General features: G+C 42.4%; 2 protein-coding genes across 6 annotated transcripts; one reads left to right on the top strand and one right to left on the bottom strand.

The window, feature by feature from the left end:
* The first annotated feature begins 10,234 nt into the window (after positions 1 to 10,234).
* Positions 10,235 to 42,900, top strand: LOC115207907 (fidgetin-like). Of its 3 annotated transcripts, none has more exons than XM_029775468.1 (3): positions 10,235 to 10,252; positions 20,352 to 20,566; positions 40,069 to 42,900. In XM_029775468.1, the coding sequence occupies exons 2-3, from the start codon at positions 20,542 to 20,544 to the stop codon at positions 41,226 to 41,228; spliced, it is 1,185 nt and encodes a 394-aa protein (XP_029631328.1). In that variant the 5' UTR covers positions 10,235 to 10,252; positions 20,352 to 20,541; the 3' UTR covers positions 41,229 to 42,900. The 3 variants fall into 3 exon arrangements, with proteins under 3 accessions (XP_029631328.1, XP_029631326.1, XP_029631327.1); XM_029775466.1 differs by lacking the exon at positions 10,235 to 10,252 and adding an exon at positions 19,157 to 19,254; XM_029775467.1 differs by lacking the exon at positions 10,235 to 10,252 and adding an exon at positions 20,162 to 20,247.
* A 40,461-nt stretch (positions 42,901 to 83,361) lies between these two features.
* Positions 83,362 to 203,362, bottom strand: LOC115207906 (sodium channel protein type 8 subunit alpha). Of its 3 annotated transcripts, XM_029775463.1 has the most exons (29): positions 200,919 to 200,965; positions 193,961 to 194,106; positions 192,017 to 192,351; positions 178,207 to 178,325; positions 177,743 to 177,832; positions 177,492 to 177,620; positions 172,680 to 172,771; positions 169,266 to 169,487; positions 153,646 to 153,709; positions 153,303 to 153,444; positions 149,535 to 149,741; positions 148,462 to 148,779; positions 143,146 to 143,511; positions 136,041 to 136,176; positions 135,304 to 135,542; positions 122,583 to 122,756; positions 122,013 to 122,369; positions 121,609 to 121,770; positions 121,126 to 121,419; positions 115,228 to 115,345; positions 114,835 to 114,989; positions 110,770 to 110,943; positions 107,850 to 107,972; positions 93,603 to 93,887; positions 91,844 to 91,897; positions 91,523 to 91,660; positions 89,673 to 89,777; positions 89,186 to 89,456; positions 83,362 to 88,807 (listed from the first exon to the last, which is right to left on the bottom strand). In XM_029775463.1, exons 3-29 carry the CDS (start codon positions 192,293 to 192,295, stop codon positions 87,645 to 87,647), a joined length of 5,976 nt encoding a protein of 1,991 aa, XP_029631323.1. In that variant the 5' UTR covers positions 192,296 to 192,351; positions 193,961 to 194,106; positions 200,919 to 200,965; the 3' UTR covers positions 83,362 to 87,644. The 3 variants fall into 3 exon arrangements, with proteins under 3 accessions (XP_029631323.1, XP_029631324.1, XP_029631325.1); XM_029775464.1 differs by lacking the exons at positions 193,961 to 194,106; positions 200,919 to 200,965 and adding an exon at positions 203,211 to 203,362 and having other exon boundaries at positions 143,179 to 143,511; XM_029775465.1 differs by lacking the exons at positions 107,850 to 107,972; positions 193,961 to 194,106; positions 200,919 to 200,965 and adding an exon at positions 203,211 to 203,362 and having other exon boundaries at positions 143,179 to 143,511.
* Between the last annotated feature and the right edge of the window lie 5,774 nt (positions 203,363 to 209,136).

The raw sequence follows: 209,136 nt of genomic DNA, 5'->3' as shown, positions 1-209,136 counted from the left end.
CGTTGGCTCGTGCTTACTGGGGTGTAGCCTACCATGTCAGTCCACAATGGAATTTTATGAATGCCCATCCATGTGGTAGGCCCACCATTTGTAAAACAGGCCATTGCATTGGCTGTATTAGTCCTGATTCCTATGACTTATCAATTTGGCTATTTAAGCTCTGAATATCAGCTACCCAACGTTATCAGGAGTTATTATGAGCCTATTTGCAATGTGTTTACACAGCAGGAAATGCAGAAGTATTTTCTTTTTCGCTATGATCAGCTTGTCAAAAATGTATGTAGAGTCAAACGTGAAACCACTGATCATGACAATGGGGTGAAACTCCTGGGCAACAGTTGTGATTGTCCATTGCATATTGTCCATTTTACTTTGACCTGTCCTGTTTTTAGGATATGTTGCTTGTTAACATGACAGATCATTTTTTATTTGATTGAGCGCCATTTAGGTCAGGCTATTTGATCGGAGAAACCTGCATGATGTAAAAAGTGTCCATCTCATTAAATTGTCATACATTTTATCTCCAGCCTATAGGCCACAGAAAAAAGGCTGCATACTATTTCTACCATATCCTGTACCTGGTACATGATTTTTTAGTTCAATTATTTTTTTTTAAGGAACGTTGGAGGTGCGCTGCAGAGATGCGTCTCTCCAACAGCACCCTGGAGAGGCACGCTGGGAATGGACAAGCAAAATATTTGGCGCCCCTGCCTTTGACAAAGCGGGCACTGCTTATCAAAGGGCAGCATAAGCTCTCACCTTAAAAGCCCATACTCCGGGTGGATGACGTGGCAGGTGGCAGTGTGTTAGGCACAGCTTGTCCCATGAATTAATCACAAAAATGGAGGATTCGCTGATAAGTTCGAAACAAACATTCTAGATAATATAGATCATCTGGAACTATTTATTGATCATAATTTTGATATGCTCAAAAAAGAAACGGATACATTGAAGTGAACAAGAGAAGACCTTTCCTCGAGTTCTGCGAGCAAAACAGGAGGAAAGCCGCCGTCTAAAATTCCAAACTTAACATTGGAGGGGGACGTTTTTATAACTACGTCTCCAAAAGATAGAGCATTGCTTACAAGTATGAGCGAGCAGTTAAAAAAATGGGATCTATTGCCTACAGGGGTTGGTTGAGGCCTTAAAAACAGGAATGGATTACAGTAATAAAATAATAGAAGAAATACGAGTGGAAAATACGATATTGAAAACTACCGTGGACTCCCTAAAAGACACCACAGAGAGGCTACGGTATGATAATAAAACAATGAAAGCCGAATTACTTGATCTAAAGTGCAGAAGTATGAGAAATAATATTGTTATAATGGGAATAAAGGAGGATGAAAATGAAAACTATCAGTCACCGGAGGAAAAAATCAAGGTGTTCATGAAACGTAATCTCAAGATGACGGACGAACAGGTCCCAGCTAGCACAGTGGGTCTAGGCCGATTCCGGCTGAGAGTCGGGGCACTCGGCTGAGAGTCAGACTCGGCCGACGTCATGTGACAGGGATTAGGATGCTAGCAAAGTCGGCTGAATTCCAGTAGACAGAAACAGCCCGATGTACTTGGGCCGATTCCTGGCAGTCATTCATTTTGATTCCGGGCCGAGTCCGACATCCGATTCCGGGTCGATCCAATCAGTTCCGGCCCCCGGAAGAGGTCCGCTTCTGGGCCGATTCCTCATTGCTAGCTGGGGTGGAAACAATTGATTTTCAAAGAGCTCACCATTTTGGTAGCAGAGCAGAGGGAAGGCCCCGTCCGATCGTAGCTATGCTAATCCTCTACAAAATGAAAATGTCCTTGTTACAACAGGGTGGGGAATTGAAGAAAACCCCATTCTCTAATAATGAACAATTTCCTCATGAAATAGTTGAGAAACGATGTGCCCTGTACCCCACTTTCAAAAGGCTCTGAGCAGAGAAGCAGAATGTTCATCTAGTGGTCGATAAATTCTATGTAAATAATAAAATGTTCAAGGACTCGAAGATTACAAAGTCCCCAATACACATTTGCACCACATTACACAGTACAAATATGGATTCATTGTTTTTTTACAAAAACATTTTTTTTTTGCATGAACAACTTTTTGTTGTTGTTTTTATTAGTGCGTTATGGAACCGTGGACTATGTGGACTTCAAATAAGGTTGGACTTATGGTAATGCAGAATGGGTATGATAAACTTATCCTTTTTCTATTTAGGCAATATGGAACTTTGGACTATATGGATGTAATATCAGGTTTTGATTTAGGGGAAGGCGACGATGGGTAAGGCTGACCTTTTTTCTCTTTATGATTTTTTTATGTATTTAATTTGAAGATTGTTCGCCGATGTGAATCGGAATGATTAGCTTTTAAGATAAAACTTAATATGAATAGATGTATCATGGGGCTAGGATGAAGGGCTATATAATTAAAAACCTGCCTAGATTCTCTATTGGAATAGGCCTATACAATCCTAAAATAATTGGTATTACCCTTTACATTTAAAAAATACTTCTCAATATAAAACATGTAAATAATTATTATTGTTCTGATACATGGTGTCACGTCCTGACCAGTAAAGGGGTTATTTGTTATTGTAGTTTGGTCAGAATGTGGCAGGGGTGTGTTTGTTTAGAGTGTTTCGGGGTTTGTTGGGCTATGTTCTGTTTTAAGAGGGGTGTTTGTTTAGAGTGTTTCGGGGTATGTCTATTTCTATGTGGTGTTTGTTGGGTTGACCTTCAATTGGAAGCAGCTGCTCCTAGTTGCTTCTAATTGAAGGTCCTATTTAAGAGGGGTGTTTTCTATGGGATTTTGTGGGTAGTTGTTTCTTGTTTAGCTGTGTGCCTGAAAAGACTGTTATCGTCGTTGTTTTTGTATACGTGTGTTTTGTTTCGGTTTTCCTTCTTTCTGCCTATTAAAAAGAAGATGAGTATACACATTCCCGCTGCGTTTTGGTCTAATCCTTACGACATCTGTGACACATGGATAGATGGATGGATGGATGGATTAGGTATTGTCAACAAGGTTATTGTCTCTAGTGTGTGTGGGCTGGTTAACACTGGGATAAAGTGATTCAAGTTAACGGTAGAACCAATACAATAATTGGCTTATGGAAGCGAGAGAAAGGTATATTAGGTGTATATTATTCTATATAAACTATTTATGCTACCTTTTATATTCTTGATCCTAATGATATAGGCCTAGGTGTAAAACAGCCGAGGTGATAGAGCAACGACCCTGGAATATAAAACATAATGTGTAGAGTGGAGAGAGGGTTGGTTTAACAGGTTTACTCGCTCTGGATTATCAGTATTACATGTGTTCTTTGCTGTCATGCAGTGGCTGTGGCAGAATCGATTGTGAGTTGAACTTTCCCATAAGGGAGTGCCCGGGGTTGGCTTGCGGTCGGCTCTGGCACAGCCATGGCACGATATAACAGGATATAATGGGATGCCTAAGACACATTTTTTACTTGCAGCCATTAGCAGCCATTTGAATCTATGTTCCTTTTTCCTTCTTCCTTTTTTTGTCAGAATACAGCAGGATATAATGAGAACTACAGTTAGGAAAAAAAGTATTTGATCCCCTGCTGATTTTGTACGTTTGCCCACTGACAAAGAAATGATCAGTCTATAATTTTAATGGTAGGTTTATTTGAAAAGTGAGAGACAGAATAAGAACAAAAAAATCCAGAAAAACGCATGTCAAAAATGATATAAATTGATTTGCATTTTAATGAGGGAAATAAGTATTTGACCCCTCTGCAAAACATGACTTAGTACTTGGTGGCAAAACCCTTGTTGGCAATCACAGAGGTCAGATGTTTCAATGTTGTGATGCGAAAATCCTGGCGAAATGCATAACATATAGAATAAAAAAGGTTATCGCAGATATTGTTCATCCTGATCAGACAGGTTTTTACATGGATGATGTATTGGAGATAATATATACGGCAATTACTTCAAACAATTGAACGTTATGGAACATTGAAGATACCAGGTCTGGTCTTCATAGCAGATTTTGAAAAGGCGTTTGATAAAGTAGGATTAGAATTTATATATAAATGCCTGGAATACTGTAATTTTGGTGAATCTCTTATACAATGGGTTAAAGTTATGTACAGCAACCCCAGATGTAAAATAGTAAACAATGGTTATTTCTCAGAAAGTATTGGGCTTTTAAGAGGAGTAAAACAAGGCTATCCATTGTCTCCATATCTATTTATTAAAGCCATTGAAATGCTTGCTATTAAAATTAGATCCAACAAGAACATCAAAGGTTTAGAAATCCAGGGGATAAAAAAAGTGTCAATGTATGCTGATGACTCTAGTTTTTTCTTAAGTCTGCAATCTGGATCCCTGGACAGTCTCATTGAAGAACTTTTCTAGCCTCTGGATTAAAACCTAATTATGAAAAGTGTACCATATTATGTATTGAATCATTAAAAAATACAGTGTTTACACTACCTTGTAGTTTACCAATAAAATGGGTGGATGTGAAGTAGACATACTTGGTATTCACATCTCAAAAAATATAAATTAACTTACAATTAATTTCAATAGAAAGTTTGCAAAAATAGCTAAGATTTTGCAACCATGGAGAAGTAAATACTTGTCTATTTATGGAAAAATTACATTGATTAACTCTTTGGTCCTATCACAGTTTACTTACTTACTAATGGCATTGCCTACTGCAGATGATTCAATTTTAAAATCATATGAGCAAAACATATTTCATTCTATTTGGAATGCTAAGCCATACAAAATTAAGAGTGTCTATTTATATACTGAATATGAGTTTGTGGGGCTAAAATGATTCAATATTAAAGCTTTAAACCTCTCACTAAAAGCTTCACTCATACATAAGTTATACTTAAACCCAAAATGGTTCTCCAGTAGATTATTAAGAAAAGCTCATCCTTTGTTAAAAAATTGCTTTTTTGCCTTCATACAGATTACAAATTCTCGTTTCCGATTAATTGAAAATGAAATTTTCCTTCAAGTATTGCCCTTTCTTAAACAAGCCATATAAAGCTGGTTTCAATTACAGTTTTATCCTCCTGAAAAGATAGAACAAATATTACAACAAATGTTATGGTTAAACTCAAATATATTGATTAACGAAAAAACATTCTTTATGTAAAAAACTGTTACATTTTTTTATTATATTTATTAATGATATTATGAATAGAAATGGAGGAGTTATGTCACATACGCAGTTATCAAAAATATATGGGAATATCTGCTCAATCCAAATTTACAATCAACTGATTACAGCACTACCACAAAAATGAGGAGGCAAGTGGAAAAGGGAGAAGGTAGGGAACTTGTTTGCCTGCCATACAGTTGAAGACATAAGTTTACAAACACCTTAGCAAAATACATTTTAACTCAGTTTTTCACAATTCCTGATATTTAATCCAAGTAAAAATTCCCTGTCTTAGGTCAGTTAGGATCACCACTTTATTCTAAGAATGTGAAATGTCAGAATAATAGTAGAGAGAATGATTTATTTCAGCTTTTATTTCTTTCATCGCATTCCCAGTGGGTCAGAAGTTTACATACACTCAATTCATATTTGGTAGCATTGCCTTTAAATTGTTTAACTTGGGTCAAACGATTTGGGAAGCCTTCCACAAGCTTCCCACAATCATTTTGGCCCATTCCTCCTGAGAGGTGCTGGTGTAACTGAGTCAGGGTTTTAGGCCTCCTTGCTCACACATAGTTTTTCAGTTCTGCCCACAAATGTTCTATAGGCTTGAGGTCAGGGCTTTGTGATGGCCACTCCAGTACCTTGACTTTGTTGTCCTTAAGCCATTTAGACACAACTTTGGAAGTATGCTTGGGGTCATTGTCCATTTGGAAGACTCATTTGCGACCAAACTTTAACTTCCTGACTTGTGTCTTGAGATGTTGCTTCTATATATCCATGTCATTTTCTTCCCTTATGATGCCATCTATGTTTTGAAGTGCACCAGTCCCTCCTGCAGCATAGCACCCCCACAACATGACGCTGTCACCCCCGTGCTTCACGGTTGGGATGGTGTTCTTCAGGCTTGCAAGCCTCCCCCTTTTTCATCCAAACATAACAATGGTCATTATGGCCAAACAGTTCTATTTTTGTTTCAACAGACCAGAGGACATTTCTCCAAAAAGTAAGATCTTTGTCTCCGTGTGCAGTTGCAAATCGTAGTCTGGCTTTTTATGGCAGTTTTGGAGCAATGGCTTCTTCCTTGCTGAGCGGCGTTTCAGGTTATGTCGATATAGGACTCATTTTACTGTGGATATAGATACTTTTATACCCGTTTCCTCAGTCCTTCGAGCCGGATTCGATTGTTGCTATGGATCCGACAGACGACCTAGTTTACTATGACACATACAAGGCACAGGTGCACAAATAATATAAGAAGGAACAACTGCTACAGCTCCTCCTAGGCATGCTAAGATACATCCAAAGTAACCTACACACAACCCATAACACAATAAAGCGAAATGGTGTCCAACTACAGCAAAATGGTGCCATCCTTAAGGATGAGGGGGGTGCTAATCTTACTGGCACCCCCTCAACCTCCTCCTGCTGGCGCAGAGGAATCCACCGTACCTGCCTCCATAGAAACCAAGCCTGAACAATTCCAAGGAGTCACCCCGGCTCCGCATCCAGGAGCAAATCCGGCTCCGCATCCAAGGGCCAAGAATCCGGCTCCGATCCGCAAGGCACGAATCTGGCTCCACATTAAGGTGTCAATCCGGCTCCAATCCTCCAAGGCCCCCCTTCTGTGGCCAACGTGCCAGCCCCTCCAAGACCCCTCCTGCGGACAGTGCACCAATCCCTACCAAGCATCGGCCTCCAACTCTGACCCTAGGGGCCAACCCAGCTCCTGGAAAAGAGGACCCTTCACCTCCAACCCCCCCTCCTGTGCTCTAGAGCCAAACCCAAGCCTTCCTCCTGCGTCCAACAAGCCAAACCCTCCAACTGGCATGATGGATGGCAAACTCCGCCCCCTTCCTCCAATTGCCATTCAGGCACTCTGCCCTCCTCCAGAACCACCACCCATTGTGCCTCATGGGATGGCGGTATCCCTCCCATCACCCTCCTACCTGGCCTCTGAACCCCTTTAGTCACCCCTAACCATCAGCCACTCCCCATTTCCATGGTCCTTCCCTTAATATGAGTTTTCTATGGAAACTCGGGAAAGGCTGTTCTGAAAGATCATGCCATCTCACAACTTCCCATCAAAACGCATATCTTGCAAACTTATCTACCAGCCTTACAAACCATCAAATCTTCATCCTACCCCCTATGTGCTCCTGTGTCCTTGTGCTGTGCCTTTTAGCTAATACCCTGAGCTGGAAACCTTGTTGCCAACCATCATTCCTACAGATGCACCATAGGGGCAATATTACTTCTCAACCTAGCTGAAGATAAAGAACTAGGGTAGACTGTAAGGATGGTAAAACAAGGACAATTCTCCCTCGTGGAGACATTTCCCAGGTCCCCACGAGGACCAAGGCTATTTTAGGGCAAGGGCTTAGGGTTTGTAAAAATAGGATTTTGAATAGAAATACATTTTAGGTCACCACAAAGATAGTAACATATTCTGTGTGTGTGTGGACTGTGGATAGGGGTGTGTGTGTGTCTGCCTGCATGTGAAGAGGCAGAGATAGATGTGTGTGCGGAGGGTGTAAGCAGCAGGATTGTGTATGGTGTACAGCGGACTGGAGTGTTTATGATCCGAGTAACATGAGCAGTGCATGAGTGTGTCCCACCTACGCCATAACTCTAAATACAGAACTATAGCAGTGTCTGTGTTTGTCATTGCATGCGTGCGTGGGTGTGCATGTCAAAAACTGAAGTTATTTCAAATACAATACCACAGACACAGGCAGGAGGCAGACAGTATTTAAAGTTCTTTAATATCTTAATTTTCTCTTAGTATTAAAAGGAGGTTACAGGATAAAAGCAACACAGAACGCAAAACAAGGACAGGCCTGGGCACACTCACACCACATACACGCTAGAGTCCATAGCTGTTTGGCATGGAGCGTTCCGTCGCCTTGGCATCATAGGGTTCCAATGCGGGAATTTTGGCCTCTGCACTTCTGTCGTAGCAGGCCATGTCTGGAGAAAGCTTAATCCGTAACATTATCATATTGAAAACCTTTGGTACGCACTCACACGTCATTTGGCTCTTCATCCCGAGCAGGATCGTTCCGATCAGCTCTTCCCGACCAGGGTGCCACTCATCCAGTCTCCTCTCCACAGACGCGGCGGTAATGGTGTGGCTGAGCACAGCCTATGGCACCTGTCCTCTCCAGTTGTTTGCTTGAATCTCATGAATGTTGTCTGAGAGCTGCCTTTGTGCAGGGGAAGCTCATTAAACCCGATACTCCTCAGGTATTGGGGGCGTGGCTCAGGTCCTTAATTAACACTCATTCACACAATGAGACGAGAGCTCGAAAGGGGTTAACCAATTCAAAGGAAAGTCACTCAAATAAGTAAACCAAAACACAGCACACACTAGGAATAAATATTAAAGCATGCTTAAGTAACTCATTTAAAAATGAAGCACACGAGGGAAAAGGAATAATGACTAAATGGAACTATAGGCACACGTGACACACACACACTTAGTGTACAAAACATTAAGAACATCTGCTCTTTCCATGACATAGACTGACCAGGTGAATCAAGGGTGAAAGCTATGATCCCTTATTGATGTCACTTGTTAAATCCACTCCTTGAACACAGGTTCAAGGAGGATGTTTTACAACTGAGACAGGGATTGTGTATTTGTATTTATTCTGGGACCCCATTAGCTGCTGCCAAGACAGTTTTACATTTTTAAGACATTACAATACATTCATTACAGAATTCACAACACACTGTGTGCCCTCAGGCCCATACTCCACTACTACATATCTACAACACAAAATCCATGTGTACGTGTGTGTTTATTTTATTTCACCTTTATTTAACCAGGTAGGCCAGTTGAGAACAAGTTCTCATTTGCAACTGTGACCTGGCCAAGATAAAGCAAAGCAGTGCGACAAAAACAGAGTTAAACAAACGTAGTCAATAACACAATAGAAAAGAATAGAAAAATCTATGTACAGTGTGTGCATATGTAGAAGAGTAGGGAGGTAGACAATAAATATGCCATAGAGGCGAAATAATTACAATTTAGCATTAATACTGGAGTGATAGATGTGCAGATGATGATGTGCATGTAGAGATACTGGGGTGCAAAAGAGCAAGAGGGTAAGTAATAATATGGGGATGAGGTAGTTGGGTGTGCCATTTACAGATCGGCTGTGTACAGGTACAGTGATCGGTAAGCTGCTCTGACAGCTGATGCTTAAAGTTAGAGAGGGCGATATAAGACTCCAGCTTCAGATATTTTTGCAATCCGGTCCAGTCATTGGCAGCAGAGAACTGGACGGAAAGGCGGCTGTTACGCACGCCTCTTGGAGGGGGAACGCAACACCCTGCTATACTCAACTCCCGGTGGAGTGAAAGAGGTATGTGATTGTAGGTGAGGGTAAGGATGACAGAGCTAGAGAATATTACCGTTTGCTGGGAATTTATTTCCTTAACAAGGTAATGTGGGAAAAAGGGGCTGGATGGAACCAAAGCAAAGAAAGTAGAAGTTAGAGTCCTCTCTCCTACCTTACCTGCCTACTTACCTAACCTTAACGCCACCTGGTGCACTAACCAAAATACAGGGGGTGGTCCGACCAGGTCTTACCTAGTGTGCATGGACAGAGTACAAACTACGGGTATATGTACACCCTCAGGCCTCTTACCTAAGCACTCCCAAGGTGCCTTCCCCTTCCCCACCCGGGAACAAATGAAAAAGAATAATACAAACTTAAAGTGAACAATTTCAATCGTCAAAAACACTGAGTCCTATTGACATAAACATACCTCTGCAGGACAGGCTACAAAATACTTTACAACAAATTATATAGACCAACAATGAAACACAGGACATACAAATAATCTCTCTCCTAAAAAAGGAACACTGGCTTTTCAAGCTGCAGAAGGAGTCGGTAATTGCAGACAGCTGTATCTCCTGATGAGAGGGTCAGAGCTCCAATCTTCAATGGGGCCGACCAATCAGCTGCTTGGAATCCAGGAAGCCATTTTGAAACATATACACATACAAACCCAAAACACAGAAACTGGGGAACGTAACAGCGGCCAAAGGAAGTGATGGCTTTGGAGATGACCAGTGCAATACACCTGCTGGAGCACGTGCTACGGGTGGGTGTTGCTATGGTGACCAGTGAGCTGAGATAAGGTCGGCTTTACCTAGCAAAGACTTATAGATGACCTGGAGCCAGTGGTTTTGGCGAAGGATATGTAGTGAAGGCTAGCCAACGAGAGCATACAGGTTGCAGTGGTGGGTAGTATATGGGGTTTTGGTGACAAAACGGATGGCACTGTGATAGACCACATCCAGTTTTCTGAGTAGAGTGTTGGGGACTATTTTGTAAATGACATGCCAATGTCAAATCAAATCAAAGTTTATTTGTCACTACAGGTGATTCACCTTACAGTGAAATGCTTACTTACAGGCTCTAACTAATAGTGCAAAAAAGGTATTAGGTGAACAATAGGTAAGTAAAGAAATAAAAACAACATTAAAAAGACAGTGAAAAACAGTAGTGAGGCTATATACAGTAGCGAGGCTATAAAAGTAGTGAGGCTACATACAGACACCGGTTAGTCAGGCTGATTGAGGGAGGTATGTACATGTAGCTATGGTTAAAGTGACTATGCATATATGATGAACAGAGAGTAGCAGTAGCGTAAAACAGGGGTTGGCGGGTGGTGGGTGGCGGGACACAATGCAGATAGCCCGGTTAGCCAATGTGCGGGAGCACTTAGTATGTACATGAATGTATAGTTAAAGTGACTATGCATATATGATAAACAGAGGGTAGCAGCAGCATAAAAGAGGGGTTGGGGGGGCACACAATGCAGATAGTATGGGTAGCCATTTGATAACCTGTTCAGGAGTCTTATGGCTTAGGGGTAAAAACTGGGAAGCCTTTTTGTCCTAGACTTGGCACTCCAGTACAGCTTGCCATGCGGTAGTAGAGAGAACAGTCTATGACTGGGGTGGCTGGGGTCTTTGACAATTTTTAGGGCCTTCCTCTGACACCGCCTGGTGTAGAGGTCCTGGATGGGAGGCAGCTTAGCCCCAGTGATGTACTGGGCCGTACGCACTACCCTCTGTAGTGCCTTGTGGTCGGAGGCCGAGCAATTGCCGTACCAGGCAGTGATGCAACCAGTCAGGATGCAGCTGTAGAACCTTTCGAGGATCTCAGGACCCATGCCAAATCATTTTAGTTTCCTGAGGGGGAATAGGCTTCGTCATGCCCTCTTCACGACTGTCTTGGTGTGTTTGGAACATTCTGGTTTGTTAGTGATGTGGACACCAAGGAACTTGAAACTCTCAACATGCTCCACTACAGCCCCGTCAATTTTTACATTTACATTTAAGTCATTTAGCAGACGCTCTTATCCAGAGCGACTTACAAATTGGACATGAGAATGGGGGCGTGCTCGGTCCTCCTTTTCCTGTAGTCCACAATTATCTCCTTAGTCTTGGTTACGTTGAGGGATAGGTTGTTATTCTGGTACCACCCGGCCAGGTCTCTGACCGCCTCCTTATAGACTGTCTTGTCGTTGTCGGTGATCAGGCCACAGTTACCACTGTGGCCTGATCACTGTTGTGTCGTCTGCAAACTTAATGATGGTGTTGGAGTCGTGCCTGGCCGTGCGGTTGTGGGTGAACAGGGAGTACAGGAGGGGACTGAGCACACACCCCTAGGGGGCTCCAGTGTTGAGGATCAGCGTGGCAGATGTGTTGCTACCTACCCTCACCACCTGGGGGCGGCCCGTCAGGAAGTCCAGAATCCAGTTGCAGAGGGAGGTGTTTAGTCCCAGGATCCTTAGCTTAGTGATGAGCTTTGAGGGTACTATTGTGTTGAACACTGAGCTGTAGTTAATGAATAGCATTCTCTTACAGATGTGTTCCTTTTGTCCAAGTGGGAAAGGGCAGTGTGGGGTGCAATAGAGATTGCATCATCTGTGGATCTGTTTTGGCGGTATGCAAATTGGAGTGGGTCTAGTGTTTCTGGGATAATGATGTTGATGTGAGCCATTACCAGCCTTTCAAAACACTTCATGGCTATGGACGTGAGTGCTACGGGTCTGTAGTCATTTAGGCAGGTTGCCTTTGTGTTCTTGGTGATCTGCTTGAAACATGTTGGTATAACAGACTCAATCAGGGACATGTTGAAAATGTCAGTGAAGACACCTGCCAGTTGGTCAGCACATGCCCGGAGTACACGTCCTGGTAATCCGTCTGGCCCCGCAGCCTTGTGTATGTTGACCTATTTAACCTCTCTAGGGCAGGTGGCACCAAATCGTCCCACCTACGTAACAGCCAGTTGAATCCTGTGGCGCGATTTTCAAATACCTTAGAAATGCTATTACTTCAATTTCTCAAACATATTACTATTTTACACCATTTGAAAGATAAGACTCTCGTTAATCTAACCAATTGCCCGATTTCAAAAAGGCTTTACAGCGAAAGCAAAACATTAGATTATGTCAGGAGAGTACCCTGCCAAAAATAATCACACAGCCATTTTCAAAGCAAGTATATATGTCACAAAAACCAAAACCACAGCTAAATGCAGCACTAACCTTTGATGATCTTCATCAGATGACACTCCAAGGAGTACGGCTAAAGGCTAAAAGAACTGGTCGTCTAGTGTGTTCAGAACAGAGAGTAAAAGGAGCAGGTTTCTGGGCGCTGAAGAATAGTGTGTATGTTATTGTGTGTGTATGAATGTGTCTGTGCCTATGTTTGTGTTGCTTCACAGTCCCCGCTGTTCCATAAGGTGTATTTTTATCTGTTTTTCTACTGCTAGCATGAGTTCCTTGATGTGAAATAGAGTTCCATGTAGTCATGGCTCTATGTAGTACTGTGTACATCCCATAGTCTGTTCTGGACTTGGGGATTGTGAAGAGACCTCTGGTGGCATGTCTTGTGGGGTATGCATGGGTGTCTGATCTGTGTACTAGTAATTTAAAACAGACAGCTCTGTGCTTTCAACATGTCAATACCTCTCACAAATACAAGTATTGATGAAGTCAATCTCTCCTCTACTTTGAGACAGGAGGCATGCATTTTATTCATGTTCGCTCTCTGTGTACATCCAAGGGCCAGCCGTGCTGACCTGTTCTGAGCCAATTACAATTTTCCTAAGTCCCTCATTGTGGCACCTGACCACACTAATGAACAGTAGTCCAGGTGTGATAAAACTAGAGCCTGTAGGACCTGCCTTGTTGATAGTGCTTTTAAGAAGGTAGAGCAGCACTTTATTAAGGACAGATTTCTCCCCATTTTAGCTACTGTTGTTTCAATATGTTTTGACCGTGACAGTTTACAATCCAGGGTTACTCCAAGCAGTTTAGTCACTTCAACCTGCTCAATTTCCACATTATTTATTACAGGATTTGGTTGAGGTTTAGGGTTTAGTGAATGATTTGTCCCAAATACAATGCTATTAGTTTTTAAATATTTAGGACTAACTTTTTCCTTGCCATCCATTGTGAAACTAACTGCAGCTCTTTGTTAAGTGTTGCAGTCATTTCAGTGGCTGTAGTAGCTGAGGTGTATAGTGTTGAGTCATCCGCATACATAGACACATTGGCTTTACTCAAAGCCAGTAGCATGTTGTTAGTAAAGATTGAAAAAAGTAAGGGGCCTAGACAGCTGCCCTGGGGAATTCCTGATTCTATCTGGATTATGTTGGAGAGGCTTCCATTAAAGGACACCCTCTGTGTTCTGTTAGACAGGTAACTCTTTATCTACAATATAGCAGGGGGTGTAAAGCCATAACCCATATGATTTTTCAGCAGCAAACTATGATCGATAATGTCAGAAGCCGCACTGAATTCTGACAAAACAGCCCCCACAATCTTTTTATCATCACTTTCTCTCGGCCAATCAACAGTCATTTGTGTAAGTGCTGTGCATGTTGAATGTCCTTCCCTATAAGCGTGCTGAAAGTCTGTTGTCAATTTGTTTACTGTAAAATAGCATTGTATCTGGTCAAACACCATTTTTTTTACAAAACTTTACTCAGGGTTGGTATGAGGCTGATTGGTCAACTATTTGAGCCAGTAAAGGGGGCTTTACTATTCTTGGGTAGTGGCATTACTTTTGCTTCCCTCCAGGCCTGAGGGCACACACTTTCTAGTAGGCTTAAAACTTCTTTCATCTAGGGGTTCCACTAGCGGAACACCTCGCCAATATCCAATGGAAGAGCGTGGCGCGAAATACAAAAACCGAAAACTATTTTACACCATTTGAAAGATAAGACTCTCGTTAATCTAACCACATTGTCCGATTTCAAAAAGGCTTTACTGCGAAAGCAAAACATTAGATTATGTTAGGAGAGTACATAGCTAAAAATAATCACACAGCCATTTTCCAAGCAAGCATATATGTCACAAAAACCCAAAACACAGCTAAATGCAGCACTAACCTTTGATGATCTTCATCAGATGACACTCCTAGGACATTATGTTATACAATACATGCATGTTTTGTTCAATCAAGTTCATATTTATATCAAAAAACAGCTTTTTACATTGGCGTGTGATGTTCAGAATATGTATTTCCACCGAAAACTTAAAATTTACTAAATTACTCATCATAAACGTTGACAAAATACTTAACAATTATTTTAAGAATTATAGATACAGAACTCCTTTATGCAATCGCTATGTCAGATTTGAAAATAGCTTTTCGGCGAAAGCACATTTTGCAATATTCTGAGTACATAGCTCAGCCATCACGGCTAGCTATTTTGACACCCACCAACTTCGGGGCACACTAAACTCAGAATTAGTATTAGAAAAATGTTATTACCTTTGCTGATCTTCGTCAGAATGCACTCCCAGGACTGCAACTTCCGCAATAAATTTTGTTTTTGTTCCAAATAATCCATAGTTATGTCCAAATACCTCCATTTTGTTAGTGCGTTCAGGTCACTATCCAAAGGGTAACGCGCGAGCGCAATTCGAGACAAAAAAAATCTAAATGTTCCATTACCGTAATTTGAAGCATGTCAAACGCTGTTTAAAATCAATTTTTATGGTATTTTTCTCATAAAATAGCAATAATATTCCAACCATTCAAAGAGGGAAAGAAAAGAATGGCGAGGTCTTGTGAACGCGCATCTCCAGTCTCTCTGTCCCCAGGCAGACCACTGACAAACTCTGCTGCTGTTATCTGCCCAGAGACAGGAGACGCGTCAATCCGCTTTCTGAAGTCTTTAGAGAGCCAATGGAAGCCTTAGAAAGTGTTACGTAACAGCACAGATACTGTAATTTCGATAGAGATGCAACAGAAGGACTACAAATTGTCAGACAGGCCACTTCCTGCTTGGAATCTTCTCAGGTTTTTGCCTGCCATATGAGTTCTGTTATGCTCACAGACACCATTCAAACAGTTTTAGAAACTTTAGAGTGTTTTCTATCCAAATCTACTAATAATATGCATATTCTTTCTGGGCAAGAGCAGTAACCAGTTGAAATCGGGTATGTTTTTTATCCGGCAGTGAAAATACTGCCCCCTAGCCCAGACAGGTTAAATTAGGTTACTTTCATTGTGTCTACCAATGCCCCTGGTATAATGTACATTTGCATTATGATGCATTATGATGACTCAGTGACACAATGGTAGGGAGTAACTGAGCTGGGCTTGGGTCATTGATAAGTCATTGTCTTACCGCAGCCTTATATGGCTGTGAAAGTATCCAGGAACCCAAATGATTTGGGTGGATCCCATCCTCCTTATAAAACGTGTTTTGTTTCCTAAAGGTAGCGAAATTGTCAACAAAAGTTACACCCATTGAGCTGCAATAATCACGTAGCCAGTTGTGAAGAGAAAGAATCCTGTTAAAGTGTTCAATGCCACGATTCAGAGAGGGCACAGGGCCAGATATGATGGGTCTTTTATTAGTGTTTAGCAGAGAGTCAGTCAGCTCTTTGAAATCCCGTTTCGACTTTTCAAAGCTGTCATTCATTATGTCATTAAAACCCACATGTACTACGGTAGAATTAATGTCCATGTCCTGGCGTAATACATTCGGGAGCAGCTTAGTAATGTGATTTACTCGAGCCCCGGGATGGGACGTTGTTTTTGCACCAGGAACAGTCACATTTCTTACCATAGGGCTGCCCAAAATCACAGCTTGCGAGAAGGACGAGGAAATCCGTCCACTCCCACACTTCACAGGATGGTGTAGGCCTCCGACAGATGGTAGGCACAGCGGCCGCAGAAACAGCTATCCTCAGCAACGATGGTGCAGGAAGATCAGGCTCCAAGGTGGCGAAACTATTTGTTGTTTGTATCCGCTCCGGGCCTCTCGTTGGGAATGTAGACTGTTTTACCGGAGGCCGCTGTCTTCGAGTTCCACGGCTCGTGACATGCGACCATCGTTGATTGCCATGCTCCTCTTGCTGTGCTCCTTCGCTATCAGATGGGGGAGGAGAGACAGGAGATTTCTCCCCTGGCGAACGAACTCCGGGCAAAACACCGGCCAGTCGGATAACGACAAACGACAAGACGGAGATGCATCCAACATGTGAACGCCGTAAAAGCTAACCACGTTGCGGGATCCATGCAAAAACAAGTTTGGTATTCATGTTTAACCTCTCTAGGTTTCGGCAGGACGAAATCGTCCCACCTACGTAACAGCCAGTGGAATCCTGTGGTGCGTTATTCAAATACCTTAGAAATGCTATTACTTCAATTTCTCAAACATATGACTATTTTACACCATTTTAAAGACAAGACTCTCGTTAATCTAACCACACTGTCCGATTTCAAAAAGGCTTTACAACGAAAGCAAAACATTAGATTATGTCAGCAGAGTACCCAGCCAGAAATAATCAGACACCCATTTTTCAAGCTAGCATATAATGTCACAAAAACCCAGAAGACAGCTAAATGCAGCACTAACCTTTGATGATCTTCATCAGATGACACACCTAGGACATTATTTTATACAATACATGCATGTTTTGTTCAATCAAATTCATATTTATATCAAAAACCAGCTTTTTACATTAGCATGTGACGTTCAGAACTAGCATACCCCCCGCAAACTTCCGGTGAATTTACTAAATATTTACTAAATTACTCACGATAAACGTTCACAAAAAGCACAACAATTATTTTAAGAATTATAGATACAGAACTCCTCTATGCACTCGATATGTCCGATTTTAAAATAGCTTTTCGGTGAAAGCATATTTTGCAATATTCTAAGTAGATAGCCCAGCCATCACGGGCTAGCTATTTAGACACCCAGCAAGTTTAGCACTCACCAAAGTCAGATTTACTATAAGAAAAATGTTATTACCTTTGGTGTTCTTCGTCAGAATGCACTCCCAGGACTTCTACTTCAATAACAAATGTTGGTTTGGTCCCAAATAATCCATAGTTATATCCAAACAGCGGCGTTTTGTTCGTGCGTTCAAGACACTATCCGAAAGGGTAAAGAAGGGTGACGAGCACGACGCATTTCGTGACAAAAAATGTCTAAATATTCCATTACCGTACTTCAAAGAATGTCAACCGCTGTTTAAAATCCATTTTTATGCCATTTTTCTCATAAAAAAGCGATAATATTCCGACCGGGAATCTGCGTTTAGGTAAAAAGACGAAAGAAAATAAAGCATGGGGTCGACTCGTGCGCCTAAGCCCATTGTCGTCTGATCGGCCACTTGCCAAAAGCGCTAATGTGTTTCAGCCAGCGCCTGGAATTACATCGTTCAGCTTTTTCCCGCCTTCTGAGAGCCTATGGGAGCCATAGGAAGTGTCACGTTACAGCAAAGATCCTCAGTCTTCAATAAACAGAGGCAAGAAGCTCAAGGAATGGTCAGACAGGCCACTTCCTGTAAGGAATCTTCTCAGGTTTTTGCCTGCCATATGAGTTCTGTTATACTCACAGACACCATTCAAACAGTTTTAGAAACGTTAGGGTGTTTTCTATCCAAAGCCAATAATTATATGCATATTCTAGTTTCTGGGCAGTAGTAATAACCAGATTAAATCGGGTACGTTTTTTTATCTGGTCGTGTAAATACTGCCCCCTACCCCCAACAGGTTAACAAAGATTGCTTATGTTTTAGTTAAAATAACAAACCAAGTGTTTCCAGCATACAGTGATCAGCTGCACACTCTGATGACATCAGAGCGTTGGTGTATGTGTGCCATTCAGAGGGTAAATGGGCAAGACGAAAGATTGAAGTGCCTTTGAACGGGGTATGGTAGTAAGTGCCAGGCGCACTGGTTTGAGTGTGTCAAGAACTGGAAAACTGGTGGGTTTTTCACGCGCAACAGTTTCCCATGTGTATTAACAATGGTCCACCACCCAAAGGACATCCAGCCAACTTGACACAACTGTGGGATGCGTTGAAGTCAACATGGGCCAGCATCCCTGTGGAATGCTTTTGACACCTTGTAGAGTCCGTGCCCTGACAAATTGAGGATGTTCTGAGGGAAAAAGGGGTGGGAGGTACAACTCAATATTAGGAAGGTGTTCCTAATGTGTTGTACACTTACTGTATGTGCAGGGGGAATGTTAGGTATTAGTCATTGACATGGGGAGTTGTTTCACTCCCACCATTACATCAATGCTTAGATCAATGTTATAATCAATAAAAGTCATATACTCAACTTCCTATGTGAGCGCTGAAGGAGAAAATTCAGCACCTTTCAGCCGCCTGTACGCATGTGCCTGTGTGCATGCATGCATGCATCTACAGTATGTATGATGAATGTGTGTTCAATAGTGCACAAGTCACAATCAGAAAAACACCAATCCTCTCTTTTTTACACACGCAGACACACACACACACACACACACCTCTCTGACATGGCATGATTGGTCACTTTTTCCCCTCTCCCTTCCTGCTTAAATAGTTTTAACAAAAGAGAGGGAGGGAGAGGGGAAGGGAAGGAGTGGATGGGGGAGGGGATGCATGTGCTGCTCTGTTGTCACTAAGGGAGGGAGAGGGTGGGAGAGCAGAGAGAGAAGGTTAGGGTCCCAGAAGTGAAAAAGAGGGATGGCCATACACACCACTGCTCTACACTGCCTTACCGTGTGGGTTATTCTATTGGCTTCCACATAGGATGCATCATATCAAGGAAATACAAGCATGAGCAGGTAAGGACAGGATTTTGTTTTAGTTTTATCTTCCTTTCCTTCTGTTTCTTTCATTTTCCTGCTTTTTCTATCTATCTTCTGTTTTTCTTCTCTCACTCTGCACTTCACATTCCTATTCTTTTCTGCTTTTCTCTTCTCTTTCTCTCCCGTATCTGGTTTTGTGATATCCCTTTATTTCTTCCTCTCTAAACCTGCTGTTGAATTTAGATATTTCTGTCCTCTGATAGAAATCTAAAAAAAAATCCACATTTACATTTTTTCTTCTCTACCATGTGTTTATTATTTAAATGTGGTTAATCTCTAATACTGAAATTTCTCAGTTATCTTCATATTTTCATCCTATTTCCTGCATTTTTGCTTTATATGGTAATAACACAGCTGCATTCTTCAACACTTGACAAAGTGCAAAGATCTGATGGTTCTTTTTGGTGTGTGACTGTGTGAGTGTGTGGACATGTGGATTGGTCCAGAGGATTGGATACTCATTAGTAATTTTTCTTCTGATGTTGATATTTTGGTTTTATGGTCTAAGGGCAGAAACTGTTCCCTTTCTGTCAGAGCGTTTAGCACCGCTGTTACACAAACACTCAGACTGTGAGCAACACTATATATTGTTTGGTTTTGATTGTGCACATGCCTTTCCTGAAGAGTACTCCCATTCCCGTTAGCTTATCAAAAAAAATCATTTTCCAATAATAGACCTAATGTGTACGGAAATATTAAGGTTTTACACGTTTTAGATGATTTTACTCTCAATTACATTATTCCTTTCAGTCATAGTAATTATGTATTAGCATTAGTAATAAGTGCTTCTGACAATTGTTTTTCTGGTCTGTAAATACTTTGCATGTGAGTGAACAAGTGGCTAACCAAGTGAGCTAGTGACCTAGGGGGCTAGAGTGAGCAAGTGGTAGTGAGTGAGCATGAACGCGCTTGCGGAGGAGAATAAGTCTTTGCATTTGGGTCACTTCAATGGGAACATATAACCAGAGAGTGAATACAGCTTTTTGATGTTTCAAGTTTTATGTGATTACGTACATATTGGTGTGTTATATTTTTCCAGCGCTGTCTAACTCACTGCTCTCTCTCCTTTCCAGTCGTCAGTGTGTAGTGGAGAGTACTGAGGCTAGCAATGGAGTGGTGTATGACAACAAACACTAACAGACCCACTCAGATGGCCAGCAGCGCGGGACCAGCCAGCAGCAGAAAGTGTAACGTGTGTCCCCGCTTCCACCAACACTGAGTGGACTCAGTCCTCTAATCTTTACCAGGGAGCAGGGCGGCAGAATGCTCAGTCCTGTCACCCCTCACAGTAAGTGTGTGTATGGAGCGGATGGGGGGTACACTGTGTGTGTGTGCACGCGCATGTGCATGCGCTAACATGGTTGTCTTTCTCAGTCTTGACACTCAGTCTTGGACATTTCTCCTGCGGCCAGTGGAAAAGGGGGAAGTGAGGGAGGGAGCTGGGAAAGGAGATATTGGAGAGGGAATACTAACTCTAACAGCTGAGTCTCTCTTCTCTGTGCTTCACATTGAGGAATTTTAAAGAAAGAGCTGAGTTGCTGTCTCTTTCTCTCTGGCTCTCTTGCTCTTTCTCTTTCTATTTCTGAATGGCGACCACCAGCGTGTTTAAGGCTAGTTTTAAACAAATCCAATAAATTAGTATTTCTCACATGCTTTGTAAACAACAGGTGTAGACTTAGGGTGAAAGTCCCTTTCCAACAATGCAGAGTTAAAAAAAAATTGAAATAGTGGCATGCGGCATAAATACAGTGAATAACAAAAACCATAATGAGTAAAAGTCACTTGGCTATGTACAGGGAGTACCAGTCAATGGGCAGGGGTACAAGGTAATTGAGGTAGCTATGTACATATACAGTGCCTTCGGAAAGTATTCAGAACGTGACTTTTTCTATATTTTGTTACTTTACAACCTTATTCTAAAATGGATTTAATAGTGTTTCCCCCCTCATCAATCTACACACAATACCCGATAATGACAAAACAAAAACAAGTTTTTAGAAATGTTTGCTAATATATTAAAAATTAAAAAATGAAATATTACATTTACATAAGTATTCAGACCCTTTACTCAGTACTTTGTTGAAGCACCTTTAGCAGTGATTACAGCCTCAAGTCTTTTTGGGTATGATGCTACAAGCTTGGGACACCTGTATTTGGGCAGTTTCTCCCATTCTTCTCTGCAGATCCTCTCACGCGCTGTCAGGTTGGATGGGGAGCGTTGCTGCACAGCTATTTTCAGGTCTCTACAGAGATGTTCGATTGGGTTCAAGTCCAGGCTCTGGCTGGGCCATTCAAGGACATTCAGAGACTTGTCCCGAAGCCACTCCTGTGTTGTCTTGGCGTCATGTGTGTTTAGTGTCATTGTCCTGTTGGAAGGTGAATCTTCACCCCAGTCTGAGAGTTCAATCTTGTTTTCATCAGACCAGAGAATCTTGTTTCTCATGGTCTGAGAGACTTTAGGTGCCTTTTGGCAAACTCCAAGTGGGCTGCCATGTGCCTTTTACTGAGGAGTGGCTCCCTTCTGGCCACTCTAATATAAAGGACTGATTGGTGGAGTGCTGCAGAGATGGTTGTCCTTCAAGAAGGTTCTCCCATCTCCACAGAGGAACTCTAGAGCTCTGTCAAAGTGACCATCAGGTTCTTGGTCACCTCCCTGACCAAGGCCCTTCACCCCCGATTTCTCAATTTGGCCAGGCGGCCAGCTCTAGGAAGAGTCTTGGTGGTTCTAAACTTCTTACATTTAAGAATGATCGAAGCCACTGTGCTCTTGGGGACCTTCAATGCTGCAGAAATGTTTTGGTATCCCTGATACCCCTAGATCTGTGCCTCGAAACAATCCTGTCTCGGAGCTCTACAGAAAATTCCTTCGACCTCATGGCTTGGTTTTTGCTCTGACATGCACTGTCAACTGTGGGACCTTATATAGACAGGTGTGTACCTTTCCAAATCATGCCCAATCAATTGTGTTTACCACAGGTGGACTCCAATAAAGTTGTAGAAACATCTGAAGGATCATCAATGGAAACAGGATGCACCTGAGCTCATTTTTGAGTCTCATATCAAAGCATCTGAATTCTTATGTAAATATGGTGTCTGTTTTTTGCAAGCATTTCTTAAAACCTGTTTTCACTTTTTCATTACGGGATATTGTGTGTAGATTTCTGAATCAATTCAGAATAAGGCTGTAACATAACAAAATGTGGAAAAAGTCAAGGGGTCTGAATACTTTCCCAAATGCACTGTGTGTGTGTGTGTGTGTGTGTGTGTGTGTGTGTGTGTGTGTGTGTGTGTGTGTGTGTGTGTGTGTGTGTGTGTGTGGGTAGAGTCCTGTGTGTGTGCGTATAGTCAGTGCAACAATGATCTTGCTGTCCAATCTATTGGGGTAGAGAATATTCTATCTATCCTCTATCCTCCATGTAATTGAAGTGTGCCGGTACAGTGGGGGACTGATTATGTCACAGTGAGCAGTCCCTCCTCGTTATATAATTTTAGCGTTTTATCCACACGGAGAGAGTAAAATTAGCACCCTTGGACTCTGCCATCATATCCTTTCTTATTTCTTGGTGTTAAACTAAACCAAAGAATGAATTGGCTCTGCGTGCATTATGTTGTGTGTTTTGGATGTTAATTATTTTCTTCGGACACATTTCTAGCTTGTTATTGTTTTTAGTAATGCATTCCCATAAATAGATGTGTATTTTTGGTGATAGCTGGGTAGATAGATTGTTATGCTTCAACATGCATGTGTGCTTTGCATGAGGGGTCTCTAAGACAAGCTAATGAATATGCTCATATTGACGGATGTTATTGATTAAGAGAAGGTTTAACAGGATTACCACCCTAACATGATTTGAATAATACATTAGGGACACACACACCTCTGTGTACTAGCAGGACCGCTACTACAGGCAGAGATATTGGAGCCTAAAATTTTATTTGGGGGGGTTTTGAAAAGAAGAAGTGAATTGTGTGAACACACATGCCTTGTGTCTTGTCTGCGATGAGTTTGTTTAGCATACGTCTGTAACATACCTGCTTTTGGAAAGACTCACACTTATGTGTTATATTTCTCCCCATAGAGAAACTTTCTCACACACACACACACACACACACACGTCATAATTAGGAGTGTGTGATAAAAACATGGTAGTGAATACATTTTGTGGATCGTAGCTAAACAGTTGCTCGGGGTGAAGTAGTTCTGTGAATAAGAGTCAGGTCATTGGTGTTGGGGTGTAAATGAGCTCTAATTAGAGTGGTATGGAGGGATTCAAATACACACACACACACACACACACACACACACACACACACACACATCAGGCCACCATAGTGTTCATGACAGCTCATTAAGCACATTTGAGTCCAGTTGATTTAAGGTCCTCATTAGGTGGTAAAGGCTTATAGAGCCCTGGCCTGCAATGATGTAGTTTGTTCAGTCTGTAGCCAACAGCAAGATCAGAGTGACCGTTTAGCCATTCCACACAGAGGAATGCATGGAGAAACAGCCAAGGGCAGGCAGAGAGTAACCCAAAGAAAGGAGGAAGGGAAAAAGAGAACTATGTTTATGGAGAAATAGTATAAGGATGGGGATTTAGAGACAGAGAGAGAAGGGCAGATGGACTGGTCAGCTGCAGAGTGATATATCAGCTGCAGAGTGATATATGCGTGGACACAATGAGCAAAGAGGCAAGGCAGCTCCGGCCACATGAGTGTGTGAGCTGAAAGAGACCGAGTGTGGGGGAGGGGTGTCCAAAACCACGCAGGGCATGGACACACGTTAGTACAGGTCTGAGGGAGGGAAAGCGAGAGGGGGAACAGGAGGGGAGGAGAGGGAAGGTAGAAAGGGAGAGAATGGAATGGAATGGCAGGATGGAAGAGTTTAATGTCCCATTGGTTATCTGATGCGTTCCGTACTGATCCAGATATGGCTTAAATTAATACTTACGAATACTGTGTGAGCAGCTGATAGAGAGCCCTCTCTCTCTCTCTCTCTGAATTCCATACATTCCAATAGCCTAAGTCATCTGCAGGATTCTCTCTCTTGCCGCTTGGCAGGCCTGCACGGCATGCTGGTCTTCGCACAGACCTATCTGCGTATCTCAGTCAAACACAACACAATTCAACTTTCTCAGCAACAGTATGTGTGTGCAATGAAGTCTTTGTGTATTGTTACTGAGTAATAGTGATTTTGGAGTGGTCAGGCTACCTACCCTGAGGGAAAATGATCCAGTCCAATCTATCCAGTCCAATCTAAGTGCCTCTGATGCCTTGCAAACACTCCAAATCCCATGCCCATGTCCCCTCCCCGCCTCCCTGCCTGCCTCTCTCCGTTATTCATCTAATTAACCCTTAATTGCTCACACTGACCGTGCAGTGGACCGCTACCAAGAAGGAGATATAATTCACACCAGCAGCTCTTCTGGTCACACAGATCAAATGCGTTGTAACGCTCGTCGTTTGAAGGAGAAGTGGACCAAAGCGCAGCGTGGTAAGTGTTCATGATCATTTATTTCAAGAAAACACTCAAACAAGAATAACCAAAAGAAACAAAACGAAAGTGAACAGTTCTGTCAGGCTCAGAATGCTAAACAGAAAACAACCTCCCACAAACACAGGTGGAAAACAGGCTGCATAAGTATGATTCCCAATCAGAGACAACGTTAGACAGCTGCCTCTGATTAGGAACCACACTGGCCCAAAAACAAAGAAACAAAAAACATAGACTTCCCCACCCGAGTCACACCCTGACCTAATCAAACATAGAGAATAATAAGGATCTCTACGGTCAGGGCATGACATGCATGCACAAACTCTGGCCCATATGTTAACTGATCACATGATTCATTGTTGAGCAGAACTAAATAAGAGTGTGTATAACAAATAAGAAAATTAGTAAGATCAGACATGCCAGTGGGTTTGGTCTCTCCAGTGTTAATGGTACTACTGATTTGCGTTATTGTGAGATCTAGGGAACACAACACTTGAACAGCACATATGGTCTATGCTGGCTGTGGAATGGTAATTTGGACACTGGCCCTTGTTGGTGGTTGACGGTAGGTAAAGAGAGAGAGAGAGAGAGAGAGAGATCAGCGCAGAAGCTAAATTGTCTCTCCACCTGGCTATGTAATTACGACCAGTCCAGCGAGACAAAGCTGCTTTCTCTCACAGAACTGGACAGAGTGGATGGTGTTGAAGGAGGAGGTGGGGGGAGTCCACATACTGGCCATCCTCTGATTGGATTGATCAAGCTCTTGTTTACAAGCCCCCTTTTCCCTATTCGTTGTGCAGGCACACACACGAATGCAGGCGCGCACACACACACAGGCACACAATCATTCTGTTTTACTGGCTTCCTGGTCCTTCGAGGCGTGTTGGATCCATGTGAGGGCCTTCATCCTGAAGGCAGGAAAACAAAAGCTGGGGTGTAGAGTTAGGGTAGCACTTGACCCCTGGGGAGAAGAAGGAGGAGCGTGGTGCATGTGTGTGTGTGCGCATATATGTGTGTGGCATGTGTGTGGTGGATGGATAATGGTGGTTACAACTCTAGCTCACTTCTTCCAGGTCTCAGATTTCAGGAGCCACTATCCTGTTGGGAATACTCATTACACATGTGCAGTCATGCACCACACACACGCCTTGTAAGCTGTCAGTACTGCTGGTGGATATATGGAGCTGGTGGTCTGAGTTAGTGAGATGTTTGGGCTCTTATAGGATCTGCTGTCAGACAATGGGGTCCCGTGGCTTTGTTAGGGGACGTGGGGGGACAATAGGAGCTGAGGGACAGGCTGGACACAGAGAGAGAAGGCCCCTCTGCTCAAAACAGCTGTCTCATTTTGGGGCCCACACGACAGTGTTGACACGTATGCCACACACATACATATGCACAAACATGCTCCCTCCAATCTCAGTCGCCCAACATGACTCATCCACACAGTCAAAACATCTAGTGAGAGTTAGGTCCAAAGTCGGAACTCTTAGTACAGAATAAGGAGGTGATTATAGAACCAGAGTTTAGTAAACTGTTAGATGCATGCGATGCACGCGGGTGGCAGTATTTGGAACCAGTGGCTTGAAACAATTTTGAGCTATAAACAATTGCAAACAATTGAGTTACACATCATGTATCTGCCGGTACCGGTCCGTGGGTCATTTGGTACCGGGCCGCAGAGAAAGAATAAATAATTGACATTATTTCCGGTACCGGTCCGTGGGTCATTTGGTACCGGGCCGCAGAGAAAGAATAAATAACTTACATTATTTCCGTTTTATTTATTATCTGAGTCTGAACGATGTTTTATTTTGAAAAATGTCCGGATTCCCTCTGTTACATCCATCTATGACTCACTCTTGACGCTTGTCTCGGTCACGTGATACGTTGCCGCTAAAAGTAAACCCACAAGCTAGCAAAATGAGTAAAAAACAAACGTCTCTGGAAAGTTTCTTTGCAAAGCGGAAAAGGCCCAGTGAGGAGACAGAAGAGCCTACGACTTCCAAGAAAAAGCAAGCTGCTTTTACCGGCCAATACCACGGGTTCCTACTTAAAATATGGATTTATCGCGACAGGTGATTCCCGCGCACCAAGCCCGCTCTGCATAATATGCGGCAACCGGCTCTCTAATGAGGCAATGAAGCCTTCAAAACTGCTTCGCCACTTGGAGACCTAGCACCCTGCACTTGGAGACCAAGCGTCCCACCCCTGGTACACCCTATCAATAGCAGGTGAAATATCAAGGGCGCCAAATTTGAAAACAATGAAATGTCAAAATTCAAATTTCTCAAACATACAACTATCTTACACCCTTTGAAAGATAAACATCTCCTTAATCTAACCACGTTGTCCGATTTCAAAAAGGCTTTACGGCGAAAGCATAAAGTTAGATTATGTTAGGACAGTACATTGAAAATAGCTGTGTGTAATGTTTTGTCAATGCAAAGACAGGCGTCACCAAAAGCAGAAAACCAGCTAAAATTATGCACTAACCTTTGACAATCTTCATCAGATGACACTCCTAGGACATTATGTTAGACAATACATGCATTTTTTGTTCTATCAAGTTCATATTTATATCCAAAAACAGCATTTTACAATGGCGTTGATGTTGATAAAATATTTTCCCTCCAATACCCCGTCAATCAGCACAACAAATTAAATAATTACTATTCGAAACCATTGGTAAAATATTATATTGTCATTCAAAGAATTATAGATTAACATCTCGTGAACGCAACCGCATTGCCAGATTTAAAAATAACTTTACTGGGAAATCACACTTTGCAATAAACGAGGTGCTGTGCTCAGAAAAATAGGCTTGGCGATACAGACTAGGCGCCATGTTGGAGAGATCTAAAATCAAAAATACTATGTAAATATTCCCTTACCTTTGATTATCTTCATCAGAAGGCACTTCCAGAAATACCAGATCCATAACAAATGTAGTTTTGTTCGAAAAAGCTCATAATTTATGTCCAAAAAGCTCCGTGTTGTTAGCGCTTCCTGTAGGCTACTCAAAAACATGAACGTCGCCCGCCGGACTTGTCTTCACCAAAGAGGGAAAAAAAATATTTACGTTCTTTCAAACATGTCAAACATTGTATAGCATAAATCATTAGGGCCTTTTTCAATCAGAACTTCAATAATATTCAAGGCGGACGATTGCATTCTCTTTTAAAACGTATTGGAACGAGAGTACCCAAACATGCACTCGCGCACCAGAGTAGTATAGGCCATCCGCTTATGACCAACTTTCCAAGCCTCTCGTTCGGTCAGTTTTCACAGTAGACTCAAACCACTTTGTAAAGATTGTTGACATCTAGTGGATGGCGTAGGAAGTGCTCAATGATTAATAAGTCCCTGTGTGTTTCAATGGCATAGGCTTAAAAGTTATTCAACACATCAGATATCCACTTCCTGTTAGAATTTGTCTCAGGGTTTTGACTGCCATATGAGTTCTGTTATACTTACAGACACCATTCAAACAGTTTTAGAAAATTCTGAGTGTTTTCTATCCAAATCTTATTAATAATATGCATATCCTAGCTTCTGAGTTGGTGTAGGAGGCAGTTAACCTCTCTAGGGTATGTGGGACGAAATCGTCCCACCTACTCAACAGCCAGTGGAATCCCGTGGCGCGTTATTCAAATACCTTAGAAATACTATTACTTCAATTTCTCAAACATATGACTATTTTACACCATTTTAAAGACAAGACTCTCGTTAATCTAACCACACTGTCCGATTTCAAAAAGGCTTTACAACGAAAGCAAAACATTAGATTATGTCAGCAGAGTACCCAGCCAGAAATAACCAGACACCCATTTTTCAAGCTAGCATATAATGTCACATAAACCCAAACCACAGCTAAATGCAGCACTAACCTTTGATGATCTTCATCAGATGACACCCCTAGGACATTATGTTATACAATACATGCATGTTTTGTTCAATCAAGTTCATATTTATATAAAAAAACAGCTTTTTACATTAGCATGTGACATTCAGAACTAGCATTCCCACCGAACACTTCCGGTGAATTTACTAAATTACTCACGATAAACGTTCACAAAAAACATAATTATTTTAAGAATTATAGATACAGAACTCCTTTATGCAATCGCTATGTCCGATTTTAAAATAGCTTTTCGGCAAAAGCACATTTTGCAATATTCTGAGTAGATAGCCCAGCCATCATGGCTAGCTATTTTGAACCCCACCAAGTTTGGCCCTCACCAAACTCCGATTTACTATTAGAAAAATTTGATTACCTTTGCTGTTCTTCGTCAGAATGCACTCCCAGGACTTCTACTTCAATAACAAATGTTGGTTTGGTTCAAAATAATCCATAGTTATGTTCAAATATCCTCTGTTTTGTTCGTGCGTTCAAGACACTATCCGAAGGGTGACGAAGGGTGACGCGCCCGACGCGTTTTCGTGACAAAAAAAATCAAAATATTCCATTACCGTACTTCGAAGCATGTCAACCGCTGTTTAAAATCAATTTTTATGCCATTTTTCTCATAAAAAAGCGATAATATTCCGACCGGGGAACCCTGTTTTAGTTCAAAGACGAAAAAATAAAAACATGGTGTCGCCTCAGTCTCATTGTCCTCTGATCGACCACTATCCAAATGCGCTAATGTTTTTCAGCCAGGGCCTGCAAAGACATCATTCACCGGTTTGCCGCCTTCTGAGAGCCTATGGGAGCCGTAGGAAGTGTCACGTTACAGCAGAGATCCTCAGTTTTCAATAAAGAGAGTGTAGAAGCCCAAGAAATGGTCAGACAGGCCACTTCCTGTAAGGAATCTTCTCAGGTTTTTGCCTGCCATATGAGTTCTGTTATACTCACAGACACCATTCAAACAGTTTTAGAAACTTTAGGGTGTTTTCTATCCAAAGCCAATAATTATATGCATATTCTAGTTTCTGGGCAGTAGTAATAACCAGATTAAATCGGGTACGTTTTTTATCCGGCCGTGCAAATACTGCCCCCTATCCCCAACAGGTTAAAAATGGGCACATATTTTTTTCAAAATTCTCAATACTGCCCCCTAGCCCTTAACTTGCGCCTGTTCAAGCAGCTTTGTGAGGAGATGAACGCGGAGCACAGACACCTTCTCTTATACACAGAAATAAGATGGTTATCCCGAGGGAGATCGCTGGCCAGAGTGTTTCAATTACAAGAGCCGCTGCAGAGATTTCTCTCAGAAAAAAGTCACCGCTGGCAGCACATTTCAGTGACGAGGAATGGGTCGCAAAACTCGCTTACTTGTGCGACATATTCAACCTGTTCAATGAACTCAATCGGTCACTTCAGGGGAAAATGACAACTGTCTTCAAGTTGGCAGATAAAGTAGCTGCATTTAAAGCCAAACTGGATTTGTGGGGACGGCTCGTGAACAGAGGTATATTTGACATGTTTCAAACATTCGCGGGGATTTTGGAAGTGACTGAGCCGGAGCCTTCATTGTCCCAGCTGGTGCACGATCACCTGTCTTTGCTTTTAAAAGAGTTTGAGCACTACTTCCCAACCACAAAGACCCACGAACTGCCAAGGACTAGATCCGCGACCCATTTGTCAACAAACCAGGTGAATCCAGCATGTCTATGCAAGAAGAAGATCAACTGCTGGACATCGCAAATGACGGCGGCCTTAAAAGTATGTTCGAGACAACAACTCTGCCGGTGTTCTGGATTAAAGTCATGGCAGAATACCCTGAGATCGCCACAACAGCACTGAAAACACTGTTGCCATTTCCGACATCCTATTTGTGTGAAGCGGGATTTTCTGCAGTGACAGCAACCAAAACAAAATTACGGAGTAGACTGGACATAAGCAACACACTTCGGGTGTCATTGTCTCCCATTACCCCTAGATGGGACCGTCTCGTTGCAGAGAAACAAGCTCAGGGCTCCCACTGATTTAGCGTTATGGTGAGTTGTATTTTTCATGCACTTTATATTTGTTTTTGTGTTGTATCTTATTTTTAAGGCATGTTTAAATATTACCATAGCGACCAGAGAGTGTTAGGGGGCAGAGAGGATGTTACTCATGTTATGTTGTTGGTGCGATGTTACGAGGATGCTGCTAATAAAGTTGCATACGAGTACACAGTGGATTCACGTTTATTATTATATTTAAAAAATACCACAGTTTTTATGCCGGTCGTATCATTTTATTTTGTGTATTTATCCGCCACACCTTAAAGGCCGGTCCATGAAAATATTGTCTGACATTAAACCGGTCCGTGGCCCAAAAAAGGTTGGGGACCGCTGATTTTGAGGACTTACAACATCACAAACAGGAATAAACCTCCAACAAAAGGACAACAGAGATGATAATAAACAAAAACACCCATACATGATGATTAAAAAACCATTATGAGATGCATGGCTGTAAGGCCGTCTTATACCTCATCATCATCATCTCAGTCTCCTGGTAAGCTTGCAGATAAGATTTACCCATGAGAGGTGCCCCTCTAAGCCCTGAGGAAGGGGGACCAGATTAGGGTTAGGGGCGCGAACACACCCCTCTTCTCCATGCCCTACTCCCCATACATTATCTGATACAGATGGCTGTGTTATATACTCACTGTTTTTCCCTAATCTTGCCTGAAATCTCCTCACCCTCCTTTATGAATCAATACTACTGTAAACATAGACATGCATGTGCACTCACACAAATTCAACCAATTGTAACATTTTGTCATGAACATATGTTCAACTTAGTAAAAAAACAGTTTTCTAATTTTAAGAGGTTAATTTGAGAAAAAAAGGACAACAGTAAGTGCCTATTAAGTTCCAAATAAAGGGACAGGGTTGACTATAACATGGTTGACTGCAACAGGGTTGGCGATTTAATCTTAAATCTGCAATAAATCCCCTTGTTAGAGTGGGAATGGAAGCTTGTGTACAACAGGGAGGGTCAATTGAAGTCAAGCTTCACAATTGTTAAAACATTTCTAGCTTGTCTATCTACTGGTAACAGTGGTGACGTGTTGTGCTCGGCCAGCTCAGTTTTTCAACACAAAAGACCAGAGAAATGTCCAAAAAGTGTAGAACCAGCTCACATTCTTTTACACTGTCACAAGGTGTGGCGCAAGGAAGCAGGAGAGGTAGTCAAGCGCAGGAAACAGATGATTCCGTGAATACGTCTTTAATATATCCACACGAAAAAAATACAAGCCCGGTCGGGCAGGGCGTATAAATAAAACGCACCACCCTCTCCAAACATAACGCAGGGACGCAGCCCAATATAAACTCTGCGTAAAACACTGGTAGAGGAAAACACAGACCCTCACTTCCAAACATGAGCCCTGACAAAAACAATCCCGCACAGAACACAAACCTATCTAGCTAGCCTAAATAACCCCCCCCCCCCCACTAACAACTAATACAAAACAGGTGCATGCCTATCCTAGACCTAACTAACAGAACGTGAAACAGAGGATCGGTGTTAGCTAGTAGGCCGGCGACGACGACCGCCGAGCGCCGCCCGGGCGAGGAGGGGCACCACCTCCCGTAGGTGTCGTGACAGTACCCCCCCTGACGCGTGGCTCCTGCAGCGCGCCGACGCCAGCCTCGAGGACGCCCCGGAGGGCGAGGCGCAGGGTGATCCGGATGGAGGCTGTGGAACTCCCGGATTAGCGTTGGGTCCAATATGTCCCCCACCGGTACCCAGCACCTCTCCTCCGGGCCGTACCCCTCCCAGTCCACGAGGTACTGCAGACCCCTCACCCGGTGTCTGGAGTCCAAGATGGACCGGACTGTATACGCCGGGGGCCCCTCGATGTCCAGGGGGAGCGGAGGGACCTCCAGCACATCATCGTCCTGCAGCAGACCATCTACCACCGGCCTGAGGAGAGACACATGAAACGAGGGGTTAATATGATAATAAGGAAGAAGTTGTAACCTGTAACACACCTCGTTTATTCTCCTCAGGACTTTAAATGGCCCTACAAACCGCGGACCCAGTTTCCTGCAGGGCAGGCAGAGGGTCAGGTTCCGGGTTGAGAGCCAGACTCTCTCCCCTGGGGCAAACACTGGGGCCTCACTGCGGTGACGGTCTGCGCTCTTTTTTTGTTGTCCCCTGGCCCGTTCCAGTGATTCCTGGACGGCGTTCCAGGTCTCCCTCGAGCGCTGGACCCAGTCCTCCACCGCAGGGGCCTCTGTCTGGCTCTGATGCCAGGGTCCCAGGACCAGCTGATAACCCAACACACATTGGAAAGGTGACAGGTTGGTCGAGGAGTGGCGAAGAGAGTTCTGAGCTAACTCGGCCCACGGCACGAACCTCACCCACTCCCCTGGCCGGTCCCGGCAGTAGGACCGCAGAAACCTGCCCACATCCTGGTTTATCCTCTCTACCTGCCCATTACTTTCGGGGTGGAACCCTGAGGTCAAACTGACCGAGACCCCCAGTCGCTCCATAAATGCACGCCACACCCGGGACGTGAACTGGGGACCTCGATCCAAAACGATGTCCTCAGGCACCCCGTAGTGCCGGAAGACGTGGGTGAATAGAGCTTCCGCGGTCTGCAGGGCTGTAGGAAGACCAGGTAAAGGGAGCAGACGGCAGGACTTAGAGAACCGGTCCACAACGACCAGGATCGCGGTGTTGCCCTGGGACGGCGGGAGATCGGTGAGGAAATCCACCGCCAGGTGGGACCATGGTCGCTGCGGAACCAGGAGGGGCTGTAATTTCCCTCTAGGCAAGTGCCTAGGAGCCTTACTCTGGGCACACACCGAACAAGAGCAGACATAGCACCTCACATCCTTCCCCAAGGTGGGCCACCAGTATTTCCCACTAAGACTACGCACCGTACGCTCAATCCCTGGGTGACCCGAGGAGGGTAGCGTGTGCGCCCACCAAATCAACCGATCGCGGACAGCGAGCGGGACGTACTTACGGGACACTGAGGAGGAGTAGGTTCCGCCCGTAATGCCCGTTCGATATCCGCATCCACCTCCCAGACCACCGGTGCCACCAGGCAGGAGGCTGGAAGTATGGGGGTGGGATCGGTGGACCGTTCCTCGGTGTCATGGAGACGAGAGTGCGTTCCGGGAAACTGGGATGTACGAGATTGTGAACTGAAATCTCGCAAAGAACATCGCCCACCTGGCTTGACGAGGGTTCAGTTTCCTCGCCGCCCGGATGTACTCCAGGTTACGGTGGTCGGTCCAGATGAGAAAAGGGTGACGCACCCCCTCAAGCCAATGTCTCCACATCTTCAGGGCTCTTACCACAGCCAGCAACTCCCTGTCCCCCACATCATAGTTACGCTCCGCCGGACTCAACTTCTTAGAGAAGAAAGCGCAGGGGCGAAGCTTCGGTGGCGTGCCCGAGCATTGTGATAGCACAGCTCGGACGCATCCACCTCTACTATGAATGGCAAAGAGGGATCCGGATGTGCCAGCGCCAGAGCATCGGTGAACAGAGCCTTCAGACGGCTAAAGGCCCTGTCTGCCTCCGCCGACCACCGCAGCCGCACCGGGGCCCCCCTTCATCAGTGAGGTGATGGGAGCCACTACCTGCCCAAAGCCCCGGATAAACCTCCAAAAGTAATTGGCAAACCCCAAGAACCGCTGCACCTCCTTCACCGTGGTGGGAGTCGGCCAATTACGCACGGCCAAAATGCGGTCACATTCCATCACCACCCTGGATGTGGAAATGCGATATCCCAGGAAAGAGATGGCTGGCTTGGAGAACTCACATTTCTCAGCCTTGACGTATAGGTCATGCTCCACCAGTACACCACCACACCCTGACCGAGCAGGTCCCGGAGAATCTCGTCCACAAAGGATTGGAAGATGGTGGGAGCATTCTTTAACCCATACGACATGACGAGGTACTCATAATGGCCAGATGTGGTACTAAATGCAGTTTTCCACTCATCCCCCCCTCGGATACACACCAGATTGTATGCACTCCTGACATCTAATTTCATGAAGAAGCGCGCCCCGTGAAATGACTCTACCGCCATGGCAATGAGAGGTAGCGGGTAACTGAAACCCACCGTGATGGAATTTAGACCTCTATAGTCAATGCACGGGCGCAGACCCCCCTCCTTCTTCTTCACAAAAAAGAAGCTCGAGGAGATGGGTGAGTTAGATGGCCGAATGTATCCCTGCCTCAAGGATTCAGTGACGTATGTCTCCATGGCCACTGTCTCCTCCTGAGACAGGGGATACACGTGACTACGGGAAGTGCAGCGCCTACCTGGAGGTTTATTGCACAGTCTCCTCGTCGATGAGGTGGTAATTGGGTCGCCTTCGTTTTACTGAAGGCGATAGCCAAATCGGCATACTCTGAGGGAATGTGCACGGTAGAGACTTGGTCTAGACTCTCCACCGTAGTCGCACCGACGGAAACTCTTATGCATCTGCCCAAGCACTTCTTTGACCACCCCTTAAGAGCCCTCTGTCTCCACGAAATCTTAGGGTTGTGAGTGGCTAGCCAGGGGATCCCTAGTACCACCGGAAATGCTGGGGAATCAATGAGGAAGAGACTGATACTCTTCTCATGACCCCCCCACATTACCATGACCAGTGGCACGGTGACCTCCCTGACCAGCCCTGACCCTAGTGGTCGACTGTCTAAGGCGTGCACGGGGAAGGGTTGGTCCAGCTGAACCAAGGGAATCCCTAACTTAGCGGCGACCCCACGGTCCATAAAACTCCCTGCCGCGCCTGAATCGACTAGCGCCTTAAGCCGGGAGTGAGGGGAAAAAGAGGGAAAGGACACTAACGCATACATGTGACTGACAGGGGGGTCTGGGTGAGGCTGGTGCTGACTCACCTGAGGTGTCAAAGAAGCGCTCTACTTGCCCTCTAGACTCCCGGGTGAGCTCCTCCAGCACCGGTCCATAGTGTGTCCTCTGCGACCACAGGCAGTACAGGAGAGGGCTTCCTCTCCGGTCTTCCTGGCTGCAGCCCCCCCTATCTCCATAGGCGTGGGAGCAGGAGGGCTGGGAGGTGTAATGAGCAGGGCCCGGTTCGGACGCCCGCGGGCGGCCAGCAGATTGTCCAAACGGATAGACAGGTCAATCACCTGGTCCAGGGTGATGGTCGTGTCCCTACAGGCTAACTCCCGGCAGACGTCCTCCCTCAAACTACACCAGTAGTGATCTATAAGGGCCCTCTCATTCCACCCCGCTCCAGCGGCCAGTGTCCGGAACTCAAGAGCAAAGTCCTGCGCGCTCCTCGTCTCCTGTCTCAGGTGGAACAGCCGCTCCCCCGCCGCTCTCCCCTCCGGGGGATGATCGAACACTGCCTGGAAGCGGCAGGTGAACTCCAGATAGTTGTCCCTGGCTGAGTCCGGACTGTCCCAAACGGCGTTGGCCCATACCAGGGCTCTACCCGTGAGACACGAGATGAGGATGCTGACACTCTCCTCCCCCGAGGGAGGAGGACGGACGTTCGCCAGGTATAACTCCAGCTGGAGTAGGAACCCCTTACACCCAGCGGCCGTGCCATCGTACTCCCTGGGGGGGGGTCGAGTTTAACCCCGCTGGTACTGGGTGCTGTGTGTGCTGGTTGGGGTGCCGGCTGTTGAACCGCCTGGTCAGTGGGGCCGGAAGCACTTCGGTCCCATCTCTCCGGGCGCGCCAGCACCTGGTCCATGGCGGTACCCAGACGGTGGAGGAGGGCGGAGTGTTGAGCAACCCTCTCTTCCATGGACGGGGCTGGCGCTGAAGCTCCTGCTGACTCCATTTTCTTACTGGTGCGGGATTCTGTCAAAAGGTGTGGCTCAAGGAAGCAGGAGAGGTAGAGTCAAGCGCAGGAGACAGATGATTCCGTGAATATTTCTTTAATATATCCACACAAAAAAACTACAAGCACGGTCGGGCAGGGCGTATAAATAAAATGCACCACCATCTCCAAACATAATGCAGGGACGCAGCCCAATATAAACTCTGCGTAAAACACTGGCAGAGGAAAACACAGACCCTCACTTCCAAACATGAGCCCTGACAAAAACAATCCCGCACAAAACACAAACCTACCTAGCTAGCCTAAATACCCCCCAACTAACAACTAATACAAAACAGGTGCGTGCCTATCCTAGACCTAACTAACAGAACGTGAAACAGAGGATTGGTGGCAGCTAGTAGGCCGGCGACAACGACCGCCGAGCGCCGCCCGGGCAAGGAGGGGCACCACCTTCCGTAGGTGTCGTGACATACACTATGATTTGACTATTAGATGTTCACTATTTCTTTTAAAAATATTATTTAAAAAGGAAAAGTTTCACCACATTAAAATGAGAGTTCAGTTCACTGACAGGGTTGACCTTAAAATGAGGGACATGCATTGCATCACTTATCACATCAAATAAATAATCTTACGAAATGACTTCGTCAAAGCAACAAAATATTTACAATGATGGTGAAAAGTTGGAGAAATGTTTGGGTTAAGTTGGTTAAAATCTTAAATTCACAGAGGGTGCACAGAGGGACATGTCAAAATGCTGAATTGTGGCACATTAGAAAGTCTTTATTCATATAAAAAAAATCTGATTAACAACATTTGGGGGGGGATCTATATCAAAGGGCACTTCATTCAGTGGGGGAAAAATAACCTAATTGTCATACTAGAGTAAAAGTAAAAATACCTTAACCCCCTAGAATCAAATGACATACCGGTGAGTCAGTCTAAGTTACATAACAAAGAAAATCTGCATTAAAATCTGTCAATAGAGATATCTGCGTCTCAATCCACCAGAGTTTTTTATATCTCTTAGATTTAGAATTATGATCATTTTTTTGACTGTCCTTTTTGCCATTTATGAATATGTTATTCAATGAGTTTCTATGGGCTTTAGTAGTAAAGACCAAAATCAACATTTTGTCCCCCCCAATTTTTTGATAATTTTTGGGCATATCTAAAGGAGTCCTAAAATTCTAAATCAAATAGCTAAATGATACATAGCATGACCATCTTAAAACAATTCCATATGTCAGCTTAGCAACCTCCCTCCCCATCATCTTAGACTCTAAATCATTTTTATAGATAATTACTAATGTAAAAGTGAGTCACTCAGTAAAATAATACTTGAGGAAAAGTCTAAAAGTATTTGATGTTACTTAAGTATCAAAGTAAATGTAATCAAATATACTTAAAAAGTAAAAGTATAAATAATTTCACATTCCTTTAAGCCAGCGTTTCCCATACACGGTCCTCAGGACCCCAAGGGCTACATGTTTTACTTTTTGCCCTAACACAGCACAGCTGATTCAAATTATCAAAGCTTGATAATTAGTTGATTATTTGAATCAGCTGTGTAGTGCTGGGGCAAAAATCTAAACATGCATGCCTTTGGGTCCTGAGGACTGATTTTGGGAAACCCTGCTTTAAGAAAACCAGACTGCACAATTTTCTTGTTTTGGAAATTTACGGATAGCCAGGGGCACACTCCAACACTCAAGCATCTTTACAAATGTTTTGTGAGTCCGCCAGATCAGAGGCAGTAGGGAGGACCAAGGATGTTCTCTTGATAAGTGTGTGAATTTGACTATTTTCCTGTGCTGCTAAGCATTCCAAATGTAACGAGTATTTTTGGGTGTCAGAGAAAATGTATGGAGTAAAACGTATATTATTGTCTTTAGGAATCTAGTGGAGTTAAAAAGTTGTCAAAATATAAATAGTAAAATACAGATACCCTCCAAAACTACTTAAGTAAAAGTACTTTAAAGTACTATTTAAGTACGTTTTATCAAATTCAATATTGGTGCACAATATCTCCTTAAAATATCAAAGGGATGCAAAAAGTGCTCTTTTCATGGAACGACCCCTTCATGTGTGGGGCATTGTGTGTCTCAGACTGTTTCTGCTTATGTTTATGTGTTTCTCTTGAAGTCCCTTTTTGTAAGCTTTTGTATGTACACTAGTATAGATGTGTCTGTGTAGATTGTGTTTATTATTTCCCTTAGGAGTGCAATTTTTACCAAGGGTTTATCGACTCTGTGCCAGAAGTGGTGTGTTTGTTTTTGAGCTGGGGACAGGGACAGTCCCATGACTGGCTGGAATTCCCTGGAGCATCGGGGGGATTTCACAGAGACATTTCCAGGGGGATTGGGACTTGGCTGGGGAGGGGCTGGGAGACTCAGCCAGGGCGACCTGGGATCTCTGGATTGGATGAGTGGGATTATGGGACTGAGTGATCATTTCATTTAGGGATCAACATGTGGATCGTTTAGCGGCCCATCTGGTGGTCCTGGTCAATGTGTGACTAAACCACACACACAGAGGGAGTGTGTTAGTGTGCGTGTGCGTATGCACTTGTGTGTTTGTGGAGAGATCAGACAGTCTGGTGTAGGCCCCAGGTGCTCTAGAGTTGTATTGTAAACAAATGCAACACTGAGACAATAAACCCTCACCACCATGCTACTGACTAGGATTGGGGAAAGCATGTGAACAACCCCAGTTTTCTCTTTGCTTTCGCTCTCTCCCCTCACTCTGTCTCCACCTTTCTCTCCCTCTCTTTCCCCATTTCTCTCTCCCTCTTCCCCTCTCTCTCAGTTCTGTTGTAGCCCCTCAGGTCTAGGCTCAAAGGGTCAGGACAGTTTAATAATACTCTACAATGCCTGGAATGTCAGTCTAATGCCTGCCCAAAGACAGAGCCTGTAAAGTCAATCAAAAAGAATGGTCGACCACTGCCCCAGTGGAACACACTGCACCAGTGTGTGTGTGTGTGTGTGTGTGTGTGTGTGTGTGTGTGTGTGTGTGTGTGTGTGTGTGTGTGTGTGTGTTAGAGTGAGTGAGTGAGTGGAGTGGGGGTCTCACACACACAGAGCCCCGTACAGAGGGACAACAATGGTCCCAGTGAGAGAGAGAGAGGCAGCAGGGAGCGGGCTTATCGCTGTGGGGACAAGGCCAGGGGCTGTGTTGTTCGTAACAACACGGCATGGAGAAGCTCAGAGCACTAGGTCCCCTCCACAAGTAGAACTGTAGGAGCAGTGTGAGCCACTGGGGAGAAATGGGACTGCTAAGAAAATACATTATAATGGATTAGGCTCCGATGGTCTGCAGGACTGTAATGGTTATTTAGAAAACCTTACCTCCTGGGGTTTTCAAGTGAGAAAGAGGTACAATCTCCATGAAACCTAGAGTAAAGTGGAACTATGTTGTATTTTATAAACTCAATCTATTTGAATGTAGTTAGTGTATTACCAATGTGGTATGGTTCTCTGAACAACCTGAACATCTGCAGTTATGTCTGCTCTGGACTGAAAGGTTAAAAAGTAATATGTGGTGAATAACCATGCTCTCTCTCGGTCCTCTCTCTGTATCTGTAGGTCTGTTGAAAATGCACTGGTCTCCGGAGCACATGGCCCCCCTGTCCCAGTGGCCTGAGCAGCACCTAGATGTGTCCTCCACAACCTCCCCTCCCTCCGTCCACAAACACGATCCCTACGCCACCGCAGGTCGCTGTGGTTACACCCCTGCAGCCGGCTACCCCTGGGCCAGTGATGACATCTCGGCCCTCACTGCCTCCTCCTTGTTAAAACACTATGCCGAGAAGTACACAGGCCTGGAGTTGCCCTACGAGAGACCTGCCCCAGGGGCATACTCAGAGCCTGGGTCTTTCCTGAAGACAGAGGCTGAGCCCTGGTCCCTGGGGCAGGGAATGGAGTGTTACTCTGGGCTGGAGGCCCTGGCTGCAGGGGCCAAAGTGGGCTCAGTATCAGTGGGCCTCACTGGCACGGGCAGTGTGACGGTAGTGAGCAGTAACTTGACCTCTGATCCCGGATATAGCAGCAGTGGCTCCTGTAATGGCCCCCCCTCTCAGGACTACCCACCCTCCTACAACAGCAGCTACCTCTCCTCTGGATACTACCCCCAGACAGGCTCAGCACTTCCTCCAGCCTCTCTACACTCTCTGCATACCACCCCCACCTTGGTGACCAGCTACAACCTTAACAATCCAGTCTACAACTACCTGCCAGGCTGCTACCCCCACCCCCAAACCAGCCTGGCATCTGGCTACAGCCACCCCAGTGCCTCCTACCTCCCCTCTGGGCTGAGCACCTCCACCTCCTTGACACCCCGGTCCACCGTGGTGGGGAGCAGCTATGGACACTCCAGTCACAGCCTAGGGGCCGGCTCTGAAACAGGAGGGCCACTGAAACGCAAGGCCTTTGAGATGGTGGAAGAGGGGGAGGAGGGAGGAGGAGAGGTGGATGGCTCGCAGTACAGGAAGTATGGCAACGTCCATGGAAATGGCCACAGCAAGAACCACGGCAATGACTACGCCATGGCGGGCTCAGAAGGCCAGGCCTACAAGCCTGGCAAGCAACTGGTGTTGCCTCCTTATGGTGGGCAGAGGGAGTACTGCCCCTCAGTCCTAGGTGGGGAGAGCAGGGGAGGAGGGGAACACGGCTTCCCCCATCAGAGGCTGGCCATGAAGATGCCTGCATCACGTGCACGATCTGAGGACCCCACTGGAGGACGCTAGGTCAGGCACTTGAGAAGACAGCTCTCTGGGGGTCCCTCCATTGTATTGGCATTTGAAAACCAAGTAGAGTACTTACTCAGCCAATAACTGGGGGAAAACAATCGTTGGATATTGCAAAGAAAGGTCATGTGATCTAACCAGTCAGGAGAGAAAATGGCAAATTACTTGTATCCTCCTCTTACATCTTTACAATTTGAATTATTTGATTTTCTCCAAAGAGTCAAGGGGCACTTTGTCCTGTAGGGGTGTGGGTTGGATGTGGGTGTGGGTGGTATGGGGAGGGAGGGTTCTACCTTGCCTGATTTAGCACTGTCTGTCTGAATGGATTACCTACTGCTTCTCTCAGGATCCAATTTATTTTTAAATCTGCCGCTATGGCAGAAAGTGTTGTTTTGATGAGTTGCTCTCTTAGAGTGGCCGCTTGATATGAAAAGGGCCTTTGACTGCAATACCCCCTCAAGCACCATAAGAATCATATCCTCTCAAACCAAAATGTAGAGAAGAACATTCTTGTGGTGTATTTTAATAACTTGACACCTCCAGCACAATCACGTCTCTTCTGAGGCTTGGTGCCTCCATATACCTCGCTTGGACCCATTCCCTTTCCCTGGTTTCTCAGTTCTCTCTTTTTTCTACCCATCCTCTACCTTTCATCACTACCTTAGCTCACTCTCCACGTTTTCCCTCCCATGCTTGTTTTGTTTTGTTTCAGTCACTCTTTCTCTTTTTGTTAATTTCACATTCAATCGCTCTCATACATCTAATCTCATTACGGAGTGCTACATGCAGTTTTACAAATACATTCAGATACGTAAACCTGCTGAAAGAGAGAAATGGTTAAGTAGAAACATACTTGAGAGAGTGAGCTGGAGAGTGAATGCACATTTTAACACAGCATCTTATAAGCAGTGCACTATCAAACTAATGCATTTCCCAAATGTGTCGTTTTCATACAGATGCTGTACTATTCTTATAATCCTAAATCTGACAGTATTCTTTTTTATGTATGCATTTTTGTTTTCTTTTCGCCTTTTTAAAAGAAATATATGTAGTCTTGTTATTGAATCCTCAGGAATGTTATTGTTGCCTCAGAATTAAAACATAAGAATGTATGTATTACCTTAAGGTGTTTGTAGGGAGCTTTATGGATGCTATAATGGAGTCATGGCTTTGTAGTAACACACATATACTGTAAACTTCAGCGAACTCAGAGCTTTTAGGGCCACCAATGTTAGCATTTGTGCGCCCACACCCACATCCTTGCACACACACACACACACACACACACACACACACACACACACACACACACACACACACACACACAGCTGTGTACATTCAAAAGTTAACACCCTAAGTACACTGCCACAGTCTTTGAACTTGGTGAATTGAAACTTGAGGTTGCTACCAAGGCCTGAAATGTTGAATGTAATTCAGATATTTTCTTCTAAGGACAATAGATACCATAACGTACATCAATAATGTTTTTAGATATATAAAACATTTTCTTCGTGTTTAGATTTATTTCCCATGTAGATTTTGGTGGAGTGATTATCTTCATGAAGTAGTATGTAGTTAGCAAAGCGGGAAAAACACTTTTGGTGGACAAACTTTGACAACCTATGACAAAATGGAAATGACAACTTTTAGCCTGTAGTGCTCAAACCAAAAATAGTTTTTAGAGATATAAGAAGTGAATGTCTACATCCATCAAATACCTTTCTATCAATGTAATCTATAACTTACATTATATATGCTTTTGAAATGTCTTAAATTCTGCGTGACTATACAGCCCAGTAACAGTTCTTACCTCCCACCCCCCCTCTTTACTTTGTGTTTTCTATAGTAGCCATCTTATCAATGTCCAGTAACCCTCACATTGAGTATTATACAGGCCATCATACAGTATACAGCTGCTGGGCCTCCGTAGAGACACAGGGAATCCATCCTTGTTACCTTGGACCTCACTGTGCCTATTTCTTTTTTTATTTCACCTTTATTTAACCAGGTAGGCAAGTTGAGAACAAGTTCTCATTTACAACTCTGACCTGGCCAATATAAAGCAAAGCAGTGCGTGACAAACAACAACACAGAGTTACACATGGAATAAACAAACATACAGTCAATAATACAATAGAAAAAGTCTATATACAGTGTGTTCAAATGAGGTAGGATAAGGGAGGTAAGGCAATAAATAGGGTACAATGGTGCAGCTGTAGAACTTTGAGTGTCTGGGGCCCTTGCCATATCTTTTCAGGCCCCGGAGGAGAAAGGCATTGTCATGCAATCTTCACAACTGTGTTGGTGTGTTTGGAACATGATAGATCCTTAGTAATGTGGACACCGAAGAACGTGAAGCTCTCAACCCGCTCCACTACAGCCCTGTTGATGCTCGGCCCTCAGTTTCCTTCAGTCCACGATCAGCTCCTTTGTCTTGCTGACGTTGAGGGAGAGGTTGTTGTTCTGGCACCACACTGCCAGGTCTCTGACCTCCTCCTTATAGGCTCTCATCTCCAGTGATCAGGCCTACCACCGTTGTGTCGTCGGCAAACAATGATGGTGTTGGAGTCATGCAGTCGTGGGTGAACAGGGACTACAGAAGGAGACTAAGCACTCACCCCTGAGGGGCCCCGTGTTGAGGGTCAGCATGACGGATGTGTTGTTGCCTACCCTCACCACCTGGGGGCATCCCGTCAGAAAGTCGAGGATCCAGTTGCAGAGGGAGGTGTTCTAGTTCTAGTCCTAGGGTCCTTAGCTTAGTGATGAGCTTGGAGGGAACTATGGTGTTGAACGCTGAGCTGTATTCAATAAATAGCATTCTCACATAGGTGTTCCTTTTGTCCAAGTGGGAAATGGCAGTGTGGAGTGCAATAGAGATTGCATTATCTGTGGATCTGTTGGGGAGGTATGCAAATTGGAGTGGGTCCAGGGTGTCTGGGATGATGGTGTTGATGTGAGCAATGAACAGCCTTTCAAAGCATTTCATGGCTACTGATGTGAGTGCTACAGGGCGAAATTAATTTCGACATGTTACCTTGGCGTTATTGGCAACAGGGATATCTTGAGAACATTAACATTATTTTGCCGCACGGTTACGGTAGTAAGAGTTCACTGACATAGGAGGATGTGGTCAGTGGCTGAAAGTATGGCATATGACAGTTTCACATCTAGATGTGTGCACAAGGTTTTGTGATACATTTCAGTTCTATTTCAGCAGCTCTTCAATCATCTGCACCAGAAAAACATCCACAATAGCAACATATGACCCTGTGGAGTGCATCTGTGCCAATGAATAATAATATAACAAACGTTTTGTTAGCATTATAAATTTAACTTTGTGTTAGCATTATAGAATTGTATCAGTACTGAGTGCTGACTGTGTGAAAGGCTGAGCAAATAGTTTCACAGTCCAGAAAATCAAAGGACGTTGGAAAAGCGCTTAGCAACAGTAAATTGACACTCATAATGCAATGTGCATTAAGCTTTAAGACACAATTACTAATAAGATTAGACCTATTTTCTTTGTTGTCCCAAGTTAATGTTATTCAGCGTCACCAATGTGAAGTTGTATGTGGAGATAAGTTTGTCCAACTAAAGTGGGATTTTATATTTTTAAATACAGTAGTAACATTATTTTATCTTGTACATTCTCTGTAACAATTTCTACCTCATTTTGAAGACGTTGTACATGGAAATATTTATTTCCTGTTGTTTCACATGTCTGTTTTGGAATAATGATGATGATGCTTGAACTGTTATAGTCTCCCTCAAAAAAAGGCTGTATTTAAAAATAAAGTGTTTCATGGAAATTAAGAGACTATACCAAACTCTGTCTCCAGTTTGTTTTCTTATCCTAAAAATCTTGAAATTTGCAGGTCATGGTGAATGGGCAGATAACATGGATACCTGGTTAACTGCAGTACTGATCTTGCCATGGGAAGACAACACCTGCATAGTTTGAGGGTTCTTTAGATGGTGGATGGATGACTCTTTATGTAGACAACACTGGATGGAGACTACTCTATTGCAGATTTACATGAACTGACCACAGTTAAGCTTAATGTATGCTTCCCAGTCTAAACAGTTCGCAAATATAATATTTAATAATATTATGACAACATTTTGTGAGTTTTTGTTAGTTGTCTTTGGCTGTTCGAGTGCACAAAGTTTTTCTTGAGGCAAGCCGAAGTTCGGTAGCTGAACTCTATGCCCCTTTGTTGGTGAATGGTCAACAGGAAAGATTCTTCAATGAAGTGTTTGTTGTCATTCAACGACAGATGACTAGTTTGTGAGAAATACTTGAGAAAACATCTTAGTTAGATTTAAAATTGGGCAACTAAGACCTCATCGGCAAAACCGTCAACATTATTGACAGATTTGTTGAGTTATCTTAGATTCATTCTGACTATTAGGAGGAAGTGTACTGGCTACAGCATCTCAAGATGGACAAACAGTACCATTGCTGCTTTTTTTAAAAGGTATGCAAGCACCCTCGTTCGGTTCGCTTAGCTGCCAGCCGAACCGAAGCATGTGGAAACCATTAGGCCTATATATCATGGTGGCATATGTGACCGACTAGCTCAAATCGGTTTTATGTAGCAAAATTTGAAATTGTGTTTTTTACATTGGATAAAAGTAGAGACTCAGAGCTACAAAATGGTATATCATACACTGCAATTGAGGAACAATGGGATCATAATTCTGCTTTGAAAATTGATAAACTCACTTTTGAGAAAATTGCCTTTGAATATTTTGGTACCTGCTGGAGAGCTCTCCTTTGTCTACACCCATTCAGCACTGTTCACACCCTCTTGAGGCAGCCCCACCCATCTCTTTAAGGATTCACATGTGAGGTCATGTGCTAAACAGTGAGTAGTGTAGTAAAGATTAAGACTAAAAGTGGTAAAAGTAGTAGCCTACAATAAAGGAAAAATTCAAAGTTAAGAGAAAGTGTCCAGATAAAAATATTTAATAAATATTAGACGACACTTACCCAGACACATCACTATAAATTGATGGGTCATGTGAAAGAAATGATATTACCCCCAGCCACATATTGCCAAGTGGATGGGTCTCTGCAGAAGATGTAAACGGTACAGCCAAATTGTTACTTGCATAGTAGCAATATCAGAAATAGATAGTGTAAATATAAATAAAATAATATACAGTATGTACAAGAACAAAATCAATATCAGTGATAGACGAGGTAGTTATATGCATATAATCAGGGGTAAAGTGGCTGAGCAGCAGGAAAAAAAATTGTAGCAGCAACGTATGGCATGTGGTTTGGGAGAGAGTCATTTGAATAAAGGCACTGCAGATAGTGCTGATGACTGGTCCGTCCGAACCACGCATGAACAAGGGAATCTATATTCGGAGAGCTTGTTTCTGTCCTGCCCTTGACTTTGCTGAAGGGCGTCTGATGTCCATAGCCTCTTTGTCACAAAACTCCCTCATCTTCTCAAAAACATAAGTTTGTTTAGCTGTGTCCAGTCCAGGTGGTGCTTGTACAGAAAGACCATCTATGGGAGGAAGGATGTCAGCGTTGCCCAGCAGCTGAAACCTGGTCCCGACTGAGTCCGAATGCTCCTTGGCAACAACACCAGGCTCCAGAGCATCAAAGCTGTAAAACAGTAAATAACAAAAAAAAATAGACATTACAACCTTGCACAGCATCAATTCACCTCCCAAGTGTAGATAAGAAGAATAACCTCATAAAATGCAATGAAAATTATATTCACCTGAAGTGCTGGTACTGCTTGAACTGTGGCAGCGGCCTGAAGTACGTAGTCAGGTATTGTTGGCAGCCATAGCTTTCCACCAGCACCGTACCATCCTCCAGTCCAACCAGCTGTGGGATGTTGACCCCTGTCACAGTGTTGTCCTTCACAACACCAGCGATCTCAGACAAAGTGTTCACTCTGGTCTTTCTGATGTGCTGCTTGATGAGGCCGAAGCACCAGTCAGGGGAAACTTGGTGTGGCCTGTGATCAGGAAGTGAAGGTCCAGACTGTGGTGGAGCTTGTGCATGGTCTGCCAGGCACAATACCAGAGCACAAACTTGTTCTTGTTTTGGCCACCGCAGTTATCACAATTCAGGTCCACACATGTTTCCCCAACTCCATAGTTGGTGAAGAAGAAGAAAAAAAAGACAAAATGGTGTTGACACGTTCAAAACAACTGGGAACTAGGAAATCTGACTTCAGTGAGTTCAAAACTGGAACAAAACTTAAACTAGCTCTGACTGGGAAAAAAATGGTTTTGAACTGTCATCCAACTCGAAATTCCAAGTTGGGAACTCAGGCCTCTTTCTAGAGTTCCAACTTTCCAAACTGAAGATCACAGATGTCATGATTTGACCTCGGTTCCCCCTCCCCCCAAGAGTTCCCAGCTGTCTTGAAAGCACCATTATATCTTAGTGTTGACACTAGTGGGGTTAACGCCAGTGGGATTAAAATTGACGCCACCTGCAGTGAGTAAAATGAAGTGTTAACCAGGTGTTGTTTTTGTAATGCTGCGTTCATTACCAAGCGGGAAGTGGGAATTGACCAGATTCAGTAAATTTACTAGTGGGAAACTCGCCTAACATCCTGAGCTCCCACTTCTCCCCTCTGATATTACCTACTAAGGAAATTACCTCTATAACAGCATTTTATTCATATGTAATCTATTTACTAAAAAGGTTTTCGAACACTAATTTGTTTACAAGCATGACAGCTATACTTTTTGTTTATTGTTGACGCAGCTTGTTGGCCATTAGCTAATCAGCGTTTCTCAACGAGTTCAAAGCATGTGAATGCATCCTACTGGTATTTACGACTTCACAACTGGTAATTACCACCTTCCCATGACTGTGTGAGTTAATTTCCGTTAACTTTGAGTGAAAAAGACATGGAGGGGCCTCATTATGATATGTCTCTGCATGCACATTGATTGATTAATTGATCTTATACTACACAAAGATAAATAAACATACATTTTTACAACCCAGTCTGTAAGTGGTTGGACTTATTTCACCCATTATAGGAGATGGTTGTTCCAGTTTGGTCTTTTTTTAGGATACCCATTAGCTGTTGCGAAAGCAGCAGCTACTCTTCCTGGGGTCCACACAAAACATGACATAATAAAGAACATTAATAGACAAGAACAGCTCAAGGACAGAACTACATCAATTTAAAAATTGCACATTTAGGCTACATATCAATACATAGACAAACTATCTAGGTCCAATAGGGGAGAGGCATTGTGCTGTAAGGTTTTGCTTTATCTAGGGTTTTTTAAACCAGGTTTGCTCTTCATTTGAGCAATATGAGATGGAAGGGAGTTCCATGCAATAATGGCTCCATATAATAATGTACGCTTTCTTGAATTTGTTCTGGATTTGGGGACTGTGAAAGGCCCCTGGTGCCATGTCTGGTGGAGTAAGTGTGTGTGTCAGAGCTGTGTGTAAGTTGACTATGCAAACAATTTGGAATTTTCAACATTAAATGTTTCTTATAAAAACAATAAGTGATGCAGTCAGTCTCTCAACTCTTAGCCAAGAAAGACTGGCATGCATAGTATTTATATTAGCCCTCTGATTACAATGAAGAGCAAGACGTGCCGCTCTGTTCTGGGCCAGCTGCAAGTCTTGCAGCACTCGACAGCAGTGGCGGTTCTAGACCATTTCAACTGGGGGGGGGGCCAAGCTGGGGCCAGTTGTACTGTTAGAGGGGCCAGTTACATTAGACGTTATTGTTGTCATATCGTTTTCTTCACTGCATTGCAGGCATTAGCAGGCAAAAGACCATGTTCATAATCATCATCGTTGCCACTGTCTAATAATGGATGTAAAAAAAGAACGATAGCAAAAATTAGTTATGTAAAAATTATTTCATACTCCACATTTACGGGGGCCACAAGGGGGTCCAAAATTGTTTTCACAGGGGCACTGTGTGCTTAGGGTTGTCCTGTTGGAAGGTGAATCGTCGCCCCAGTCCGAGGTCCTGAGCGCTCTGGAGCAGGTTTTCATCAAGGATCTCTCTGTACTTTGCTCCATTCATCTTTGTCTCGATCCTGACTAGTCTCCCAGTCCCTGACATTGAAAAACATCCCCACAGCATGCTGCTGCCACCACCATGCTTCACCGTAGGGATGGTGCCAGGTTTCCTCCAGACGTGACACTTGGCATTCAGGGCAACGAGTTCAATCTTGGTTTCATCAGACCAGAGAATCTTGTTTCTCATGGTCTGAAAGGCCCTAAGGTGCCTTCTGGCAAACTCCAAGTGGGCTGTCATGTGCCTTTTACTGAGGAGTGGCTTCCATCTGTCACTACCATAAAGGCCTGAATGGTGGAGAGCTGCAGAGATGGGAGAACCTTCCAGAAGGACAACCATTGCCACAGAGGAACTCTAGAGCTCTGTCAGAGTGACCATCGGGTTCTTGGTCACCTCCATGACCAAGGCCCTTCTCCCCCAATTGCTCAGTTTGGCCGGGCGGCCAGCTCTAGGAGAGTCTTCGTGGGTCCAAACTTCTTCCATCTAAGATTGATAGAGGCCGCTGTATTCTTGGGGACCTTCAATGCTGCAGAATGTTTTTGGTACCCTTCCCCAGATCTGTGCCCCGACACAATCCTGTCTCGGAGCTCTACGGACAATTCCTTCGACCTCATGGCTTGGATTTTGCTTTGACATGCCATGTCAACCGTGGAACCTTTTATAGACAGGTGTATGCCTTTCCAAATCATGTCCAGTCAATTGAATTTACCATAGGTTGACTCCAATCAAGTTGTAGAAACATCTGAAGGATAATCAATGGAAACAGGATGCACCTAAATGCAATTTCAAGTCTCATAGCAAAGGGTCTGGATTCTTAGGTAAATAAGTTCTGTTTTCTTATTTTTAATAGATTTGCAAAAATTCTAAAAATATGTTTTGCTTTGTCATTATGGGGTATTGTGTGTAGATTAATGAGGGGGGAAATTATTTAATCCATTTTAGAATAAGGCTGTAACGTAACAAAATGTGGATAAAGGGAAGGGATCTGAATACTTCCCGAATCTACTGTATATACACACTACATGGGGAAAAGTATTGCTTGTTGAACACCTCATTCCAAAATCATAGGCATTAATATGGCTTTCCACTAGATGTTAGAACATTGCTGTGGGGACTTGCTTCCATTCAGCCACAAGAGCATTAGTGAGGTCGGACATCGATGTTGGGTGATTTTACCTGGCTCGCAGTTGGCGTTCCAATTCATCCCAAAGGTGCTCGATGGGGTTGAGGTCAGGGCTCTGTGCAGGCAAGTCAATTTCTTTCACACTCAACAAACTATTTCTGTATGGACCTCGCTTTGTGCACATGGGCATTGTCATGCTGAAACAGGAACGGGCCTTCCCTAAACTATTGCCACAAAGTTGGAAACACAGAACCACCTAGAATGAATTTGTATGCTGTAGCATTAAGATTTCCCTTCACTGGAACTAAGGGGCTTAGCCAGAATCATGAAAAACAGCCTCAGACCATTATTCCTTCTCCACCAAACTTTACAGTTGGCACTATGTATTGGGGGAGGTAGCGTTTTCCTGGCAGATGGTGAAGCGTGATTCATCATTCCAGTGAACGCGTTTCCACTGCTCCAGAGTCCAATGGTGGCAAGCTTTACATCACTCCAGCCGACGCTTGGCATTGATCTTAGGCATTGATCTTAGGCTAATCTTAGGCTAATCGACCACGGAAACCCATTTCATGAAGCTCCCGACGAACAGTTATTGTGCTGACGTTGCTTCCAGAGGCAGTTTGGAACTTGGGAGTGAATGTTGCAACCAAGAACAGACAATTCTTACGCGCTACGCGCTTCAGCACTCGCAGTCACGTTCTGTGAGCTTTTGTGGCCTACCACTTTGCGGCTGAGCCATTGTTGCTCCTAGACTTTTCCACTTCACAATATCAGCACTTACAGTTGACCAGGGCAGCTTTAGCAGGGAAGAAATTTGATGAACTGACTTCGGGTAATATGACGGTGCCACGTTGAAAGTCACTGAGCTCTTCAGCAAGGCCATTCTCCTGCCAATGTTTGTCTATGGAGATTGCATGGCTGTGTGCTCTATTTTATACACCTGCCAGCAACAGGTGTGGCTGAAATAGTCAAATCAACTATTTTGAAGGGGTGTCCACATACACTATCTATACAAATGTATGTTGAAAGAGCTGATTTGCCATCAAACAAATAGATGTAACCCAGACTTAATCTATACTCATTTAGCTATTCAAAACCCCAAATAAAAATATTCAAACAAAAAACAAATACAAAATATTAAATATTTACAAAATGTACAGGAGCTCTCTGCCTAGCCGATCTCACGGCGTCATGGCAAAATAGTATAAGATTAGCTCAAAAACAGAACCATTTTCTCTGCCCCATGGCAAACAAAAACATCCCCTCGCTCAGACCGTGCGGGGGGGGGGTGCTGAAATACTGCGTTACGCCACTGCTCACACAAACTATTATTTTTGCAAATGTAATTTGTGAGTCTATTTGACGGCTACTCTTTGTCCTCTTCTGAAGGTAATGCGTCAAACCGTAGATCTACAGAGTTCAGAAAGGAATGCCAAACAACAATGGAAGCGACTACAGATCCAGAGCAACTTGATTCATCCTGATTTACAGCCTCTCAATCTGTGTAATTTATCATCTCTCAAGCTGGTGGTAAAGCTAATATCAAATCAAATCACATTTATTTATATCACCCTTCTTACATCAGCTGATATCTCAAAGTGCTGTACAGAAACCCAGCCTAAAACCCCAAACAGCAAGTAATGCAGGTGTAGAAGCATGGTGGCTCGGAAACGCTCCCTAGAAAGGCCAAAACCTAGGAAGAAACCTAGAGAGGAACCAGGCTATGAGGGGTGGCCAGTCCTCTTCTGGCTGTGCCGGGTGGAGATTATAACAGAACATGGCCAAGATGTTCAAATGTTCATAAATGACCAGCATGGTCAAATAATAGTAATCACAGTAGTTGTCGAGGGTGCAACAAGTCAGCACCTCAACAGTAAATGTCAGTTGGCTTTTCATAGCCGATCATTGAGAGTATCTCTACCGCTCCTGCTGTCTCTAGAGAGTTCAAAAATGCAGGTCTGGGACAGGTAGCACATCCGGTGAACAGGTCAGGGTTCCATAGCCGCAGGCAGAACACTTGAAACTGGAGCAGCAGCACGGGCCAGGTGGCCTGGGGACAACAAGGAGTCATCATGCCAGGTAGTCCTGAGGCATGGTCCTAGGGCTCAGGTCCTCCGAGAGAGAGAAAGTTTTGCCCAACCTAGGTCGAGGCACAGACACAATCTCAATGGGGATAGCAGAGCTGACTACACTGACTGTGTTAGTGGCAGACTCCACTAAGCTGGCAGGCTGGCTAACAGCCTGCTGCCTGGCCTACACCCTATTTCATTGTGGAGCTAGGGGAGTTAGAGCCCTGTCTATGTTCGTAGATAAGATGAGAGCACCCCTCCAGCTAGGATGGAGTCCGTCACTCCTCAACAGGCCAGGCTTGGTTCTGTTTGTGGGTGAGTCCCATAATGAGGGCCAATTATCTACAAATTCTATCTTTTGGGAGGGGCAGAGAACAGTTTTCAACCAGCGATTGAGTTGTCAGACTCTGCTGTAGAGCTCATCACTCCCCCTAACTGGGAGGGGGCCAGAGACAATTACTGATGCCGACACATCTTTCTAGCTGATTTACACGCTGAAGCCATGTTGCGCTTGGTGACCTCTGACTGTTTCATCCTAACATCGTTGGTGCCGACGTGGATAACAATATCTCTATACTCTCTACACTCGCCAGTTTTAGCTTTAGCCAGCACCATCTTCAGATTAGCCTTTACGTCGGTAGCCCTGCCCCCTGGTAAACAGTGTATGATCGCTGGATGATTCGTTTTAAGTCTAATACTGCGGGTAATGGAGTCGCCAATGACTAGGGTTTTCAATTTGTCAGAGCTAACGGTGGGAAGCTTCGGCGTCTCAGACCCTGTAACGGGAGGAGTAGAGACCAGAGAAGGCTCGGCCTCTAACTCCGACTCGCTGCTTAATGGGGAGAACCGGTTGAAAGTTTCTGTTGGCTGAATGAGCGACACCGGTTGAGTATTCCTACAGCATTTCCCTCCAGAAGCTGTGAGAAAGTTGTCCGGCTGCGGGAACCATGCGAGGGGATTTATACTAACGTTACTATCTGTACTTACTGGTGGCACAGACGCTGTTTCATCCTTTCCTACACTGAAATTACCCTTGCCTAACGATTGCGTCTGAAGCTGGGCTTGCAGCACAGCTATCCTTGCCGTAAGGCGATCGTTCTCCTGTATATTATGAGTACAACGACTGCAATTAGAAGGCATCATGTTAATGTTACTACTTACCTTCGGCTGTTGGAAGTCCTGACGAACCATGTCCAGATAAAACGTCCGTAGTGAAAAAGTTGAGTGAGGGAAAAACTAAAAATATAAACGGTAATTAAAAAGTAAAAACCGTAAAGTTGTCAGGTAGCAAAGTAAGGTTGGCAACAAAACGCACAGCAGCACGTAAACAAGTCTACAAGTTGTGACCGGAAATGACGTCGAGGGTCTAGCCGTTGAATATAACATATTCAATTAAAACCTCAACCGTTAAACCATATTGAAAGGCTTACCATAAAGTACACGCTCAATCATCAAACACTCAATAGACCTTAGACAACCATGACCACATGGTCTCCATAGTAGTCTCTCAAAATGCCTGATTGCAGTATCTTTTTTAAGAGATAGCAGGTCATTTATTTATCTCTTTCATTACCACCCCATAGCATCCCACCTGTCACTACCCAACCCTCTGTTCAAATATCCCCTGCCTTGCTTTTTGGGTCTAATGATTTCATTCTGTATTTAAATGAATACGTACTGTAGTGCACTGACTTGAGATGATGTATTTTTCAAAGGAAGAGGTATACTAAAATGGTGTGCCCATTGAAATTCTGCTGTGGTCTTAATATTCCACCAGCATACTTGGTTGCTGTCCAACCTCTGAGGTGACATTCTTCATAGCGCCCCTGTGATTGTGTCACCTTAAGTAATACCTCTATCATGGTGAAAACATTCATTCATTATTCTGAATTCCCTGTCACCTACTTCAGGCCCATCATCATAGCCAGTGAAAGGCCTAAACCAGTCTAGTTGCACACCTACACAAGGGGACACACAGTATGGGGGACATATGCAACATGCATTTCTCAATAAGGAAGATATAAATGTTTTCAGAGAGTAAAATGGGTGGTGGGGTAAATGTTGTCAAGAGAAACAAAGGACCAATTGTGTCATGTCGAGAACCCCCCAAAAGGCTCAAGAGGGGCTGATGAGTGGAGCTGAAGGAGAAAGAAAGTAGAGTCAAAGCGACAACTAGCCTGTTCTCCCTTGGCCCCCCTGTCCCTGGTTCTATTGTGTTGGGGGTGAGGGGCGTGCGGTAGCGTGTGACAGATGTCCAGCTCTTTTGTCCCTCCATCAAGGTCTGCTATCCCTCCTGCCACTCTCTATGCATTCCACAGCAGAGCCCCCAACCAAATATCGTACCCTAACACTGGTCTGTACAGCATGAACCACCCTCTCACCCTAACCCTGGTCTGTAGCACTCCAATCACCATCACCCTAACCCTGGTCCCAGCCCCAACCATCCTCTCACCCTAACACTGGTTCCAGCCCCAACCATCCTCTCACCCTAACCATGGTCCCAGCCCCAACCATCCTCTCACCCTAACCCTGGTCCCAGCCCCAACCATCCTCTCACCCTAACCCTGGTTCCAGCCCCAACCATCCTCTCACCCTAACCCTGGTCCCAGCCCTAACCATCCTCTCACCCTAACCCTGGTCCCAGCCCCAACCATCCTCTCACCCTAACCCTGGTTCCAGCCCCAACCATCCTCTCACCCTAACCCTGGTCCCAGCCCCAACCATCCTCTCACCCTAACCATGGTCCCAGCCCCAACCATCCTCTCACCCTAACCCTGGTCCCAGCCCCAACCATCCTCTCACCCTAACCCTGGTCCCAGCCCCAACCATCCTCTCACCCTAACCCTGGTTCCAGCCCCAACCATCCTCTCACCCTAACCATGGTCCCAGCCCCAACCATCCTCTCACCCTAACCCTGGTTCCAGCCCCAACCATCCTCTCACCCTAACCCTGGTCCCAGCCCCAACCATCCTCTCACCCTAACCCTGGTCCCAGCCCCAACCATCCTCTCACCCTAACCCTGGTCCCAGCCCCAACCATCCTCTCACCCTAACTCTTTTACTATTCAGGTATTGATTGGAGTGACAATGTGCGGTCAGAAAGCTAAGTCTTGTAGAAGTAAAGGGCAGGGTTGATCTATAAAAGGCTGATCAAACATGTCATCAGAGTGAGACAGAAGCTTTTGGCCCCTGCACTAACATGCTCTGTGTGCCGCCACCCTAACAGGGATTAGGTAACTGTCCCTCCTTCCCACCCCCCAACATCAATCCCATGGCTAATGGGTTTGGTGGTGGTGATGTGAGTGGGTCTGGGGAGGTTAAAGTGTGTGTGTGTGTGTGTGCATGGGGTGTGTGGGGGGTGTAGCAAACCTGAATATATAGTGGCAATTTTTGACAAATGTTAAGACTGATCCACTATCCCAATTTAACTCCAGATAAATGGTGCGTATTCATGGATGCCAAAGCAAGCCAGGCTTCCCCAAAAATGTACCAAGAAAAAAAATCTAAAAACATAAATTATTTACTATCTTTCGTCTTTGTGTTTCATAAATGTCCTTCAATTCGCAAGAGGCTGAGTGTATCTCACCGGAGAAAGCATCCGAGTAAACAAAACAGCGCTCCTCTGTCTCAGTATGTGTAGCATATATCTATCTGATGCTGTCTGGTCAAAAAGAGTATGACATTGTTGCCGCACATAACATTGAATGCAAGAGAAGCCTGCAAGCATTTGGCCTTTCTTGATAAAAAATAAAAATAGCCAATCAGCGTTGAGCTAAACTGAGTGTGCTCAGCTGTGAATGGTCCTGGTGAACCAAAAAAAAGTGTCAAGGGAAGCCCGTTTGGATTTGACTTCAGAACAATCACATCAGAAGCCAAACGTCATGACAAAAAAAAAACGTAATTGTTGCATCCCGTTGGGTCATTGTCCTCTGATGGCTAACTAGCTGGCTAGCTAAAAACATCCCTTTACTAAATTGGAGATAGGGATTTGGACTTGCGGTTTTACTTAATTTTCCGTACTGGCCAATGATTATAACGGCGATTCTAATGTAGCCATACATTCATACATTGTGCCCCTGGCCTGAGAGGATGGAAGTTCAACGTGTAGCTAATGTTAGATGTAGTAGGTGTCAGGATCTTCGTCTTCTGAGGAGTAAGAAATATCGGACCAATACGCAGCTTTGTAAGTGTCCATACTTACACTTTTATTTTTTTAAACATGAACAATAAACAAAACAAGAAAACGAACAACAGTCCTGTACGGCTACACAGCTATACAAAGAAACAACTACCCACAAACCCAATGACCAAAACCCCCTACTTAAATATGGCCTCCAATTAGAAGCAGCGAAGAACAGCTGCTTCCAATGAAGGCCAAACCAAAACCTGAACATAGAAATAGACTAAATAGACATTCAAGCATAGAAATAGACAACATCGAACATTACCCAAAAACCCAAGACACATAAATCAAACACACCCCTGCCACGTCCTGACCATAGTACAAAAACAAAATGACCCCTTACTGGTCAGGACGTGACAGTAGACTAATGTTAACTAGCTGGCCTGGCGCATCGTGGCCCAAGAAAGGACTTTAGGCTAGCAAGCATTTTAGCCAGGTAGCCTAGGACAACCAGAACTTATAGTGTGTACTGTATGACAGTTATAGACCGTTTAGGCAACATGAAAGAGGAGGATGACATTGGCGTTTCTCTATAAGTAGGGTGAGTCAACATGTTTATTCTATTTGCACGTATGCACACACACACACACACACACACACACACACACACACACACACACACACACACACACACACCAGTACCATGGACAGCCACGTCATATTTAGCTTATGTTGATTGACTAAATTGTTTTTGGTATCTTTTAGTTGTCACTGTATTAGACTAAACATACTGTAGGTGATTAGATTATGTTTAAAATGTTGAACTTGAAATGATGCTGGAATAGTGGAGGCAGCTCCTGTTTTCTTTGTGACTTGCGGTAACTCTCAGTGGTTCTAAATCAATAGCTGCTTAGTAGTCCGACAATGTCGGAAACATTACCTTGCTTGACCGTGCTGTTGGTCATGTAGGTCTTTGTTACATGCAATATGTTTTGTGGACTTCACTGAACAGATTAAGTTTTTGTGTGGTTGAGTTTATTCTGCCACTGTGTCTCACACACACACACACGAATGAATGCGCACACAGCAGTATGAGGATGCTAAAGATGAAAAAATACAACACTGACATCGAGTGGTTGGACTACTATTCCACTCTGGGATTTGTTTATATATATTTTTTTAATGATATTTTATTAAAACATTGACATATTGCTAAACTGATGACAAAATATGACAAACAGGAGGGGATCAAACTAGATCATCTCTGACAAATTGTAAATTACTTCAAATAAATACCATCTAAAATTGTCCTACATTCAAAATTAGAATCTCAAAATCAGAGTTCACCTGTATTTCAGTGGAAATAATGAATAATAATAATCAAACATTATTAAAAACTCAGTGGCAGTTTAAAATCAGCCAGTGTGTCAATCAAACAAATCTCCCAGGCTGGGTCTCCTGTCTTTTCCCTTTCTGCTCCTCTTTCTCCACTGATATCCCTTCTTTACTAGACAGGTCCTCTTCAAATCTGCTCCTCACAGGCTGGGCTGTTCGATAAACTCTCCTCTCTCTGACAACATGGATAGTTTGCGCTGTTTCAGAGGGACAAAAACCATCAGGTTCTATAAATTGAGCTGTCCTTGCTGATCATATGACCAAGATGATAAAGTAAGAAAAATGCATAGACATAATGCAAACGTATGTGTGTGGAAAGAAGGACCACATGTCTACCAGTGCACCAGGAGATGGCTACTGATCCAGAGGGGTATACCCGGGGGTTCAAGGGATCTGAGGGTTCCTTACCTAGGGGGGATGGTTGTGTGTAGGACTCACCATCCATGGATCCTCCTCCACATTATGGGGAATCCCACAGCTCTGCACTGGGGTAGATGAAACTGCAAAATCTGTAACGTTAAGTCTGTCCACAGCCACCAAGAGCCTCACAACTCACCGTTGACACAGCCTTGAGCCCACACTCTAAAGCAGGGGTACTCAACTATTACCCTATGAGGTCTGGAGCCTTTTTTGTTCTACACGATAATTCATTGCACACACCTGGTGTCCCAGGTCTAATTCAGTCCCTGATTAGAGGGGAACAATGAAAAAATGCACTGGAACTGGCTTCGAGGTCCAGAATTGAGTTTGAGGGCTCTAAAGAGTTTGCCATGAATTCTGTATTTCATATTACAGTACACCTTCTGTAATATAAATATGGTATCAATGTAGGTACTGTGTAATGACATAGCACAACACCGTAAAATTGACTCTATTATACTGTTTAAAAAAGTAAATGCTACTGTAATCGGAATGAATGAATAAATGAAATTAATTGAGGAGAGGATGGGTTTGTATTTAACTGTATTTTACTGTCATTACAAGGGATTGGTGCAAGCAGGTTGGCTGTGTTACACATAGACAGCATATTCATGAATATTAGATGTTTTATATCACATGCACTGCTAGAGACCTTAACAAAGGCTTCCAAACTGACATCAACTGCAGGGCAAAACAGATAAAAAAAGGACATGGTGAAAATGCTCAAACATTTAAGGATTAAGGATTAAGGTCATTTTATTTGGTTATGCATGTCATATATAATTCAAATTGTATTCAAGTTAACAAAGCTTAAAGGAGGTTATTCAATCAATTCAATATATGTCAAGTCAATAAATCGTAAGCAATCAATCAATCAGTAGTCACTGAATAAAAAATATGCAGAGCGTCTGCAAAATGACTTAAATGTAAATGTTAAATGTAAAAGCAAATTTACCAGAATAATAAACACAACCAGTAAACACAATTGGTCGACCGCAGGCACATTTGAGCAGTCTGTTCAACAAGGCAACCAAAAAGAAGGCAATGGCTCTCGTTCGCAACCCCTCCCACCCTCCACACCTTCAGTTCGAGAGGCTTCCCTCTGGCCAGTGCTTCAGAATGCCCATGGCCAAGAAGAACGTGTTCAAATATTAATTTGTTCTTTGTGCTGTAGGACTAGCCTTCCCTGTGGCTCAGTTGGTAGAGCATGGTGTTTGCAACGCCAGCATGGTGTGTGTAACGCCAAGGTTGTGGGTTTGATTCCCACGGGGGGCCAGTACAAAAAAATATATAATAATTGCATGAAATGTATGCATTCACTACTGTAAGTCGCTCTGGATAAAAGCGTCTGCTAAATGACTAAAATGTTTAAAAAAATGTAAAATGTAAATGCAGGGTTAATTGTAGCTGTATATGTGCTTATCTATCCAGTGAAGTTGGGACATCGGTCGGTTGTGAGTGAGTGTGTCAATGTCCTCTATGTTTCTAGTGTATGCAATATGATGGACTGACTGGTTTGAATGTGAATGATGTGAGAATGTACAGTGCATTTGAAAAGTATTCCTTCTCCTTTTCCACATTTTGGTACGTTACAGCCTTATTCTAAAATGCATTAAATACAAAATGTTACTCATCAATCTACACACAATACCCCATAATTACAAAGCGAGAACAGGTTTCTAGACATTTTTGCAAAAAATAAATAAATAACTTATTTAAGTATTCAGACCCTTTGCTATGAGACTCCAAATTGAGCTCAGGTGCATCCTGTTTCCATTGATCATCCTTGAGATGTTTCTACAACTTGATTGGAGTCCACCTGTGGTAAATTCAATTGATTGGACATGATTAATAAAAAGGCCCACACCTGTCTATATCAGGTCCCACAGTTGACAGTGCATGTGAGAGCAAAAACCAAGCCATGAGGTTGAAGGAATTGTCTGTAGAGCGCCGAGACAGGATTGTGTTGAAGTGCAGATTTGGGGAAGGGTACCAAAAATGTTTGCAGCATTGAAGGTCCCCAAGAACACAGTGGCCTCCATCCCTTCTTAAATTGAAGAATTTTGGAACCAACAAGACTCTTCCTAAAGCTGGCCGCCTGTCCAAATTGAGCAATCAGGGGAGAAGGGCCTTGGTCAGGGAGGTGACCAAGAATCCTATGGTCACTCTGACAGAGCTTCAGAGTTTCTCTATGGAGATGGGAGAACCTTCCAGAAGGACAACCATCTCTGCAGCACGCCACCAATCAGGCCTTTGTGGTAGAGTGGCCAGATGGAAGCCACTACTCAGTAAAATGTACATGACAGCCCACTTGGAGTTTTCCAAAAGGCACCTAAAGGACTCTCAGACCATGAGAAACAAGATTCTCTGATCTGATGAAACCAAGATTGAACTCTTTGGCCTGAATGCCAGGCGTCATGTCTGGAGGAAACCTGGCACCAATCCTACGGTGAAGCACGGTGGTGGCAGCATCATGATGTGGGGATGTTTTTCAGTAGTAGGGACTGGGAGACTAGTCAGGATCGAGGGAAAGATGAACGGAGCAAAGAACAGAGAGATCCTTGATGAAAACCTGCTGGGGCGATGGTTCACCTTCCATCAGAACAATGACCCTAAGCACCCAGCCAAGACAACACAGGAGTGGCTTCGGGACAAGTCTCTGAATGTCCTTGAGTGAACCAGCCAGAGCCCAGACTTGAACCCGATCGATCATCTCTGGAGAGATCTGAAAATAGTTGTGCAGCTACGCTCCACATCCAACCTGACAGAGCTTGAGAGGATCTGCAGAGAAGAATGTGAGAAACTCCCCAAATACAGGTGTGCCAAGCTTGTAGCGTCATACCCAAGAAGACTCGAGGCTGTAAAGGTCAAAGGTGCTTCAACAAAGTACTGAGTAAAGAGTCTGAATACTTATGTAAAAGTGAATTTTCAGTTTACATTTTTTTTTTATACATTTGCAAACATTTCTAAAAACCTGTTTTTGCTTTGTCATTATGGGGTATTGTTTGTACATTGATGAGGGAAAAAAAACAATTTAATACACTTTAGATTAAGGCTGTAACGTATCAAAATGTGGAAAAAGTGAAGGGGTCTGAATACTGCCCGAATGCACTGAATGTGTATGTGATCCTTTTAATGGAAGGTGATGCTAAAGAAAAATACCCATCCTGGATGAATAATAAAGTTATATTCTATTCTATGTTGGTGACCAAGTTGGATAGTCCCTGTGCCCTAATGACGTTAATGATGTCTGGGACCCCCTTCCCTCCATTATTCAACTGCTTTGTACATGGTGCAGCACTTGAGTCGCTCCATCTGGCTACCCCAGACAAAAGTGAACATCATGAGTTCGATCTTCATGATGGTCGCTCTGTCTTGGGGAAACACCCTGCCTAGGTACAAGAGAATGGGGAGAACGATTGCCTTCAGGACCAGGATCTTATCCGTCATCGTGAGGGACTATGCGCTCCATTCTCAGATCTTCTGTTGAAGGTGGTGGATGGTCTCCTCCCAGCTGAAGGAGCCACCTCCATCCCTCTGGTAGGCGACCCCCAGCAGCTTAATGGTCTTTGTTTTGACTGGGAAAGATGTGGTGAGTCTCATGCCAGTCCTGTGACAGCAACAGTTCACTCTTATCTCAGTGGCTGCACAGTAGTCGTCCAACACCTTTGTTGGCGATGGAGCAACTATCTGTGCCGCCGATGGTGATGTCGTCCATGTATGCCGCCGCTGCCGCTTTGAGCCTCTCCCCCTGGGCCCCTGGCCTCTGTTAGCCCGAGGTTTCTGGTGTTGACCTGATCTTCTGGAGGAAAGGCTCTAGGTAGATGACATATAGCAGAGGGGCTACCTTGGCATACGTCGGATCTGATGGGGGAATGGGTTTGTGATGGTGTTGTTTACCAGAACTCTGCTTGTGATGTTCTGGTAGCAGAGTTCAGTCCAGTGGATGAGGTGTTGGGGGAACTTAATCTTGGTTAGCACCCTCTGCAGGAAGCCATGGCTAACCCTGTCAAAAGCCTTCTCCTGGTCTAGGCTGAGAAGAACCCAAAGGGGACCTCCATTCCTGAGAGTGCAGGATGAGATCTCTCACCAGGAGCAGGTTGCCATTAATAGACCTACCGGGGATGCTGCAGGTCTGGTCTGGGGCTATTACTGAGGGTAGGTGAGGGCCTTGATCATGGTCATTGTAGTTGATGGAGAGGAGGTTTGAGTTTATTTTATTTTGACAGGGACAGTGCACATTAATCAATGTTTCAGTAAAAGTACCGGTTTTAGCCAGCCGGCGAATTTTCAACCGAGGTCCCTGGGCAGGTTATTAGAATCACTTACAATATAGACAATCATTGAGCAGTGAGCACACGCAGAGCAACATAGGACAAGCAAGACATAGCATACAGACAGAGCAACATAGAATAAAAAGCAACAAGACAAAATCCAGCTAGCATGAATTTGGTTATTTGAATGACCTTTTTCACATGCTTTTTAAAAGAGAGGTTGGAATCAAGTATGATGCCAAGGTACTTAAAATCAGATACCACCTGGAGCTTCTCCCTTGACACATAGACATCTGGCTCAGTAGCATCTGTTGCCCTCTTTGTGAAGAACATGCAAACAGTTTTTTTCACATTGAGATGCAAACACGAGTCACTGAGCCACTTTGTAACCTGGACCATTACACTAGTGAGTTCTTTTCAGCTTGTTGTTTGCTCTTTGCATGCACATATATCACTGTATCATCTGCATACATTTGAACTTCAGACCCAGTACAGACAGAAGGCAGATCATTAATGTACAGGCTGAACAGGAGGGGCCCCAGTATTGACCCTTGGGGCACGCCCACATCATAGCTAAGAGTGGGCAACAGCTCATTGCTCACTCTAACACACTGAGTTCTGCCTTCAAGGTATGATTTCATCCATCTCAAGGCATCGGGGGAAAAGTTGAACTTGGACAATTTTGTAATGAGAATCTCATGGTTACAGTATCAAAAGCCTTCCTTAGGTCCAGAAACACAGCCCCAACAATGCCCCCTTTGTCCATCTTGGACTTCACATTTTCCAGAAGAAAGCAGTTGGCTGTTTCTGTGGAGTGTTTCGCTCTGAAGCCAAACTGCATGGAGTGTAATGTGAAGGGGCTGTTGTTGAGGTAGGCTATAGTGTGTACCGCTAGCGTCCCACCCGCGGTACACAATATCAACAGCCAGTGAAATAGCAGGGCGGCAAATTCAAAACAACAAAAATCTCATAATTCACATTTCTCAAATATACAAGTATTATACACCATTTTAAAGATAAGATTATCCTTAATCCAACCACAGTGTCCGATTTCAAAAAGGCTTTACGGCGAAAGCATAACATTAGATTATGTTAGGACAGCGCCTAAACAAGAAAAACCACACAGCCATTTTCCAAGCAAGGAGAGGCGTCACAAAAACCAGAAATAGAGCTAAAATTAATCACTAACCTTTGATGATCTTCATCAGATGACACTCCCAGGACTCAATGTTACACAATACATGTATGTTTTGTTCGATGAAGTTGATATTTATATCCATAAACCCCATTTTACATTGGCGCGTGATGTTCAGAAAATGTAATCCCTCCAAAACTTACAGTGAATGAGCACATCAATATACAAAAATACTCATCATAAATGTTGATACAATTTACAACAGTTATTGAAAGAATTATAGATACACTTACATTTACATTTACGTCATTTAGCAGAAGCTCTTATCCAGAGCGACTTACAAATTGGTGCATTCACCTTATGATATCCAGTGGAACAACCACTTTACAATAGTACATCTATATATTTTTTTGGGAGGGTGGTAGGGGGGGGGTTAGAATGATTACTTTATCCTATCCCAGGTATTCCTTAAAGAGGTGGGGTTTCAGGTGTCTCCGGAAGGTGGTGATTGACTCCGCAGTCCTGGCGTCGTGAGGGAGCTTGTTCCACCATTGGGGTGCCAGAGCAGCGAACAGTTTTGACTGGGCTGAGCGGGAACTGTGCTTCCGCAGCAGTAGGGAGGCGAGCAGGCCAGAGGTGGATGAACGCAGTGCCCTTCTTTGGGTGTATTGACTGATCAGAGCCTGAAGGTACGGAGGTGCCGTTCCCCTCACAGCTCCGTAGGCAAGCACCATGGTCTTGTAGCAGATGCAAGCTTCAACTGGAAGCCAGTGGAATGTGCGGAGGAGCGGGGTGACGTGAGAGAACTTGGGAAGGTTGAACACCAGACGGGCTGCGGCGTTCTGGATGAGTTGTAGGGGTTTAATGGCACAGGCAGGGATCCCCACCAGCAGCGAGTTGCAGTAATCCAGACGGGAGATGACAAGTGCCTGGATTAGGACCTGCGCCGCTTCCTGTGTAAGGCAGGGTCATACTCTGCGAATGTTGTAGAGCATGAACCTACAGGATCGGGTCACCGCCTTGATGTTAGCAGAGAACGACAGGGTGTTGTACAGGGTCATGCCAAGGCTCTTAGCACTCTGGGAGGAGGACACAATGGAGTTGTCAACCGTGATGGCGAGATCATGGAACGGGCAGTCCTTCCCCGGGAGGAAGAGCAGCTCCGTCTTGTCGAGGTTCAGCTTGAGGTGGTGATCCGTCATCCACACTGATATGTCTGCCAGACATGCAGAGATGCGATTCGCCACCTGGTTATCAGAAGGGGGAAAGGAGAAGATTAATTGTGTGTCATCTGCGTAGCAATGATAGGAGAGACCATGTGAGGATATGACAGAGCCAAGTGACTTGGTGTATAGCGAGAATAGGAGAGGGCCTAGAACTGAGCCCTGGGGGACACCAGTGGTGAGAGCACGTGGTGCGGAGACGGATTCTCGCCACGCCACCTGGTAGGAGCGACCTGTCAGGTAGGACGCAATCCAAGAGTGAGCCGCGCTGGAGATGCCCAACTCAGAGAGGGTGGAGAGGAGGATCTGATGGTTCACAGTATCAAAGGCAGCAGATAGGTCTAGAAGGATCAGAGCAGAGGAGAGAGAGTTAGCTTTAGCACTGCGGAGAGCCTCCGTGAATGACCAGTCTTGAAACCTGACTGATTTGGATCAAGAAGGTCATTCTGAGAGAGATAGCAAGAGAGCTGGCCAAGGACGGCATGCTCAAGAGTTTTGGATAGAAAAGAAAGAAGGGATACTGGTCTGTAGTTGTGGACATCGGAGGGATCGAGTGTAGGTTTTTTGAGAAGGGGTGCAACTCTCGCTCTCTTGAAGACGGAAGGGACGTAGCCAGCGGTCAAGGATGAGTTGATGAGCGAGGTGAGGTAGGGGAGAAGGTCTCCGGAAATGGCCTGGAGAAGAGAGGAGGGGATAGGGTCAAGCGGGCAGGTTGTTGGGCGGCCGGCCGTCACAAGTCGCAAGATTTCATCTGGAGAGAGAGGGGAGAAAGAGGTCAAAGCATAGGGTAGGGCAATGTGAGCAGGACCAGCGGTATCGTTTGACTTAACAAACAAGGATCGGATGTCGTCAACCTTCTTTTGAAAATGGTTGATGAAGTCATCCGCAGAGAGGGAGGAGGGGGGGAGGGGGAGGAGGATTCATGAGGGAGGAGAAGGTGGAAAAGAGCTTCCTAGGGTTAGAGGCAGATGCTTGGAATTTAGAGTGGTAGAAAGTGGCTTTAGCAGCAGAAACAGAGGAAGAAAATGTAGAGAGGAGGGAGTGAAAAGATGCCAGGTCCGCAGGGAGGCTAGTTTTCCTCCATTTCCGCTCAGCTGCCCGGAGCCCTGTTCTGTGAGCTCGCAATGAGTCGTCAAGCCACGGAGCAGGAGGGGAGGACCGAGCCGGCCGGGAGGACAGGGGACATAGAGAGTCAAAGGATGCAGAAAGGAAGGAGAGGAGGGTTGAGGAAGCAGAATCAGGAGATTGGTTGGAGATGGATTGAGCAGAGGGAAGAGATGATAGGATGGAAGAGGAGAGAGTAGCAGGAAAGAGAGAGCGAAGGTTGCGATGGCGCAATGCCATCTGAGTAGGGGCAGAGTGAGTAGTGTTGGAGGAGAGCGAGATTGGAGTAGTGTTGGAGTCAGGTGTGTTAGCTGGGGCAAAACTGTGACACCAATCAGGCCCTCGAGGACTGGACTTGCCCACCTCTGGTCTAGACCAAGGGGACTTTGTGACCAACAGCGATGACATCCTGGGGGTGGCCAGGGAGTTCTACAATAGGCTGTATGACATCAAGCCTCGTCATCATGCTTGATGTCGTACAGCCTATTGTAGAACTTCTTGGATGGGTTTTTGCTTTGACCGTGCCCTGCGGGTGCATTTCTCCTCCTCTTCCAGACCCTGGAGTTTTGACTTGTGCTGGATTTTCTTCTGTTCTTCCCGATAGAGGGTGGAAAGGTATTCTTTGGTGTCAGCCAGCTCTCGGGCCATGTCCCACCCTTCTAGCTGGAGGAGGCTGAGACATTGTAGGGTCTTGTTCTGGTGTTCAAAACTGACCCTATTTTGCAAAGTTTGTCTCCGCCATATTCTCCTGAGTAGCCCTTAGTTCTCCGCCATAGTCTCCTGAGTAGCCCTTAGTTCTCCGCCATATTCTCCTGAGTAGCCCTTAGTTCTCCGCCATATTCTCCTGAGTAGCCCTTAGTTCTCCGCCATATTCTCCTGAGTAGCCCTTAGTTCTCCGCCATATTCTCCTGAGTAGCCCTTAGTTCTCCGCCATATTCTCCTGAGTAGCCCTTAGTTCTCCGCCATATTCTCCTGAGTAGCCCTTAGTTCTGGCCTTGAACACTTCCCACCACTCTATCGGGGAGTCAAATCTCCCTTTAACCTTTTCTCGTGTAAGTTCCAAATATCTCTAATGGGCCCAGCGTGAGTTTTTGAATGCATGTGATGTCCGAATGCACTCACTGTTCCAAAATGTGATTGATACGCAACAGGACAGATAAGCCACGCTGCCCTCAAACAAAGGCACGCTGCCTGCTAATTATCTATAGGCCATGTCTTAACTTGTCAATTTCAAATTATTTTCTAACAAGTTTTTTTTTCTAACAACAGTTTGAATTGAGGTGTGTTCCGCCTCCTCATTTATTTACATAAGAAGTAGCCCATTTCACTATTGCGGACAATTATGTTTGAGGCTTTACTGAGCCTGCAAACTTCTCTCTTCAATGAGAGCACAAGCGCTTCCCCAGTGTTTCACCAGATCAAGTATGAAGACATTGCGCATCTCTAGTCAGAACAGGTCTTGCACAAACTTTTCCCCCTGGCATATTTTCTGGCTGGCGCCCTCATTGCCTTCATTGTTGTTTTCTCTACAAATTGTACTTTGGACATGTGCGTTCCTATCAAAGTGAGTGGCTTATTTTCTGTATATTGTTTCTACTGTAGCACACTGTATGTATGTATGGATCATAATGTATTTACTGTTTTATTCATGTTTTGTAGTACTGGTGACAGATCATGCATTCCAATTCTTGCATAGATTGTAATGGACACATATGATGTGTGTACAATACTTTTTTGAAGGTTGTACTGATTATGATGAGCTAATGCTAAGCTATTTGCCGGCTATATGTGGCGCTGTGTTTGTTGACATCATACAATGCATTCTGATTGTCACTTAAACGTCTGTCAGACCAAAGATGTTATAACAAGGGATAGTTCACTCAACGGACTTATGGTGCTTTCAATACAACTGGGAACCCTGAAAAATACTAGTTCAAATCATGACGTCAGGGATCTTCAGGACGGAAAGTTGGCACTCTAGAAACAGTTCCCGAGTTGGCATTCCGAGTTGGATAACCGTTCAAAACAATTTTTCCCAGTCGGAGCTCGCTTTTTTCCGAGTTCCCAGTTGTCTTCTACGCACAGATGTAATTTTGGTACCTCAGGGTTGCCAGCTCTGACCCCCTTTACCTGGGGTTTTATTTTTATTTAGCATATAAACTTCTCCTGTGTGTGCCCCCCATTTATTGATAAATCTCCCATCATAATAATATTTCCTGCATCATATTCCCCCATGATACCTTCCCCCATTTCTACCCACCATTTACTTGAAAACCTCCCACAAATGAAATGGACCCTGCAAAAAAAATGGTTTCATCCCTGTTTAGGTTTCGCACTATGGTTAGACTAGGCATTAGGCTTGTATTTGATGTGATCTGTGAGGTGATAAACTTTTTTTCTTTGTCAAAAACAGTAAACAACTTGTCAAGGCATGTGCTCCGGTTAGTGTATACACTGAAACAAGTACATTGAAGTTTTGTAATATGCTGAAAAGTGGTTAAACTAAGTTAATATTTTTCAGGCAATGGGCGCAGCCATCATTGACTTTGATGTTATTTGCATCTTATAGTGAATGGTATTCTGGGTTTAGGGAGTTTTCGCCAAGTCAAACATAAACAAACATGGCTGCCATCATAAAGAATTTAGTTGCTGTTAGCTTTGCTGACACGCCTCTCTTTTCTAAACAATATTACATTTCTCCCTTGTGCTCACTGCAGATGTGGTACATTGTAAACAAGTCTAGCTGTTAGGTTGTTAACTTGTGTTTTGTTTTTTGTCAGCTCAACCTGTTATTTAGACTTGGTTATGGAATAAATTTAGCTGTGGATGTGTTCCGTGTGATGTTAGGATGATAAAGCTCACATTTATCTTTTACAATAAAAGGTGAAATTGAAGAATACATTTGTGAAGACTTTTATTTCCCATCAGTACAAAATATTGTTTAGACACATTTGTTACATCATACATTCTGCTGCTACTGTTCCAATCACATATTTGTGATCGTACACTGCAGGGACCACTCAACAATGATCACAAATACAGTGGGGGAAAAAAGTATTTGATCTCCTGCTGATTTTGTACGTTTGCCCACTTACAAAGAAATTATCAGTCTATAATTTTAATGGTAGGTTTATTTGAGCCCAACAACCTGCCCACTTGACCCTATCCCCTCCTCTCTTCTCCAGACCATTTCCAGAGACCTTCTCCCCTACCTCACCTCGCTCATCAACTCATCCTTGACCGCTGGCTGCGTCCCTTCCGTCTTCAAGAGAGCGAGAGTTGCACCCCTTCTGAAAAAACCTACACTCGATCCCTCCGATGTCAACAACTACAGACCAGTATCCCTTCTTTCTTTTCTCTCCAAAACTCTTGAACGTGCCGTCCTTGGCCAGCTCTCCTGCTATCTCTCTCAGAACGACCTTCTTGATCCTAATCAGTCAGGTTTCAAGACTGGGCATTCAACTGAGACTGCTCTTCTCTGTGTCACGGAGGCTCTCCGCACTGCTAAAGCTAACTCTCTCTCCTCTGCTCTCATCCTTCTAGACCTATCTGCTGCCTTTGATACTGTGAACCATCAGATCCTCCTCTCCACCCTCTCCGAGCTGGGCATCTCCGGCGCGGCCCACGCTTGGATTGCGTCCTACCTGACAGGTCGCTCCTACCAGGTGGCGTGGCGAGAAGCTGTCTCCGCACCACGTGCTCTCACCACTGGTGTCCCCCAGGGCTCTGTTCTAGGCCCTCTCCTATTCTCGCTATACACCAAGTCACTTGGCTCTGTCATATCCTCACACGGTCTCTCCTATCATTGCTATGCAGACGACACACAATTAATCTTCTCCTTTCCCCCTTCTGACAACCAGGTGGCGAATCGCATCTCTGCATGTCTGGCAGACATATCAGTGTGGATGACGGATCACCACCTCAAGCTGAACCTCGGCAAGACGGAGCTGCTCTTCCTCCCGGGGAAGGACTGCCCGTTCCATGATCTCGCCATCACGGTTGACAACTCCCTTGTGTCCTCCTCCCAGAGTGCTAAGAACCTTGGCGTGATCCTGGACAACACCCTGTCGTTCTCCACTAACATCAAGGCGGTGACCCGATCCTGTAGGTTCATGCTCTACAACATTCGCAGAGTACGACCCTGCCTCACACAGGAAGCGGCGCAGGTCCTAATCCAGGCACTTGTCATCTCCCGTCTGGATTACTGCAACTCGCTGTTGGCTGGGCTCCCTGCCTGTGCCATCAAACCCCTACAACTCATCCAGAACGCCGCAGCCCGTCTGGTGTTCAACCTTCCCAAGTTCTCTCACGTCACCCCGCTCCTCCGCTCTCTCCACTGGCTTCCAGTTGAAGCTCGCATCCGCTACAAGACCATGGTGCTTGCCTACGGAGCTGTGAGGGGAACGGCACCTCCGTACCTTCAGGCTCTGATCAGGCCCTACACCCAAACAAGGGCACTGCGTTCATCCACCTCTGGCCTGCTCGCCTCCCTACCTCTGAGGAAGCACAGTTCCCGCTCAGCCCAGTCAAAACTGTTCGCCGCTCTGGCACCCCAATGGTGGAACAATCTCCCTCACGATGCCAGGACAGCGGAGTCAATCACCACCTTCCGGAGACACCTGAAACCCCACCTCTTTAAGGAATACCTGGGATAGGATAAAGTAATCCTTCTAACCCCCCCCTTTAAAGGATTTAGATGCACTATTGTAAAGTGTTTGTTCAACTGGATATTATAGGTGAATGCACCAATTTGTAAGTCGCTCTGGATAAGAGCGTCTGCTAAATGACTTAAATGTAAATGTAAATGTAAACAGTGAGAGACAGAATAACAACAAAAATATCCAGAAAAACGCATGTCAAAAATGTTATAAATTGATTTGCATTTTAATGAGGGAAATAAATACTTATGTCATGCAATAAAATGCAAATTAATTACTTAAAAATCATACAATGTGATTTTCTGGATTTTTGTTTTAGATTCCGTCTCTCACAGTTGAAGTGTACCTATGATAACAATTACAGACCTCTACATGCTTTGTAAGTAGGAAAACCTGCAAAATCGGCAGTGTATCAAATACTTGTTCTCCCCACTGTACATGCAAAAGCATAGATGCTGAAACATTTTTTTTTAAATCGACTTGCAATAGAGCATGTTGGGAAATAGGATAATGATGGGCGTGGTTTTGGTTTAACACTGGTTATTAACATCAGCATTGGGGTTCTTGAGTTGTTCATTTACACCAATGAGTGTTACAGAGTTAAATGAATGAACACTAAAAATGAAAAGTTATTAACTAAATGAGATCAACAATGTTTTAAAGTTATGATATGAATTAACTTTTGTCCCAGCATGCTCTACTGCAGGCATATTTTTGGAATTGTTTTTAATATCTGTGTTTTGAGTGATTTATTGATTCATCTTATGCTACACAAAGATAAATACCACACATTTTTCTAAACTAATCCAATAATTTAGTTAGATGTTTTGCACCCATTACTGAAATGGTTGTTCCAGTTTAAATACATTAGGCCTTAGATAGTCTTGTCATGTTGTTTCTAATCCTGGCAGTCATTATCATTGCTAGTGAATACAGTACATATGTCAGCTATTGGATATTCTAGTCTGGCTGGACTCCAATAGACATTACACATTACTTTGTAAACCAGCATAATATGTCTTGCAGAATTCTGGTTAATTTCCCAGAACCTTCAAGCTGATTCAACTCAAATCTGGACCCATTACAGGGACTGTTGGTTTGAATAATGACCACAAAATCACTTTAACTGTGCTCAAATATATTAAGTGCAATTGGTTTCTTCAAAGTAATGACAGCACACTGGGGTTTACAGTGTACAATTACCATTGCACTTAATTTATCTCACTACAGTCACTTCAAGTGAAAGCCGTTTATTTTATTTTGATACTTGGACGCCAATCTTCCTCACCACACCGCTTCCCTCACACTCAGCTCTTTTCCTTCTTGGTTGGTTCTAGCATAATAAATTTGACGCCATGTCAACTCAAAAACATAGATGCCGAAAAAACGGTTGTAAAAAACTATAAAGAGAGCGTGCTGGGAAAGAGGATAATGATAGGCATGGTTTTGGTTTAATGCTGGTTATTACAGTTTTTCTCAATTGTTTACACATAAAGACTAGTACTTGAGACACAATGACCACAACATGTAACTCATGCGCCAACCCCCTGAACCAATTCTGCTAAACTACAAGCACAATTCCTGCTTTACACTCAAATTACAGTTCTAAAAAACACTTTTTTCAAAACACTACACACAATTCTTTGCATTTGGCACAATTTTCATGCAGAAAATCTTTTGTTTTCACAATGAACACACTGCCATTCAAATATGCACACTGACTCATCACATGGGCAAACACCCGTCACACAGTTTTACAATTAGCAATCAGAGCTTTAGCATAAAAGGGCAACAGGTGAGCTCTTCTGTTTTGGAGCAATGGATGCCAACATTGGAAACAGAGGCAGAGCCAGAGGAGTGAGAGTGAGAGTGAGAGTGAGAGTAAGAGTAAGAGGAGGAGGAGGAGGAGGACGACGACGAGGAAGGCCAAGGTCCGTAATCTCTGATGAGATCCGAGCCACTTTGGTTGATCATGTGGTCAACCATGGTCTAACAATGAGGGAGGCTGGGCAAAGAGTCCAGCAAAATTTGAGTAGGTACACTGTAGCATCCATCATCCGGACATTCCAAAATGAGAATAGGTAACAAATCTACTCTCACTAGAAAATTGCAGTACTGCATATCAATACAGTACTCAATGAGTACAGTAGTACAGTATTGCCTGTGGACTGTTCTGTAGGACTGTAAAAATAAAGCATGTTTCAAGTATTTGGGAAATGTATTCCTACTTTGTATTTACAGTATTTTACTATTTGTTTGGCAGAACTGAAAGATTACCAACACAAGGTGGTCGGGAACGTGTTCTGTCTCCTGAACAGGAAACTGAAATCATGAACATGGTCCTAGAAAATAGCGCCATAACATTACGGCAAATACAAAGAAAAATAATAGAAAACAATGAGATATTTCAAAATATTGATAGGGTAAGCTTATCAACACTGGTCCGTGTCTTGCGCAGAAATAATCTCAGGATGAAGCAGGTCTACAGGGTGCCATTTGAACGCAATTCAGAAAGAGTCAAAGAATTGCAATATAACTATGTGCAAGTGAGTCCTATGCAATCCCACAATTGATGCATACTCTCAACACTGTATAAATTATACATATTTCAGTATTGTAATCATAATGATTGTGCTTCACAATAGTGACCACTCCATGTCTATTTCTGATATTGTCATGTGTGTTTCAGAGAGTCCTTGAGATAGAGGTGGCTGCAGTGGAGCACCAGTTCATCTTCATTGATGAGGTTGGATTCAACCTCACAAAAAGACGAAAGAGGGGAAGGAATATCATCGGCCAGCGTGCCATTGTTCAAGTCCCTGGCCAGCGCGGAGGGAACATCACAATGTGTGCAGCGATTACCCACCACGGCATCATCCATCACCATGCTACCCTTGGCCCCTACAACACCGCCCATCTGATCACATTCCTGGACACCCTACACAACACACTCATTCCACCAGACCAGGTAGATGGCCCAGAGCAGCTCAGGTACGTTGTCATTTGGGACAACGTAAGTTTCCACAGGGCTGCTCTGGTTCGTAACTGGTTCACTGCCCACCCACGCTTTTTAGTTGTTTATCTCCCTCCATATTCTCCATTCCTCAATACTATTGAGGAATTTTTTTCTGCCTGGAGATGGAAAGTGTATGACTGAAATCCACAAACGCGTATACCTCTTCTCCAAGCTATGGAAGACGCATGTGGAGATATAGCAGCTGATGCTTTTCATGGCTGGAATCGCCATGCTAGGCGATATTTCCCCCGCTGCTTGGCCAGGGAAAACATTGCTTGTGATGTGGATGAGGTGCTGTGGCCAGACCGCAACAGAACAGAGGATGCAGCATGTTTTTTGTTTTTTTTACTGTAACTGTATACATTAAATTCTTCTGTTTTGTATGTAGACCACTGTATGTGCAACTTTGTGTTGGTTGGGAATGGGATGTACACTGTGTACATTGTTTTTGTGGGAAAAATAAAATATATTTGTTACCATGTATTTGTGTGTTCTGAGTATAAAAACAATATTCTCAAATATTTTACAACACACTTATGTATGTACTGTCTGTAGTAATGGCAACACTGAACCAAAAAAAGGCCTTAGTCATTATGATGAATGGAGAAGAAGTGTTTTCCATTCATCATAGTGTTTTACATGGAGCACATCAGTGTTCAACTGGTTCTTATAAATGTCTATTCATATGATGGTTTGTGTGTGTCATTTGAAAACAAAATACCATTTTGATAAGAAATAACATTGTTTTGAATGTAAAGTTTCATTTTGCTGGAGAATTGAGGGGTTTTGCCCATTGTGTTGATTTTTGATTTGTGTGTAGAGTTCTGAGAATATGAGGCATGCTTTCAGAAAATGTGTGTAAACAATCGAGAAAAACTGTAACACCAACACTGTTTTTTTACACCAATGACTGTTAGTTTGACACAGAGTTAATTTAACACCAGAATCAACACTAGAAATGAAAATGTATTAACTAAACGAAATGTCACATCAACTCAATTTAAAACAATTATTATATTGATGAACTTTCTTCCCAGCATTCTCTACTGCAATTAGATTTTCAGCCATTGTTTTTATTTTCTGTGTTTTTGAGTGATTTATTGATGAATTTAGAGTTAAGATATCCAACAGTTGACATTTTTATTCACCCACAACCTGCATTCATAATGCGTGCCAGAATTAGAGACAAATTGAGAGACTAGCTAAGCCTTTTAAAATAGAACAACCATCCCTCTTTGTGTTTTAGAATAACAATAAAATTACAATACTGTTGTGTGACAAATACAAACAAGATTGATATGGTAACGGGTGCAAAAAAATCTAGCTAAAGGATTGGATTAGTTTAGAAAAATGTATGTTATGTATCTTTGTGTAGCATGAGATTATTCAATCACTCAAAGTACATGCAAAAAACACAAATATTAAAAACAATTCCAAACAAATCGACCAACAGTAGAGCACGCTGTGAAAAATGGCATTCGTTATCATAACTTAAAGCAGTGGTTCCCAATTCTTTTGAGGTACTGGACCCCTAAAACACTTTGACCTGCCTGAAGTACCCCCTCATGCATCTGCGACCGGCGTGATTCATAAATTTCACAAAAATATGTTTTTTCGCACCCAGTCATGTTTGGCAGACTTGTTTTCAATGTCAGGGAAGTAGGAATTGAACTGACTGTTGAGTTTAGATACATGTGAGCTTACTATTTGCACCATAGGAGCTCTGTCAACATCACCTGTAGAAAGGTAGGTGTCAAGCTGCTGGAAACAACTTATATCCCCATTTTCACATTTCCTCTCCCAGAGTTTAATATTCTTCATGAATCCACACACTTTTTCATACATGTTTAGAATGTGTGTGTCTTTACCTTGCATAGTTAGAATCAGGTTATTCAGTTTCCTGAACACGTCAGCAAGATAGGCAAGGCGGGTTTCCCAGTCTGTCCTCTAACAGAACCACAAGGGGGTGTGAGTGCTCAGACAGAAAATCACTTCTGCGCGCAGCTCAAAATGCCTCTTTAGCATTTCCCCTCTGGATAGCCAACCAACGTCAGTGTGAAGTAGTAGCTGCTGTTGCTCAGTCCTACTGTCATCACAGAGCCTTTCAAACAGTCGATAATTTAGAGGCCTGGACTGGATAAAGTGAATCACTTGCAATGCGTCATTCAAAACGTCATGTAATCAAGGACTCATTATCTTGCTGGCCAACGCCTCTCTGTGAATGATACAGTGGGATTTACCTTCTTTCTGTGGGCAATTCATAATTTCACTCTACCAGGTATTGATGCAGCACGATGCATGCACACAGGATTTCCAATCCAGATTGTGATCTGAGAAAAGCTTTGAATAACGTGAAACACATCCTCACATGTAGTTCTCCCCGTTAGCTTCTTGCAGAACAGAATGTGCTCATTAAATTCCTAAATGTTTCTGTATCGCACAAACACATCAGTTGATTCTCCAACTGCAGAGAAAATAGACCGGAATCATTATTTTTTCACCACTTGATCAACAATATCAACACCCATGTTATCCATCCTACGGCACACTGTGTCATTTGACAATGGAACAGTCTTCAGTTCATCAGCTGCTGTCTTGTCAATCATAGTTTCTGAGAGGATACCAGAAAAGGATCATGTGCACTTCAATGAAGTTCAATGCACATACACTGAAATTAAAGTAAAAAAGTAGGCCTATACATATAAAAATAACCAGATATTTTACACCAGTGACCTCAGTAAATGTTTTGCTGCCTATTAAGATTTAAATAACGTGAACATAGATTTTTTTGTAATATTTTTCCCAATATTTTTCCCTTCACTTTTTTTTAAAAAATCTTCCCATGTACCCCCTAGGGACTGCCCACTTACCCCTAGGGGTATGCATACCTCCTGTTGGGAAACACTGACTTAAAGGTCCTGAACAGTCATTCTGAAAAGTAATTTTCCTCTCATGGCTAAATACCAGGGAAGTTTGAAAAGACAGGCTGAGTGGGTCGGGAGCTTATATTCATGAGCTTGCATTGACTCACAGCTCTTTGAAATGCCTATGTCAAGCAACTTGGATGCAGTGTTGCAGTAAAAGCATCTCAAGCTAATTTTGTGATAGGGTAAAGCAAATAGGGTTAAGTGCATTGCTCAAGGGCACATCAGCAGATTTTTCACCTAGTTGGCTCAGGATTCTTACCAGCGACTTCTCGGCCCAAAGCTATTAACCGCTAGGCTACCTGCCACCTCTGTGACATTAGCATGTTTCTTTTATTTATTTATTTAACTAGGCAAGTCAGTTAAGAACAAATTCTTATTGACAATGACAGCCTGCCGGGGAATAGTGGGTAAACTGCCTTGTTCAGGGGCAGAACAACAGATTTGTACCTTGTCAGCTCAGGGATTCGATCCAGAAACCTTTCGATTACTCTAACCACTAGGCTACCTGCTGCCCCGGTATTTCTGTGTGATACCAACTCCTCCCTGTATCCCTGTGATGTCATATCCCTGTGATGTCAACGCCTCTGTGACAAACATGTCCCAGAGAAATCGTCATGTTTCTGACATGGCATAGCAAGCGCACCTGATACAGAGTTCTCAGTGACATCAGCACAGCTTGTGAGCACATCAAAGCAAATCCCCCAAAAATCTAACTTACAAAAACGTTTTTTTTTAATGCACAGCACATCTGCTCTCTAAACCACAATTTGTGCATTTCAGTGCAGTGGAGAACCTTATGGGGCTCTGGAAACAACATAGGGTGGGAGAGTGATGGACAGAGAAACTAGAAGCAATTCAATAGTGTTGAATGCTTAGTATTCATGGGTGAATACTTAGCCTAGCTAGCCAGTAACTAGCTAACATCAGAGACAGATGAAATGGGAAACATATAAGTATCTTTGCCAAAGATGAATAGGGCAACATTTTATTTATATTTGCTGACACCATACTGTCACATTTTGGCACCAGTAGTAGCTATCTAGCTATATAAACCATGCCCCTCTGCAAACACACCTTCTTCGATATTGGTTACAAGGCGGTACTTATTTGCCATCATGATAACATTGGTGTTTTTCATCATCTGACAGTTGATTGCATTCGATTTGGAACCGGTCTACCTCTCGGGCGTGAGCCAGGTGCACTGTTCAAAGCCCACCGCGAAGTTTGCGCCAAACAAAAGTGACGTTATTAACCATGTGTAGTAATTGGTAAGATGGGTTTTCCCATGCAAATGAGATTTACTTAAAATGTTGTATGGTTCTGGACATGGGGGAGGGGACCAGTAACTTTATGATCAAACTTTATCAATGTAGAAGCTAAAGCCATTTTTCTTACTTTGGTCACCATACTTTCATCTGGTTTCCTTCAAATATCATAGAATTTCATGCAAAACATTATTTGGGCTTTTCATGACCTAAAAAATAGAGTTGATGGGACTTTTCGTTTAGTTTTTAGTCAGTACCACATAAACATTTTAAGTAATAATGACTTTCATTGAGTTTGAGTTCAACTTACTAGAAGTATTTCAGTAAGGTAACACCGGCCAATTTTCTGTGAAGGTCGTTAAGCCTATTTCAATCCACTCCAGACCAGTGCTGGTCTCTATGATGCCGGGTACTCGAAAGAGAATAAAAAATTCACATTACGAATTCTCGGTTGAGGTTTTGATAAGGTGAGCAGTCATGTCACAATAAAACCCATCATATTAAAGGCCTTGAGTCCATAGCTAACTAACTAGCTAAATAAGATGAACTCTGGCAAACAACCTATTTCTTGCTGCTCCCGTGACGTCTGGTAGGCATATTGTAAATGTACACGCACAAGGTTAGCTAGCTAGCTAACTTGTTAGTTAAAGTTGCAATATGTACCTTTTGGGCAACCAGACCAAATTCACATATAAATGTGTGTTATAGATCTGTCATTCTCAATGAAAGCAAGTTTAAGAAGCGCTAGATCTGTTCAATGGGCACTATTTCTATGCTTCCCGTTCTTAAGTTTCGATTTGGCATCTTTTACTTTCGGTTTTGTACACCAGCTTCAAAACAGCTGACTGAAAGTACAATATTTTGGGTTATGGAAAATATATTTCACAGCGGTTAAGATGGTACAATGATTCTCTATACCATACTTATTTGTTTAGTGACATAAACTGAAATTAGTTGCTGCCTTTGCTGCCCCAAACTTTGTTTAAACTCAGTCTATCTATTGCTCTATACAATCCATATCGCGGAAATGCAGCGTTACAGCGTGATTGAAATTTAAAGGCAATGTTCCCATGTTAGTGGAGACTGCATTCAGGGGAAACCCTGCAGAATAGGAAATTAGCTTTGCATTTCTATCTCGCTGTTTGTAATGCTTCAGCGATACAGATTGAATAGAGCCCCTAGTTACTAGAGGTTGATGAGTGTGAGAACAACCTGAGTGCAAAACAAGTTCAAATAGAGGTAGTTAGCTACTTTCAATTCAACTCATCAGTTTGTTTGAGTTGACTCTTGGCTGGTGGCAAATCGACTGTCATTCATTGTGTTTGTGTTGTGAACATTATTTAGCAGTTCTCAAGTTCGCCGCTTGAGGGTGCTGCAAACTGATTTTGGAGCAATGGGATCTTTTTTCTTCAGGAAAGCCATATTCTGTTATAGTGCACCTCTACCCTCTGGCTGATTCCTATATACACACTTCAACCTGTTAAGCTAACTATAACCTATTTATGAACCAACACCAGGATTTCTCTCTCTCAGTTACAGTATGTGTAACCTTTTCATAATGGGCTTCCTTTAGATGTGAAAATCAAAGGCTCCCCTGCCTCCTCTTTACTCTCTCCCCCCATCCCTTCTACCTTCCCTTCAACTGCTTTTGCTTTCAGGGGACTAGTATGGGAGTTGAGAGAGGTGGGTTGTGTAAGGCTCAGCTGTGCTAGCCTCCACCCATTTAAAGCGATTGAGCTAATGTTCTGCCTCATTAAAGCCCACACTGAGTCCTCAGAGGGAGAACCCACCCTGCCTAGCAGGTCATGCTGAATTGTATGTGGCATAGAACGTGCTCACCATCCCATTGAGGGAGGAGACATGTCACTGACTGCCTTCATTAATCTTTGCATCTACAAAACAAAGGCGGCATCTCAAACTGCACCCTATTCCCTACACCAAAAAAAATGCTGGGTTTAAAACAACCCAATTTAGGTTTTTTGGTAACCCAGCAATAGGTAAATATTGTACAGACCACATGCTGAGTTATTTTGGGTTGCGTGGTTTGTTGGGATTACCCAAACATAGGTTAATTTAACCATCAGCTGGGTCTTTCTGAATGTTTGACACCGTAGCAAAAGTACACTTCCTCAAAATAATCTGAGATAATTCATTTGGATCTTTTTTGGAGGCGTTTTGGTGGAAATTGTACAGTTTCGTAAGATGTTTGGTGCAGTATTTCTTAAGTGAAAAAATGTGCAAGAAAACGAGTCATCTGTCGTTGAATGACAACAAACACTTAATTGAAGAATCCCTACTATTGACTTATCACTGACGAAGGGGCGTAGTCTTCAGCTACCGAACTTCGACTAGCCTCAAGAAAAAAATGTGTTTGCTCGAACAGCCGGGAAAAAAACTGCCGAACGCTCCCGAACACCAAAACTAACAAAAATAACCCAGCAGTTTTAAAGAAAACAACCCAACTAAGTGAACCAATGACTTCTTTGGCTCTGGTCAAAAGTAGGGCACTATATAGGGGATTGAGTACCATTTAGGGGATTGAGTACCATCGACACACACATGTGCATGCACTCATCCTTCTGCCCCCGCTACAGAATATTGTTTAATTTTGTGATTTATAGGCCCTCGATCTCTTAACTCCCGACCCTCCCCAATCCACCCCAGCTGCTGGTTGGGTTTTCTATTTAATAAAAGAATGGAAGACAAGAAGAGATGGATGGGGGAGTGGAGAAAGATAGGGAGGGGGAAACGGTCACAGAGGTGAATAAATACCACTATTATACACCTGGCATGTTAAACTAGCATTATATATATATATATATACACAGTGAGGGAAAAAAGTCTTTGATCCCCTGCTGATTTTGTACATTTGCCCACTGACAAAGAAATGATCAATCTATAATTTTAATGGTAGGTTTATTTGAACAGTGAGAGACAGAATAACACAAAAATCCAGAAAAATGCATGTCAAAAATGTTATAAATTGATTTGCATTTTAATGAGGGAAATAAGTATTTGACCCCTCTGCAAAACATGACTCAGTACTTGGTGGCAAAACCCTTGTTGGCAATCACAGAGGTCAGACGTTTCTTGTAGTTGGCCACCAGGTTTGCACACATGTCAGGAGGGATTTTGTCCCACTCCTCTTTGCAGATCTTCTCCAAGTCATTAAGGTTTCAAGGCTGACGTTTGGCAACTCGAACCTTGAGCTCCATCCACAGGTTTTCTATGGGATTAAGGTCTGGAGACTGGCTAGGCCACTCCAGGACCTTAATGTGCTTCTTCTTGAGCCACTCCTTTGTTGCCTTGGCCGTGTGTTTTGGGTCATTGTCATGCTGGAATACCCATCCACGACCCATTTTCAATGCCCTGGCTGAGGGAAGGAGACTCTCACCCAAGATTTTACAGTACATGGCCCCGTCCATCGTCCCTTTGATGCGGTGAAGTTGTCCTGTCACCTTAGCAGAAAAACACCCCCAAAGCATAATGTTTCCACCTCCATGTTTGACGGTGGGGATGGTGTTCTTGGGGTCATAGGCAGCATTCCTCCTCCTCCAAACACGGCGAGTTGAGTTGATGCCAAAGAGCTCCATTTTGGTCTCATCTGACCACAACACTTTCACCCAGTTGTCCTCTGAATCATTCAGATGTTCATTGGCAAACTTCAGACGGGCATGTATATGTGCTTTCTTGAGCAAGGGGACCTTGCGGGCACTGCAGGATTTCAGTCCTTCACGGCGTAATGTGTTACCAATTGTTTTCTTGGTGACTATGGTACCAGCTGCCTTGAGATCATTGACAAGATCCTCCCGTGTAGTTCTGGGCTGATTCCTCACCGTTCTCATGATCATTGCAACTCCACGAGGTGAGATCTTGCATGGAGCCCCAGGCCGAGGGAGATTGACAGTTCTTTTGTGTTTCTTCCATTTGCAAATAATCGCACCAACTGTTGTCACCTTCTCACCAAGCTGCTTGGCGATGGTCTTGTAGCCCATTCCAGCCTTGTGTAGGTCTACAATCTTGTCCCTGACATCCTTGGAGAGCTCTTTGTTCTTGGCCATGGTGGAGAGTTTGAAATCTGATTGATTGATTGCTTCTGTGGACAGATGTCTTTTATACAGGTAACAAGCTGAGATTAGGAGCACTCCCTTTAAGAGTGTGCTCCTAATCTCAGCTCGTTACCTGTATAAAAGACACCTGGGAGCCAGAAATCGTTCTGATTGAGAGGGGGTCAAATACTTATTTCCCTCATTAAAATGCAAATTAATTTATAACATTTTTGACATGCGTTTTTCTGGATTTTTTGTTGTTGTTATTCTGTCTCGCACTGTTCAAATAAACCTACCATTAAAATTATAGACTGATAATTTCTTTGTCAGTGGGCAAACGTACAAAATCAGCAGGGGACCAAATACTTTTTTCCCTCACTGTATATATTATATCTATTACGAAATGTATCTGTTTGTGAGTATTGTTTACTATTACTGTAGTTTAGATATTCCCAGGTATTTTTTACATTGAAATACATAGCCTACATTGGTCACATGAATAAATTCCAACATCTCCCCTCTCTCCGTCTTCCTACTTCTCATGTACTTTTTCTCTCTTACTTCCTACCCCCTCCCCCTGTGTGCAGTAGGCTGTGGGAGTGGGAGCGGGAGCGAGGGAGGTATACAGACGTTTATTGAGAACAGGCTTCTGCTGACTCAGCCCAGGCCACTGCATTCGTCTATCTGCACTGCAGTGCCGTTTTTACCCCCGCCCTCTTTACTTCCCTCTCCTCACTCATTCAGTGGGCTACTTTAAAACACACACACACACACACACCCTCATCTCAGTTCACACTACTTCACCACACAGCACACCACACATGCTGTGCTACTTGAGGTACTTTCCTTTTAATAAAGGTATGGCCAGTTAGTGATTATATTCTTACAGACAAGATCCACCACTGACCTTGCTGAGATATCAGATTCAAATGACTAGGCTTTACACCTGTTGTCTACGAAGCATGTGAGAAGTAACATTTGATTTGATTTTACTTCATACCCAGCTCTTACTTTGCAGCTCAACATTCAATACAGTGATATTACTTTAAAGGCCCAGTGCAGTCAAAATCATGATTTTCTTGTGTTTTATATATATTTCCACACTATGAGTTTGGAATAATACAGTGATTTTTTTCTTCTCAATTTTAAGTGAAAACAACCACAACAAAGTACTTTAATTCTTCCCCAGAAATGATTTGATATTGAGATATAAACAGCTGCATTGGCCCTTTAAAGTCTGTGATGAAAAGTTTCCCCCCTATGTAAAATAAATTATATTTAATTATATTCTAGAAAAAAAGACACCACTATGAAGCATAACTGGAAGGCTGCTTTATTGTTTGGGAATAGATTCGTGCTCAAATGAAGACAATCTTTCACTGATTCTCACTTAAAGTCCCAAGTGATTGTGCAACACACGGTCCTTTCTCTGACTGTATTAGTGGCAAGAGATAACAACAGTCAAAAAGCTTTTTAAAAGAAATTCAGCAAAAAATACAAAATAAAAGATCTCAGTCATGCTAAAAAATAAAGGCTACATAAATAAATTCATAAATCCACATCAGAATTGAACCAAAGTCTAAAACAGAAGGCAAGCTCTCTCACCAACTAAATGATCATTGAACAGAATACAGAGAGAGCATTTGTACTAGATGACTCTATATGATGTTAATTCAGTTGATCTAGTCTAGGTGATGTTGTTTCCGAGTTTATTGGTTATTTTTGAATATTTTTGGCAATCCATGGTTTTCGTCGTGCTTCATTTTGATTCGCTAAACCCATGGGTTTGGAGATATCCTCTTTAAAAATAAATCATTAAAGTCTAAATAGGCAGCTAAAAGGCACATGCCATTAAGAGATATTGCACCAAGAAACAAACACAGACAACAAAGACAATAAAACTTGAAATGATCAGATACATCGTTAAGAAAATAACAACCAAATGAAATGTTAAATCCAAACTGCACTGGTGTGTGTTTAGGGTGAACATGGAGGAAGGTCAGTGCTAAAACGAGCAAAAGGCTGTCACACTAGGCGACCTGAGGCTCAGGATACTGGGGCATACTGACCGGCCAGCACCAGCTTGTCTCAGGATAGACAGTATGTGTGTACAGTACAGTACGTATGTGTATGTGTGTTTATATTCAGTGGGAAGAGATAGATGAAGTTGTGGGCAAGACATCTTCACACATGTACAAAAGGGTGTGCTGGTAGTGCTATCCTCTCACCAACGCAGGCTACACAATCCTCAGCAAGCAGCCAGTACAATACCATGCATTGTATGCTGGTCCCCAGTATAATGAGATCCTGGGCAGGCCAGAGTTTTGGTCATTCACTGAACATATTGCACACAAAAATTAAATGTGAGCTATTACAGTCTGTGGTACTGCATTGTCCTTAATACAAGGAGTGGAAGAGAGAATTGAGCACATAGTTCTAATATATATATATATATATATATATATATATATATATATATATATATATATGTAGTATAGCTCTATATATGTATTGATTTATATATAGATTTTCACATAGTTTTTGCTACTTAATATCAATTTGTTATGTTACCTCCTTCTTTAATGTGAAAAGTGACTCCAAAAATCTACTCCATCTTACAAATGTGTCACAGTCTAACAAGTGTGACAAAGTGTGTCAGCTGGAATCCATTCTATTTATGGGTATTCATATTTCTTATTAGATTAATAGCAGTCATTTTGTAAGTATTTCTTTATTCACAAAAAAACGCCGCATGCATGCACGCATAAAATAAAATGATATATTACATTATTTATAGTCTATTAAAAGGTTCATTCGTTACTTTTCAGCAATTTGTGCCATTTACAACATAGCCTGAACTGTAGACATATTTTTTTATATATTTTTTTCAAATGGATGTATGTAATATTTTTTATTTGTTCTGTTTACACATCTATACATGTATATCCTTGATGGGCATGGAGAAAAATGGAAGGCAGCAGCTTTTATGCTTATCATTCAGAGTTTTATTTGGTTCAAGTTAACACCCACAATGATTTTGGAGATCTCATGCAGCAACTGGACTATAGAACTTGAGAAGGGGATTTATTCATTAACAGGAAGTGATATCACTGCACACCAGAAAGTGCAAAAGCTTGGGTGTAGTACCTTTAGTATTTTATTAGGATCCCCATTAGCTGTTGCCAAGGCAGCAGTGACTCTTCCTGGGGTCTGCTCTGTTCATTATTTGGTATTTGTTACACGGTATGCTTTCTACGTAAGTGGAGTGAACGGCTGATGAGGGGTTTTGGAGCACATTTTTCACAAATATTGTATTATGGGGCTACTCTCCATTGTTCACATACTGTTTGCCTCTGACAGAACTTAGTGTGCTGCTCAAACAAACAAATCCATATTACGTCTCATGACATCTCCTCACAGTGTTTCCTAAGTACCTCTGATTGCTATTGGGGTGAGCAGTATTATTGTTATATTTTATTCAGACCTGACCTAAGTCCAAAGCTACACAACCACAAATATAATCCGCTACCTATACAAACGCTGCCCTTCCAAGCGAGCAAAATGTTGCCGTTTCAAAGAGATGCTTCTTGCCCTATATTTCTAAATGTTTTTTTAAGGAAGCTCGAATGGCTGCCCGAGCTATTGCCAAGCGAGACCATTGTCCAACAGTGTGGCATAATATCACACAAAATCACAGGAAAATGCGTTTTCATAAATACTCTCATCATCACATTCACTTGCAATTAGTTGCAGAGCTCATTATAACACATCTGTAATATCTCCTGAGATAAAGGGGTGAACTCTTCAAGCATTGCGTATATTTCTAGGGTCTCTCCGTCTAACAATGACAGCGAAGAACAGAATAGGCAGCAGGGGGCACTGTTCACCCACTCCCATTCCAAGGACAAAGGGTGACAATGAGTAACAAGGCAGGTCTCTTTGGCTTCTCCTCGTATAATTAACCCTATACACCAATTTCTATTTCTCTCTAATTTCCTAGCCCAATATTAACTCCCTCATAGTTATGGCTGAAAATACATGTTAAAATTATATAGACTAGTAAACCATCACAACATGTACAAATGAATTAGCGCATGGTAAAGAAATAAAACACAGCAGTTATTGGAAACAGAAATACAACATTCTTTCCTCACTCAAACCTTGTAGAACAGTCTAAATTGGCCTTTTGAGAAAAAATCTGAAATCAAAACTAGCTTGCTACTACACCTGTCAATTCCCTACCAACGTAGACACTCCCACAATGCCCTCGTCCAACACAAACACAAAGGCAGATGGCATGGTCAATTAGGTAAGTGATATTGCTGCATACAAATTATAAATATAAGCTTTTTAAGATTTACATTATCATTTTTTTCTCTTAAAACAATCCACCAAATACACTCAATGATGCACAGACATCCAATCTCATCTCTTCTGCATCCCATAGCAGCAATACAATTAGTTTGCATTTCTCCTAATAAAATCCACAATGTTGGTATTCATTAGACACAAAGTTTCTCATCATAATACTAATGATTTACTTCTAACTTTGAATTTTTGACAGTGGACAACCTCAAACCTATAATCGAGCCACTGTTGTGGTCTGAGTATTAGTGTCTTGTGGACTATGATTATTCATGCAAGATTTCTGATCAAAACATGCCATCATGCAAGTAATTACTATGCACTGAACAAGCACAATTATTTATGTATTTGTTTGGAAATCTGACTGAGTAAATGTAAGCCCTTGGCCCAAGATGACTCCTTAATAAACAGCCCCTTTACCAATCGATGTGAAAGCCCATGTAGAAAAAGCCTTTTGATGTGGATATAACAAAGATAGAATGAGAAGAAGAGTTAAGTGAAAATGTTTGTTGTTTTTGTTTTGTACCTTTTTGCTTTTTTTGCCACTCAAATTATGTGGAGATACAAGTATATTCAGCATTAACAAACCAAATAAAAAAAACCTTACATTAGGCTACTCTGGGTCTTTGTTTTTCTCTTCTCAGCCGTTCTTCTGTTTGTTCATACAGAGTGATAATGTCCATAAATGTCCTCCATGAATGTCTAAATTAAATGATACAGAGGCCCTTCTGGCTGCTTTTGGAAGATGATTCTTCAAATCAAGCAGTATTTCCATGTTTTTCCTGCATAGCACTGTATTTCCATGGGAATCCATTGCTGGCGGGAATCCCACACATGAAATCCCTTATCAGCGTTTCTCATTCATTCCTCTTAGTTAAGAGTTCTGTTCCTTATGTGTAGTCCACTATCTGCCCTTTTGCAAACAAAGACATTTCTTCCATATTTTGTCTGTTTTTCATTCCCTTTTGTTAAGATCAGTAGTCTAGATGCAACAATGTCAGACAGTATGCTTTTTAGTTTAAATCAAGTTCAAGTGTCTTCAAGCTGTAAGAGACTGAGCTCCTTCCCTCTGCATCAATAGTATGAAGTCTGTAAACAAAATTATTAATATTATTATTTATCTTACTTGCAAATGAAATAATCTGTACATCTGTGGATTAGATGGTTTCCTCTCGCTTTGCTTGAAGTTATATTATTATAATAATTATTACTGTTATTATTATTATTACGATATTCTAACACTTAGATTCCCTGACGGCTTTTTGGTTTCTGGCCTCTTTCTTCCCACCCTTTCCTTCGTTCTCATCCTGTTTTTCCTTGTCAGGTTTGGTTACACTGTCATAGGAGGGGAGAGAGGCAGTAGAGGGCGTGCCCTCCTTCTTTTCCTTTTCTGGATTCGTCCCCCCATTCTTCACATTATTGTTACTGGCAGGTCTGCGCTTGCGTTTGAAGCCGCGTCTAGCCAGGTAGTTTCGGTAGGCCTGCTGGATGATTTTGGCCGACACGTCCTCCTGCTTGCGCCTCAGAGTAGTAGTAATAGGCTCATAAGACACTTTGGATGGGTTCGCCGCAATAAAGCGTTGTTCCATTTGATCCCTTAGCATGTCCAGCTCTCCGGTATCACCTAGTACCCGTTTGGTGAATGCAAACAGAATGTCGAGGCAGTGGATCCGGTCCCCGCTCACCATGGGCAAGTCCATGGAGATCAGCTCAATGGTGTTGGGCTTTGGAACACGGAGCGGGTGCTCGAGGTAGTCTGCAAAGTCTCCAAGCTTGCCATAGGTGATGAACTGCGAGGCATCTGGGTCGAACTTCTCCCATATTTCGTAGAAGGTCGTGAAGTCGTCTTCGCTGAGCGGGTCGGCACTTTCTTCAGTCGCAACGCCGAAGTTCTCAAGGATGATGGCAATGTACATGTTGACCACTATTAGGAAGGAGACGATAATATACATGACAAAAAAGAAAATCCCTACCGAGGGGTTGCCGCAGTCACCTGTATTTGGTGCACCTGGGTTCTCCAGTTGTGGGTCACAGTCTGGGGGGTAGTTGAGGATGGGTAACAACAAACCGTCCCAGCCGGCAGATGTGGTGATCATAAACAGGCAGATCATGCTGTTGCCAAATGTCTCAAAGTTGTACATGTCGTCGATTCCTGCCCCATGCTTGACATAGCCAAAGTTAGACATGCCAAAGATAGAGAAGATGAACATAACCAGGAAGAGTAACAACCCGATGTTGAACAGGGCAGGAAGTGACATCATCAGCGCAAACAGTAAAGTCCGAATGCCCTTGGCCCCTTTGATCAGACGCAGGATTCTGCCAATTCGGGCCAGTCGGATCACCCTGAAGAGGGTTGGAGAGACAAAGTACTTCTCAATGATATCTGCGAGGAACATGCCTGGATAGAGAAGCACACAGAGAAAGAAGAGGATAAGGAGAAATGTATGATTGTTGATATGTTCTGCAATCTTTTTAGTGTGTTTCCTTAAAACCATAACATTCTGTCATACATTATTTTTCTAATAATAATAATACAAACTGTCCTGTGCCTGGTGGGCCACGAGGGGGAGATGTTAACACATGATCTCACTTTCCCAGGCCTCAAATTTCATAATAATGTGATACTTCTAGACAGATGATTTTTGATAGAAAATAGAGCAACCCATTTCTAGTACTTTGAATTAAAACAGCAATTCAGGTTCTAGCACTCAAATACCAGGCATATAAGAAAATAGGCAACTGCATGTAGGAGGAAAGGGATGAAATCACTACTGACCAACAATTGAGAGAATGACCACGACCACGTCAAAGATGTTCCACCCAATGGTGAAGTAGTAGTGGCGAAGAGCAAAGAGCTTTAACACAAACTCAGTAGTAAAAATAACAATGAAGACAAAGTTGACCCAATAGAGGATATTGTCAGTTTCTTCTGACTGATCGTCCGTCTCCACCATCATGGTCACCATGTTGAGGCAGATCAACATCATAATAGATATATCAAACACCTGCTGCGTCACGAAGTCAAATACCAGGCCCTGAAAGTTATTCTGAGAGAAAATAGAGAAAATAATGGAAGATGGATAAAGAAACGTTAGTAGATTTAACAAATTAAAGCGAGGCACATTTGGTAAGGGGATATTCTGGAAGGTCTGTTTGTTAGTAAAGTTTTGTTTTCAACATGTCTTTTGAATGTTACTTTACTGAGAAAACGCCTAATTTACGCCTCCCCCAAAGTAGCCCTTGGGTAAAAGGAAGAGACTCACCAATGGTCTTGGTATAGGTTTTTGTGGTTTTTTTGAGCCAAGTTTTTTCATGGCAGTGTGGTATTTCTTTTGCTCCTCTGTCATGAATATATCCTGACCTCCAAAGTAAAGGGACACAAGAAAACATCTGGTTACAACCTTCTTGAGCCAAATAATGTGGGAACTTGTTCTTAACCTATACTGAACAAAAATATAACTGCAACATGTAAAGTGTTGGTCCCATGTTTCATGAGCTGAAATAAAATATCCCCGAAATGTTCCATAAGCACAAAAAGCTTATTTCTCCCAAATTTTGTATACAAATTTGTTTACATCCCCATTAGTGAGCATTTCTCCTTTGCCAAGATAATCCATTCACCTGACAGGTGTGGCATATCAAGAAGCTGATTAAACAGCATGATCATTACGCTGATGCATTTTGTGCTGAGGATAATAAAAGGCCACTCTAAAATGTGCAGTTTTGTCACACAACGCCACAGATGTTTCAAGTTTTGAGGGAGCGCGCAATTGGCATGGTGACTGCAGGAATGTCCACCAGAGCTGTTGCCAGATAATTGAATGTTAATTTCTCTACCATAAGCCGCTTCCAATTTCGTTTTAGAGAATTTAGCAGTACGTCCAACCGGCCTCACAACCCAGGCCCCGTGTATGGTGTCATTTTCGAAAGCGTTTTGCTGATATCAACATTGTGAACAGAGTGCCTAATGGCGGAGGTGGGGATATGGTATGGGCAGGCATAAGCTACCGACAACAAACTCAATTGCATTTTATCAATGGCAGTTTGAATGCACAGATATACCGTGATGAAATCCTGCGCCCATTGGGAGGCCCATTTTTTTAAAGGTATCTGTGACCAACATATGCATATCTGTGAAATCCATAGATTTGGGCCTAATGAGTTTATTTCAAATGACTGATTTCCTCTCTTTGAAATGGTTGCATTTATATTTATATTTTTGTTCAGTATAGTTTTATCTTATTAACAGGTCCAAGGAATTTTCTTGCTCACACATAATATGCACATACATTTATGCACACCCACACACATAGTATGCAATCAAATCAAATCAAATTTTATTGGTCACATACATATGGTTAGCAGATGTTAATGCGAGTGTATCGAAATGCTTATGAAAAAGCACTGCTGCTACTCTGTTTATCTTATATCCTATTGCCTAGTCCCCTTACATAATCTACCGCCATCACTCCAGTATTCCTGCACATTATAAATATAGTATTGGAACTGACTTTTGAAAAATATTTCCTGTATATAGTATGCTTACTTACGTATTTCATATTTCTTTATAGCCTTTTTTTCTCCCCAATTTCGTGGTATCCAATTGGTAGTTACAGTCTTGTCTCATCGCTGCAACTCCCGTACGGACTAGGGAGAGGCAACAGTCAAGAGCTGTGCATCCTCCGAAACACAACCCAACCAAGCCACACTGCCTGCTTAACCCAGAAGCCAGACACACCAATGTGTCGGAAGAAACACCGTACACCTGGCGACCATGTCAGCGTGCATGCGCCCGGCCCGCCACAGGAGTCGCTAGAGCGCGATGGAACAAGGACATCCCTGCTGGCCAAACCCTCCCCGTACGACGCTGGGCCAATTGTGCACAGCCCCATGGGTCTCTCGGTCGCGGCTGGCTGCGACAGAGCCTGGATCGAACCAGGATCTCTAGTGGCACAGCCTTAGACCACTGCACCACTTATTTCATGTGTTTTTTTCTAGTAATACATTGTTATTGATTATTGCATTGTTGGGTTTTGAGTTTGCAAGGAAGGCATTTCACTGTACTTGTGCATGTGACATTAAAAGTTGAAACTTGAATAAAAAGAGGTCTTATCTTTTTCTTTTGCTGGTTAAAGTTGTCAATGATGACACCAATGAAGAGATTGAGGGTAAAGAAAGAGCCAAAGATGATGAAGGCAACAAAGTAGATATACATGTAGATGTTGTCTTCATAGATCGGCTGATCCTCCACCTACAGAGAAGAGGAAAAACACATTCAAGCTCCAAACTCTCCCTCATTACATTCCCCTTTGTGGGTTCAAAAGTCCCTTTCCAAACAAGTTAGTATTAGTAGGTTCTTCTGGAACATGTTACATCTGTTCACACAATACCAACCACCAAACAAAAGGGAGACAAATGTCAAGTGTAGGCTTACCTTCCGAGAATCAATGGCAGCATACATTATGTCCATCCAGCCTTTAAACGTGGCCTGTGAGAAAGGGGATATATAGAGTTGTGAGAAAAAGGGGGAAAGAAAAGTGGCGAAGAAGAATTAAGAATAAGCAGAAATAGAGGAAATTAGGATGAGGTATTGAAAAGGAAGGAGGAAAATTACAAGATGAAGGACATAGAGGTACAGTAGGAAGCCATTGACTGAAAAATATGATTATTGACTTCTGCAGTCTAACTACCGTTCAACTTTGACCTTCTCCAAAGTAGGAGGGGCAAGGGATCAAAGGAGTGAAAAGTCAGAACATCAATAGTGTCATGACGCTAGCCCTCTAGCAGAGATGTGAACCCCTCCCCCCCTCCTGTTAGGAAGGGGCAGTTTTATGACTTTAACACCCAGTCATAAATTCTGTGCAGAGACACTTCTCTCCCTGACCATGCAGTATGGAGGGAGAGAGAGTTTCACAGTAAGACAAAGGGACTCTCCCGCCCAATTCTACTACATCCCAGAATTTGAGAATTGAACAATATTCCTATTTTGGAGAATGTGTAAACGGTTGGTGGAGAAGCCAGCTACGACCCTGTCCGTTTTGTTTCATGTTTGTGACCTCATGAAAGACAATACAGCCACATTACCCTAACTCTGTTTATATAGGTTCCTCAGTTATGAGGCTTGCATCTGAATGTTGGACAAAATGTTTAACGAAGTATAAGAATACTTTTGAAAAGATAACAATGTGATTATGTCTTCTAAAATGAAAATGGTGTGTTTTAACGGTAACTCATATCCAGCCAGTAGCTACGCCCAAGTCAATAGACATTGGTTGGAAATGATGAACCAACCCCTTTTCTACATTTCTATAAAAGCCCTGTGACCCAAAGTCACCTCAGTTCCAAATACTAAAAAGGGCTAAGTCTAATTTCAACTCTACAGGCCAGAAAGCGTGAGAGCTTGCTCCACACGTGAAATGGTATGAACTCTGAACTATTGATCACTCAAGAAGACGTGAGTCCTAGATTACAGCCTAACAGACTGCAGCTGGAAAGGTAGCAAATCTAATAAGAACATTGACCGACGCAGATGAACATCTCACTCCACGACGATCCGGCAGAATCTACAAAGGACAATGGCGACCTCGACTGGGCAAACCAGAGCCTCAGATCACTAGCTCAGTTGTAAATACTGATTACATTCCTTTATCCAAATGAGCAATTGTTAAAGTGCATATGTATTCATATTTATGCGAGAATAGCTTCCCATGTCAGATAGAGACCCATGTTCCTTTGTCTCCCCCCCCCTTTCCTCTCTGAATCTATTATGTTGTAACCAAACTGTTTTTGTTTAGTCCACTAGGGATGGTATTTACTGTATAATGTTATTATATATTGTATATTCTGTAATTGTTTAATTAGATAGTAAATAAATTATTGAGACAATTTGTGTATGGATGATTCATAGTAAAGGCTGAGTTCGTGCAGATAACCAAGACTTTTATGACATTCAGATGAGACTGGTAGAAGGTAAAGAATAATTAATGACTGATTGACTGCTAAAAGATTCGGGAGATAGCCACTCTATATAAACTAACTCTTCCGTGGTGCCCCAGGTTATTAACGAGTTAATTGTTGCATGGTTTAATTCAATCACGTAATCAATCAAATGTTAGGTAATCGATTTCATAAAATAGCTTGTCATCACATTAAAGAAGTCAGAGACATGACAATAGGAAAGACCTTGTACTTACCACTTGTAGAAGTGCCAGGTATCCTGCAGCCACATTGTCAAAGTTAATCTTGACATTCTTCCATCTGACTTCACTGTAATTTGCGTTGATTAGCGCAAAGCACTCTGTCTTGTTGTTGACAACGTCCGGTTTAAAGTTCTCCTCTGAGGTCTCGTTGAAGCAGTAGTAATACTTCCCTGCAAACAGGTTGACCCCCATGATACTGAAGATGAGCCAGAAGATGAGGCACACCAGCAGCACATTCATGATGGAGGGGATGGCTCCCACCAAGGCATTCACCACCACCTACACACGGGACCATGGAAACAGGAGCAGCATGAGATACAACTCACACATATACATACATACAAACATAAGCCCACTCCCTCTCAGCGATAATGGTCATATACCTTATGTGAGTTGCACATCAGTTTGGTTTATCTTGACGATCGCCTTATATCTTTTTATCTTGACTATTTGCTTATGTGTTGCTATTACTCTACAATATCATATGCAACTGATGTCACTAATGAGGTTTACTTGGGCAAAGCACAGTGAATACTGGGATTGAGGTCCCATTTTTGCATAAATCAGGAGTACCTATTTGAAGCCTTTAATGTGTATGCAGATAATATACACTCTTTGAAGTAAAGATGCCTGGAAGGACCTTTTGGGGTTTTAAAAAATACCATGCCGAGACGTGGCTTATTTCCATGTCAAAAAGGTTCCTCAGAAAAGGGTCTTTGAGAAATCCCTGTGTAAAGGTTCAAACCAGAACCTTTTTTTGATCAGAAGGGTTCAATTTTGAACCTTTTAAAAAAAATATTGAAGAGGTGGCAGACTTATAAGATTGGAGACGTGGCTTATTGGAGGCTTGGCTTTCAGGTAGTTATTTGTGGTCACCCATTAGAGTAAATGTTATTCTTGTTGATCTTGTTAAGTTTGTACTTCAATTTTCATTGAAAATCCATGTATATTACATATTCGAATATAATATTAATAATAGTCATTTGATGCTTTTTGACTATGCTCAATAGGTTAGAGGGTGCCTTTTGATTTATTGGGTAGTCTAGTATAGCAATTGTTTGTTAGCTAGCTAGCTTGCTGGTTGGTTAACGTTCAGTTTGGGCCTGCTAGCAGCTGGCTAACTTGCCCCCCTTGGCTACAGTTAGCCTACAAATGTTCTTTCCTTTCTCTTCCTTTTGTCCCCTTTAGCCCTTGTTTAAGTAGATAATTGGTGGCAGCTGTGGTTGTTTGTTAGCCTGCTAGCTTGCTTAGCTGTGGGTGGTGTTGGTTTCAAATCAAAGTTTATTGGTCGCATACACAGATATGCAGATGTTATCGCAGGTGCAGCGAAATGCTTGTGTTTCTAGCTCCAACAGTACCTAGCAATAAAAAAAACAATACACACATAATCCAGATTTTTTTGAATAGGATGAGCCATGACTAGAATAAAGTATATAAATAGAAAGTGGGTGAAGCCGTATGTAAACAGAATTAAAGTGATGTCATTGTACATAGTGTACATCGGGCAGCAGTCTCTAAGGTGCAAGGTAGAGTACCGGGTGGTAGCCGGCTAGAACAGTGACTAAGGTTCAGAGCAGTCTACTGGGCGGAGGCCGGCTAGTGGTAACTGTTTAACAGTCTGATGGCTTAGCGATAGAAGCTGTTTCTCAATCTCTCAGTCCCAGCTTTGATGGACCTGTACTGTCTTCGCCTTCTAGATGGTAGAGTGGTGGACAGGCTGTGGCTCAGGTGTCTGAGGTCCAACTTGATTTTCTTGGCCTTTCTGTGAAACTGGGTGCTGTAGATGTCCTGGGGGGCAGGTAGCGTGCCCCCGGTCATGCATTGGGCTGACCGCACCACCCTCTGGAGAGCCATGCGGTAGTGGAAGGTGCAATTGTGGAAGGTGCAACTGTGATACAGCCTGACAGGATACTCTCAATGGTGCGTCTGTAGAAGTTTGTGAGGGTCTTTGGGGCCAAGTCAAACTTCTGCAGCCTCCTGAGGTTGAAGAGGTGCTGTTGCGCCTTCACCATGCTGTCTGTGTGAAGGGACCATTTCAGAGGAACTTGAAGCTTTTGATCATCTCCACTGCGGCCCTATCGATGTGGATGGGGGTGTGCTCTCTCTGCTGTCTCCTGTAGTCCATGATCACCTCCTTTGTTTTGTTGATGTTGAGGGAGAGGTTATTTTCCTGGCTCGCCTCTGCCCGGGCTCTCACCTCCTCCCTGTAGGCTGTCTCATAGTTGTTTGTAATCAGGCCTACCACTGTTGTGTCATCAGCAAACTTGATGATTGAGTTGGAGATGTGCGTGGCCATACAGTCATGAGTGAACAGGGAGTACAGGAGGGGGCTGAGCATAGACCCCTGTGCGGCCCCTGTGTTGAGGATCAGTGCGGCAGAGGTGTTGTTGCCTAACTTCACCACTTGGGGTCTAGGACCCAGTTGCACAGGGAAAGGTTCAGGCCCAGGGCCCTGAGCTTAGTGATGAGCTTGTGTTGAAGGCTGAGCTGTAGTCGATGAACAGCATTCTTAAATATGTATTTGTCTTGTCCAGGCGGGATAGGATGATTGTGTTGTCCGTGGATCTGTTGGGGCGCTATGTGAATTGTAGTGGGTCTAGGGTGTCGGGTAAGGTGAAGATTATATGGTCCTTAACTAGCCTCTCAAAGCACTTCATGATGACAGAAGTTTAGTTTAGCTAAGTTACTGTCACTTTCTTGGGTACAGGAACAATGGTGGACATCTTGAAGCAAGTGGGAACAACAGACTGAGATATGGAGAGAATTAATGTCAGTAAACACTCCAGCCAGCTGGTCTGAACATTCTCTGAGGACATGGATTGGGATGCCATCTGAGCCGGCAGCCTTGCAAGGATTAACACGCTTAAATGACTAACTTACGTCGGCCACGGAGAATGAGAGCACACAGTCCTTGTGAGCATTGGGGCCCGCGTTGGCGGCTCTGTTTTCCTCAAAGCGGTTGAAGGTGTTTAGCTCGTCCGGGAGTGAGGCGTCTGTGTCCACGACGTGGCTGGTTTTCCCTTTATAATCCATGATTGTCTGGAGTCCCTGCCACTTCTTATGTCAGAGCCATTGAAGTGGGCATCCACTTGGTACCTGTGCTGTTGTTTTGCCTCTTTGATTGCCTTACGGAGGTCGTAGCTGGTGTGTTTGTACACGTCCATGTTCGGCATTTGATGTTGGGACATTCCAGATCGGGAGAACAAAAGGACTTGAGTTCCTGTATGTTACCACAATCACGACAGGAGTTGTTAATCATGAAACAATACCCCACCGCCTTTCTTTTTTCCCCCAGAGTTCTTTCTTTCTATCGGCACGATGGACGGAGAAGCCCACTGGCTGAATGGACAGTGACAATATATCCAGAGAAAACCATGATTCTGTAAAACAGAGTTTGTTACAGTCCCTGATAACTCTCTGGAAGGGGATCCTCGCCCTGAACTCATCTACTTTATTGTCCACAGACTAAACATTAGCAAGTAATATACTCTGAAGTGGTGGATTGTATGCACGCTGCCTGATTCTGAATAGGGCCCCACTCCTTCTGCATCTGCTCTGGCGGTCCAACTCATTCCAACCCATCTCAATTGGGTTGAGGTTGGGTGATTGTGGAGGCCAGATCATCTGATGCAGCACTTCATCACTGTCCATCTTGGTCAAATAGCCCTTACACAGCCTGGAGGTATGTTTGGTCATTGTCCAGTTGAAAAACAAATGATTGTCCCACTATGCGCAAACCAGATGTGATGGCGTATCACTGCAGAATGCTGTGGTAACCATGCTGGTTATGTGTGCCTTGAATTCTAAATAAATCACAGACTGTGTCACCAGCAAATTACCCCCACACCATCACACCTCCTCCTCCATGCTTCACGGTGGGAACCACACATGCGGAGATCATCCGTTGACCTACTCTGCCTCTCACAAAGACACAGCGGTTGGAACCAAAAATGTCAAATTTGGACTCATCAGACCAAAGGACAGATTTACACCGGTCTAATGTCCATTGCTCGTGTTTCTTGGTCCAAGCAAGTCTCTTCTTATTATTGGTGTCCTTTAGTAGTGGTTTCTTTGCAGCAATTCGACCATGAAGGCTTGATTCATGCAGTCTTCTCTGAACAGTTGATGTTGAGATGTGTCTGTTACTTGAACTTTGTGATGCATTTATTTGGGCAGCAATTTCTTAGGCTGGTAACTCTAATGAACTTATCCTCTGCAGCAGAGGTAACTCTGGGTCTTCCTTTCCTGTGGCAGTCCTCATGAGAGCCAGTTTCATCATAGCGCTTAATGGTTTTTGCAACTGCACTTGAAGAAACTTTCAAAGTTCTTGACATTTTCCAGAGTATGTCTTAAAGTAAAGATGGACTGTCATTTCTCTTTGTTTATTTGAGCTGTTCTTGCCATAATATGGACTTGGTCTTTTACCAAATAGGGCTATCTTCTGTATACCACCGCTACCTTGTCACAACAACTGATTGGCACAAACGCATTAAGAAGGAAAGAAAATCCACAAATTAACTTTTAACCAAGGTAGATAAACAACATAACTTCGGTTGGCCCTGATTAGGGAAGGGTAAAAATTACAAAATACAATTACAAAATACCATTAAGATCCATGTGTCAAAATAAACTAACCCAAAAGGTTGATTGATGTCCTGGAAGGTGGAGAAAGGTTGATATGTCTTTCGACGCTTCACCCCTCCTTTTCTCCGATTGCAATTGATAATGTACAGTGAGGGAAAAAAGTATTTGATCCCCTGCTGATTTTGTATGTTTGCCCACTGACAAAGAAATGATCAGTCTATAATTTTAATGGTAGGTTTATTTGAACAGTGAGAGACAGAATAACAAAAAAAAATCCAGAAAAACACATGTCAAAAATGTTATAAATTGATTTGCATTTTAATGAGGTAAATAAGTATTTGACCCCTCTGCAAAACATGACTTACCAGGTTTGCACACATCTCAGGAGGGATTTTGTCCCACTCCTCTTTGCAGATGTTCTCCAAGTCATTAAGGTTTCGAGGCTGACGTTTGGCAACTCGAACCTTCAGCTCCCTCCACAGATTTTCTATGGGATTAAGGTCTGGAGACTGGCTAGGCCACTCCAGGACCTTAATGTGCTTCTTCTTGAGCCACTCCTTTGTTGCCTTGGCCGTGTGTTTTGGGTCATTGTCATGCTGGAATACACATCCACGACCCATTTTCAATGCCCTGGCTGAGGGAAGGAGGTTCTCAGCCAAGATTTGACGGTACATGGCCCCGTCCATCGTCCCTTTGATGCGGTGAAGTTGTACTGTCCCCTTAGCAGAAAAACACCCCCAAAGCATAATGTTTCCACCTCCATGTTTGACAGTGGGGATGGTGTTCTTGGGGTCATAGGCAGCATTCCTCCTCCTCCAAACACAGTGAGTTGAGTTGATGCCAAAGAGCTCCATTTTGGTCTCATCTGACCACAACACTTTCACCCAGTTGTCCTCTGAATCATTCAGATGTTCATTGGCAAACTTCAGACGGGCATGTATATGTGCTTTCTTGAGCAGGGCGACCTTGAGGGCGCTGCAGGATTTCAGTCCTTCACGGCGTAGTGTGTTACCAATTGTTTTCTTGGTGACTATGGTCCCAGCTGCCTTGAGATCATTGACAAGATCCTCCCGTGTAGTTCTGGGCTGATTCCTCACCATTCTCATGATCATTGCAACTCCACGAGGTGAGATCTTGCATGGAGCCCCAGGCCGAGAGAGATTGACAGTTCTTTTGTGTTTCTTCCATTTGCAAATAATCGCACCAAATGTTTTCACCTTCTCACCAAGCTGCTTGGCGATGGTCTTGTAGCCCATTCCAGCCTTGTGTAGGTCTACAATCTTGTCCCTGACATCCTTGGAGAGATCTTTGGTCTTGGCCATGGCGGAGAGTTTGGAATCTGATTGATTGATTGCTTCTGTGGACAGATGTCTTTTATACAGGTAACGAGCTGAGATTAGGAGCACTCCCTTTAAGAGTGTGCTCCTAATCTCAGCTCGTTACCTGTATAAAAGACACCTGGGAGCCAGAAATCTTTCTGATTGAGAGGGGTCAAATACTTATATCCCTCATTAAAATGCAAATCAATTTATTACATTTTTGACATGCGTTTTTCTGGATTGCTTTGTTGTTATTCTGTCTCTCACTGTTCAAATAAACCTACCATTACAATTATAGACTGATCATTTCTTTGTCAGTGGGCAAACGTACAAAATCAGCAGGGGATCAAATATTTTTTTCCCTCACTGTATTGTTACCATTTGTTATGTGTGATTTCTCTTTTCTGTGCTTGATGCCATTTCAGGCAAAGAAGCTGGTGATACAGATCCTGGTTCCACCTGATTTACGGGGCAGTGCGGAGTGGCATGCAGCACACTCTGGGACTGGGCTCCAAGCTTTGTTGTTGGGGTATGGGAATGGGCATCGCCTGACAGGCAGCCAGCGCCAAACCCAACACTAACCCTCGAAAATGTATTGTTGCCATTTATGTGTGATTTCTCAATATTTTTCTGTCTGAATCCCAAATCACCCCCTTCCCCTCACCCCTCGGCCCTCCATTTACGCATTGAAACGCTTCAAGCCATTTGTACAAGTGTCCCAAAGCTGAGGGAGTGAAAATTATCGAGGGTGTAAGTGCTAATTAGACCATCGGATATCCACATCGACTGAGCCAGCAAGGCTGCAGGCAACAGAGCGAAGTGCTATCCTGACATGCACTGCAATATGTTTGGAGTTTGCACAATTTAATACAAAAGAATGGAGAGGCGTGCCTAATTATATATCACGTGCATTTGTTTGTCTGATTTTGAGACTTGACGGTTAACAGATGAAATATCTCCCAAATTAAATGTTTAACTGTTACTCAAGTTTAGGCTATATCTTGTAAAACAACAGAGGGAATTTGTTCATTTGAATTTCATGCTTGTTTTATTATTTAAAAATGGAACATGAATTACATCATTCAAGTCAGGAGTGTGTCCCAAAGTTGATGGGTTTATTGATCACATCGCCACTCTCTCCGATCGAGTTAGTAGGGAGTGGTTTGGGATTCGCAGTCTGTGTTTGATGCCATGGCGGTAGGTATTTTAGTGGTTAGAGCATTGGGCCAGTAACCAGAAGGTTGCTGGATCGAATCCCTGAGCTGACAAGGTAAAAATATATAGTTCTGCCCCTGAGCAAGGCAGTTAACCCACTGTTCCCCGGGAGCTGAAGACGTGGATGTTGATTAAGGCAGCCCCCTGCACCTCTCTGATTCAGAGGGGTTAAATGCGGAAGACACATTTTAGTTGAACAACTGACTAGGTATCCCATTTTAGGCAAAGAAGCAGATGTGGGTCAGACCCTCAGGCAGCACTATACTTTGATAACCAGAGTATTGGCTGTTGAATGTGTGTTCTCACATGTGGATTGTCTATAGCTCCTTTATCATCTATTGCGCAAGGTTGGGAGTTAATGGTTTCATTGCCCCAACACCTTGCGCAGTTTGGTCTGTTCTGCTTGGCTGAGCCAGTGCCAAGGTCCATCCTGGTGTGTCCGGCACGGCGATACAAGCTGCAGTGACCCGAGGATGGGATGTCGCACATGCACACACGGTCCTGGTGACTTGAACGGGCTGGTTGTGCCGAGGCGCCTGGGGAGAGGCTCCTCTGGGGGCCAACAGGGTTCGGAACAACAGGATAATAAAAACACATTTTAAGGACCCATCCCAACCCTCACAACTGATCTTTATTAACTCTAATGGCTTTCAAACTGTTAATTATGTATATTTAATTCCTGAAAGTTTTTGGCATTTGTTGACAGTTTATTTATGATATATGATGTAATGTGAAAATGTAAACAAGTCCCAACATTCTTTTCTTAACATTGGTGATTACATAAAGTAATAAAGTGGTAACTACTTCAACTTTAGGATTTGCATAGGCTCTTAAGGGACCTTTCTAAGCCTAATTGATGTTACAAAACTGTCAGTGCTCCACTTTAACATGTGATGACAATAGAACAGATTAATTGGAATTACATACACTCTAATGGGTGGTCTAAAAATATCTGAAAGCCATGCCCCTACTCAGCCATGCCTCTGGTTCAGGGTTCCTTCAGGAACTCTTGGCTACATTGAAACATTAAAGGTTCTTCCAAGAACCCCTCAAATAACCAAAGGTGCAAATATGAACCATTGACTAGAAATAGTTTCTTGAGGAACTCCACGGTTCTTTGAGGATCTCCAGGGTTCCTCGCATTCACCAATTCTAAGAGAGTAGGCCTATCCACATATCTCAGTCATAGAATGTCTGGCCAATCTGTCACAACAGCAGTACAATGGAAAGCAGCTGACACTTCCACTTCTCCCCAAACCATGCCCTTATCTTCCCCCCGTCCCCCCGTCATACACAGATAAGCGGTGGCGGTGTCAGCAGTAGCACACAGTGTAATGGTCCGGCGATGTACATTTGATGTTTTAATGCAGGACATCCAGAAGCTCTTAGAGGGCTGAGCTGAGCCTGGCATGCACAGTCATACAGGCTCATTTACAGAGCCATGTTCCCACCTTGACAAGACAGTCAGAGTGGACTTTGCTGAAGGTTTCCCTCAGAATGTGTAGTGATTATGGCAAATGACCTCAATAACTACACCTATTTAGTTACCTTGATGAGTAGACTAGGGAGTTAACCTCACTAAATGGACATCATAATAATGTGATGATGGACCTGGTTCCCTCTTCATAACAAGGCCTTGAAGATGTTATAAGTGTACCTTATCAATAATTGAGTGTAAAAAAAAAAAAAAACTACTACTATTGTCAGTGGTTGTTCTGTTTTTCTATTATTGTCGACTGCTGTTGCCAAGAAGGGAAACATGGTTCTCTGGTGTATGTGTATTACATGCATGTTATATGGAGTAAATGTTTCAGACATTATCAGTCAAATAATAGCAGATGGATCCTGTATTATGGAGGTTTAGGGCTCTATTCAATCTGTATCGCTGAAGATTTACAGATTGCAGGATAAAAATTAAAAGGTCATTTCCGATTGATAAGACATATACAGCGTTTACCGCAAATGGAACGGCAGGGACTGTGAGGGGACACACACACGCACAAAAACGCACACACAGACGCACTAACGCACAAATACATTTTTAGTCGTATTGTTTGTAATTTTTGTTGTTGTATTGTTTGCATATCATTGTATTTTTTATTTGTCTGACTGTGCTTGTCTATCAGTGTATCAGTGTTTTGTTACTTGTAATGTTTTGTATTTTTTGTGGACCCCTGGAAGAGTAGCTGCTGCTTCTGCAAATCTAATGGGGATCCAAATCAACAAATCAACAAATAATGCAGTTTCCGCTAATGCGCGAATATTGCCTTTAAATTTAGATCACGCTGTAACGCAGAACTTCCGGGATACGGTTTGAATAGAGACTATAAAACTTAGACGCTGACATCAAGGAACAGGAATAAGAGTTCAGTTTTTAGGGCTTTGCTTCACATTGCTCTTTACAGATGGTTAATTCTGAGATATATACAAAAGTATGTGGACACACCTTCAAATTAGTGGATTTGGCTATTTCAGCCACACCCGTTGCTGGCAGGTGTATAAAATCGAGCACACAGCCATGCAATCTCCATAGACAAACATTGGCAGTAGAATGGCCTTACTGAAGAGCTCAGTGACTTTCAACGTGGCACCGTCATAGGATGCCACCTTTCCAATAAATCAGTTTGTCAAATTTAGGCCTTGCTAGAGCTGCCCCGGACATCTTTAAGTGCTTTTATTGTGAAGTGGAGACGTCTAGGTGCAACAGCGGCTCAGCCGCGAAATGGTATGCCACACAAGCTCACGGAACGGGACCGCCTAGTGCTGAAGCACATAGCACGTACAATAGTCTCTCCTCCTCGGTTGCAACACTCCCTACCGAGTTCCAAACTGCCTCTGGAAGTAACGTCAGCACAATAACTGTTTGTTGGGAGCTTCATGAAATGGGTTTCCATGGCCGAGCAGCCGCACACTAGCCTAAGACCACCATGTGTAATGCCAAGCGTCAGCTGGAGTGGTGTAAAGCTCGCCGCCATTGGACTCTTGAGCAGTGGAAACGCGTTCTCTGGAGTGATGAATCACACTTCACCATGTGGCAGTCCGACGGACAAATCTGGGTTTGGAGGATGCCTACCCCAATGCATAGTGCCAACTGTAAAGTTTGGTGGAGGAGGAATAATGGTCTGGGACTGTTTTTCATGGTTCATGCTCCTTAGTTCCAGTGAAGGGAAATCTTAACGCTATAGCATACAATGACATTCTAGACGATTCTGTGCTCCAACCTTGTGACATTGCCCCTGTGCACAAAGCGAGGTCCATACAGCAATGGTTTGTCGAGATCGGTGTGAAAGAACTTGACTGGCCTGCACAGAGCCCTGACCTCAACCCCATCAAACACCTTTGGGATGAATTGGAACATTTCAAAGAATAACAACCAGTAGTGGTAAAATCCATCACAGGAAATTGACTGATGATACTACGTGAAGTTCAAATCCAATAAGAAACTGCGGCATATTAAGCTGTGAGAAATGTTACTATGCATCTCACTTGGTGTAGGTGTCTCACGTGCCAAGGCTTCAACAATTAAGCCATGCCCAATGGCTCGGCTTACACATTCAGTTTTCTATAATTGTACTCACTAGAAACTGGTACAAGCAAACATGCCCACATTGGCACAATGTGGGCCCAATGCAGGCTAAAATATTGGTCCCATGTAGGCTGCCCAAATTGACCTGACGATTTATTATTTATTTATTTATTAAAATCTAACTTTTTTACTTACTAAAGACTTCTTCACGTGACTTATTTTGAGCATCACACGGTTGCACAAAAAGAACTGTTTGCACACCACGCCCACAAATATTCTAATATTCCTCCTCCTATATGTTATGAAGAAGCTGATGTGGGCTAGTCCATGCTGGACTTAGTGTGGGCAGGCCCAAGTTGGGCTTGGTGTGGGCTGGCCCATGTTGGGCTACTGTGGATCAGCCATCACCAACCCAACACAGGCTAGCCCACACCAGCTACTTCATAATAAAGAGGCGGGGGCTCATTTTAATATTTGTGGGCGTGGTGTGCACACGGGCTGGTGTGCGCTCGGTGTGGGAAAGCCCATGCTGGGCTGGTGTGGGTTTGTTGTGGGTAAGCCTATGTTAGGTTGGTGTAGGCTGTTCTGTGTTGGGTTGATGTGGACTTGGTGTAGGCTAGCCTGTGTTAGGTTGGTGTAGGATAGCCTGTGTTTGGCTGTGTGGGATTGGTGTGGGCTAGCCTGTGTTGGGCTGATGATGGCTAGCCCATGTCAGCAAAGATGGTTTAGTATGAATAACCCAAGAAACTGCTTCTGCGATATAAATCCCTGATCATACTTGTAGGCGATGTCATGGCGATGTTAGCTAGCTAAGCTCATGTGCTGAAACAAGTCATTGGGTCTAACAGTCGTGTTGCACCGAATTGGGCATGTGCAGGCTGTGAAATCAAAGACACTCCTTCGATATGAAGTTGTTTTTGATCAAAATTAAAATGTGTAATTTTGTCACATTCACAAGGTTGGAGTAATTACATGTTCAGCTGCTGTAATACTTTTTTAGAAATAAAAAAAATTCACAACTAAGGTCACATTTTTCACTCATTGACATCCCAAACCCCGGTCTGGTCTGTCAAACTATCGTCCTGTTGGGAGTCTGGGTTTGAAAACTCTGTAATGTCGGACTGGTGTGGGATTCATGTGGGCTAGCCTTTGTTGGGTTGGTGATGGCTAGCCCGTGTTGGGCTGGTGTGGGCTTGGTGTGGGCTAGCCCGTGCTGAATACCCACATGGGGCCAATGGGATTATGTTTTCTGGGGTGATTCTTGTAAGTCGTGTGTTACATCGGAAGGTTAGAGTGAGACACGTGAAACAGTAGTTGACGGAACAGGGTACAGGGAGGATCTCTTGCTTGAAAGCCCTCGATAGTAGAAGTGAAGGCTCTAAATTAAGTACAATAGCTTGCCAATTTCAGTTAAAAAATGGCGTACCATTCATATGGGATGAGTGATTTCATTCTCCAGTTTTCTTTCACAAGTTCTACATCTCTACTCTGTTTTTGACATTGTGATGAGGCAGCTTTGCAACATATTGCCATTTTACCAATCAACATTTTATCATTACAATTAACCTGAAATTCCTTTCAAACTATATTTGAGATAATCATTGCTTTCTTAATATATCAGTTGCACCTTCCTATTTTGCAACAAAGCCTCCTTCACTCATGCTGCCAAACTTACCCTTGTAAAACGGACTATCCTACCAATCCTTGACTTCGGCAATGTCATTTACAAATTAGCCTCCAACATTCTACTCAGCAAATTGGATGCAGTCTATCACAGTGCCATCCGTTTTGTCACCAAATATACTTTGTCACCATATACTACCCACCACTGCGACCTGTATGCTCTCGTTAGCTGGTCCTCGCTACATATTTGTCGCCAAACCCACTGGCTCCAGGTCATCTATAAGTCTTTGCTAGGTATAGCTCCCCCTTATCTTTGGTCACCATAGCAACACCCACCAGTAGCACGCACTCCAGTAGGTATATTTCACTGGTCATCCCCAAAGCCAACACCTCTTTGGCCGCCTTTCCTTCCAGTTCTCTGCAGCCAATGACTGGAACGAATTGCAAAAATCACTGAAGTTGGAGACATATCTCCCTCACTAACTTTAAGCGTCAGCTGTCAGAGCAGCTTACCGATCGCTGCAACTGTACACAGCCCATCTGTAAATAGCCCATCCAACCAACTACCTACCGCATCCCCATATTTGTTTTAGTTTTTCTGCTCTTTTGCACATTAGTATTTCTACTTGCACATCCTCATCTGCACATATATCACTCCAGTGTAAATTGCTAAATTGTAATTACTTCGCCACTATTGGCCTATTTATTGCCTTACATCCTTACTAAATTTGCACACACTGTATACAGATTTTCCTATTGTGTTATTGACTGTACGTTTGTCTATCCCATGTGTAACTCTGTGTTGTTGTTTTTGTCGCACTGCTTTGCTTTATCTTAGCCAGGTCGCAGTTGTAAATGAGAACTTGTTCTCAACTGGCCTACCTGGTTAAATAAAGGTGAATATATATTTATATATTTTTTTTAAACATGACTTTCTGAAATGATAACGTTTCATGCAAATGCCAGGTCACTAACCAGATTTCCATCCACAGTTTTTATGCGAGTAAAGTCATACCGTATAAAAGAAAATCACGACAGCTATGACAGAAACAGGAAGTGTTGGTACAATTTTATAAATGCCTAGAGATAATTTGTTTGTTTGACATGGTGTAATCTTTTTGTGTCGATAAAATGTATTATGTGAGAAACGGCAGTGGAAAAGCCTTTATGCGCAAATATTGATATAATCAAATAAACTTGTATCCCTTTGAAACTAAGACGTTTTTATAACAATTTTATCATACCTTTTCTTTATATCTCAAAGGCATTGCCGCTTGCAGGTATCAAAGCCAAAACTTGTATTTCCGCCAAACAACCTAGCAATCATTTCAGTAAAGTTCTGCCTAAGGCTTAGTATGAAACGTAGCCGTAATGCTGAGGCAGCTTTGGCATGCACTGCTCTCTTGATGGTTGCTAGGCAGTGTGCGTTAACCATCCTCATACCATTTATAAACTTTGCAAGGCATGCCAGTTTGTCCATCTCTTCGCATCTCCCACTACTAAGCATGCACTGTTTTCTTAACCACAACTAGATGGATCCATAAATAATTACTGTGGGAATAAATATCACTGAATGACAATTGAAAATATTGGAATAAAGTAGGATAATGCAATTGAAGGCATGTAGGCCTATCAAACTGTTGCTTACTGAAACTCCCAAAGTTATCCAATCCTTGTAATAAATTTGAAGCAATTACCTACCCACGTGTGGTCATCTAGATGGTAATTTCAGCACGGTTTTGATTGGGACAGCGCCATTGCGCTGCTTTGAGACAAGCGTGAGGATTCATTTCTGATTTTCCTGAATCTCCATTTGGACATTGGTTTGGCTACAATTAGGCTGGGAAAGTGTTAGCTAAGTTGAGGTGAGTGCTGTCCATGATCATCTTGTCTAGTTCATTATAGCATGCATTGGTGCTGTAACTGTTGAATGGACATGCAGAAGGACCAGCTGCCTGGTGTTCTAGATCTTACCCTCATCCCTTCAAAACGAGACAGGGCCCTAAGGGGCCTCAATGCCCTCAATGTCCGTAGTGATTTAACGGGCCCTAGATCGGAGTAGCCCATCGCATTAGCTATAAGAGTGATTATAGACACCTATACAGAGAGAGAGAGAGAGTAAGAGAGAAGGAAGAGAGAGGGTCCAAACAGTTAGAAAGGTAACAGAGAGATAGACCCTAGTGGACCAATTTTGATTGTTGTTTTGGTTTAGTTTATAATGCAGGTGAAGCTTGAAAATAAGCTCTACAGTATACCTGGTTAGAAACGTTTGGTTGACAGAGAAAGAGGAGGAAAATAAGGGGAGAGAAAAAGAGGTAGCAGAATCAAACAAATGGGAAATTTGAGAGGAGAAATGCGTTCACAAAAATTCACTCAATATGACACAAGACCCACAGTAAACGTACAATATTCACACAATTCACAAAGTACCAGTTTAAGAATGGAGATGGGAACCAGGAGGGTGAGGACGGTAGTGGGGACGAGTAGGAGAGAGGACAACCTGTGAAAGGGAGAGTCCCGAGACAAAACCACAAGAATCTTACCCTGGCCCCTCATCCACCGGCCCCCAAGCCAAGTCCCTCTCGTCTGCAGTACAACACCCCATTTAATTTTAAGATAGACACGGTTATAGGTACCTGCGAGAGAAGGTACAGGTTGAATGTGCACATCCCTGAGCAATCTTATACTCACAATTCATTCTATTCTAGACCACAAATTGAACTGATGACGGAGCCATAGCCTACATAAGGTGACCCAAGGGACCAAAGATGTGGTTTGACACAGTGGTAGAGTAGTTACAGGACAGAGAGGCACAAGGAATCAAAGAGGCACAGAGACCACGGGACACCATGCCTGTTAGAAAACTTGTGCTCCCTTCCCCTCTGTCTCCCATGACCATCCATGATAATGTGATACTGGCAGGGGGGGATTTGGGTCAAGGGAAAACATATTATACTGCTTTTATTCCTCATCAAATGGCAGAGGACTCTGGACTGTCATATGGGCATTGAGAAACAGGGGACAGTTTCATTCAAAGGGATTTGCAAATATGTCTAAAACATATTTAGATTCTACCAGTGACAAATACTATACTTTATCACAGCTCTGAAGGGACAGACGTCTTCTCTTCTGGGAACTGTTGACAAAGGCTGTGTTTGAGAAAGAGCTGATCTTTTGGTTTCACTCATTCATTAAAATGCACATTAGATATATATACATAATGTATTGAGTGCTACCCATGAAACTATGCTATTCTATACCATGGGTTTCTTTATCTCAAAGAGGTAGATTTAATATTAAAATGATCTCTATCACATATACACACAGCCTGTGTCCATGTCTGTCCCCTTGCTTTTCTAATGGCACGCTAAAGCTTCCACTGTCCTCTAGGCTACCACACTGTCGTTGCTCTTTGGGGTGATGGTCACCTTCTGCCTCTGTCTGCTTGGCACCCCCTGTAGTAAAGGTGGGGAGTGGCCGCCATGCCTCCCTCCTCTGGCTCTGCAAATAGATACTGAGGAGAGAGACCTGCACCTTCTGAGTAACCCACAATGCACAGTCAGGCACACACACAAACAAACACAAACACACACACACACTCCCACAAAACCGAGTACAGACATTAACACATACAAAAACCATCAGGATTGAGAAGACATTAGTTGATAATGGAGTTTAAGGCTTGACTCAGAAGTCATGACTTGACTTACCATCCATCACATAACCCAACCCAACACATCCAACAGGACAGGTCAAGTGCAAAATATAACTTTACATTTGCTCTTCCAGAGACAGGGGAAGATACAGACACCACAGCCTTCGATACACAACAGTAGAAAAATGTTACTAGGCAAAGCAACAATGGATGAAACCCCCCACATTGCAACACCAGAACCGAAGAGAGCTTGTATGGCATTGTGATGTGTCCCATGTGGACAGTGTAATATTTTTCTTTTGATTTTTCTTTAAAGATAAATGTCAAGAATTGTTGACTGTCTCAGCCATCCCATTTATCGTCCTGCCTTTCACCCCCCACCCCTACTATCACCTATGTGCACATGGTGGTTCACCTTTGTTGTTTACATAGTAAAGTGCTATTGTAAACCACATTGTTGACTCACTGCTAATACCACACCTCCCATCCCAGGCTGTAATATTCCATATTACAGGAGTTCACTCACAGCAGTGACAAGATAAGTCAACTCCACAGCAACAGATAACACACTAGCCCATAGAGTTAGTTAAACAGGGTAGAGAGACACAACGGGGAAGGCCTTAATATCAATGAATGATGCCAGGCCTTTCAACATTTCAGCTGGAGAGTAAGAAGAGCATTAAATAAAATAAAATCCACTTAAAAGAATGGATTGAATTTTGTTGACAAAGCAGTCGAATTGGCAAATGTTTGAGTTACATACTATACAGAGTATATTTATGGGAAGAAGGGAGAGTTTTGTTATGCCTGCTAAATGATCTATGTCAATAGGTAATGATTTGATGTCATGTCCATAACCCAGCATCTGCAATCAGTGCTAAATGGCCACACTGCAGCAGCATCATTTGAAATATTCAAGTCCCTTATTATCAAAGTTGTCTCAGATCAGGAACAAAGAGTCATCTGGTTACAGCTACAGTGTGCTTGAAGGGAAACAAAATTCAACTTGGGAAGAGGAGAGGAAAGCTTATCAACTCTCATAAAACGAAGACTGACAGGGAGAGAAGCAAGAGACATAAAAGACATAGCCAGAGAAGAAGAACATGAAGACAAAGCAAGAGAGATAAAAAGAGATTAAAAGAGAGACCAGCACAAAATAATAAAGGATGGAAAGATGGAGGAAGGAAATCATAAGAGGAGGCAAGAAGTAACATAGATTCAGTTGGATAAGTTACTTACATCCACAATGAAGAAGTCCAGCCAACACCAGGCGTTGGTGAAGTATTTGACCCAGCCATAGGCCACCCATTTGAGCACCATCTCCAGGATGAAGATATAGGTGAACACGCTGTCTGCGTACTCCAGGATAATCTTAATGGTCTTCCTCTTATTTATGTACACATCCTCAAAGGCCTGGGGGAGGGGAAAACAGAACAGCAGCAGGTTAACAACACTGACGTGACTGGACGTCTTGTCTTATGATTAGACCTCTGAGTTTTTCCTGTTATGTGAAAAACTCATGAACCTCTCTATGGTTAAAGGTGTTATAGATAGTTTTGCCATTTGCTTTTCCTGTTGAAATTTGAATTCTCTGAAAACTAAAGTATATAGTGTTAAAGGTGCAATTGGTCAAATTAGCAAAGACCATCCTGTCTCAGTCCTCCAAAAAGTGTTATGTTGTCTTTTTTATATACAGTATTATTTTCTCTACAGAAACCTGACTGCGTCTAATGTCTTGGGATTTAACTGTGCTAACGTTAATAATGCCCTATGTTCATGGCAAACTATGTGAATTTAGTTGTTCTCTCTCATATGACAATGTATTGAAAACTCTCAGGATGTGCGGTGTTTACATAGTCATTGCCCACAGTAGTGAAAGAGGAGGTAGGCTACTGTATGTGATGGAACAGGTTCTCTCTGTACTATAGGGTTAATAGTCGCCTCAGCCCCACTATTCTATATCCCCTCTGTCCATTCCTGAACACATACAGGGCCTTCAGAAAGTGTTCATAGACTGACTTATTCTACATGTTGTTACAGCCTGAATTCAAAATTGATTAAATCTTTTTTTTCTCACCTATCCACACACAATACCCCATAATGACAAATTGAAAACATATTTTTACAAATGTTTGCAAATGTATTGAAAATTAAATACAGAAATATCTCATTTACATAAGTATTCACAGCCCTAAGTCAATTCATCTTAGAATCACCTTTGGCAGTGATTACAGCTGTGAGTCTTTCTGGGTAAGTCTCTAAGAGCTTTGCACACCCGGATTGTACAATATTTACCCATTATTCTTTTCAATATTCTTCAAGCTCTGTCAAATTGGTTGTTGATCATTGCTAGACAATAATTTTCTGGTCTTGCCATATATTTTCAAGCAGGTTTAAGTCAAAACTGTAACTTGGGACACTCAGGAACATTCACTGTCTTCTTGGTAAGGAAGTCCAAAAAATTGAGAGTGGTACTCAGTAATGTGTTGTATTGGATTTGCCTCAAACATAACACTTTGTGTTCAGGGCACAAAGTTGATTGCGGTACCACATTCTTTGCAGTAATACTTTAGTGCCTTGTTTTAAACAGGATGTATGTTTTGGAATATTTTTTTCTGTACAGGCTTCCTTCTTTTCACTCTGTCAATAAGGCTAGTATGGTGGAGTAATACAATGTTGTTGATCCATCCTCAGTTTTCTCCTATCACAGCCATTAAACTCTGTAACTGTTTTAAAGTCACCATTGGCCTAATGGTGAAATCCCTGAGCAGTTTCCTTCCTCTCCAGCAACTGAGTTAGGAAGGACGCCTGTATCTTTGTAGTGACTGGGTATATTGATACACTATCCAAAGGTTAATTAATAACTTCACCATGCTCAAAGGGATATTTAATGTCTACTTTTAAATGTTTGACCCATTTATCAATAGGTGCCCTTCTTCGCGAGGCATTAGAAAACGTCCCTGATCTTTGTGATTGAAACTGTGTTTGAAATTCACTGCTCAACTGAAGGAAATTACACATAATTGTATGTGTGGGGTACATAACAAAGGAGTTGAATACTTATTGACTCATGACAGTTCAGCTTTTCATTTTTAATTCATTTATAAAAATTCAGAAAAACATCATTCCACTTTAACACTACGGGGTATTGTGTGTAGGCCAGTGACAAAAACATCTACATTTAATCCATTTTAAATTCAGGCTATAACACAACAACATGTGGAAAAATTAAATGGATGTGAAAACTTAATTCAGAAAATATTCACACCCTTTTCCACATTTTGTTGTGTTGAGCTTTTGTTTCACTGGCCTACACACAATACACCATAATGTCAAAGTGGAATTATGGTTTTAGAAATGTTTACAAATTAACTAAAATGAAAAGCTGAAATGTCTTGATTCAATAAGTATTCAACCCCTTTGTTATGGCAAACCTATATAAGTGAAGGAGTAACATAATAAGTTGCATGGACTCACTCTGTGCGCAATAATAGTGTTTAACATGATTTTTGAATGACTCCGAAATCTCTCTACCCCACACATACAATTATCTTTAAGATCCCTCAATCGAGCAGTGAATTTCAAACACAGATTCAACCACAAAGACCAGGAAGGTTTACCAATGCCTCGCAAAGAAGGGCACCTATTGGTAGATGGGTTAAAAAAAAACAAAAAAAAGACTGAATATCCCTTTGAGCATAGTGAAGTTATTCATTAACCTTTGGATGGTGTGTCAATACACCCAGCTACTACAAAGATACAGGCATCCTTCCTAACTGAGTTGCCGGAGAGGAAGCAAACCACTCAGGGATTTCACCAAGAGGCCAATGGTGACTTAAAATCAGTTACAGAGTTTAATGGCTGTGATAGGAGAAAACTGACGATGAATCAACAACATTGTAGCTACTCCACAATACTAACCTAAATAACAGAGCAAAAAGAAGAAAGCAAGTACAGAATACAAATATTCTAAAATATGCATCCTGTTTGTAATAAGGCACTAAAGTAATACTGCAAAAATATTGTCAAAGAAATGTAATGTATGTCCTGAATACAAACCGTTATGTTTTGGGCAAATCCAACACATCACTGAGTACCTCTCTTCATATTTTCAAGCATGGTTGTGGCTGCATCATGTAATGGGTATGCTTGTCATCAGCAAGGACTAGGGAGGGTTTTTTGGGATAAAAATAAACGGAATAGAGTTAAGCACAGGCAAAATCCTAGAGGAAGACCTGGTTCAGTCTGCTTTACAAAAGACACTGGGAGACCAATTTACCTTTCAGCAGGACAATAACCTACAACACAAGGCCAAATGTACACTGGAGTTGCTTACCAAGATGACATTGAATGTTCCTGAGTGGCCTAGTTACAGTTTTGACTTAAATCTGCTTGAAAACTTGACAAAGCTTGAAGAATTAAAAAAAATATCATATGCAAATATGGTACAATCCAGGTGTGCAAAGCTCTTCGAAACTTACCCAGATAGACTCACAGCTGTAATCACTGCCAAAGGTGATTCCAACATGCATTGACTCAGGGGGTTGAATACCTATGTAATCAAGATATATTAGTGTTTTATTTTTCATAATATGTTTACTAATGTTAGGGGGGAAAAAATCACTTTGACATTACGGAGTATTTTGTTTAGATCGTTGACAAAAAAATGACATTTAAATGCATTTTATTCCATTTTTATTCCCACATTGTAACACAACAAATGTGGAAAGAATCAAGGGGTGTGAATACTTTCTGAAGGCACTGTAAGCATTCTGAATCACCATTGTGCTACAGTCCCCCAGAAAGCTGAAAACTAAGCTGGATTCCTTTGGTTTAAAGGTTGGTGCATTACAGAACTTTGCTGCTCATTAGCAATAATCATATCACAAACAGTCGTAGACAGGTAAAAGGCATGATGGGGGAATAAAATATTTATCGATTTAATTATTCAATTTTAGTACATTCTGTGGGAACTGATACGGTTTACTGTAAGACAGTACTTAATAGTGCAGTATGAGCTAAACTGTTAGTGTGTGTGTTTTGGTTTTTACCAGAAGTCCACACAAGGATAGTAAAACAAATGGGGACATTTCGCAGGTCCACCCAAAGAAAAAGGCTATTTTAGGCTTAGGGGTTAGGTTTAGGGCAAGGGTTAGAATTAGGGTTAGGTTTAGGAGTTCGGGTTAGGTTTAGGTTAAGGATTAGGGTTATATGTAGGGTTAGGAAAAATATGATTTTGAATGAAAATCTATTGTTTGGTCCCCACAAGAATAGTAAAACAAATGTGTGTGTGTGCATTCTTACCAACGCCCCGCTACTGAGAAGGATCATGAAGATGATGACGGTCTCAAACCAGTTATGCTCCACGATCAGGTAGCTTGTCTTCCTCAGGAACCACCAGTGCTTCCCCCAGCCATGATCGATGGGCAAGTACAAAAACGTATACTTGGCAACACATTCTGGATAAGAGGACAAACACACTCACTGTTACTGACACAGTCAAATACATTTAGGACATGTACACACTATTGACTACACACGCACACGTCCATAAAAAGGCCTCATACAAACTGAAGATGAGTACAGACACTCACAGACCCACACTTGCCATGGCCCACAATGAAATCAGTTAGCATAAATGCTAAGTGCTATTGTGGCCAGACTGAGGCCTGTGTCTCTCTGTGGGTTCTTAGTTACCATCTGTCCAGCAGGCGTCTGGGTCCAGGAACTCCTCCACAACCTCCACCACCACCACTTCCTCCACGTCAGGCTTGATGTCTATGGTGCTGCCCTCCGAAGAGCTAGTGTCATCCAGCTGAGACAGACAACAGGAGAGAGGGTCAGACTCCTAACATCACAGAACATTCTGTGGTGTTATGAGCTAGTATGTACAAAGATACTGCATAGTGGTACCCACTGCCTAGAAAAGCATCCACTAGTCACCCGCTAACCCTTTCTGTGGATACCCCATAGGCATCATGATTTAAGGGCCACGTAACCTAACCAGGAAAAGCTGTGTGTCGCAGTTGGAGGTTAGATGTTACATGTTGCCTGCATTTTTAACACATTCTCTTACATTCCGACCGTGGATGTGTGGGTAACCTTGTCTATTTGTCTTGAAGTGAGTATTATTAATAGCAACATTGACCAGTTAGTCATTAACCTTGGCTGCTGAGTGATTACATTATTAGGGCTGGTCACTGGTAAATATGCATACGCAGAATTGACAGGGATGCATGATTTGCTGCTAGGTATCTTTATGCAAATAGACTAGAGCATTAGATCCATTGGTAAAACCTTTTACTCAACGGCCAGGATAAAACACATACGACACTCAAGAAGGGAATTGATATGATAAACATGTTAATTAAAGTGAGGTGGGGGAAGGTGTCATAGGCCGGGGCTTTTTAATTCATGTCTCACAGTAAAGATACTCACAGACTCTCAGAAGAAATGCTTATTCTTAAATACAACAGTCGAGCTACAAACGACGACCATTACCAAAGTATTATTTGATATGATTACAGTGAAACGGTTATGGAGAGATGATTCAACACATAGGTCTATAACAGGCATAAAATGTAAATATATTGAGGCTGATCTCAAACAGCATGTTCAGGTAGAGACGTTTAAACAGACATATGCCTTTTCTAGCCAACCTAATAAATAATCTCAAAGCTGAACAATAAGTCAAGGTGAACCAGGACACATGCATGCACACATGCACGCACGCACGCACGCACGCACACGCACACGCACACGCACACACACACACACACACAAACACAGCTAATCCAATTTACGGATGAATGACGCTTCACTTTAGAATACTGAATAGTCAGCAGAAAGACTGTGCTTCTCTCTCTTACTCTCATACACACTCTCTCTCTCCCCCTCTCTCTTGCTCTCTTTCTCCAGTATCACAAACAGCCAGACAGATCCCTGACTGTCTGACAGGGGCTCTGTGTCCGTCCAATCGCTGCAGGGCTGGGCTGTGACAGGCTTAGATGCAGGATAGCCAGCCTTGTGGTTGGTGGAGACAGGTAGCGGAGAAGACTGGAATCTGGTACAGGTATTAGAGCTGCTGCATGACTTCCCTCTGCAAACCAGGTCAAGGTGACCCAAGCATCAGAGCTCCCCAACATATCCACATACTGTACGAGTGAGGGGGACCTTTCCCACACGTTGACATACACAAAGCAGTGTCCGTCTGTCTGTCTGTCAGTCTGCAGAGCCAGTGGTACTGCCATGTCTAAACAAATGTTCTGAAACGTCAGGTCATCTGAAGGTCTCCTGTGTTCGCCCCTCTGTGTTCACCGCTCTATATTCACTGCTCAGTCCAGTGTTGATGAGTGGATTAAAAAGACACACATTGCACACACACACACACACACACACACACACACACACACACACACACACACAAATGCACTTTAAGCCGTTACATCATCTACTACATTAAGACTGCAATCTCAAGAGCCTCAGCATGTTCAGAACGTATTCACACCCCTTGACTTTTCCACATTGTGTTGTGTTACAGCCTGAATTTAAAAAGGCTACAATTGAGATCATACCCCATAATGTCAAAGTGGAATTATACTTTTTTAAATGTTTACAAGTAAAAAAAAATGAATAGCTGAAATGTCTTGAGTCAATAAGTATTCAACCCCTTTGTTGTGGCAAGCCTAAATAAGTTCAGGAGCAAGAATTTGCTTAACAAGTCACAATCATTTCTTCCATCTCTGTACCCAACACATACAATTATGTGTAAGGCCCCTTAGTTGAGCAGTACATTTCAAACACCGATTCAACCACAAAGACCAGGCAGGTTTTCCAATGCCTCACAAAGAAGGGCACCTATCGGTAGATTGGTACATTTTTTTAAAAGGAGACGTTGAACATCCTTTGAGCATGGTGAAGTTATTATTTACAATTTGGATATTGTGTCAATACACCCAGTCACTACAAAGATACAGGCGTCCTTCCTAACTCAGTTACTAGAGAGGAAGGAAACCGCTCAGGGATTTTACCACGAAGCCAATGGTGACTTTAAAACAGTTACAGAGTTTATTGGCTGTGATAAGAGAAAACTGAGGATGAATCAACAACATTGTAGCTACTCCACAATACTAACCTAAATAACAGAGCGAAAAGAAGAAAGCAGGTGCAGAATACAAATATTCTAAAATATGCATCCTGTTTGCAATAAGGCACTAAAGTAAAACTGCAAAAAATGTGGCAAAGAAATTAACTTTATGTCCTGAATACAAAGTGTTATGTTTGAGGCAAATCCAACACAACATGTCACTGAGTACCACTCTTCATATTTTCAAGCATGGTGGTGGCTGCATCATGTAATGGGTATGCTTGTCATCAGCAAGGACCTGAATTTTTTTTTTTTAAAGATAAAAATAAATGGAATAGAGCTAAGCACAGGCAAAATCCTAGAGGAAAATCTGGTTCAGTCTGCTTTCCAAACAGACACTGGGAGACAAATTCACCTTTCAGGAGGACAATAACCTAAAACACAAGGCCAAATATACACTACAGTTGCTTACCGAGATTACATTGAATGGTCCTGAGTGGCCTAGTTATAGTTTTGACTTAAATCGGCTTAAAATCTATGGCAAGACTTGAAAATGGCAGTCAACTTGACAGAACTTGAACAAAAAAAATAAGTGCAAATATTGTACAATCCAGGTGTGCAAAGCTGTTAGAGATTTACCCAGAAAGACTCACAGCTGTAATCGCTGCCAAAGGTGATTCTAACATGTATTGACTCAGGGGTGTGAAGAAATGAGATATTTCTGTATTTCATTTCCAATAAATATGCAACATTTTCTATAAACATGTTTTTACTTTGTCATTATGGGGTATTGAGTGTAGATGGGTAAGAAATAAAAACAACAACATTTAAAACATTTTGAATTCAGTCAGTAACACAACAAAATGTGGAATAAGTCAAGGGGTATAAACACTTTCTGAAGGCACTGTATTTGGCTACTCTGCAAAGCATCATGCTACATCTATAACTAGAAAAGGTAAATTTCCTGAAGAAAATTTGAGCGATTGCATCAGCTATTTAACGGTAGTGATCTTGCTGAAGCAAGCACACTAATTAAAATGAATATGCTGGATAACAATAGTGGTTAGTAGCAAGGGTTGGAACCAGTTCAGGGAACAGAACCGAAAACTGGAAAAGAAGGAAATGATTTGAGGAACAGAGCCCTAACCTGAAACTAAAGTGATCTATACTGTTCCGGGACATAACCGTTATTTTAAAAGCATGGGAAGCGGTTAATAACTTTCTTTTACATTCTGCCCATTTTTTCCAGTCCCACAAAAATCGCAACAAAGCGCCAATGCAAAGCCCTCACTGCCACTCAGAAACGTATTCCAGCGTCTGCCTACCGGCTGGAAATCTTTGCCAGTGGGTATACTTGTGTGTAGGCTATCTGTCCCTCCCCTCCCCTCCCCTCCCCTCTGAAGCATAGGTTACTGTAGCCTACTGCCGACATTACAAGCATGGTGCTGAAAAAAACATTTCCCCGCGCTTATTCAGGACTAGTAAAGGCCCAGCGCACTACTTTTGTGAAAAAATATTTAAATTATTATAATTTTTTTTATTAATACCATTTTTTCAGGTGGTGCTGCTCCCGTAGCTATGTGCCCAGCGCTTCAAGGCAAGCTTCCTCCTTCATCTCTCGTGCTCTCCTCATCTGCAAAATGTCAGTTGCATCTCGCGCCCTACACTGTGACTGGCACCACAGTGTGTGTGATTGTCTTTCATTATGATTTTACCATGCTTTTACGGCAAAATACAATTTGTTCTTAAAGACTTTCCTATAGAGATTAAATTGCTTACCCGCTCCATAGCAAGCTGCTCTATCCGCACTAATTGGTGAAGTCATTTAATGTCGAGCTAAATGTAAATAAATTACGGTTTCAGAGGTTTAAAAAAGAATAGAAAGGAACAATATAAACCGGTACTTTTTTTGGGTTCGAACCGGTTCAAAACTTTATTTTGTTGTTCGGAACATTGGAACGGAAGGAAAAAATAATGGTTCTGTTCAGAACGAAACCATAATGGTTCCAACCCCTGGTTAGTAGTGGGTGCAAACGCAATAATAAGCTTGAGGCATAATGTTTTGCTATAAGGAATAAATATTTCCTCTGATTGATTTGTTTTCTGGAGTGTGTTAACTATTTCTAGTTAACCATTAGAAGATGCGCAAGTGAAAGTAAGCACTTTGTTGACACACCTTGCTAAATCCTATTTAGTCACAAAGTCATTCTTTCTCATCACTACCGTATTGTGGCTTGTATTAGCTAACATAAATGTAGCTATACATTACCTTCAAAGTCAGTCATAGAAATATAATTCCTAGAACGGACATCCAAGTCAATGGGTCATTGATGGGTAGACTGGCGGCCATTTTTACCCATGTACCCATGATCAGAAAATAAAGCTGGAAGTACAGCATTCAATTTGTGCTTTATTAACAGTCAACACAATTGACATTATAAAGCCACAGCATCATTTTAATGAACATTCCATGTGAACGTGGCAATTAAGCATACAATGTCAGCCATATTAAGTGTACCCATAAGGGGCTGTCAAATTGCCATGGTCTGAGGGGCTAAACCACTTCTAGGAGTTATATTTCTATGGTCACAGTCTCATCATTGGCGTATTGTAGCTTGCATTTGCTAACAAAAGTGTATACATTACCTCCTACTCATCAGGAGAGCCGGTGACGGATAAAGGCAAACACATTAGCCACGGTTCAACTTGTGAAAGACGATGCGATTACTAAAATAACTGTATCTTTTGATTAGTATAAGCTAATCCTGATGTGATTTCTGATTTGAGTTACAGATCCGTTGCATTTGTTTCAGTACGTAGCTATCTAGGTTTGCAAAATACATTGTGTTAGTTGTGCTAGTTAGCTAACTAACGTGTTTAGTTAGGTGAGATTTAGCTAAATCAAAGAAATTCTGTACAGAAAGAGACATTTCTAACGGCCATTCCAATACAAACCCTTGATCACGCTAACTAGCAGTGTAATGGCCACCAAGCTAGCTACGTAGAAACTTGTGATCATCTCAAGTTAACGAGCTGTGCCAAACTGCACATGTGCAGTATAGCACTCCTTTGAAATAAAGTTGTTTTTGAGAAATATGAATGTGTCACACTTTTGCGGCTATGTAGGGAAGACATATTCAGCTACTCGAAGCTAGCTAATTCATATAGAATATGTGAAAACCTACAAAAAACATATAAGAAGTCAGAAGTATGAGCGATTTTAGAAGAGTGGATGCTAACGCACTCCAATTCATAGAAAATGATGTAACCACTATATTTGATAAGGTCTCAACAACTCAATTCACAACTTATCCTAAACCTCCAACAGAACTCAGTCAAACCTTCCACCTAATCAAGCACCCAAAACCCCCCTTCCCATTTTCCGATTAACCACCTTCCTCAACCATCAACCTCCCCTCTTATATAACCCCACGCACCAACCAAATGTATCATTTTCTATATTTAAATAGCATAGAAAGAATATATTACACCCATCCCTCCATACTTACGTCTTTGCTGTTCTCCACATCCGACTCGCTGCTGAAGTCCTCGGTGTTGAGGTTATCGAAGTCTGACTCCCCGACCGCAATGGGAACGCACACGGTCAGGTTGGGATTGTGGATGAAGGACATGTGGTCCTCGTCGATCATGTACTTGCCCACGCTGCTGCCAATACCGCTGGTAGTACCATTGATGTAGTCCAGCTCGCGGTTGATGTCTATGCCCTTCTGGTTTGCGATGCAGTTAAGCTTCTCGTCAAACTCATCAAGATGCTTCTGCTCATCCTCTGCTTCTTCCTCCTCCTTGCAATCAGAATCAGATTTGCAATCAGAATCAGATTTAAAATCAGTCAGGAAACAAATACTGACGTTCAAGTACATTGTGAAAGAGTTTGTCTTGGTGTTGTTAAAACAACACAGAAACAACACAACAATGACATCAGAGTGATGTCATACATAACAGAACATAGAGGACATGTCATCACAGCATACCTTCTTCATAACCTCGGCTACAAAGACCTTGGCCCAGGCAATCCCCGTCTTTATTCGACCAACGGCTATTTGCAGGTTGTTCTGTTCTCCATCATCGTCTGAGGGTGCCAGGTTGTCTGCGCTAAACGAGCTCAGCAACAAGGCAAGGAACAGGTTCAACACCTGGGGAGAGGGCCGTGCACAGAGAGCAGGTCTTAGCAGATGTGTCACTAACCGCAAACTAACTGATATCAGGCTTAACCAGACTAAACTTATAATGCACAAACCATAGTTACATGTGGATGTGGATGCAGAAATGCTACTTGCTTCCAATTCACTAAGTAAAGAGAGGCCTGATCTTCACAGGTTGGGTATGCAAGAAACTGCTACTCGATTATAGATATTTCAATGGTTGTTTTTCTTACCACCAAGTTGCCTATGACCATGACCATCAAGAAGACGATCATGCACATGTTCTGGCCGGCCACCTCCATGCAGTCCCACATGGACTCGATCCACTCCCCGCACAGAACCCGAAACACCATGAGAAATGAGTGAAAGAAGTCATTCATGTGCCAACGGGGCAGCTTACAGCTTGTTGCGATCTTACAGACACAGTCCTTGTAGTTCTTTCCAAACAGTTGCATGCCAACCACGGCGAAGATGAAGACGATAAGGGCCAGCACCAAGGTCAAGTTTCCCAGGGCTCCCACAGAAGAATGAATGATTTTGATGAGCATGTTGAGTGTGGGCCACGATTTGGCCAGCTTAAACACTCTCAGCTAGACAAAAGACAGAGAGGGAGGGAGGGTAGGAGAGACAGATTTGAGGTGGTTAATCATACTGTTTGAGAATTTCGGCATTAGTCAAGTCAAGCTAACTCTGCTGCAGAGTGAACCCTTCACCCCACCTTCGGTAAACTGTCTGGACATCAAGGTCATAGACGGTTATCATTATGCTCCCTCATTCCAATCCACAACACTTTTCTTACTCACCAATCGGAATGACCTGAGCACAGACAGACCCTCAATGTCAGCCAATACCAGCTCGACTAAACTGAGGGTCACGATGAAGCTGTCAAAACAATTCCAGCCCTCCTGGAAGTAGTAGTATGGATCCATGGCAGCCAGCTTGGCAAACATCTCACCAGCAAAGATACCAGTGAAAACCTGTAAGTGCAAAAAGAGAAAAAGGTTAACAGTCAGATCCTAGGGTCAAGCTACCACTGTAGGACACAGGTTTGGGGTCAACCCCACTTAAATTCAGGAGATTCATTTCGTTTCAATTCAAGGGTGCAATTTAGACTGTAAAGGGGTTGCTGTGAATTTGACAGTAACTTACCAGCAGCTAGTATTATACCATAAACAAGTAAATGCTACTGTAATTCATTGAGGGAGATGTGTTTTTTTATTTTACAGTATTTTACTCTAATTACATGCACTGTAAAAAAGCCAACTTAACCAATTCCTTAATAATCCTTATTCTGTGAGTTGAGTGGACTTCAAAAGGACAAGAATGTAAGCTACTCAACAAACTCTGCTCGATGTGAGCAAAAATGACAAAGTCATGATTGCCTTTGGAAGGTAACACTGTAAAAAAGCATTAACCAATGGCTTAATCAGCTAAATATGTGAGTATAGTGGACTTCAAATGTACAAGAATTTGAGATAACGTGTTGTGTTTACTCAACATACTCTGCTCTATGTAAGCTAATTTGAACAAGCTTGTTGAGTAAAATTACAAATGTATGTTTGCTCAAAACCACGCCCATCATTACCATCTTTCCCAGCCTGCTTTATTGCAGGTTGATATTCAGAATTGTTTGTTTCAATACCTGTGTTTTTTAATGTACATTGATTGGTTGATTAATCTTATGCTACATACATGTTTCTAAACTGATCTAATCTCTCAGAAGTTGGATTTAATGCACCCATTATTGAGATGGCTGTTCCAATTTATATGATTTAGCTAGTCTCAAAAATTCATATTTCTGACCATGTCAGTCATTGTCAATGCAAAACCTGGACCCGTACAAATCAGCTGGGCTAGACAATCTAGACCCTCTCTTTCTAAAACTATCTGCCCCCATTACCAGCCTGTTCAACCTCTCTTTCGTATCGTCCGAGATCCCTAAAGATTGGAAAGCTGCCAAGGTCATCCCCCTCTTCAAAGGGGGTGACACTCTAGACCCAAACTGCTATATATCTATCCTGCCCTGCCTCACTAAAGTCTTCGAAAGCCAAGTTAATAAACAGATCACTGACCATTTCGAATCCCACTGTACCTTCTCCGCTGTGTTATCCAGTTTCTGAGCCGGTCACGGGTGCACCTCAGCCACGCTCAAGGTACTAAACGATATCATAACCGCCATCGATAAAAGACAGTACTGTGCAGCCGTCTTCATCGACCTGGCCAAGGCTTTCGACTCTGTCAATCACCATATTCTTATCGGCAGACTCAATAGCCCTGGTTTCTCTAATGAATGCCTCGCCTGGTTCATCAACTACTTTGCAGACAGAGTTCAGTGTGTCAAATCGGAGGGCCTGTTGTCCAGACTTCTGGCAGTCTCTATGGGGGTACAACAGGGTTCAATTCTCGGGCCGACTCTTTTCTCTGTATATATATCAATGATGTCACTCTTGCTGTGGGTGATTCCCTGATCCACCTCTACGCAGACGACACCATTCTGTATACTTCTGGCCCTTCCTCGGACACTGTGCTAACTGACCTCCAAACGAGCTTCAATGCCATACAACACTCCTTCCGTGTCCTCCAACTGCTCTTAAACACTAGTAAAACCAAATGCATGCTTTTCAACCGTTCGCTACTCCAACCCGCCCGACAAGCATAACCACCCTGGACGGTTCTGACCAAGAATATGTGCACAACTATAAATACCAAGGTGTCTGGCTAGACTGTAAACTCTCCTTCCAGACTCATATTAAACATCTCCAAACCAAAATCAAATCTAGAATCGGCTTTCTATTTCGCTACAAAGCCTCCTTCACTCACACCGCCGAGCTTACCCTAGTAAAACTGACTATCCTACCGATCCTCGACTTCGGCGATGTCATCTACAAAATAGCTTCCAATACTCTACTCAGCAAACTGGATGCAGTCTATCACAGTGCCATCCGGTTTGTTACCAAATCACCTTATACCACCCACCACTGCGACCTGTATGCTCTAGTCGGCTGGCCCTCGCTACATATTTGTTGCCAGACCCACTGGCTCCAGGTCATCTATAAGTCTATGCTAGGTAAAGCTCTGCCTTATCTCAGCTCACTGGTCACGATAACAACACCAGCACACGTTCCAGCAGGTATATCTCACTGATCATCCCCAAAGCCAACACCTCATTTTGCCGCCTTTCCTTCCAGTTCTCTGCTGCCAGTGACTGGAACGAATTGCAAAAATCGCTGAAGCTGGAGACTTATATTTCCCTCACCAACTTTAAACATCAGCTACCTGAGCAGCTAACCGATCGCTGCAGCTGTACATAGTCCATCTGTAAATAGCTCACCCAATCTACCTACCTCATCCCCATACTGCTTTTATTTACTTTTCTGCTCTTTTGCACACCAGTATCTCTGCTTGCATATCATCAACTGCTCATTTATCACTCCAGTGTTAATCTTCTAAATTGTAATTCTTCGCTACTATGGCCTATTTATTGCCTACCTCCTCATGCCTTTTGCACACACTGTATATAGACTTTTTTCTACTGTGTCATTGACTTGCTTATTGTGTTATTGGCTTGTTTATTGTTTATTCCATGTCATTCCATGTGTAACTCTGTGTTGTTGTCTGTGACACACTGCTTTGCTTTATCTTGGCCAGGTCGCAGTTGTAAATGAGAACTTGTTCTCAACTAGCCTACCTGGTTAAATAAAGGTGAATTACATTTTTTATATATATAAAAATGCAGATTGTAGGTGATTAGAAGTTCCAATTGTTGGCTATTCTCACTCTGGCTGGATTCCAATAGAGGGCTTGCAGTTGTGTCACAAATCACTTAGCAACCGCACCAGGCTCCATGCTTGAAGACTAAAGTCAGTCTGTTGAAAGTTCTCCGAACGTCTACATGACTGGCTGCTTTTGGTACCACCGGAAACTTCGGGAAGATTGCCCATTATTTCGTTTTTCTAAGGACACAGAAAATGGAGGCAGTGGGAGAACCTATTCAAGTAAGTAAATACATTTCGAAAATTATCAAAAAACTATTTATTATTAGCTAGCTAGCCTACTACAGAAACTTAGTGTGCAGGCTATGTTTCTGCTAACGTAATGTTTGCTAGTTAGCTAACATTACATACTGCATACAGTGCATTCGGAAAGTTTTCAGACCCCTTGACTTTTTCCATATTTTGTTACATTACAGCCTTATTCTAAAATGGATTAAATAAAAAAAAATCCTAATCAATCTACACACAATACCCCATAATGACAATGTGAAAACTTGTTTTTAGAAATGCTAGCAAATTTATTAAATAGAAGAAACAGAAATACGTTATTTACATAAATATTCAGAGCGTTTGCTATGATACTTGAGATTGAGCTCAGGTGCATCCTATTTCCATTGATCATCCTTGAGATGTTTCTACAACTTGATTGGAGTCCACTTGTGGTAAATTCAATTGATTGGACACCTGTTGACAGTGCATGTCAGAGCAAAAACCAAAGGAATTGTCCGTAGAGCTCCAAGACAGGATTGTGTCGAGATACAGATCCAGGGAAGGGCACCAAAAAAATTCTGCAACATTGAAGGTCCCCAAGAACACAGTGGCCTCTATCATTCTTAAATGAAAGAAGTTTGGAACCACCAAGACTCTTCCTAGACTTGGCCGCCTGGCCAAACTGAGCAATTGGGGGAGAAGGGCCTTGGTCAGGGAGGTGACCAAGAACCCGATGGTCACTCTGACAGAGCTCCAGTGGAGATGGGAGAACCTTCCAGAAGGACAACCATCTTTGCAGCACTCCACCAATCAGGCCTTTATGGACGTAGCCAGATGGAAGCCACTCCTCAGTAAAAGGAACATGACAGCCTGCTTGGAGTTTGCAAAAAGGCACCAAAAGGACTCTCAGACCATGAGAAACAAGATTTTCTGGTCTGATGAAACCAAGATTGAATTCTTTGGCCTGACTGTTAAGCGTCATGTCTGGAGGAAACCTGGCAACATCCCTACGGTGAAGCACGGTGGTAGCAGCATCATGCTGTGGGGATGTTTTTCAGCGGCAGGGACTAGTTAGGATCGAGGGAAAGATGAACGGAGAAAAGTATAGAGATATCCTTGATGAAAACCTGCTCCAGAGCGCTCAGGACCTCAGACTGAGGCGAAGGTTCACCTTCAAACAGGACAACGACCCTAAGCACACAGCCAAGACAACGCAGGAGTGGCTTCGGGACAAGTCTCTGAATGTCCTTGAGTGGCCCAGCCAGAGCCCAGACTTGAACCCGATCTAACTTCTCTGGAGAGACCTGAAAATAGCTGTGCAGGGACGCTCCCCATCAAACCTGACAGAGCTTGAGAGGATCTGCAGAGAAGAATGGGAGAAACTCCCCAAACAGATGTGTGTCCAGCTTGTAGCCTCATACCCAGGAAGATTCAAGGCTGTAATCACTGCCAAAGGTGCTTCAACAAAGTACTGAGTAAAGGGTCTGAATACTTACGTAAATGTGATATTTAAAAAATATATATTTTATAAATTTGCAAAATTGTCATTATGGAGTTTTGTGTGTAGGTTGATGAGGGGGGAAAAACTATTTAATCAATTTTAGAATAAGGCTGTGACGTAACAAAATGTGGAAGAAGTCAAGGGGTCTGAATACTTTCCGAATGCACTGTAGCTAGCTAAGTCATCTAAATATTACCAGCTTGCTAACTTCCTATTAGCTAGCTATCTTGATATATTTATCGTTGTAACTCTAAATGCATTTGTAGCTAAGTAGCTAGCTAACAGCCGTGGAAGAGGGTGAAAGGATTAGCTAGCAGTTACAGCTGTCTGTAACGCCCTGGCCATAGAGAGGGGGTTTTTGTTCTTTATTTTGGTTAGGCCAGGGTGTTACATTGGGTGGGCGTTCTATGTTCATTTTCTATGTTGTCTGTTTCATTGATTTTGGCCGTGTGGCTTCCAATCAGGCACAGCTGTTGTTGGTTGTTGCTGATTGGGAGTCACACATAAGTGCCTGTTTTTCCGTTGGGGTTTTGTGGGTAATTGTTTCTGTTAGATTATTTCCTAACAGGACTGTTTTGCTGTCGTGTTTTTGTTCAGTTTTGTATAGTGTTCTTACGTTAATTAAAATCATGATGAACACTAACTCCGCTGCGCCTTGGTCTACTCTCTCTCCCGACAGCCGTTACACTGTCAGAAGGGAGAGTAGGCTACTCTGGATAGACCGGGTACCTTTGTGGGAGGACATTATGAAAATATTCTCCAGTTCCAATCCTTAGTGAGAAAAACTGAGGACAGAGAGATATAGCAACATAATATTCAGTGCTTTCTAATTTGAGTATAATGCAGCCTGTTTACTTTGTGATGTTTTCCGTCCTTAGGTACAGAGAACCGTAAAACCCTGTCTGCAGATGAAAAGGTCCCAATGAATGTCCCAAGAGAATAAGGGTACATTCTTGTATACCATGGATTATATGGGTACCTATGTTAGCACATTTTGCGAACAAAAATACAGTTTAAAAGTCACACACAATCTATAAACCTATTACAACTCGAGCAGACCAACCATGCTGGGTACCCCCAACAGCACACATTTTTGTTATCGCCCCGGACAAACACACCTGATTCAACTCTGAGGGCCTGCTGATTAGTTGATAAGTTGAATCAGGTGTGACCCCTACCGGCAAATGATGAACTGAAAACATGTTCACATATAGTTCACCATAGGGGGCTTATTGGAGCTGTCATTTGTGACTGAGACTTGCAAAAGTGTGCTTTTTAAAATATGTAGGCTACATTTGTTGAATGCTCGGAATACAAATAAGATTAGTTCTTGATACATTTGAAACAAGGTCTAGTTGTGGCTGCAACCGGACTAGATTGTGATCGACTCTTGGCGGAATGCATTGCTTGACTGCCATGAGGGTGATAAGCACATTATAATTTGCAAACTGCAGCCCCCCAAACATTTCGTTCTCGAGTTCGTTGAGCAGAGGGTGTGTATGTTTTGGTTTTACAAAGCTGTGTGTATCATAACATTTAATAATCAACATTTAATAATCAATTAATTGCAGTCATTCTTAAACCATGGAATCAATTATCAGTTCTGAACATGTATTTAAACATACACGTCTCTGGAGCCGCTGAGTCGGAGGAGCATGTATCAATCCTGCTTTAGGACTCATTGCATTGCGCCCAGCAGGTCAAACGAACAACTAAAACAAACGAGTCACTCCAAAAAACTAATCATGACTCTTGAGTTAGTAAAAATATGATGAATCATTTGTGAACTGCACATCACTAGATGACAGAAGGGACACAAGATCAGTTGGATAAAAATGTAAGCACTCCATAATTCGTATTGCAGTAATTATTTTATTCTGGGACTTCATTTGTGTAAATTATTAAAATCTAAATTGGTACACTCCACATGTCACGCCCTGACCTTAGAGAGCCTGTTGTATTCTCTATTTTGTTAGGTCAGGGTGTGACTTGGGTGGGCATATCTATGTGTCTATTTCTTTGTTGGCCTAGTAAGGTTCCCAATCAGAGGCAGCTGTTTATTGTTGTCTCTGATTGGGGATCATACTTAGGCAGCCCTTTTTCCCACCTGTGATTGTGGGATCTTGTGTTTGTGTAGCTGCCTGTGAGCAGCCCAGCACCCTTCGTTTTCTTCTGTATTGTTTTTGGTGAGTTTCATATTTATTAAACATGTGGAACTCTAAGTACGCTGCGCCTTGGTCTCCTTCTTACGACGAGCGTGACACCACATTACAATACTTCAATATACTCTCACAGCTGTAATACGCTGACTGCGCGGGAGGCAGGACTTCCGGTATCTATTTTTCCCGAATAAAATATACACTTTTCACTACATTCAGGTGACATAATAGGGCAACAATATTTGATCATAGATATACTAGTCACAATATCATAAATTGTTAATCTGCATAATTTAAATCTAACATTGATTTGCAAAGTCCAATTCATCAATAGATATTGCACTAGTATCCTATGGTGCCATTTGTGCCAATGATATCTATAAATCAAATAAATTGTTGTTTGTCACATGTGCTTAATACAAGAAGTGTAGACTTTATCATGAAATGCTTACTTACGAGCTCTTTCCCAACAATGCAGAGTTAAAAAGTAAGAAAAATTGTCAAAATTAAAAGGAAATAGTGACAAAATAATCTAACTATAATGAGGCTATATACAGAGTCAATGTGCAGTGGTACGAGGTAGTTGAGGTAATATCTTCATGAAGGTAGGGGTAAAAGTGACTAGGCAATCAGGCAAATAAAATAAACAGATTATCATCAGTGTATGTAAAGAGTGTGAAAGTGTGTCAATGTGTGAGTGTTTGTGGGGCGTACATGCGCTTAATATGCGCTAGTGTGTATGTGAACATATGTAGTATGTGTGTTTGTACGTTCGTGCACGGGGGGGGGGGGGTAGAGTCCAGTAAGTGTGCATAGAGCCAGTGCTAGAGAGTCAGTGCAAATAAAAAGGAGGTCAATGAAAATAGTCCGGGAAGCCATTTGATTAACTGTTCAGCAGTCTAATAGCTTGGGGGTAGAAGCTGCTCAGGGGCCTTTTGGTCTCAAACTCGGGGCTCTGGTACCGCTTGCCGTGCGGGCGCAGACAGAACAGTCTATGACTTGGGTGGCTGGAGTCTTTGACAATTTTTAGGGCCTTCCTCTGACACCGCCTGGTATAAAGAGAGTTTGCAAGCCCTGCCACATCCGACCAGCGTCAGAACCGGTGTAGTAAGATTGGATCTTACTTCTGTATTGACGCTTTGCCTGTTTGATGGTTTGTCGGAGGGCATAGTGGAATTTCTTATAAGCATCCAGATTAGAGTCCCGCTCCTTGAAAGCAGCAACTCTAGCCTTTAGCTCAGTGCGGATGTTGCCTGTAATCCATGGCTTCTGGTTGGGATATGCATGTACGGTCACTGTGGGTGGCAACGTTGTCAATGTACTTATTAATGAAGCTGGTAAACTCAATGCCATAGGATGAATCCCGGAACATATTCCGGTCTGTGCTAGCAAAACAGTCCTGTAGCTTAGCATCCGCTTCATCGGACCACTTCTGTATTGAGCTCGTCACTGTTGAGCGCGTCACTGGTGCTTCCTGTTTGAGTTTTTGCTTGTACGCAGGAATAAGGAGGATAAAGTTATGGTCAGATTTGCCAAATGTAGGGCGAGGGAGAGTTTTGTGTGTGTTTCTATTTGTGGATTAAAGGTAATCTAGAGTTTTTTCCGCCTGTAGTTGAACAGGTGACATGCTGGTAAAAATTATGTATGACGGATTTCAGTTTTTCTTTGATTAAAATCACGGGCCACTACGAGCGCCACCTGTGGGTGAGCATTTTCTTGTTTGTTTATGGCCCTATGTTGAGTGCAGTCTTAGTGCCAGCAGCAGTAAATAGTATGTTCTACAGCGTATCATGAGGTATTCTAACTCAGGTGAGCAGAACCTTAAGACTTCCTTAAAATTAGAGATTGTGCACCAGTTGTTAACAAAGAGACACACACCCCGATGCTGCCATTCTGTCCTGCCGATGTATAGAAAAAACAGCTAGATTTATATTTCCATATCCTTGTTCAGCCACTTCTCGTAGAAGCATTGGATATTAAAGTTCTTCAGATAACGTTGATAGGATAGTCTTGAACAGAGCTCGTCCAGTTTATTTTCCAGTGATTGCACGTTCACCAATAGTACGTGGGTAGAGGCGGTTTATTCACTTGCCGACGTAGTCTCATCAGGTATCCCACACGCCGGCCTGTATAATACAGGCTCTTCCTTTTTCGATTGTCGGGGATATGGGCCTGGTCCAGGATGAGCAGTATGTCTTTCGTCGCTGACTCATTGAAGTAGAAATCCTCATCCAAATTGAGGTTAATGATCAGTGTTCTGATGTCCAGAAGCTTTTTAGGAAACAACGATGCCGGAAACATTATGTACAAAAAAAGTTAAGATCAGCAAAAAAACCACAAAAATACAATTGGTCAGGATCCCGTAAAACAGCTGCTATTCCCTCCAGCGCCATTCTATATATCCATTCTATAGTGCCACCAACTGGTCTGGTGCAGCCATTAAAGGTTGCAGTAACTTTATATTCACACAGCTTCTAAGGACATATACATAAGGTTTACATACCAAATTTCATGCCAATCAGTTCATCTAGTGGTGTAGCATGGCCGACTTTGAATGCAGCAACTAATCATACTCATATTCATATTCATTAGAGGCTAATTCATTGAGTCTATATACCAAATAAAATAAAATCTGAAGTCAATCTGACTTATGGTTCAGGAGAAGAAGATTTTTCAAGTATTTGTAGCATTACCATATGTGCTAATGTGCATCTATAGCCACAGTGCGGCCATATTTAATTTGGAGTTAATGGTTCATGTAGAGATGATGATTGCAGATGATTTTGAGCATTAGTGTTACATATATAAGTTCTTAATGGTTTCCTTGTTTTTTGAGATATCAATACCAAATTCTGTGGTTCATCTTAGCGATGTCCACGATAGCGATGGAAAATTTCAAGTTGATAGGTCCTTGTGGAGTGTATTTACAGTGCTTTAAATGGACACGTAAAATCTGATTTTTGATTTGTCAATAACTCAGCCATCTTTTGACCAATCCCTTAGCTTTTCTCAAACTAAGAAGTTAACACATACCATGGGCCTACATTCATTTGGTGTCATTTGGTCCTATGGTTGAGAAGATTTTGTAAGTATTTGTAGCATATTTGAGCATATATATTAACATATGTTTTCATATGCATCTACTGGTAAAGTAAGGCCATCTTTGAATGGATCAATGCTATCTTCTTGAACTCTTTAGGGACTATTGTGATGAATCCAAAGACCAAATTTGGAGTGAATCTGACTTTTAGTTCAAGAGAAGAAGATTTTTTATAATTATTTTCCTTATTCTTTAAGAAATCAATGACAAATTTAACATAGTTCATCACGGTATTGTTTCAAGTTGATAGACCATTGTGAAGTGGATTCCGATTGGATTTAAATGGACACTTAAAATCAGATTTCCTGATTTATCAATACCTAAGCCATCTCTTTACCAATCCCTTTTCTCAAACTATGTTAAAAGATGTACCATGGGCCTACATACCCAATTGAGTGTTATTTGGACTTCTGGTTCATGGGAATATGTTTTTCAAAGGTTTTCCAAAATGTCCAAGATAGCGATAAATCTATCCTGATGGACCTTGTGGGTCCTTGAGGCAAATTTGTTAAGCATGAGGCATTCAAGTCTCTAGGTCAAACAGGGCGATGGAAGTGAGACTGCTTATAACAGAACCACTTTTTGGCCAATCAGTGCCATTCTTTTTGACCAAGTTACTCATGGCCTCTAGTTTCTGTGTGCCAAATTAGGAAAAAAGTTACCAATCTATGCTTGAGGTTTTTTTTGGACCATGTCAACAAATAAATAAATAAATAATAATTCTGAAAATAACAATAGCTTTCAGAGCTTCACTGTGAACCCCTAATTACACATAATTTAGCAAGAAAGCATTTTGTATGTTGGTTCAACTATATCCTCAAATGTTGAGTAAACTCACAATCCTATTGCAGCTGGTTGCATTACAATTGTATGTTGAATCAACTTTTTTTATTTACAATGTGGGATTGGTGCAAGCAGGCTTGCTGCAAAGTCATGTGTTGTCTTTATAGAACCATACAGGTTCCATTTAGAACTGTATGATCATGGTTCTTTATAGAACCTTCAAAATGGTGTTAACCTTGCCTTAACTCCCTTATCTTACCTCATTTGCACTCACTGTATATAGACTTTTTTTGTTTTCTTTTTTTCTACTGTATTATTGACTGTATGTTTTGTTTATTCCATGTGTAACTCAGTGTTGTTGTATGTGTCAAATTGCTATGCTTTATCTTGGCCAGGTTGCAGTTGCAAATGAGAACTTGTTCTCAACTAGCCTACCTGGTTAAATAAAGGTGAACATTTAAAAAAAATATATATAGCACCAAAAATGGATCTGCTATGGTTACAAGTCATAGAACTCTTATTTGGCACTACAGATGTCGGATCTTGATTTGACCAGTTTTGATAATTTCTAATGGGAACAGTAGGCTATAGTTTAGGTGTGAGATCTAGTGAAAGAAAGAGAACGGCATGTTTTCAGTGAATTTATGTAAATCTCAAGACTTATTTGAAATTCCTGCAGTGCAGGAAAAGTCTCTGCGACAACAGTGATCAAATTAAGATACTACATCTGAATATAGAACCAAGTGTGTAGTATATTATAACATATCATTCTGATCTCTGATAGAAACCAGAAAATGTCTGCTCAAGATTTTTACCTGAGAGTTCTGATCTGTGCGTGCTATGCTGTGATGCAGAACATGGAGGTTAAAATCACGGAGAACTTATGATTTGTAGAAATTCTGCTTAAATACAGAAATTTGAGAGTGAAATGTGAAATGGATCTTGCTTGCATGGCATTTTGTTTGATGTAGTGCTGATTAAAAATTGATTGGAGTCTCAGTGCTGGTGAAGGTTGTCCTGGCAGGACAAGGTCATAGAGCAGTGCCGCACACACGCACACACACAGGGAGGTTTGTATGATGGCATGTTGGTGGGCCTATGCCCAATACCGGATCATGTGCCCAATACTTGATAATGTGCCCAATCATCACTGCAGAGAGCACTCAATGATTCATCCTGCACCACCACTGAAACCATGCCAACATCTGTAACCTAATTTCCCATATAGCTGCTGACACTACGCCAATCTCTGTGACCTCATTTCCTATCTCACCCCTTACACCACGCCAATTCCTCTGACCTGACACGGACAGGCCAGGGACTCTGCTACTGAACTGAGATATCTGAGAGCAAGTGGACACCACATATACCCTCTAACCTCTCCTCACACTCACACACCAGCCTCATACCATACCAAGCAGTATTCTCCACTTAACAAGGTAGCGATCTATCATGTTACATTAAACTTTAATGTATCCCCTAACCAACCAACCCTGCCACCCCCTGGACATACCCCTGTCCTGCCATGTTAAAACTGCTAAATCAGTAGGAAGAGAGAGACAGAGAAGAAAATGGGGCAAGAAAGAGAGAGACACATTTGGGGGAGAGAAACTGAGATAGCTGCTGTGGTGAGAGAAGGGGAGCAAGCTGGTTGCTTTAAAATAGAGCAGAGTTTTTTATGAATTCCCTTCAAAGGGCAGAGTGTAGTGCGTGTATGTATGCGTGCGTGTAAGAAAGGGCCTGATTAAACCAGCAAAGAAGTGCTCTGAGGGATCTGTACCACACTTCCATCCTCACAGCATGGACAGAGCAGGTAGAGACAGTGAGAGTAAGAAAGAGACAGAGAGAGAGAGAGTGAGAGAGAGAGAGATATGGAGCAGAGGTAGAGAGCCAAGTATGAGAGAGAAATAATTGGATGTGAGAAACATGACAATCACATGTTGACACACTCCTGTGGTACCCTACACACTAAACACTGTCTACTTGACTGTTTCTCACCAGATTGCCCACTGACAGTGTCTCATCAAAGCGAGGAGTCATGGGGTAGTGCTCCATGGCCATGAAGAGGGTGTTGAGGACGATACAGATGGTGACGGCCAGATCTACAAAAGGGTCCATGACGATCAGGTTGAGCACATACTTGATCTTCAGCCAGAAGGGAAAGCAGTCCCACACACAGAAGAGGTTGGCAAACTTATACCACCATGATGGACATGCCCTTTGAGAATCTTCTAGCTCTGTATGGGGAAAGGGGAGGGAGTTTAAAAAAACAGAAGGGGGCAGGGGAGAAAGGGGTAAACCAAGAGAAGGAGAGGGAGACAAAGTGAAAAAGAGAGAGAAAATGGTAAAGCGTGAATAAGAGGAAAGGAGAGAGTAGGAATGGGAGTGGGAGACAGGAAAAGAGGGAGACAGGAAAAGAGGGAGAGTGTGGAAAAGAGAGAGAGAGAGAGGGTGAAAGAGAGGGAGAGGGAGGAAAAGAGTCACAAAAATAGACCCAATGCTATAAGGCTGGTTGTCTGGTGGTCAGGTCAGTATATTGCAAAAAGGCAGGGCTAAATGGGGAGGGGTTGAAAGGTGAGAGGTTGGATGTGAGGACAGAGGCATCCGTACCATCCACCAGTATGTGTGAGTGAGTGTGAGTTCTGTAACCTCCACCAGTGGGTGTGTGTGTGACAATGTGTGTAGAGGCAACTGTACCCTCCACCAGTGTGTGTGAGTGTGTATGAGTTCCGTACCCTCCAGCAGAGTATGTGAGTGTGTATGTGTAGCCACGCTCATCACACTGTTGGTCCGGTCCTTGTTGCGGCTGAGCTGGTCCACAGAGACCATCAGGGAGCCCGAGTGTTTCTTCTTCCCCTCCACCTCTGTGGTCTGCGCTCAGGGAGAGGACACACACACAAACACCCGTCAGAAGCCTTACACAAACACTATATCTTGAAACCATTCTAATCACTAACCCTAGCCTTTGTGTCTGACACACGGTATGCTTAAACCAGAGAGAGAGAGAGACCAACACCCAATCCTATCCCACACACCAGACACGAAAACCCTATGCCATACACCAGACACTAAAAATACCACTAAGCCCCATTCCTTACAACATTATCCCACTCTAAGCAAACCGTCCTGTCCCACCCAAAACGTATAACAGTTGCATCCCCTTCCCAAACCTCCATGCAAGAGCAGGCATATAGCTAATAAGAAAAGAGAAGTCAAGACAGCCACTGTACCATGCTACGTTTGGAGAGTAGGTAAAACGCTTGGCTTGGAGAGAGGTAAGGGGATTTCAAACTACCATGCTACACGCAAAAAAAAAAGTTATTGAGGGATTCTTTGTCAAGGGGTGAGGGTGATATGTGTAAGCATTTTTCATCTAGGGTTTTTACTGCTCAGGATTTTACTGCTGTGAAGGCTGTGAAGAACTATCCTGTTCTTTCCCTCTCCACCATGATTTCCTTTATACCATGAATTGGTACACTGTTAAAAAGTTCCTGTAATTTGATGGTACAGTACAGATACTAGTTGTAGTGAATTCATGGTAAACAACAAATGACTGAATTTGAGGTATTTGTACCAACCGTCAGTGGAAGTGTTGTGCCAGTTTAAGTGGTTGATGGTTATGTCGTCAAAGGTTGAGCACCTCTTAACACTGTCAGTTCTGCAATTGTTGTAAGAGCTTGTGACCATAAAGAGATGCACTGATAAGAGGTTACTGTGCATTTAAGAGTAAGTTAATGGCAGTTAGTTACCTGAAAGTTACTGATAGCCACACACAAAAACAATTAATATGTTAGAAAGGCAGCCAGTATGTTACTGTAAAAAAAAAAAAAAAATCTGAAGGAATTCTGAAGAAACTTTGGTTTAAATGTACATTACTGTAAACTTTTTTCACAGTAACTTTAAGGTATCTGGCTGCCAGTAAGTTACCGTAAAAAAAACAGGATTGTTTTACAGTGCAGTAACTGCAAGTAACTTACTTGCAACTAGCTGCCAGTAACTTAACGTATTTTCACTGAACTTTGTTGATTACAATATAGCTTAACATTAGTTGATAATTACTAAAGCATTATTTGTAGTGAGCACCCTTGGGATCCTTGGTTGGCAGCAAACTGACCTTCCTACCATATCGTATCACCATATCAAGTCAGTGAACATGACAGAGATCAGCCACAGTAAGTTACCCTGAATTTTACAATAATTACTTGCAGCAAGCTGACAGTAAATTGTTGAAAAAGAAACATGAATTTCTTGGGTCCTCATTTATAACCGTTGCATACATTTCACATAACATTTCTGTTTGTGCCATTTCTGTAAAGTCTGAGCACGTACAAAAATAGAGATTTATAAACTTGGTGCACGCTATACATACGCACATTTGCCTTTATAACTGAGATCTGATGTAAAATGAGCATTAAAACTCTGCCTGGAAAACGCCCTCCATTCACCTTTTATGGTGACAATAACACCCTTTATTTGCTGGAACTAGGCCAATTTGCATTAGGCCACGGCATGCAAAAGACGAATTGTTGTTCAATAATTATTTCATCAATATATTATTAGGTTTCTATGTCCTGCCTTGGTATAGGCTCTGGGATGAAATAGGCAATGATGTCATGCTCCTATTGCACAGCAATACTGTAGCCTACCCATACTGTCAAATATTTTACATAAGCTACCGGTCTATTTACTGTTTTGGCAGAATGTGTTCATATTTAGCAGTCATTTATGCTGTATATACAGTACCAGTCAAAAGTTTAGACACACCTACTCATGTGTTTTTCTTTATTTTTACAATAACCGTCCTGTCCCACCCAAAACGTATAACAGTTGCATCCCCTTCCCAAACCTCCATGCAAGAGCAGGCATATAGCTAATAAGAAAAGAGAAGTCAAGACAGCCACTGTACCATGCTACGTTTGGAGAGTAGGTAAAACGCTTGGCTTGGAGAGAGGTAAGGGGATTTCAAACTACCATGCTACACGCAAAAAAAAAGTTATTGAGGGATTCTTTGTCAAGGGGTGAGGGTGATATGTGTAAGCATTTTTCATCTAGGGTTTTTACTGCTCAGGATTTTACTGCTGTGAAGGCTGTGAAGAACTATCCTGTTCTTTCCCTCTCCACCATGATTTCCTTTATACCATGAATTGATACACTGTTAAAAAGTTCCTGTAATTTGATGGTACATTGTAAAATAATAGGGAAGACATTAAAACTATGAAATAACACATATGGCATCATGTTGTAAACATTTTTTTTTTAACAAATTAAAATATATTTTAGATTCTTCAAAGTAGCCACCCTTTGCTTTGATGACAGCTTTGCAAACTCTTGGCATTCTCTTAAAAAGCTTCAGCTGGAATGCTATTCCAACAGTCTTGAAGGACTTCCCAAATATACTGAGCACTTGTTGGCTGCTTTTCCCTTCACTCTGCGGTCCAACTAACCGTGAGAGTAAATTTAATTCCGGTTCATCTGTTCTGTTGAAAAGATTAACCAGAATTACATTTACTTTCACGGGTGTCCAAAAATAGCTATCTGAACACCACGGCCCTACTAAGCCATGCTTCTAGTCTTCTGCTCTGGGTTGTTTGTGACCCAACTGGCGCCACACAGTCGACCACAAGGAGCAGAACGTCTACACCTGGCTGTCCAAGAAACCGAAGCACTCGCAGACATCGTCCCACCCAACAGGCCAGCGCATCAGAATCCGGTGAATCCTCTACCTCAGCAATGTCTTCTTCATCCTCCAGATCCAGAAATACTTTTTTGGTCCCCCTGCCCCAGCAACGTTCCAAACGCACACATGCCAAAGACAAAGACGCACGAGGAGAGGTACGAGAGAACGGGGGAATGAGGTAAACGAAGATTCCCAAAGCAACAATGCTCCACGAGAGAATGTAGTTTTTAACTACAGCTTTCTAGTGAAGAAATGTGATGTTTTAAACAAAGGATTGTACTGCATACAGTCACAAATCCTATTCATGTTACAATTTAACTATTTAAGTTTTAATGCAATATCAAATTGAAAGGTTTCTTTAGCCCTAGAACTGAAGCTCTACCTAATTACTCCAGCTTCAGACCTAAAAGTACTTTCATTACATTTCTAAATAACCCATCAGTTAGCAAGCACATTTTGTAGATTGGTAGAAAATTACATTGACATCCAACTAAAGAAACAAAGTGAATGTCGACATTTACAACAAAAAGACAACCATTCCAGGAGTCAAAAAAATGCTCTTGATTACTTAATTAATGATAACTCGATTAATATACAGATATCAGATAAGGGAAGTGGGATTGTGATTTGTAATACCAACATGTATGTATATAGAAAACATGAATAGCTTGTTGGATGGTAATTTTTTTTTACAAGAAATTGATTTCCTTGATAAAGGACTACAAAATAAATTGTTGACAGAACAGGAATTTAAATTTACAATTAAATCTTTCTGTCCCAAAACCTACAGTATTGATCCTTTATGGCTTATTTAAGGTTCACAAATCAACCACAGATCCTCGATTAAGACCTATTGTTTCAAGTATTGGCTCCCTAACTGAAACGGTGTCTCGTTATGTGGGCTTCCACATTTATCCACTAGTCAAACAGTTGTAATCCCATCTAAAAGACACCACTGACTTTCTAATGAAATGACCAGTATACCAGTTATTAGTGAAGGAAATTGACTAGTCAGTCTTGATGTCTCATCGCTATACACATATATATTCCGAATGATGGAGGTATGGAGGCCGTCAAATTCTTCCTCTCCAACCGCTTAAGTGATGTGCCTACAAATTATATCATTGAGCTTGCACAACTAGTGCTTACTAAAAACTATTTTCTATTTGACAAGAATTACTACCTAAAGTATTACTACCTAAAGACCTTTGGAACAGCAATGGGAAAGCCATTAGCAAATCTCTTCATGGGGAAATTCAAATTTTATTTTATTTATGAAAATAATCCTTACAAAGATCATGTTAAATATTTGACCCGCTATATAGACGATTGCTTTAGAATTAAATAAAATGTCTTAACTACATTCACTCACTGGTCATTAACTCTAGAGTACAATCTATTTCCTTCACTATGGAAAAGAACATTAACTCTATATATTTATTAGATGTACTTGATACAAAGAAGGGGCAATCTCTAAGTATTACAGTTTACAGAAAACCTACAGATTAAAATACTATACAGACAACGGATAGTTATCCCCCTAAAAAGAGGTTTACCAGTCAGTCAACTTCCTAGACTGCGTCGCATCTGTGACACAGAAGAAAAATATGATAAACAATCCAATTCTCTCATTGAGCGTTTCCGCTTGAGAGGATACCCGATACCTGGCTTGATAAAGCAAAAAAAAATCAAATTAAAAGCTTAAACAGAATCCAGTTACTTAATAAATCCAAATAAAAACAGAAGAACCAGTTTTCTGTAAAATAAACACTGGCATTTACTATCATCAGACTCCTCTTTAAATTCTGCCTTCCAGAATCAACCTTTATTCACCTATAAACGATCAAGAAATCTATCAAAGATATTGGTTAAATCAGATGTGGTCAGAGAGAGAAAAGAGGCATTCATAAAAGGATGGTTCCCCTGTAGATCATGTATCTCATGTAGCACCATAAGGAAATGTTCTAACTTTGTATGCCCTAAGACTTCTAGGAACGATGAGTTAAAGTAATGTATAACTTGCTCTACTAAATAAGTTATTTATATGTTACAGTGTTCTTGCAAGAAGATTGATATTTGAAAAACATCCCGCGCTTGGAAAGTACGCCTTTGAGCACATAAATCCACTATCAGACGTCAAGATATCACCTTGCCAGTTGCGAGACACAAAATCATTTGATTAATGAATTGCGTTGCGTCGGGATCTAAAAAGTGTATCCACCATGCAGAGGTGATTATGACAGCAAATTACTCCAATGGGAAGCCATGTGGATATTTCAATTAAATTCTGTAGATCTACCAGTGGAGGCTGCTGAAGGGAGAACAGCTCATAGTAATGGCTGGAATGGAACAAATGGAATGACATCAAGCACATGGAAACCATGTTTGATACCATTCCATTCATTCAGCTCCATCCATTACCACGAGCCAGTCCTCCCCAACTAAGGTATCACCAATCTCCTGTGATCTCCACATAGTTTAAAAGAAGAACTAGATTGCTATAGGCCAAATTTAGACTGTTATACAAGAACACTGCCCATATCAGATTTTGCATATCGTTTATAAGTTAGCCCCACATATTTATGAACGGCTGTGCCCGATGTCCTTCGTGGTAAGCTATCTCATGAATTGATATGATTCATCCAAGTGAGCAGACACCTAGGCAATTGATTCATGAATGGTTCACACCTGATGCCGTCAATTGCCCTTTGTGCCCACTCCCATACCCTATATTCTGGCAGACCAGAGAAGCCACATCAGATGAGTGGCAACCCTGATTAGAAGCAACTGCTGCTCATTGGTTGTTCCCTACAAATGCTGTTTAGAATTCTTTTCAAAATTCTAGGACAGACAGGTGTAGACGTTCTGCTACTTGGAGTCGACTGTGTGGCGCTTGAACGTCCCCATCTAGAAGGCTGCAAAGCCGAAACGTCTGTGTATGCTATGTAGTGAAAATGCTACATCTTTTTGAGTGCGGACCCATCACACCTTCTGTTTGTCTGAATTTGCGGGTTTTATGCACCAGCCAAGCTTCTGGGAGAGCGCATTGTCCCCTTATGATTACCCAAAAGGGTTCCCCCATAGGGACAAATGACAGAATATCTATTAGTTCTAATCTTTTAACAATCTCTATAGTACCCGCAAACACAGTGGCATAGCAGGAATGTCAGGTCGCTGGCAACTGAGAGGTTGTGAGTTCAAATCCCAAGTCAGGTTTACTCTGAAGTAATCAGAATACAAAAGCATACTGTCCCTTACAGCAATAATACCTTATTCCAGCTCTACAAATACATTAACCTTTTATATAGTTACCTTATTTTCACAGCAACCAGTAGCCGGGAAATATTTAACAGTGTAATGAAGAACCTTCTAGTTCTATCAGTGTAATGAAGAACCATACACATTTTTATAAACAGGGACAAAATAAAGAACCCTTTTTTGGTACTAACTAGCACCTTTGTTTTAGTGTAACTAGGATGAGGAAGAATGCTGTTATTGGAAAAAGGTTCTGTTTTATTGCACCTCCAGTAGCTTGGGGCGGTGGACAAAAGAGAGGTGGAGAAATAGTGCTGAAAGACAGACAGAATAAACTGGTCTTGAATTTGCAAATCCTTGGGAAGAGGCCAGATTAAGAGGGAGTTTCTAGTGATGCTTGTTGTGGATGGGGCATGGCATCCTAGGGAGAGATATCTGTTTGTTAGATAGGTGCTTAGAGAGACTTGTATTCAGGAGGATTTTAAACTGACTTATAGGCTAATAGACAGGTTACTCTGGTATAACGGATGCAAGGAATCTGTTGTTTTTCATTGGTGGAAGCCACTCAGAGCAGCTGAAGCGAGGGGGGCAGGGAGAAATAAAGACTAAACATTGGAGTGGTGTAATAAGGCTGTGGGTGCTGAGCAATTCATGAGAAGGTAGGACAGAGAAGGGAAAGAGCGAGTAAGACAGAGAGCGAGAGAGGAGGGGAGAGGAGAGGAAGAAAGAGAGAGAGAGAGGGGAAGAGAGATAGAGAGAGAGAGAGAGAGAGAGAGAGAGTGAGAGAGGGAGAGGAAACCGGACCGAAATGAAAGGCGAGGAGAAGGAAAAAGAGGAGAAAGAAGCTGGAGAGACCAGGGCAGGAGCAACCTCCATCATGCCTATAAACTGTTTATGGACGTCCTTACACTGTCGTCAGTGGCTGCCTTATCTATTTTCACCTCAGGCAGAAGGCTCCCGCCAGGCTGGTGAGCGATGAGTGACACTACGCCATTGCAGTCCACCGTGCTGTTCCTCTTCCCTCCAATGTGGGGCGCTAGTGGGTTGATGAGGCGCGACGAGCCCTGGCTGTAGCCGCTGTAGCTGCTGCGGCGGTAGGGGATGAACAGGGAGCCCCGGCGGTCCTCACTCTCCTCCACCGTGCTGTGCTCGTCGTCGGCAAACTCGTTCTCCGAGCCCACGTCCTTGGGAGGGCGGCCCTTGTTGAAGCTGAAGATGCTGCTGCGGCTGTTGTGGCGCGACATGAAGGGCGAGCCCGGGATGGAGAGGAGAGACTGGAGGAGGGAGAGGGAGAAGGGGGATGGAGAGAGAGAGAAGAGAAATAGAGGGAAATATAGATAGATAGGTGGAGGCGAACGAGAGTGGGTGAGACAGAGTGAGAAGTAAAGGGAGAGAGAGGTGAGGGGATGAGAAAGAAGAAGAGACAGATAGAGAAACAAAGCACGAAAGAGAGATAGAGAGAGAGAGAGGGGGTTGGTGTGAGATGGTAAGAAAGAGAGAGGGAGAGAGAGAAAGAATGAAAAAAAGAAAGTAAATGAAGATCAAATGGAGCTCCTGACTGGCGCAGTGGTCTAAGGCACTGCATCTCAGTGCTGGAAGCTTCACTACAGACCCTGATTCAATTCCAGTCTGTATCACAACCAGCCATGATTGGGAGTATCATAGGGCGGCGCACAATTGGGCCAGCGTTGTCCAGGTTAGGGTTTGGCTGGGGTAGGTTGTCATTCTAAATAAGAAGTTGTTCTTAACTGCCTAGTTAAATAAAGGTAAAATAACGAGGCTATATACAGGGGGTATAAATGCCGACAGATCATTTGTTTGTTCGACATGGTGGGATCTTTTTGTGTCTGTAAAATGTATTATGCGCGCAATTACGATGGAAACCCCTTTATGCACAAATGTTGATATAACAACCATCATATCGAAGTAAACTTGGAGTTACGCGATGACATGGTGTGTGGTCCTCCCACTACGACTCGGGAAACCTTGCAGTTTATTAGGCTACAGATGAAAATAAGTTATGATGTGCATGTACAAATTACCTCGACTGTACCCCGCATGCTGACTCGGTACCGGTACCCCCTGTATATAGCCTCATTATTGTTATTTTATTGTGTTACTTTTTACAATTTTTTACTTTATAATTTTTTACTTTAGTTTATTTGGTAAATATTTTCTGAACTGCGCTGTTGGTTAAGGGCTTGTAAGTAAGCATTTCACGGTAAGGTCTACATTTGTTGTATCCGGCGCATGTCACAAATAAAGTTTGATTTGATTTGACTATCTGTGAGCTGTTGGATAGAGCGCACTTGCCAAGAACAGAGTAGGCACATTTATTATTTAACGCAACAATTTTTGTTACAAAGCTATCGGTAGAGTTGAAAATGCGATGGAAACATATTGAACTTTAGATTTTTATTCGGTACATGAAAACTTAAGCGAAAAAGGACATTTTGTGTGGTGGAAACCCACCACTGGTGGGAAAAAGTGCATATTTTCTTTATGCAGATTTTAGAATATTCGCAAATCTGTCGCCAATTGGATGGAAACCTAGCTACAGAGACAGAAAAGAGATAATGGTTAATTCAAACATGGAAAGACACAGCAACTAAAGACTAGAAGATGGTCACTTTAGAAATCAGGCACGCAAATATGTGCAAAGGTCCATTTTGCTTAGTAAACAGTTCTGACTGGGCTTCTCAGAGTAATGACAAAACACAGCTAGATTACTGCTATCAGCAGGGCAGTGAATGATCAATGAAAAGGCCTTATAAATAATGTAGAGTGGTCCTGTGAAAGCAAAACAGACCAAGACTAGTGTAATGTACAGTCACTGCTGCTACACTAAAACTGCTCTCCTCTGCACTAGTGTTGAACAGAAGATGTGTCAGCACAATGAGACGTCACTGACTATCACCAGGAAGGAGAGAAAGAAGAAAGGAGAAAATAAAAAATGGCAGCGAGGGAGAGGTGTGAGGCCTTAGTAATTCTGTCACTCAATAGCAACCTCTGTTACATTAACATGAAACATTGCATTGGTATGACATCATTGTAGTCGGGTGGCTTAATCATTCACTTTGTGATAAAAGCATCAAATTTGATACAGACGTATATATAGTGCATTCAGAAAGTATTTAGACCCCTTGACTTTTTCATCGATCTACACGCAATACCCAATAGTATTCAGACCAATTACTCAGTACTTTGTTGAAGCACCTTTGCAGCGATTACAGCCTTGAGTCTTCTTGGGTATGATGCTACAAGCCTGGCACTACTGTATTTGTAGTGCCAGGTTTGTAGCATAGTGCCAGGCTTGTTTCTCCCATTCTTCTCTGCAGATCGTCTCAAGCTCTTTCAAGTTGGATGGGGAGTGTTGCTGCACAGCTATTTTCAGGTCACTCCAGAGATGTTCGATCGGGTTCAAGTCCGGGCTCTGGCTGGGCCACTCAAGGACATTCAGAGACTTGTCCCGAAGCCACTTCTGTGTTGTTGTGGCTGTGTGCTGAGGGTCGTTGTCCTGTTGGAAGGTGAACCTTCACACCAGTCTGAGGTCCTGAGCGGCTGGAGCAGGTTTTCATCAAGGATCTCTCTGTACTTTGCTCCGTTCATCTTTCCCTCGATCCTGACTAGTCCCCCAGTCCCTGCCAGTGAAAAACATCCCCACAGCATGATGCTTCCACCACCATGCTTCACCGTAGGGATGATGCCAGGTTTCCTCCAGATGTAACGCTTGGCATTCAGGCCAAATAGTTCAATCTTGGTTTCATCAGACCAGAGAATCTTGTTTCTCATGGCCTGACTCCTTTAGGTGCCTTTTGCCAAGTTCCAAGTGGGATGTCATGTGCCTTTTACTGTGGAGTGGCTTCCGTCTGGCCACTCTACCATAAAGGCCTGATTGGTGGAGTGCTGCAGAGATTGTTGTCCTTCTGGAAGGTTCTCCCATCTTCACAGAGGAACTCTGGAGCTCTGTCAGAGTGGCCGCCCTGACCAAGGCCCTTCTCCCCCAATTGCTCAGTTTGGCCGGGCGGCCAGCTCTAGGAAGAGTCTCTGTGGTTCCAAACGTCTTCCATTTAAGAATCATGGAGGCCACTGTGTTCTTGGGGACCTTCAATGATGCAGAATGTTTTGTACTCTTCCCCAGATCTGTGCCTCTACACAATCCTGTCTCGGAACTCTACGGACAATTCCTTTGACCTCATGGCTTGGTTTTTGCTCTGACCTGCACTGTCAACTGTGGGACCTTATATAGACAGGTGTGTGCCTTTCCAAATCATGTCCAATCAATTTAATTTACCACAGGTGGACTCCAATCAAGTTGTAGAAACATCTCAAGGATGATCAATGGAAACAGGATGCACCTGAGCTCAATTTCGAGTATCATAGCAAATAGTCTGAATACTTATGTAAATAAGGTATTTCCGTTTGTTGTTTTATACATTTGAAGAAGATTCTAAAAAAACAGTTTTTGCTTTATCATTATGGGGTATTGTGTGTAGATTGATGAGGAAAACAATTCATTTTATCCATTTTAGTATAAGGCTGTAATGTAACAAAATGTGGAAAAAGTCACAGGGTCTGAATACTTTCCGAATGCGCTGTACCTTGAAAAGATTTAGATATGGAGCCACCACAGATTTGGCCCCAGGGGGCTGTGGCAGCCATCTTTGAAAATGACTGCCTAGCAGTACCAATATTTTACAGCTAAGAACTATTTTACGAGAAAGGTTCCAAGTTTGGTCCAGAGATAGATTTATGGACCCTACAAAGACTAAGATATGGAGCCAACACAGACCTTTCACCCCAAATAGGCTATATGTTATACTGTATTATAGCTTTTGTAACACGTTTTTGTAACACACAGCTGTTGGTTGATATACGCCATTGGTTGCTATACTTGAATACAGGATGTCAGGTCAGGTCCAAGGCTATGAGATCCCTTTGCTTAGTAGCAAATAGTAAGTTAGCGGCTTAGTTCCAGGGCTTTTGATGTTCTTTTAAAAATATTAGGTCTGTTTCTATGATTGCCTCCACTGACCCAATAAAAATTATCTTTAATTATGATTTTATACCAAAATAATATTCCGTCTTGGGCCGAGGCTGGTTTTATGTCGCAGGTAGAGCTACCTCATCAATAGAGCATTCTAACTCACCTCCACTTGAAGCAGTCCCAGAAATGTTTACTTTTTCCTACAAATGTGGCCTTCAGGCTGCTGTGTTTCTCTCTGTACTCATTGTATTATACTGTGTGTAACTGTTAAACCTTTTGGTTTTCAGGAGATCCAGGCTAAGAAGTATAAGCCGTGACTTTAAAAGTCAAAGAAGTATATGCCACAACTTTTTGTAGATTAAAAGTTTGTAAAATAGTGGTAGTCTATATAGTAAGATGGCTGCCATGGCTGCCACGGCCCCCAGGAGACAAATCTGTGGTTGCTCCATATCGAAATATTTTTAGGGTACCTAAATCTACCTTCGTGCAACATTTGGTGTGTTTATTAAAAAAATGTAAGAAAAACTTCAGAACTATAACGTTGTATTACCGACAATGGCCATTTTGTGAGATGGCTGTCACAGCCCCCGGGGGCCAAATCTGTGGTGTTTCCATATCTAAATCTTTTCAGGCTCCATAAATCTACCTCTGTGCCATATGTGGAACGTTTCTCTCAAAAAAGTCCTTCTGAGTTGCTTACCAAGAGGATAGTGAATGTTCCTGAGTGGTGTAGTTACAGTTTTGACTTAAATCTGCTTGCAAATCTATGGCAAGACTTGAAAATGGCTGTCTATCAATAACTAACTTTACAGAGTTTGAAGAAATGTTAAAATAACAAGACTCACAGCTGTAATCGTTGTCAAAATTGCTTCTAATATTGACTCAAGGGGTGAATATTTATCTTATTAAGATATAAAAGTGTTTTATTTTACATAAATAAAAATAAAAATACGTAGAAATGTTCTTCCACTTTCACATTATCGTGTTTTTGTAAGTCGCTCTGGATAAGAGCGTCTGCTAAATGACGTAAATGTAAATGTAAATGTGTAGATCGTTGACACAAAAAGGACAATTAAATCAATTTTAATCCCAATTTGTAACACAGTAAAATGTGAAGAAATCCAAGGGTAGTGAAAACTTACGATAGGCACTGTATGTCTCATTACTCATGAAAGTCTCTGAAAATGACTTCAATTAAGAAAATAGTTTATCTTTATTATCTCATGCTAGTTTTTACCTGGTTCATGATGGACGACTTGCGTCCCAGCCGGTTGCCTGGGAAACGGAAGATGCTCCTCCTGCTGCCATCGTCCGACTCAGACTTAACGTGCTTCTCGTGGTCGACCTTCTCGCCTTTCTCCCCCTTCTCTTTCTTCTCCTCCTCTTTCTGACGTGACTTCTTCTTGCGGTTGCGTCGATCCTTGGCGCTCTTGGAGCTGAGCTTGGACGCATCAGAGGAGCTACGGGATAGGTGACCTCCACCCTCCGTTGCATCGCCCCCCTCCACCGCGTCGCCCTCCGACACCATGCCCGCCGAGGTTGCCATGGCAGCAGCCTGTGGGGTGGGGAGGTGGGGGACAGGTAAGAGAGGGAAAAAGTGAAGGGAGACAGACAGACAGACAGACAGACAGACAGACAGACAGACAGACAGACAGACAGACAGACAGACAGACAGACAGACAGACAGACAGACAGACAGACAGACAGACAGACAGACAGACAGACAGACAGACAGACAGTCAGTCAGTCAGTCAGTCAGTCTAGGGCTGATTTGTTTACTCTGGTTCGAATCACTTTTTTCTGATTTGAATATTTGCTAAATAAATGTTTTAGCATGGAGCATGAGCTACTCACTAGGCTATAGCCTATGTCTACTGCAGGACAAGACAAAGCTGTGAGAAAACGAAGTCATGGATATTAAAGTCCTAAAAACAGGTTGACTCACCAATACATTATCAGATGGAGAACATGCTTTTTGGAAGAGAAATACCTGATTTTGGTGCAAGTACAGCTGACTAGCGCTAGCTGGCGTTAGTAACCTTAGCTACAATTTTGTGGATTAAACAAAATTACGAATCTGATAAGAATCTCTGAAGACAGACAGGCACTGACAGACATACAGACAGACAACATCCACACCCAGTCTGGGACTAACCTGGGCATCCTGAAGGGTGGCAAGACAGAACAGGTAGGAGAGGGGAGAAGTGAAGGGAGTGATGTGTACAGACAGATAGACCCAGCAATCAGACAGACAGAGAGACAAACAGACAGATGGCTCCTCACCCAGTCTAACACCAGGGAGGGACAAACCTGTGCATCCTCCTGCTGGTTCTTGATCTGCTCCAGCATGGCTTTGAACTCTGCCTCTTTCTGCTCTGCCTCCTCTATTGTTGCCTGGTTCTGCTCCTCATAGGCCATGGCAACCACAGCCAGAATCAGATTAACCAGGTAGAAGGATCCAACGAAGATCACCAACACAAAGAAGATCATGTAGGTTTTCCCTGCCGCTCGCAGTGTCTGGGAGGGAGGGAGAGGGGGGAGGAAGGAAAGGGGGAAAGAAAGAGGATAAACAAAGAGAAGCAACATATACTGTAACAATGGTTATAATGAATAAACATTACCCATTAATTGTTTGAAGTGGCAGTATTTTTCTTCCAGACCTGAGGTACTTCACTGTGTTTCTCTGTCAATGCATGGTGTCTGTACTATCTTTGGCACTGTTAGCTCTGTTAGTGCTTTGACATCCACACCAATAGGTTTCTCTGGGAATGGCTCATAGATGCATAATACACCATCTGTAATCTTCTCCTGGCGGAGTAAGCCACACAATCTTTACATTCAACACATAAAATGTATAGTACATGTGAGTTGCACGCTCGTTCCCTTCATAGTGAACGTGTACTAACAAATTCGTAGCATACTGTACATATTGAAATTCATAACATATCATGCGAATCGGAGGAAGTAACATATCATAAAAAATGGATGATAGACATTCACAAATTAATATATATCATACAAAACGTAACATATCATACTAAATGGAGGGACACAAATCTAAAGTTAGAAGATAATTGTCAACCCGATTTGAAAGATCTTGGTCCCAACTTTTATTTCCTAAATGGAGTAGGCTGATGTATTCAATTATGTTTTTATGGCTGAATTTTGGAGTACATTTGCACAAAAGATTACGAGAGTCCACCCATAACCTGGCCCCTCCGCCAAAATACAACTTTTTTGGCACTCGTGAAATGTAGGCTATACATCCACTTACGAGGGGCAACCTTTCTGTAATGCCAACCAACCATAATTCCATGCCTTTTTCTTTGGCCTGATAGCACACAAGTTGTCCCAGTTGATAATGCACCCCCTCGAAGCATGCTACAGTGTGTGATTGTGGCCCACAATTTGGGAAGTTCCTGCCTGTGTGTATTCCTGCATCTACAGGCACCTCCTCAAGTAACCCATTGGTTCCTGCATGAACGTCCCCCCCCTTGAGTACGCCATCTTCCTGCTTGTGTGACACTTGTGATATTTTGGATTTCCCCTGATTGTCTATGTGATTCCAATGTAGGTCAAAAGGGAAATAAAAGTATTTTGAGTTTTTCGGGGCGAAAGACAGCTGGCTAGCTAGCTACCGGTGTTGCCCCCGCCTGATGTGTAAGAGAGTGCTAGCTAGTACCCAGTGTCCTTCGCTCCCGTCTTCTGAACACCTGCCTTTGACGCCATGAACAGAACTGCGGGAAAGCAGTGCCCGATAGGCTGGGGCTAAGGACACTGTCTACCAGTGTCATAGTTAGCTAGCTACAGTTGTTGCCCCTGCCTCTTCTTCTTCTGTGGGGTATATCGGCGGTTGGCATCCACCTCCTGTACTGGAGTGCCCCTGCCTCCCGCCTGTGGACCGGGGTCCTAGCTTAAAAATGTACCAATTGAAGTATAAAGAGGGGTTCCTATAGATGCAGGAATGCCCCGAGTTGCAGACCTTCTCCAGCCATGTGCCTGATCATGATCATGAAATTGAAAGCCAGTGTCTATACAATGCATTATGATCATGTATAATCTATATGAATAGGCATCCAAAAAGTTATTTGATGCAAACATTATCACATTGACATCGTCAGTCCTGCTTGCTCGCTGGAGGAAGCTTGGCTTTCTCGCTGGAGGAAGGTAACTTGTTAAATAATACAACTTTTAGTAATTTAGTATAACATGTTTCTAATTTTGAAAATAAAAATGCAATCACAAATTGGATAGTGAGCATAAATTGCATTTCTATAGCTGCATGGATAATTCGGAACAGGGGAATCATTTTCAGAGGGTCTGATAGCTGTCAGAAGTTCCCTCTCGGAAAATCCCTTTAGCCTATACTTATGCGTCATCCTATGAAGTTGATATTATGTTGCACATCCCTAGCTGATATTATTGATTTTGCCTGCAACAACCGAACATGATAGATAATGTTGATTGGCAGGTGGAATGATGTCCAATGAGAATGCAGGTTGGCCCAGTATTGACCAATGAGGTTGCAGGGCGGGCCCAAGTCTGATCAGTGCACACCACTGAGTTTTTTTTAAATTCTCTTTGTGCACATGCTGCAGAGCTCGAGAAGAATAACATGATATACATAAATTAAGATCTTAATTTGAGCCAGTTTGCTAGAGTAGGAAAATAATGCAGGAGTCTTGACAGGTGCTTCCAGGTGTGTTTTTGTCTGCTCACTGTTTTAATGCTCCCAAACTTAATATTTTAATAAAGCTTTGGTGATTAAGAAGGCGGTCACAGAAGTCAAACTCTTTATTGATAGTCTTTACAACTTGGAGAATGCTTTGGGCAGGACAAAAAAAACAGCCTTCATTGAGAGGAGGGGAGGCTATGCCTGGTTTTTAATAAAAGGAAATGGGAAAAAACATTAGTCTATTATGTTTCTAAATACAAGGTTTATATCTGCGCTTAAGCTGTCAAAATCCATTGCTAAGACCAGCTTTTAATTGGTCTTATATATCCCCACCAGTTCTGCCTGAAATTGGCACTTTGGTGCACGTTTTTAAGGACACACCTCAGATATTGCCACCCCTTCCACCTCAGCACAAGCGAGCTCATATAAGACAGGTAAATTACCAATCTTGGTGCAAGGGTTGGTAAATAGCACAGCGCCGGCTTAACATGTTGAAATTGCCAACGAGCGTGCATTTGACAATTGCTCTTACTTAATGCCAGCCGAAAATAGAGCCCTCTTTATTTTCACACACTTACGTTTGGCAATACTCAACAACATGTTGAGTTCTCTCAAGCTCTTCCAGTCAAACTTAAAACAGAATCTTTCTCATCTGCAGCTGGGACATAGATTATGACCAAAGACCAGAAATCAGGTTAAACTCTGAGATACTGTAGAATCCATGCAGCCTCTCATCAACAGACCAACCAATCCTTGACAAGATGCAGTCAGTGACTCACAGTTTGATGGCAAAGAAACCAAGAGAGAGAAAATGCCGAGAGGCTATTTGCTGATTCACTGTCAAGCATGATGATGTAGTTTCTTTGCATGTTGTAGACAGGGCAGAAATGCCAGCCTTAATGACCCAATTAGCCAGTAGCCCTTTTCTGCAGTCAAATGACCTAGTGGCCTCATGGGTGGAATATTATTATTTCATTTTTTTTAGAAACTAAAATCTGGTGTTTCTATATTAAACAGTGTATTTTACTATTGGGATGCAAACTCATAATTGAATACATTTCAACTCTATCTCTAACATGGTACCGATTTGTTTAAGCCCATAACCATGTGTGTGTGAGGTGTATACATTTGTTTCCAAGTGTATTTGTTTAAGACTACCAAGTAACACTCTGTGTGACCATGATTTAGCCCACTGCAGTAAAAGGTTAAACGACAGTACTGCCGAACTGACAGTCAATTCCCAGTTCAAAATAAAAACATAGAGCAGTCTCAATCTATCGGTTTGGTTTCAATGCTCCTCGGCTGCTCATATAAGCCGCCCACATTGAATTACTGCTTCCGCCATTACAAGCAGGAATTATTACAGTATTTATTTTCCCTGTCTATGACGAGCTTGGCCTTACCAGCATGTAGAGGTTCTCCCAGAAGTCTTGGGTCATGAGGCGGAAGAGAGTGAGAAAGGCCCAGCCGAAGCTGTCAAAGCTGGTGTACCCGTAGTTTGGGTTTCTCCCGGCCTTCATACACGTGTAGCCCTCAGGGCACCGCCTGGGAGGAAGGGAGGGAGGAATAGAGGGAGCGGAGGGAGAAGGGGAGTCATGATTTACAAGTAAATCTCCCATTGACATCGACGCATGATTTGCGTTAAAGTCTTAGTTATGTTAGGATTATTTTCTGTTGTTCCCTTTTATGGTGGCTATTCCAACCTACTGGAAGTTTAATTTTGAAGTCATAGATCATGAGACTCACCCTGAGTCCGAGCTGTTTCCACACAGTAGAGCATCCAGCTGCCCAGGAATGAAATAGAAGTTCCCTGAAAAAGTTAAGGACATCTTTATCTTCATCTGACTCATACATTTAGAATGTTTCAGGCTCTTATGGTTATGTGGAATGTGGGACTGTGTTTATTTACGATGTGCAGTGGACTCACCATCATTCATATATACTGTATTCTGCATGTTCTTTTATCTAACCCAGACATGTACAAACAAATGTCTTTCTGTCTAGTCGTGTACATACAGTGCCTTCAGAAAGTATTCATATCCCTTGTCTTATTCCACATTTTGTTGTTACAGCCTGAATTCAAAAATGTATTAAATAGATGTTTTTTTTGCCACCAATCTACACAAAATAACCCCATAATGACAAAGTGAAAACATGTTTTAAGAAATGTTAGCAAATTTATTGAAAATAAAATACAGAAATATCTAATTTACATAAGTATATATATTTATTTTACTTTAGTTTATTTTGTAAGTATTTTCTTAAAACTGCATTATTGGTTAAAGTCTTGTAAGTAAGCATTTCACAGTAAGGTCTACACCTGTTGTATTCAGCGCATGTGATAAATAACATTTGATTAGATTTGATTTTGATTTTCAAACTGATTTATTCCAAAACTGTAACTAGGCCACTCAGGAACATTCAATGTTGTCTTTCATGCAACTCCAGTGTATATTTGGCCTTGTTTTGGGTTATTCTTCTGCTGAAAGGTGAATTAGTCTCCCAGTGTCTGCTAGAAAGCAGACTGAACCAGGTCTTCCTCTAGGATTTTGCCTGTGCTTAGCTCAATTTCATTTATTTGTATCCTAAAAAACTCCCTAGTCCTTGCCAATGACAAGCATACCCATAACATGATGCAGCCCCTAACATATGTGTTGTGTTGGATTTGCCCCTAACATAACACTTCGTATTCAAGACAAAGCAATGGATTTCTTTGCCACATTTGTAGCAGTTTTACTTTAGCTCCTTATTGCGAACAGGATGCATGTTTTGGAATATTTTTATTCTGTATAGGCTTCCTTCTTTTCACTCTTTCATTTAGGTTAGTATTGTGGAGTAACTACAATACTGTTGATCCATCCTCAGTTTTCTATCACAGCCATTCAACTCTGTAACCATTTTAAAGACACCATTGGCCTCGTTGTGAAATTCCTGAGCGGTTTTCATCCTCTCTGGCAACTGAGTTAGGAAGGACACCTGTATCTTTGTAGTGACTGTGTGTATTGAAACACCATGATCAAAGGGATATTCAATGTCTGCTTTTTTTACCCATTAACCACTAGATGCCCTGTTTTGTGAGGCATTGGAAAACCTCCCTGGTCTTTGTGGATGAATCTGTGTTTGAAATTCACTGCTCGACTGAGGGACCTTAGAGATAATTGTATGCGTGGGGTACAGAGATGAGAAAGTCATTCAAAAATCATGTTAAACACTATTATTGAACACAGAGTCCATGCAACTTATTATGTGACTTGTTAAGCACATCTTTACTCCTGATCATATTTACATAACAAATGGATTGAATACTTATTGACTCAAGAAATTTCAGCTTTTAATTTGTAATTCATTTCTAAAAGATTCTAAAAACATAATTCCAGTTAGACATTGTGGGATATTGTGTGTAGGCCAGTGACACAAATCTCAATTGAATCTGTTATAAATTCAAGCTTTAACACAATAAAATGTGAAAAAAAAGTCAAGGTGTGTGAATACTTTCTGAAGTAACTGTACGTGTCTTTTGGTCTAGTCATGATGTGACGATCCCGAATGAATTTGAACATCGCAGTCCGTCTCCTCCCGATGCTGCCTTGTCCCTTCAATTTCCCATTAAGTAGCCAGCACATTCGGGTTGAATATTTTCCAGAAAATCCACAAATGTTCCTTTCAAAGAAAATTGCAACCCCTCGCAACCCCTCGGGTATTCCTGTTCCCCAACCGTAAATGCTATTTAAAAGCATATAATAGCCTACGAGCAAAAAACGAAGAAATACATTTGTTGTTGTATTTGCTGCAATTGAAACAACTCAGAGTTCTCTGAAAGTCGCCACAATATGTAGTTGATGTAGCCTAGTTTAAATGTAGGCCTATGAAGCACTGTTGGCCGACTTGGCCGAAAATATTATGAGGTTAGGGATGATTCGACATTTATAGAATGGGTACCTGGAGGAAAATGGGGAAGGGTCATTCTTTTTCAATTTCAGTCAAGGGGAGGGTTTAGTATATTTTTTATATCTAGTCCAGGGGAGGGTCATGTAATTTGTAATTGATGAAATGTAAATATTTCTCAGTGTTTTAATATTAGTTGCTTATTAGGCTATATATCGATGTGTGCCCGATGCCGGCCCTCATCTTTGATTCTCTGCTGGGCGCGCAATATCAAGTGTGCTTATAGGATATTTAGTGTGGTCTTTATCAAATGATCCATAGCCTATAGGCTACGAAGTGAATGCTCGGAGAAGCACAGACCAAAGTTATATTTCTAAGATAGGTGCTGGGATGGTGTGAATAAAACACACTGCAATGGCTATTCTAAGACTGAGCCCCGGCCTGCTCTGCTCTTACTGATCAACACCTTTTTTGTGCTGCCTACCAACCTTGTGCTGTGTAGGCCTACAGTGGCATTTCAGGAGGAGAGTCAAAGAATTCTTCAGAAATTTTTTTTTGATTAGGCTTAGTCCGAAAATGCAATGTCTTGGGCGTGGACTAGCCTATGTTCTGTTCAGTTTGAGAAGGAGAGCGCGAAGATGAGAAGGTGGACCGGAGGTCAACTTTAATAGCTTGCTACTACTATAATTGATTTGAATAAAAACAATATGTTACTTGCCCATGATGTATTTATCAGAGTTACTGACCACACAATAAGCTAGATTCGAGTAACTTACATTGTGGTGCTGAAACTTGAAGCAGCAGTCGTGACACAATCAATCAGAAATTGACAGCTCATGGTACTGAAAGTAGGCAAATTAAAGTAGGCATAATTCATTTTAATTTGACTTTACTAACAACAAGAAGGCTTTGTGTTAGAGTCTATTTCTTCCTATTTAGAAAATAAGAGGTAGGTTGACAAACGAAATTAGGCTATAGGCTGCTATACAGTGCATTCGGAAAGTATTCACACCCCTTAACTTTTTCCACATTTTGTTATGTTACAGCCTTGTTCTAAACTGGATTAAATGTTTTAAATTCCTCATCAATCTACACACAATACCCTATAATGACAAAGTGAAAACAGGAAATTATAAATGTTTGCAAATGTATTAATAATAAAAGAGAGACTCACGGGTGGCGCAGTGGTTTAAGGCACTGCATCGCAGTGTTGTGGCATCACTACAGCCTGGGGTTCGATCCCAGGCTGTGTCACAACAGGCCGTGACCGGGATTCTCATAGGGCGGCGCACAATTGGCCCAGCGTCGTCCGAGTTAGGGGAGGGGTTGGCAGGGTGGCTTTAGTTGGCTCATCGTGCTCTAGTGACTCCTTGTGGTGGTCCCGGTGCCTGCAGGCTGACCTTGGTCGTCAGTTGAACAAGGTTTCCTCCGACACATTGGTGTGGCTGGCTTCTGGTGTAAGTGAGCGGTTGTTAAGAAGCAGCGCAGCTTATTTGGTCGTGTTTCGGAGGAATAATGACTCGACCTTCGCCTCTCCCGAGCCCATTGGGGAGTTGCAGCGATGAGACTGGATTGCAATTGGATATAAAAAAAATGGGGGTAAACAATTTATTTTGTCACACTGAGCAAATTGTTGGTCTCGTGAGGGGAAGAATGAATATTGTGAGAATTTTGTGCGACTTCCGGTGCGTGTTTACAGTGAACACTGAGACATTTCCCTTACAGTTTTAGACAGTAACTAATAGGCTATTGTGGCTATTTGAGCATAATGTAGACTTACCAGCAATCCCATAACATATTCAAATGGAAATAGCTTTTGATTTCTATGATCTAGCCTACAGTAACCTATATGTGGTGTCCAATGCAGGCCTTTACTTGTCTGTAACACCATGGGCCAACTAGTTGACTGTAAATTGCATTGTACTGTGTTGTATGATGCAAGAAACCACTTTACAAAATAAAAATTATTATTATTATCATACAGGCTAACCCTCTGCATATTGGCTTATTTGCATATTCAAGCCTGTCTCAAAATACAACACCGCCCCTTTAATTAAGACATACAATTTTTACCTGACTGGCTTTTCAAAGAGAGTTTGAAATGTAGCCTACATGTTTTGTAATCTTATAGGAAGCAATAACCCCCCATTGCTGACCTATACTTATCTATAACTGGGTTATAACTCGCTAACTAGCAAAGAATATCAACAAATGTGCACACATGCGGCTCTGTGCTCTGATCTGAACTGATCTGAAAAGCACATTCACTCTTGGGTGATTGAAAGACCGCTTGTGGGCTACCCCACCAATAGAATTGTACTCCATTGTGATCTGGCTCTACCTACAACAAAATCACCGACTCAATCTTGCAAAGGTAGATTTGTTTTGGATTGTTGCATTGAAAAGGGCTGATTTAATGTTGATTCGATCACCAAATAAACGTTGATCTATATAGTGCAAACTAATGGGGCGAAGTGAAGTTCAATCTCTTGCGTCTCTGCATGGCCTGGCATTTCTTCTGCGTGGCTGTCCTGGAGGAGGTGCGAGGCTATGACGCCATTGATGCTCTCTCTCATCCACTACCATGCATTCTAAATCCAGCATGTACACACTCGCTCACATGTATAAAAAAATACGCTTTTATTTTATTTGGGCTTTACAGGAAGTAGACAAATGTCTAAAACAGCATATTTAAGTCTCTGGTCTGTCCAAGAAGTGAGGGTAAAGAATAAGGATGTTCTCTGCTATGCACTTTATGTTTTAATTATTATTTTTGGTATAGGGGAGGGTGACTTATTTTTTTCAAGCATTAAGAGAGGGTTTAGGTAAAGTATATTTTGCTGAAGGGAGGGCCATCCATTTTAATTTCAGATAGGTCAGATTTTTTCCATGTAACCTAAATAACGTTCACTCCCTTATTACAGCCTAGTGAAAATAAAACATTTTTTAGCCCACCTGAAAGAGGTCCTTTTCTCGCACCTTGCACCTGGATATCAAATCAAATCAAATGTTATTTGTCACATGCGCCGAATACAACAGGTGTAGTAGACCTTATAGTGAAATGCTTACTTACAAGCCCTTAACCAACAATGCAGTTTCAAGAAAATCCCTAAAAAAGTAAGAGATAAGAATAACAAATAATTAAAAAGCAGCAGTAAATAACAATAGCGGGGCTATATACAGGGGGTACCAGTACAGAGTCAATGTGTCAATGTGAGGGGGGCACCGGTGTTGAGGTAATTCAGGTAATTATGAACATGTAGGTAGAGTTATTTAAGTGACTAATAATAGATAATAACAGAGAATAACAGAGAGTAGCAGCAGCGTAGAAGAGGGTGGGGGATTGGTGGGGGGGGGGCTTTGCAAAATGTCTGGGTAGCCGTTTGATTTGCTGTTCAGGACGCTTATGGCTTGGGGGTAGAAGCTGTTTGGAAGCCTTTTGGACCTAGACTTGGCACTCCGTTACCGCTTGCCATGTGGTAGCAGAGAGAACAGTCTATGACTAGGGTGGCTGGAGTCTTTGACCATTTTTAGGGACTTCCTCTGACACCACCCGGTATAGAAGGTCCTGGATGGCAGGAAGCTTGGCCCCGGTGATGTACTGGGCCGTACGGACTACATTTACATTTTAGTCATTTAGCAGACAGTCTTATCCAGAGCGACTTAAAGTAGGGAATGCATACATTTAATTTCATTTATTTATGTATTTATTTTTTTTATACTGGCCCCCCGTGGGAATGGAACCCACAACCCTAGCGTTGCACACACCATGCTGGCATTGCAAACACCATGCTCTACCAACTGAGCCACAGGGAAGGCCACAGGGAGGCCTACCCTTTGTAGTGCCTTGCGGTCGGAGGCCGAGCAGTTCCCACACCAGGCAGTGATGCAACCTGTCTGGATGCTCTCGATGGTGCAGCTGTAAATCCTTTCGAGGACCTGAGGACCCATGTCAAATCTTTTCAGTCCCCTGAAGGGGAATAGGTTTTGTCGTGCCCTCTTCACGACTGTCTTGGTGTGCTTGGACCATGTTAGTTTGTTGGTGATGTGGACGCCAAGGAACTTGAAGCTCTCAACCTGTTGCACTACAGCCCTGTTGATGAGAATAGGGGAGTGCTCGGTCCTCCTTTTCCTGTACTCCACAATCATCTCCTTTGTCTTGATCACGTTGAGGGAGAGGTTGTTGTCCTTGCACCACACGGTCAGGTCTCTGACCTCCTCCCTATAGGCTGTCTCATCATTGTCGGAGATCAGGCCTACCACTGTTGTGTCATCAGCAAACTTAATGATGGTGTTGGAGTCATGCCTGGCCATGCAGTCATGAGGGAACAGGGAGTACAGGAGGGCACTAAACACGCACCCTTGAGGGGCCCCCGTGTTGAGGATCAGCTTGGCGGATGTGTTGTTACCTACCCTTACCACCTGGGGGCGACCCGTCAGGAAGTCCAGGATCCAGTTGCAGAGGGAGGTGTTTAGTCCCAGGGTCCTTAGCTTAGTGATGAGCTTTGAGGGCACTAGGGTGTTGAACGCTGAGCTGTAGTCAATGAATAGCATTCTCACATTGGTGTTCCTTTTGTCCAGATGGGAAAGGGAAGTATGGAGTGCAATAGAGATTGCATCATCTGTGGATCTGTTGGTGCGGTGTGCAAATTAGAGTGGGTCTAGGGTTTCTGGGATAATGACCAGCCTTTCAAAGCATTTCATGGCTACAGACGTGAGTGCTACGAGTCGGTAGTCATTTAGGCAGGTTACCTTAGTGTTCTTGGGCACAGGGACTATGGTGGTCTGCTTGAAACATGTTGGTATTACAGACTCAGACAGGGAGAGGTTGAAAATGTCAGTGAAATCACTTGCCAGTTGGTCAGCGCATGCTTGGAGTACACGTCCTAGTAATCCGTCTGGCCCAGCGGCCTTGTGAATGTTGACCTGTTTAAAGGTCTTACATCGGCTGCAGAGACCGTAATCACACAGTCATCTGGAACAGCTGATGCTCTCATGCATGTTTCAGTGTTACTTGCCTCGAAGCGAGAATATAAGTTATTTAGCTCGTCTGGTAGGCTCGTGTCACTGGGCAGCTCGTGGCTGTGCTTCCCTTTGTAGTCTGTATTAGTTTGCAAGCCGTGGCACATCCGACGAGCGTTGGAGCCGGTGTAGTACGATTAGATCTTAGTCCTGTATTGATGCTTTGCTTGTTTGATGGTTTGTCGGAGGGCATAGGAGGATTTCTTATAAGCTTCCGGGTTAGAGTCCCGCTCCTTGAAAGCAGCAGCTCTACCCTTTGGCTCAGTGCGAATGTTGCCTGTAATCCATGGCTTCTGGTTTGGGTATGTACGTACAGTCACTGTGGGGACGACGTCATCAATGCACTTATTGATGAAACCAGTGACTGATGTGGTGTACTCCTCAATGGCATTGGAATAATCCCGGAACATATTCCTGTTTGTGCTAGCAAAACAGTCCTGGAGTTTAGCATCTGCTTCATCCGACCACTTTTTTATAGACCAAGTCACTGGTGCTTCCTGCTTTAATTGTTGCTTGTAGGCAGGAATCAGGAGGATAGAGTTATGGTCAGATTTGCCTCTTTGTGTGGAGTAAAGGTGGTCTAGAATCCTTTTCTCCCTCTGGTTGCACATTTAACATGCTGATAGAAATTAGGTAAAACTGATTTAAGTTTCCCTGCATTAAGGTCTCCGGCCACTAGGACCGTCGCCACTGGATGAGTGTTTTCCTGTTTGCTAATGGTGGAATACAGCTCATTGAGTACGGTTTTAGTGCCAGCTTCGGTCTGTGGTGGTATGTGGACAGCTACAAAAAATACAGATGAAAACTCTCTCGGTAGATGTGTGGTCTACGGCTTATCATGAGATACTCTACCTCAGGCTAGCAAAACCCTGAGACTTCCTTAGATATCGTGCACCAGCTATTGTTTACAAAAATGCATAGACCCCCGCCCCGTGTCTTACCAGAGGCTGCTGTTCTGTCCTGCCGATAGAGTGTATAACCCGCCAGCTGTATGTTCTTAATGTCATCGTTCAGCCACAACTCGGTGAAACATAAGATATTACAGTTTTTAATGTCCCGTTGGTAGGATATACGTGCTTTTAGTTCGTCCCGTTTATTTTCCAGCGATTGAATGTTAGCTAGCAGAATGGAAGGCAAGGGCAGATTAGCCACTCGTCACCTGATCCTCACAAGGCATCCTGATCTCGTTCCGCGAAACCTACGTTTCCTTTTCCAGCGAATCACAGGGATCTGGGCCTGGTCGGGTGTCCGTAGTATATCCCTTGCGTCCGACTCATTGAAGAAGAACTCCTCGTCCAATTTGAGGTGAGTAATCCCAGTTCTGACGTCCAGAAGCTCTTTTTGGCCATAAGAGATGGTAGCAGCTACATTTTGTACAAAACAAGTTACGAACAACGCAAAAAAATTTAATAATAGCAATGTTGGTTAAGAGCCGATAAGACGGCAGCCCTACCCTCTGGCTCCATCTTTTCCAAATTCAGGGGAATTTGAAAAGGTTGTGGCTGTTTTTACTTTATAACCGTTCGATTCCTGTGTATATTTACCAATTTACATTAGTAGCCTGAAAGCATGTAAAAAAAATGATATATTGATTGCTATTATACGCTATTAAATAGCATTTCCAGTTTGAACAGGTATACCCAGGATAACCGGAAGGAACTTGCAATTTTCAGCAGTGTAAGTTTACTTGAATTACTTACCTGGCCAGAGTATTGTTTATGCCCGAGGTACTCGACTTTAATAAATGAACCAATATTATAATTTGAGTGGATAAAAAAAAGGTGTTTCCTGTGATGCAATTTGTGTCGTGAAATTATATTTTTTTCTGATTTAATTTAGGTGAATACAAGAAAACCCAAAGATCTAAGTTGTTTGAGGTTATTTCAAATCAATGTGCATTTAAGGGGTTTAGGAGAAGTTTCCATTCTATCACTGACTTTTTCATGAGTCCTTTGTAATGGTTCACTACAATGGGGTAGGCTAGTCTCTATTCAACCTTGGATTTGGCTCAAGTACTTGGACAGTAACCTGCTCTGCCTCCCATACCAGGAGCAAGTGGTGTGGAACACAGCAGCTCTAGCAACCAACCCCTTTTCCTTGGATAGCAGAAAGACCAGATATATACAGTTGAGATTTTTTGGCAGTGGCCTACACAAAATACCACACAATGTCAAAGTCAAATTATGTTTTTAGAAATGTTTACAAATTAATAAAAAATGAAAAGCTGAAGTATCTTGAGTCAATAAGTATTCAGCCCCTTTGTTATGGCAAGCCTAAATAAGTTCAGGAGTAAAAATGTGCTTAACAAGTTACATAATGAGCTGCATTTTGAATGACTACCTCATCTTTGTACCCGACACATACAATTATCTGTAAGGTCCCTTAGTCAAGCAATGAATTTGAAACACAGATTTAACCAAAAAGACCAGGGAGGTTATCCAATGCCTCACAAAGAAGGACACCTATTAGTAGATCGGTAAAAAAAATTTAAAAAAATACATTGAATATCCCTTTGAGCCTTAATTACACTTTGGATTGTGTATCAATACACCGAGTCAATACAAAGATACAAGCGTTCTTCCTAAGTTGCAGGAGGGGAAGGAAACCAGGCCAATTGTGACTTTAAAACAGTTACAGAGTTTAATGGCTGTGATAGAAGAAAACTGAGGATGGATCAACAACACTGTAGTTACTCCACAATACTAACCTAATTGACAGAGTGAAAAGAAGGAATCCTGTACAGAATAACATGCATCCTGTTTGCAACAAGACAAACCAATTCACTTTTTGCCCTGAGTACAAAGTGTTATGTTTGGGAAAAGTCCAATATAACACATTACTGAGTACCACGCTCCATATTTAAAACATATTGGTGTTTGCATCATGTTATGGTATGCTTGTAATCGTTAAGCACTGGGGAATTTTTCAGGATAAAAAAGAAACGGAATTGAGTTAAGCACAGGCAAAATCCTAGAGGAAAACCTGGTTCAGTCTGCTTTCGCCCAGACACTGGGAGAGGAATTCTCCTTTCAGCAGGACAATAACCTAAAACACAAGGCCAAATCTACACTGGAGTTGCTTACCAAGAAGACAGTGAATGTTCCTGCATCGCCGAGTTAGTTTTGACTTAAATCTGCTTGAAATTCTATGGCAAGACTTGAAAATGGTTGTCCAGCAATGATCAACAACCAATTTGGCAGAGCTTGAAGAGTTTTTAAAATAATAATGGGGTAATATTGTACAATCCAGGTGTGCAAAGCTCTTAGAGACTTACCCAGAAAGACTCACAGCTGTAATCGCTGCCAAAGTTGTTTCTAACATGTATTGACTCAAGGGTGTGAATACTTATATAAATTAGATATATCTGTATTTCATTTTCAATACATTTTCAAAAATGTCTTCAAACATGTTTTCACTTTTAATCCATTTGAATTCAGGCTGTAATACAACAGAATGTGGAATAAGTCAAGGGGTATTAATACTTTTTAAAGGCACTGTAGCTGTTCGAATGCTCCAGAATAGAATATCTGGGTGGTCAGATTTATCCTTTGTCCTTTTGAGACAGATGAGTGACATCATTTCGCCAGTGCCTTGCTCTTCCACAGGGGGCTTACTACACTGTAAAGGTGAGGGAGTGAATTTGACAGTAACTTACAGACAGCTCAGTGGCAATTACATTTCTGTATTTCATATTGCAGTACAGCTACTGTAATCGAAATACAGTATGTAAGCAAGCACTATGTAATGACACACAGTACAATACCGTAGAATTGACTGTATAATACTGTGAAAAAGTAAATGCTACCATAATCGTAATGAGTGAATGAATGAAATTCATTGAGGGGATGGGTTTGTATTTCACAGTATTTTACTGTAATTACACGGAATTGGTGCAAGCAGGTTGGCTGCTAGGTAATGCGTTTACATATTACAGCATAGGGGAGAGTGGGGTAAGCTGAGCCATTTCTTACATTCAGCGTCACTATGTCAAGGGAAATATATTTTCTTTCTGACAAAGATATCTACATATATTTCAGGATGTTGTGTATCCCTGGAAATAATCAGAATTCATGTAAACATAACAGATTTGAAAACATAGCTTGTACAAAAAAGTGGTCTCTTGGCACAACTTACCCCGGATATGGGGTAAGTCGCGTAAAAGGACAGGGTAAGTTGAGCCGCCTTGGGGTACGTGGGTGATGGAGTTCTGTGACAGTGGGTCATAGTGCTGGTAGGTCAACGTTTAATTTGTGGAATGGGTTTTGGTATATTGTTTATCTTAAATGTATGCCTACATTCAGATATAGATCTCTCAGTTCAATACCACTTACCCTTCCATTTCTTGACCAGTTGTCTGGGACAGGGACGTTGTTTCGATGTCCCAATTCGTAGAAAAGTTCTCTGCATTTGAGGCTACTAAGCCCATGAAACTGGTCTGCGAAATTCTTGATATATTTAGCAAGCTCAGACTCCGTGTCATCAGATAAGCCCTTGTGTGCCTCTGCTACTCTATCATAGCCTCTCTTTCGCACAGATACATGTTCTTTTTCTTTTTTGTCAATGTACCTCTTCAGTGTCATTCGGTCTATTTATTCATCCCTTACTGCTGCTCGAATGGACTTTATCCCTTCTCTCACTTCCTTGGCTGCACTCTGAAGAACCTCAAAGGGGGCTAGACCCCTGCTTATTTTACGTTTATATATACACAGGGCATGATGATGTCTGCTCTGTAACAATAGAAATGTTGAGTTCATATGCATGCCATATTGCAAAAATACTATGCATATTATGCATAAAACAGACAAAATATAATCATAATTGTGGCCATTGGCTCAACTGGCCCCAAGGCAAACATTTTGACTACATTAGCCCACACAGCTACAAGGATGCACTTTCATGCTAGGTTTAGGAACTTATAATGTAGCTTATAGAGACCCAACTGATGTATGAAACAATCTAAAACAATCTACTTTGGTTTAGATTCAAGCATCATGAAACCTATAACACAATCAATTAATTTGACTTTGTTCAAATACGTTTTATGGACCTAACTTGCTTTCCACTTATTCCATGTGGTTTCTTCCTCCACAGACTCCATCAAATGATATACCTCTTCCTAAATATTTGGTCACATGATTCATTTTGTGTATGGTTTCCTAGAAACAAGGGGTGGCGCAACTAACACTTTTGCTCAACTTACACCGCTCTCCCCTATCAATGAATATTTGGTGTTTTATATCACTTGCACTTCTAGAGGCCTTAACAAAGGCTTCCAAACTGGCAGCAACTACAGAGCAAAACGACCAAAAGAACATAGCAAAATGCTCAATCTGTAAAGGTTTAAGACTTGTTGCCACTTCAATCTGTCCCCTATACATGGAGCACTATAACCACGCAATATAGCCTCTTACAAGGCACTCCTCAAAATATGTTAATGAGACAGCTACAACAATACCATGCACCCACTAGCGGTCAAAATGTTTTTGGTGCTCCAAAAATTCAGTGTGTTACTGTAATCTGTGGGGTGGAATTACAGTACTATTTGAAATACAGCAATTCATTCCCCTCACCCAACATTTTCCCACAATGCACCAGAATTTACAGTATGCTGCAGTAAAACGTTTCACAGTATTTTAATGTTGATAATACCCCAAATGAACGTATAAATTACAGTTTTCCATTACAGTGTAGAGTGGATGGCCCCCACTCTCTCAGCATTCCAGTTGGGTCACTAAGGATGAGGGACTTTTCAGTATGGGACAAAATAGCCCACGATTATGTCCCATTGTCCCCTTAATCTGAGATAAAGGGCTCTCCGTCATTGGAGTAGACTTGTCACCTCTTACCCCAGACACTACGCTGGTGCATATAGGGAGAGTAATGGGGAGATATTCACCACCCATAGGGTGGGGGACAGTCCAGGAGAACTGAACGGTACCGGATTGACCTCCAGGGTTCCGGCATGCTCATACAAATACCTCAGACTCCATATGCAATGTTTCTCATATAATTAGGAAACATTCTCTGCCTTTTCTGCAGCGTTGTCACATCCTTTTCAGGACGGATGGCATGACTGCCCTGGCGTCTACCAATTGGCTCACCAGAAGCGATAGCCAAGGAAGCGCTGGTTAGCGGAGTTAATGCTACTCTTTTACAACCAGCCATAGCAGCTCCCGTTAAGCAGAGGTCTACTGACCCAAGAGAACAGAGAGATTTTCCATCCTCATCTAGAACATGTTGGCCCATGCAAGGCCTGCCACTAAGAGTACATTTTTAGACCATACAGAGTGCCAGGGCCCTTTCCACACGCTCACTGTATAATAAAGTGGCATGTGATATGTCGTTTTATGAAGGGTGCACGTCGCTTACGCCCAGTGCCAAATCCTTTAGTCCCATCTTGGGTCCTGTGCTTGAGGCTACTTCACAGCAGCCATTCGAGCTACTGGAAAGAATTAAGCTCTCTCTTTCAAATCACTTTACCATAGCCCTTATGTCCACAAAGTGAGTGAGTGAGCTGTTTGCACTGTCAGTCCACCACTCGTGCCTGCAATTTGCCACAGGGTTATCCAAGGTTACCTTACAGCCTAACCCCACCTTTGTGCCTAGTCAGCAATGCGTGTAATTGCCTCACTTTGGAGCTTTTTTATTTTTCTTCCACAGAAGAAGAGCGTCTCAATTGTTTATGTCCATTACGCGAATTACGCACCTACTGTACATTGACATGATGAGAGCTTTACGGAGGAGCAACCAGCCCTTTGTCTCCTGGGCACCTCTCCACACGGGTAGGCCCCTCTCTCGTCAACGGTTATTCCATTGGATAATGGAAGCTGTCATATTAGCCTAAGGGCCCATTCCACTAGAGGCATGGCTACATCATGGGCATTGTTCAAAGGCATCTCTGTACAAGAGATTTGTGATGCTGTATATTGTGCTACCCCTTATTCATAGATTGCACATCCGTCACTCGGTTGCGTCATGCCATTGTTATGAACGTTCTCAAGCCGCCCTCTACCGGCAGCGCAATAGTGGTGCCCTAAAGTCATGATAAACCCAGTCATTCTAGACAGAGGCTAATGACTGTTTAGTCTAAATTACACTATAGAGCCTGGAAATACGATGACATTACTAAAGTAGTCAAATATTTAGTAGGAAACAACTTTGCCAGGATTATCATGTCGTCAAATTTACTTTAGACAGATGGCAATGTTGTCATTAGCTAGCAAAGTTAATCATAAATAGCTAGCAATGCTAATGTTAGCTAGATAAAATCCAGTGACCTGCCCTCAATCTTAGCTAACTAGTTAACGTTATACTGCATCTAAAGTCAATCTGGCGACATCAAAATGATGGCAAAAGGTTTTCCTACTAATTATTTGCCTTCTTTTGAATGGCATTGTATTTCCAAGCCACTGTAATGCACTTTTGATGAAATCTTCATCAGGGCCAAATGATGATGCATTAAGTAGAATGCTCAGTTGGGCATCAGTCCAAAACTAATGTTTCAAACAATATTGAATAGGTGAATACCTTTATGAGGTTTTACCGACTGGAGGTCACTGCGCCTTCCTGGCACATACGTTCCTCAGTGTCGGAGCCTCTGAGGGGTGATACTGTCGGGACTGTTTTGGCTTCCGAGAGCATTTCTGTGATACGGTAGTGGGCTATATATATCCCATTGTGAGCTACCAAAACGAATATTTCAAAGAGAACGTAAAGGGATACTTCGAGATGTTGGCAATGAAACCCTTGATCTACTTCCCCAGCATCAGATGATCTTGCGGATATCATTTTTATGTCTCTGTGTCCAGTATGAAGGAAGATAGAGATATTTTCGTAAGCCAATGCTAACTAGTGTTAACGCAATGACTGGAAGTCATAGACTAACACTAATCAGCAATTGCGCTAACGCTAGTTAGAAACTTCCTTGAAACTACACGCAGAGACATAAAAATGGTATCATCTTGTTCATCTGACTGGGGAAGTAGATAAAGGGCTTCATTGACAAAATCCCAAAGTGTCCCTTTAAGGTTACTTTTGTAACCCCGGGTTCTCTGATAGTAGAGTGAGGCATCGCACCGCGCTTCCCTGTTTGCAAGCGTGTGAGGACGAAAGATAGGCTTGAAAATGACCAGAAGGCGGGTCCGACTGATGTTGTGTGATCTGAGCCTCCATAGTGATCCACCTTAGGAGACATATTCCATTGTGAGATACCTCACTCTATTATCAGAGAACCGGGGTTACGAAAGTAACCTTAAGTTTTCCATTACAGTGTTTATTTTAGACTATGACAGACAAACAGATGCGATCGACCCATTAAGTAAAAAAGGAGACATTTGATCAGATTCTCTGGTAGGCATGGCCTACCTGGCACCCCTAACTCAAACTCAGCTCAAATGTTATAAGTCGAAACGGTCTTCTGTCTCAGTGTCACACATCTTTTGGCCATGTGTCGGACTCACTCTCGTTCATGATGTATTCGTTCCAGTCGAAGCCCTTACTGCCATTGGCCAGGTAGTTCTCAGTGGAGTTGATTGGCCAGATGACACATTTCTGCCGCAGGTTGCCCATGAAGAGCTGTAGTCCAATCAAGGCGAAGACACTGAGACAGAAGACCGTGAGGATCATAACGTCTGACAATTTCTTCACCGATTGAACTAGAGCACCGACGATGGTCTTGAGTCCTGGGGGGAGGAACCGGACATATGCATTCACACACACACACATACGTGCACACACACACACACACGTATGTATGTGTTTGTGTACACACATACATATAAAACACACAAGCGCACATACATACACACAAACAAAGAGAAATGGGCATTGCTGGAAAGTACAAGCTTAGCTATGAATTATTTGTATAGAGTTTATATAGTAGTATTACATTGGTAGTATAGTAGCCCATCTCATAAAAGTGTATTTGTTCAATTTAACGTCAAACCAAAACTACTGCTCTGTTTTGAATTACCAATATCTAAATTTGGACAGGTATAACAGAAGTATTCTAAACTGCAGGCGTATGTGTAATAATAATAATAAAGCGTATGGTTGATATATTTTCCTCTATTTTCCATGAAGAAAGAGGTATTCAAGTCATTGTGTCATTGTGATTGTGTTCCATATTGTTAGTTACTGATAAGTCATATTGAACTAAATTATAGCGAGAATAGGATCCTTGATAACTACATCAAACAATTGCACAATAATTAAAGACATACAAAACAGCCAAAAGATGGTCAGATATTCAGGCATTTTAAACACCACTACATATAAACACAACAACATTGAGAGTGCCCCTACATAAGATTTCCATAAGACTGACACACTTCAGTGACGATCAGAATACTCCTCAAATGTTCTAAATCAACAAAATTACACTGAGGCAGGCTACATCAAAATGATTCTAAAACCTAATGGGTGATGTAGTTGTGGAGGGATACCAATTTAGGAATTGTTTATGTTAATTTATAACATTATGTGAATAAATGTTTTATGTCAATTAGATGCCCTTATGTTATTTTTCTGTTCAAGTCCGGGTTTCACAGGCAGTGTAGAGCATCCTTGGAATCAGTAGGGCCACTCTCATATAAAATATATGGAAACAACTACAAAATATCCACCAGATTGACCAAACACAGCAGCACTGCACAACGAAGAGAGAGCGTAGGACTGGGCTCAGTCAGAGGAGGAAGAAGTGAGAAGAGAAGAGAGGACAAGTGAGGGAAGCAAGGGTTAAGGGGGACAAGAGGGAATGACAGGTTGCATGCAGGTAATTTAAACGCCAAGGCTAAAGGAATTGACTCCATGTCATCATCACCTGTCTGTCTGGCAACCGGAATGGTGACTTAGCTTGGTTCCCATGGTTAGAATGGTTCCCATCCTAGGCACCCCCATCATGTCCCACTGGTGCTGTGTGGTGTGATCTCCACTGGGTGAGCCTTTTAGGCTGGGGCCCCTTTAGATCAGAGGCCTACACTGGAGACTGAGCCAACACTACTTACTGGACTAGATGTATTTTATGCACAAATTCACATTCACTTCCTGCCCCAGACACTTGTTCAACAACACTTTTGCACCATTAGAGTGTTCTGCAGTCGAAGTTACTACAAAATCTCAAAAGGCTAACTAATACTGTGAACATATAATGAGTCAGTGTGGTGTGTGTGTGTGTGTGTGTGTGTGTGTGTGTGTGTGTGTGTGTGTGTGTGTGTGTGTGTGTTTGTGTTACATAAAACCTAACTGATTTACAATCCAACACTTCCAATGGTGCAATGTATAAACTGCCCCTGTGCCAATATCTCAACTCCCCCAGAGAAAGAGCTTTCAGTTGGATCTCCAATGTATTTGCATATCACTGTGTTTATTTCCTTTAATTCATTTCTCTGTTGTGTTTATGCCTTATTGTCCCAGGATAAACAGAAACGAGAAGTCCACATTCAGGAGTCACTACTATAGTCATATCTGAATGGAATTCAAAGTAAAGACGCTCCTTAAAAGCCAGAGTTGTAAGATAAAAAAGCAGGTGTCTTGAAAAGCTTCATGCAGCGTATAATGTGTTGTCAAACTAGGCTTGGCAGTCTTAAGAAATTAAATGTTCTTCAGAGTGCTCCGTTATAGTCAGGGGACAAATTTGTTCATACAGAAACATGATGTGTTTTAAGACTGTGGCATAGAAACATCAGTGTTTAAGATTGTGACAACAACTAAGGTAGAAATTTGAACCCAAACTAATCAAATGTCCTAAACGTTATGTATTCACCTACAGTACCAGTAAAAAGTCCCAGTCAAAAGTTCCCTGTGGACAGTACTTGTCCAACAGAGAGTGATAATGTGTTTAAAGCCACCAAATGAATGAATATACAGTATCATTCAAAAGCTTGGACACACCTACTCATTCAAGGATCAAAACTATGAAATTACACATATGGAATCATGTAGTAACCCAAAAAAAAATTCTAATATATTTTTGATTTTTAAATTCTTCAAAGTAGTCACCCTTTGCCTTAATGACAGCTTGCACACTCTTGAAGAAACACAATCACCTTTTTTAGTTACTACATGTTTCCATATGTCTTATTTCATAGTTTTGATGTCTTCACTATTATTCTACAATGTAGAAAATAGTAAAAATAAAGAAAAACCCTTGAATGAGTAGGTGTGTCCAAACTTTTGAATGATACTGTATATTCATTCATTTGGTGGCTATAAACACATTATCACTCTCTGTTGGACAGTGAATCGAAACTCTCTGAAGTCTGAAGAGATACTCATGCATGGTCTAAATAAGAAATGCTTACAAATACAATGTGTGAGTGTGAAACCCTTGTCTATCACTTTAACTTTGAGGTTAAGATGGCAATAATAATAACTATTCTTTAGTTTAAAAAATATATGAACAATATAATTTCTACTGTTCCTCATACTAAGACTCTGAGTTTTCCCTAACCAAGGGAGGGTTATCAACTAGGCCCTGAAGTTTTTCCTGGGGGGAAACTCGGGTTCCTACCCATACTATCTGGTGTCAATATACTGTATGAGGCTGTTAATGTCACTTTGAGGGAGACTACTATTAAAATAATAATATGAAATTTGCTGTGTATTCCACCCACTTATTACAGGCTGTTTGTCTTTTAGTATGTCATATCAGGGCCACCTTTTCCACTTAACACCACAAGACCGCAAGTAGACTGCTAAGCCTATCAAAAATGTATTGCTACCATTTTTGATTGTTTGAAAAATAAAAAGTAAACAAAACAGGTATCATTTCTGATGCATCCTCTTTAAGAGTCTAAAGTAATAAGAAATGATGCGAATCCAATTCATGAGAAATCAAAATAAGCTCAGCCTTAGTATTTAAATGGGAGTCTCACCTGGAATGACTGAAATAGTTTTCAATGCTCGGAGAACCCTGAACGTTCTCAGCGCCGAGACATTCCCCAGGTCCACAAATTCTGTTACATATCTGTAACGGGGTAGGATCACACACAGAACAAAACACCATGACACAAAAAACAAACGGTAACACACACACAAACCCACTGATCAAAAGTGCGGACGCGCAAGCGCACGACACCAGCACCCCACCAGACACCAGAAGAAGATGACCGGCAGGAGGAGTGGACACCACGGCGCGCGAGAGAGAGAAGCGCCTATCCCTCCAGGAGAGAGGAGCGAAGGTGGAAGAGGAAACGAAACGGAAACAAAACCACACCTACAGTGCCTTCAGAAAGTAGTTATACCCCTTAACTCATTTCACATTCTGTTTTGTTACAGCCTGAATAAAAAATGGACAAAATATTTTTTTCTTCACCCATCTACACACAAAACCCCATAATGACAGTGAACACATGTTTTTAGAAATCTTAGCAAATTTATTGAAAATGAGATGCAGAAATATCTCATTTACATAAGTATTCACACCCCTGAGTCAATACATGTTAGAATTCTCTTTGGCAGCGTTTACAGCTGTGAGTCTTTCTGGGTAAGTCTCTAAGGGGCCGATCTCGACCTAACAATTTATGCCTTTACTACGCACGCCTTTCCTACGCACTTATCAGTATTTGGTATTCAGACTTGCCTTATTCAATAGCATAATGCGCTCTGCAGGTGTGGCTACCTTCCGAGCTCTGAATACATTTCATTCAACCATTGAAAACCCTCCCACTTGCTGGCCAACAGATTTTCTTGTGGAGTTTTCATTCAATGGGGTTTTCAGTACATTTATCTTAAGCCATCCCTTTAAATACGGTTCACCTTTAATTCAAATTGTGTCGACAGACTACATAGAATACATTTTGAGAACGGGTTCAGAATATAGGGACCAATGAAAGAAATCCATCTATACATATTTGTCTCCGTTCCAGCACCAACTGGTAGATATAAAAATACATTTATATAGTTTTTTTGGGGAGAGCCTTTATGGATGACAATTTTATGTTGATAACTAAAAAATACAGTGGTTTTATTCATCCTGAAAATCAATCCAGCACTATGAAAAAGGGGCCTCAATACATGTCATGTTGATGTGATTTTCAGTTTGCTTCCATATGGTTGGTTTCACACATCTTTACGGATCATAAAGAAAAATCATCTGAAACAATTGCTATGGTATTTATAATCCCCTTCTCCAAACTGATTACTCATTTACCTAGCTCTTATCAATACATCTTATCAAGTTGTAAATTATAATGCATGGAGAATGGTGGTATTTATATCAACAACAAATGGTAAGTTCGCTAGACCTTGTTCATGGTTTCGTGTGTAAAGGTGTTGGAATTATTAGGGAAGTAAGTCAAAGTCAGAATACAGCTTATCTGTAGACACTGTTGGGGTTCGTTTCCTTGTTCCTTGTCAATCATTGGCTCATTGGTGAAATTAGCATTATGACAATATCTTTCATTAAATCATTCAAAATCCTCTATTAATGCAATTGCAGACAGAAGTTGACAACAGGAACATAACGCATGTTTCCGAGTAAGTTCTGCAAAATATAAAAGGTCCCAAGTTATTTTATTAAACTCGAAGTCCAGCCCTAGTGATGTCACTGCCTACGTCATTATCTTCTACTCCTGTGAACAAAACCATGCCTACTCAACACTAAAACTCTTGTTTATATAGCTATCTAAAAGCTTAGCAGTAAATGTCCAAGTTGATTTATAGTGGAATGTCTGACTAATCTCTTATCTCTTACATTCCCCTGCAGAGTTATGTCTTCACAGTCACATATTTCTCAGTTTCTTCATAAGAGGCAGAGAGCCTAGAAAAGTACTGTGGAACGATATTAAACCTCATAATGTATATATATTATTAAACTGTAGTCTAGGACCCTATAAATGTAAGGAGGGAGGGGTCTTATAACCCCTCCCCCTTCTATTAATACAACATAAGCATAATCAATTATTATAATACATCAAACATTTGGTACAGCCCCTATCATGACCCCTAGGTGAACCCCTTTAAACACACCTCCGCCACACCTTCATTTATTCAAGCTCCACCTAAAACTAATAGTTGGTGAATAGCATACTATTCTCGTGCTTAAGTTCAAGGTCAGAATATGCATAGAGAGAAAAGCGTATAAAAAGGGAATTACATTCCATTTACGGCACTTAACTCGGGTCAGAATATGGGCCTATGAGCTTTGCACACCTGGATTGTACAATATTTGCGCATTATTCTTTTTAAAATTCTTCAAGCTCTGTCAAGTTGGTTGTTGATCATTGCCAGACAGCCATTTTCGAGTCTTGCCATAGATTTAAGTCAAAACTGTAACTAGGCCACTCAGGAACATTCAATGTTGTCTTTTTAAGCTACCCCAGTGCATATTTAGCCTTGTGTTTTAGGTTATTGTCCTGCTGAAAGGTGAATTTGTCATCCCGTGTCTGTTGGAAAGCACACTGAACAAGGTTTTCCTCTAGGATTTTGTGTGTGCTTAGCTCTATTTTGTTTATTTTTATCCTAAAAAACTCCCTAGTCCTTGTCAATGACAAGCATACCCACAACATGATGCAGCCACCACCATTCTTGAAAATATGATGAGTGGTACTCAGTGATGTGTTGGATTTGCTTTCAGGTTCATTCATTTTTTTGCAGTTTTACTTTAGTGCCTTATTACAAACAGGGGTTGTACTGTGGAGTAACTACAACGTTATTGATCCATCCTCAGTTTATCCTATCACAGCTACTCTGTAACTGTTTTAAAGTCAGCATTGGCCTCATGGTGAAATCCCTGAGCAGTTTCCTTCCTCTCCGGCAATTGAGTTAGGAAGGACACCTGTATCCTTGTAGTGACTGTGTGTATTGATACACCATCCATAAGTGTAATTAATAACTTCACCATGCTCAAAGGAATATTCAATGTCTACTTTTTTTTTTAACCCATCTACCAATAGGTCCCCTTCTTTGTGAGGCATTGGAAAACCTGCCTGGTCTTTATGGTTGAATCTGTGTTTGAAATTCACTGTTCGACTAAGGGACCTTACAGATAATTGTATGTGCAGAGATGAGGTAGTCATTCAAAAATCATGTTTAACACTATTATTGCACACAGAGTGAGTCCAACTTATTATGTGACTTGTTAAGCAAATTCTTACTCCTGAACTTATTTAGGCTTGCCACAACAAAGTGGTTGAATATTATTGACTCACGACATGTCAGCTTTCATTTGTAATTAATTTGTAAAAAATTCTAAAAACATAATTGCACTTTGACATTATGGGGTATTGTGTGTAGGCCAGAGACACAAATCTCAATTTAATCAATTTTAAATTTAGGCTGTAATACGACAAAATGTGCAAAAAGTCAAGGGGTGTGAATACATTCTGAAGGCACTATAACACTGACCCACCCTGACTCCCCTGCCCCCACACACACACATGCATACTCTTACCTGGGATAACAGAAATTGTTTTCAGAACCCTGAACGTACGCAGAGCTGACAAATTGCCTAGGTTTACAAACTCTGTTATACACCTGCAGAGTGGTTCAGATCACAGTTACTCAACAGCCATTACAGAATGAGAGACCGAAGGCAGAGTTGGGGTCAATGTCATTTCAATTCAGTCAATTCAATAAGTAAACTGAAATTGCAATTGCATTTTTTTTCTCATTGAAAGGAACTGAGCAAAAATGGAATTGGAAGTACAGTTTACTTCCTGAATTGACTGAATTGAAACAGAATTGACCCAAACCTTAAAATAAAAAATACATAAAAAAATGTTTTTTTAAAGAAAGGAAGATAGGGGGTAAAATGAAATAAAGCAATACATACATACAATACTCTCTACCGCCATATCCCTATTTGACCCTTACAATAACTAATACTAGTAACAACACAATACTCAGATGTTAACATACAGGAAAGTCTGATATAAGAGGGACTCACAATAAGATGGAGAAGACATAAGAGATGGGAGAATAATAAATAAAATATGGCCCAAAATGTTTCACAATATTACACATGTAAATCAGAGGAAATATATTGTTGCGGCAAAATTCAGGCAGGGCAATCATTCATTGCCAAAGTCTAACAATTTCAATATTTGCATAACTTTCAATCATCAAAATCTCCCTTTTACCAAATTCTCAGAGACTGCTATCCCTGTTCTTTGAAATCATGTTCTTCAGTAGGATATTTTCCCACCAACATTTTCTATTCTCACTTTGAGTTCTGTGTGTGGCTTTATGCAACGTGTTGTTTTTAAAAAGAGAAACAGTGGAGTAATTATACATCATACATTTTACACATCTGTATAAGCTCTACATCATTTCAATGAGCTATGTCACTCTCTGGAATTGAATTAGTGAGCCACAACATTTAAGTGGCTTCTCTTTGAACAAACCCATCCATATATTTATGTGTCACTCACATAAAATGCAACATTACAAATATACCTGTACTTACATATACTGTATGTTCAATTGATTGATTGATTCAGTTGAATTAATTACATTCTGTTGAATTAGTATTTGGAGATGCTTCTACATCTTGGATTATTTTGCATGTTTTGAAATATTCTCTGATGTGGAATGTCCTGCCTGGCCCAATCTTGTCACTCTGGTAGAGTTGGAGGTATAGAGAGAGATGGAGGTGTAGAGAGAGACGAAGGTGCAGAGAGAGATGGAACTTTAGAGAGAGGTGGAGGTGTAGAGAGAGGGATACGGGGAGGAGGTGGACTACTTACGCCATAGAGATCACCATGAAGTCCAGCCAGTTCCATGGATCTCGTAGAAAAGTGAACCCGTCTATACAAAAGCCTCGTGCCACAATCTTGGTAAGCGATTCGAAGGTGTAGATACCTGTGAAGGTATACCTAGAGCACAATAAGACGAGAGACAGTGAAAGGGTGAGGTATGTGAATAAATGCATACTAGTTTATAAATGTTTTACAAACAGTTGATGAATGTACATAGGGAGTTATAAATCAATACTTACTCTACTATCTTGTTCCATTCTGGAGGATCACTAAACGTCATGAAAACGCAGTTGGTCAAAATGGTGCTCATGATGATCATACTGAATACCGTGAGAGGGAAGAGAGTTAAGAAAAGATTGACCATATACACCCGACCACCCATCAACATACTGTTGCAACATAGCTGAATATACTGTGAGACATTACAATGACATATATTCCATCGATGAAAGGACAAAGGAAGGAAGACGTTCCAGGATGGTGTGGGACACAAGATCCAGATCAACGCACAAGGACGATTTGACCTGCATCACTTATTTTCTGTTTCTTCAACCAATCAAAAGAAAGCATCACAATCACAAGCTCCTTTAACCTTAAGATTGCGCACAATACATAGAATAAATCTATGTGCTTTGTAATTTCCGCATGATAAACAACAAAATCATAATCTCAAAGCAAGACAATGCACCACTTGAAAGGATATGAGTGTATCAAAATCTTAATTGCTATTCGCCTAAAGAGACTAAAAGGGCTGATGACGTACAAGGAGTCCGTGGCATGGAAGCGGAAGATTGTTTTCCCTTTGTTTAGGACTATAAACGTCTGTGGAGAGAGAGAGAGAGAGAGAGAGAGAGAGAGAGAGAGAGAGAGAGAGAGAGAGAGAGAGAAAATTGCATTAACAAGAGCAATACAAGTCATGACACATACAGGACCTGTATAAAAGACTGTCACTGTGGGCCCCATGCTGAGACAACAGAAATGGAAAGTCATGACTATGGTATACCAAGCTGACTGTTCATTGGCTGATCTGATTCCTGAGCTCATCTCTGAATCTTAGGGCACACAGAGTGTTTCCACCTATTTTATGGAACTTGCTACTTCAGTTTGCCATGTCCACTGCAAGAATAATTATTTTGTATTACGACTTTAAAAGTTTAAACCCACTTTAACCTGGCATCATTAGGAATGCACTGTGCATTTCCTCCCAAAAGCAATCAACAAGAGAGTACACCTGATATCGAGATATATGAGATATCAACAGAGAATATACACTGAGTATACCAAACAGTAAGACCACCTTTCTAATATTGAGTTGTGCCCTTCCCCCTTTTGCCCTCAGAACATCCTCATTTCAAAAACTGCAACACAAACCGGTGCGCCTACCATACCACGTTCAAAGGCGCTTCAATCTTTTGTCTTGTCCATTCACCCTCTGAATGGCACACATACACAATCCATGTCTCAATTGTCTCAAGATTTAAAAATCCTTCTTTAACCTCCCTCCTCCCCTTCATCTACGCTGATTGAAATGTATTTCACAAATGACATCAATAAGGGATCATAGCTCTCACCTGGATTCACCTGGTCAGTCTATGTCATGGAAAGAGCAGGTGTTCTTAAATGTTTTAACACTCATACTGAGGTACAACCAGGGTATATATAATGTGATACTGAGGTATAAAAAGGGTCTATCCTAAGATGTGCTGAGTCTAACCTTGTGCTTTATGCACATACTAGGGCACAGGGTGAACAGAAAAGAGAACCACAACATCTTCTCTCATTATAGAACAGTAAGACAGACACTTCTGACCTGAAGTCAACCATGACCTTAAAAGTATCTTCCACTAAAGGCCTAGCACATACACAAGCCTCTTTTACTCCTGTAAAGACATATTTCACAAGTATTACACAACGTTGCGTGAAAATATATATAATGAGATTCAATGCCCAGGTCTGAATAGCCTTATAACAACCCTTTATCCAGAAAATGTCATGTTTCAACAACTTGTTGTCCATTGATATAAGTACCCAACCCCTTTGCACCATCTGGCCTAACTACTCTACCACTTCCAGTTAGAGTAACTAAGAGCCCCTGACTGGCAGTGATGGTAAGAGATCCCAGTGTCTGTGTGTGTTCCTTCTTTCCTGGCTAGGTTTCACCTCTACAGTAACCTCTATAGAAAGGCTGCCTGGCTAGCTGCTGGACGACAGGAGACGGGACAGGAGGGAAGCTCTCCCCTCTCTCCAGTCTGTGGCCAAATGTCTGTCTTCCTCTCCCAGCTTAAAGCTCTTACTGGAAGAGAACTGCAAATGCTGACATCGATCAGGCCAGGATCTGCTGACTCGAGCCTCTCAACAACCACTCCCAACCCATAAACAAGCCCCGGCCAAGTGGGGCTGGGCTGGTTGTGGTGGGGTTAGGCCCACTCAGAGAAACTGGGGACATTTTGTTAGTCCCCACAAGGTCAAATGCTATTTCTAGGGGATTTAGGGTTAAGGTTAGAATTAGTGTTAGGGTTAGAATTAGGTTAAGGGTTACGGTTAGGAGCCAGGGTTAGTTTTAGGGTTAGGAGCTATGGTTAGTTTTAAAGGTTAGGGTTAGGTTTTAGGGTTAAGGTTAGGGTTTAGGGAAAATCTGATTTTGAATGGGACTGAATTGTGTGTCCCCACAAGGTTAGCTGTACAAGACTGTGTGTGTGTGTGTGTGTGTGTGTGTGTGTGTGTGTGTGTGTGTGTGTGTGTGTGTGTGTGTGTGTGTGTGTGTATGAGCGTGCACGTGTGTGTTTTTTATTTAGTATTTTATTAGCATCCCCATTAGCTAATGCTAAAACAGAAGCTACTCTTTCTGAGGTCCACACAAAACATGACATAATACATAACATTAATAGACAAGTACATCACAAGGACAGAACTACATTTAAAATAAGAATACAGGTTCTATACATTTATGCCTTCATAATCATGTCATTCATAGACGCTACCGAATGAAAGTGCAACACATGGAAACGGAAATGCAATAACATGGAGGTGCATTGCAAATAGGCTGACATTTTTCGCTAAATTCCCCTGATGTACTCCTACCGATCCTCGACTTCGGTGATGTCATCTATAAAATAGCCTCCAACACTCTACTCAACAAACTGGATGCAGTCTATCACAGTGCCATCCGTTTTGTCACCAAAGCCCCATACACTACCCACCATTGCGACCGACAGTGCGTTCTCGTTGGTTGGCCCTCGCTTCATACTCGTCACCAAACCCACAGGCTCCAGGTTATCTACAAGTCTCTGCTAGGTAAAGCCCCGCATTATCTCAACTCACTGGTCACCATAGCAGCACCCACTCGTAGCATGCGCTCCAGCAGGTATAACTCACTGGTCACCCCCAAAGCCAATTCCTCCTTTGGCCGCCTTTCCTCCCAGTTCTCTGCTGCCAATGACTGGAACGAACTGAAAAAATCTCTGAAGCTGGAGACTCATATTTCCCTCACTAGCTTTAAGCACCAGCTGTCAGAGCAGCTCACAGATCACTGCACCTGTACATAGCCCATCTGTAAACAGCCCATCTATCTACCTACCTCATCCCCATACTGTATTTATTTATTTTTCTTGCTCCTTTGCACCCCAGTATCTCTACTTGCACATTCATCTTCTGCACATCTACCATTCCAGTGTTTAATTGCTATATTGTAATTACTTCGCCACCATGGCCTATTTATTGCCTTAACTTACCTCATTTGCACTCACTGTATATAGACTTTTTGTTTTCATTTGTTCTACAGTATTATTGACTGTATGTTTTGTTTATTCCATGTGTAACTCTGTGTTGTTGTATGTGTCGAATTGCTACACTTTATCTTGGCCAGGTTGCAGTTGCAAATGAGAACTTGTTCTCAACTAGCTTACCTGGTTAAATAAAGGTGAAATAAAATAAAAATAAATGTGAATAAAGCAACCTTGTTTCTATAGTTACCACCCATAATGGGTATCCTGAGGTAAAGTATATACTTTTTACCGTTACCACCCACTATCGGTTTCATTAGGTAAAATGTAACATTCATGAACATGCATAAAAAAAATTCACCTCAGCCACAATGATCAGAGTTAAAGGAATAGTTCACCCAAATTACAAAATTACATATTGGTTTCCTTACCTTGTAAGCAGGGTGATTTCGAACGATTACGCGAAAAATGCTGACTGTTTCCCATGGCTAAAACGTTAGCATGTGGAAACAGTGCCAGGGAAACTAAAACAAAAGCATGGATTGCTGTCATACGTTGTCCATAGACTGCTACAGGGTAAGGAAACCAACGTTTCATTTTGTCATTTGGGGAAACTATCCATTTAACAGACTTCAACAAAGCAACCTTGAATCATGTGGAGTTTCCTCCCTCTAACATTTCAACTTAATGATTTCCACCTCAGCAACTTGCCTTATATTTCCACCTTCATTCCTCTACACCACATTCACACCCAGCAGCGTCCACCAGTCACACTCAAACACACATTTCAGTACATACTTAGGTATCAACTCAAGGACAGAACTACATAACTACAGAACTAAATAAGTGTAACACTTTGGGCTTCGTGGGTGTGGAGTCAGGCGCAGGAAGCAGGAAAATGTTTGGTACAACATGTAATTTAATAAGTACTGAAAACCGAGGAAATATGTCCAAACACAACAGGGCGAAACAATAACCCCGAAGTCCAAAATACATGTACCACAAAACATACAAAGTGACGACACGTAACAAGCCCGCACACAGAACAGGTGGAGAGGCGGGCTTAAATAATACAACTAATTACTAATGGGAAACAGGTGTAACTCATAAAGACATAACTAACAGAAAAACGAAAAAGGGATTGATGGCAGCTAGTAGGCCGGTGACGATGACTGCCGAGTGCCACCCAAACTGCCCTCGGCAGTAGTCGTGACAATAAGAATACACAGTTTTATACACTGAAGCCAAACATTTCATTCATCATTTTGTGAGTGTGTGTGTGCGTGTGTGTGCTTGTGTGTGTGTGTGTGTGTGTGTGTGTGTGTGTGCGCGCGTGTGCACGTTTGTGTGTGCGTGTGTGTGCGTGTGTGTGTGTGTGTGTGTGTGTGTGTGTGTGTGTGTGTGTGTGTGTGTGTGTGTGTGTGTGCGCGCGTATGCACGTTTGTGTGTGTGCGTGTGTGTGTGTGTGTGTGTGTGTGTGTGCGCGCGTATGCACGTTTGTGTGTGCGTGTGTGTGTGTGTGTGTGTGTGTGTGTGTGTGTGTGTCTGCACAGGGAGTGAGAAGAGATGTCACAGCAGAAGCGTGACCAGCATACAATCATCCGTACCGTAACTCATTAAGTGCCTACACTAACTTTTCTGGCTCCACATCATCCATAAAGTCCTGGTACAGGGAGGTTTTCTTCTGCACTGTTCAATCAATCCAGTAAATGTGGAGGAGGAGTTAAGAGGGAGTGTTAACATCCAAAAGCAGAGGCCGTGTCACAGGCTCTCTTTCCATTTCCCCTGAAAACCAGATGCATCCGGTTGTTGTCCACCCCGCTCTGAGGGTGGCTGCTCCCAAACAGTTATCAAAGTGATATCTGTTCTCCACGTACACACAAACACACACACACACACACATTCACACACACACATTCACACACACACAAACACACACACACACATTCACACACACACATGCACGCACACCATACAACGGTTTAATCCCGATGGGCTAGGCCTGTGTTTCAATTAAGGTCAATCACTATGGCGTACATACTGCAATCAATTTACATATATTGCTAGCTAGCCTCCGATTCTTTGACATATTGAAATAGTCCTGTACTTATCGACCGTATGGTGCATGAGTGTGCTGGACTCTCAAAGGCACGGTCTGTGGGACAATCAAAAGCCCGCTTCACATGCATAAACACATACAATCACACAGAGTGGCACGGGTCATATACACAGTACACACACTAAGATTTATATACTTGTACACACACACACACACACACACACACACAAACACACAAACATACATGTATACACACACAATGTAAACGGAACGTTTCATGACTGACTTGCTACAAAGCTACTGCAAGCTTCATCATCCACAATAGAAGCTTTGAGGAGAAAGACACATATGCAGGAATAGGAGGCAGAATGCAGCTGCAGAGACAACCAAAGAGAGAAAGAGGAAGGAGGGAGGGGGAGAAGCATGCAGTGGAGCAGTGAGAGAGAGAGAGAGAGAGAGAGAGAGAGAGAGAGAGAGAGAGAGAGGAAGGAGGGGTGGTGGAGCAGAGGGAGGAATGCAGAAGAAAACACTGAGAGCTGCATAGGGGAGAGCCAAAGCAGAGATGTATGGGTAGAGGGAGGGAGGAGGGAGGGAGGGATGGGTAGGCAGCATGCAGCAGAGAAAGAGAGAAAGAGATGACAGGGTTATGCAGAGGAAACAATAAAAAGTAGATCATCGAGGGAGGGGGGAGCATCTCTGTAGGCTACAACATAGTACCACAGCTGGAGGGGTTAACTTAGACTGTTCTTTAAACACCTCAACTCAGCAATGACTTTGGTCTAAATCATAGTCCAAGACTTCAATGACCTTCAAAAACAGAAACATTCAGTGAGACAAACCATCGCAAACCCTGGCTAATAGACGTGTGCGCTAACACATACAGAGTGGACGATCACAGATTACTGTCTGTAAAGTGTACCCTATACTTAACCTACCGGCTGGTATTTATACAACCAGTATTTATACTAACACATCATCATCCAACCACACCCCCTCCCCTCCCTCACACACTCCCTCCCTACCCGGCACACATATGTAACTACATAGCCAGTCCAACTCCATGGAGCATCATTCCCATGCGGTGTGGTGTGCTCCCCCCTCCCTCCCTCCCTTCCTGCCTCACTCCCTCCCTCCCTCCCCCTCTCCTCCTCAGACCAGTACAGAAGAATGCTGTGTCATCAGACACTAAGGACTCAGACAGAGCACTAAAGCCTAGCCCTCGCTCTAATTTACTACACCCCAGAGAGAGAGAGAGAGAGAGAGAGAGAGAGAGAGAGAGAGAGAGAGACGAAAGGGGGATCATAATATAATAACTTCCCACTCCCAAATGTGCCTCTTTAAAATACAAGTCATGGCGTGATAGGAAGCGAGTGAAGTAACCAACGTGGGACCTAGCTATGGTTAATGATACCAGTGTATAAATGCCATATTCTGGCTATTCATTGTCTCTGTGTGATCAGCAGCAACCAGTGGAAATGACCAGTCAGTCTGCTACTCAGCAGTCTTTTTGGTACCACAGAAGCCTGCCATGTGGGAGAGACACTGGTAACACCATAGAGATTGAATGACAAGCAAGATTCAATGCTATAAACACCATAGAGATAGAATGACTAGCAGGAGAGACACCGGTTACACCATAGAGATAGAATGGTTAGCAAGGGTCAACGCTACACCAGACCTGTTTCAGCTTTAGTGAGCTTGTCTTCATTATGACGTCAAATAACAACCAACAGAGGAGAGGCATAGTTGTCTGAAGCACAAACGGATCTGACAACCAGGCTAAAGCTACTGCAGATGCTAAATAGGCTATGTTTGCTGTATGAAACATCCAATAATGCAGTATTGCCTAGTTTAACATTTCTACGTACACTCTTAGAAAAAAGGGTTCTTGGCTGTCCCATAGGATAACCATTTTTGGTTCCAGGTAGAAGAACCCTTTTGGGTTCTATGTAGAACCCTCTGTGTAAAGAGTTTTACATGTAACCCAAAAGGGTTCTACCTGGAACCAAAAGGGTATTTACCTGGAACCACAAAGGGTTATTCAAAGCGTTCTCCTGGGGACAGCCAAAGAACCTTTTTAGGTTCCAGATAGCACCTTTTTTCTAAGAGTGTAGCCTCTAGAGGAGTATACTACAAAGCAAGATCAATGAGTTAGCCAGTTAACTTTGATAAACAACAATAACTATTCATTTTCTGGTTCAGTAGGAAAGCTAAACTTCGATGTGTGCTTTTGGTTGTTGAGTGAATTAGACCATGGCAAGTTTGAAGAATATATTTCTAATAAACGTAAAGTTATTTCAGGTTATTTAGGCAAATTAGCTGGCTAACTCCTTGCTTCTGCTTTGTAGTATACCCCTCAGGCCCTGGACGTTTGTCTGACACATACACACAGAGTTCACTGAGGCTCCTCCCATACACAAGCACTTGTACAACTTAAATTGAACCCCATCTCCAACACACACGCACTCACACACACAGTGTCACACTCTCACACACGCGTGCACATGCACGCAAGCACACATGCACACACTTACACACACTTACACACACACACACACACACACACACACAACACACACACACACACACACACACAACCTGTGTAACTCCTGAAGCATTTAGCCTTCCTAATCACTCCAGACATTTCAGATGGCCATGCAGTCCTCTCCTCTTTCCTCCACTTCTTCCTTCTCTTTTCTCCTCCACTCCTCTTTCTCCCTCTCCTGTCTCTCTTCCTTTCCTCTCCATTCCTATACTCTCCCCCATCACAGCTAGGAGAGAACAGGAACAGCAGCAACTGCACTTCTCTCTCACCGGCACCAGTCCAACCCCCACACTTTTACTTGATGCTTAAGTGCTGTGATTAGATTTCACTGCAGCTGACAGCAACACACACACACTGACACACACTGACGCACACTGACGCACACTGACGCACACTGACACACACTGACACACACTGACACACACTGACACACACTGACACACACTGACACACACACACCACATGGTCACACGTAAGCTTGAAGTGGGAAGAGAAGGAGAGGAGGGGGGAATTGGGATCAAGTAGAGTAGAGGATGAAAAACCTAGAGAGGAGAGGTAGAGAGAGAGGAGAGGTAGAAATATTGAGGAGGAGGTATTGAGGCGACACATGAATATGTATGCCAGGGCTCCCATAGGTGTCATAAAAGGCATAGGTGTGGATGAGAAAGGGGAGGAAGGTAGGTAGTAATATGCTCTGAATGGCTGAGGAGGGGGGATGCCCATTGTCCTGTGTGTGTAGCTTTAACAAGAGCAAGGTATTGTGTTTAATTTGAAAATAGCATAGCGTGTGTGTGTTTTTCATAGTGTGAAAAAACACACACACACACACAGCACGGCCTACGGTATGTGAAACAAAGGTAACTGACCTTGGCAGGGCAGAGTGAGGGAGAGGCGTCACAGCATACATGCATACACACACACTCATTCACTCTTACTCACGCACACACACACAGGGATCTAGGGGGGAGGTCAGAGACGCAACTCCAGACATGAGAGAGATGTGCATGAGGGAGCCCTGACCACCACCCGGTGAACGAGTCTACCTCTGTCCCTCCTCAAGGACAGGGAGGAGAGGAGATCAATGGAGAAAGGGAGCAGGTTCAGGAGAAGGAGAGCGCTAAGCATAACCGATAGGCCAGGGCAAAGGGGTAAGGAAGAGGGGAGGAAGGAGGAGGGGTTATTGTACCACACCATCACCCCTCCTATGGCTGCCACTGTAGAAGTCATGGATCTTTAGATCATAGGAGGCACACATACTAAAAAAGGAGGTACACACAAACTCGGAAGGAGGCAGAGCACACACACACACCTTGTGTGACTGGCTGTGTCCCTGGGACGATCGTGCTGAGTGGGTCTCTATAGCCCTGCGGGCCCCAGATTCTCTTACAGGCTAGAACACCCAGCCCCTCAAGGTGCAGCCACCCCCTCCTCTCTTCTCCTGCCCTATGACAGACCCAGGCTAGGGTTACACTGGGGGTGGAAGCTGAGGGGAGAGGGGACAGGGCCTAAACTGAAAGGGGAACTGAACTGGTGTCCTGGGCTGGTAGGGGGTGCAACCATTTGACTTATGCTAAACGGGAGATAATATGTGATGTGTATGCATACCAAGTGGGGCATATGTGGTGGCTGCCCTAAATCATGATAAACTGCCTCACAACTGCCTCACAGTGTATGTTTGCACAGCTGAAAACTGTTGTGCTGATTTAAAGAAGCAATAAAACTGACCTTCTTTAGACTAGTTGAGTATCTGGTGCATCAGCATATATGTGTACTACTCTCTTCACAGAACAGCGCAAACTGGCTCAAACCAGAATAGAAAGAGGAGTGGGAGGCCCCTGTGCACAACTGAGCAAGAGGCCAAATACATTAGAGTGTCTAGTTTGAGAATCAGTCCTCAACTGGCAGCTTCATTAAATAGTACTCGCAAAACACCAGTCTCAAAGTCAACAGTGAAGAGGCGACTCCGGGATGCTGGCCTTCTAGGCAGAGCTGCAAAGAAAAAGCCATATCTCAGACTGGCCAATAAAATTAAAAGATTAAGATGGGCAAAAGAACGCAGACACTGGACAGAGGAACTCTGCCTCGAAGGCCAGCATCCCGGAGTCGCCTCTTCACTGTTGATGTTGAGTGTTTTGCTGGTACTATTTCATGAAGCTGCCAGTTGAGGACTGTTTCTCAAACTAGACACTCCAATGTATTTGTCCTCTTGCTCAGTTGTGCACAGGGGCCTCCCACTCCTCTGTCTATTTTGGTTAGAGCCAGTTTGCGCTGTTCTGTGAAGAGAGTAGTACACAGCGTTATACGAGATATTCAGTTTCTTGGCAATTTCTCGCATGGAATAGCCTTCATTTCTCAGAACAAGAATAGACTGACGAGTTTCAGAAGAAAGTTATTTGTTTCTGGACATTTTTAGCCTGTAATCGGTTTCTCAAACTAGACACGCTAATGTACTTGTCCTCTTGCTCAGTTGAGCACCGGGGCCTCCCACTCTTCCTTCTATTCTGATTAGAGCCAGTTTGCACTGTTCTGTGAAGGGAGTAGTACACAGCGTTATACGAGATATTCAGTTTCTTGGCAATTTCTCGCATGGAATAGCCTTCATTTCTCAGAACAAGAATAGACTGACGAGTTTCAGAAGAAAGTTATTTGTTTCTGGACATTTTTAGCCTGTAATCGAACCCACAAATTCTGATGCTCCAGATACTCATTAGTCTAAAGGCCTGATTTATTGCTTCTTTAATGAGTACAACAGTTTTTAGCTGTGCTAACATAATTGCAAAAGGGTTTTCTAATGATCAATTAGCCTTTTAAAATGATAAACTTGGATTAGCTATGTAGATATTCCATAAACAAATCTGCCGTTTCCAGCTACAATAATCATCTACAACAATAACAATGTCTACACTGTATTTCTGATCAATTTGGTGTTATTTTAAATGGACAGAAAATGTGCTTTTCTTTCAAAAACAAGTGACCCAAAATTTGAACGTTAGTGTATATATATGGTTGGTATCTCAAATGGTTTCTCAAATGATTGCCTCGCCTGGTTCACCAACTACTTCTCAGACAGAGTTCAGTATGTCAAATCGGAGGGCCTGTTGTCCGGACCTCTGGCAGTCTCTATGGGGGTGCCACAGGGTTCAATTCTCGGGCCGACTCTTTTGTATACATCAATAATGTCGCTCTTGCTGCTGGTGATTCTCTGATCCACCTCAACACCATTCTGAATACTTCTGGCCCTTCTTTGGACAATGTGTTAACTAACCTCCAGACAAGTTTCAATGCCATACAACTCTCCTTCCGTGGCCTCCAACTGCTCTTAATTGCAAGTAAAACTAAATGCATGCTCTGCAAACGATCGCTGCCCGCACCTGCCCACCCGCCCATCCAGCATCACTACTCTGGACGGTTCTGACTTAGAATATGTGGACAATTACAAATACCTAGGTATCTGGTTAGACTGTAAACTCTCCTTCCAGACATTAAGCATCTCCAACCCAAAATTAAATCTAGAATCGCCTTCCTATTTCGCAAGAAAGCATCCTTCACTCATGCTGCCAAACATACCCTCGTAAAACTGACTATCCTACCGATCCTTGACTTCGGCGATGTCATTTATAAAATAGCCTCCAACACTCGACTCAGCAAATTGGATGCAGTCTATCACAGTGCCATCCGTTTTGTCACCAAAGCCCCATATACTACACACCACTGCGACCTGTATGCTCTCGTTGGCTGGCCCTCGCTTCATATTCGCCACCAAACCCACTGGCTTTAGGTTCACCTATAAGTCTCTGCTAGGTAATGCCCCGCCTTATCTCAGCTCACTGGTCACCATATCAGCACCCACCCGTAACACGCACTCCAGCAGGTATATTTCACTGGTCACCCCTAAAGCCTATTCCTTCTTTGGCCGCCTTTCCTTCCAGTTCTCTGCAGCCAATGACTGGAACGAATTGCAAAAATCACTGAAGCTGGAGATTCATATCTCCCTCTCTAACTTTAAGCATCAGCTGTCAGAGCAGCTCACAGATCACTGCACCTGTACATAGCCCATCTGTAAATAGCCCATCCAACTACCTCATCCCCATATTGTTATTTTTTTTTTGCTGCTTTGCACCCCAGTATCTCTACTTGCACATTCATCATCTCTACTTGCACATTCATCTTCTGCACATTTATCACTCCAGTGTTTAATTGCTAAATTGTAATTACTTCGCCACTACGGCCTTTTTATTGCCTTACCTCCCTAATCTTACCTCATCTGCACACACTGTATATAGATTTTTTCTATTGTGTTATTGACTGTACATTTGTTTATTCCATGTGTAACTCTGTGTTGTTGTTTGTGTCGCACTGCTTTGCTATATCTTGGCCAGGTCACAGTTGTAAATGAGAACTTGTTCTCAACTGGCCTACCTGGTTAAATAAAGGTGAAATAAAAAATAAATAAAAATAAATAAATATATTCAAAAAAATATATATAGTGTATAATATGGTGGTTGTATTTTTAACTGGGAGCTAGCTGGTGTGAGGCTGTAAGGAGATGTCGTTAGCAATCAGTTTCCAAATAAACATAGTTGTAACTGTGGAAGTTATCACAATATGTCTTGAGAAGGAGTTGCATGAAGGAGTATGTACGCTCCTCAAAGAACAAATGCATGACATAAATGCCTGGTCAGGAACAATTTGGCATATCACTCCAACATCACAGATACTGTAGTGTAGATACATAGCACAGTAAGTATAGCTTGTTTAGTTTTAGAGCTCCTTCTTGTATTGGGTTAGTCAGTCTATGATATCCTCCTCCATTTACAGTCTGAACAAAGCTGGACATGACACACAAATGCTACGCTTCACTCCTGGTCATTTTGCCACCTCCTAAATACCAGAAGGTTTCACACATTTAGCAGGGACCTTAGGGAAAGGGGGATACCTAGTCAGTTGTACAACTGAATGTATTCAACTGAAATGTGTCTTCCGCATTTAACCCAACCCCTCTGAATCAGAGAGGTGCAGGGGGCTGCCATAATCGACATCCACGTCTTCGGCGCCCGGGGAACAGTGGGTTAACTGCTTTGCTCAGAGGCAGAACGACAGATTTTTACCTTGTCAGCTCGGGGATTCGAACCTTTTGGTTACTGGTCCAACGCTCTAACCACTAGGTTACCTGCCACACCTTAGGGAAGTCATGCAAAAAATAAACAAGTGGAAAGGGACCAAAACAGCAGCTAACTCCTTCAAAGTGGTACAGTGAGGCAGGGAAAAGGGATCAAATGGAAGAATACTATAAAGATGTACTAATTGTATGTAGGAAAATGTGAAGAGGAAAACACATACACAAAACCTAAAAAATGCACACAAACACACACATTCCAAGAAAACAGAAACCCAGACACACATGTATGCAGACCGTCTGCTTTGACAGAACAAGAGATTTTCCTCACTAACAAATTCAATTAGCAGGAGCACTAATAATACATATTCAGAGGCCTGCTAGTCCCATCTCTGCTGCCAGCATCCACCAGCATATGCACAGTAAGTGCACCAATACAGAGCATCAATCAACACATAAGACTACAGAAGCATTGCCAAAGAGGACTGCGGTCCAGAACTCCAGACCTTCACTGCAGAGTTACAGGATCTACAGTACCAGCATCTTCCTGGTGACTGTGATAGCCAGCGCATTCATAACGTACCTATGAGCTCTAAGCATTGACTGGTTCTAATCACCTCTCCCAGTGGTCAAACTATTAAAAGAGCAATACCATACCACAAGGTCATCTTTGCTGTTTACTATGTGCCATATCCGTATCTTAACGGCTGATACAACGATGCACAAACCTCCCTTTTGTCTAATAAGAGTGGGCTTCTTACTTTCTGAATCAGGTTTCCTAAAAACAGTTTGATTCTAAATGTGCTTACCCCATAAGCATAAAATCTCATTCATAAACTTGGTTAAAAGCATAATATAGGGGCCACACATCAGGACTTATAACACAGTCATAAGCAGAATACATTTAAAAGGGAAGCTATAAAGACATGAGTATAGTACAATCCATTTGTTCCTTCAAATTATTTTTCTAAACAGTTATCATACCAGTACCAACTTCCCTCTAACCCCTAACCTTTCTTCACTAGAGGGGAGTGCCCAGCCCTGTGTGGGATTGAGTGGTGAGGAACTCACTTTCTCATTCATGTAATAGGGGTCCAAGTCTTCCAGTGGTACCGCCACCAGCCCATTAGGAATGTCCCCGTAGATGAAGGGAAGGGACTTCCCGGCCTCCAGATCACCGTTGGGCATGGGTTCTTCCTCTTCTTCCTCGCGGTGACTGCTGTCCGACTTGGGCTTGGGCTTCTTCTTGATCTTCTCCTGGAATTGGCGCTCCTCGATATTACGGAGCGACTCGGGGGTGAACTGCTTGAAGCTGTCAGGTCCTGGGGGTGCGAGACCGGGCGCGGCCATGTTTTCATCCTACAGATATTTCCGCTTTATTTAAGTTTCATTTAGGACATCCGGCTCTGAGAGAGAGAGAGAGAGAGAGAGAGAGAGAGAGAGAGAGAGAGGAAAATAGAGACAGGATATAAGGTATAAATGCTGACAACTCCATATCTCTAATGAAATTCAAGTTGAGAACATCCATTTTCACTAAGAACTTTGGTCATGATTTAAGTAAAAAAGACAGCAGTTCAGCATTTGGGTAAACAGCCTGTCCTACTATCAAGTTTCAAAATGGAAAAAGTTATAATGATCTAGTTTAAAATATCACCTTGGGTAGAATCAAACGGAACAAAACTCAGGTCTCTTTTAGTTCAAATGAGATGGTAGAACTAACAACGAGACAAATTAAATGTCTACTTTATATTTTATTATGGTACTTATTAACAAGACTCATTGCTGGGTTGTGTCTTGTCTGTCTGTCTGTCTGTGTTTATCCCTAAGCCTGAGAGGGTGGAATTTTATATCTCTGTCAGAGAGGGAGCCAACAAAGCAAGGCATCCAGACTAATGGATGTGCAACCATTTGGAACCAGAGCCATCTCTCTCTCTCTCTCTCTCTCTCTCCTTCTCTCTCTCCTCCCTCTCCTCATACAAATAAATGCTACATAAATCAGGGCTGCCATTGTCGGGATAACAGAGAACTGTGTCTCCAATCTACTTCATTCATTCATGGTGGCTCTGATGTTGCCTGGTTGGCCTGTTGATGACCCTACAGGGAGAAAAATGAATGGCCACCTCCAGCCCTTTGTGCCTGTCTGTATGTCTGTCTGCTGCATGGGCTCTTCCCTTGTCCCAGGTGACCTGTGCTGCTTCTGGATGGAGGGAACTCTGTTAAGTGTCTGTCTGGATTATCTGACTAATGTTTTATCTTTAGGAGTCTCTATCTCTCTCTGAAAAACCTTACATAACGTATCTTAATTAGATATTCCATTTGTAACCACATTCTGACTCCAAAGTTGTAGGAGCTATGGCATCTTAATCCATACATGGTTCCTTCAGAACCTTCTTCCGTTTCTGTCTCAATTTTAGAAAAAAATGTTCTTGGTCCTGTGCGGTTGTAATTCAAACAAATACGTGTGAACACCAAACCTTGTTTTAAATTTGAACTTATTGGAGAAGAAATTGTGAATGAAGTGTGCCAATATATTAGAGTGCACCTGTATGATGTTATTATTTTTATCCCATGTATTTATGTATCTCATTGTGTATTTATTCCTTGTGTTACTATTATTATTTTTTCCTACTATTATTAACTTGTTTTATTGTATTGGGAGTAAGCATTTCACTGTTAGTCTGTTGTTTATGAAGCATGTGACAATTAAAATGTGATTTTTGATTTAATTTATATTATCTGATCTGATATAGCTACATTTTCAATAATCATCATCATTAACATTGCAGTGCATGTTATAGAGGTTAGGCTCCATTTCATGACAAATTCATGAATCATGGCACCCTGGGCAATTAATGTGTCAAAGGAAAAAGCTTTCACACTCAATCAATAAAAAAATGTTTTGTCCTTAACTTTCAAACCATGCCATAATTATTTTCCAGCTTGCCTATATGGCTCACGTATGTTAGGTGGAAGAATGAAGTGAAGCCTCCAACATATAGGCTTGAAGTTATTCACCATAATCAATATAGGCCCACTCGTTGGGTCGTTGTCTTTGCTTCACATTCAGCTAGATGTTTTAGGGGGGAACTGCCCGAAGAACATCATAATCATTGCTGCCTCTCACTCCTCCTCTCCATCCAAGAAACGAGTATTGGTAGGATCTGGGGCGCAAAAATAAAAAAGAATTCTCAATTGACAATGCATTTCCATACTCTGTGGTTTAAGACTGTCAAAATTCAACATTTGATTTGAATGATCAATCAAATTTGTTAAATCAAGAAGGGTGCAATTCGGGCGTTCCTGCATGTGGGCATTCCTGCATCTGCAGGAGCCCCTCTTTATACTTCTATTGTAAATGTTTAAGCTAGCGCTCCAGTACAGTAGTTGGTGGCAATGCACCATAAAGTTGGATACCAACTGCCGATAAACCCCACAGCAGAAGAGGCAGGGTCGAAAATGGTAGGTTAGCTAGCTAGGCTCCTGCCTGTTGAGCACTGGTTTCCTGCAGTTCTGTTAACCTGTTTGGTATAGGGGGCAGTATTGAGAATTTTGGAAAAAATATGTTCCCATTTTTAACTGCCTCCTACACCAACTCAGAAGCTAGAATATGCATATTATTGTTCAGGTTTGGATAGAAAACACTCTGAATTTTCTAAAACTGTTTGAATGGTGTCTGTGAGTATAACAGAACTCCTATGGCAGGCAAAAACCTGACAAGGTTTCAAGCAGGAAGTACCCTGTCTGACAAGGAGTCGTGCGTCTTACCTCTTTTTATTGAAAAGTAAGGATCTTAGCTGTAACGTGACAATTCCCAGGGCTCCAATAGGCTCTCAGAGCCCGCGAAATAACTGAAGGTTTACGAGGGAACCTCAGGTTGAAATATATTATCGCCTTTTGTAAGTGGATGCTCGGAGGACCTTTCAATGATGCGCGTGCATGAGTCGCTTCTGAGGAGAAATTTTATTCGGCTGTTTAGGCTCAATGCATACTCCCGGTCGGAATATTATCACTTCTCTACGACATAAATGGCATAAAAATTGGTTTTAAACAGCGGTTGACATGCTTCGAAGTACGGTAATGGAATATTTAGACATTTTTGACACGCCAATGCGCCATGCGCGACACCGCGAAGAAGCATTCTAGAACTCACGAACAAAACGTCGCTGTTTGGATATAACGATGGATTATTTGGGACCAAACCAACATTTGTTATTGAAGTAGAAGTCCTGGCAGTGTATTCTGATGAAGAACAAGCAAGGTAAGAACATCTTTCTTATAGGAAATGTGATTTTGGTGGATGCTGACCTGGGTGGGTATCTAAATAGCTAGCCCTGTAATGCCGGGCTATGTACTTAGATTATTGCAAAATGTGCTTCATCCGAAAAGCTATTTTAAAATCGGACATATCGAGTGCATAGAGGGGTAATGTATCTATAATTCTTAAAATAATTGTTATGCTTTTTGTGAACGTTTATCGTGAGTAATTTAGCAAACTGTTAGTAAATTCACCGGAAGTTTGCGGTGGTTATGCTTTTTCTGAACGTCACATGCTAATGTAAAAAGCTGGTTTTTGATATAAATATGAACTTGATTGAACAGACATGCATGTATTGTATAACACAATGTCCTAGGTGTGTCATCTGATGAAGATTATAAAAGGTTAGTGCTGCATTTAGCTGTGGTTTGGGTTTATGTGACATGATATGCTAGCTTGAAAAATGGGTGTCTGATTTTTTCTGGCTGGGTACTCTGCTGACATAATCTAATGTTTTGCTTTCGTTGTAAAGCCTTTTTGAAATCGGACAGTGGGGTTAGATTAACGAGATTCTTGTCTTTAAATAGCTGTGAAATAGTCATATGTTTGAGAAATTGAAGTTATAGCATTTCTAACGATTCAAAAATCGCGCCACTGGATTTCAGTGGCTGTTACGTAGGTGGGACGAGTTCGTCCCACATGTACTAGAGAGGTTAACGATGATGTCTGTGGTTTAAACTGATAAAAGATACACCCTCATGCACTTACCCTCGCCTTATACCCTTGGGGGAATCCCCAATGCCATCTTGGTGGGCGGTGCAAATGATTAGCCAAGCAAGAGAAGTTTGCAACGTAAGGCCCTCAGCCCTCGTTTTTAGTCGAGTTTGTGAAAGTACAATTATGTTCACTCCGGGGCCTGAAACTCCCCATAATTAAATTCGGGATTGTACGTCTGCTAAGAAAAGTCCGCAAAAACTTAAAAACAACATTGATGTTAAAGTCAACATACAAGTGTAAGTAAAAACAAATACAAATAAGTTATAAAGTGTGCTACTAATGTACATGACGGCACAAACACGTCTCATAAAAAGTAAATATGTTTTGTTATCTTTTGGAAATTGTAGAAATAAAACATTTTCCTTCTTCAGAAGTTCCAGCTAGGCAGCCTAACGTTAGTTAGCTAATTAATTTGCTAGCTATCATATAGTAGGTGTTTATTAATAATTATATATTTAATATAAAGTAGACATGCACTCATAATTGATTGTAGCGCATATAAAGCACCCACAAGCTACTGGTGGCTGAAAACACAATAATCGCGGGATGAACGAGTGACGAATTTCCGGCCAAGAGTGGTCCATTTAAAAATCATTCCTTCCACCCTCGCTCATTGCCCTGCAAGGGTATACTCGTCAGACCTCATGATACGTCATCAGAAGTGTCCACTTAATATGAGGGCTGAGTTGATAAGGTGTGTCTTTTAAATGTTTGGACTGCTGCCGATGAGTGCAGTTGTTTGGCAGGCGTAACGCTTCATGTCTACCAGATGCATCAAACTCTTTGCGTTCTGGCGGAAGTCAATGTGACTCCATTCAGCATTTTCTTACTCCTCTACAATATGGTGTCCACAGTAGAATAAAAATCGAATTTTATTCATATTGTAGTCCCATGATCCTCCCCCACTGAATTCTTGTATGTGACATTTTTGATTACTGCCCCCTCCAGCAAGCTACCCACCATCAGACAGGTAAGGATGCTTTCCCATAGGAAGCAACGACTGGAGAGGAACCAAAATGGCTGAAAGATGCCCCCTCCCCCCATCATGAGTTGTACATTGATAATCTGTGCTTTAGGATTTCCATCCATGCTAACCTTTTTGCATAATTTGTGCTCCTTTCTCACAGGCGGTTCTGGCTGATGACCTGTCTCCATAGCTGATAGAAACGGAGAAGGAATATCATCCCCAAAGTAGAGGTCGATTGATTATGATTTTTCAACGGCGATACCGATGACGATTATTGGAGGACCAAAAAGCCGATGCCGATTAATAGGCCGATTTTTATATATATATTTGTAATGAAGACAATTACAACAATACTGAATTAACACTTTTATTTTAACTTAATATAATACATAAATAAAATCTATTTAGTCTGAAATAAATAATGAAACATGTTCAATTTGGTTTTAAATAATGCAAAAACACAGTGTTGGAGAAGAAAGTAAAAGTGCAATATGTGCCATGTAAGTTCCTTGCTCAGAACATGAGAACATATGAAAGCTGGTGGTTCCTTTTAACATGAGTCTTTAATATTCCCAGTTAAGAAGTTTTAGGTTGTAGTTATTATAGGAATTATAGGACTATTTCTCTCTATACCATTTGTATTTCATATACCTTTGACTATTGGATGTTCTTATAGGCACTTTAGTATTGCCAGCCTAATCACGGGAGTTGATAGGCTTGAAGTCATAAACAGCACTATGCTTGAAGCACAGCGAAGAGCTGCTGGCAAACGCACGAAAGTGCTGTTTGAATGAATGCTTACAAGCCTGCTGCTGCCTACCACCGCTCAGTCAGACTGCTCTATCAAATCATAGACTTAATTAGAATATAATAAACACACAGAAATACGAGCCTTAGGTCATTAATATGGTCAAATCCAGAAACTATCATTTCGAAAACAAAACGTTTATTATTTCAGTGAAATACGGAACCGTTCCGTATTTTATCGAATGGGCGGCAACCAAAGTCTAAATATTGCTGTTACATTGTACAACTTTCAATGTTATGTCATAATTATGTACAATTCTGGCAAATTAATTACGGTCTTTGTTAGGAAGAAATGGTCTTCACACAGTTCGCAACGAGCCAGGCGGCCCAAACTGCTGCATATACCCTGACTCTGCTTGCACAGAACGCAAGAGAAGTGACACAATTTCCCTAGTTAAAAGAAATTCATGTTAGCCGGCAATATTAACTAAATATGCAGGTTTACATTTTTTTACTTGTGTAAAAAATGCCTTAAAGAAAGGCATTGATGTTTATGGTTAGGTACACATTGGTGCAACGACTGCTTTTTTCGCGAATGCGCTTGTTAAATCATCACCCGTTTGGCGAAGTAGGCTGTGATTCGATGATAAATTAACAGGCACCGCATTGATTATATGCAACGCAGGACAAGCTAGATAAACTAGTAATATCATCAACCATGTGTAGTTAACTAGTGATTATGTTAAGATTGATTGTTTTTTATAAGATAAGTTTAATGCTAGCTAGCAACTTACCTTGGCTCCTTGCAGCACTCTCGTAACAGGTGGCCAGCCTGCCACGCAGTCTCCTTGTGGAGTGCAATGTAATCGGCCATAATCGGCATCCAAAAATGCCGATTCCCGATTGTTATGAAAACTTGAAATCAGCCTTAATTAGTCGGCCATTCCAATTAATCGGTCGACCTCTACCCCAAACATACTACTAATATTTCTAACTGTGCTGCTGATGAAGAAGAGGAGGGCAGACTTATCCATTGTCGCTAAACTGCTTGAAGTCAAAATTGCATTGCCACTTACCATTAGTCACATGTTCAATAAGATGTTCTGCAAAAATACTAACAATACAGATATATTATTGCTCTATTATGAGGTTCTGCCAATCATATGTTGGAAACCATTATCAAGGAAACCTACAGTAGTTGAACACTGTGTAGATAGTAACCAGTGATTCTAAGAACAAGAATAACTGTTACCCGTAGGCCAATGTGTCTATCACAGGCCTCAAAGGGTAAGGTATACCCTAAATAAAATAATCTGTGATTGATAATTGTGCATGCCTCTCATTTTCCAATCGATATGGAACAACTTAATAGGCAATATAGTTATACCTATGGCTTGCATTTCCAACTCAGTGCCCTTGTTATAGCGTCCTCCCTGAGATTTGAAGGTTGGACAGTTCGATCCCTGGTCAAGTCATACCAGACTGTAAAAATGGGACCCGATGCGTCTCTGCTTGGCCCTCAAGATAGCATCCTATCCAGGGGATGTACTTGTACATCAAGCTGCCTCACACTACAGAAACAGGAGATAGGCTCCTGCTCCTATGAGCCATTGCAGCTTGCAAAAGCTAAGGCTCGTGCAAAGCTAATCTCTTACTTTGGTTTACAGCTTTAACCGTATTGAGTCAAGGAACAGCTTTACTGCTCAAGAAAATATGGTGTCACAGTACTGAAGGGGCAGAGCAGGCAGGTGGGCTTCCTATCTCTTGTGGGAATATCCTGATGGTGCCATGACAACCAGTTTCTCTAAATTCTGTCCCACCAATGATTAACTTAAAGACTAAGGGCCAAAGGAGTCCTTCTCCCGCTTGCTCTCTCACACAACGTCAGTGTCAAAATATGTGTATTTTATTTGTTGGACCAGAATGATTTTAGTAGGTTAAGTCCATCTAGTCATCTCTTAAAATGTGTTGACTTGCCTCTCACCATAGCCAGCTAGCTAGATAACGTATTGAACTTACATCGCTAGCTACATATACTAGCCAGCATTGCTAGTAACTACTAGTAGCTTGCAGCAAGCACCATGCCCGGTCTGTCTCCCCGTGTCCCCTCCCGCGAACTCCTTGCTTCCCAGCTGTCCTAGCTAGCATAACAAATATTATCTGAGTCATTCAGTTTATAGTACTGCTTTGCCTCTTCCTCTCTGATCCAGAAATACTTATACGAAATTAAGAGCACCGGCATTACTGTCTGGGCATAGCTAGCAAGCCCAGAGAACCGCTTTCACCTCACTTTACCAAAACCCTGCCCACAGTGTTTGAATGACAGGTCTAACATTAAAAATGAAAACGCAAATGAGCAACGAGGAAACTAAATAGCAAAAGGAAGCATTGCAATTGATTGATTGAATTTGATTGATCATTATAATTGACAGTCTTAAAATACACATCATATAGAAAATAATTGTCAATTGCCGTTTACGATTTTATTTTGTCACAATGCATGCTGTCACAACAAGGACATGAAATGACAAACATGAGAAATTATTTGTAATTTAAGCATTTACATTTCGTTTTTAAATGTGTCAGTGTTGTACTGGATAGTAGGCCTACCATGGAAATGAAATTTTAAACATACTTTGCGATGTATTTTTCAAATTGGCAGGCATCATGCATACTCAATCATGAAAATGATAAAGCAATATATTTTTTTCCATTCATATTTGCATTTTGTCACAAAATCCATAAACATTTAGTAAATTGCTAACATGATATTGATTTAACATTTGACCATTTGCATTTCCAATTGAGTTTGGGCAGCTAATCGCTTTCATAAAGAAACAAGTCAAAACCATGAAAATCCTTCTAACCTAAACCGCTGACCTCAGAGATTGTACCACTAGGAAATTAAGTCGGCGTTTTAAGTAACCCAAACGCAACCTCCAAGTCTCCTTCCACAAATGCTACATGAATTGATCTACTTTCAAGGTGAATAACAAACACCGATGCAACACAGGACATACAGGGACCTCATTTAGGCCTACTAATGATGGCATAGAGGAGCTGTCCCACCGGCTTTTCTATAGGGAATGTATCAAGTAAATCAAGACCATTCATTATGTTCTCATTCGGGCTGCAGGTAAACAATGTCATTGTAATAGCCAACCACATTTCAAGAAGAATCACCTAGTGATGCAAAATATTTCATTCCAAAAATTAAGGCTACTCACGTGTCCATTCATTCGCTGCGAGTGCATGCTGTTTCTAATTTCATCCCGGATATTCAAACCCAATAAGCATGCGTATTTACCAATAGCATAATTGTAACATCCGTTCACATTTTCTACAGACAGACGAATGATTAGTCCATTGTGAGGATTGTTAATCGCATGAAACCGAACCGGAGATGTTAGAAAAACTCCAGTGGCTTCTGGAAGCCGCAGCACGGTCTCCTTCGATCCCGCTGCCTGTCGCTGTTCCTTTCAGCACCACTGATGCAGCCTCAAACGAAGCGCTCGCTCGAGTCCTCTACGCATGTGTCCTCTATGCCAAGAAAAGAGACATCCAAACGCCCGCTTCGAAGACACCGACAGCGTCCTTCCGCAAAATAGTACGCAGCATCATCTGGATATGTGTGCAACAAAAGTTAAACATTCACCTTCTGCTACCATTTCTGTCAACCCGTCTAAGCATACAGTTTGACGCATTTGTTCAATATATCCAACGTATGCACCACACCGAACGCACGGCAACTGCCTCTGCAACGCATTGCTGCAAGGCAAACGCAGCGTTTCATTGGAAATAAATTTAATTCTGCTGTAGCAAAATGCAATAACACTGGCGGTGTGTTTGAAGCCTTTGAAGTGTTTGACGCCTGTAACTGAACTATTTATTGCAACTGTTGCATTCCGTTATTGAGAAGGGGGTTAATGACTATGAAACTGAGAACACTAGACATCGTGGAGATGGAACTGAAGAGGAGGGGCAGAGAAGTGAAGATCGATTGAGGAGAGAAACGCAACTGGATAGAGGAGTCTACATGGCCGGTCGAGGTTAGCAGCAGCATGCATATCATAGTGAGGGCCTACATGAGGGCCTAGCGTGCCTCCCGAGTGTCACCAAATGCTAGTGGCACACATAATTCAATAAAAAAGCAAATTGATAGTTCCTAATTTAGCATCTCCTGGATAGGCTACTGAATGAAAGCACTACGGACTGGAATACGCTATATACACAAATATAAACACAATACAGTCATGGTGTGCTTTCAGTGTTGTGGCACACATCCATGAATTAACAGGGTATCCTAAACCCCAGCCAACAATGGAAGTCATTCAGAAAACGATTCATGTTTCCCATGTCAGGACAACAATCGATTAAATGATGAGTGGATTTCCTCCTCAAAAAGTTGTCATTACAAGCTATTACTTGATAAACCACATATTACATGTAAAACCGTTAAGCAAGGTAAAATGCGCACTTTTTTTGGCCAATTTGTTATAAACTGGTAATAACGTTTCAACTGTGTGGTCTGTTAGTCTTACTTTGTATTGTAGTCCATGCACTGTTTACACACACGCGCGTGCCTTGTCCTGGCGTGTGGGCCAAAGCCTTTACTAAAATACTGCAGTAAAGAGGATGCTTCTGGGTAGGCTTCTATGACAGAGCCACAATACCACTTGAAAACATGCAGTGATGGTAGAAAGTCTAGGCTGTCATTCATTTAACTGTGTTGCTCCAAAACAATCTCTACCTCACCACCCAAGGTAAATTGTATACATTGCTATTATTTTGATAAGGTGTTTTGTTATGCTCCCCAAAAACCATTGACGGCTGTATTTTAGTACCACACCCGAGAAGGCTGCCTAGGTGCGATAAGGTTCCTAAAATGAACATGTAAGGGTTATAACACCATCATGGACATTTATATCCACCTCTATTTGGTGGATGGAGCTGTAAAGATATGGGCGGGGGGGTACCGCGGTCCCCCTTCAACTGTCAAAACTGAGGCATAGCCTACCTATCTCACGTAATAAGAGCCTCAAAATGAGTACTGCAAGGGGAGGGGTAATCAAGTGAGGGTGGGGTGCGGGGCATGAGGTAAAACTATCACAATTACAGTTAAATTGTTTTACAAAGGATTACGGTGTCGAGAATATACATTGACTCAAAGCGCATACCGGTACTTTTTAGGGCTACATGTATATTTTGACACGTTGAAATCTCATTCCGTTCAGAGGCAGGCCAACACCCCAATTTACCTGCTTTATCACTAGCCACCCCTTTCCGCAGTATAAACTCATCCTTTTCAGCTAAAGAAAGTAATCCATACGTGTAATTTAGGTTTTCCATGCATATTTGCCCAAGCTTTGGCAAGGAGCCCTATACACAAACGCGAGGATAAAAGATGCGGAGGGGGACCGCTCTGCGGCATTGGGGTGCAGTTGTAGACAGGGAAGTAGCATGCATGGTCCATCCTCCACCAAAACCCAGCCTGACAAAACAACAGGATATTTACTTACTTTTCCCGCATTAACAGAAATCCAGACAGCCGGCACTGAACTGCAGATGTCCAAAAGATTCGGGAGAAACTGCGGCTGTCGCCATATTGTTGCTGCTAACTCCCTTCCCAGCGCGTGCGGGTACCCTGCATAATTGATGACTCTCAGCAAATTGTTAGGGAGTGTCGGTAAATGCCTTTGGTTTGAAAACGGCCCAGGGACCATAAGATCGCAAAACAAAATGAAACAAAGTTATTGAACTAATAGTTAAGAAGACTATCATATAATTCGTTATCCAAAAGTTAAAATGGAGGATTTGTAGGTTTGTTTAGTGGATGACAAAACTGCTACATTACCTCCATCTCCCAGGAATAAATATATAATCGATTTGAATGTGCATGGTTTCTAAGAAGCCACAATTAAGCATGAATGATAGTTAGGTGACTCACTTAGGTGAGTCATAAGCATGCCCTTCCTCTTGATTAGAAGGAAACCTGAGAGGGAATTAACCATGTCAGTCCTGACATCCCAGCAAAAAAAATCGTATTTTTATTTATCTGACTTTCATTTATCTGCATGTCCAGCACTTACGTTTAACCTCACAATGAAGTGTTTTAGCATTTTTTATTCAGGGCAACCAGGGCTACACGTAGAACAATTTGACATAAACAGTTGCATTCATGAGTTTTATTGATAACTGTCACAAAAAGTATGGTCCACCAAAGGAAAACCCTGATAAAAATGAATTTCTATGAAGTCTGTAAGTACAGAAATGTTTTGCTTGCTGGGAATTGAATATCCAACTAGTCAGTGACAACTCTGTGGCGTTTGTGACAGCAACTTTGTGAGCTTTTTAAAGTACTAGTGTCACGCCCTGACCTGAGAGAGACGGTTTATTTCTCCATTTTGTTAGGTCAGGGTGTGGGGTGGGCATTCTATGTTTTGTATTTCTTTGTGTTGGGCCGAGTATGGTTCCTAATCAGAGGCAGCTGTCTATCGTTGTCTCTGATTAGGAATCATACTTAGGCAGCCTTTTCCCACCTGTGTTTTGTGGGTAGTTATTTTCTGTTTTGTATTCGTTACCTGACGGAACTGTTTGGCTTTTCGTTTTGTTTCTTTGTTCTAGTGGTTCATTGTTTAATAAATATAATGAACACTTACCCCACTGCGCTTTGGTCCCCTCTCTACGACAGCCATAACAACTAGGCTATAGACACTCTGTCATGGGATGTCCACAGTATATTCGGAAAGTATTCAGACCGCTTGACCTTTTCCACATTTTGGAAAAATTGATAAAATCCTTTTTTTCCCTCATCAATCTACACAAAATACCCCATAATGACAAAGTGAAAACAGGTTTTTAGAAGTTTTTACAAATGTATATATTTAAAAAATCTGAAATACCTTGTTTACATAAGTATTCAGACCCTTTGCTATGAGACTCAAATTGAGCTCAGGTGCATCCTGCTTCCATTTATCATCCTTGAGATGTTTCTCCAACTTGATTGGAGTCCATCTGTGGTGAATTAAATTGATTGGACATGATTTAGGAAGGCACACACCTGTCATATTAAGGTCCCACAGTTGACAGTGCATGTCAGAGAAAGAAAACAGCCATGAGGTAGAAGGAATTATCCGTAGAGCTCCGAGACAGGATTGTGTCGAGGCACAGATCTGGGGAAAGGTACCACAAAATGTATGCAGCATTGAAGGTCCCCAAGAAAATAGTGGCCTCCATCATTCTTAAATGGAAGAAGTTTGGAACCACCAAGACTCTTCCTAGAGCTGGCTGCCCAGCCAAACTGAGCAATCGGGGAAGAAAAGCAAGATTCTTCTGGTCTGATGAAACCAAGATAGAACTCTTTGGCCAAGTATCCCGTCTAGAGGAAACCTGGCACCATCCCTACGGTGAAGCATGGTGGTTGCAGCATCATGCTGTGGGGATGTTTTACAACGGCAGGGACTGGGAGACTAGTCAGGATCGAGGGAAAGATGAACGGAGCAAAGTACAGAGAGATCCTTGATGAAAACCTGCTCCAGAGCGCTCTGGACCTCAGACTGGTGGGGAAGGTTCACCTTCCAACAGGACAACGACCCTAAGCACAAAGCAAAGACAACGCAGGAGTGGCTTCGGGACAAGTTTCTGAATGTCCTTGAGTGTCCCAGCCAGAGCCCGGATTTGAACCCAATCAAAAATCTCTGGAGAGACTTGAAAATAGCTGTGCAGCGACCATCCCCATCCAACCTAACAGAGCTTGAGAGGATCTGCAGAGACGAATGGGATAAACTCCCAATATACAGGTGTGCCAAGCTTGTAGCATCATTTCCAAGAAGACTCAAGGCTTTAATCGCTGCCAAAGGTGCTTCAACAAAGTACTGAGTAAAGGGTCTGAATACTTATGTAAATGTGATTTCAGTTTTTATTTGTAATACATTTGCAAAAAATTTGAGAAACCTGTTGGTATTGTGTGTTTATTGATGAGGGGAAAAAACAATTTAATCAATTTTATAATAAGGCTATAACGTAACAAATGCATTGCATATCTTTTGTAATGTCAGTTGAGTTGAATAACTTCCTGTTTTTGCTTCCTGCTTTTGCTTCCTGCTTTGCTCCTATGGGTACACTCGCAATGGGAGCCAGTCCACCCATTATGCCATCATTGACTTGAATGGGGACGCCTGTTCTATTCATTCTATTTCTATGGCAGCACATGCAGCCAGGAGCGGAGGAAATGATAAAATGTTCATGAAACATTTACGAGATTGGCTGCGGAAGCGGGGCCTACTTTGAGTTCTACCCATCTGGTTGCAAGGTGATTTGCACTGACCCCAATCTTCACTTCGAGAAGTAGGCTATCTGCAAAAGAGCCTGGCTGTCAATGACCACCTAACATTCGAAAGCTTTCTGGTCGCGTCGGGAGAGGACATTGGGGAAGTAAAGGTTGACTCAGTGGGCAATGTCGTCTGCTAGCTGGTTCTGTGTTCTGTCAATGACAGACTGCGAACATTGCAGGAGGCGTATCACATAGTGAGGCTTGCTAATTGATTCTCTTTACAGTATACATTTGAGAGTTTATGCATGGGAATGAAAGCAATAGGCTAACAACCATTCTCAAATTAAAAAAATTGTCCATCAGCTGTCAACATAATGTAAAGTATAATAAAAATAAGTTGATCAGATAAATGTAAAAATCAAGCCTAGGTCTGTCAGCAATTATTCCCCTTTGACAACAGTTAGGATTATATAAATGTAGTCCCCACTAATGTTAGGACTTCCTGTGTAGATTGTGTGGTCTTGATGATTAAATCTACTTTCCCACAAATCATGGCAACAGTGTTACTCAGATTATCTATTGATAACATAGTCTGAGTGCCAGTCTGTTTGTGCTATCATGCCAAACAGATTTGGCTTGACAATGAGCGAAGGAGTTTGCAAGAGCACAAACAGATCTGAGATGAGGCTAGTATTGGTACCATTGTGAGACAGAGAAAAATGGCAACATTGTAACATTTAACTCAATTTGCAATATGTAACATTGAAACTTTTGTTCATCTCACTGAAAGGCTCAAACCATCATTTAACACTATAAAACATGCCAAATGTATATATAGTATGATACATTTCATGATTTCATTAAATCCTGGAATTTGCCTGAGCTGGTGTTGCTTATTTTATAAAGCAATATATAGCTGTGTCTGTCGCTATACCCCATTGAGGTGCCCCCTGGCCTGGGACTTAAGGCACTGCTGCTGGTTGGCTGCTGGTGGGGGTGGGACCAGGGTCTTCCAAATTATTATTTATTTAGTCATTTGCTAGTTTAAAACTACTTTTGGTATCTTATACCTACTTCATACAATACCAAAACAACATTAATTATTTTCTTATTAAATTTTTAAAACAAATTGTTTACCCGGGCCTGTCATATTTGTTTGACAACCCTGTCTGTTGCATGAGTTTAACTTCATCAGGTCATGTCTAGCTAGCTAAGTTACATTCAGGCGACAAATGGATAAAAAGTACAAGTCAGGTGCGCTAAAAAGCAAAGAGCGAGAGAATAAGAAAAATTGAATTGCATCCTTCATCCTTGCAACCACTGCTGCTAGTGCTAGTACAAGCTTTAGCCTGACAGTGGCTAATGAGGCCGGTGTTGATGGAAGCATGTCCCGTGACTAGGGCTGTTACGGTGATCGTATTCTTACCACACCGGTGGTCACGAGTCATGATGGCAGTCAAATTTCACATGACCGTTTACACACAGTAATTAGGCTTCTCCAACCTCTGATGCTACTGATGGTCATTAGTAGCCTACCAAACTTGCTAACTGCCTGGTACTCAGCACTCTATTGTCCCTCTAATCACTCTGACATCAATACAAATGTATCCAAAATTGAATCAAACACTTCATGAGTGCCCATAAGCTCATGATGAGCAACATTTCTATAGGCTATGCAATTGCGTAAGAAAACAGAGTGATGTCCTCTATTAAAAAGAGGATGATCCTATCAGCTTTCTATTGGCTAGGCCTACTATATTTATTTGTCAACTTTCCTAATATTAAGTGCATTGCTTCTCTTTAAAACAGGATGGAATGAAAACGAACCACTGCAATAGTGTCCTCCATTCGCTATTTAAGTGCATACTGTAGATGACGTGTATTTTTTTCCCCTGCCCCTGTTTCGAGACAGGTGCATGATAATGGTCCATTCTAAATAAAAACAAATTTCACACATATGTCATTTAGTATATGTAAAGACACGATTAAATCAAGAATACTCTTATGGGTGACAATATTAGCCTATCACTTTTTAATTATATATTTGCCGCCAGGAAATTCGAGGCATTGTCAAGTGCTTGTCAAATTGTGAATGAAAGACTGATGAACAGCCGTGTACAGCCTGCACAAAAAACAAAGCAAAGCTTTTATCCGACTTTAAAAAAATCATCATTAGTGTCACACCCTGGTCTGTTTCACCTGTCTTGTGCTTGTCTCCACCCCCCAACAGGTGTTCCCCATTTGTCCCCATTATTCCCTGTGTATTTATACCTGTGTTTTCGGTTTGTCTGTTGCCAGTTCGTCTTGTTCTGTCAAGTCCTACCAGTGTGTTCCTGTGCTCTAGTTTTTGCTTTTTCTAGTCTTCCCAGCTGTGACCTTTCTGCCTGTCCTGACCCCAATCCTGCCTGCCGTCCTATACCTGCCTGACTCTGATTTTGATTACGGTCTCTTTGCCTGCCTTGACCTATCGATTTCCTGCCCCTTGTATTGTCATAAACTCTGAGACTCATACTATCCGCCTCCTGTGTCTGCATCTGGGTCTTAACCTGAGCCGTGATAGTATGAACTGACCATGACTGACCCAGCAGACTCGGACCAGCTCTGCAACGCTGTCTCCTCCCGAGGAACCACCATTGGAAGATATGAGGGGTTACTACAAAGTCTTATGGAGGGACTCCATACCCTGGCAGAGCGCCATGACCATGCGTTCAATACATTGCTGGGGCAATTCCACAGATTCCTAACTAGGCAGCAAGCCACAACAGTAATCCCCCAGACTCTCAGCAATCCCGCCACCAACGGCGCTTCTTCCCAGCCTACCCCAGGGTCCCGAGAACCTCGCTTACCTCATCCGGAGTGCTACGCTGGGGATTCTGGAACCTGCCCGGGCGTTACTCTCCCAGTGCTCCCTCATCTTCGAGCTGCAGCCTTCTTGGAGGAGTTTGTTGCGGAGGTATGAAAAGTGTAAGATTCTCTATTGTCTGGAGAGAGGCTGCTTGTAAGCTGCTACAACAGCATCAAGACTCCCGTAGTGTGGAAGACTCGTTACCTCTCTCTATGCTACCTGTTGTGGGGAGACCAGTCCAAATTCATCTGGGTGCTCATTGACTCTGGGGCCGACGAGATTTATGAACACTACCCTGGTGTCGGAGCTGGGTATCTCCACTCAACCC

Source organism: Salmo trutta, chromosome 14 (assembly GCF_901001165.1).
Source record: "Salmo trutta chromosome 14, fSalTru1.1, whole genome shotgun sequence".
Lineage (NCBI taxonomy): Eukaryota > Metazoa > Chordata > Actinopteri > Salmoniformes > Salmonidae > Salmo > Salmo trutta.
The sequence above is the reverse complement of the archived record's forward strand: the minus strand, read 5'-3'. Positions and strand labels throughout refer to the sequence as shown.

Bases quoted from the DNA above. Each gene is read 5' to 3' on its own strand.
- LOC115207907 (XM_029775468.1), top strand. From the start codon at position 20,542: ATGCTCAGTCCTGTCACCCCTCACA. The intron at 20,567-40,068 runs GTAAGTGTGTGT...CTGTATCTGTAG, and splicing joins CAGTCCTGTCACCCCTCACA to GTCTGTTGAAAATGCACTGG.
- LOC115207906 (XM_029775463.1), bottom strand. From the start codon at position 192,295: ATGGCCGCGCCCGGTCTCGCACCCCCAGGACCTGACAGCTTCAAGCAG. The intron at 122,370-122,582 runs GTGAGTAAGAAA...TCTTTTGTCTAG, and splicing joins TGCTCAGGTCATTCCGATTG to CTGAGAGTGTTTAAGCTGGC. The intron at 107,973-110,769 runs GTAAGTAACTTA...CTCTCTGTATAG, and splicing joins TGGACTTCTTCATTGTGGAT to GTGTCTATAATCACTCTTAT.